Source organism: Carcharhinus amblyrhynchos, chromosome 3 (genome assembly GCF_965287045.1).
Source record: "Carcharhinus amblyrhynchos chromosome 3, sCarAmb.v2.hapA, whole genome shotgun sequence".
Lineage (NCBI taxonomy): Eukaryota > Metazoa > Chordata > Chondrichthyes > Carcharhiniformes > Carcharhinidae > Carcharhinus > Carcharhinus amblyrhynchos.
In genome coordinates, this window is record NC_137326.1 from 74,672,421 (window position 1) to 74,903,491 (window position 231,071).

The window sequence follows — 231,071 nt, forward strand, 5'->3', positions numbered from 1 at the left end:
AGCACCCATTGACCCCCACTCTCTGCCTCCTATTTGACAACCAATCCTCTATCCACGCTAACACCCTACCCCCAACTCCCTGTCTCCTGACCTTCTGCAATAACCTCCTGTGAGGTACCTTGTCAAATGCCTTCTGAAAATCCAGAAAGACCACATCCACCGGCTCTCCTCTATCCACCGCCCCAGACACATCCTCATAGAACTCCAGTAAATTTGTCAGACACGACTTCCCTTTAACAAAACCGTGCTGCGTCTGCTCTATCAAGCAATTCCTCTCAAGATGCCTCGCTATTTCCTCCTTGATGACGGATTCTAACATTTTACCTACAACAGACGTTAAACTAACCAGCCTATAATTCCCTGCCTTTTGCCTGGCACCCTTCTTAAACGACGGCGTAACATTAGCCGCTTTCCAATCTTCCGGCACTTTCCCAGAATCCAGCGACGTCTGGAAAATAACCACCAAGGCATCCACTATCACCTCCGCCATTTCTTTCAGAACCCTCAGATGCATTCCATCCGGTCCTGGCGACTTGTCCACAATCAGTCCCTCCAGTCTGTCGAGCACCTCCTCTCTAGTAACAGTAATGTCATTAAGACCCTCCGGTCCTACCACCTTTCCATCTCTAACACCTGGTTAGAAATTTCATGATTGAAAAATTGGAAATTTCATGATTGAAGTTTTAGAAAATGTCACACAAAACATAACATGGGCACCTGATCTCTGTGTTCAAAACGAAAATGCTGCAATGTGGTCAGTGCCATTTCTTGGGATGGTGGTCATCATGTCACTTTCAGGACCTTTTTTAAATTTAAGAAAAGCTTTATTTAGTACCTTTTATTAATTGGGTTCTGCCCAAAGTATATGTACCATTTACTGCCCAGCAAACACTCAGAGTATGGGGGTGCATGGGTGTGACCTGATGACTTCTCCTTTGATTGTCGCCACTCTGCTTGGGTACTATACTGTTCTAACCACTCTTATTGTGGGTGTTTTAAGTATGGAACATAATAAACGGGAACAGAAGTAGTAAACCCGATGCCAGATGCTAGTCACTGGGGCTCCAGCAGCGTTTCGTTCAAGGGAGTGATTTGTTGGGAGGGTTATAGTGGGGTAACTGACGGAAGGTTTAGTTGCATTTGGATGGTTTTTGTGTTCTCAGAATTTGAAAGCTCAGAGACCCTGTTGAACTCTGAGGTACACATGCTGCTGGAGCACAGGAAGCAGCAGAATGAGAGTGCAGAGGACGAACAGGAGCTCTCTGAAGTCTTCATGAAAACATTAAACTACACAGCCAGATTCAGCCGCTTCAAAAACAGGGAGACCATCGCCAGTGTCAGGAGGTCAGTGCAGGTGGATTTCAAAATGTTCAGTGAACCACAATATGTGATGTGTATCCTGTTTGTAGGGTTAGCAGCTTTAAGTAAAAAAGGCTCCTGTCTTCCCTCACATTGATCCATCAGCCATTGTAATCACATAAAACCTTCAGAAAGGCATGGGATAAATATTCTTGAAGAGGAGAAAGAGTAACAAGGCTTTTGAAAAGAGCAGAAGGACTACAACTAATTGGGTAACTACTTCATAGAGTTGGCATAGGCACGATAGGCCAAAACATCGCCTCTTTCTGTGCTGTAGAAGTTTGTAAACTGATAACCTGTCCCTATGCTCACCTGAAGCTTTAGATGGTCAGGTTGATCACCAGTCTTGTAAGTTCAAGCTGCCCACTTAGACTAGCAAACTCTTGTGTTTATACCCTAGAACCACTGATCAACTGATCCTTCTTGCATGCAGCTGGAATCTCTCAATTATGATTTCAGGAGACTTCCCTTGATACTTAGCAGCATTAGTTGTTTTCCTTCAGTAGTTTGTTTATTCTCCCCAAAGTAATTTGTCTTCTACCCATTATTTTATCTATGATTGTAAATTAACATGTATAGTAATCAGTTGTTTTTTTTTATTGTTTAAGTCTCTCTGTGCTTAATCACAGATAAACCCTTTTTTCCTTATTGCTTTGCAGTTCCAGTTAGTAAGTGCAGAGGAATCCCTTAATGTCCTCCAGGAAATCTGCTATCCTTAACCAATCTGTTCTACGTTTGAGTCCAGACCCACAGCAATGTGACTGACTCTTGACTGCCCTTTGAAATGGCTGAACAAGCTACTCAGTTCAAGGACATTTAAGGAATTGCAATGTCCAATTACGTGCCATGAAAGAGCAAAGAACAATTAAATGGTCAGCTCAATTTCTAAATTTTATTTTCACAATGTTTATCATATTAGCCGTTTTCTGTCCATGTTATTCAGGTTACAAGCTTGTTCCTGGTTGATGCTGCCAGATGCCTCAGTGTGCACCCTCTGCCTGTCGTCCAAGGATAGGGCAGACAGTTGGATAGAGAAACAAATATTCCAATCAGCCATACAAATGAACCTGCAATGCCTATAGCTAACAGTTCAGCTCAGTGGAAACGGTAGTCCAGAATCCAAATAGGAAAATGGGTTCTTGTGGAAAGATTGGATTGAGCGTGAGTTCATCTGTGGGTTTTATTTGAAGTATAACTCTCGTTTTTTTTCTTTCTTGTAGTCTGCTATTACAGAAAAAATTGCACAAATTTGAGCTGGCCAGTCTAGCCAACCTGTGTCCTGAAACAGCTGAGGAGGCCAAAGCTCTCATTCCCAGGTCAGTACTCTGTTTTGAGGTGTGACTTTCATCAGGCTTTATGGTTGTTTTCCTATAACTGGGTTATTTGGGCCTAAAGGGAATTGATGCCAGGTGTTTATCAATTACCAAGACAAGGTTAATAAATTGCTCGGGCTTACAGTCTTCCATTGGCACATTAACTATATTTCATCTTGGGATTATGCCTTGTTTTAAAAGTGACATTTTTAAAAACAAGCTCATTTTCCAAATCCTTTGTAAAGAAAAAAGATTTAAAAAAACTGACAAGCATAAGAGGTTGAGTTCGATCATGTCATGAACTACGGCAGAGACTTTGGAAACTTGTTGCTTGACGCCATTTTTTTGCCAAGCAAAATACATTATATTGTTTAACTTTTAGTTTCCAGTGTGAAATGAAATTAAAATGAAATTTTTTAAAGATCTCTGGCAAGTACTTCATGCATTAGTATTTGCAATTCCAAGGCAAGGCTTATGATCATTCCATGATCCACAAGCTGATAGACCCTTGTCATTCGTCACATTGTCTTTCCTGCAGTGAACTGAATAGTGCGAATGAATTTTAAAATCCCGTGTTTTGGGGTTACGATAAAAGATTTAGAAGTTGCAGTGAACATTTTTAGATGGGCAGATGCATTCAGAATATGGTGCTCTGCTCACTCTTTAGAGGCCAATACTAGTCAGAAGGCCCTCAACAATACTTCTAGTTGTGGCATTCTTTTGTTTCCTTTTAGATCTTCTGTCCTACTCAACCCATCTTTACTCCTCTCTATTATGTGATATCCTGTGTGACTACTATCGTTGTATTCTGTCCCACCTTGACCTCTTCATGGCTTTTGAGGAATTTGACTACGCAGCATCCTCCCAGTACTTCTGTGGTGTCATCCATTTCCATAATAGCAGCTTTGAACATGCCACGTCCTTTATAACGCCTCACATTCAGCACATTTCCTGAAATGGCTTATTTTATTCTTGTACCATATCTCTATGGTGTCCCAGGGATCCGTTTTATTCTTTAATATACTGCTCCTCTTGTAAAGATGGGGCCAGATTCCACCTGTATTGTGATAATGCCTTGATATAGCTATCCATCGTCATCTTTGAATAAAGTGTTCTTCCCAGCTAGTTTTTCTGATGTAAAATTGTGGATCGTTCAGAGCTTCCTGCCTCTGAGCATCAATAAAACCCACCAAGAACAGCTTGTATTTATACAGTGCCTTTATCATAATGAAACATAAAGATGCATCCCAGGAGTATTATAAAACAGTCTGACACCGAACCACAAAAGAAGATATTAGATTTAGATGGCTAAAACCTTGGTCAAAGAGAGAGGTTTCACAAAGAGTCTTAAAAGAGGAAAGTGAGATGTAGAGAAGCAATTCCAGACCTTAGGGCCCAGACAACTGAAAGCAGTGGTGTAGCAATTATAATTCTGAATGACCGAGGCCAGAATTAGTGGAACGTAGACATTGCGGAAGAGGTGGAGAGGGAGGGGAAAGGCCATTGATGTATTTGAAAACAAGGGTGTGAGCTTTAAAATCATTGTTGGTCAGCAAGTGCAGAAATGGGTTAAGACAAGAGCAGCAGAGTTTTGGATGACCTCCAGTTTACGCAGGGTAGAATGTGAGACCAGCTAGGAGTGCGTTGGAGTAGTCAAACCTAGAGGTAACAAAGACATGAATGAGTGTTTCAGCACCAGATGAGCTGAAATAGGGAAGTCAGGAAATGTCATCGATGTGGAAAAAGGTGGTCTTAGTAATGACGCAAATATGAGGTCAGAAGCTCGTTTCAGGATCAAATATTATACCAAAATTGTTATCTCAGACTATTATCAGAAAGAGGATGGTATCAGTCATTAGGGAACAGAGTTTGGATTGGGAAATAAACAGTTGCTTCAGTTTTCCCAGTATTTAAATGGAGAAAATATTTGCTTCTCCAGAACTGGGTGACAGATAAGCATTCTGATAAGTTAATAATGAGAGGTGCTGATTAGATAGAGCTGGTCATCAGCATTTATGTGAAAACTAATGTTGTCATTTCAGGTGACGTTGCCGAGATGGCCAAGGATCATTCTGGGGGATGGGGGACACCTGAAGTAACAGTAACAGTGGCAGTTGCAGGAAAAGCAGCTATTAAGAGGCGCTAGTTATGATTAGAAGGCTCCATATGAGAGCGATATTTCCCAGCTGGATGACAGGAGAGGTATTGGAGGAGGATGTTTTGATCAGACATGTCAAAGGTTGCAGAAAGTCTAGAAGGATGAGGAGGGAAAGTTTACTTCATCAGTGACATAGGATGCCATTTGTAACTTTGATAAGAGCTGTTTCAATATTGTGGTGGGGGAGAAACCTGATTGGAGGGATTCAAAGATGGGGTTCTAGAAAGATGGGCGCAGATTACAGAGGCAACACCAAATACTTTGGAGAAGAAAGGGAAGTTGGAGATGGGACTGTTATTTGCAAAGATGCACACGTCAAAGGTTGTTTCTGAGGAGAGGTGTGATGGTGGCAGATAGGAAGGAGCAAGAAACAACATGGGAAGAGAAGGAACAGTTAACAACAGCTAATATGAAAACCAAGAGGGGAAATTAAGTGATCAGTTTGGTGGGGATTGGATGGAGAGAAATAGAAGTGGGTGCCATGTACAAGATTGAGTTCAAATGACACAGAGAAAGAGAAATAGGGAAAGATGATAATTCGGGGTTAGGGCTGGGGAGAGCATTAAAGGAAGTTTACTCGGTGGCTCACTGGAAGGGAGTGACATGGCAGAGGCAGCTGTTTGGATTGTCTCAATCTGAGTAATAAGAGCTACCGGCACTTCCTGGAGGTGAGGAGAGATGGTCTGTAGTTGATAAAAGAATTGGGGGTTAACTTTGCGTTCCAGAATGATCCCAGAATCAAACAGTTTTAGTAGATGAGTAGGGCTCCATAGAGTTTTATGTAGTACAGCCAGATCTAGCAGTGGATGGCTAAATCAGTTGTGCACAATATCCTTTCAAATCATTATAAAGTGGCGATATATGTATATGGATCTCTGGAAGACATTTACACCAAGAAATGTCAATCTACTTGGTCGTTGCAGTTTATTGTGACAACGTGATCATCATCATTTTTCTGGTTCTCTAGACCAAGTCAATTGGCTCCAGAGTAATAAAGCAGCAAGGGGGAATTAGTTTTGAAATCACTAAAACAGACATGTTCCACTGTACTTAATCCTGATCAACCCTTACTTTGAAATTTTTACTCCCTCCTCGATCATTGATCTGTGCAGGAGAACCATACTCTTGATCACAGCAGCTTCTGTGCTCTATGGTCAGTCTTCATCTTAATTATGTTCCAACTTGAACTCAACTATGCCCACTTCCTGGTGGGTTACTAGATGTCTAGGAACACAATCCTCATTGCTTTATGCCTCTCCTGTCTTCAGCAGGGGAAACTGTTACCGGCTGCAGCCTTCAGTTACTGACTGAGGTCAGCTTAATCAACAGGTAGTGAGGGTTAAACACAAATCAGGCTCTGCGCCTCAAAACCATGCAACCCAATTCTTTGGTAAACTGAGCCATTTAGAGACGCTTCCATCTCTACGTGTACAGAAACAAGTAAATGCTTATTCTGTGAATCAGCTATACAGAGCGTGAAACCAATGAGCCTGTGACAACATTTCTTGTTTGACCTCTGGATATGTTTGCTGAGGGTTTGGCAAGTTTTAAATATGCACGTGGACTAGATGGTCTTGTTCGTGATGGTGATTGCAGTATATTCATGTCTTTCTCTTTCATCCCTGCCGTTCTCTATATTTTGAATTTCAGCTTGGAAGGTCGATTTGAGGATGAGGAGCTCCAGCAGATCCTTGATGATATTCAGACCAAACGAAGTTTTCAGTATTAACACCAGCTTCTTCCAAGCCATAGCTCTTCCCAATGCTCTTCAGCTGAACACTGGTGCTGATGATTCTCATTGCCATGGATTGAGTGAAGATGAAGAGGCAGTTGGCTGAAGCTCAACCAGGCTGGTGACATCACAGAACTGATAAACCTTGAGATTAGTTTTACATCCAGAATCAATCAATAGCACATTTCATGAGGTCCAGAGTGTAAAATATATTCTGGAATCACCAGAAGCAAAGATTTTTTTTTCCATTCAGATGTCTAGATGCTGGATATTTTGTATGTCAATTTTTTCTTTTGGCAGTGAAATCCGGTAACAAATTCTCGTAGGACATTTTCTTATTACTGTTTTATTAAAGTGAGGACACATGTCAGATCGCGGTTGACATTTAATTTTGTTTGAAAGAAGTCAGGAGAAAGGATGTTGATCCTTGAGAATAGATTTGAGTCACAGCAATGACCTATTGACAATGGCAGCTAAGTAGGGCACATGATACCTTTTGTAAACAAGCTGTGTTTTACTGAACTGCCCTAATATCCCACATGCACACTTAGCTGTACAGATACAATATTTGAGTAGGACTGCCTCTAACCTGTGCTTTAACAACATACAACAGGAAAATGAGAGCAGAAGAGCTACCAGCAAATGCAAAGTGTCTCTCTATACTGAAGGCATTGTTCCGTTTGGCTTCATTGCTTTATTTCTGACTCTGTGAACATACAGTGAATGATAGTAACTCAACTGAAGTATGGGACATCATCTAGTATCCACCAGGAAGGGGCTGTTTAGCAAACATAGAATCATTGTATGGATTCTACATAGAAAAAGGCCATTTGCCCATCGTATCTGCATCGACCACAATTCCATCCAGGCCCTCTTCCCATAACATCTCATTTGCCCTGCTAATCTCCCTCATGCTGGCGTAAATTTAGCATAGCCAATTAACCTAACCTGCACATCTTTGGATTGCGGAGGAAACTGGAGCACCCAGAGGAAACCCATGCAGACCCAGGGAGAATGTGCAAACTACACACAGGCAGTGACCCGAAGCTGAAATTGTACCTGGGTCCCTGGTGCTGTAAGGCAGCAGTGCTAACCACTGCCACCCAAGTAAGGTGGTTAGGTTAGTCTGTTTGTGCCCCTCTGCCACCTCAGCTGTGAGTGACTGGGATTGAGGGAGCAATGTGCACACAGTTAAATTTGGTGGGAGGGGAGGGGAGGGGGGATGCCAGAATTTGATTTGTTTACTGGGTCTATTTAAGGATGAGCAGAATCTGACATTCAGACCAAACAATGTTTTCAGTATTAACATCACTGCCTCATAAACACAGCCCTCCCTGGTGCTCACTTACTGACCATGATTGATGCCATTTAGTGATGTGAATGAATTTTAAAATCCCATATTTTGGGATTACGGCAAAAGATTTGGAAGCTATACTTATGTTGTTTATTTTCCTAAATATTGAGAAATCTCGGCACCTTGGAATGAACTGAAATCTAACCTGAGGAGAATGAAAGCATCATTAGGTTGCCATTCAGGTTTGCTCTCTTCTCAATCAATATTTCAACATAAATTTTCTCAGATTAGATTGAGGATGTTTCATCACGGAACAGTTTATTCCCATGTTAAATCCCAAAATTTCTTGCTATATTAGCAGAGTCAGCAGTTGATGCACAGAAGTCAGGTATGGGAAAGAGTGAGGCAAGTCAACAAAGTCTCCCACGGTGAAACTTGCATAATTGTATAGTTCTGATAAACCTCTGACATTACTTGGTTTTCAATTCACTTTCCTTTCCAATGTCCCTTTTTTTAAATGAACTCCCCTTTCCAAATGTACCTCCTGAGCTGTGGAATAAATTCCATTTGATATATTAGTCTGTGCCCTCAGTTTAAAACATTTCTTCAGTTTTGCTTTGCCCACCCTCAACTTAACCCATATTCCTTGCTTTATCTTGTCTTTTGATTTAAATACTATTGTTTTTATTTTTCTGATTTTTCTCATAATCCCAATCTCTGTAGTTTTGCTCCCAGTTTAAATCAATGTTGCGTGTTTCATAGGCCTACAGGGGTGGTGGCAAAACTTGATAGTACTATCAGCAAATAGATTAGGTCACTGAGTGGCATGTGGGTGAGTGCTTTGGGAGTAAACATTGCAATAGGAAAAGTTAAAGGAGAAATTATCTACAAAATTTAGATTGGTTTAAGGCAGACTTTATGTAGATGTACAAGCTTGGCTGAGGGACTTGGGAAAGAACCAGCAGCCAGACTGGAATAACTCAAAATTTTAAAACAAGATTGCAGAAATAAAAAAAACTAATGCATTTTAGACGGCATAGAAAAATAGAAACCAATTAAGGACTCCAACAATGATCAAACTAAAATATAAAATAAGAGGTCCGATGTGAGATGTGAATTTCCTTAGATTAAACAGTAGTAAAATATTTTCCATCAATAAAATGAGGTGCCCCCCACCCCCCAAGAGGAGAGGAATGTCAAAAAGAATGCTGATCATGAAATGCTTGCTGCAGCTGTATAGGGCATTGGTGAGGCTGCAGCTGGAGTAGTGTGTGCAGTTTTGGTCGCCGCACTTACGCAAGGATATTTTGGCCTTGGAGGGAGTGCAGAGGAGGTTTACTAGGCTGATACCGGAGTTGAGGGGGCTGAGCTATGAGGAGAGGCTGAATAAACTAGGCTTGTACTCGTTAGAGTTTAGAAGAATGAGGGGAGATCTCATTGAGACGTATAAGATGATGAATGGGATGGATAGGATAGAGGTGGAGAGACTCTTCCCGCTCAGAAAGGACAGTAGGACTAGAGGGCACAGCCTCAAGATAAAGGGGGGGGGGGTTTAGAATGGAGTTGAGGAGGAACTTCTTCACTCAAAGGGTGGTGAATCTCTGGAATTCTCTGCCCGTTGAGGTGGTGGAGGCTGCCTCGCTAAATATTTTTAAGGCACGGGTTGATGGGTTTTTGATAAGCGAGGGGATTAAGGGTTATGGGGAGAGGGCGGGAATGTGGAACTGAGACACGACAGATCAGCCATGATCTTATTGAATGGCGGGGCAGGCTCGAAGGGCTGGATGGCCTACTCCTCCTATTTCTTATGTTCTTTCTACTGACTTTGTAAAGCGAAGGATATCAGTGAGATGGCAGATCCTGATGAGGATGAAATGAGCAAATTTTGATTGGAAATTAAAATTCTCAATGGTTTGACTACAGGAATGTAAACCTTTCCCTACGCTGCAAGAAGCATTTGCTGTTTCTCAGGCCTATTTTCCATTTTTCTGCCAATCCTAAGCTGCAGACTTCATGAGTTTGGCTTTGGTCATAATTTTTGATTACCGCAAAACAGTGGTGGCCTTGGCACTGATTCCTCAGGCATCCTGTTACTTGCCTCTTCCATTCTCATGTGTGTACAACTTCCCTTTTGTTTCCTCTGATTCACTGAATTTACAATGAACTTCAAAACTTCCTCCCCATTCCTTGCATTCCGCTGTTACAGACTATTCTGTGTGGTGTGATGTCAAAAGCTTGACTCAAATGTACACGAGGAATCTCGATGGGGATGTTTCTACTGAATCAGACAGCTTAAGCGTGTTACCAACAAAATGTGATGTCACAGGAAATAATTGTGACACATCAAAATATACTGTAAGCAAGACTTACAATTACTGCTGATCCATTCATGGTGGTAATGAACCATCTGTGGTGTTGCCCCTGAAATGCAAGACAAGGCGAATATGCCTCTATTGAAGGTGTTGTGTGTTTATGTAAGGGGGATATGCAATTCCATCTAGTGGTAAAGGGATGTAGCTACAGATATGATTCAACGGAAGTAGCATTATATTGAACCCAACTAGTTTACATTGATGTTCAATTCCTCCAGAAAAGAACCACCTTCATTACTATCTGGGCAACATTCAGGATTGAGGAAATGACATTCAAGCAATGTAAGTTGCAGACAATAACTGTCTCCCAACCAGAAAGAATCAAACTATCTCCCCTTGACATTTATAATGTGTTACCATGTTTGAATCCGCTGGATCAGCCATGACCTGTAGTTTCCTGCTTTCTGTCTGTCTCCCTTTTTGAATAAAGGAGTCACATTTGCTATGGAACCTTCCCCAAATTGAGGAAATTTTGGCAAAGTAAAATCAATGCATCAAAAATCTCATTAGTCACTTCTTTCAGGACTCGAGATGAAGTTCATTCAGACCAGTTTAAATGTTTCCCTGGTTATGCAGCTTACCGGAACACCAGTCGCCGCGCAGTTCAGATATAGATCATCCCAGCATTGAATATCCTACTTTCCCCAGTACTGATGCCAGTGCCCCACAATCTGGAGCCCACTTCTCCTACATCAGTCTTTGAACCACACATTAATTTCTCTAATCTTATTTGTCCTGTGCCAAATTTCATTGGGCTCAGATAATCAGAAATTATTACCTTTGAGGTCTGCTTCATAATTTGATGCCTGACTCCTCAAACAGACTGTGCAGAACCTCTTTCTTCATCTTGCCTATGTCATTTGTACCAACATGAACCATGTCCATGGTTCCCCCTCTCGTTGCAAGTTCAGGTCCAGCCCTGCGCAGACCCTGCACCAGGCAGGCAACTCAGCTGTCTGTGCTCTGGCTCCTTGCTACAGAGAAGTGTCAATCCCCCTCACTATACTGTCCCCTACTACCACTGCATTCTTATGTGCTTCCCCCAACTTGAATGGCTTCCTGAACCACAGTGCCATGGTCAGCTCATCCACCTTGCAGCCCCCACTTTCATCCAAACAAACAGAGCCTCAAACCTGTTGGCCAATTGCAGAGGTTGATACACTGAACTCCTGCTCTATGGGTCTCCATACCTATATGACTCAGTTTCATTCTCCTGTCCCTGACAACTGATTAAATCTGAAAACTCTATCCTAACAGGCGTGACTGCCTCCTGGTATGAAGCATCCATGTAACTTACCCACTCTCCAATGTGTCGCAGAGTCTGCAACTCAGCCCCCAGCTCAAAGACTCTGAGCCAAAATTCCTCATGCTGTAAACACTTACTGTAGATGTGTTTGCCCTGGATCAATGTTAAGGAGCTCACACGCTGCAGATTTAACACATCACCTGTCCTGCCATGTTAATATGTTTTAAATAATTAGTTAATTATTTATTCATGGTGTTTTTTTAAATATTTCATTAACTTCACCACCAAGTGGTGTACTATATTAAACCTTAGAGATAGAACAGAACTTGCCCACTTACTCGATTTCACCTCACAGCTCGCCCCTTATCCTGTAGTAGAGTAAAAGCCAGGCAAAATTCCAAGCTTGCACTCAGCTTTCTTGCTGTACTCAGTTTGCTTTTCTGCACGATTTGTAGTGATGATAGAAAACTGGCCAAGCTTCTGGAAGATTCTAAAAGTGGATTTAGAATGGCTACAGTTTTGTGGACTGTTGGACCTGCCATTGTCAAGACTCACTCCAAAGCAGCAAGAACAATTAAGTCTTCAGCTTCCTGGCTGGAATTTTACTGGCACGCCTATCCAGCTTCTGGGGACGGGTGAGGCTTAGAGAATGGCATTCTCCGTTGGCTTCGGGTGGCATCATACCAATCTCAGGCGGACATGCTGATAAAATTCTGCTACCTATCTCCAGAACTGCCAGGTAACAAAGAGGAGCTTGCAAAACTGGTTAAGTGTAAAGAAGTGCTCCTGAGAACTCCGATCTATCTCCCTTGTATGTTGATGGTTTTGACTATGGGATGTGGAAGTTACTTCTCTAGTATGAACAGAATGTTCAAGGGCAGCATGGTGGCACAGTCGTTAGCACTGCTGCCTCACAGTATCACGGACCTGAGTTTGATTCCCAGCTTGGGTCACTGTCTGTGCAGAGTATGCATGTTCTCTCTGTGTTGCGTGGGTTTCTTCTGGTTGCTCCGATTTCCTTCTACAGTCGATACTAAATCGATGCCATGCTAAATTTTCCTTCAATCTATCTGAACAGGCACTGGAGTGTGGCAACTAGGGGATTTTCACAGTAACATCATTGCAGTGTTAATGTAAGCCTACTTGTGACACTAATAACTAAGCAAAAACTTAATTGCTTCACATTGGGTATCAATGGCGAGCCATCATCTGACCTAAACTCTATTTCTGAAAGCCTTAACTATAAGTCTTTGCTTACAGAAGACACAGACAGTACTGTAAAATGCAGATGTAATGTCACTGCAGAAACCTAGCCGCCTAGCCTTTTTACCAAGCCATTAAGTTTAAAGTTTTCCCAAACATGTTTCCTGAAATAACCTAAATTCCCCAGGAAAGTGGCTTTCTGGTTACAAATATTATCAAAGCTATCTTAGCTTGCTGCACATCTCTTATTTCAAAGAAAACTCCACAAATCCTGACTTCTTCTACCTAGACTCACCTGGATTGTAACTCTTGAGTGAAAGAACTTTGAACACTGGACTCTGATATTCACATGAATTGTTAACTGTTCTGTCAAATTCATAGAAGTGAAACTTCCTTCTCATACTGTATCTTTCTCGTGTGTATGGTGTATGAGTTGTAGTGACAAAACCTTTTCCAGGGTTGTGCCTGTGAATAAATAATACTCTTTGTTTAAAAATTCAAGGTTTTCTGCTCGTGACTTTGTGGAAACTGATGGCGTGTAATCAAGGTTTTGAGAAACACATCTTAGCCTTATCAAAATTAAATCACTCCGATTATGAGATTCCGTCTATCTCTTTCTTCTCCATGACAATACAGATAGAATAGTGTGCTGTTTGATATTTATGTTAGTTATTTTTAATGCAAATAGTTATAATAACACTTACGTTCCCACTGCATTCCCAATTCTCATACCCCATCACACTCATGCTACAAAATGAATATGAGAGAGGAAGAGGGACTTACGATGACAGAGAGGCAACAGAAGAGATAAGATCATAACAGGTAGGAACAGGAGTGGGCCATTCAGTCCCACAAGCCTGCTCCACCATTCATTGAGACCATGGCTGATTTTGTTTGATGTTTTTTGAAATTTTTCTTATATTTTACATATCAAACAAACAGATATAAATCAGAGTCCCAGTTTGAGGCATATACATTGGCTAACACCAGGGGCGTCCCATATAATTTGCCCATGACAATGACGTATCAGACATTTGAGTCTAAAATGACATTGGCTACTACCAAGGGTAAGGATTTGTGAATGAGGATTGTCGCCCCCCCGCGCCTTGATGTGAAAGGTTGAGTGAAAGCATTGACTCCCTCATTTTCTATGGAACCTGACATAGGTCTCTTGGAGGAATGCAATTTGGGTACCCAGTTGTTGAAGATGTTGAAATATCTTACTGCGCTTAACCAGATAATTTAATCCCCTGACATTCCAGCTAGTGAACTTGATTGCTCCGAGGTCAGAGCATAAGGGCCTCCTAGTCAGCATCCCACATTCCTAACCTGGTATCCCTCCTCACTGGGGAGTCTCCCTCCCAACTGTTGACATCGCCACACCCCAGGGCCCTATCCCCCACCCTCCCCACCGGCCGTGGGGAACCAACGATGAGAAAGAGAGGGTGGGCTTGAAAGAGGCCAAACCACACACACACAGACAAAAAGATATAGCAAGACACAAAATCATCCACACAGACCAAACCCGCAAAGGTGCCTGTGTCTCCAATACCTCCTTATCGTGGCGCCGACACAGCATTCCACACGGGACACAATTTCCACCTCCATTCCCATCGCGGTCACAGTGCTATAACCTGAAAAGGTCTGTAGAAATACCAATCATTCACCACTTAACCTAACAGCCGCCAAACCCATTAGCCTTTTCTGGCTGACAGTTTGATCCAGATAGAGCGTGCAGATTCATAAAAAATAAATATCAGTTTATGTCCACCGTGTGGTCACCTGATTTAAAAGTCTGCTCCACAAATTTCATCGCAGCTGCCGGATCCGTGAACTTGTGCTCGGTTCTATTGTTGAGAGTAATCCTCAAGCAGTCTGGAAAGCAAAGCCTAAACCTGACCCCACACAGTCATGCAGAAGTCGCTTGACATCAGCAAAGACCACTCTTCTCCTTGCCACTGTGGGGTAAAATCTGGAAATACCAAGAACTTATTTTCCTGGTACCTCAGAATAGTAGCCTGTGCTGCTTGGGGCAGGGTTCTATCTTGTGCTGAGGTTTAATTTATTCGTGAAAAAATGGGCTGAGGAGCTTCTCCCAGTCTCTACCCTATCAAGTATCTTCAGAATCTTATATGTTATATATCTTATATGTCACCTCTCATTTTTCTAAACTCCGATGAGTATTGGCTCAATCTGCTCAAACTTTCCTCATAGGTCAAGGTCAAGGTCAATCCCTTCATCACAGGAATCAGGCTTTGACTGTAACATTCTGTGCACACGATCCAGATGCGGCTCATCCTAAAGTTCCAGCAAATTCTTCAATAGCCGGACGACAAAGTCTTTGATATTTGGGCCCTCGATTCCCTCTGGAAAGCCGATGTGACGGATGTTACTTTGTCTTTGGTATCCTTCCATCTCATCACATTCCCCCCTTAGGGACTTAACCTCCAATGTCAACCAAGTAACTTAGATCTTCAGCTCAGAGATTGTGTTTCCACTAAACGCCTCCAAGCTCTTTCAAGCAGTTCTCATGGGTGACAGTGGCACCTCAGATGGATTTAACAGATGATCCAAGCTCCAGTGTCAGCTCGTCTACCTTGGCCTGCAATTTAGTGGCCCACAGGTCCAACTTACTGTCCAAACTTTGCATGGCCTCCATAATAACTTCCACATCCTTTTGCTCAGCATGCTCTGTTCACGGATCCCTTCAGGAGGCTGAACTGCAAGTCCCAACCTGCCCCTTGTTGAGCTCTAGCTGCCAAAAAAGCAATCCAAAAGTAGAAATAGCAGCTTGCAATTTGCAGCAGGACCTCAATGGCTCCTGCTTTCTACTTTAATTCACCCCTTCTTGGGTGAAAAAACAACAGAGAGCTAGTTTGCAGACTGAGCTGAGATCCACAGCCCTTCCCCTGCTGAGCATACACAGTAAGTTCCAACCAGCAGGAAGGAATCTAAAAATAACCCTTTCTAGCTAGACTATCAAAGTTCTCTCTTTGCCACTGTGCTCCAGGTATGTTTAAAGCTTGCTTTATGTACATTAACCTTTCTCCAGACCTCAACAAACAGCTGGATTTCAAGAAGGATCTTGCCACCTGTGGATCATGCTTCCTCTCACACCAGCGCCATCTTTGATGCAGCCGATCATGGCTGATCTTAATGTAACCCTGACACCACTTTCCTGTTTGCCATCTATAAACCCTGACTCCCTTGTGTATCAGAAAACTTGTCTAACTCAGCTTTGAAGATATTCAATGACCCAGCCTCATTGATCTCTGTGGAAGAGAATTTCAAAGATTAACAACCATCTGAGAAAAGAAGTTTATCTGCATCTCCATCTTAAGTGGGAGACCCTTTATTTTGAAAGAGTGCCCCTTAGTTCTAGATTTTCTCACATGGAGAAAACATTCTCGCAGCATCTACCCTATCAAGTATCTTCAGAATCTTATATGTTTCACTAAGATCACCTCTCATTTTTCTAAATTCCAATAAGTATTGGTTCAATCTGCTCAATCTTTCCTCATAGGTCAAGGTCAATCCCTTCATCACAGGAATCAGCCTAATAAATATTTCTGAACTACTTCCTACATAAGCATATTGCTTCATAAGTAAGGTGATCAAAACTGCACAGACTATTCTAGGTGCAGTTTCACCAATGCCCAAGACAGTTGTTGCAAAATTTCCCTGTTTTTGTACTCCATTCCTTTTGCAATAAAGGCCAACATTTCATTTACCGTCCCAATTACTTGCTATATTTACATGATAATCTTCTGCAATTTAAGTACAATGACAACCAGATCCCACTGCAATGAAACATTTACAGTCTCTCTTATTTTAAATAATCTCGTTTTCTATTCTTCTTGAAAATAGGACAGGCTTACATTTTCCCACATTACACTCCATCTGCCAATGTTTTGTCCACTCAATTAACCGACTTAATCTACTCAATTAATGGGTGTATGAGGTGTCAGGGAGGAGTAGTATCACTGGTGGGGGAGCATGTCGCCTCCTCTTCAGGGTGGTTTGTCCACCCTTTGTCCCCACCTGGCACTCAGCTCTCACCTGTGGCTCCCCATAGCTGTTTGCATGCGACAGCGGCCACACCCTGGGCAACGGCTTCAACAAGCCAGCTAATCCAGATGAGGGTAGCCAACGAGTCTCAACCCTCGGTGAGATAGGGAGGTGTCTATCCCAGCATGTGAAGACAGACTCCAGTGGATTGAGCAGACGAGACCAATGAAGTTCCAACGATCAAGAAGGTGGTCTCTACAAGCGTCGTGGAACGCAAAGAGCAGAACAAGAAATGGAAGATGTCCTGGTCATCCACTGCGCCTAGTCCCATCTCCAGCCATCTTGACTCTTGTCTTGCCACTGGATCTAGATGGGAATTGGGAAGAGAGAGTGAGGCTGACGCTGCACAACTTTCCCTCACTTCAATCCAAATCAAGCGCTAGTATTGACATCATTATCATCATCCTGTTCAACCTTTGAAGTCCTGTGGTGATGAGCAAGCGACAAAGCAGCCGGTGCGGATACACTGGGAACTGTAGTCACGGACCTGCACACAGGCAGCTCAGGTCTAATGGTCGTTTTTCCGCTGACCGAAGCAGTAGTGAAACTCAGCGTCGACCTGGGCAACTGAGCAGTCCTCTTCAGGAACGCACTGCTCACCTCTGTAGAATGAGAAAGGAGCTAGAAAACATGCCCCTCAACCTACCTATATCCCAATGCAGATTCTTTGCGCCCTCCTCATAACTTACTACTGTCAATCTTGGTAACATCTGCAAACTTGATTACAATACAGTCATCCAAGTCATTAATATAGATTGGTAATAGTTGAGGCCTCAGCACAGGTCACAATGGCACTCCACCTAATTATAGTTTGTAGCCCTGAAAATGACCATACATCCTGACTGTGTTACCTGTTCGCTTACCAATCCACTATCCATGCTGATATGTTACACCCAACATCACAAGCTCTTATCTTCTGGTGCAACCTTTTATGTGGTACCTTATCAAATATCTTTTGGAAATCCAAATACACCACTGTTTCCCCTTTTTCCACTCTGTTTGTTATTTCCTCAAAGAACTCCAATAAATTTGTCAAACACATTGCAGAATCTTTACAGTCCAGAAGGCGACTATTTGGCCCATCGAGTCTGCACTGGAAGAGCATTCTACTTAGCTCCATTCCCCTGCCATATTCACAAAACTTTGCACACTCTTTCTTTTCAGATAGCAAATCAAATTTGAATACCTTGATTGAACTTGCCTTCACCACCCACTCAGGTCAGGAACTTGGCTCCAGACTGCAATCACCTTCTGGGTGAAATGTATCTTCCTCACATTATTTTTACTCCTTATGAATCTCCTCTGTACTATCTCCAATGTCTCCACATCCTTCCTCAAGTATGGCGCTAGAACTGGACAGAGTGTTCCAGATGAGGCCGAACACATTTGTACTTTTATGTTGACTCTGCCTGATCATATTTTGATTTTCTAAATGTTCCCGAATAACAGATTCCAGCAATTTTTCAATGTGAGGAATTAGGCTAAGTGACCTGTAATTTCATGTTGTCTCCTTCTCCTCAATAAAGGTTTTAAAATCTGCTGTAAATTTGTCAGATTCTGGAAAATTTGGAAGATTACAACCAATCTATCCATTATCTCTGCAGCTACTTCTTTAAGACCTTAGGGTACAACCAGGTCCAGGGGACTTGTCAGCCTTTATTTCCACTAGTGTTCTTAGTACTTTTTCTCCAGTGATCATCATTGTTTTAAGGTCCTTTATCCTCTTTATTTTTTACTGTTCTTGGGTTGCTTTTTGTCTTCAGCTGTGAAGACAGATACAAAATACTTGATCAACGTCTCTGCCATTCCTTGTTTACCATTGTTAATTCCACACCTCCTGAAATGTCTGTCATTACTTACCTAATATCTTTTATCCAATTTTTCCAATCCCCTCTGATTGAAGTGTCTTCATATCTTTGTAATTGCCTTTATTTAAGAAGTGCCATTATTTAAGGCACTGGTTTCAAATCTAAATTTCTTCCCTCAAACTGAATAGGAAACTCTATCCTGTTATGATCACTTTTGCCTTGAGGATCTTTAAGGTTCTTTTGTCCTCGAAATAGTCAACTACTTTCCTCTGTATCTTGACAACAGATCCTGAAATGACTTGTGGTACCATAGTATAGTGGCCACCAGTTGATGGATGACTCGTGTATGTCCCTGTAGGTCAGCACTCAATAATTCTGTCCAACTAAGTGGTGACCTTGGCCTCCAGTTCTTGCCAATTCGCCAGCCAAGTATCCTTGGCAGGACTAAGATAGACTCTTAAGAACAGGAGGTGGGTGATGCTCCAGGAAATTGGCTTGAGCTTCTTATACAGTGAGTCAATCTGTTACTGATCAAGTTTATACATCACGTTGACCAACACATTCTACGCAAGAATAGCCTAGCATAGATCTTTGTCGTCTGTAATGAGGAGAGTGACCAACTCTCAGAGAATATATTAAACACCACTTTAGCATCCAACTGGTGGTAGTGGAACCGATGATGCGTTCCAGGAAGAGCCGGGGCCGTGCACGCACTGCGCGCAGAAGGAGCCGGGGCCGTGCACGCATTGCGCGCGGGTGCAGCTGGGGTCGTGCACGCATTGCGCGCGGGTGCAGCTGGGGTCGTGCACGCATTGCGCCCGGGTGCAGCTGGGGTCGTGCACACATTGCGCGCGGGTGGAGCCGGGGCTGTGCACGCACTGCGCGCGGGAGGAGCCGGGGCCGTGTACGTACGGCGCGCTAGGGGCGGCAGGTCTGCGCCAGTGTTGCGCGATGGCGTCAGGTCCGGCGCTGGGGGGGTTGTGGAAGATGGCGGCGGTGAGGGGAGCCGCGGCCTGAGGGCATCGAGAAGGCGGCAGTACAGCGGCGTCAGGGCGGGATCGCAGTGAGCCAGGCCGCCCGGCGGTAAGTGTGAGGGCCGCCGCTCGCAATGCCCAGTCTGTTCGCCGCAAATATCCCAGTCTGGGCGGAGAGGCGCAGCCGGACCGACACGCCGCACACCCGCTCGCCGCCATTTTGCGCACGGAGCCGGGGAAAGGCAGGCCCGGGCCCCGGGGAGAGAAAGGGGCAGGATCGGGCCCTGGGGAGCGAGAGGGGCAGGATCAGGCCTTGGGGAGCGAGAGGGGCAGGATCAGGCCTTGGGGAGCGAGAGGGTCAGGATCGGGCCCTAGGGAGAGAGAGGCAGGTCCGGGGGAAAGGGAGAGGCAGGCCTGGGCTCGAGGAGAGAGAGGCAGGCCTGGGAGGAGAGACCCGGGGAGGGACCGATTCCTGTGTGATAGAGGTTTGGGGAATGTAGAGCAACTTTGGAGGTGGAAAGGAACCTGGTCGGAAAAAGGAGATAAAGGATCTCAGGCTTGTCAAATTTCATGATCCTTTTTAAATGGTTCCATGTTCAGCAATTGGGCTTGGATGTGACACATTGTATACCTGATTAATGTGAAATGATAGGTAAGATGAGGAAAATTTGTTCAAGTGTGTCTGCAGGGAGAAATGTCCTGGGCAGAATTTGAGAGAGAAGACTGTTTTTGGTTGATGAAGAGGGATTGTCCTTAAGTGTAACGTTGATGTAGACCCTTTAAAAGTTTATTCCTTGACCGCAACCCCACCCCCCCCCCTCGATTCTCATCCATTTGTTGCTCTTTTAGCACCATTATCAAAATACAAAATGTCAGATTCCAAATCATGGTGGTGGTACCCTGTTCTCTCTTTACATTTCTAGTTTGTCACACTTTGCCTGCCATCGTGTAATAGATGACCAGAAACTTTTGGTGGGAGGAAAGAAAATTGAACCATCATTACAAAATATGACAAAACAATGGCTGGAGTTCCAAACTGTGATAGCATGGATTTCAAAAGGGAAGTTTGTGCTTCAGCAGCTTTATTGAGTTCCATGAAATTTTAGTAAGAAGTTAAGGGGAATGTTATGTATGTAATATATTCAGATTTCCAAATATTCTTATGGTATAGCACCTTTAAGATGTTTCATAGGACCATTATAAAACAAATTCTGACACTGAGCAACAAGAAGATATTCGGTTAGATGATCAAAAGCCTGAACAAAAGAGGTAGGTTTAGTGAGCACCTGAATGGAGGAAAGCAAGGTGCAGAGATATTGAGGCATATGGAAGGTAATCAAAAGCTTGAGGCCTGGGCAAGTGAAGACACAGCCACCAATGATGGCGCCATTATGATTGGGAATGCATATACCTCAGACATGTGGCATTGGAGGAGATTACAGAGGGAGAATGGAGCAAGGCTCTAGAAGGATTTGAAAATAAGGAAGACAATTTTTTTTTCTTGACTGGGAGCTGATGTTGGTCAGCAAACGTACTGGTAATATAGGTGCAGGACTTTGTGCATTAACACATGGGCTGCAGAGTTTTTGATGACCAAGTTTATAGGGGGTAGAATGTAGGAAGGCAGCCAGCAGTGCATTGGAATAGTTGAGTCCAGGGGTAACAAAGATATGGATGAGAGTTTCAGCAGCAAATAAACCAAAGTTATAAAGGTGTAAATGGTCTTGGTGATGGTGTGACTCTGAGGTCAAAAGCTTATGTCAGGATCAAATGAGAGAGATGGCAAGCATATTGACTTCATCTCATGCTGTTGCCAGGGAGAGTATAGCAGACTCGGCTGTCAGTGGAGGCAGGGAACAAGTAACAGTATGAATGTGGCACAGTGATTAGCACTTCTGCCTCATAGCGCCAGGGACCTGGGTTTAATTCCTGACTTGGATGACTGTCTGTGGGGAGTTTGACATTCTCCCCGTGTCTCTGTAGGTTTCCTCCAGATGTTCTGGTTTCCTCCCACAATTTTGCGGGTTAGGAGGATTGGCCGTAATAAATAGCGTCAGGGGATAGGGCCTGGGTGGGATTGTGGTTGTTGCAGACTCAATGGGCCAAATGGCCTCCTGCACTGTAGATTCTAGTCTATGATTTATTTATAGAATGCAAAGCTGGTTGAAAACAGAAAGCTGGTTAATGGTAGTTATTTGTAATTTTTGAAATGGGAAATGCTGTTCCACAAGGATTATTGCAGGGGCCATTGTTCAATCTTTTCATCAATTTATGGGAAATCAAAGTATGATGTCAAAATATATGGCCGTCAAATTGTGGGGTGTTATCAGTACTAAGGAAACTGCACCAATGTTCGGGACAGCAGTGGTAAACTTCCAGTATGGGTGTATTAGCAGATGTACTTCAACATATGTTGTGGTAAACTTGGAGGCCATCAATACCTAAAGAAAGTTCTTGTCAAGATGGGACAAAAATGCAGAGGAATTTAAGGATGACCTAATAGAGTTCCTCACAATTGAGGGATTTGAGAGATGTAGTGAAGATGTTTCCAATTATGGGGTGTTTAAAACTAGGAGCTGTAAATGGTGGCGGCACAGTGGTTAGCACTGCTGCCTCATAGTGCCAGGGACCCGGGTTCGATTCCCGGCCTGGGTCATTGTCTGTGTGAAGTTTGCACATTCTCCCTGTGTCTGTGTGGGCTTTCTCCGGGTGCTCCAGTTTCCTTCCACAGTCCAAAGATGTGCAGGTTAGGTTGATTGATCATGCTAAATTCTCCCTCAGTTTACCCGAACAGCCGCCAGTGTGTGCCGACCAGCGGATTTTCACAGTAACTTCATTGAAGCGTGAATGTAAGCCTACTTGTGACTAATAAATAAACTTTATATGATGGTCACTAATCCATTAAGTTGGGAGCAATATCTTTAGCTGGATTGGGTTGGAACTAAATACCTTACAAAGCACTCTCAGTGGGATGCAGAAGTAAAAGGATCTGGGGTTACACATTCACAAATCATAAGTAGCAGCAATGAAAGCAGAAGTGCTGGGAATACTTAGCAGGTCTGGCAGCATCTGGACAGTGAAACAGAGTTAATGTTTTGACTTGAACATGACTTTTAAACAGAAGAAAGGTGCTGTTTTATGCTATTGAAATTGGAAAAGGAAAGGCAGAACAAAAGGGAAGGTTTGGAATGGGTGAGAGGGTGCAAGAGATTAAATAATTATGTAATGCAATAAAAGACAAAGGGTGTGGTGATGGTTGTAGTAAAGAACATTAAAGGCAGAATAATGAAAAGTTCTGTCTGAAAGCAAAAATATGAAATACAAGATACAGACTGGAACATGGCAAAAAAAATCAAAATGGCAGTTTTTGAGTTCATGGTCTGAAATTGTTGAACTCTGTGTTGAATCCAGAACTCTATAATCAACGTGTTTAATCAGAAGATGAGGTATTGTTCCTCGAGCTTGTGCTGGTTTTCTCTGGAGCAGTACAACAAGTCAAGAACAGAAATGTGAGCATGGGAGCAAGCTGGCAAGTGACTGGAAGTGACGTGCTTGCAGACTGAACAGAGGTGCTCCATGAAGCCATAATGTCACCCCATCAAGGGACATTACGGTATCACCAGTGGTGATGTAAGAGACATTTTAAAACTGAAGCATTGAAGAATTTGTTTGGGTCAATGAAACCAGGGTGATGGGCAAAGGGATTTGGCATGGGTTAGGATATGGGCAACAGATGTTTAAATAAGCTGAAGATTGTGTAGAGTGGAAGATGGGAGGCTAGCTAGTAGAGCGTTTCATAAGCGATAAACTGAGTTAGGATGGAGTTTGGAGGTGCGGCGTCTTGGGCCAGAGTGCATACGTGGTCTGAAGCTCAGCTTTGGTTCAGAGACGCCAAAATTGTGAATGGTCAAAGAGAAGAATGAAGTTGGGGACAGTGCTTCCAGCTGTGTTACAAGGGTGACACAGTGGATGGTACTGCTGCCTCAGGGCTAGGGACTTGGGGTTCGATTCCCGGTTTGGGTCACTGTCTGTGCGGAGTCTACAAGTTCTGTCTTTGTCTGTGTGGGTTTCCTCCCATAGTCCAATTGCTATGCTGGTTAGGTGGATTGGCCTGCCAAATTCTCCCTTGGTGTACCCGATCGGTGCTGGAGTGTGGTGACTATGGGATTTTCACAGTAACTTCATTGCAGTGTTAATGTAAGCCTACTTTTGGCATAAATGAATAAAATTCAAAACCTTTAAGCAAAGGCCAAAGATAATGGTTTCTGTCTTCCCTCTCTTCATCCATTTACTGGATGTTGGACAAGCAGTGGAAAGGACAAGACAGTGAATTGTCATCAGTGTGCACGTGGAACTTCTGACATGCTTTGGATAGTTATGGAGAACCATAGCTAAGATAGAATACTGCCAACAATGAAATATTCGGAAAACTGAATCTTTCTTCAGATTTCATCTCTCTACCAAGCCACTGCTGGAGATTGAACTGTGTTGCTCAGTGTTGTCTTTGACATACATAGCCCTGAGCTTCTCGTCAAACAAAATCTCCATTGACAATGCTGTCGACGTCCAATTCACTGACGTTGCTGGGCTACACCGCTGTCTCAGCCCATCTTCTACCATGATGCTTTGATGCCTTTCCTGGTTCCAGACTCTCCTTGCTGACCTATCACCTCTGTCAAGTTGAGCAGTTTAAAACTCTTGCCACCCAAATCCTAACTTGTATCAGATCCCTCTTTCTGATCCCCGCCCTGTGCTTGCTCACCTGCATTGGGTTCTGGCTCAGCAATGTATCACTTAAAATTCTTGTTCTCATGTTCACTTCCCCCCATGGCCTTGTCCATCTTCATCTTGGTAGCCACCTTTGGCCTTCCATGCTTCAGATATCTGTACACAACTCTGGCCTCTAGTACATCAATGATTGTAATCGCTCCAACATTGGTTGCTGTATCTTCAATTACCTAACCCCCCCCAGCTCTGGAATTTCCCCCCCAAGCCTCTCCATCTCTACCTCATTTTCCTTCTGGCAGACATGTCTTTAAATCTACCTTTTGGTCATCTGACTTAATGTCTCCTTATGTGGCTTGCTGTCATACTTGTTTTTATAATGCTCCTGTGAAGCATCTTTGAGACATTTTGTGATGTTAAAAGCATTTTATAAATACAAGTTATTGCGCAAGAAAATGTTCTTTGCAGAGAAGAGACTGAGCAGACACTCTTCAGGCGGCTTAGTGAGGTGACTTAAAACTTGGTCTGAAATGTATTTCAAAGTGTGATGGGAACAGGAATTTGGGGAAGGGAGTTTTTGGACCACAGTGGGTCTGTCACCTAAGGTGGAAGGATGTAGAAGGTGGACAATGTATAAGAAAGAGGGCTAGATGAAGGAGGTGCTATGATGGAAAATATTGCATTGCCTGGTGTGACTAGACAGACCACAGAAAGTTTTGCAGTTGAGGATCTTAAATTCAGTCTGTTGGTTGGGAGACAGTGCAAAGCAAGTGAGTCAGGATGAAAATAGTGTGTACGGTTTTGAATAATTTGACATTGATGGGAGAGTGAAGGCTGCTAGCAATGGTATTTGATAGATTAAGTATAGCAGTAGTGAGGGTGCGGATACAAATTTTGGTGATGGCGCGCAAAAGATGCAGGCAGATATGGGCATTGCTTTAGAGATGGATGACTGGGTGTGGTGTTTGAAGTTCTGCCCTGAGTTGGACAGAATGCTGACTCTACCCATAAACTAACTCAGCTAGAGGGTGGGATGGAGTTGATTGCAAAACTGGAGTTTTCTTGGTGTGGTGGGGGAGGGGGGGGGGTGGAATTTTGGCTTCTGTATTTCTTATGTACTCTCAGAAGAAATTCTAATTCATCCGTAACTTACAGGCAGCCTGACAGCATTGAGATGTTGTGGGGGAGAGGGTGGTAGCTGGGTGCTGTACATGTGGAAATTGACCCTTTTGCAGATTGGGGCTGCAGAGGTGATGGTGTTGGGAGGCTGAGCCGATTGCTTGAGATACATTGGCTGATTTAGACAGGTAGGACTGAAATGATGCAAGTTCCACTGATTCTTAATGTTCATGCTTCACAAATCTTGGAAGACATGTAAACAATGAGCTGGAATTTGCACTTAAACAGAAGAGTAGCTACAAAATTGTCTAATATCTCTCCAATATGGTTCCACTTAAAATGCAAGCAGTGATGTATTTTGTGTCATACTAACATTTGATACCATTTCTCCTAATCATAGTTCCCCTTATTTTCGATTTCAAATGTATGTTGAATGTTTTGTTCGTTTTCAGGTTTCATTTCTGAACTGTTGGCAGTATGAAATGTAATAACTTCCACACCTTTCCTTGATTTTTTCTTTGTCTGTAGATTGACAGTTACAGACCCTGTCCCAAGTGTTATTTTGAGTTCATGTAGTATTTCCACACAGAAACAGACCATTTAATTGACTGGCTCGATTTTAGAGTTTGCGCATCTCATTAACTTGCACTCAGCTCTCTTATATTTACACTCTATCATCATATTCTACTACTTTTCTGCCATATGTACTTACCTGTTTTCCTCTTAAAGGCATCTATTTGCCTCCTCTCTGGATAAAGTTATTTCTCTTGAATTCCTTAAAGGATTTAATATGACTGTACTAGATTTTCGACCTTGAGTTGCCTGCAAGTGCAAACGTTTGTGTCCACCTTATTGAACTCCATAATTTTAAAGACTTCCCTGCAGATACTTCCCCAAAATTCCTACCCCATTTAGACTGTTATTTTCCAAGGATTGGGTGCTCTCTTTATTTGTCCTGCCAAAATTTTGCATGTCCTATCAACATTTTACCCATCTTTTATTGAAATTCATTTCATTTACACACCTATTTATTAAAATGGTATTGCATTCCCCCATATAAGAAGTCCATTGACTAAATGTTTCCTCATGTCCCTCAATATCTCCTCCTGTGAATTGTCAAATTTTGCTTTATTATGCTCTTGTGAGGCATTGGTATGTTTTATCATGTTGGTGCTATCTGAATAAATACAAGTTTTTCAGAGCCTTAGCCTTTGGTAGAATTGTCGTCACCCTATTTGTATGCTCTATAAACAAGTGCTCGCTGCAACACGCCTTCCTTCTCATTCTGTACTTAACGATCAGACCCGTCAGGTATTAAATCCTGGCAGATGCTGCAGTGCAGGGCAGCATTGTTTATACTGTACTCATGCATTTATAGTATATACTAGTTTGTCATGCATGGTCTGGTAGTCACAGCTGAGGCAGCTGTAATAGTAAGGAGAATAAAAATAAACTAATATATAGTAATTCCTTGTCTGCCTTTTTTCTCTGACTTACTTTCAGTTGTTTCTATTTGACATTTGCTTTCTGTTCTGTCTAGAATTTACTGGATCAGGCTGCATGGTCCAACTTTCTCTGCTGGTGTTTAGGCTCCACTTAGCTCCATGCCATACAAAATGTACATGCTGTACAGAGAAAGTAAGTGTGTGTGTGGCATCCAGGATTGCACATATGCAGTAAGAAACATAGAAATTAGAAGTAGGCCATTTGCCTTCGAGCCTGTTCTGCCTAACATTCATTCTGATCATGGCCTCATGCCATCCTATTTCATTTAACTCTATTAACAAAATCATCTATTCATTTTTCCTGCCTTTATGTACCTGACTTTCCTACATCTGCATCTATAATATTCACTTCAACAAATTTCACACACTATAACCACTGGGTAAAGAAGTTTCTTCTGAATTCCCCATCGAATTTATCAGTAACTGTATCAGTAAATTCCTGTTTTTGAGCTTCCAAAGTGGAAACATCGTGTTTACCCCTACATTGTTGAACCTCTTCGATCATCCTCCGTTAAATCAGCTGTCAGGTCAATTTTCTTATCAAACGAGTGTTGTTAAGTATCATGCTTCTTGCATTATCTGCATCTTTCTTGCACATACAAAAAATATGTATCGAATCACTGAAATAATAGATACTAGGACTGTGTAAGTGTACTCTAAATAAATTTTTGTACATGTTTACCACAGTCTTTCAGTTTTGAAGTTCCATTCCAGTAGACATGAACTCCAATATTTTTGTATTTTATGGCCTTGTTAGCATGCGTTCCTACCTTCAATGATTTGTGAATTTGTATCGCAGATCCTTTTGCTCTATCCCATTGAGGCTTTGTGTAACAAATTTCACCGCTCTCTGCATAAAGGACATTGCTCCTGGATTCTTTGTTAGATTTATTTTTTGACTCAGCAAGTGAAAATATCTTCATTGCATCTACTCGATTTTAATAATTTCATAATTTTAAAGCTCTTCTTTAGATCACCCCTGGATTTCCACGTGCCTCTGTCCCATCTAGGCTGTATTTTCCCAGGCCTCCAAAAAGCAACACTTGATCGATATTAAAACTATTTTGCCATTTAGAAGGCCATTTTAAAAGTTCATTGCCATCTTGTACTTTGTTAGTCTTTCTCAGTATTAACTATTCTTTCAAAGAAGTGGTACCTGCAAATTTTGACCATGTATATCTGATTCCTAAGGTCTAAAGGGTTATGTAAATAGTGAACAAGAGTGGCACAGAACCTGTGGAACCACCAATTCCCATCTTGAGCCATTATGAATAACTTTAACAGCTTTGCAGTTCTGCTGAGGAACCAGCTTATTGCATATTCTGTTACTGTGTCATAATTCCACCTGATTGATTCCAGTCATGAGTCTGTTTTGCAGAACCCTTGCAGGGGGCAATTGAATATATAAGTATGTTACTATGCATATCTCAAGTAAGACCTTCTGTTTTGAAATCTGTGATACTATTGTATTTTTGGTTTCTAGATGCTTTTTAATACAACTTTGAATAAAGCTTTTATTTTTGCTGCCCATATGAATTTCTGCTCATTCAATACTGGACACCAAAAAGGCAATGTGACCAACTAGAGACAATGGATGGATGGTGAAAAGTATCAATGTTCTGCAAGTCTCTATTTCACTGTGTCCTATCTTCCATATATGCTTTTGCCATTCTTTCATTTCCCTGTGCATGCCTCTTTGACATGAGAACCGGGAGCAGTTTAGAATTCAGCAAAGGAGGACCAAGGGATTGATTAAGAAGAGGAAAATGGAGTACGAGAGCGAACATGAAAACAGACTGTTAAACTTTCTATAAGTACTTGATGAGAAAAAGATTGGTGAAGACAAATGTCTGTCCCTTACAGTCAGAAACAGGAAAATTTATAATGAAGAATAAAGAAATAGCTGACCAACTAAGTACATACTTTGGTTCTGTCGTCACAAAAGAAGACATAAACAACATACCAAAAATGTTGGGCAACACAGGGCTGAGTGAGCGGGAGTAATGAAGGAAATCAGTATTAGTTGAGAAATGGTGTTGAGGAAATTCATGGAATTTAAGACTGATAAATCCCCGGGGCCTGGTAACCTACATTTCAGAGTACTTAAGGAAGTGATCCTAGAAGTAGTGCATGCGTTTATGATCATCTTCCAGGATTATGTAAACTCTGGAACAGTTTCTACAGATTGAAGGGTAGCTAATGTAGCCCCACCATTTAAAAGGAGGTAGAGAGAAAACAGAATTAGAGACTGACCTAACATTAGTACTGGGCAAATTTCTAGCGTCTTTGGATTTCATTGAAGAGTATTTGGAAAAGAGTGGTAGAATTGGACCAAGTCAGCATGGATTTATGAAAGGGAAATCGTGCTTGACAAATCTACACAAATTCCTGGAGGGTGTAACTAGTAGAGTTGAAGAAGGGGAGCCAATGGTATGTAACTTATTTGAATTTCAGAAGGCTTTAAACAAGGTCCCATATAAGAGATTGACACACAAAATTAAATCACGTGGGACTGGGGGTGGTGTATTGAGGTGGATAGAAAACTGTTCGGCAGACAGAAACAAAGTAGGAATAAACGGGTCTTTTTCTGAATGGCAGGCAGTGACTAATGGGGTACCACATGGATGGGTGCGAGGACCCCAACTATTCACAGTATAAATGAATGAGATGAGGGAACTAAATGTAATATGTCCAAATTTACAGATGACACAAAGCTGTGTGGGAAGGTGAACTGTGAGCAGGATGCAGAGGTGCGTCAGTGTGATTTGAAAAGCTGAGTGGGTAAATGCATGGCAGATGCAGTATAATATGAATAAATGTGATGTTATCCACTTTGGTAGCAAAAACCGGAAGACAGTTTATTATCTGAATGGTTACAAGTGTCCTTATACACGAGTTGCTGAATGTAAGCGTGTAGGTACAGTAGGCGGTAAAGAATACAGGGAATATGTCGACCTTCAGGGCAAGTGGATTTGAGTACAGAAATAGGAATGTCTTTTTGCAATTATACAGAGCCTTGATGAGGTCATCCTTGGAATATTGTGTGCAGTGTTGGTCTCTATCTGAGGAAGAGTGTTCTTGCTGTAGAGGGAGTGCAGTGGAGGTTTACCAGACTGATTCCTGGGATGACAGGACTGATGTACAAGGAGAGGCTGAGAACTCATGTCTCATGAATCAGTTCTGCACATCATCTTATGTAGAGCCTTGCAAAAGTCTGCTTTGCATTGAGCAGTGATGTTGGCTTTCACTGTTTTGCTTAGGAATTGCACCAACAGATGTTGGTGAAAGAGAAACCTGGCTCTGGGATTGGAAAGTAGAGTATCTATTACTGAAATTAGGAAAGAATCCAAAGAGCTTTGAAAACCTATTGGTTTTCCTGTCTTGCCTTTCCCAGAAATTTGTTTGCCCATAATAGTAAAGGTGCGATTAGTCCCATTACAAGTATCGTACAAATCCTTTGCATACCTGATGACGCAGGGCTTTTTCCAGCACCAAACTGGAGTACTCTGCATTTTCTGGCTGAATAATATTGGTAATCATATCAGTATTTTGCTTACCATTGGTGTGTGGAAATCCAATGCAGGTTTTGCAATACAGCACTGTGTGGTGCTATCTGGCCTGGTGTTTACAGTCAGCAGTTGAGGCCTGGGAAACTCTAGACTCATGCTTACAGAAGATTGTTGGTGATGCTAGTTATTCATCAGGGATGATGGAGATAACCTGAGGTGGGTAGATGGAAGGCTGAGGGACTGACAGCAGGGGATCTCAGCATCAGATGTGAAATGGCTGTTGATCAGATAGGGAGAACAGTTGTACATGATTGCACAGAGCGTAGAGAGTAGAAAAGAGTCAGAGATTGTCTAGCTATGGCTATCGCGTGCTGCATCTCTACTCCATTGGTGGTAGAGTGTTACACGCAGATAGACAAATTCTCTTCATTCTGCTGAAAACACCGAAGCAGTCATATTGTCATCAGTGGATAGTAGGAATGATTGTACACCAATAGCACAACATTATGAAAAATATGCTCTGATATCACTGAGTCAGAGGAATATTTTACTATGTGAAGTAATGCATTATCAAAATCACTGATTTGCAGTGGATGAATGTCAAATTTTGCTTTAGCAGTTAATGGGTCAAGTATTCCAAGATGTAACAACAGAAGTTGTTACCGTGCTGCCGACTATGCTACTGTGGGCGGCACGGTAGCACAGTGGTTAGCACTGCTGCTTCACAGCTCCAAGGACCTGGTTCGATTCCAGGCCTGGGTCTCGTCTGTGTGGAGTTTGCACATTCTCCTCATGCCTCCGTGGGTTTCCTCTCGGTGCCCTGGTTTTCTCCCACAATCCAAAGATGTGCGGGTTAGATTGATTGGCCATGCTAAAATTGTCCTTAATGTCCCAAAATGCATCAGTTAGAGGGATTAGTGGGTGGATAGCGGGGGTAGGGCCTGGATGGGATTTGTGGTCGGTGCAGACTCAATGGGCCAAATGGCCTCTTTGTGCACTGTAGGGATTCTAAGTATTAAAATAGGTAACAATTTAGATATATTTTCACAAGACTATATATATTCCTAATTTAGCCCATGAGCTGGTGCTTTCTGCATATAAAAAGTAGATGTGATGGGGTATAACATAAGCAAATATATATATAGTAGAAATTTCATTGTGTCCTGTTGATCTAAAAACCAAACTGCACGTTTACTCTTTATTCCTGCTAATTGCATAGTTGTTGGGGACAAGGCTTTATGCTGTTAGCTTTTTATGGATGGAAGCACATGCAAGATTGTTATGTGTGTCAGACCTTTGAATAGGGCTATGGTCCCAGGAGTGTGAAGTTCAAGAATAAAGCAGAAGATGTATAGAGAAAAATCATCCTTTCACAGGTGCTGTAATAATCTTGTATGTGATGTCAATTTCCGTTAATACTTTCCTATCATAGTATTTAACAGAACAGAAATAGATATATTCAGTCAGTTTTGTATCACGTTGCACATTAGATTGCCTGACCTGTTTATATTCAAACAATCAACTGCCGAATATCATGACTGAAATCACAACATTTGTGGGAGATGTACAGAAACAGATCGTGTATGTGTGAAACAGCTGTACAGAAAGTAGACTTGAGCAAGGAAGGAAACTGAGAAATTGACATAGATGATAACAAGAGCAAGTGCAAGCAATAGAGATAAAAGCAGGTAAATTGTGCCCTGGATGTAAGGAATTAGCGAGTAAAAGATAAGCAGACAGTATTTTGTTTAGAAGTTGTCATGGGAGAAGAATCTATTTAAATAATGATCCATAATCAAGTTAATTGTATAATAATTGAGTAAGATTTTCTTCCGGGTAATCATTTGTGTTTGATTTTTCAGGCAGAATGCATACTTTGTTTATGGGGAATTTAAATTTCAGTTAATATATGTGAATTTTTCAATATATTTATAGGATAATTGCCAACTACCTTGGTACCTCATCTATTCAAATATGGTGATACTGTAACGGCATCTGCAATTCTGAAAACATACCAAGTCTGCATTTATAACACATACATTAGGAAAGCTTATTTACATATTGTTTCGGAAAAAATTAAAGAGTTGCCTTTATATCCTTTCATGTCTTTTGGACACTCTCATGTGCGTCACAGCTGGAGCATCACCTTTGAAGTGTTACATAAACATAACTGGCAGCTGATTTGTACACAACATGGTCCATGCAAACACAGTGAAGTAGCTTGTATGGTAATGGTTGAGGGAAAAATGGCAAACAGGACACTGGAATGCTACACAAGTAGTGCCAGGAGTTCTGTGTTCATCTAAACAGGCAATGGAACCTTACTTTGAAGTGTCACTTGAAAAGTTTCTGTTCTTGTAGTTAGTGCCTTATTGGCTTTAGGTGCTGAAATATTGGAGACTTCAATTGAACCAGGCTGAGACTAAATACTCAAACACACATTTTCTGATTGTGAATTTTTAAACGTAGAAAAGGAAATACTACGTCAATGACCAAAGCAATTGCTGCTTTTAAATAAACATTCTTGAGGCTGAGAAAAATATTTGTGTGTTATTTAACCTGAGATTCACATCATGGTTTAAGAAACATGCACACAATATGGCACTAAAATGTCATCCTGGACCATGTGTTATTGGGCAGCACGGTAGCACAGCGATTAGCGCTGCCACTTCGCAGCTCCAGGGACCTGGGTTCAATTCCCAGCTTGGGTCACTATCTGTGTGGAGCTTGCACATTCTCCTCGTGTCTGCGTGGGTTTCCTCCGGGTGCTCCGCTTTCCTCCCATGGTCCAACGATGTGCAGGTCAGGTTGATTGGCCATGCTACAATTGCCCTTAGTGTCCTGAGATGCATACGTTAGAGGGGGATTAGTGGGTAAATATGTAGAGATATGGGGTAGGGCCTGGGTGGGATTGTGGTCAGTGCAGACTCAATGAGCCGAATGGCCTCTTTCTGTACAGTAGAGATTCTAAGGCATTCTTCTAAGATTCTAAATCAAATTGTCATTCTCATTTGGGAACTTAGCACACTTTTTCAAAGGGAAGACGTTGCATTTATATAGCACCTTCTATAATTTCAGGACATCCCGAAGTGTTTTAAAGCCATTTAAGTAATTTTGGATTGCAGTCGTTGTTATAGGGAATCATGGCAGCCAATTTACACATAGTGGGAATGAGACAAATGATCAGTTTTAATCAAATTGATTAAGATAACTATTGACCAGGACTTCAGGAGATCTCAGCTATTGTTTGAATAGCGCTTGAGAAGCTTTATGTCCATTTCAGAGCAGAGAAACCTTGGTTTAAAATCTCAGCTGAAATGTCGCTTCTTTGACAATACAGCACACAATATTGCACTAAAATGTCATCGTAGACCATGTGCTCAAGTCTCAAGTAGGAATTCAGCTCTCAACTTCTTGGCTGTTCTAGTGGGGGCTATCATAAGCCAAGACATTTTTAAATAGACTTGTGTGGAATATTCCAGCAAATTGATTAAAACATAACAGCCACATTAAAGTGAGAAAAATGCTACTTTCCATTGAATGCCCTGTGTAGTTATGCTGTGCCTGTTCCAAGGCTGTGCTGCTTATTTGAACCTTGTTCTGTTTACTTGTTACTGGTGATGAACTCTCTCTATTTCAGACGTCACATGTTGGCATACCAAGACCATTAATCCAATATGTCTGTGCGTTTTCACATCAGATCAGTCAGTTCACAAGCTAATATATTACCCCTGCAACATGAGATCTTAACTTGTGAAGTAACCTTGGATGTGACACCTTATTAAATGCTTTTTGAAAATTCAAGTACACTGTGTTTACAGGTTCCCCTTCATCCGTCTTGTTACTTTCTCAAAAAGCTCTTAAAAATTAGTCAGGCATGATTTCTGTTTCATACAACAAGTAGAGTCAATGTGGTCTTATTATGTTTTTTTAATTGCCCTGTTATTACCACCTTGATAATGAATTCTAGGATTCCAGCATATCTTGTATTACAAATGTCAGATTAATTGGCCTGTACTTTCCTGCTTTCTGTCTCCTTCCTTTCTTGAATAATAGTGTTACATTCAAAGTTTTAGAATCGACTGGGATCTTTCCAAAATCTGGGAATTTTGGAAGATCACAAGCAATGCATCTACTATCTCTGCCACCATCTCTTTAAGATCCTGGGAAGCAAGACATCAGGTCTAGGGAACAGTTTTTAATTATAATAGTTTCCCCAATACCTTATCTCTAGCGATTGTTTTTCAGTCCACCCTTTAAATTTTTTTGTATTCTTGGGATATTTTTGCATCATCTTCTACTGTGTCTTATAGGTGAACAGATTGGATATGTAAAACTTGTCAAGAATTTGCAGTTTTACGAGTCTAAACAAACCCTGTTTTGGATACGTGGCTGGGCAAGTGTGCAAAATATTTGTAATCATTTTTTAAATTTTCACTAGTGGGTTTCCCATGATGTTGCAGAAGGTTTACCTAAACAGTGTAGTCTTCAGGTGAAGTAATGTTTTGAGAGCAGAGGATAATTAACCAGAGAATGCAGATGTAATTCAGTCTGTTTTAAATTTGTTCATGTTATTTGTTTTTAACTTAATCATAAATTTCCATCCAGTCCCTTGATTAAAGCCAGGAATGACTTGCATTATGATAAATTACATTGACAATTTTAGGGTTAAAGGGAATTTATAATTTGAGAAGTTGCCGGGAAATGTGCATATTTCGTAGGATTTTTCAGTAAGAGATATTTTGCACCTTCAAAATACTGATATATGCAGAAGGTTGGTTTAATGGATCCCACCTAGTATCTCAGCTCTTGTGATCATACACAACAGGCTGTGGCAGATTGTTAATGGAGGGGGTTTACAATTAAGCCTGACTTGTACGCCAGTCACACATTTCACTCTATTATGCAAACTTGGGATGGCAGGTCCAGCAAGCTGTGTGCCAACACCAGCACAAATGAGATCCGCTAACTTCGCAGAGAATGGGGATTGAACAAAGGCTGTGTTAGCCTTCATCACCAATTTCACAATAGATATTTCAGTTAATATTACTATTTCTGGCAGCCTTAAAAGTTGTTTAATAAATTTCTTATTCAGAAAATCATTTGCTTCTTACAGAAGCTACGGAATATGTGTCAGGTTCATTGAAGAATAAAATTAGCCTTATTGGAAGGCAGTTGTATTTACATTTTAGTTGCAAGGAATTGTAGCATGTTTGTTTTTGATTCCTGATATCCTTCATCTCAGTGGGTTACCTCCTGCTGAAGATTTTAGTGATTTGAATTGGTTTAATGTTTTGAAAAAAGAAATATCCATCTTAAGCCGATAGATCTGCCATTATCGCCAACCTAAACTTGAGCTTCTTGCTTCTGCTGACAAAGAGCAGGGGGTCATCTCATCATAGAGTCATAGAGGTTTACAGCATGGAAACAGACTCTTCAGCCCAACTTGTCTCTGCCACCGTTTTGTTAAAACCCCTAAGCTAATCCCAATTGCCTGCATTTGGCCCATATCCCTCTATACCCATCTTACCCATGCAACTATCTAAATGCTTTCTAAAAGAAAAAATTGTACCCACCTCAACCAATGGCAGCTTGTGCCAGACACTCACCACCCACTGTGTGAAAAAATTGCCCCTCTGGATCCTTTTGTATCTCTCCCCTCTCACCTTAAACCTATGCCCTTTAGTTTTAGACTCCCCTACTTTTGGGAAAAGATATTGACCATCTACCTTGTTAATGCCCCTCATTATTTTATCGACCTCTATAAGGTCACTCCTACACTCCAGAGAAAAAAGTCCCAGTCTATCCAGCCGCTTCTTTACCTCAAACCACCAAGCCCCAGTAGCATCCTAGTAAATCTTTTCTGCGTTCTTTCTAGTTTAATAATGTCCTTTTTATAATAGGGTGACCAGAGCTGCACACGGTATTCCAAGTGTGGCCTTATCAATGTCTTGTACAACTTCAACAAGATGTTCCAACTCCTGTGTTCAGTGTTCTGACCGATGAAACCAAGCATGCTGAATGCCTTCTTCACCGCTCTGTCCATCTGTGACTCCACTTTCAAGGAGCTATGAGCATGTACCACTAGATCTCTTTGTTCTGTAACTCTCCCCAGTGCCCTACCATTAACTGAGTAAGTCCTGCCCTAGTTCAGTCTACCAAAATGCATCACCTTGCATTTGTTTAAATTAAACTCCCATCTGCCATTCGTCAGCCCACTGACACAATTGATCAAAATCCCGTTGCGATCAGAGATAACTTGCTTCATTGTCCACTATGCCACCAATCTTGGTGTTATCTGCAAACTTATTAACCACGCCTCCCATATTCTCATCCAAATCATTAAGATAATACAAATAACAATAGATCCCTGAGGCATACCGCTGGTCACAGGCCTCCAGTTTGAAAAACAACTCTCCACAATCATCCTTTGGCTTCTGTCAGGAAGTCAATTTTGTATCTATTTAGCTACCTCACCCTGAATCATGAGAGATTTAACCTTATGCAACAACCTACCATGCGGTATCTTGTCAAAGGCCTTGCTGAAATCCATGTAGACAACATCAGTTGCACTGCCCTCATCTCCCTTCTTGGTTACCCATTCAAAAAACTCAGTCAAATTTGTGAGACATGATTTTCCACTCCCAAAGCCATGCTGAGTGTCCCTAACTGGTATTTGCTTTTCTAAATGCCGGTAGATCCTGTCTCTCAAAATTTCAACTATATTTGAATGTAGGCTCCAGAAGTGAAATACCATTGCCTAGCTCCTGGGCTATCATTCTATACCCCAGAGGTATGTGGAGGCTCAGTCATTAAACGTATTTGTGACTAAGATCAATAGACTTTTGTATATTATGGGATATGGAAATAGTATGGGGTTGTGGAATTGAGGGAGAAGGATCAGGCATGATCTTATTGATTCAGATCAGGGTTAAAAGGCCAAATAATCTATTTTTATTGTATTTTCTCTGTCCAAGATGGCAATGGCATCACACCATTTGACACCAGACTTCCCTTGGATTTTATGCTGTTCAGAGCCTCTATCCCTTTGAACAATTTATCCATTCTGTAAACCTTCACGTTATGTTGAAGAGTTTTGTTGAATGCCTCTTAAAATCCAACTGCTTTCATTGAGTCACTTTGTCTGCTGGCTGAGTAACCCCAAAATAATTCCTACAATATGAGTTATTGCATCTAAAACCTGTTCTTCAAATGCTGACCTTTTCCCAAACATTTTTTCTCAACCACTTATCCCACTAGATGTGGGCCTAACTGACTTCTAAATTACAAGCCTCATGTCTCGCATTTTTGTTTGAGTATTCCAATTGTAGTTGTCTAATCTCCAGGGGCTTTTGGGTTCTCTCATTACTTTCAATCATGCACCCTATCTGGTGAAGAGGCTTTATTGATTTATAGATAAAAGTAGATCTTAAATTCATAAAGCTATCAGTTTCAATTGGAACCTGATTTTTCACTGACATCAACATGAATTCTTGGCTGAATCTGAAATATGCAAATCATAAAGTTAATCATTCAAATAGAGATAGAGCCATTTGCCTTAAACAGTCATCCTTGCCTTGTGGTGTGCTTAATTAAGCCTGCAACACAATTGAAGTAGTTGGCAATTTTTGAAAGTATTTGGTATTGAAGGTTAATGTGAAGCAACAAGAGGCAGTCCCTAATGAATATTCAAGTACTTGTTCTCTTTATTCCCATTAACCATTGAATAAAACTGTTCATGAAATGGGTATGGTATTTGATGGATCTCATGTTGTTCAGTAATTATTTATGCCTGAGGCTGGCCGCAACCTTGGATGTTGAGTTGTGCATTTGATTTAGTGTGTGGAATTAGGAATCTTATTTACTGATTAAATCTATCCACTTGAAACAGAAAAAAATTCCTAATGGTTACCAAGTTATCAGGTTGTAGTTACTGGATTGAGTAGGGAACTGATCAAGATGGACACTGGGCAAAAAAATTAGTACATGGAAAAACTGATTTTTTAATATGGTTTTCTTTTTACAGGTTTATTACAAGATCTTAATCACCATGGCTTTGGAAATAACCTCACCTCCTCGGTTTTTTCACATGCCGAGGTTCCAGCACCAGGGACCAAGGCACACCTTTTACAAGCGGCCAGATTTTGCTCAGCAGCAAGCTATGCAGCAATTGACCTTTGATGGCAAACGCATGAGAAAGGCTGTGAACAGGAAGACGATCGATTATAATCCATCTGTTATTAAGTTCTTAGAGGTGAGACGAGAATAACAGGGAGACCATTTGTGAATGAACATATATTGGAGTGTGCTGCACTCCTTGCTAAGTGAGAGGTTTTGGAACCACTTCACTGATTCTTCTAATTTCAGACATACTTAATGTGAAATGCACCAGTCGGAATGTCTAGTGCCACTCCTACACTCATAGATACTCTTTTTTTAAGGTGATAGATATACAATTTTTGTGAAGGATATGACACTCAGTAAGTAGCCTAATAAACTGTTACTGTTGTGTCCATTACAGTAAGCACATTTTACATCTAAGTTCATAAAAAAATTATTTTTATTATTTGCTTATTACAGATTTTGAGAGGAATCTCTGAAATTCAAAGTATGCAATCATATTTCCACCACCTGTTGTGTTTTTCTATATATGTACAGTACAATAATTCATTAATGTGATAGGAGACTAGCCACTCGTGGTTGGAATGTAATATCTAAGTCATGCGATGCATGCTAAATACAGGTTGTAAAAAGAAAATACAGCATTGCCTTATTTATGGACTTGCCACAACCCAGTTCTGTGAATATGTTCCAACCTGTCAAGCACAAGTTGTAATCCAGAGCATTCCTTACCTTCTGCCTTATTAATATCTGAATTGATACAGCACCACACTGAAATCACCCAGTCAGTGTCATAGGGGAATTGTGATCTTGTGCCCCTGACTGACCGGAACCAAACTTTGAAATGATTGGCAATTGGTACTCTAAAGGCTCCCAATATTTTGTATCTGAAATCTTTCGATGTTTTGATGAGCCAGTGTCGTGATTAATTTGATAACTATCTAAGCTTTATAGCAATTTAATTTTTATTGCTTTCTGTTAAAAATTGTTCCTCTTAGGGCTGCCTGAATTGTAGTGTTTGGGAAAAAGAAGCAATCCTATTGGTAATATTTCATCTGGAAAGCTTCAGTATCCCATCAGGAAATGATTTTCAACTATAGGTACAAGCCCAAGCAGCTTGCTGTTGCTGTTTGTGCACTCAAAAAAACAGATCTCACATGGGAATTAGGCTTAACACTTAGCTCTGATTCGTTTTGTTTCTTGTCCTTTCGCCAATCACAACTAGTGCTGAACTAGTATCATGATGGAATCACAGCATAATCAACAAACATCACTCCTTCCAGCTGCGGACCGAGCGAGTAGCAGTTAAATTATTTTCCTAAGTCTACATGGGAAGACAAGGCTGCAACTAATGCAGCAACACAAAATGTTGGAAACAAACAGCAGGTCTGTGTGTCTTTAAAACAAACAAGCTGAAATTCTAGACAGAAACTTTTGTCAATGAAAACATTTTTACACCAGGGTTCACCTTTACTCCTGGTCATTTTAGCCAATTCAGCACTTTCCCCTGCTAATGCTTTCTTGATTTCTGCCATTTTGTTTCAGTTTTCTAGACTTGGTAGTTTGGGCATCACACTGCCACCAGTTGTTGCAATTTTGGGTTTCTTGAGGAAAATAAAACTTCTTCCTTGATTGGTTTCTGGCATTTACCATAAGAAAAACCTATCCTCTGCGATCAGTAAATCATACATTCTTTAATCTTCTGATCTGCCCTTGGATAAAGATTGTCAATTATCCTACCAATAGCAGATTCCATATCTCGTACAAAACTGCACTTCATTCCTATTTGCAGATGTTAAACGCATCAGTTTTACAAACAATAGCAATTAATTAGTAAGATGCCTGGTTGTGTTGGTAACATTTCACCTGTAACTCAAAGGTGTGGCTTTCAATTCTACCAGAGGGTTGTGCAATTTGAGTTTATTTTCAAGAGCAGTACTCTGAGGAATTGCATTGTGTTAGGTCCTTATGGATCTGATAATTTGAAATCTCCTCTGTTGTGTAGTCAGCTATTAAAGATGCAGTGGCATTGTTAAAAGAAGAGTTGGGAGTTTTCAGCGTTCTCTTCAACATTCCTCTCATCAACTAATATTACCAAGAAAAGAACATTCAGTATGTCATTCATCAAGGTCAACTAGGATGTTACTGGTGCCACACCTACCCACATATCATTGCAGTTGAAAATGTAATTCAACATGTGAAGTTGTTTCGATCAGATGTTATATAAAAATGGTTTTTAAAAAATTATATAAAAATGAAGCAGACCTTATCCTTCAAAAATATTAACATAATTGCATCAACCACATGTCATCATTCAAGTGTGATCCAACTTGAAAGTGTGTAGTGCTAATCATTTTTGGAAAACAACAAATCACACGTTCCCAAGAACTGAATGCATCAATCGAATAGCATCTGAATAATAAAATACCAGTGAAGAATTGTTGATCAGCAAGCAAGTACCACTTCAAAAAAGAAAACCGATAAAATTGTTTTGAGAAATCTTTCCCCCACTAATTGTGCTCACTAAGGTGACGACTTAGGACAGAAGTAAGGTTTTGAACTTGTAAAACAAATTACAAGAAAATTAAATGCTCGATATTTGCAATTTCTTTTATGTGCCAAAATGTATACACTTCTGTTATATGTCTTCTAGAAGTCTTGCTTCCGGAAGCCTGGCATGAATTATTGGGGCATTCAGGAGCTATTGTTCTGTTAACTAAGTGAATAATTTTAACACTTGTCAAGCTACAATTCTCAGGATTCATCAGTTCACTCTGCAAGCCATGTGCACAGAAGAATTCTTGCAATTAAAATGAAGGCTGCCTCCTATCAATTAAATGAGCACCACTTTTTGGAGGAAGGTTGGAGTTGCTGGGCACACAGTACTCCATTCACATAGGATGCTGGTACTGCTTTTTATAAACCGAGGTGCTTTCCTCTTTAGCCTGCCCTTTTCTTGGACCTATCTATGGAAATAACCTGAAGTCTTGCCAGGGAAGTGGGAATAATCGGATAGCCCTGACAAATAGCTGACACAGGCATGATGGGCCTAAAGGATCTTCTGTGCTGCATGTTTTAATAATTGATGACACTTGAACCAGAAATTATTATTCAGACTGATTTGCTGTTTCCATACGAAAGCAGCAAAGCATGAACTTCATTTGGGATAACCAAAAACGTGAAGTAACTAGTGTAGTCAAATTGTTTATGCAGTTGTGCACTTTTTTTCAGAGCTATTTCAGGGAACAAAGATTTGTGTTCTTATAACGTTTTCAACACTGGTCACATTTTGATATGTTCTAACTTGCTCAGAACAAAATCTAAAGAGGAATTGGGACCAAGCATTTGTGACCATATGCGGGAATTTGGAAGACGTTTTGCCATTTCAGTGTTTCCAGTTTCTATCCAAGTAGTTTTTTTAAAGTCAAATGAACAAATAAACATAATTGTATTAGAACATATATATTAGAATATGCAGCTATACACTGCAATTGTGTAGAGATGAAAATAGGAGGTAGGTGAAATGTACACCATTTACTCTGCCTTTTTAGATTAAGTAGATGTTACTAAGAAATTAATTATGGTTCCAAATGACACCTAATTAGAAAACTACAGTTTACTTTGTTGCAATCTTAATCCCCAAACTGGGGTCTGAGAACCCCATTTTAAATTTTTAATCAAAAACAGTGTGAATTGCAATGAAATGAGAAAAAAAGTCCAGATTCTGACACTTAAAAGTTCTTCACCTTCTAATTTGTTTCTGATTTCCTGATTCCAATTTTTTTGTTGAATGGCAAATGCACTTAACAATTATGGAGGGAAAGAACGAACAAGGTAAATTTGGTTGAGGAAAGTCCTTTAGACCATCTAATCTCATCCTTACCAAATACCACAAATCTTTTTCCTATCACAATATCTAGTTGATGGTTTCATGGCTTCAAATTACCCTTTCCAGCAGCTAATTTAAGTTACCTCATTACTTTCTTAAAATAACCAACAAAAACAATCAATGGATTAAATCAAATCTTTTCAGTCCTCCTGCATCCAGTCATGAATGAAATGGACAAATACACAATTGATGGGAGGAGGCTCCATGAGCGTTTATATCCTCAATGACAGCAGTGAGTATGTAAGATGCCTAAGGTGATGTGGTGGTGACACCATGGTTAGCACTGCTGCTTCACAGTGCCAGGGACAAGGGTTCAATTCCAACTTTGGGTCAATGTCTGCGTACAGCCCATATGTTCTCGTATCTGTGCATTTCTACCTGGTGCACTAGTTTCCTCTGTCCAAAGATGTGCAGATTAGGTGGATTGGCCACGCTAAATTAGCCCTTAGTGACAGGAGGACTAGCAAGATAAACGTGGGGTTATCAGGATAGGACCTGGGTTGGATTGTTGTCAGCGTAGGTTTGATGGGCCAAATGGCCTCCTCCTGCATTATAGGGATTTTATGAAGACGTGCTACAGCTGTCTTCCACTCTCAAGGCCAGGTGGATGAGCCATCTTGGCTGTCTTCTGAGGACCCTACCCTCATGAATGCCAGTTTTCAGCCAATTTAGTTCGCTCCATGGATTATTAAGGAACAGCTGAAAGCACTGGATGCAAAAAAGGCTCTGGGCCTTGACAATATCCCAGATGAAGGGATGAAAACTTGTTCTCCAGAACTAGTGCCAGGTCAAGCTATTCCCTTACAGCAACAGCACTAACATTTACCTGATAAATTGGAAAATTACCCAGATAAAACAGGACTGAATGCAATCTGGTTAACCTCCTACCACTTTACTCAACGGTGTAATGGAAGGGGTGTTGACAATTTTATCAAATGACATTTATTCACCAGCTTGTTCAGCTGGGGTAACTGCTCCTGGACTCATTACAGCCTTAGTCCAAATATGGGCAAAAGATTTTGAATTCCAGAGGTAAGGCAAAGGGTATCTGCCCTCACGTCAAAGCAGTATTTTATTAAGTGCAACATCAAGAATCCATAATAAAATTCAGATCTCTCTGGATTGGATGGCTGGGGGGGAGGAGGAGGGGGGGCTTCAGTGGCTGGCACAAAAAATTGTGATTGTTGGAGGCTAATCATCTCAGCTTCAGGACAGCACTGCAGGAGCTGCTGAACTGTTATAGACTAAAATCATCAGTTGTTTCATCAATGAACTTCATTCCCACCATAAGGTTAGAGGTGAGAATGTTCATTGATTCTATAGTGTTCGATAGCATTCGCTTTTCCTCCTAATGAAACAGTTTGTCTCCACACAAAGACTTGTACAACATTCAGGCTTGGACTGATAAGTGGCACATAACATTCACACCTTGCAAGTGCCAAGCATTGACTTGCCAAAAAGAGTTTAATTAGCTCTCCTTGAAATTCACTGCATTATCATTGTGGAATCCCTCACTGTCAACATCCTCAGGAGTGCAATTTAACTGGATTAGTTGTATAAATACTCTGGCTACAAGAACAGACCAGAAGTTAATTATTCTGCAGCAAGTGATTTGCCTGACTCCCAGAGTCTTCCCCCATTTACAAGGCAGAAATTGGGAGTGATGGAATACTTGCCACTTGCCTGAATATTGGCAGCTACAGCAGCACTGAAGAAGCTTGACACCATCTCGAACAAAACAGCTCCTATGGCACCTCATCGACTGCCTTAAGCATTCAGTCCGCCGCCAGTGCACCTTGCAAGCAGTGTGCACCATCTACAAGATGCACTGCAGTAATTTGCCAAAGCTGCTTAAGCAGTACTTCTCAAATCCTTGTTAATACATTATGGTCTTTTGGCTGGGTACCTTCATGGACTTCAAGGGGTTCACCACCATCTTCTCAAGGACATTTAGGGTTGGCAGTGAATGCCAGCCTTGTCCAAGACACACATCCCATGATTAAACAAAAATACCCTTCTGACCTATATCACAATTGTTTTGGGCTCAATTTTTGTCATGTTAAGGATCTTGTATCCTCCAAAGTAATTCAGATTTTCTAGTTGAAAATTGTGTTGTGACAAGGGCACAAATACACGTTCCATTTCTAAACTTTTCCTTTTAAAATGCTAACTATATGTGTCACAGTATTTTACACATTTAAAAAAAAAATTTCTGGATCGCATGTTAGATATTCAAATACAAAAGCACAAACTTTGTGAATTAGATTGAGGCTGGCTACACACGGTCAGTCGGAGATGTAGTTGAGCCAGAGGAAATTTGAGCAAAGAAAAGATGGGGCATTCCAGCAGAAATATGCAAGTTTATCAAGTGTTAGGCAGAAATATATATAACAAAATGATAATTACTACTGATGTGTCTTGTTTTTTGCTATCCAGCTTGGGTGAAAATAGTTGATTCAATTGACCACTGGAAAATCCGCGAAAGCAATACACTGAACTCAATCTCTCAGGACTATCAAGTCTGGTGAACTGACACATTGTTGCTAGTGTATTGAAAAGGGGACTACAATAAGAACTGAACATTTAAAAATATGCACTTAGACATATTTGTAGCGCTTTAAAAATGTTTTTTTTTAAAATCTGTCCCTGTCTGCCAAGTGGAGCAATAACATAGTAGTTTCACGTCCCAGTCCAGAGACTTGAGCACAAAAGTCGTGGCTGATTAGTGCAGTGTGGGACTAAAGGAGAGCTGTGCATCTTTCTTCATTAAAAGTTAGGCCTCTAACTAAGGTGATGGAAAAGATCTCACGGATCTTATATTGAAGCAGAAAAGGTTGGAGAGTTTTGTCCAATATCCTGCCAGTCTTTACCCATCAGTCAACACAAACATTATCTGACCATGAAACATTGTAGTTTGAGGGAGCTTGATGTGTGAAAATACATTTCCTGCAATACAAATGTGACTACAGTGTCAAAGCACCACATTGACTATAAAGTGTGATGGGCCATCCTGTCACTATGAAAGGCATCACATAAATCCAGTTTTATTTTCCAAAATTGTGGGTCAAGCATTGTTAATTTGGAATCTGGCTTTGGTATTGGTTCAAAGTGCAGAGATCCTATGACAAGTTTTAGAAACAGATTAGGGAACTCATGTGTCCTGGCTCAATTTTCCTCCCCCAACCAAAATCATCAAAACAGATTACCTTGCTCCGAACCCACTGCTTTCACCACTGCCTGAAATCCACACACTGCTATGCATCACACATGTATGCTTCTGACTTTTCTTCATGCTCTATTTCAAAGTTGTCATCCATAGTTCCATTTTATCCTCTGCCTCAGAGGATAACAAAGAACTTGATTCCATTTCAGCTTTGATTCTATTTCAATTCTCAGATACCAAGGAGACTCTGAATCCTTCTCATCCATTAATTTCCTCTGACTTTTATCCCTCTTTCCAATCTCATCCTTCATCTTGTTTGTACTATCTTACAATCTCTGAACACTAATAATCGATCCCAAGAGAAGCCTCAGCTTTATTCCCTTTAGGCTTCCCCCCCCCGCCCCCAACACACACACACACACACACACACACCCCCACCCCTCAGTGAACTTCAAACTTGACATAATGCTGATCTCTTAATTTTTGCCTGGCACATTAACTTTTCCATGAACCTTCCTAATGCATCTTGCTCCCATCTGCAGAATTTATGTTTTATCTCTTGCTTTACCCTCTCTAAATCTCATTGGGAGCTGCTCCATGACATCAGTTACTTGTTATTCCCTTTACTCTACCTATTTCCCTGTGAACTTGCAGCATTCCATTTTCACAGATCCAGACTTGATATTATCATTCAACTTGCTAACAAAGATGGCATTGTTGCTGTTTGAGACCGCCTTTATCTTGCGGAGACTGCCAACCCTGCAACACCTCAACCTACCAGCCCCATGACGATCAGAAATCATTTTCCAAATTTTCACTGACTTTTTTGGAGATTGTGATAACTTGGCCACAAAAAGGTAGTCAAACATATTGTGATATTCATTCAGCAAGGACTCAGAATTGGAGACAATTAGTTACACAGGCCCCTCGTGGTAAGACTATACCCATGAAAGCCTGCGCTGTCACTTGTGCATGCTCATACCAATTAAAGACATCAGTATATGCATTCAAATAAGATGCTTACCATACCCCCCCTACTTAATGAAAGAAACGTAATGAAACTTGACTATATGTCAATTTTTCAGGAGCTTTGCAACTACACTGATCTGCGCAGTACCACTAGTGACTGTAGACATTGGTGAGGCTTATTTCAGCGGAACTGGACTTGGCGGTGCAGGAGTTGGTTGAGTAACAGTGAATGAATGTCTGCCATCCTTTCATGGAGTAGAGTCCACTGGAAGTCTTTGTACAATAGGAACTATTTTGTGTTGAATATCCACAGCAGCATTTCCTTCCACTGTGTTATCTGAAACTTTTGCTGTTTTCGAGTCATGGCGTTGACGAATGTGATCCTGGTGTTTGTGAACAACTCCTTCATTGTTCAGTTTTACTACCAAAAATACTGAACAACTTCAGTTGAAAATAACTCTAGGCAGCCAAGGTTGATTACTGCGTAAATTCCTTACATAGACAATTATTTGAGTTGAAATGTCTGTTCTTAGCATGGTAGCCATGTCTCTCCTGTTTTTCCTGTCTCCTTCCAACTCTGGATGTAAGAAATCCAGGTGAAACTTTGGCTTCCTACCCATCAGCAATTTAGCTGGTGAGAGTCCTGTTGTTTGTTGTGTAATACAATACTGGAACAAGAACAGTGAGAGCTAGGTTTCCTAAATATCATCTGCTATTCTCCAGAACCCTGCTTTCAATGTCTGAATAGCCTGCTCTGCTAAACCATTTAAAGTTGGATGAAAAGTAGTAGTACAAACATGGCATATCCCATTTCTCTGCATAAACTTCTGGAACAAATCACTTGTCAATATTGTCTCATTATCAGAAACAAGAATCCGGTAAACTGCGTGTTTTGAAAACTTGGCGTGGGTTCTCTGTCTTAATGGGAGCTTTAATGTTGCTCATAATGTATATTTGTAACCACTTAGATTGCAAGTCCACAATAACTAGCAACATATGACTCATGAAAGGCCCTGCAAAATCCACATGAAGCCTAGACTATGGATGGTCAGGCCATTACCATGGATGTTGTGGTGCTGGTGGTGCCATTTTTTGGTCAAGCTGACACACACAACAGGAATTCACCTTGTTCTCCAAGTCTTGATCCATTAGACCATCTTGCTAAACTTTTCATTTGGGAGGCACACAGGTGAGCCTCTCAAACTTCATTCAAGAGTTGTGAATAATCAGTGTTTGGGACGACCACTTTGGACCCCCAAAGGATACAAACAGCCTGCATATTCAGCTCATCTTTCCACTTTGCACGTGTCCTCAATTCATCACCCCATAACCCTCGGCTAACTCTACATAAGGCATCACTTCATCTGAGATGGAATAAAATCTCTGTTCATTCACTGCTCAACCTGTTTAGTGTACACTGGAGAATGTGAAAGTGTCTCAAGTGAGAAAACTGTCTCTGGAGGAAATAATGTCTTTGTGGGTATGTCTGGTAAAGGGAGATGATGCAGTGTGTCTGAGTTTGCATTGTCTTTCCCTGCCCCGTACACAGTGTTATACAGGTAAGCTCATAATGAGAGAACTTGGCGCTGTTTTCTCACTGAGGCCATAGGAGGAATGCACTTGGATTCACTAAAAAGACTCATCAGTGTTGTGTGGTTGGTACAGATGGTGAATGAATGACCATAAAGATACTGATGAAACTGTTACACAGCAAAGACTAGACCTTATCTAACTGTGAATATTCCTCCTCAGCTGTTGCCAGTGCACATGATGCAAACCTATTGGGTTTTTCTGACTTGTCCTCTGTCAGAAGAGGGCAAGGATTCCATGACAGAATGAGCACTTTGCCTTGAACAAAGTGAACCAACAAATTAGCTGATGTAGCAACGCTTTCACATCCGTGAAAACTTCATTTTGTATTGACCCCCACTTCCATTTTGTTCCTTTGTGAAGTAATAGATACAGTGGTGTGTCAACACTGTTGAAAGATCTGGCAGAAACTTCCTGTAGTAATTTACCATGCCCAGAAATGACCTGAACTTGGACACACCTCTGGGGTTTAGAAGTTCTTTGATAACTGTCTTTGTTTTCCACAGGGACAAACCCTGCACTGTGATTTTGTGATCCAGATATTCCAAACTTTGTGCTGGAAGATGCACTTGTTATTCTTCAGCGATAGCTGTTCTCTGAAAATATGTTTTTTTGATCCAGGTTGCTAAGGCACTCCTCAATTTTCCCTGTGATTAGAACGCCATCTAAACTGCTACATGAGGAGTCCCCTGCAACAGATTATCCGTTGTCCCCTCTAAGTCACTGCATTACAGAACACTCTGAAACCCAGATGATTGCATTTGATCAAATCCTTCAGTGTTCAAAACATACTGTTTTGAGACTTAGAAACTCTGCAGTACAGGGAGGGGCCATTCGGCCCATCAAGTCTGCACCGACCACAATCCACCCAGGCCCTACCCCTATACCCCTACATATTTTACCCACTAATCCCTCTAACCTGCATATCTCAGGACACTAAGGGGCAATTTTAAGCATGGCCAATCAACCTAACCTGCACATCCTTGGACTGTGGGAGGAAACTGGAGCACTCGGAGGAAACCCAAGCAGACATGAGGAAAATGTGCAAACTCCACACAAACAGTGACCCAAGGTGGGAATCGAACCCAGGTCCCTGGAGCTGTGAAGCAGCAGGGCTACCATGCCACTCCCACTGTGCTACCGTGCTGAGTCCTTTAACAAAAGCTACTGGTAGGTGTCTAGTTTTGAGAACATCTTTCTTCTTGCAAGGGTTGAAAAAAATCTTCCATCTGTGGTACTGGATAAGCAACCAGCTTGGAGTCCTGATTAATGGCAAGTTTGTAATTCCTGCAGATGTGCATAGTATCATTGTACCAGAATAGGAACATTTGGAGCTGTCCAATGTGAGAATTGAATGGGCTCGGATGATTCCAGCCTCTTCAGTCATTCCAACTCCTCCATTTTGTCCTTTCATGCATAGAGCACTATTCTGAGCTTGAAAAAGCAAGGAGTGATCTGAGGATCTACAAAAATTGTAGTGCCATACAGTGTACCCAGCTCATCTTTGCAAACCTCAGGATATTTCTGAATGACATCCTTTATCACTTTTTGTGTGCTTAATCTCGCCCCAATTCAACGGAATTTTACTGAGCAAGTCACGCCCTAATAAACTAGGCCCTTTCTCTTGTACCATCAAGAACCATGCTTTTGCTCCTTGGCTGTCTTGAGTAATGCCCATCTCTAACACCCTAAACATTGGTATAACCTATCCAGTGTATGTCTGAAGTTGGATCCTTGTCTGAGTAAGAGCTGTCACCTGCTTAGAGCCCCAAGTCTTTTTGTAGGCCTCTTACTCAGCACTGATTTTCAGCAACTTCAGATCACTAATACCTTTCCTATTTTTTAAGCAGTAGATAATGTAATGACTCCCCTTTTGTTTCTTATACTACTACAATCCCTCTCATGGCTCTTTTTGTCATTTAATCCTGTTTTACACCTTATAATGCCTTGCCTATTCTTTTCTCCTCCCACACCTCTCACTGCTTCTAAATTTCCATCATTTTTCTAACAATTTGTTATTTTATCAATATCAGAATTCGTATCTCCATATAATTGGCTATTTTTCAAGATACAGGAACTATCATCTTGATTTTAAATTTTGTAAGAACTGTTATTGTCTTGTGAAAAACTATTTGTCCTATACTTCACAAAGCAGGCTGGAAATTTCACTGCTGTGTGCTCAACAATGTTGTGTATACAGTGGAGTAGAATGGGCTTAATGACTGTGGCTGCTTTTTGTGCTGTAAGAGCCTTTGCCTTTGATATTTCCTAGGGTCAGGAAGAGGAATTGTGATCCGGAAATCCAAAAGTCTGTTTCCAAAAATGCTGTGGAATTTTACGACTATGGCATGAGTATCTCCATTTTTTTTAAAGTGGACTCTCCAGTTGCCTGATTGACAAGTTTGGCTGCCTGTTGGTGGGGAAATCTGCAGCATAATGGTGCAGCAAGGAACAGGTTTGAGCACAGAGCTTGTGCCTTAGTGGGAGAAATGGTAAGAGGTGGGAGTTGGGTCAGTGATGGGGTTGGTGATTGGGTGAGTGCTGTAGGTCATGGAGGCTGAGGTTGTTCTTCCCAGAAACCTGGACAAGAATATTTAAATGGTTAAAATGGAGACATGTAGACTCTAAAAGATTTCACTAACCACCTACCTCCTGAGCTAGTATTGGTTGTTCAACTTTCGTCCCACCTCCTTTAAAATTGGAAGTGTTAAGTTTGAGGCAACTAAGTTTTCTGTTGTAGATTTTTAATATTTAATCTTCAGGTGAAACCAAAGCCACTCCTGTTTGGGCATTTAAAATTATGTCCCATGATTCTAATTCTGAAATATTTTCCCCAGTATCAGTGTTAGGTTAAACTCTTTTCCCCCCGAAAGATCATTCCCCGGTTCTATCTATGCTTACACCCTGCATTGTGTTTGCTTTGTGAGATCATTCCCTCCCCCAAACTGATATGTCCTAAATAGATTATCGCTGCTCTTCTGTCTGTCTTGATTTGTGTATCTGCTGTTCAATGAGCAGGCAGACAGCTCTTGAGAATGCTTACTATGGCATGAAGTACTACCCTGTCCTATTCATGGAGCCACTGAAGCCAGTCTTGGATTGCCCAGTTGAAATCAAGCAGAATGGAAATCAAATCTGCATCATCCCTTTTGGCCACTGAATACTCCAATGTTCAGTTTCACTGTGGTTGCCATTTATATCGACTGGTGGCCTATTGATTTCTGTTCCACTTTTTGTTGCCCCTTAGGTTTTATTTTCACATATGTGGCTGTATCTTGTGTCAGTGTTGTTGATACCTAACAGTCAATACTAGACAATGCCTGTTCTGTAAAGCAACCATATGCAGAACGAGGCTGCCATTCGTACGAAAGGAAAATTTGCAAAGCCTTGGGGAGAGTGCAGATGTTTTAGAGTCAGGGTTTTACAGCACAGAAGGAGGCCCTTCAGCTCATCATGTCCATGCTGGCCATTAATCATCTATCTATTCTAATCTAATTTTCGAGCATTTGGCCTGTAGCCTTGTATGCTGTGGCATTTCAAGTGCACATCTAAATACTACTAAAGTGTTATGAGGATTCCCACCTCTACCACCCTTTCAGGCAGTGAGTTCCAGATTCCTACCACTCTGAGTGAAAAAGTTTTTTCTAAAATCCCTTCTAAATCTCCTACTCACCTTAAATCTATGACCCTTGGTTATTGACTCCTCTACTAAGGGGAAAAGTTGCTTCCTCTCCACCCTATCTATGCCCCTCATGATTTTATACACCTCAATCAGGTCCCTCCTCAATCTTCTCTGCTGCAAGGAAAACAACCCCAACTTACCCAGTCTGTCTTGATAGCTGAAATGCTTCAGCACAGACAACATTCTGGTGAATTTTCTGTGTAATCTTTCTGGTGCAATCTGAACTACACACAGTGCTGTAGCTATGGCCTAACCAGCATTTTATACAGCTCCATCATAACTCCCTGATTTTATATTCACTGCCTCAGTTAATAAAGGCAAGTGTTCCCTATGCCTTCATAGCCATTTTTCCTACCTGTCCAGCTGTCTCCAGACATCTAAAAATCAGTTTTCTAAAATGGTGCAAGCATGCAAAACTTAAGTTAACATGGAGAGACTAGAGAAATTGAGGACATTTTCCTTAAAAAAAAACCTGTATTGCACTTTTCACAACTACTGGAATTCTTTGTGTGCTTTACAACCAATGAAATACTTTTGAAGTGTAGTCACTTATTATGTAGGAAATAAGATAGTCAATTTGCACAGAGCAAGCTCCCACAAACAGCAATGTGACAATGACCAGACAGTGTAGTTCTGTGATGTTGATTAAAGGGTAAGTATAAACCAGGGCAGTAGGAATAACTCTGAGCAAATAGTTTTGGTTTCAAATTCCACTCCTAGACTTGATGACCAAGGAAGATGCATTATGAGATCCTGAGGGGATTTGACAGGGTAGATAACAGATGGGTGTTCCCATTCGCGGCATAGGCTAGAACTAAATGACACAGTTTAAGATTAAAAAGAGGAGAATTCTTTTACATCTAAGGCTGGGTTAGACATTTCTTTGTTTCATAGAACTATGGGATATGGGGAGTGGGCAAGAAAATGGAGTTGAAAGTCAAGATTGGCCATGGTCATATTGATTGGCAGAGTAGGCACGATGAGCTTTTTCTTATGAGCCACATAAGAAAAATTTAATCAATTGACCAGTAGCTTGGTGAAAGAGGTAGTTTTTAAGGCGTGTTTTAGAAGAAAGTTAGATGAGAGATGTAGGGAGTGTATTCCAGAGCTTGCAGCCTAGGCAACTGAAGGCGCAACCACTAATTAAAATTGGGCAAGTACAATAGGCTGGAAATAGAGGATTGTAGTATCTGAGTTTTGGAACTGGAGCAGATTGTAGAGATAGGGGAAGATGAGGTCATAGAGGGATTTGAAAATAAGGGTAAGAATTTTTGAATCAAGAACTACTTGACTGGCAGCTGATGTAGATCATTGGGCACAGGAAATATAGCGGGATGGGACTTGCTGTGCGTCAAGACATAAACTGCAGAGTTTGGATGACCTCAAGTTTAAAGAGGTTAGAATGTTGGAGACCGGCTGGGGGTAGGTTGGAATAGCTTTGTCTAGAGGTAACAATGGTATCGATGAGGGATTCAGCTGCAGATGAGCTGAGACAGGGGCAATATTACAAAAGAGAAAAAAGAGAAAATAAGTGGGTAAGTGGTCTTGAGATCAAATGTGACACCAAATTGTGTACAGCACCTTCTGCAGTATAGCTTTCTCTCAGAAAGCTGACTGCAGTGTCAGCTTTCATAAGAGCAGAGAAGTTTCAGGAGAGATTTAACAGAGTTGTGCAAAATCAGGAATAATTGTGATAGACTAAATAACTTGGAGCTGTTTCCAGTAACAAATAGATTAGAGGACACAGAAATAAGGTAACTGGCAGAAGAGTCAGAGGCATGTTGAAAGTTTGCTCCTATGCAGTGAGTTGTGATCTAGACTGCCTGAAGCAGATTCAATAATAGCTTTCCAAAGGGAGTTGGATAAATACTTGGAAATTGGGAAAATTTGACAGCTCTTTAAAACAACCATCACAGTGAAACATCTTATTTTATGCTGTAGCATTCTAAAGTTCTGTCTGATTTGATCCTCCTTTTTATCGTAATGTAACTGAAGTACTTAATTACATCCAAGTGTTTAGTTTTATTTATTTTTTGGGGAGCAGCACAAAATCTTTCATCACTGAACACTCTAGATTTAATCTGATCGTTCGGATTAATATTTCTTTTCTCTATCCAAGATATTTTACTTCTTTCTCTCTCTCTATCTGCAGCAAGTATGGGTAAGAGAACTGTTTCCAAGCTGAGGCCTGAAATGATCTTGAGTAGCGGCACAGTGACACAGTGGTTAGCACTGCTGCCTCACAGTGCCAGGGACCTGGGTTCGATTTCTGGCCTTGGTGACTGCAGAGTTTGCATGTTCTCCCTGTGTCTGCATGGGTTTCCTCTGGGTGCTCAGGTTTCTTCCCACAGACCGAAAGACATGGTGGTTAGGTTCATTGGCCATGCTAAATTGCCCCTAAGTGTACACAAACAGGTGCCGGAGTGTGGCAACTAGGCAATTTTCACAGTAACTTAATTGTGGTGTTAATGTAAGCCTACTTGTGACACTAATAAATAAAAAAAAGCTGCTGTGCTCTTCTGCTTCCTTTCCACTTGTCATTAACCTTGTAGATTCTGTTAAGCTCCTACGATGGCAACTTTTCAACAAATAATTCATCTTGGGGAGAATGCCCAATGAGCTATAAATGTAAGTTCTAGTTTATGGTGATTGTTCAAGCATTTGGATAGGCTTTTGTGAGCTTCCATGCTTTATGACCTGTAAGTTCCTGGACTGCATTTTGCAGAGGAGCACCCCTTTTGTTAAGTGAATGCTCACTGAAGGCATCACATTTTTGGGGAAATCCAATGCTGCAGTTTTTGTAAGCCTGTTGTCAGCCTACAACATGGTCTGTATTAAGGGACTGGTGCTGAAATTTGTGAGGCTGACCCCCTGCCTCAAAGCACTACTCCAGCAATAGGCAATGCTGAATAATAGACAGTTAAGTATTGATTTGAGACAAGTCATTCTTTAACAGCAGACTTCCATAAGGCTTAATATTTGTGCTCCTCAGTGCCTTTGTGGATAATATGTTGCCAGTGAAGCCCTGCATATTTATAAATGCACATGCCTTGTCCTAGCAAGAAAGTCACCTCCAACCACCTTGAGTTCATCTTTTATGAAGAACTAAACACTAAAGAGGAATATTTCAGGAAATAGCCAGGCCAATGCCTCACTAAACAACAGTGTCTGCATTCCTTCCGGATAATAAGAAGGCTATGTGCACCCTGAAAGTCACCTTCTGTGACAATAATGTGCAATATTAGCCCCACTCTGATCTATTTCGAAGTGAAGCTGGTCCGCATGTTAATCACCCACCTGAAGAAAGCCACCAAAATGGACATCAGGATCAAGTGGTCCAGATATTGGCAAACACATACCAGCGAACACCATCAGTGAAAGCCCTTGTGTACTCTAGCTGAGTAGAGTACTATACAAGGGGATGGATGAAAGGTAGCCACATTTGGCTTGCTAATGTCCAACTGAATTCTGCATACAATGTTGCATATTACTGGTATCCTTGAGTTGCGTCCAACACCCTGTCTGCTGTTCTTTTCCCAGCCACTTGCTACAATGCTATAACTCTCCCGGAACGCCAATGAAATTCATGGGCAACCTTAAACCACACCTGCACAAACCATGGCAGAAATTGTAACTTGATGCATAGTTGGACAATTAAAAGCTCTCCATTGTGTTATTCTGGTCACCCAGCTGGCTCACTAATGTCCATGCTTTATGGAAGGAAACCTACTGTCCTTACGTGGTCTGGACTACGTGACTCCAGACCCACAGCAATGTGGTTAACTCTGAAATGACCTAGCAAGCCACACAGTTGTGTCCAACTGCTGCAAAGAAAACAAAGGAATCGACCTAGGCACTGGAAATGACAATAGCAAACCCAACCACGTGGACCTTACAAAGGGCCCCTTAACTAACATTTGAGGACTTGCGCTGTCTCTGACTAGTCTAGCAACAGCATAGTCATGACATAGTCATACTCACGGAATTATAATTTACAGATAATGCTCCAGAAACAATTATGGAGGAGGCTCCATAAATATTTCCATCCTCAATGATTGGGGAACCCAGCACGTCAGTGTAAAAGTATTTGCAACAATCTTCAGCAAGTGGATGATGCATCTTGGCCTCCGCTGGAGGTCCCCAGCACCACAGTTTCAGTCTTCAGCCAATTTAATTCACTCTACGTAATATCAAGTAACCACTGAAAGCACTGGATACCACAAAGAGCCTGACAATATTCTGGCAGTAGTACTGAAGAACTTAAGGATTTGCCACACTCCTAACCAAGCTGTTCCAGTACAGCTACAAAACTGGCATCTACCCATCAATATGGAAAAATGTGGCGTCCTGTACACACGAAGGACAAATCCAATCTGGCCAGATATTGCCCCATCAGTAAAGTGATGGAAGGGGTCATGAACAGCACTATCAAGTGACATTTGCTTCGCATTAATGTGCTCACTGACGCTCAGTTTGGTTTTCACCAGGATCACTCAGCTCCAGACCTCATTACAGCATTAATTTAGATGTGAACAAAATAACTGAGTTTCATCTCTGAATTTAGAGGTGAGGTGAGGTGTCAGTGACTACCCTCAGCATTAGGCAGCATTTGACAGAAGCCTGAGCGAAAATGAAGTCAGTGGAAATGCGGGAAGGGAGGAGGAGGGAGGGAATCATCCACTGGTTGGGATCGTACATGGCACAAAGGAGGATGGTTATGGTGGTTGGAGGTCAATCATCTCAGTTCCAGGACATCATTGCAGGGGCTCATCAGGGTAGTGTCCTAGGCCCAGCCATCTTTAGCTGCTTCATCAAAGATCTGTCTTCCATCATAAGGTCATAAATGGTATGTTCACTGATAACTGCACCATGTTCAGTATCATTTGTGACTCCTCAGATATTGAAACAATCCATACCCAAATGCAGCATGTCCTGGACAATAAATATCCAGGCTTGGGCGGATAAGTGAAAAGTAACATTTGTGCTGCATAAGTGCCAGACAATGACCATCTCCAGCAAGAGAGAATTTAACCATAGCCCCTTGACATTCAATAGCATTACCTTCACTAAATATCCCACTGTCAACCTCCTGGGGGTCTTCATTGACCAGAAACTGAACTGGACTATTCATATAAACACTAGCTGTAAAAACAGGTCAAAAGCTAGGAATGCTGTGGTGAGTAACTCAACAGCTGACTCCCCAAAACCTGCCCACCTGCTCGTCAGTGTGATGGAATACTCTCCACTTGCCTGGATGAGTGCAGCTCTAATAACACTTAAGAAACTTGATACCACCCAGAACAAAACAGCCCCCTTAATCAGTATCCCTTCCACAAACATCAACTCTCTCAACCAAAAGTGAATATTAGCAGCAGTGTGTGTACAATCTACAAGATGCACTGCAGAAACTCGCCAAGGCTCATTAGGCAGCAACTTCTCAGTCCAAGATTACTACCATCTAGAAGGACAAGGATAGCAGACACCTGGGAACAAGACCACTTGTAAGTTTTTCTCTACATCACTTACCATCCTGACTTGGGAATATATTGCCATTTCTTCACTGTCACTGGATGAAAATCCTGCAACACTCTCCCTTCCTAACAGCACTATGGGTGTACCGACAGCTCAGGGACTGCAGTAGTTCAAGATGGCAGCTCACTACAGTTTTGTCAAAGGCAGCTAAGATGGGCAAAAAATGCTGACCTGGCCTAGCTTGCAAAGCCCACATCCCGTAAGTGAATAAAGAAAAGCTTCCTTGGAATGGCAATCAGCTCAGATTGCCACTCTGCATCCACTTACTGCACTAAATCTTTTCAGTGCCTGTCTCATCCTATATTACTCATGCAAGCAGGGTGAGATTCAGGCAGCAGAGTCCCTGGCTCTAATGTTGCAGTCTAAAAGAAGCAGAATAAAGGAGTACATTCCTTTTTTTTAACACACTAGCTGCTGTGAAGCGGGTTTAAAGGTCCTGTAGAAAACAATAGGCCAGGGCAAGTAAGTACCCAAGGTATATGAATGGTAAGTGACTTGGAGAAGAACTTACAAGTGGTCTTGTTCCCAGGTATTTATTATCCCTGTCCTTCTTGGGATTTGGAAATTGCTGCCTACGAGCCTTGGTGAGTTTCTGCAGTGCATCTTGTAGATCGTGCACACACTGCTGCTAATATTCACTGGTGGTTGAGAGAGTTGATGTTTGTGGAACAGGTACCAACCAAGGGGACTGTTTTGTTCAGGATGGTGTCAAACTTCTCAAGTGTTGTTATTGGAGGGGATGGGGCATAGGATCAGGAGAAGGGAACGGTTTGATTTGATGGGTTTGGTCTGACCTGGTGGGGCTTGGGGCAGACACTATCGTACAGGGATGATAGTGATCATTGGGGTTGAGGTTGTCCAGCTGGATTTTGTTGGGGGCGGGGGGGATGAGCAGTAGATGGGAAGTACCCAGGAGTCGGGGATTTTGGGGCCATCTCACATGGGGTCAGAGAGCGTGAGTGGGCTGCCCTGATGGGGTCAGAGTGCATGAGTGGGCCACCCCATGTGGGGTCGCAGAGCATGAGTGGGATGTCCTGCGTTTGGGGAGGTGGGTGGGGGAGAGACCTCTCATATGAGGGGGCTGGTGGCATTCTGCATGAGGGGGTCGGGGGGTGGGGGGGGGGGGGGGGGTGTACATCCCACTGACTGCTGAAGGAGCCACGCTCCGAAAGCTTGGGCTACCAAATAAACCTTTTGGACTTTAACCTGGTGTTGTGAGACTTCTTAGTGTGCCTACCCCAGTCCAATGCCAGCATCTCCACATCCCAGCACAATATAATTGTCCTGGGGAAGTTGGTGCTTCTGGACAATTGCTGTGTAAACTCTCACCTGGAACTTCTGAAATGGTTTCCCAGGGCATCTTTAGGGTTAGCCTCCCCATATATGACACTGGCGAGTGAGAAAGTTATTGCCCAATGTTACATTGGATTGAGAAAGCGTTTTTTAAAATTCCAGCAACATAAAAGGAACAAAGTTTAGGAATGGTGTATTGTGTTATTGCCATTGATTTTGTGTTTTCTGGTCTGTTGCTTAAGTCTTCCTCACTGTTATGCCTCCATTGATGAGAATATACCTGTTTTTCCTGAATTAGTTTCATAGGATGAGGCTGACAATTGCTCCAGGGTTAAGGGAGCTCAATACTGGTTCAGAGTACTTGGGCTCAATCTTTATGCTCTGTGACTTGGTGATTATGATTAAATCACAGAAAAATGATTTCTTAACACATTTTACGCTCCAGCAACCAAAAGGAAGAGGTGAAGAGGAGTAGAATTTAGAAAAGAATGTGCACTGAGAAGATTGGTTAAATCTTTTTGTTTGAATCAAATTGAGAAATATCAATGTTGCAACATCGAATGGAACAGCTCTGTGGTGTTGCTGTTAACATTATATTGAAGATTATTGTCAATCTGCCAGAATATATTGAGTGAAAGTTCTCATTGCAAGAAGTGTTGACAGTGAATTAATTTAAGAATGAGAAGTATGTATTGTATTCTGTGACATGTCTTCTAGCAGGAAGGAGCATTGGGAATTAACATAGTATTGTGGAACAAATGAAAATACTGAGGCCAATATATAAATGTAGAACTAGGGTCATTCACACACTGCTGTTCAAGATGAAAATTTAGCACTACTGGTTTATGCAGAGTGTAAAGCCTCATTTAATACTGAATGTGATGGTGAAGTATTGTGTAAAATCATAACTATGCATTCTTTTAGCTTTTAACTTTTAACTTACCTAATGAATATGTAAGTAATTTTTCTAGTTTAGTTCTTGAGTTCTAATTTTTTTTATCTTCAATTTTAGAATCGAGTTTGGCAAAGAGATCACAGAGACCTTCGTGCAATCCAGCCAGATTCAGCATATTATAATGATGTAAGCATCACAAAGACAAAGTCTTTGTAAATTTGCTGCGCCAATTTAGTTTGCTGCTCGTGTTAGGTGATCCTGTTATGCTGGTGGTGTGGTTGGTCATTTTAATTCAGTTCTACTTTGGTGGCAATGGTATTGTTTTATTTTTGTATTTCGGTAGCAGAACAACTGGATGCTGCTCATTATGAACTTTTATTTCATTAACATTATTCTGTTTGTGTATGTAACTCAAATAAATTATTTCACAAGAATTAGCCTGATGAGAAGTAAATCAAACTAAGGCACACTTACGGTTAATAGCTTTGACTGAAGAAAGAATGCAGCTTAGATTAAAACTACATCAAAGAGACAGTTATACATCATGTCGAACATGGACAAAGAAATTCCTGCTGGTTACCACCTATTGTCCCCCTTCAGCTGATGAATCAGTACTCCTCTATTTTGCACACCACTTTGAAGAAGGACTGGAAGAGAAAAGCTACAGAAGATGTTAGGTTGGGAACTTCAATGTCCATCACCATGATGCAGCAACACCATTACCGGCTGTGGTCACTGAGCCCTGAGGCACATAGCTGCCAGGCTGGACTGTGGCAGGTGATACGAGAATTATAATGAGGAAATAACCTATTTGACCTCAACCTATTAATCCACCTATTGCAGATTCGTCTGTCTGTGATAATGTTTGTGATAGAATCATCTTCGTACTGAGGACACCCTTCAAGTGCTCTGTAATCCTATCACTAAATGAAATAGATTCAGAACAGATCTAGCAGCTTAAAACTAGGTATCGGTGAGGTGCTGTGGGCTATTAGCTGAATTGAATTCTGCCAAATTTGTAACATCACAGCGTTGCTTACTTACTGCACTACCAAGTAAGGGTACAACCTCTGGTTCAACAAGGAATAATGAAGTGCATGCCAAGAGCAGCTCCCGATATATTGGGTGCCAACACGTGTATATTAAGCAGTAAAAGCTGCTTGCAGTAGATGGAACAAAACAATTTTCTAACCAGCAGATTTATACTCTATAGTCCTGTCGCATTCAGTTTTAACTGGTAGTGGACAATTAAACCATTAACAGGAGGAGGCTCTAAGAACATCCCTATCACCAATGATAGTGGCAGCGAGCAGAAGTGCAAAAGACAAAGCTGAACCATTTACAACCATCTTCAGCCATAAAGTACCTAATAGATGATCCATCTTGACCTCCTCCTATGATCTAAGAACCCAATCTTGAACTAATTTGATTCACTCCATGTGATATCAAGAATTGGCTGAGCACATCAGCTGTAGCAAAGGGTTGGGCCTAATATCAGTCTGGCTGTAGTGTTGAAGACTTGTGCTCTAGAAGTGGCCATATCTCTAGTCAAGCCCTTTCTGTACAATTAGAACACAGGCGTAGACTTGACAAAGTGAATACTTGCCCAGGTATGTCATGCCACAAATACAGGTCAAATCCAGTGTGGTTAATTCTTGTCTATCAGCCTACACTTGATATCAGCAAGGTCATGGAGGTATCACTGACAGTGCTATCAAGCAGCACTTGCTCCCCAATAAGCTGTTTGAGAAAACACTCATTCTGGATTTGACTAGGAGCTCTTGGCTCCAGATCTTATTCCAGGCTTGGACCAAGCATGGACAGAAGAGCTAAATTCTAAAAGTGAGGTGCAAATGAATTCTCTTCCAAAATAATTAAAATTGAATCCAGATGGTAAGGTGGGGTGAGGGTGATACTGCACTAGCTGCAGTCATACGTACTACAAAGGAAGACGCTTTTGACTGTTAGGAGATCAATTGTCTTAACCTAGGATATCAGTGCAAGAGTTCTTCAAGGCATTGTCCTAGGCCCAAACATCTTTAGCTGTTTCTCTCCAATGTAAATTCAGAAGTGGATAGTTGCACAGCATTTAGTTCCATTTGCTACTCAAATAATCCAACAGTTCCTGACTGCAGACCTGGATATTACTCAGGCCTGGGCTGATCAGTGAGCACTTACGTTCACAACCAAGAAGTGCCAGGTAATGACCATTGCTAGTAAAAGATAATCCTGGCACCTTCCCCCATGAAATTTAATGCATGCACCATCACCACAATCCTCACCATTGACATCCAAGGGATTATCATTTGACCAGAAGTTTCACTAGATTAGCCACACACACACACACATTCTCTCTCTGTGGCTACAAAAGCAGATAATAGATCAGAAGCTGAATATCCTGCACTAAGTAACTCAGCTGCTGTCTCCCCAAGTACAAGTTGAGAGTATGATGAATGCTCCCCACTTGCCCAGATGAATGCAACTCCAACAAAACTTAAGAAGCTCAACTTCATGCAGGACAAAGCAGCCCACTTGATTGTCATCCCATGCACCACCTCAAGCATTCACTTTCTCGTCCCCTGGCATACCCTCGCTAAGTTTCTTCTTGGCAAGAAACTTGCTAAGGTTTCTTCAATAGAACCTTCCAAACCCACAACTCTACCACTAAGAAGAACAAGGACAGCAGATGCGTAGGAACACACCACCACCTGAAGGTTCCACCTATTGGACAAGAAATTATACCGCTGTTCCTTCAGCGTTGTTGGGTCAAAATCCTGGAACTCCCAAACAGCACTGTGGATGCACCTACACTGCATGGACTGTAGTGGTTCAAGAAGGTGGCTCACATCTCCTTCATGAGGATAGTTAAGGGTGTACAGTAAATGCTGACTTGGCAATGACATCCACATCCTGTAACTGAATTAAAAGGAAAAAGATTGCAGTAAGAACCAAGACTGGATGTAACTGAGTTCAGGAGGAAAATGGCACTTTGCTTCTGATCACTGAGGAAACTGCAACAAACATGATACAATTATTGGTTGTGTGGCATTATGCCCTGTGGAGAAGATTGGTGCAGTACTGTGGATAGCATCGGGGACTAACTCAATGTGAAAGAATATCTTAGCAAGAATGCAACACCCATCTAAGAAAATTAAAAATAGGATTTTTAAAAAATGAAGTGCTTGAGCATTCTGGCAGAATTAGTGGGAAATACTCTGCATTCGAACCTCAACAAATAAATGTAATATTCCAGGATATTATACTTTATAGGGAAGAGGCAGACAGATGAATGTGGGGTATTAAGTTTTTTTTATTGGTTTTGTTCTAATGTTGGTGATTCAGGTATGTGGTTCTTCATTGACCTGCCCCAGTTATTGTTGTGCTGGTTGCAGCATTGTGTTGGTCTGGCTTAAATTTCAGCTAGACTATTGGGTTGGTCTGGGTTGTTTTTGGTTGTGCAGTTGGGTTGGTTTGATTTATGTTTTTTAGTCTGATTTATGATTTTTGGTTGGTTCCTTGCTGCTGGCTAACTTGGCTTTCTTATGGATCTGTACCATTGTTTGGTTCTATTCATGCCTGTACTGTTAGTTGCTGTTACCACCTAATACATAGGGTCCTGATGTTATCTTTAATGTTTTCCAGTTGGTGCCACCTATGGGAATGCTGCAAAATCCTATGAACGCTGTAACAACAAAATTTGTAAGAACCTCAACCAATAAAGTGAAATGTCCTGTCTTTGTTGTCAGGGTAAGTACTCAAAAGAATGTAAGAGTTAAACTAAAGTAGATTGTAATTTTTTTGACCTTGTGCCAAACTGGTTTGTTAAATGGGAATGAAATCACTTTTTAAGAGTCTGTGAGCTGCACTTCCCACGACTTTGGACTAAGAAACATCTACTAACCAAGGTCCCATTGATACTTACATTATAATGAATAGATTGATGGACTTGAATCAAATTTGGTTATATATTCTGATTCAAAAATATGGTAGTGGAACTGGCATACAACAGTGGCAACGTGACGTATAATCGGGAAAAGCCTCTTTCATTCAATTTTTCTCCTCCAACCTATCTTTTATCCATTCAAAATTGGTCAATCTGCAGACACGTGGAGAATATGCAAACTCCAGAGACACCTGAGACTGGAATTGAACCCGGGTCCTTGGTGCTGTGAGGCAGCAGTGCTTACCATTGTGCCACATGCCGCTTGCCATTGTACCACCGTTCTACCCAACATCACTTATATATAACTGGAATTTACTTTCAATTATTTGTTTTACCTTGGTTGTTTTTTGCACTGACATTAATTGCACTTATTAGTCATTACTATTTTTTCCATATCTTTTGTCATCTAAATCCATTTATTACTTTTGCTCTATTTCTTGGTCAGAACATTTTGTTTCTGTGCATAATGTAGATACACTGTTCATGAAAAATTCATCAAGATCATTAATGTTTTGAACAGTGGGAATTCTATTCCAGTTCAAATCCCTAAACCTGTTCTCTTTCAGGTTTTTTTTGCATCTGGATTTAACTCATATAGGCACAAGAAAACCTTTGCTTCCAAACTAGCTGACAAGCTGTCACTTGCAGTTCAAGCAACACATGTCATGTGCAAACAACTCTGGAGAGGCAGCAGTCGGAGTGTGAATTCCATTGTATTCAGCAATCAAAGACATCATTGCTTTACCTAAGGGATTGGTTTTGATGTTTGTAAATTGAAATGCTACTGTCTTAAAGATGCCATATAAATGCAAACTTTGGTGTGCTGCCACAGAAGTAACAAAATTTCCCATCTGTATCAATTTGGTCTCAAATATATATACATTCCAGAATAATGTTTAATAGCCTCAAGAAAAGCTTTATATTCAAAATGTGTTTAATTATTGAACTGAAATGCCTCTTCCTGTTGCTGCAGTGTATAAATGAAAGAGATAGCTGTAAATATTTTTTGTACTGAGTATTGAACATGTTTGAATATCTGAATAATTATTTTTGTTCTATGTTTAGTGGACTCCTGAAGGAAGGCGGTTAGTCACCGGGGCTTCAAGTGGCGAGTTCACGCTCTGGAATGGGCTGACATTTAACTTTGAAACTATTTTACAGGTATGAGAATCTCCAGTTCATTGCCAAATGGGGAGGGCAGAGAGAATATAACTTATGTTACAGCAATCGAGAACGGTGATGTCGAACTCAGCTGTTTCTGTAGTAGTGATACATTTCTAATGACAAAAACTGATGTCATCAGGAAAACTGACAGTTGGAATTACATTGGCAAACTGGTGTCCCAAGTGAATGTGCATTTGTGCCAGGTGTGGGTGAGACTTCTCATTTTCTTGCTTCTGGAGATATCTTATTGATGGTGTATTATTGGGCTGCAAGACTATATTTCTCAGTAGCTACAGTAACACTGCTCTTGATACTGTGCTTACTTGTAACTTTTCCTTTTTTCTGAAGTTTCTTTCTCCCCCTCCATCTCAACAATGTAATATCTTGACCACTTAGTTAGATAGCTTGTATCAAATCTTTTATCAAGGCCAACAAAATCCATTCCTTTCTATTCATGCACAGAGGTTCCCCATTCCATTTTTCCCTATTGCACTTTGAAGGTTCTGTGTTTTGTCCTGGTGAATCCTTTCGTGGCCCAGGCTGAGATTGAAAGCCTGCTGCCTCGGGCATTTACGGACACAAATCATGTTTTCTGTTGAGGTTGTTGCAGGTCTGCAATGTTGGCTGAGTAGTCTCAATCACACCTTCCTTATTCCAATAGTGATAATTACCAGCAGTTCTCGTTTCTCTGGGCTTCAGTGGTCACCATTCACTAGGAAGTATTCACTCACCACCAAATAGCGGTTTTGCATTTTTTTTTATTCTTCTACTCAGTCGTTCCAACCACATTTCCCATGTAGCACACCTTTTCTTTCTTGTCTTTGTATTGAAAATTCTGTTTTTTATATTTCTTTTATTTGATGCAGGATATTTTCATTAATTTTTCTTCTGTAGCCTTTCTCTTCAAGACTTTCTAATCAGAATGTTTAATTCCCAATACTGTTTAATAGTATATTCATCCTTGTCCTGCTCTGTATCTTATTACTCACATTCTATAGATAGTTGTCCTTAATGAAGTTCTGCTGTTGAGCTGAATTCTTATTGAGTCATGAATGTTAGTCAGTTCCAGGATATAAAATATTATCTACTGAGCTCCAGAAATGTATTTCAGTCATTTATTTGTATTTCATCTGTTAGACCAAATGTTCAGTACAAAATTGTGCTTTTTAACTGAATTATTTTTCTGGTTTCTCTGTCATTTCTCTTCCCCTGGTTCATTTAATTGTCACAGCCTCATCTCTTTTTCCTCCGTTAATATTCAACTTTTTCCATCTCTATCCCAGTTTGACTTCTCGGGTTTTAAGTTTCTCATGCATCTTATACCACTTTTGAATATTTCCCATGTGGTTGTCAGAGGCCCAACTTCAGTTAGTAGACTTTTCATGGTAATGTTCAGTCTGTCCATTTCATACAGAACTAACTCCCTGTATTAGCAATGAACTTCCTATGCCTGCAAATGCAAAGTTAATATAGATGGCCCAGAGATCCCCAGATTGTACCGAGACTTGATGTCATTGCTCTACCTTATTTGTGTTAATGTGCAGTAGTTGCCTAAAGTACCAACTTTGTGCTCCTCACAATGTGCTGTTATACCTTTGCTGCCACTGACAGATGAATAGGCTGCTCTGTTAGTTTTACCGTTTTTAATGTTGATACTGGATGAGGGTGCCCTTTCCATCATTCCTGATTTACATCCCCATTTGAAGTACTTGCTGAGATTATCGTATGTAAACATGCTTGGAGAGGCAGCTGTATGAGTATGGACTCCATTGTCTTAAGCAGCAAAAGACCTTCATGCATGGTGCTGGGGACACAAAATATTCCCTAAAACAAAGTATCTGAACTGATATCTTTGCTTAAAGTGTTTATGGATGAGACTTTCATGTGAAACAGAAACAAAAATCCATCTGAGAATGTAATCATTTTTTTCCCAACAGGCTCATGACAGTCCAGTTAGAGCCATGACTTGGTCTCACAATGATATGTGGATGCTGACAGCTGACCACGGTGGATATGTGAAGTATTGGCAGTCCAACATGAACAATGTGAAGATGTTCCAAGCTCACAAGGAGGCGATTAGAGAGGCCAGGTGGATTAATGCTATGCAGTTTTCCATAGGGATTGGTATAATTATATTGTCATTTCAATGTATTCTAGGTGAAGTCATGCATGGTTTCTATGAGACCCTAGGAGCAATGCTTCACATTTTATGCTCAATATTTTCATTTGTTTCCTCTTTTACACAAAGTGCCACATTGTCTGCTCTAGAACTATGGTGTGGTATTGATACATTGCCATTTTTGAGAAATGTGGATGTTGACCGTATGCTGTACTGCTCAGAGTTTTGCTGCAGTGCTAATGTATACAAGTATTCCTTTTATGAGTTCTTTGTAAAGCAAGAATTTACATTTTTAAATAAAGTATTTCCTTTTTTTCTAAAACTGAATAAAGGTTAAAACTTCAGAAATAAAGCCAGTTTCAACACCGAAGTAAAATGGTCAGCGAAGTCCCAATGCTGGTGATCAATGCAGGGATTAAAAATAAATACCAGATCACTGACATTCAGCTACATCCAGTGGCAAACAAGATTGAAGAACTTCAAAAAGAAATTAAATTTTAAAACCATTTTGATATTTCCAACATCAAAATTGTAAAATAAAGTGGTGGGCTTTGCAGACTGTAACTTTTGCTTATCGCGTACTTTGAATTCACTTCCAGGGAGAACTGTTTTTAAAAAATTAAATTATCCCATTTCATCTGGGTTTCCATTACTTTGAGAAAATTATGTCACAGTTTTTTCCAGTATTGTGACAGACTATGTTGTAGCATTAGCTCATTCGAAAACCTTTCCATTTGGATAATGGAGCTAAAACAATCCACTTAGCAGCTAGGTGAGGCAAGGTATTTTCCATGGATCCTAGGAGTGTGTTCTGTTTCCAGCTGTTCTTTTAAGATCTGCAATGCCAGGTTAATGCCAATCTATGTCCTGATTAAACTCTGATTTTGGGCTGTGGTGTGTTGGCACAGCATACCAGAGGCAGCTAGTGTTAGTAAATAACCAGAAGGTAAATATCAGTAAACTAGCAGCAGCATACACTACTATGACTAAAGTTGATGTGTCTGGAGATGTTGAAGACTGGATGTGCAACACTGAAGTGCTTGCACCAAGTGTGGCTGATTGAGCTGCATCTTTTGAATGTATAATACTTGCAATGTGACACTTGCACTTTTAGATTTCACATTTGCAGATACTTTTCACTTCTTGGGTCAGAAAATCATTGAGTGGGTTACTGTGGTTATCTGATTTGAAAATACACAATCACATTTTTTTAAACAATGAAATCGAATGGTCTACCTCCCTTAGCACACTACATTTCCCAATGCCATTTCTGCAATCTAACTTGTAGTATTCTTCTGTAACTTCCCTCATCCCTGCTTCTATGAATGATGTGACTGGGAGTTAATGCTATGTAAAAAGTGCATTGTAGGAAGTGTTAAAACAGAAAGAGACATCAGGACAGTATTTGCATATGGACTCCAAAGAACGTTATATTCTAGAGATGCCATGTTGACCTTTAAATGCTGCAGGTATAGTCACTGTTTCTTCCAGTTGTTAACACCAGTGTGGCAGTGTGTGCACTGTCCTTGGTGGTGCAGAAGCTCAACAGCTTAGGTATTATCTATTTAGCACAGTGGAACTTCGATTATAGACATACCTGCCATCTGGACACTCAGTTATACCCAATTATAAATTTCATGGGAGTCCCTGTTTAGTTGCATATAATTTTACAATTAATACATAGTGAAATGTTTATAAATAGAATTTTCACAACTTCTGGATTCTTCATCCAACAGAATTAGTAGGTACTGAATGACTGGTACCTGATAGAATTCACTGTTCTAATGTTAGGCTTTGAGTGTGGGTGCACAATGTGAGTCAATGCATTTTGTCTGAGAGCCCAGTAGTGGTTAGAGCTTTGTGTCTCGGAGCTCAGCAGGAGTTGATGTGCTGGTATTTATTTGAGGATACTCATGTTTAAATGAAAAAAATGTGGGTCTTAATTGCACATGCAATTAATTCATCCTCATTAATTAATCTAAAATCAATTGGAAGTTTAAAAAATCTTGGTATCAGTCTAAGTATTAGGGGACTTTCGATTGTCTGCCAGTTTCTGTTTCCTGCTGGGGAAGAATTCTGTCCCACATTGGCAGATAATCGAGGTTCCAGTGTAAAGCATTGTGGTTATTCTAGTTAACTTCTGGAGTCCATTTGTACAGAACGCTTTGTGAGGATGCTCCAGAATGGGCTCAATTCGGCTCCTGTTAAATGCTGACCTCTTTCCCCTACTGTGTGTCTTCATGTAACAGTTTCTCACCTACGGATAATAAATTTGCCACATGTTCTGACGACGGCACAGTTCGCATCTGGGACTTTCTTCGATGCCACGAGGAGCGTATTCTTCGAGGTATGTACAGCAAAACTCTACTGTGTACTGGGCCTAGCAGTTTAAATTAACATGTACATCTGGCAATAATCCAGCAACCAGTGCTTAAGTAGGCTGTGACAATTAGTCAAATATCTGCTTAAAACCCCATTCCCCCTTCATGCAGAGAGTAGCAAAACATGTATTATTAATACATCTTCCGCATATTTCTCATAACTCTTCAATTCCCGATACTTCTGTCCATCATATCATGTGTCCTCTCATTTGAAATGCTAAGATTATAATATTTTTGTGGGATGTCTCCCTTTGTAATGTGTGTTTTTTTCCGAGAGCAACTGTAATTAAGGTAGTTTTGTGGATCTCCGTTTCATTATTTCAAAAAGCACATAGGTTTGCCCCCCAGAAATTTTACCAAAGAAATTAAGTCTTGTTGTTTAAGCGCATGAAAACCATATATTGACACAAAAATTTTGCATACATACACACACACGTCACTCTTGCAACCAATCCCAAACAGTTAGCACCCAATTGTTCATAATGCAGCCCCAGTGCTGCATAACACCTATTCCACAATCTGAACATTGTGGCTTAAGTATGCTGCTCATAACTGTCGGTGTGTTTTTTATTTCTCTATCAAATTGGGTTTTGTAATCCCTGGGATTTGAAAGAAAGACTTGTATTTCTGTAGCTTCTTTCAGAATGTTGCACAGCATTTTAAAGCGTGGCCACTATTGTACTGTAGGAAACCAAGCAACCAATTTATGCACAGCAAGCTCCCACAAATTGTAGTGTGATCTTTTTAGTTGTTGGTTGAGAGATAACTGTTGGCCAGGGCATTGGAGAGTACTGCCTTACTCTTCCATAAGATATTAATGCCATGGAATCCTTTACATCTGCCTGAGATTAGCAACATATCTGAAAAGACAACACCTCTGACAGTGCAGCCTTCCTCAATACTGCACAGGAGTTCCAGTCTAGACTTCGTGCTCATGCCAGGAATGGGACTTGAAACCAAGACCTTCTGCCTCAGTTGAGAGTGCTAACACTGAACTACAGCTCACACTTAACTATTTGTATCCAGGTCCAGCCTGTACTGATGGAGGGGCACTTGTATCAGTTGGGTATGTCTGTACCAATGGGACATGAGTCTGTGACATAGATGGCTTCCTTTAACATTATTTCATTCGTTAGTCTGTTCCACTTGTGTACCAAGAGGTTTTAGGACTTGGTGAGGAGAGTGTTTAGAGAAAGGGATAAAGATTTCAAATATTATTTTAGAAATATTCCTTCTTTGTTTTAAGTGAAGGCTTTATTGCTTTGAAGAATATTCATGTTGTTATTTTTCAAAGCAGTCACAAAGTGAACTATTCAAAGTGTGAGTGTATTCAAGTTTAACATGTAGTTGAGATGTCAGCATTATCCTCATGATTTCATCTTTTGTAAACTGAGGAACCCATTATCAAATAATTAGCGCGTGGCAGATTTAGGATCGATTAAATCACTGCAATAGAAGTTGCTTCTTTGGAAGATCTGTTTCTTTTTGAAGGCAGTGTTATATTGGAGTTCTCCAGTTATCTTGGTTCCAAGGTTGTTCATGTATGGTGGAAGGTGGCTGAATAGTGATCTGGAGTTCAGCCATGATTAAATTGATACTTGCATTAATTAATCTAGCATCGTATACTATTTTACTTAATGGACAGCATCTCCAACAATGCAACATTCTTCATAGTCAATCAAGATCTCAAACGCTGGTGCAAGCTAAGTCCACACCTTTTATCTAGAAGCAAGAATGTTATGCAATGAGTGAAGCTGACATGAAAGTTGCTTCTGTCCTCTCCCCATTCCAAAACAATCTCAGAAATATTGACGTGTTACCCTCAATGTTAGCCTTTATTGTCAAGTTAATGTAGTGCTGATTGGAAATTAAATCTGGGTCTTCCTTACGGCTTTACATCACACCACACTGCATTCTTTGATTAGTGAGTCACTGGGGGGAAGGTTCTACTGAGAAATGTTCAAGCATCTATCCTCTTCACCAAAACATGTACATGTGGCCTATCACTTACCAGGACTGCCAGCAAACAGGGTTGATATTTTCACTCCTCTAATGCCCAAACACACTACAAATTGTAATATGCATATACACCTTAAACAATAGCTTAATAGTAATATTTGCTATTAATGTAACAGGTGAGGTAATGTGTTTGAGCAGAAGCACATAATGTTTGGAGTGATAGATGATTTTTGTGAATTCCCCAAGTGGGAATCATGCCACCAGACCAAAGAAGTGAAAGTTTGAATCATAAGTCTTTTTTTTGTGTTTTCATCTGCACACTACTTGTCAGCGAACTGTTATTTTTACTGTACACTTATACATGTATATTCTGAGAGAAAACCTGATTTAGTTCTGGTCTCAGTTAGACTGGAGCGTTGCCAAGCACTTGTCATTGCACTGTAATGTACAGTGATTGAAGCTGAGGGCTTTCTATGTCATCGTTTCTGAGTAGCTGTGTTTTCATTGATTCATCATGAAGTAGATTAGTTACTTTAAAACTCTGGAAATTTGTTATATAAGCCTTAATCTGAGTAGCCTATCCTAAAGTGCACTAAAATGATTAGATGAAATCCACCATTCTCTCGTGCCCCCCACTCCCTAAAGATTTATCGTATTCGCCAAGGGATATTTCAATTGTACACTTGTTAATTTGCAAAATTCTGAAAATGAATCTTCAAAGGTTTTGACAGTGTAATATCTTGTTTATGTAAGTTTTGAAAGCTATGTTTTTAACCACTGTGATAGGTTAAGCGTCATGAAGTTATTTGCTTGGTGGGAATTTCAACCCATATCCAGCCACACTGATGCAATCTGGAACATAATCAGCTAGCTTGTTTTAAGTCAAATTCCCAGTGGACAAGGGCTCACAACATAAAGTGCTCCGATGTTAATTGTCAATGTCTGAGGTTGGCATTAAAGCACATTTTTGTGTCAGAATCACAGATGTGTTTTGCTTGTGGATTGATGTACCATATATTGCCTGAGAGGTCTTGATATTGGTGCTCACAGTGGAAACGTTTTACTCAGCACTAACTCTTGCACTGGGCACAAAACTGCCATAATCTTTAACAAAAAATATATATTGTGAATGTAAAATGGGTTTGAAATTGATTCTCACAGCAGGTTTCAGAAGCATACAGAATAAAAATATTTTCCTGCTTCATTTCAATAGTGACTGATAATTCAGTGGGCTGACAACAGCCACAGCAAGCTATATAGAACAGTAGCTCCTGTTCTAGCTGAATGCCTGAATTCTGTCCTGATTGTTTGTATGTGCAGTGTAGAACAGTTAGCCAGTTCAATCTAACTGATTCAAAGCTTACTACTCCAAATAAAGCCTCATTTGAGGATAGTTGATCCAAACACCTTCAAATGGTGCTAACATGTGCTCAAGTATCTCCATATTCATTTATGCTTCAGCTATGAGGCTGCAGTCCAGAAAATTAAATTATTCCTCTTTGTTTTCCATGATAATGTCTCATTCCTGAGTGATAACAACTTCCATAACCATGCATCTGAACTCCTCTAGTCTTTTATTAGCGTTCAGTATGATTGCTGAATTATGAATCAGAATCCTGAAGACAAATGTGTACTGTGGACTTTATTTTTGGAACTAAATTGGTAATAGTTCATCTGAAAGCCAAACTGCCCATGCAGAATTCAAACCCAAGTCTCAGAATTGAAAGAGTAGTGTTGAAATGCACTAGTTCACCTAGAACCTTTACCTTTTATTGATTACCCATGTCCCAGGGGTATTTTAGTCTGTGATTATTAACTGGAACCCAATTAAATGTATAATGATCTCATTGATGTGACTATACTGCCCAACCTTAGTGATGATGGTGAAACTGTCAGTGACTGTTGTCTTTATTCAACTGAGAATGACAGCAACTTTTGGAGATGCAGAGTAATGCAGAAATCCAGATGTTGCCGTGATTGATTCTATATCACTCTCAAAGATGCAGTGTTGAGGGACCCCCAGTCTGCAATCAATGGAAAATCAATTAAATTGATGAAAATTTACATTCATGCTGTTAATCTCAGTATAAAAACATTTGAAAAAATTAGGAGTAATTGGGTTTTAACAACATATTAATTTCATAATTATTGCTTTAAAAAAAAACCTCTCCAGCTCTGACAAGCTAATTTTATATTTGTGGAATATCAAATTTCTCCATTAAAAAACATCAAATTTAATAAATTTTGAGTTTGTTTACTCTAAGCTTGCATTTAAACTCAATTATCATTTAAGTTGCTGTTTCAGCATTAAAGTTAAAATGAAAAATTTTAAGTGCTTTCATCTTCCTGGTTTGCTGTGTTTGAATACTTCGGTTTGATTGGCTGCTTACCTGCTTGCTGATACAACTGCGGTTATATGTCAAAAAGACCATTCCTTTTCCTGGGCAGCAGTATTAAATAGCTTATCAGGAAAGTGGAAATCTATGCCATAGAGATCACTAGATTGTTGTGAACAACTTTCTTTGGAATCAGTGGTGAGTGTCATTGGTATGCTATTGACCGCAAAATCTGGACCATTATCACTGATTCATCTGATATGAAAGATAAATGATTGCGCACATCATTCTACTGGTCAAACAGTATGGATATAAAACCAATGTTTGATAGAGCATGCCTTGACCCCAATCTATCTTTTCAATTCCTTACTGATCACATGAAAAACTGAAATGAGGGAACAATTTTCATTTCGCAAAGGCCTCTGATCCAAGATGAAAGATTGGTGAAATGACTGGGATAAATTTGCTATAAAGTATTCTGTTTAGACTACAATATTTATTGATAGTCACAGCAATTGCTACTTAATAGGGTGGATTTGCATTATTTGGTTTGAATCCGGTATGCTAAAATGACAGATTATAAAAAAGGGAGATCGGATTTGAAAATGTATTTGTTTCTCTTGTAATGTTGACAGTGACTTGGAAATTTGGACTGAGGCCTTGGTCAGGAAAAGAGTTTGAGCTGAATAAATTATATAAATTAGATCAAATCATAATTACTTGTTATCCTCCTTTCTTTCTTTCTCTTTTTCTGTGGCATACACGTGCACACAGATCAACTGAGTTAATTATTTCTGACCTTCTAGCCACTCCTTGTTGGGAAATGCATTCTTCCCACAGTGTGTTGAGAGACCCACAATTCATATAGAGCTTTTGTTCAGAAGTGACGTATGACTTGTTTTTTTTTATTTCAGTCACTAACTTCAATAGTTTTGGTTAATATTACTTCTATGGTGCCACAGCGTGACCAAGGGCCCTATAGCTCTCAAATACTCCAAGGACATGTGCTGAGAACAAGAAGATGAATGGGCATGCTTTGTGCAAATGTTAGCATTCCGTGCTACTTCATGCAGAAATATATAGATTTGTACAACCAAAAGGAAGGCATTTGAAAAAAACAAAGTGATTATTGGAGAGGGAACTTATATTAAAGCATTCCTCAATGTCAAATAGGACTTTGGCATTATGTAATGCTAAATGTCACTGTGACATCACTTTCAAACCCACTAATTAAGTGCTAGTTCTTAAACTCTTAATAGTCTAGAATCTAGTATTAATTCTTTTGTTTAATAATGTAAGTATAGTGGATACAGGGCACACAGATGAACTACTTGTCTAGCACTTGCTACCAGTCCATATCTGTGAAAATAAGTATTTGAAATGAATGCATATTTTAAGACGTGTACTTCAGTATGAATGTTAATCATTTATGTTACTGTCACCCCATGAGTTGCTTTCATTACTTCATGTATTCTAGAAATAAGTAAAGAAAATCACAAGTTTTCTCTTTTCTCCTCATGTTCTGAAGGTAATGATTTGCTTTAGGATGTTAGCACCTTAAGCATTTCCAGCTTTCCAGTATAAGTGACCATTATTCATATGTTAGCTGAGGTAGTTAGAGATGGCAGGCATTTGACTTCAGTTGAATCACACCCACCTTTGCTCATGCCCTTGTCTGATTTGTACACATGCACTTGTCAGGATGTGATGAATGTTGGATAATGAGTGGCAGATTCTACGACAACAGTAGTACATTCCTTTCGAATACTAGTCAGCAACCTGGAATGTAATTTGTCTGTATGACTTGGTTTCATGTTACTGATGCATTTACCCATTTAATTATCAAGGGAGGACTTTTCTTGCATGTAGTATCAACCAGATTGTTCCAGTTGTTCTTTACGGTGCTGTGTGCATCTTAACTGAGGACACTGGGATTATTGCTGCATATTTCATTGCTGAGTTCTAACTTCACTGCATACAGTTTAAAGCATGCATCTTGTTGTATGTTCAGATTAGCTGGGTTCAGTAGTCACCATAAGAAATTGCTAAGCTTTAACTCTGTGCGACAGTAGCGACCAACTGCTTGGGAGCAAGGTTGATGCTGTGATTCAGTCAGATGCTGCTTTTGGGAGTGGGTTTTAATTTTCTGAGGGCACATTGGGGATTCTGCTGTAACTGATGTAGACTGGACTATTTTACTAGTCTTCCAAGTTAAATATTTGAAGCACTGTCTTCAAAATATTCTAAGTGTTCAAGTTGTATTTGGAGTCAACATAAATTCCATTGAGTCCAATATCTCAGCGTTCCTAAACTCAAATCTCAATCCATGTTGAGTGAGCTAACCTTATCCTTAAATGACGTGAGGTCTACAATTGGCCCTTGTTCCTTGGTTAGGAAAGAGCAAAAAAGATTGTTCTTAATTGCTGTCATAACCATTTTTACTGGAGGTGTACTTGATATATGAACAAGGTTTCAGGATTAAATTAGGATCCATTGTGATTTCCTCCTTTACTGATCAGCCTTCTTGCTCACAACCAGACTGCCATGTGAGGGCAACTCAGCCAAGGTACTAGGAAACTCATAGAATTCTGTCTCACCAAGGTTCTTCAGGAGGGAAGCAAAAATTAGCATGAAAAGCATTATGACTTTAAAATAAAATCTTCATGTGAGTAATGAGTGAAAACTGACACTGGGGGGCAGTATAGCTTTAACTCTTGAAGTGTTTGTTCAACTGCTGTGTTATTTTTAACAGACAATGCCATGCACTCATGTTAACTGCCTTGCTAAGTATTCAGGAGGCCATTTATACCATACATGTTGTAGTGGTATTTCTCTTGTCACATTTCTAACTGAAATGAAAATGCTCCATGGGTATAGAAGCATTGCTGCTTTCAGTGTATCTGATCAATACCATGCTGCCTACTAGATTCTAAACAACCCACCACCTTTTCCAAGATGTTGTCACCTTGTGTTTCTTGGCTCTGGATCTTGTTTTCTCCTCTGATTCCACCATGGCATAGCTGTCGGCTGGGAATTAACCAGAACAAATTCCTATCTGACTGTCCAGCTTTGAGTAATGTCTGCCTTTGGTCTGGACTGAATTTGATGTAATCTGGTTCAGGAAACCAATTCTATATCGCATAGAATAAACAAACTGCGAAAACACTTGCTCACTTTTGGGATGAAACCATTTAAAATGCCTTTCTTCTACATTATTAACCAAAGTGCAAAATAAAAACAGGCAACAATTATATTGGCAGTGAATCAACCAGTTACACTTACTGAAATGGTAGTGTTATTCCAGACTAGTTTGCTTGGCAACGAAACTGATTATTTGCCACTCTATCTCTCAATCATGGCATTGGCATATCTGTTTCCAATTAGTTCAGATCTAATGTTTTTTTTTAAGACGAGTCTTAGGTTTTGAGTCTTTGATTTTTCAGAATTTTCCTAAGCTTCATCCTGTTCTGGTAGTGCCAGGGTGAATAGTCGCAACAGAGCAAAAGTAATCATTCAGTCTGAAAACTGCTCCTCATGACCTGCTTGGAAAAGGTGGATATTGGGCACTAGGTTCCTTTTGACGCTCGTTTCTTTTATTGCGTCCTGACACAAATTGCCCAGTCATTTTAAACATTGTTTAAAGCCTGACATTGACTGTCCTCTTTTCTTTCGTTCATGAGCAACATAGTGGAAACTCCCGTTTGGTGACAGTGCTTTCACTTGGCAACATTCACCATGGCACTGACTGCATTCCACTTAATACTGTTTCTCACTATTAGTGTGTCAAACAGTGTTAATGCAGGCTGAATATATTTTACTTGGAGGGAATTCATTACCTCTTGTGCTCTTGGAAAGTTGTGATTGTATAAGATTTCTTATTGTTTCTCTTTAATTTTAACTGTTGCACCTACAATTTAAATGACGTGTGAAGTCTGCATTTTTGGAAGAAAAACAAATTCTCATAATGCCATATCTTGTACAATTAACAGTAAAGTTTTGATAGCAAATGTGGTTTTGGACTTGATTGGAGGTAGGGATACCATCAACTTTTGGCATCTGTTGTGAAAAATGACATGGTTTGATTCACAGCACAAGTAACCTTTCCCAATATTGTGCTTTAGTCCTAACTTTGGATCTCCATAATTACAACATAGCTACAGCTATATTGCACATGAAACACAAGATATTGTGTATAATACTCCTATGTTACAGGAAATGCATTGGGCGAAAGGTACCCGGGCTGGGACCAAATATGGAACTAAGCTAAGTGTAGAATTGTAGAAGACTGAATCTTTTTCTTATCACTGTCATCAGATTTTGGATTCTGCAAAGTGCTGTCTGACCTTTCACATTCTGATATGTTCTGCACTACTGCAGAAAATAAACTCCCTGACGTCACATACCAACTTTAATGATTTGGTAAACGCGCTTTTAAACCTTTCCTGTTTTCTTTGGATGGAATCCAAGTGAATGATTAAGTTGGCTATTTAAATAATACATTTCTTTCTAAACACGTAATCAAATTTTTATTTGCACATCCTCGCTAGTATTCTGTTAGACTTGTTCTCAGTTACTCATGTACTGCTAATAACCATCAATATTAACTGGTGACTAATATAATACACATCAAAGTTGCAAATTAACAGGATATGTCTTCCCCAAAGAATTATCTTGATAACAATACTTATTTCTGGGAATCATGCTGTGCCACTGTAAGCCTCAGCAGATGTCGGCAAAATTATATTTATGCAGCTTTCACCATCTTATGTTCTTGAGAGCTTAGAATTAATAGACAACGTTGATAGTCTTTTAAATTATGATAGTTTCCTTATTTTGTGATTTTGATTTAAAAATCTTGTGAAACAATTTTTCATGCTCACCAGAATAAAAGATTATCCAGGGAATTAAAAATCTTCCTTTTATGGTTCAAGCAGTTACATTTTTGTTGGGATAAATTCAAGTTCAAGATAACTTCACTGATAGGAGAACATTCTGGTACATGAGTGGCAGATCTTTTCTCTAAATCTATTCTGATAGCATATTATCTATGCATGTGTGATTTGCACCTAGAAGCTGGATATTGAGATTGGCCATATTCACTACACTTGAGGATCAAAAAAACACAGAGCCTTTCATTCTTTAGAAAGTAACAAAGCAATGACATTTGTAAAGCACCTTTCACTATCTCAGGATGTTATAAAGTGTTTTATAATCAGCGAAGTACTTTTGAAACATAGTCATTCTTGTCATGTGGGGGAGCACCAGCCAAATTGTGCATAGCAGGACTGGGTAATCTGTTATAAGGACAAGTTTATAAGGCTGTTAACAAGCATTTGGAATCCTTGGGTTTATTAATAGAGACCCACTACAAGAAACTGGAAGAACCTTAGCTTAGAGTATTGTGTCGAATTCAGCGCACTTTAGGAAGCATGTTAAGGCCTTGGAGAGGGTACAGAAGAATTCCAGCAGATTGAAACTAGGGAAGAGGGACTTAATTTAGGTAGAGGGACAAGAGAACCTGGGATTTTTCTCCCTGGAGCAGAAAATGTTGAAGTGTGATTTAATGAATGTTTTTCAAATGTAATGGAGTTTTAATAGAATTAGTAAGGAGAAAGTGCTTCCACTTCATCATGGTATAGAAACAGGGGATATAGTCAGAGGAGATGAGAATTATTTTTATTGCCTGAAAGTGCAGTGAAAGCAGCTTTGGTAGTGATTTTCAAAAGGTAATGGAATGTATATTTGCCAAGGAAAAGATTTGCAGGGCTATGGGGAGCATGGGGGAATGGGACTAATTAAGACTAGACACAAACACAATGGCGTTTCTGTGCTATACAATTGTATGATTAGTATTTAGGTGTTGATTGATTAATATTGACCAGGACACTGAGTGAACTCTCTGCGCTTCTTCAGATAGTGCCATGGAATCTCTTTCATGTATGTCACAAGGCCTTTGGTTTGACAACTCAAAATGCTGTATATCTGATAGTTCCACATTCACTCTGTTATGCATTGAAGTACCTTCCTACATTATATGCTGAAATTTCTTGAGTGAGGCATGAGCCAGAAGTCTCCAGACTCATACGTGTGAGTGCTACCAATTCAACTATGGCTAATGTTGGTTTGAAATTCATAACTCATTTAAAAAAATGAAATATCCCACCTTGATGTTTTAATCATGAGTGAAGGGGATATACTTTTTGTTATCTCCCTTTCTCCAGCTAATTCTAGGACGTTAACATTTTTGCTTTTAGTTGTCAAAGTTTTGCACTCCTGTTGGGATTTGTCAGCTGTTCAGCTCAATGCATTGGGTGAATTAAACTGATTGGAACACCCACACCTTTTATCTCCCAAGGCACCTTATGCTGATGCCATGAGGCCCAACAGGCTAAGCAAAATTCCCATTAGTTTGCATAAATCTGAAGCTACTAGTACTAACAGTTTGTTCTGATTTGGGATTTATCCACCAGTGTGGTAACAGAGTACAAGTGAATCTCTCCGGACCTCCAGGTCACAAAGTTTAAACCAAATGGATCAGCAAGTAAGAAATGGAACTGAGGCTCATGGTCTGTATGCATGCCAGGATTTCTATCCTGTGCTATTGTGTTTCATTTTTTAGTAATGCAATCCACGTGTTACTGACTTCGGAGCCCATTATTTTCTTTGTTTCAACCTTCACATTAAAATTAATAGGCCATTAACCAAATGGGGAGAACCGTTTTAGACACTTTTTAATAAAACATAATGCCATAGTAGTTATTTATTAACTGTTCCTACCTTGTTCTGGTGCCAAACATGAATAGTGCTTCTGTCAGCGGTTCAGTTTGTTGCAGCACATTAGAAGTTTTCAGTTTGTTTGCATTGTGTTAGAAATTTGTTTACAGTTCTATCATCAGCTTGCCCAGAGCTTTAATTTTCTGCCCAAGCTATATATGAAAATTTGCAAAATCGATTGGATTAATAGTCAAATGACACAAGTCAACCGAACTCAATGGCTTACTTCACGTTATCATAAACCTTTTGTGATAGCTACACTTAAATGAGTTGCAGACCAGCCTATACATAGCTCCATTATTAAGGTTTCAATGGCAAACATACAGGTGGAGCCCAGCATCCCTTTGAAGGGACCTCTTTCAGAATGCATTTGAAGTGAGGCTAGAAAGTTTCAATGACACCTGAAGAAGCAAATGAAAAGGAGCTGGGGAGGTTCACTAAATGCCCATGTTGCTCACAGAACTTTCCTGAAATGACTACAGTCTCTATATTTGATTAGATATTTATTCCATGTATTTTTTCTTAAAAGATGGGCACAACATTACCTGTCCTTTTTTGTGACCGTATAATTTGGTTTAATTAGTCAGTTAAATATTACTGGAAGTATTTGCCATGTAATTTCTGCAAAATGTGCAGCAGAACAAATCCTTCTGGAACTCTATGGGTGGCTGCTACTGCCACCAGGGCTTTTCCCACTAAGGATCACATGCTTTGTTTTCTAAGCCATTTTTATTCCTTTAATATTTATAATTGATTCTATGATCTTAATCATTATCTAAAACCTCTAATGTGAACCTTTTGAATGCTTTATGAAAATTCAAGTTCAACTATCTGACTTGAATTAAACCAAATACCTGAAATTTCCCTTGACTTGGTAGGAGACACAATTCCCCTGCAACGTTTTCATGGTACCAGAAGTAAAATACCACTTCTGGCACCATGAAAAGGCCTCTGTTATGCAGGAACATAGATCAACTAGGAACATGTGCGAAATGACTTATTCAGAATGCGATTGAATAGTTGACCTGCCCCTCTTTTATCTTGTCCTGAAGACGGTTTCTTTCCCGGAATGGTTCGCCTTCAGGAGCATGGACCTAAGGAACATTAATTTTGGCATGTTAATGGTCTTGAGTATTGAACAGTTTAGTTCGCTGCTCCATACGTAATGAGCAAGTTCTTATTGATGAGAATTGCACAGAAAGCCCCACAATGTTCTAATAGAGCAGCTGTGCCATTGTTATTTAGGTCCTTCAACCCTTCTTAAGTGTGCAGAATGTCATTGTGGATGTCAGTAGTAGACTCTTTTGTCCAAACATGGAGTCTTCAGTAATGATGAATCAGATCATTTTTAGCTGATACAATCACCTGAAATATATGTTAGCCATATGTCATGGTCACGCTCCAGAACATGACGTTACCTCAATTTTATTACAGCTGCTGGGGTAATTGAACTGTAAAACTAAATAGCCTCTGCCCTGTAAAGACAAAGGGTTGGGGAAGCTTGGGTGGTTAGTGGATCTATTTGCTGGCTTCATCTCCTGACTAGGATTTAGAAGATCAGATGATATTGATTAAAACGTTGCTGGACGAGGACAATTTAGTTGCTGGGTTTTCTTGCTCTCAGCATTTATAGACACCCCACAGATGGAATCTGTAATCACAGCTGTAAAGTTAAATGTGGCATAGAGCTTCTCAGATTCTCAGGTGGTGATATACAAACTGGCTCCCATGGTGCACTGTTTCTGGTAGATGATATTAATGGCCTTGGTCTTAGCAGCTGTGGTAAAGCCAAAGGCAGTGACAGAACAATATGATTTCTGTCAACATCATCTGCAAGATAACCCACATGTCATGGATTTATGCTTTAACTAACATTGTTACGTTGATCTGAAGACTTGCACCTTGTCGATGCTTGGAACAGGCTTGATGCAAACTCATAGAATTTTTCATCTCTAGTATTTTTACCTCAGCATAGTCCATTTACATGGCAAGTTCAAAGAATGAAAGATAACCTTTTCCAAAGTGGCTCTCGAGGCAGCCTTAAGCAGCACATATTACAACATCTGCCTCCAGCAACATGATTTGGCCACCTTCCTGCTGAAAACTATCCTTTAAAAAGGGTATAATGTCAAGTGCAAAAGATTATTTATTGTCAGCAACAAAGCTGCAATCTATAAGAGTGGGGTATTTCAGCTATTCCAGTTTGCTTAAAGCTGGGGGCTTTTCTTGTAGCTCACTGGGAATCACGTTGTTAGCTATGTGCTACTGGGAAGAAATTTCCCTTTTTATTCGTTAGTAGGATGTGGCTGTTGCTGACAAGGCCAGAATTATTATCCATCCCTCTTGATCTTGTGAAAGTAGTAATGAGCCACCTTTATGAATCTTTATTTTGCTATAATATAGCAGTTTCAAACAATCAAGTAGCCTGCTAGGCTATTTCAGAGGCCTGTCAAGAGTCAAACACATTGTTGACTCCAGACCAAGTCAAAACCATAGGTTTCCTTCCCCAAAAGACATTGGTGCACAAGTTGGAATTTTATAACAATCTGACTGCTTTATTACCATCTTTACTAGTATGAGCTTTTTAATTCCAGATTTATTTAATTAGCTGAATTCAAATTTGTTTTCTGCTATGGTGAGATTTGAATTCCTGTCTCCAGATTGTTAATCTGGGCAATTAGATTGCTAGTCTAGTTAAATAACCACTATATCGTATTAAATGCCAGTTGGTATCCCATTTCATCAATGGTGCCTGTTTTTTTTTTGACTGGTACTTAAAGTCCAACACCAAATAATCTGATTCTTAGAATCTTCAGCTGTTACAGCACAGAAGATATAGTTTTATCCATAACATTGCACCATAATTTTTAACCTATTTGCGCTGTGATTTCACATTTATCCTCAATGCACTTTAGTTTGCAAGGATTAAGCATCTCGTTTCGTACTTGGATAGGTTAATCATAACATTTGTAATTGTTACCTTCAAAATCATTTATCTTAATATTTTACACCCCTGCCTATCTAATTTTGCATACTTCTTCCATTGGAGCACCCATTTTATTGATCACAGCACTGCAGTTTAGAATAAAGACAATTTGTTTGAGAACTAAGTTTTAGATACTAATTTTTATATTTTTATCGTATCTTTCACGAAACAGCATATTCCATCCGAAACCAGCATTGGAAGAGCAGCAGGTGCATGTTGGGATGTAAGGTTATGTTAGATTACATAGGTTGTGTGCATGTGGAGGATGTGAAGCCATGGAGGGATTTGAACAGAACGGTTTTTAGGTCAACACATTAGGAGAGGGAACCCAATGACTCAGTTTGAATAGGAGTAACGGTGCAGTTAGGGAACGGCCAAGAATTTTAGAGAGTTAAAGTTTATTTAAGGTAGAGTTGAGATAGTCAAAAGGAATTGGGGCACATCAAGTGGTATATGAGATAGTTATAAAGAATGGGCTTAAAGGTTTTGATGGTGGGAAGATTAAGACTGAGGCAGGCAAAGTTAATGTGAATGGACCAGGTGTGTGGTTTGAAGCTCAGCTCATGTTTGAGATGAACACCAAGGCTCTTTACCGCCTGACTTAGCCTGAAAGAGCAGCCAGACATGCAACGAGGTGATAGAAGCTGGCGCCCAAGATGCACAGGTCCTGGTAGGAGATGACTTTTAATGGCCTTAAGTCTTAGCAGCAGTGGTAAAGTCAAGGGTGGTGACAGAACAATATAATTTCTGTTAACTTCATCTGCAAGATACCCTCAATGTAAAAGGCTTCTGCTTTAACAAAACATTGTTTATCTGAAGACCTGCACCTTAGCAATGCTCCGAACAGCGTTTAATGGGAAGTCGCAGAATTTCTCATCTCCAGTATTTTGCTTTATTTCTGCATTGTTCAGTTATGTGGGAGGTTGAAAGAATGTGAAAGAACCACCAGCAGATCTGGCCTTCCTCCATTTTTAATATTCACTTCTATTTAGAGTTCTTTCTCTTGATTATTTTGTGTTCCCAATGCCTATGGTTTAATTCAAATCTATGTTGCTTCCTGTGATATGATTCTAAGCATGGTCATTAAAGTATAGCTGGAACAGGAAAAATGCCTGGGTCAAGATGGCAATTTATAGTGCCAAATATTTAAAGAGAAGCCCCATTTGATACAAGGGTATTAATCTGAAATTGTTTTTATTCATACTTGTGTTTTGACAAGTTTATCTGTGCTGATGTATTGCTGTAATGTATACCAAATGGAATTGTGGATTGCAGTCCCAAAATATGAGGAAAATTTCTGGAATCCTATGCTGTTTAAAAATAAAATCAGTCTAATCAGTTTCTGTATACTAGTGTCTTCTCCCATAATACCTGATGTACATTGAAAAATTGTGTAGCATATCCTCAGCAAAGTTTGATTTCTCCATTAGACAAGTACTGTACTACTTTGACAATGGTATGTCCTTTATAGGATTTCCAAACAAAGCGATGGTAATAACTATTTCCTGTTTCTCTAATGCAACTTCCTTCCATTCTAATGGCTTTACTCACAAGCATTCATTCAAAAATAGTTATGAGTCTTTATAAATTTTGAGCAATCTCCTGAATAATCTGATATACTTCCAATATTTTAATAGGTTGGATGTGAAAATACAATACAGCCTGTCACACCACTTGGCACACTCCTTCCTTTGAACCAAGGGGTGGCTAGAATCATTAGAAGGACAGGCAGTTCTTGTTGCATGCTATTGTAAATCCTATTGCTTTGAAACCTATGGCATATTCCTGTTTTGGTGCAAGTTTTCCTCTTTTCTGCATGTGTTGGTTCTGTACAAAGACACGGTTCACCACCATCTGGCAACCTTTCACACCTTACCAACATGTTTTTAAAATTTGTTCCCAGGATGTGAGTGATGCTGACAAGTTAGCATGTATTGTTGAGTGATCGTTTTATATTTGAATAGCTTGCTAGGCCAATTCAGAGGGCACTAAAATTCAACCAGCTGGGTACAATATAGCTGTGAATGACTCCTTTCCCTAAAGGACATGAGTGAACCGGTTTGGTGTCTACATCAATGCCTGCCGCATTTCTGGGACTAGCTCAAAAGACTTTACAGATTTCACAACTTGCTGTAGTTTGGTTTGAAATCATGACCTTGGTAGTCTTGTACCGTTAGCACTGCATTGCTATATCTTTAATTTTTTTGTGTGTCAAGTAATTATTCAGCAGGCAATGGATTAATTTGGAAGCTACTAGCATGCACGTTTACAAAGTATCACTGGATTCTGTACAGAATTTCTGTCGCCTGATCTCTAATCACCCAAAAGCACTGACTGGGAATTGACCGTGGGATTTTCCTAGTCTAATGATTCCCAAATTTTTTTCTACTGTGACCCCATTTTAATGCTTCACATTTTCTGCAACCCCAAAGTGAAAATGGAAGGGGAAAGAGTTATTGAGCAGGTTGGGAGTTGAAACAGCAGCTATACAGCTACAAAAAACAGCTAAGACACCTACCAATTTGCAGGCTCTGTTTGTGTCAGTGACTAAGCTTTGGTAACCATTGGATTAGACCACACCCATGGTAACAAAATGATGCAACTTAAAGGAGTCTTCACAGCTGATCCCCGGACAGTCAAGTTAGAGTCTCCACTCCACAGCTGTCAGTGCTGCCTTGGAACTTTGAGACTCCAGTTGTTTGTCCTGTGACCCCATGGAGTTCATGACCCACAGTTTGGGCACCCCAATCTTGGCAAATGGCTCAACTCCTCAATGGATAAGCTCACTAAGTCATCAGGCGAAGAAGACTGCGTTATTTCAGGACATGCCTTCCAACTTTGTGGTCCCAACAAAATTAGGAATGTGCATTGGTGGCCCGCTCTTTGTTGGTCTGTCTCGCACAATCTCTCACCAAACACACATACACATTTTTATGGTTTATTACCAATATAATATCTAATACCCACATAAAGCCCTATCTTGGCTAACATTTCCTCTCAAGTTTCTATTATCCAAAATAGATGATTAAATTTTTAATTAAAATTTGTATATTTCTGACAACAGTATTTACTTGACCTCAGTCTCTCCAAAAATCCTGCCCTTGGACTTGGTATCTTTGCCCTGAACTGACTGCTGTAAACTGAATTTGGATTACACAGTAACTAATTTTTCAGGATTATCAGTACTAGTCAGTCAGCAGTATTGATGGAATATTTTTCTAACTTTGAGCAATTTATGCTCAGGTTCCTTTTTAAAAAAATTTGAGAAGCTAGAGAACAAACTGAATACTTATTTGAGATGAAGTTTGCTATGATCTTATTTTTAAAAGAATGAAAAGAAATGACTAATTACACACTTGTCCTAGCTTCTTTAACTGAGTTTCGTCTTGCTAATAGTTTAATTAAACAAAGTGCTGACTATTAGAAAAGGTACATGTTTTTAATTTCTTACACCTGTGTATGTGTGAGCAAGAAAGGGAATTCACTTCCCTGAATTGCACTGTGCTTCCTCAGTTCTAACCTGGTATAAAGTTAATTATCTTTTTGAAAAATAAACCTTTAATTTTCATTCCATTGCAACACAGTAACTGCTGGCCCATCTGCCTGGTGCTGCATTGTGAAGAGGTTCGTTATGCAGTATTCTGCTCTTGTGAATAGCTATGTGATTATGTAAGATAAAATACGAATGCCGACATACTTTTGCAGTAGGTAATCCTTACCCTTCTGGGTACAGAATAAACCTGCTTCTTGAGTCAGTTGGTTTGCACGGTAATCATGTTCAATCCTTTGTTTTCAATATTTTGTGGTTTGTATATGATACTGTCATTTCATTTCAAATTGCTTCACAGAAACATTAACTGTAGTTTTAAGTCACTTTAATTTTCACTAATTCAAACTATCTCAAATTTGCTTTGAAATTTTAAAAATGAATTCCTATTGATTTAGCATAAGGCTGACTTTACATTTTATTGAAAAAAACAAGGAACTTTATAAACCAACATGAGCGTCTCCCACACAAAATACTTCAGTTCATTATTTTGAACTGTTCCTTTCCTCCACAAAGTCGAGCAGTTCTAATCCCTCTCAGCAGAAGAGGTAAAGCCACAATTTCATTAACCCCTCACTAAGTGCTTGTGTCCCACTTCTCCAGCCATGTTTTTATTGAGAAATATGCTAGGTTTCAGCTATGGGAGAGAACAGAACTGATAGAAACGGGAACTGAGTATAAGTGAACATACAGCCTTTCTGTAAAGCACTGTGATCTCAGCTGTACATCCCTGCAAATACTTTAGCTGTTGGATTATTCCCTGCTCCCACAGTGCCATTGCTGATTGCTCTTTCATTTATCATGTACCAAATTATGGAGCTTGGCTCCTAAATATTTGTCCTAGAAATCTTCCTTCGCCCTGCTTTCAAAGTCTTCCTTTTGTTCCCTATGTTTTGTAAGTCTGTGTTTTATTAAGATTGTCATGAAAGTGCATACTATGATCCAATCTTAAACTGGATTAGATGACAGAAGAGGACAAAAAAATAAAAAACTCAAATTGTCTTGGGTACTGACAACTGAGAGTTATCACAGTGAAATATCGCAACATAATTCACGACTTCATGGCTGTGACTTAGTTGGTAACACTATTGCTTCTGAATCAGATGGTTGTGAATTCAAGACCAACTCAGGGACTTGAGCTCATAATCTAGGCTCCAGTGCAGTACTGAGGAAGTGCCATCTTTCAGATGTGACTGTAACCAATCTCCCATCTTGCCCTTGAGCTGGATGTAAGAAATCGCAAAGTACTATTTGAAGAAGAATGGGTGAGTTCTCCCTGGTGTCCTGACCAATTTTTAATCTTCAACCAACATCAGCAAAACAGAATATCACTGCTGTTTGAGGAAGCCTGCACTGCGTAAATTGGCTGGTGTGTTTCCTGCATTATAAAAGTGACTGTTTCCAAAGTAACTCGTTGTACAAGGCTTTACACATACAAAGTTCTGAAAGGTGGTATAAAATGCAAGTCTTTCTTTAACGGGAGTGTAGTGGATATCAAAAATCAACTAGGAGTGGTTAGGAAGGATGGCTAAGAATGTGATCAAAGAGGCAAGTTAATAGGTGCCTTGTGAAGGTGGGGACAGGTGCACAAGAGAAAGGCCATTGATGGTTAAAGGCTCTGTCAGTGAAGGTAGTTAAGGACTGCAGTTTTTGATGAGAGAGATTAGCTGTGAATATCAGAATTCTATATGATTTGGAGTTGATATATATTGGATTTTGGGAGGCCATATTAGGATGGTTTTGGAAACAGGAGAAGAGATGGAAGCACTTGATATATTGGAAATGGAGAAAGGTAGTCTTTTGTTAGGCTGGTGTGGAGTTTGAAGCTCAGTGCAGGTATTGAGCAGGATATCAATATCTTGAACTGTTGGTTTAAGCTTATGCAAACAGCCACTTAAGGAAATAGAATATTGTGTGAGTTGCAGGGTTTCTGTTGTAAGTTGATCGAGTGGTTATCTTGCCATTACTTAATTGGAGGAAATATTGGCTCATTCACTTGATGCTGGAAAGGCACAGCACAATCAGCAGTATCGCAGCGGCCCTGAAGTCAAGGGTAAAAGTAAGACTGTGTGCCACACTTTGAGATAAGTTACTGAGAGGTGATGTGTATGTGACAAAGAGAAGGGGGCCCAGTGGCGAAAAGGAACATGCTCAATGAAACCATTGTTCCCTATTCCAATTTATAACCAACGCATCTTTCACTTATCAATTCCAGTCCTCTTGAAGTCTATTTAAATGGAACATTTACATTATTTTCCCCACAGTTATATTCTGCGCTTTAAATAATCACCAAACAGATGGGTCAGGACTGCTTTTGGGAACCCTGGTTTCTCAGTGAAATTAATAGCTGAGATCCTGAGCTCATGATGAGTGTGGTGAACACAGTTGGATCAGTCATATTACAATTAGCTTCTGTATGCTTAGATTAAGTGGAAAGAAAGCAAAGAGCAGCATTATCAGCTTTGACAAAGGGTCATCTGGACCAGAAATGTCAGCTGTTTCCTCTCCTTACAAATGCTGTCAGACCTGCTGAGATTTTCCAACATTTTCTCTTTTGGTTTCAACACCATTTCCAGAATTGCAGAAGGAGGTCCTCCACCCATTGTATTGTGCAGCACTGGCGTTGCATTGTGTATGGAGGAATGTGTGTTTATTGTAGAATGATTAAATAAGGTTACAAATTTCTGAGCTGGGATCTGGTATGTATATTGTTGAGTGGTTTGTTGCCGAGTAATTGTGAAGGACTAATGTTGGGATTGAGTTATTTGTCAAGGGGGTGTATGATTGCTGAGTTTGCAATGTTTGTGAAGCACTTGCCTGCATTGCTGAGCAACAGTAGAGTTACTTGCTGAACTGAGTGGATGGATATGGGTTACTGAATGGTGGGGTTTTGTTGCTGAGTCCATTGACTCCATAGAGGTGCTGTCCATTACTTGATTGGTGGGGTTAAAGGAAGCGCTGAAGAGCATTTGAGGGTTGCTATGTGACACTGGGGAGTTGGCTAATTTCTGATCAAGTGGGTGTATGAGTTCAAAAGCACAATGTAATGATGGGAAGATATAGTGAAGTTTGCTTTGAATAATGTTCAGTTGTGTTTATGCTCCCACTAGGACATGGTGCCGATGTGAAATGTGTAGACTGGCATCCTACCAAGGGATTGGTTGTATCAGGAAGTAAAGACAGCCAACAGCCAATCAAATTCTGGGATCCTAAGACGGGTCAGAGCCTTGCAACACTGTAAGTGATGGTTAAAATGTAGACAGTAAATATTGTAATGTCAGAATGGTTTCTGATCCAGTGAAACAAATGGGATCATCTTAATTAAAATATTAGCAGGAAGGAAGTGGTTTTATCAAGGTTGAACAGGAATTTCAAGTTCTTGAGTATCATCCAGCAAAATGTAGTCCTGACTAAGAAAGTCTGCTTGTGCATTGTATATCATTTAGCTCTGTCCCAATGGAGTCTGCAGTTTAGTGCCCTATTTGTAGATGAACTTTTACTGAAGCACTGTAATTCTCAATCAAAACTGTCACTTTTAAATCGGCTTATATAATGTAGGCTCTGATGGGCATTGCAAGAACTCAAGAAAGTTGTCAGCTCAGAGTGCTGCCTAGTTATAGTTATTCCTATATAAGCAGTTTTTGATGTTTTCCTTGTGAGACCTCATAAAAATGTTCCAAAGCAGCAATCTTCCTCTCTTTCTGCATCCCTTCTCTGTGGTGCTGATTGCTACAGTGACTGAGGTGCAAACTGAAACTCTGAGGAACATACAATGTGAAAGCAATGAGCTACAGCACCTGATACAAGTGGAGAACCAGGAGCCCTGGAATCTCATGCTACTCAAGGTGGAATAGAGGGACTGAGGTTCTGTTGACAGCATATTGCCTGGGAGAAGTGCCTACCCTTACAAATAGTACTAAATCTGAGGCAGGCAAAGGGGTTGTACACAGAAGAATAGAACTGTAGAAAACATGAAGCCTGATGTTGAATCAGAGGTACGCAGCAAACAGTATGATGCTAGTGGAACCAACAAGGGATGCTGGCAGACTTCTATTACCTACAGCAGGGAAGGCTCCCAGAAGGAAGACTACAATGGAAGACAGGCTCTTGAGATCAAATGTCTTAAAGGGGAAGGAATAGGGAAGCCAGGAGAGTAAGACTGTGTGAAACAAGGAAGCTGCATCCTGCAACTGCATCTAATTATGGTGGGATAAAGAATATCAAATGGCACAGGTTTTCAGTGAATGAAACCTTTAGTTATGGAAACAGAATTGAAATGTTACTGTTAAATCTACTGCAGCAGCAAAGGCCAAGAGTGGATTTCATTGATTTTTAATTTGATTACAAAGGGAATTCACTATTGTAAATAAGGAAAGACTGTTTCCTGGAACTGCAGACTAAGTTAAGGGGTTATCAACTTAAAATTTCCAGAGAAGAAATGTCCTTATGTAACGAGATATAGGAGTGCAGAATGACTGTGACAGAGACCGTTGTATGCATAAAGGGAGAATTTAGGTAAACTTATGATGCAGTGAAGAAACAGGGCTTTTGGGATGTTCCAGTAGAGAGCCGGCACAGATATGATGGGGGAAGCTTAAATTTTGAATTGCTTTGCCAGTGTGATAGTTAGCAATTTGGCTTGATGTTTAGATTCAGTGTATTTCGCAATGTTAAATCAGTGTCAAGTTTTAGTAATTTATATCCTGGTGATTGTGACACCTCTCCCCAGTCATGCCCACAAAAACACAGTGATGGAAGTGAAATGGAATCAGAATGGGAATTGGCTTCTCACAGCATCGCGTGATCACCTCTGCAAAATGTTTGACATCCGTAACTTGAAGGAGGAGCTGCAAGTCTTCAGAGGCCACAAAAAAGAGGCTACAGGTCAGTAAATCTTTGTCTTTATGCACATTTCAGAGCAGTAAATGAATAGTCTAGTTCTGCAGCCAGGCAGAAATCCTAACTTGACATTTGTTAACATTCTGCCAAGCAACATGAATGAACCAACACATGTACAGCAATAGTGTGAGGTCCAGATATATACCAACCAGAACTAAGCTCCTGTATTATAAGATGTAAGAGTCTTTCTGTTCAACTTCCATATCCAAATTGATAAACTGTTATTGAAAAGGGAGAAACCCTCCCCTTTTAGTTTTTGAAGGAGTGCGTGAGTCATATTACATGCAATTTCTTAAGTCCCAGTGCTATACATAAGTCTTATTCTATGTTTGTATATTTAAACCGTATATAAACTATATTCCCCCACTATAAACCTTATTCCCAACCCCTTTATATAAACCTTATTCGCTGTTCTAGTTTATGAACCATAAGGCCAGCCGTCTATATAATAACCCTTATCCCAATCTCCTAGATATAAACCTAATTCCCGCCCTATGTTTATTCCTGCCCATATACATATAACTTATTCTCTGCCCATCCATATCAAACCTGTCCCTAACTCCTGTAATAAACCTTATTGTTGCTCTCTTTATATACATTATTCCAGCCTCTGACATAAGTGAACTTTATTCCTCCCATCCTTCTTTCAGAAACATCTTACTTCTGTTGCCCTATCAAAACCAGTATAAGTTTATAACAACTGCATTGCTTCCTTTTGAGTTAAAGCTGCATATTTTTCAGAGTTTGTAGTAGGTTTTTACAACTTACAAAATCCATGACAATGATTTGTAAATCTGGGCCACTTGTTTTTGTGGTTTAATTTGCTTGGTTGAACCATTGTGTCTTTGTTGAATGATCTTGCTCTTAGGTGATGGCATCATATACACCCTTCCCTCTGATCCATGATATACACACCTGTATTGCCTATCAGGCAACTTCCATATTATTTCCCCAAGTTTGCAGCTTATGCTAGACCTCAAGCTCTACCAAAGATTAAACACAAATTAGACTACTTGCTGCAGTGACCGCAGTGAGTTATATTCCTTGCTGATGTGAAAATCTTCAGCAGAATGCCTCAGATCCACACTCAATTTTTCAAGTTGTGACACAATGGAACTTCCAGATTCTAATTTTGTAGTGGTACCTAAAAACACAAATAAAAATCCCAAACATAAATGTCTATAAGTGCAAAACCTGCACAGCCAGAATTTGCCTCAGTGACTGCTCTTGTATGAGCACTTGGGATGCTGAAGGGTGCAAGGTTACAGACCAAATGTTGAGAAATGGGATTAGAGTAGATAGGTGCTTGATGGCTGATGCAGGTACGATGGGCTGAAGGGCCTGTATAACTCTATGATTCTGTGACAAGCATTGGTTAATGCCAGTGTGATCAATAGGATATCTGCCAATGTAGGAGGAATTTATGGGGCTTCCAATAAAGCCCTTAGACATCTCGATGACTGTTATTGTGTCTGTAATGCAGCCTCATGGGGTAACTGGCATGTTTTCATGAAGATTTACCATTTTATCTGGTAGTCTAAAGTAGGTCCATAGAATCCAGATTATCTTAATTCAATATAAATGACTACAATTCAGGGCAACCTTGTTGTCCCAATATTTCTGGATGTGAATGCCACTATTTGAGCTTTTTCTTACTGCCTAGAACTTGTGCTCATGGCAGAATGGTAGTTTGCATAGAGAGGAAAAGCCTTCAATGAACTGTAATCTGTAACCTCATTTGTGTCGTGAGTGGGATAGAACTCTTTGCAACTTATAAATTCACTGTGCTAGAAATCTTGTGGAATTCCCACAGTGTTCTGTTCACTCTGAAAGATGATAAATAACAGCCAATCAGGCTATTATGTTCAAGCTAAGGCCAACTAGTGACAGCACAAGAAGCAGAAAAACACCAAGTTACTTATAATACAGATATTGAAGGGCACATTAAAGATAGAATCAAACTGTTCCCCTTCAAACATACGTATTTGAAGGAATGATTCCCTTCAGCGATGTCACACTGTTTAACTTCACGAGCAGCCTGAATTAAAGTCAAGCAGCTAAGTCAGTGATTTCATGCCAAAATAGACCTTTCACATCAAAAGTATTAATGTTAAGACAATTACCATCTACTCCAAGAAGCATATCACTAGGAATTATGTACTTGTTCACCTCAATCTGCACGGCAACATGTAAAAAGAAACTGCCAAATTAGGAAGCAAAATTTGACTCCATGTGATAACTGACAGTGGCACAGCTGTTTTTTATCCAAAGTGAAGATGGGTCTGCTCAGCTCTCTTCAGTGGCCTGACAAAGATCTCTTTTAAAAATTGAGATATTTGAAGCCAATTTTTAAATCACTTTTTATCTCATCTAAAGAGGAAAACAAAATAAAAATCCCCTGAATTGTTGCAGTAAGGTTAAACTTGTGTCATGGAAAGGCTGCATTGCAGTATAAAATGATTTCAGCCTGTGTCCTTTCTTTGACTCCTACCTCTTTTTACAGCTGTGGCTTGGCATCCAGTGCATGAAGGGCTGTTTGCTAGTGGGGGATCTGATGGCTCTTTGCTGTTCTGGCACGTGGGGTGAGTAAAATCTGAAGATGTGGTGTGTGCAAAGGGCATGTAACATATAACATTTCCAAACAAATTCACTCTGATTGTTTCCTGTCCTTTTGATTTTTCTTTGTGGAAGATAAGGGCCATGTATAACTTTCCTAGCCTGGTCAGAATAAATATACTTTAATTAATTTCACATCAACTAAGATACACAACTTCCAAAATGTCTTCAGTCCACATTCTGTGTTAGACTTAATGAGAACCTTGATGAGATTAATATTTTCTTTTGTAATGCAGTACTGATCTAGTCCATGCTCTGCTGTGGTATTTTGAACAAGTTTAGTCAAACCCTGTTTCTGAATGTATCTGTTTGCAGTGTGGAGAAGGAGGTTGGAGGAATGGAAATGGCTCATGAAGGAATGATCTGGAGCCTGGCATGGCACCCCCTTGGGCACATACTTTGTTCAGGATCCAATGACCACACCAGGTATGACCTTCGCTGACAGAGAATTTTAAAAGATACTTAGGGAACTGAATTAAACTTATATTGGGTAATGAAGCAGGTAATGTAGAGCAAACCTTCAGTCCTGGAGCTCTGTTTCTGATGAACAATGTGTCCTACCCACAGGATTTAATAAAATAAAGTAGCAAATATAACCCCACTATTTAAGAATGGAAGGAGAGAAACATTCGGGAAGTTACAAACCAGTTAGCCTAACATCAATTGTAGGGAAAATGCTGGAATTTGTCATAAAGGAAGTAATAAAAGAACATTTAGAAAATAGTGTTAGGATTGGGCAGAGCCAATGTTCATTTACGTAAGGGAAATTATGTTTACTAAACGTGTTGGGAGTTTTTTGAGAATATAACCAGGGGAACAGGTGAATGTGAAAAGCTTTGATAAGGCTAATAAGGAGGTTAGTAAACAAAATTAGAGCACATGGTATTGAGGGGGGAATATATTGACATGGATTGAGAACTGGTTAACAGACAGAAAGTGGTAGGAATAATAAAAGGGTCATTTTCAAGTTGGCAGGCCATAACTAATGGGGTCTTGCAAAGAACAGTGCTTGGGCCCCAACTATTCACAATCTATATCAGTGATCTGGATGTGAGGATTAAATGTAATGGACAGGATTTTCCAACCTTTCCCGCTAGTGGGATGTTCTAGTCCAGCTGAGGTAACCCCCCTGGCAAATTCCTCTGCAGAGAGGCAGATGAGCCTTGCAAACACCCCTAGACTCAGTATGGTGACACAGTGGTTAGCACTGCTGCCTCACAGTGCCAGGGACCAAAGTTTGATTCCAGCCTTAGGTGACAGGTCTGTGTGGAGTTTTCCCTGTGTCTGCATGGGTTTCCTCTGGGTGCTCCAGTTTTCTTCCATGGTCCAAAGATGTGCAGGTTAGGTTGATTGGTCATGGCAAATGCATGAGGTTATGGGGAAGGGCGGTGTTGGGCCTGGGTGGGATGCTCTTTTGGAGAGTCAGTGCAGACTTGATGGGCTGAACGGTCTACTTCTGGAGCGTGGGGATTTTATGGTTCTGTGGACTTTGGTGGAACCTTGTTGACAGCCACTGGCTCTTCACATCAGCTTTGGGAAAACCCACCATGGCGGGGGACTGGAAAATCCAGGCCAGTATTTCCAGGTTTGAAGATGCCACAAATCTAGGTGGAAGCGTGAGTTATGAGGCAGATACCGCTGTAACTTCGCGCACAAAAGGTAGTTGAAGGCATCAGTAAATTCAAACTGCTGTATATACAAAGAAACATCAACTTATATTACAGCAAGAACTCAGGACCGGGAGCAGCAGTTAGTGCACAGGTCCACATTCGAAGATAAACCTGTGAAACCCGCACTGCTGATGATGCCAGTCCGTGCAAGCATTCAACTGTTGACATCAGCAAACGAATTTAAATAAGAAGATGCTAATGATAGCATTTTATAACAAATGCAAGAATGCTTTGGGAGATTTAGAGGGGCTAAGTGCATGGGCAAAAATTTAAATGTAATACAATAGTGAGGCTAGAGAGTGTTAAACTTCAAAAGGTGACCTAAAATGTAGCTAAAAGGTAGGTACAGCAAGCAATTAAACAGACTAATTGTATATTGGCTTTTGTTACAAGAGGATTGAGTATAAGAGTAAAGATGTCTTATTGCAATTATATATAGCCTTGGTGAGATCACACTTGAAGTATTGTATACAGTTTTAGTCACCTTATCTAAGGAAAGATGTACTTGCCATAGAGGAAGTGCAACAAAGATTTTTTTTTGATTCATTTATGGGATGTGGATGTCACTGGCTAGGGCAGCATTTATTGTCCATCCCTAATTGTCCGTGAGAAAGTAGTGGTGAGCCGCCTCCTTGAACTGCTGCAGTTCCCTGTGGTGAAGGTATACCCACAATACTGTTAGGGAGTGAGTTCCAGAATTTTGTCCCCAGTGACAGTGAAGGAACTGCAATATAATTCCAGGTCAGGATGGTGAGTGACTTGGAATTTCCAGATAGTGCTATTCCCATGTGTCTGCCACCTTTGTCCTTCTAAATGGTCACAGTCTTGGGTTTGGAAAGTGCTGCCTAAAGACCACTGGTGATTTCCTGCAGTGCATCTCGTAGACATTACACACTACTACCATGTAACTAATTCCTGAGATGAAGAGATTGACCTGTGAGGAAAGATTAAATAAACCAGGCTTTTATTCTCTCGAGTTTAGGAAAATGAAAGGTAATATCATTCAAACACACAAAATTCTTACTGGGCTCAACATAGTGGATGCAGGCAGATGTTTCCCTTATCTGAGGGGGTCTAGAACCAGAAAGGACAGTCTCTCAGTAAGGGGGAGATCATTTAGGACTGGAATGAAGAGCAATTTTTCCACTCAGAGGGTGGCGAATCTTTGTAATTCCCTGCCCAGAGGACTGTGGAGGTTCAATCACTGATTATGTTCAAGACTAAGATGGATAGATTTCTATAGATTAAAAACATCAAAGGGTACAGGGATAGTGCAGGAAAATGTCATTGAAGTGAAAGATCAGCCAATAGATAGCAGAGTGAACCAGAAGGGCTGAAGAGCCAACTCCTACTCCTCTTTATATTCTTATGTCATTTTTTTTCCTTCCCTCACTTAGTAGTGTATGAGGCAGGCAAATTGAGTGTTTCGATAGTTAGTTTTTCCTAACCAGAGGCAGTGACTTCAGGGGTGCCACTTCCCATCAAGCATAGTTGACAAAAAGTCTTTCCCATTGTTTCCACCAACTGCATTCAGATTAGAAAGATTTACAAACTGCTAACCAAACTACTTGGCTATGTTATGAACGCACCTTCTGTGGTCATCAAGTCCTGGAGAGTTCCCTCTATATATGTCTACCAGATGTTTAATTCCATTATGCATTTCTCACTCATTTGTTCAAATACCACACATTGGAAAACAGATTTCAATCCTGGAAACCATTAGGGATAAAAGTTTAGGAGACCATAGGAGTTGGTGTACATTGAAACGAAGCACTGTTATTACCTACTCTTAAAGGAGCTATATCATGTGTTTGTGAGTGGAAAATCATGTCTCATAAATTTGATTGAGTTTTTTGAAGGGGTTACCAAGAAGGCAGATGAGGGCAGTGCAGTTGATGTTGTCTACATGGACTTTGACAAGGTACCGCATGGTAGGTTGTTGCATAAAGTTAAATCTCATGGGATCAAAGGTGATGTATCTAAATGGATACAAAATTGACAGAAGCCAGAGGGTGGTTGTAGAGAGCTGTTTTCCAAACTGGAGGCCTGTGACCAACGGTGTGCCTCAGGGATCAGCGCTGGGCCCACTGTTATTTGTCATTTATTTTAATGATTTAATAGAACATAGAACATAGAACACTACATACTGGGGCCATGGTTAGTAAGTTTGCAGATAACACCAAGATTCATGGCATAGCGGAGAGTGAAGGAAGTTATCTCCAATTGCAATGGAATCTTGATCAATTGGGCCAGTGGGCTGACGAATGGCAGATGGAGTTTAATTTAGACAAATGCGAGGTGATGCATTTGCAGATTGAACCAGGGCAGGACTTACTCAGTTAATGGTAGGGCACTGGGGAGAGTTACAAAACAAAGAGATCTAGGGGTACATGTTCATTGCTCTTTGAAAGTAGAGTCACAGGTGGACAGAGTGGTGAACAAGGCATTCGTCATGCTTGGTTTCATCAGTCAGAACATTACAGGAATTGTACAGGACATTGGTAAGGCCAATGTCTTGTACAATTGTGGTCACCCTATTATAGGAAGGATATTATTAAACTAGAAAGAGTGCAGAAAAGATTTACTAGGATGCTACAGGGCTTGATGGAGTGAGTTATAAGGAGAGGCTGAATAGACTGGGACTTTTTCTTTTGGAGGTAGGAAGCTGAGGGGTGACCTTATAGAGGTCTATAAAATAATGAGGGCCATAGACAAGATAGATAGTCATTTTCTTTTCCCTAAAGTAGGGGAGTCTAAAACTAGAGGGCATAGGTTTAAGCTAAGGGGGGAGAAATACAAAAGTGTCCAGAGGGGCAACTTTTTCACACAGTGGGTGGTGAGTGTCTGGAACAAGCTGCCAGAGATAGTATTAGAGGCGGGTATAATTTTACCTTTTAAAAAGCATTTAGATAGCTACATGGGTACAATGGGTATAGAGAGATATGGGCCAAATGTGGGCAATTGGGGTTAGCTTAGGGGTTTTAAAAAAAAGGGCAGCATGGACGAGTTGGGCCGAAGGACCTGTTTCCATGCTGTAAACCTCTGTGACTCTATTGTTCTGTCCTAGTTTGGCCAAATATTAAATGTGAAGGTTAACCCTGTTCAAGGAATGAGAATGGCTATGGCTCAGTAAGTGTTCTTAATACTATAAAGCCAGTCTAGCAATATGTTAAATTACATGCAACTTTCCATTGGCAGCAAATTTTGGACAAGAAACAGACCTGGCGATAAAATGAGGGATCGCTATAATCTCAATCTGCTGCCAGGGATGTCAGATGAAGCAGTTGGCGAGTATGGTAAGAATCGAAAAGGCAGTATCCGAATTTATGTACTACTTTACAGGGTCATAAATAGTAGAAGAGACCAGACTATACTTTCATTTCAGTAAATTAAATAACTTCCTGCTAAGAAACAAACCATCAGAAAACATTATTTAATGTACAGAATATAATACAACATGATCATGGGCTATAGCAAGATTGCAAATCTTGTTAAATGCACAGTCCTATCAGAAATACCTCACACTAAATAGTTCCATGTGTGGTGAGAATGTGTCACTCAGCCACTGACCAGCACAGGAGTTGTTTACTGCCTCACACACTTCCTGTAAACGGAAATAAACATTTAAGCACAATATTTCATAAAGATGGAACTTTCTGCACACACCCTGAACTTTTATTTACATTTGGAATTCCACAGATGACATTGAACCCAACAGTCTATCGAGTATTCCTGGGATGGGTATTCCGGAACAACTGAAACAGGCTTTGGAACTAGAGCAGGCCAGTAAGTAGATCACAGAATTTTATATTGTCAGTAAGCAGATTTTACCTCTTGTACACGAATCTGTGTTTTGACCAACTGAACCATTTGCATTATCATTCTGTTAAATTTGTCACTAAAGTTGGCGCAACATAGTTGAATAGTTGTTCAATTCAAATATAAAGAATTGTCTTCTGGGTGAGTTATTCAAATACCAATCCCACTGGGACACTACCTCAGCAGAAAGTTAGCCCCTTAAGTAGAGCAAAGGAAACAAATTGGCAAAGTGGAGGGCGAAAGATAAATATTTGATGCAATCTAATAAAACTCAGCAGAGAAGTCACATTGTTTATCTAGCACAGCACCATAACAAAGATAACTAATTATATTATTTGCTAAAGTAAAAACAGGCACTTATTGGATACTGCTGAGGGTCAGCATACCAGCAATTCTTTCATTAAAAAAAAATTTTGGCTGCACTTATGATCTTTAGATCTGTTAAAGTGAGTCACGTGAAAACAATTCAAAAATCTGCTACTTGGTTTCATAGCCTTCTAAAGCCTGATTTATTTACAGACAAAGAAGAGGTGAATGAGGTGGAGATGGCAATCCCAGGATTGGATTGGGGCATGGATGAGATGATGTTAAAGGATCAGAAGAAAGTGATACAGAAGAAAGTACCCTATGCAAAGCCAATTCCTGTGCAGTTTCAACAGGTCGGATAGATCTAGTATAATTCACTCCTGTTTAATTGACCTGTTTTGAACTCATTATATGATGCATACTGAGCTAGAAGGATCTATGAAGAAAGAAACAATATTAACATTGCATTTTGATGATCCTTCATCAGAAACGATCTAATAGTTGAGTAGCCCATTGCCATTCATTACATAGACTCTTGCATGACTACTTGGAAAAGGGAATGGACACTGCCACTGTTTAGAGAACCTTATTATATCTAACTTTGGGAGAGTGAGGGTATACTGGGTAAGATGGAGAGTATGCAGGGTTTCTTCTTTTATGGGGTGAAGGCATTTGCTAGACAATTTCAGATGGTAGTTAATTGCTACAAGCCTGGAGTCACATATAGACCGGGTAAAGATGGCAGATTTCCCCCTCTTCAAAGACATTAATGATTTTTGCAACAATCACTACGACTGAGACTAGCTTTATGTTCCAGATTTATTAATTGAATTTTATTAATTGAATTTCGCTTTGCCGGTTGCCGTGGTAGGATTTGGACCCATGTCACTAGGCTATTAGCCTGGACTTCTGGATTTATTAGTCAGTGACATTACGGTTATGCCACCATCTCCCCTCCTTGCATTATCCCCATGATATGTATGTATTAAACAACTAATTTGCATCAACTACAGAACGTATTCCTGGCTTACTTAAAGCAAATTTCCACTCGTTTTTACAAGTGCAAATGAAACCTCACCATCCACTGTGTGAACATCATTCAGTGAAGCGGGCAGTTAGGAATTTAAAGCGACAGAAACATGGGAAAATAGTGGGATTTTAAGATGGGAAACAGATGTGAATGTTATGTAATCTCTACCTTCTGACTGCAGGCATGGTCCCAAAATAAGGTTCTCACAGTCCCTATTGAAGAACCAAAGATTGAAAGGACGGAAGAGAAGAAACAGGATGAAAAGAAGAAATCTCAAGCAGAGATTGAGCAAGAGATGGCAGCTCTACAATACACCAATCCGCTGCTCTTAGAGGTTAGGGGAGATTGCAATTCCTTCCTTATAACCTGGGCGCTTCAAATGTGTTGTCAGTGGCTCTTTAAAAGTTTATTTGTAGGTATTAGCTCTTAAATATCTTTGTTAGCATGAATAGAAATGCAAACTAAATTGTTGGAATCTTTGACTATTGATTGTTGGATCCAACGGATGAAGCAAATGTTAAAATGTTGGGTGATCCATGAGGATGTCACATTGAAGAGGCAGCATGTTACCTCTCAAACAGGTTAGGTATGGAAATATATCTTTGCACAATTATTTAATGGTCTCAGCTGATGCCATACTCCTTTAATGGAGTGGGAAAATCAGAGGAAATGTTGTACTGAGTCACTTGTGCATTCATTTCCCAGCGGCGCAAGTAATTCTTCTCATGCTGTGGAGATCCTCTGTCTTATTACTTTTGTATACAACAGCTCTACTTTTTTATTTTAGTTTCAGACTGCAGGGGGCAACTAATGCTGCTGATGCTGGCTTATCATATGCAAGGGTTTATTGCACTAGCAACCAAAGTAACCATGAACTCAGGACATTACAGCCGAGCCCTATTTTTTTCTCAATTGGAATCACTAGGTGGCTGTTACAATGGTCTCTGAAGGGTGATCACACAGGCTTTGAATCCAATTATTTATCTTCTCTGCCTCTGGACTAATTCAGCAGAGACAGCAATTGAACTGGACTTTGTGATTTGTACGTCTCAGATCACTGCCTAAACCCAGTATTCCATTGCAGAGCTGCATTAGTTGCTTTCCCATCATTGCTTCTTGAATATTTCCACCATTAAATTTGTGGTAGTCAAAATAGTATATAATGTGGTTGGGATCAGGAGTGGAAAATTATCATTACTTGACATTATCAATGTCATATAGCCCTGTTTAAGAAAAAGTGATTGATGCCCTCCTTCAGCCATGTTAGACTGAAGTATATACCCAGTTTCTTCTGTAGTTTCCGATAAGAGTCTGAATTGGAAGGGAAAGATTTTTACCTTTTGTCTGTTTTGTTCCTTCCATGCAGCAACTCAAGATTGAAAGGATGGCACAAAAACAGGCCGAACAAGTTCAACAGCAACAACAACAGCAGCAGCAGCAGCAACAACAGCAGCAGCAACAAGGAGCTTCTTTACCACCACAGTCCTTCCCAGGGCAAGGGTTTATCTCTCAACCTCCTCAAGGATTTCAACAGGCACATGCACCTCAGCAGATGCAGATGAATATGCCACACGGACATTCAGGACCTCAAGGCAATTTCAGACCACCAGCACCTCCAGGACAAATGGGTCTTCAAGTTCCCCCACTCATGCAGGGTCCTGTGGTGTCACAAGGATTAATGGGTCCCCAAACACATGCAGGGCCACAAGGAATTCATGGTCCAGGAGGTCCTTCAGGACCTCAGGGACATCCAGGATCACATGCAACACAGGCTTTTCAAGGCCCCCAAAATCATCCTGGACCTCAAGGACAGCAAGGACCGCATGTTCAACAAGGTTTGGGACCCCAAGGTCATTCGGGGTCACAAGGACATCCAGGACCCCAGGGAATGCAGGGGCCGACAGGCCCAAGAGGGATGCAAGGTCCTCCGATGCAGGGACCTCCTCAGGGAATGCAAGGCCCTCCACAGGGAATGCAAGGACATCCCCAGGGCATGCAAGGACCATCAGGACCTCAAGGGCCTCAGGGTGCACCAGGAGGGCCACCACATTCTCAGCCAGGTAGTTCAAACGCACAAGGACCGCCACATCAAGCTCCTTCCTTTCAGCAACCAGCCAAGCCGTCATTATTGGGTGATGGACCTAGAATGCCATTCAACCAGGTAAGTCATCTTGTACTTATTATATTTTACACCGAGTATTATGCAAAGCATATCTATATACAGTACAACATTGAAAATGTAGGAAGCTTTTTGGTTTGAACTTAATATTTGAAGACAGGTACTGATTTAGAAAATGTTTTATTCACAATTACATCAGCTTGGTCAACATGGGAATAGTTAATAGCTGGCCAGCAATTCTGCTCACTATTCCAGTTTTCCACTGCTAATGATCAGGCGTGTTAACACGTGAAATGGCAAATGTCAGTAGCCTCAAAGAGAGAAAGGTGGGGGGCATCCATGTTAGCAGTGACGTGCAGGCTAGATAGAACAGCATGCATTACTGAGGCAATCAAAGTGTTGATGATAATTGAAAATCTGTGTATTAAGGTGGCCCACAGGTAATATGTTCTCCACTCGTATGGTTCTGAATAATCTGTTCCATCATGCGGAATGGAACTTACTTTGAGGACACTTTTAGAAATATGCAAATTAGGATATTAACTTGGAAACAAGAAATGTTCTAGCTCGTGTTGTTTCACTTGCAAGCTTCCTTGGTATTTTTAAATGTTCCAACATATTAAGTCTAAAGAATAAAAGATTTGCATTTACATGGCACATGTCTCTGCAAAACATCTCAAAGTGCTTCAGCTGCAAGAGTTTGCTTTGAAAGCAATTGTATTTAACTTAACACCCATTTTGCGCAAAAGAAAATCTAACAGATAACATATATGATTGATCTATTAATCCTTTACATAAAAGATAGGGCAATTCTTTGTCATCTGTGATTGACCTTCATTGAAGTGCAGACTAATTTCTCATCAAAAGACTGCTACTTTTAACAAAGCTGCAATCCCTTAGTATTGCTAGCCTAGATTTTAGTTCAGGTTCTGCAAAGGGGGTTGAAACCACAGCTTTCTGGCCCAGAGCTGAGTGTGGCTGCTGAGCCACGGTGAAAGTCGTACTTGACTGCTGATTAGCCTCTGTGGAATGCAGTTGGGCAGATAGATGTCCTGTATCTTTTGCTCAGTTACCTTTGAGGACTGGATGCATTTTGTATTCCATTGGGAGATTAAGGTAGAGTAAGTACAGTACTGTGTGCAGTTTTGGTCGCCGCACTTACGCAAGGATATTTTGGCCTTGGAGGGAGTGCAGAGGAGGTTTACTAGGCTGATACTGGAGTTGAGGGGGTTGAACTATGAGGAGAGGCTGAATAGACTAGGCTTGTACTCGTTAGAGTTTAGAAGAATGAGGAGAGATCTCATTGAGACATATAAGATGATGAATGGGATGGATAAGATAGAGGTGGAGAGACTCTTCCCGCTCAGAAAGGACAGTAGGGCTAGGGGGCACAGCCTCAAGATAAAGGGGGGGCAGTTTAGAACGGAGTTGAGGAGGAACTTCTTCACTCAAAGGGTGGTGAATCTCTGGAATTCTCTGCCCATTGAAGTGGTGAAGGCTGCCTTGCTAAATATTTTTAAGACACGGGTTGATGGGTTTTTGATAAGCGAGGGGATTAAGGGTTATGGGGAGAGGGCGGGAATGTGGAACTGAGCCACGACAGATCAGCCATGATCTTATTGAATGGCGGGGCAGGCTCGAAGGGCTAGATGGCCTACTCCTGCTCCTATTTCTTATGTTCTATGGAATGAATGGCTTGTTGATTCTTCTCAATGCAGTTTACTGTGTCATGCAGCAGTGCTTCATCCTTAATGTGCCTTTTGGAAATACACTCATGTTTCCTGCAGGACCATGTGGCTATTATGTCCTTTGGTTCAGTTGGCGTCATTTTTACCTCTGGGTTAGAAGGCTAAAGGCTTGAGGTCTCAATCAGGATTTGAATAAATATTCCTAGTTGACCATCCATTTTATTGCCCAACCTAAATGCCCTTGAGAAGGTCTCATCCACCTATTTTCTGTGTAGCTAAAGGAACTCAGTAATGGTGTTTCCCACCTCTGATAAGAGCATGGTGGATTAAGAGAAATTACCTTTCCATTTTCTCTACAACATATTAAAGGCCTGAACCATATCCAAACTCAACTCTTTTAATGAGGATTGTTTAAATTCTGTCAGCCAGAAGTGCATGTCCCAGAGTCATTGTGGTCATTCTTGTCTTCTGTGTTACAATATCCTTTAGAAAGTTTCAGTCCATTATTGTGAATGACCTCACCATTGAAATGCATCTTAATCCGGGAATAGGATTTTTCTTGACAGCTTCCTGTTGATCTTCCGGTGCAATACTGAGGGAGTTTGCACTATCTTTCAGATTAGTCATTAAATATTTTTGAAAGACGAGCAGGGGAGTTATCCCTAGTATCGTGGCCAATACTTATCCTTCAATCAGCATTGCAAAACAGATTGTGTGTAAGAGTTTGCCGTGTGCAAATCGGTTGCCATTTCTTCTGAATTACATTGGTGACTCCACTTCGAGTACTTCATAAAGCATTTTGGGACACCTTGTCACAAAAGATACCATAGAAAAGCAAGTCTGATAACTGCACTGAAATACAATTTGTCATTGGGCACCTACTCAGTTACATCTGTTTTGTATTACTGTACCAACGTGTTTCACCTTTTCTTTACTCGCATTGATTCCATTTGTTATTTGATAACTCCTATACTTCATCCAGATCTATTTGAATGTTATCAGACCTTTCCCTTAAGTAGTGAGATCCAATGATTAATTAGGAGAACTAACTGAGAGTTGGTGAGGAGCTCAGCAATTTGGAAAATCATTTAACATGTACACAATTAAAATGGCCTTTCTGCCAGCACCTACTTCTTCCAATTAACTGGAACATGACGGATTAAAATCTTGAAAGAACTACTGTATAATATTCCACACGCACTGCCCTCACCACCACCACCATCTCCGCCCTCACCACCACCACCATCTCCACCCTCACCCTTGGCTCTTTCCATTCCTTCTGCTGTTCCAGTTTTAAGTCTGGAATTCACCTTCTGACAACCTACCTTTTTGACCTCTCTTATGGTCACCTTCTCTAACTCGACACCCTGTTCCTACTCAATGTCTGGATCTACCTCTCTTCCACTGCTGCTACCCAGCACGAGGTGCTTTGGGGTGGTGTGATCCTATAGTAACTGAAGTCGTTGTTGAGTTATATTTAATTGGACTTGATTGAATTGAATTGGAATATATTTATTCGGATAAATAACACTCTCATAACAGGCTCAATAACTCATTCTATTCAGTTTTATATGAAACCAAATTCATTTTAAGAAAAACTTTGAAAAGTCTCTTAAACTGATGTTGTGAAGAAAGTGCTTCTTCAACAGACGTTCTATTTCTGACCAAATTAGATTTAACCAGAAAAGCAAGGTGCAAAATAAAATTCCATAATTTTGGCTCAATTTTCCTGGTTTCCCAGCATTTGACTGATTTCTGACCAGCCTGGTTTATGAATCATCAAAGGCTTTTTTTTAATTGGGTCTGTGTCTCATTTGTTATTCTGTTTTCTTACGTAAGGCTCCAAATCAAGTTCCTCCATTGATGATGGTGCCACAGGGACCAGTTCGATTACCTGCTTCTAATCAGGGACCTCCAGGTCCAGGACCGAACAAAGGTGAGAAGAGCAGCACTGCAAATAGGCAGATTTATTCAACAAACCCATCCAAGCTTCACACTTATCACTCTGCCTTGTTGAACTTTCCTGTGCACAAAGGTTATTAAGAGTTAAAGAAAGATAAAGGTTCATTGTTATTTTGTAACTATCTTGTGCAGTAATATTCAAACTTTGGTGAGAGGGAAGAAGCAACAGTGATTCCTTTATGCAGGTTATTCCCAAATTTGGTGAAAAAATTATATGCTAACAAATTACAATAAATAAGATGCAAAAACAGAGTCCGGACAACAAAGCACAAATTACAAATACGATGTTATTGATCCTGCAGCAATTTGAAATAAGACTCTTGATGCATCATGTTGTCGAAACAGTGCATCCATAGAGTGAACAATGAGAATATAAGGCTCCGATTGAGGAAAAATTAAGCTGATTGGCCAACTCACTAGCTTCTTTTGTCAATGGTTGATTCTCGAACAGCAGGTGATATTTGGATGGTCAATATATCTGCCAGTCATACTCACTAATCTCAGTTGATCATCTGTTTTTGGCCAGGTGACTAGCAAAATTCAGAAGAGGCAAGATGAAACCTTCTCAAACCTGTTGAACCTTCAGGGGGTTGCTCCTCTTCTTGTTGGATAGATAATTGGCATTGATTGACCCATAAAGATTTGCAACCCCAACTGAAGTGGATTTGCATTTGGTTCTGTCCACAAAATGTTTGGAAGGCTAGGAAAAGATGTGACTTTAAAAAGACAAGTGAGATGTTTACTAATTCAAGTTTACATCCCGACTCAGACAGTTTATGTGACATATTGTATGCTGAATGAAACATTGCCTAAAAACATGTTCATCTTTTGCTCATTAAGTAAGAGTGTTGCAAAGGTTGACCTAATGTTTGTTCTTGAAATAGTCTTTCAGTTTCTAGGGCTCTAACACTGGACTACTTCAAATGCAGCTGCAATGCGTGTTGCCATTTGTGACGTTGTCGAGGTCAGATAAGTGTGCCTCATTTAAGATAGTGTGTGTGTTTAGGAAAATGTCTTGCGTTTAAACCATTATCACACCTAATAAAGGCAGAAATTGGATCACCTTCGATTCTAGTACAACTGGATTTTAGGCTGGATCACTTTTCCACACAGTGCTAGAAAAGAGCTCTGTGACCAGTGAGCTTCAGTAAAACATCTTTGTCTTTCATTGCATGACCTCAAATCAATACTGCAGATGATCCATTAAAGTACACATTGTCAGGTATAATTCTAACATACATTGAGGAATTATTTCATTAGAGTTTTGCAAATTAACCCATTTATAAGTTTTCAGATTAACCCATTAAGAGGTTTGAGTGTTTACAGAATCAGAGGATTGTGGATTGACTTACAGAAGTTTGAAAAGTCACTTCTCATTCAGTTTCAACTGTGATTCAGTGGGTAGCACTTTTGTCTCTTAGTCAATCGGTTCTAGATTCAAGTCTCACTCCAAAGACTTGTATATAAAATGTAGGCTGGCACTCCCAGTTCAGTACTAAGAAAGTGCTATACTGTTGGAGGATGACATGTTAATCTGAGGCCAATCTGTTGATAAAAATGAGTAGGAGCGTTCCCCTTGGTATCCTGGCAAATATGTTTCCATCAGCTACCATCTACCCATTATTATGTTACTATTTTTGTGAGCTTATTGTGCACAAAACACATTATATACATGAAAATAGGGAAACACTTTAAAAAGTACTTGAATGTCTGCTAAGTATTTTGGGCCATCCTGAAGTTAAAGGTGCAATGTAAATGCAAGTTTTTTTTAATATTCGTTGGACAATCCAGCACAGTTCCTATTCACTCGTTTCTTGTCTGTTTGGCTGTCTAAAGGAAATCAAATATTTCAATGATTGAATGAAAGATATCTGACAAATAAAAACATGTAATAATGTTGAGTGTTCCAAATATATGATTTCAGAACCCCAGTTCTTGCTGCTATTTTAGTCTTTGACCAGTGAATGGGCCATCAGTGATTAGGTGTATTTTGGCTGGACAGTCAATCTGCTCAGTTAAATACCACTGCGCAGGAGGAGAATGATCCTCTTGTGTTTGTGCACATGTAGTTCAACTTTTGTATTAATTAAGTTTCAAGCTTGTTTTGCTTTGACAGGTGAATCTCATGGTCCTCCGAACCATCACATGGGCCATCCACAAGAAATGAGGCGTGATCCGAGCACAGAGCGTGATCCTGAACGGGGACCTCCTTACAGGGGTTCCCATGACTGGAATGATCCTCGGGAAAACAGAGGGTCTGCAGAGAGACGAGGCCCACCCCAAGACTACCACGATCGTTTTGAAGGACCAGATCAGTATCATGATGATTACCGGAAGGACGAGCGATACAGCCACAGGTCGCGGGAGTTTGAGAACCGTATGGGTCCGCTACCCCTTGATGAGGGCTGGAGACGGGGGCCTGGTCCTCAGCGGGATTTTCCTCCTGATCAGGAGTACAGGGACTTTGGGGATCCTGAGCACAGAGGCCCAAGCCGGGGTCCACCTCAAGGTTGGGATGGAAGGAAACCATTAGATGAACGATTCATGAGGGAGCCAGACGATATGCGCTTTCGTGGGCGAAGGGATGACAGGTGAGAATAAATTCTCAGTGGTAACAAATGGGGAACTCTGTTGCATGTAGCTCTAGTAAATCAAAAGCACTAATTTTATTCACAAATATGTACGCAACTGGATTTTAAATGAGACCCAGTATAATTTTAGACCCACAGTTTTTGCTTAGTGAAGTGAAACATTCCTTCAGCTGGAAGTGCAATTTATTGAGCTTTGTCGTACAAACAAGTTACAGCAAGTAGCCAATGTATGACGACTATGTTACCAGTGAAAAGGAGGTCAAAGAACTAGTGTGTCTGTTAAAAGATAACTTAGAGCAAATTATTAATAGGAATGAATGTACCCATAAAGGAATATCAGTCATATCCTTTACAGTGGCCCAGATTTTGCAGTTAGAAGCTAGTTGGGAATACTTACACAGACCTCAATTATCTAGTGATCTCTTTGGCATGGCTTTCCCCTTTCCTGACAGACGTTTAAATCTAATACCAAGTTAAGGTGATCTCTTGCATGGTTTAGTAAGGTCAGCAACTAAAGGGAAACAACCAATCAAATTGAAGTATTCACATACCGCAAACCAGGAAGTTAAAACGACTTAAAAATCTTCACTTTTAAGTTGTATATTCAGATAGTGAAATAAATGTGTAAATATTAAGGAAGGAGCTAAAATAAAGATAAACAGACTTGAAAATAATAAAATTGTTTTTTCAAATGCAACCTCTTACTGTTTCAGAGAAATCTGATATTCAACAAGTAGAAAATTAGTTTCTTAGGGCTGGTAAAGATGTTGAAGTTAGCACTTTGCTAAAACCTCAGTAAACTCTCATTCAACAAAATGCAACTTTTTGAGGAGTCCAAGAGTGAATGAGTGAAATTCTCGCCAAACCGTGATTACATTGGAGATTGCACTTTGTGAAAATTTTTCACATTTAATGGTGGAGATTCTGTACACTCACTGACTGCAACTTCTGAATTTTTGCATTATGCTGTGCATTTCCGATCTCCCAACTTTGCTATCAGTTTTCGGTGAGGGAAACTCACATTTTTGCTGTCATTAGTACAACAAAGGAGGACTTTGTTATACTAATGATAATACATCAGCGTGAATGGGCGCAGACATGTGTAGCGCATTAGAGAAGCTGGTAAAAATATGTTAAGCAGAAACTGGAAGGTTCCTGGGACTCATGAGACACATTGGGAATACAATGTCCAAGGAATGAAGTGAAATGTATGATACCTTGACATTACACAGAGCTCCGTAAATACTCCAATAGACAAGGGCTGGAAGGTTGCCAATGTGGTTCTAAGTATTCAAAAAGGAATGAAGTACAAATTGGCAATTGCAAGCTAGCTAACCTAAAAACTCATATTGGAAAAAATTGAGGGCATTATATTTAAGGAAGAGCTTTCAGCATGGTGTTATAGATTGCGACATACATTTCTTTGAGAATTCCTTGAGGAAGTGGTTGTGCTGAGGGCCTAGTATAACCCAGTGAACCATTAAAATGCAGTTTATTTATATTTTTCAAAAAGCATTCAACGAAGTTCATTATGTGAGTGTTCTGAAATTGATTACATTTTCTAAATATTAAGAATCAATTTGGCAATAGAAGGTGATGATAATTGGGAGATGCCCTAGTCGAAATTTGAGAGGTATAGAATTGGATCAAGCCAAAAAGGACAGGTTGTTGGGCCCAGCAAACATATTCCTAAAGATACTACTACTGTGAGTGTAAAACTGCAGCTTGTAGCTATAACGCACTAAGTCTCCACAGTTAAGCACAGAAGATGGTGGAATTTAAATTAACTTGGAATTAAAACCTAATGATGACCATGAAACTATTGTTGATTGACATAAAAAACTCTTCTGGTTCACTAATGTTGTTAAGGGGAGAAAACCTGTCATCCAGACCCACAACAACATGGTTGACTCTTAAATGGCCTAGCTACAAATGCAAAGAAACCAAAAAGGAGTGACACGGGACAGGCACTGGAAATGGCAATGGTAACCTTGGCCATGTCGATCCTGCAAAGTCCTCCTTACTAACATCTAGGGATTTGTGCCAAAATTAGGACGTTTTACAGACTAATCAAGCAGCAGTCTAACATAATCATACTCTCAGAATCATAACTTGTGGATAATATTCCAGTTACCACTATTACGAGCAGAAGTATATTTTTCCCTCTTACTGGTCCATTATCACCTGCCGCAGACCCAGCTTAGCAGCTACGTTACCTGGCTAGCTCAGTCTGGGTGGTGTTATTGAGCCACTCTTGGTGGTGGACACTGAAGACCCCCACCTCAGTGCTTCCTCCAAATGGTGTTCAATATGGAGGAGTACAGTAGTATGCAGTCGTTGAGGGAATTGTCCTAGGCGTTATCAATACCAACTCTGAATTTCATGAAATCTCATGGCACTAAGTCACACATGGACAAGGAAATCTGCTGCTGATAATCATGTACTGTCCTTCCTTAGCAGAGGAATCAGTACTCCTCCATATTGAACACCACTTGGAGGAAGCACTGAGGTGGGAGACCTCAGTGGCCATCACCAAGAGTGGCTCAATAACAGCACCACAGACTGAGCTAGCTGGGTCTTAAAGGACGTAGCTGCTAAGCTGGATCTGCGGCCGATGATGAGGGACCAATAAGAGGGTAAAACATACTTAACCTCATCCTCGCCAACCTGCCTGCAATAGAAACATCTGTCCATGATAGTATCATTATAAATTACCAATGCACAATCCTGGTGGAGAACCGTCATAGGTGTAGCTCATCCCATCTTCATATTGAGGATACTCCATTGTGTTGTGTGGCACTACCACCTTGCCAAAAAGAATAGAATTTGATCAGATCTAGCAACTCAACACTGAGCCTCCATGAGGCGTTGTGAGCCATTAATAGCAGCAGAATTGTACTTAACCAATCTGTAACCTGATAATCTGGCATATTCCCCACTCTGCCATCACCACCAATGAAGAGTGCAGGAGGGCATGTCAGGAGCAACACCAGGCACACCTAAAAATGAGGCATCAACCTGGTGAAGCTATAATGAAGGAATACTTGCATGCCAAACAGCACAAGCAGCAAGTAATAGACAGTGTTAAACAATTCCACAACCAATGGATCAGATCTCAGCTCTGCAGTCCTGCTAGTGAAAGGTGGTAGACAATTAAACAAGTCACTGGAGGAGGAGGCTCCACAAATATCCCCACCTCCTATGATGGAAGAGATTAGCAGTGCAAAAGACAGGGTTGAAGCATTCGCAACAATCTTCAGGCAGAAATGCTGAGTGGATGAACCATCTTGGCCTCTGAGAGTGTCCATCACCCTTTCAACAAACAATCCTCCACCACCAACGAATAATGACAGCAGTGCCTACCATCTACAAGATGCACTGCAGGAACTCAGGGTTCCTTAAGCAGCTGTTCCAAACCAATGATCACTACCATCCAGAAGGACAAAGGACAGCAGATATCTGGGAACGCCCCCAACACCTGGAGTTCCAAGTCATTCACCATCCTGATTTTGAATATATTGGTTGTTCCTTCACTGTCGCTGGGTCAAAATCCTAGAACTTCCTCTTTAGCACAGTGGGTGTATCTGTATTTGGATTGCGGCAGTTCGAAAAGGCTGCTCAATGTCACCTTCTCCAGGGCAATTGGGGATGGGCAATAAATGCTGGCCTCGCCACTGACACCCACATCCACTAAATTAATTTCTTAAAAGCTGCGTGAAGGCACAAAGATAGAATCTGCCAAGAGGTGGTCTGGTTTACCCTTTACTTGAGATAATTTGCATTCATGACTCCAGCTTGGTTTTACTGTGAAGGAATGAGTTGTAAAATTCCTTTGGTAGATTTGAACAGGTTTTCAAACAACCTGGGAATGAATTTGAGCAGAGATATTGAGATCAACTACACCCATCTCGAGGCAGATGGGGACCAGGTTTTGATCCATGTGATCAGTTTGAAGATTCCCAGTGTTTTTGTATAGATTTGAAAATCAGGTTTTAAATATCAGCCAATTGTAATATCCCTGGAACCACTCTCTTTGGAAGTTGGGAATGGGCGACAATCCATCAGGCACTGCTGCCAGCTGGATAGAGCCCAGCAGTACATCAGGTCAGTATATGGCTGAATCCATTTATTCAAGACCATTTGGAAATGTGTAGTTTCAATTCAAACTCTATCCAGACATTTTGTATTTGTGTTTTCCATAGAAGGTTCACTGAAAGTCCCTTCTTCCTGGGATAGCTTAACTGAGGTGAACAATGAACTCTTTTATTGCTATTGGATCGTATTAGGTATTCCACTCTATCTTGCATTGTTTCCAAAGGCTAGTATTGGCCATACCAGATGCTTTTAGTAACAGAATAAACCTGCAAGCAGGTTTATGGACAGAAGCAGCAGTATAAGCAACACCTTGAATCAATTCAAATACATTCGTGTAGAGCCAACTCTCAAAACTTGAGCAAACAAGTCAGCCAGACAGAATCTTTCCCACCCTTGAGATCAAAATACTTCTCAGAAAGAAATAGTAGACATTCCTCAGGGAGCTGACTGAATTGACATTTTAGGAATCACCTACAGAGAATCGTTCTGTTTTCTCATCCCAAGGCTAATAACCACCGGGCCTTGTTTTGAAGGTCAGTCTGAAAGGATAAATTTTTGACAATCTTAATCTACAAACTCAGAAAAGTGTTTGTGCTGGTCTGTGGCCTTTGATGTGTGCATCCTTTGTTTGAGCTGTTGTCCAATTGACCCTTTATTGATCAAAAGGAGCAGCCTATTTGATTTTGATTACAGCAATTATTTCAACCGATGCATTCACTCATGACTTAGTTTTATCATCAAAATACCTACATTAAAGATACTTTCCCTTTTCAGCAATGTCAAAACTGCGACCTGTTCTCAAATACAGCTCCTGCACTCTGACAAACCAGTTCTCAAAACCCGGGAACTCGTTCATACTGTATTTATTGTCTTTGTTTGGATTTTGTGAACTTGAGGATTTTGAAAGTTGGGTTGTTTCATTGATGGATGAATTCTACGTCAAAGCGCCAAGATCTATCAGAATGAGATCTTGGAGTTCTAATGTCAAATTTATCCATTAACTAGATTTTGACGTGTTTTTGTACCATGCCAAGTTTCCTCAAACGAAGGGCAGTCCATATGGTAAATGTTATGTAGAAATATGCCATAACTTTTGGAATGCCCGGATGGGGCATTTTTCATCATTTGTTAAATATGCCATTTCCCATGACAGTATGATCTATAACTCAAGTAAATAATCAAACAATCCTACCGAAAATCCTTAACTTGATTCAGTACAGCACCAGTGCCCATGTCTGACACACTCATGAAGACAGCAAAACTTGGTACAATCTGTCCCAAATTTAGCTTCATTTTATGGATTCAGTCTGTTCGTGGAACAATAATGATGCAATTAGTTGGCCATCTTGCTCAACAACTTGGAGATTGTCTGCACTTGTTTCTTGACGTGGGACAAGGTGATTTAAGGATGGAATTCCCTTTTGCCTACTCTAGTTTTTAGTGTTCAACTCATAATAACCTTGGTAAAATACATCAGCCACTCCAAAGCTGTGTTTTTTGGCCTTGACAGTTAACTCTGATTTGGTTAACCAGGTCAGTATGTATAAATGAAGTACAGACATTGATGCACAGGTCAGGCTAAGAACCTTTCTTTGAGTCACCAGTAATGGTTTCCATCTGTTTTATTCACCATCTTGAAGAAATATCCAAACTTCAATCTGGCTTCATTATTTGTTATCTGACATTGAGCTGCAAGAGGGAGTCAGTGTTCAAAGGGCTAAAGCAGAGGTACCCCAAACAACACTCAACACAGTAAAAGCCCAGGAATGGGAAATATCAGTTTCTGGAGGCTGTTTCTGATGATTAACTGGCCACGATCCTCGGAAGAGTGCAACTCCGCAGGAGACCAGTGAAGAAATAATCTGTCTTCTCATGTTCTCTGAATATGCAAAGTGCTTCACAACCCATGTACTACTTGTAAAGTGCGTTCATTGTTGTTGTGTAGGTAAGTATACCAGATACTCTGCACATGAAGTGTTTTTGATAATTAGTAGGAGTCTGTAACTCCTCCTCCTCCTTTCATAGTTCTACCTTCTAATGTATCCAAACAAGGTAGCTCGTATTTACATAGCACCTCTAATGGAATAAAACATAGCAAAGCACCTCACAGGACTGGTGCCAAACAAAATGTTGATACTGAGCCACATAGAGGTATTGGAACTGATGAACCTTGTGGAATACCACTGGTCATATTCTGCCCATTTATCCCCACACTCTGTCTCCTGCCACTCAATCTATTTCCTAACCAGGTCAATAATTTACCACTAATTCCATGGACATCACCATCAGTCAGCTGCCTCTTATGAAGGACTTTATCAAATTCATTCTGGAAGTCCATGTATATATATACCATTCATTGGTATTCCCTTATCCACTACTTTAGTTACCTTGAAAAAAAAATCACTGGAGTTTATCAAGCATCACCTACTCTTTACAAATCCACGCTGGCTCTCTGATCTGCTGAAAAATTTCCAAGTGTTGAGAAACAGGAAACACATATTAAACTAACTGGTCAGTTATTCTGGATTCCTCTTCTCACCTTTCTTAAATAGCAGAACAACATTCATTTTTACATTCTGAAAGAACTTTAGAACATTTCCATATTGCCAATTTTCTCACCAACTTCCTTTAAAATCTTGGGATTGGAACCATCTGTTCCTGGGCATTTGTCACTCTATATTAGCTTCTCTTGTCTGTAATTTTATTAACCTTAGTTTTAGTGAGTCTGTGTCCCTTATTCAATCATAGTTTTCCTCAAGATGTCATATTGACCTCTTTCTCTATTGTAAATACTGACACAAAGTAATTATTCAACATGTCTGCCATTTCCTTCTTTTCATTGGCAACATCACCATTCTCAGTTTTCACAGGACCCATTTGGTTCCTGATCACCTTTATTCCCAATATTGTAAAAAAGCAATTTGTATTTGATACCCTTGCAAATTTCTTTTCATGGTTCTTCTGTCTGTTTTATAAGCTTTTGCTGTTGCCATCTGCAAGGCTGTACTAGTACCTATGTACAGGTGATGTCCTGTGAGAATACTGACAACTATAGTTATGCATAGATAATCGCACCTTTGCTGCTATCAATTTTGGGAATTTGTACTGGGCAGCTGCTGCTTGAAATGGGTGTTGATGAGTATGCTATACACGCTGTAATCTGTTGTTGGGCCACTTTCCATGTAGTGTTATTCAACCTCAGTTGCCAGTTATGCTCATCAGGTATAAGGACTGTATAATTAATTACAATGATTGTGTGAGGGCTGTTTCATGGGCAAAGGTAAGCAAACACTGGTCTTTTAAGCCCATTTTTGGGTTTGGGGTCAGTATTAAAATTTCTTTACACAAGTTGAATGAAATGTTTTCCTTTAGCCTTCACTTAATGCAACTGTTCGCACCCAAATGGAGGAGCTGCAACAAAGACAGTATACCAATGGATTGAACCCTTGGCCTGTCAACAGGTGTAAAATTGGTTAACTTGTTTCTTCCTTCTGTATGTATATCTTCATAGCACCTTCCTCATTAGCTGGACAGTCAATTTGATTGACTAATCTCAAAGGATTTGACAGGATTAAAGATCTCTTGTCCTACACAGATATTAAAGGGAGGTTTTTCACACAGAGGGTAGTGGGGGTATGGAATGCTCTGCCAAGTAAGGTGGTGGAGGCAAACACGCTAGAGTCCTTTAAGAGTAACTTAGGCACATGACTGAGTTGGAGATGGGTGGATATAGGAGAACCTTTAAATAAGGGTCATTAGCATTGGGGTGTGCCTAGAAATGTAAATGGGTATAGTATGATAATGTTTTTCTCTTTTCATTCACAGGTTTTAAGTCGGTCCACCTCGTGTCCAACGAGGGGCATACACGCGATGGGTCGTACTGGGGCTGCTCTTGGTTGTTCGAGATTGGCCTAGTGCTTCATGTCATTAGTGTGTGCCTAAACTGGACAAGATACTGGGCAAGACGACAGTTCAGTGACTATCGCTGATGGCTGTGCAGACACATGGATTTGGGCCGGTGTCTGTGGGAGTTTGCGCATTCTCCCCGTGCTTGCGTGGGTTTTCTCCGGGTGCTCCGGTTTCCTCCCACACCCCAAAGATGTGCTGTTAGGCTGATTGGCAGGAATAAATTGTCCCTAAATCAGTTTTCCCTCAATCTGGATGGCCATAAAACATTAGATAGGGGTCATGGGTAGTGAGGTGGTGTTGAGATGGCAGCGTGGGCTCGTTGGGCCGAAGGGCCTGTTTCCCAGGCTGATTTTGTTCCTTGTTCTTTGTACTGCAATAATGGACTCATGTTTTAAGGTTATTTTTGAGCTCCCCTGAATTACCCATCCTTAAGATGACCACCTTATTTTCAACCTCTAAACAAATGCCTAAAAAGCGAAATACTGCAGATGTTGGAAATCTGCAATAAAAACAAAGTGCTGGGGAAATGCAGCAAATCTGGCAGCACGTGTAGAGAGAGAAAAACGGAGTTAACATTTTGAGTCCAGTATGACTTCTTTGGAGCTAGAATCCTTGTTCTGTGTGCAGAATGTCATCTATTCAAGTTTATAATTCAGTGTTGATTTATTTTTTATAAAGTCTGTTGTTTCAGATTGTCTTCAGATTGTTGTGGTGTTTTGATTAACAGTCTTCTAGGGCAATCGTAAACTACACTAACTCAAATTTTATCTCAGAAAATCATGGGTGTGGATATTTAAGCTCCCTTTGCAAGAGGATCACTTTGATGATAAACCATTGCATTCTCTATGATCAGATAAAGGGCATCTATTAATCTAAGTCATTAGTTTATAAGGGTGAAGTAAAGCATTTTGTTTGGCTGAATAGTTGATGTCCCAGTGAGCTGCAACTGAGGGACGACAGATGACGGAGCTCATGTGCTGTACTGAAGCAATGGATTGTAGTGCTGGGATAACATGATTTTTGTTATTTGACATGTTCATACTGAAATTGAGTTTATGTGAGCAGAACATCAGTACTGGTGTTCAGAATATTGCTGAGAGTGTTGTACGCAGCTTACTGGGGCCTGGAAAGGATCCCTGGAGCTTATTTCTGGTGAAGGATCAGGCTATGTGTAATATGAACATTATAATTTATGGCAGTTGGACCTGCATTTCTGAAATGTCTCAGACTACTATATGGTCACTATTCTTCATGAGATGTAGAAATGTTATGGTCAGTTAGGCCCATGAGACTGCAATAGCTGTGAGTGAACTTCCAAATATTCTCTGTCCAGGTTCCGGCCCGTTCGAGGGGGATCACGGCATGATGGTCGTGGTCCACGAGGGAGAGATGCTTTCGTGAACATGGATGAGTTCATGGGCGATGAGGAGTTTGACCAATCAGAGGAGAATGCAAGGGGCCGTGATCCAGGAGGGAGAGGTCGGGGCCGTGGAACAATGCGAGGTATAGCTGACTGTCGGCGTACTATATTTATATTGGTAGTTTATTGGGTAGGCATTGAACCATATATAAATAATATGTGTGGCCAAATTAAAAAGCACTTCAAACACATAAAGTGGTTACTGGCACAGTCAGTCCCAATTATATCTCAACAGTGAGAGACACTATTGGTGGAAGGTGATGCAAAGTACACGAATACAGATTTAATTGCCATCCAATTTACAGCACACCCCCTCAAAAACATTGACCCGTTGACAGCTGAATGTGCTTATAGGCTTTCCAATGGTACCCCAGCTTGCAACTAGAACATAAAAGCATGGGCTGACCATTTGTCCCCTCAAGCCTAGCGTGCCATTTTTTTGGATTGTGCATTTCAGCTGTTCTATCCAAATTAGTTCCATAACCCTCAATAATCTTCCCTTACAGATAATTGTCAATCTTATTTCTGAAAGCTTCTAACTCTGATTTTGATGTTCAGCCCCCCACATATTTCTCTCTATCTCCCTGTAAGTGTCTTTAATCACGGAAGGCACCTATGATACTGCATGGTGACAACCCAAAATGACAGGATTGATTCCAAATTGTTGAGTTGTTTCATTTTTGATTTTGCAGGCGGGCGAGGGGGTCTCCTTCCTCTCCCTGGCCATGATGAATTCCCTCGCTTTGAAGGTGGCCGTAAGTCAGAGAAAAGGCCATTGTCTCCAGGAGGTCACCGGGATGGCTGGGGAGGCCGAGGAGATCGAGGTGAAATCCATGATGCCAGTAGAGAACAAGGTTTGTTCTGAGGATCATCAACATCCATAATCAAATATTGCCTAAATAGTGAAGCAGAGTCCCAGTGGTAGGGTTGCTGGGGGGAATTGTGTGTCGAGCCAGTGTGTGCGCTCAGGCCACCATGTATGCAATGATATCAATATACAAGTATATTGTATATGTTGATATCTGCTCCTCCCTGGAAGAAGCTATAGCTAGTTTTGGGGTTATTTATATGAAACTCAATCTGTAATCTGGCTGTGGCATTTTCAGCTGCCTGAGCTAAAATATAATTTATGTTTGTTTTATGCCAAACATTTTAAATTCTCTTTTTATTTGGCTCTGTAAAGTTTGAGTGGCCCATAGTCAGAATATAAAATGTGGTTAGCTGATTTACAAGAGGCCTTTACTGTGAAGTTTCAGTTCCTCCAATTTATCATATACTTGTCTGGTTGGAAGGTGAGACTGGCTGCAGTCACTATGCAGATGATTCTTGCCAGAACCACTCATCCCTTCATGGCCAATCTCCAGGCAGCAGAGGGAGACCTGCATCACTCCATAGCATGGACACTGTGTCACTTCTACCCCGCAAGTGACTATAGAATGAAGGGCCAGGAACACCTGATCAAAGAAACTTGGGTGCACTTGGCTCCCTGGCTGAGGACAGAGGTCCAAGTAAGTTTCTGCCTGTGTGTGTGTGTGTCCATCCAAGGCTGCACCAGCAGCCAGACAGTGACAGGACATCTGAGTAATCAAAGCTGCTTTTCAGTGGCAACACCCTTTGCCGGCACAGGGTTAACTTTGGAAGGGCAGCTCTCGCCAGTCTGTGCCATGCTTGCAATGGAGTAATCCCGTGGCAGAGAGGTTGCTATCGGAACCACCCTGTTGCTGCACAAAGACATAGGGAGCAGCGCGGCCAAGTGCTTGCCACTTCCCTTGTGTAAATCAGTGCCGAGGCAATCAGAACTTCATTAATGATGTTTGAAGTTTGTTGGTGTTTGAGCAAAGTACCCCAGCTTGGCGTCTTGAAGGGATTAATCACGCATTTGTCTTTCACTCAAATTGAGGTGATTTGTTATCCTCTAAGACAAGCAGGTTCCTTATGCTATGTCCTTTCAGTGGTGAACTAGCAGCAAAATAGGATGTTTGTGTCGACTGTTTTGTCACTGCTGCAGAGGGATTTATTATAAAATATTCTGCATAGGATATCAGCGAGAGGAGTAGGATTTGAAATGAGCTGTTTTTTAATGGATTCTTTTACAGGCCGAAGTGGGCCAGCCTCATCACCACGCATGCCCAAGTCCGGCCGTTCCAATTCACATGAGGGAGATCGACACGACGGTTTCCACCGAGATGATGGATTCAGTGGCCCCGCAGGACCCCCTCCACGGGGTGGAGCCAGAGGCGGGCCCAACTGGGGAAGGAGTGGCAAGGGTTCAGGTCCGGTGCCGCGCCGAGGTTCCTCCAGAGGCAGCAGGGGAAGATGAGTGGAGCAGCAGCTGAGAGAATAGTTTTTACCCCTGATACCCAGTGACATGTACAGTCTTTCAACTGGAACTTGTGCGTGTGGCCAGTGAGCGGATCTGGCCTCAGAAGCAGCCATCGTTCCTTTTTCATTTTTGTACAGTTGGCAGCAGTGTTTGTTGTTAAACTCCAGCAGTTTTAGTGTTGTGGGCTCCGGAGCATTGCCACACACAGTGATATGTGTCAGAACAGAGCGGCTCTGACTCCGTGTACAGTTTGTCTCAAGTGTCATTTTGTATGACTACACAATATAATTTGTGCAAAATTTAACAAAAAGACATGGAAACTGGCCTGTTTTTATTTTGCCGCATATCACATCACACACCTGTTGATTGTCTTGTGAAGTCTTTGCTTGATTCAAAACTAAGGGCTCGCGGTAGTGAAATTTGACGCTGACTCCAATGGAACAGATGTGTTAAAAGCAAGTATTGATAGGCACCGTACAGACACTACATACAAACAGGGTCTTTGTCTAGTGTCATCTAGGACTTGTACTTATCACAGAACCTTTCATTACTATATTGAGGTATAAGCCTAGATTCTGCACTCAAGTTCTTAGCCAAGTTACCACACAAGTTGGGATATTTCAGAGATACATACTGGCAGCAAAGATACAAATAATTCAAAACATTTCATATACACAAGTTAAGGTATCTGTAATCCAGCTATGGGCAGTACGGTCACAGGCACAGAACTAGATCGAAATGGGTGCAGCAGAGATACACCACTGAAGCTTGAGAGGGGAAGAGAATGCGATATGGAGGCCAGTAACAAAATGAGAAGTATGAGTGGTGCTAATATACTTTTCGCTGCAAGTGCGAGCAAAGGCAAACAGACACTCCAGGGGCTGCTATGGGCATTAACAATACAAAGGCAGCTACAGAGTTTTTTTTAATACAAATGTAATTAAGGGCCTGTGGAAACATCACGAATCAGATGCTACCAGAACTTGATGAATGCAAGTGGTAAGAACAATGCAGGTATTTACTGGCAATACAAGAGGAATTTCAGAAAGTGTAGAGAGAGAGATCGAGAAAGTGCCAGCTCACTAATTATCTGTAATGTCAGTTGGTTCTATCTCCTGTGGCCCACATTTCACTGACTTCCTTGCACAAATTTGCCCAGTACACACATTTATCATTGTGCTCACTTGGCATGCTAATCTTTGATGACTTGACCAATAGATCCCTGTGCTTTGTTGACACAGGTAACATAAAGAACAATCTACTTTGTAATAAAGATAAACTGAATCTTCTGCAGATCATTCTAATTTCACATACCCTGTATATAATGTCACCAACTAGCTCAACCCAGCTCCCCTTCATTCACTTAACCTCTCATTTTGCTGATCACTTCTGAACACTACCCTCGAAAGCAAGATAGAAACAAGAGCCTTTTTACTTCAGAGTAAGATCTTAGGTGGTTTGATGGGTAAGAACTAAAAGTGATGGCTAAATTTTTAGAGTTTTAACCGCAATATTCTTTTGGGCTCATAGGTGCGAGTCATTCCCATTTTGTGTTTAAGATGTGCCTATATTGCCTGATATCAGCATGACGGTGTAATGTTGTGATTTGAACCAAATACTAAAATATTTTACCTGTCTCCACATGCCTTTCCAAACTTTGAAGACAAATTCAGTAACCACTTGGTAAAACAAGGCCAGAGAGGAATCATGAAGGTGCTTTATTTCACAGTAAGTGAACATACAGAGCAAAGTGATTAGATTTGATTAGGTCACTAAGCACATAGTTATCGAAAAATAATGAAGATACAACACTTCTCCATAACGTGATTTAAAAGAAATCCTAATTACCTTCCCTGCATTCTCTATCTGAGTATGGGTTAAAGCTTGTCCTTGTAGCCTTAAGTTTAAAACTTGAGTGACGTTTTATGTGTGCCTCTGGTTTTACTATTGTGTTCACATGCGTAAGGGAAGACCCTCAAGCACATGAAACCAAGGACGTTTCAACCTAATCAGTCAGAGCTGTTAACTCAATTTTGGAGACAAGCTAAAGCAAACATCATTATTTATATCTAAGCCAAGTGACATTTGTCCTTTATGTCTTCAGTACCTTGTTGAAAATATTTTTAAAAATTATGTGAACCCACTTTGCATTAAAAAACCAAAATTGGAAACTAAGTACTCTGCCAAATTCTTTCTGTGGATAAAACGTACCAAAAGTCCCAGTGTGACTGTAATAAGGGCCAATGAACTATTTGGGTCAGTTGAAAGAGACAGCCTGAGTTAGCATTTCAATGCCAGAACTGAACTGGAAATTCTGCCTCAAAGGTTGCATTGTGTTATACTCATAAATTGACAGAAAAATATGTCAACAGTATTCATTTTCTTTAGGCCTTCTCAAATTACACTCGGAGTATAGCATCTAGTGCTTGTGGTTTAATTTTCAGAGCAAGAAACTCTTTTTGTTCCTGTGCATTAACAACCTGAGGTGGTTCACAACTGAATCTGATTATTTGGTTCTGAGATCCTTTGCATCCGAAATATGTAAATGTGGTGGCACCAGAATTCCTTGTAAGCTTACAAACAGTGTCTGTCGTCCATGCCTCCAGCCCAAGTTTTGCAGTTGGACCTTCTCTCCTTCAGAGAAGTAATTTTCAATGCATGCACCTCCCTGGATAGCTGCCAAGAAAAGTAAGTGTACCATTCAATCTTCAACAAATAGCTGAAACAAATGCTTATTTTTTAAAATGAAAAAAAATGATCTTGTGGTATTTTCACAACAAGCAGCATAGGTAGTTTCATATATGTATGACTAGGGCATCATCCCAAGTTTGGCATTATCCTTCACAACTAGTGGAACTGTCAACAACCTTCAACTTTATTGCAAATTTGCCAACTGACAAATGTTGGAGTTTATGACTCACGGTATAAACCATTGGAAAATATGAAGCCTTTTTAGTTTTCTGCAGCAGTTATTTGTACGTTTTCATTCCACTTCATTGCTGTATCCTTTGAGTTAGGCAGAAATGTAGTAAAAACTACAGCCTCTGTGATGTCTATGCCTATCTCAATCTAAATCATTCTGTAGGAGGTGAAGCTACCTGGTATATTCCTATTTGTCCCTCATGTATGGCCATTGGTGTGTTGTCCCACAGGAGCAGAATAAAAGCTTCAAATGCTGCTCAATTTGCAAAAATTGTTTTACATGAGCAGGAAATCCCAGCAGCACTCAATTTCTATGGGCTCCTAACTGAATGGGGGCTTATGTGGCAGAATTTGCTTTTCATATCAGTTACCCAATGTTGATGTGTAAGATTCATTCATGCTATTTTCATCTGGGTGGGAATTAATGGATGGAAATGATTTGAGCAATTGGATAGGTGCTGAGTATAATGTAGTTGGTGACTTAAAAAGCTCAGATTCTTGTGTCTCACTGATTTGTACTTTTTGATTTTAAGAATTAATTGATTCAATATTTGCTAATTTAACAAGTGTTTGACAGTTTAGTTGATCATGTTTTTATATCTGATAGATCTGTAAATTTGGGGGTGTGGCACACCGAGTTATGCTCCAAGGCTACATTGGGGTCACACAAGGTGCAACACTTGTTTTTACATTGATGAAAAGTGCAGTCCGGATAAACCAACATGGCACGTTGACAATCATCCTGAACTTGAGCTTGGTATCATCTAACCATTAATGGATTCTTCCATTGTAGTTCGAAAAGAAAAACCAATTGATAATTTCAGTTGATGCTGTCTAGTGTGTGTGTGACATTAGGCCAAATCTCGATTGGATAGCCAATTGCAGATACTGCATATAAAGTCAGTACTAGAGGGATGGGTGGAGGCATTGACTTTGTGCTACTTTTGCTTGTCCTGAAGATATTTTTCCCTAAATATCAAAATCACTTGAAATTTCACCATTTGTATTGGAATCCAGCTTGCAAACTCTGAAGTTGGCTTTCAGATCGTCTTTAGATCTTTATTTGGAATGTCTTTTGTTGCAGGTTCCTGTGTTCAGTTGGTTCTGCGTTTGTTCTGCAGGACTCCTCAATTCAGACCACATGACCAATTCAGTGAGATTGAGTTCTGATGAGCATGCCCTTGCTGCCAGATATACATCATCTCATTTAACCATGACTTAATTACCATATCTCCTCCTTAGTCTGTTCAATCAGCGTGGCTGCATGAGGGCCTTTGGCTCTTCCAGTATTTTTGTCTATGGCTCATGTTAAATGGAGCAAAGTCTGATGATTTCACGTTGCTAAATCCCTAGAGTCAAGTCTGTGAATGAGAAGTACCATCTCCTCTCCCACAAAAACAAATTTTCTCCTGCTCAGAATTTAGGAGTGAAATTAGAAAGCACTTTGTGCATAAGACTAATGGAAATCAGGACCTTCCTCCATCCCAAAGGCTGTGGATATGAGGGGGGGAGGGGGTGCCTGTTAGGATCAATTGAAATTTAAGTCAGAAATAGATTGTTAATGAGGGACATGGAGCAAAGGCCAGTAAATATATAAATGAGCCATGGGCTAATTAATGGTGGAACTGGCTTAAAGGCCAGAGTTTGAATCAATGTTTTTGCTCAGGTCACCATCATCATCCCCAACATTGAAGCATTGGCCACATTTGACCAGCTCTGGTGGCTGGACCACATTGTCCACGTGCCTGATACGAGACTCCTGAAACAAGGACTCTACTCAGAGCTTCAACACAGCGAGCGAGCCCCAAGAGGGCAGAGGAAACTCTTCAAGGATATCCTCAAAGCCTCTTTGAAAAAGTGCAACATTCCCACCAACACGTGGGAATCCCTGGCCCAAGACCACCCAAAGTGAAGGAAAAGCATCTGGGAAGGAGCTGAACACCTCACGTTTCATCGTCGAGAGCAAGCTGAAGCCAAGTGTCAATGGTGAAAAGAATGCTTGACAACCCAGGCAACCCACCTGCCCAGTCCTGTAACCGTTCTCTGCCCTATCTGTGACAGAAACTTGTAGAGTCACATATTGGACTCTTCAGTAACCTGAGCACTCATTGTTAGTGTAGAAGTCAGTTAATCTCCATCCTGAGGGATTGATTAAGGTTAAGACATTAGAATCAGTGTCTTTAGAAGGAGGCCATTTGGCCCATATCAGCTCTGTAAAGAGCAATCCATTCCCTCCATTCTATTCCTATAACTCTGCAAGAAGTGTCTCCCCAATATCCTTTTGAAATCGTTGATCAAATCCTCTTGCACCACCCTTTAAGGCAATGAGTTTTGTAAAATTGCACTACTTCAACCCCCAGCCCCCTCCGACCCAACTCACCCCCTGGAGGAGTGGAGAACATAGATAATCTCAAAATAATGTTGGGTGCAGTGCAGGATAGTTAAGAGTCTGTATGCGAAGCCTTTCCATCAACAGAGAATGGCCTTCACTCCAATGATACTTCCTCCAAATCCAAAGGGAATCCTCATTGAAAGAGCCCCTCCCCGCTAATATTCCCTTCGCCCCCACCCTCCAAAATTTTGCCTGCTCCTAATTTTTTGCTGCTGGGTTGTGTTGACAGGTATCTTACGGGATAAGAGTACTTTTGTTTACAATCCTCTGGTCAAAACAGTCGGTATTCTTATTTAACCACTGCTAAGGAAAACAAGAGCCTACAGTAGCATGAACTCTAGACAAGTGGTCCTGAGGTGGGGGCAGATTATTGCCGCAAAGCCCAGCACTGTTAATGTCCATATGATGTGTCCAGCTCAAACAGTGCGGTGGGGAGGAAGGCAGGGCTGATTTCTTTGTCATGAGCCTAAAGGTACTGAGACCAAATGGAACATGCTCCTCACGGTGTGAGTTTCGAGCTCAGTTTGAAGTTGTCTTGTTGGAATATGTGATCCAGTATTAGCCCAGTACTATGATGCAGAGTGCCGCTACTGACGGGTGATTAATGTCCCAGGAGAGGGAGACAAGTCTCTTTTGCTTCAGGAGCCTGGGCTGTTTCCCACATTAGAACCATTCCAATCCCAGACTGCGAGCCGTCTCGTGATGTTGCCAAAAGCCGACTCTGCCGCCCAGCTCCCTCCTTTTTTGGGCTGAAACTCTCTCTCTTTGCATCTTTGCAGAACCTTGGCAGTCTGTAAGGGGCCAGCGAGCGGAGGGAGAGTCGCTGCGAGGAACATGACGGGAAGGTGAGGAACGGGGTCCCTATTCCCGGAGGAGGCACATTGAGGGAGTGAGGAGGAGGGGGATGTGAGCGAGGCAGAGGGGCAGACAGTGGCTGGGGCCAGGGTGTGGGGTATCAGAATGAGGCAAAGATTGAAACAGAAAACGGGGACTGGGGTATGGGAGTACTGGAAAAAACTTGGAGGTCAAAGTTGCTCTAATCGGGGTTTGTTTCTGAGCGAGAGTCACACAGGGACTGTATGTGTCAATGTTAGTGTGAGCGTGTGTCACTGTTAGTGTGATGGACTGTGTGTGTCAGTATTAATGTGGTGGGCTGTGTGTGTCAGTGTGTGTATGTCAGTGTTAGTGTGATGGACTGTGTGTCAGTGTTAGTCTGATGGACTTTGTGTGTCATTGTGAGTGTATGTCACTTACTGTGATGGACTGTGTGCCAGTGTTAGTGTGATGGACTGTGTGTGCCAGTGTTAGTGTGATGGGCTGTGTGTGCCAGTGTTAGTGTGATGGGCTGTTGTGTGCCAGTGTTACTGTGATGGGCTGTGTGTGTCAGTGTGTGTATGTCAGTGTTAGTCTGATGGACTGTGTGTCAGTGTTAGTCTGATGGACTGTGTGTCAGTGTTAGTCTGATGGACTTTGTGTGTCATTGTGTGTGCCAGTGTTAGTGTGATGGACTGTGTGCCAGTGTTAGTGTGATGGGCTGTGTGTGCCAGTGTTAGTGTGATGGGCTGTGTGTGTCAGTGTTAGTGTGATGGGCTGTGTGTGTGTCAGTGTTAGTGTGATGGGCTGTTGTGTGTCAGTGTTAGTGTGATGGGTTGTGTGTGTGCCAGTGTTAGTGTGATGGGCTGTGTGTGTGCCAGTGTTAGTGTGATGGGCTGTGTGTGTGTCAGTGTTAGTGTGATGGGCTGTGTGTGTGCCAGTGTTAGTGTGATGGGCTGTGTGTGTGCCAGTGTTAGTGTGATGGGCTGTGTGTGTGTCAGTGTTAGTGTGATGGGCTGTGTGTGTGCCAGTGTTAGTGTGATGGGCTGTGTGTGTGTCAGTGTTAGTGTGATGGACTGTGTGTGTGTCAGTGTTAGTGTGATGGACTGTGTGTGTGTCAGTGTTAGTGTGATGGACTGTGTGTGTGTCAGTGTTAGTGTGATGGGCTGTGTGTGTGCCAGTGTTAGTGTGATGGGCTGTGTGTGTGCCAGTGTTAGTGTGATGGGCTGTGTGTGTCAGTGTTAGTGTGATGGGCTGTTGTGTGTCAGTGTTAGTGTGATGGATTGTGTGTGTGTCAATGTTAGTGTGATGGATTGTGTGTGTGTCAGTGTTAGTGTGATGGACTGTGTGTGTGTCAGTGTTAGTGTGATGGGCTGTGTGTGTGTTAGTGTGATGGGCTGTGTGTGTGTCAGTGTTAGTGTGGTGGGCTGTGTGTGTCAGTGTGAGTGTATGTCACTGTTACTGTGATGGACTGTGAGAGTGTGTGTCAGTGTTATTGTGAGTGTGTCAGTGTGAGTGTGGTGGGCGGTGTGTGTTTGTGAGTGTATGTTACTGTGATGGGCTGTGACAGTGTGTGTCAGTGTTATTGTGAGTGTGTCAGTGTTAGTGTGAAGGGCTGTGTGTGTCAGTGTGAGTGTGAAGGGCTGTGTGTCAGTGTGAGTGTATGTCACTGTTACTGTGAAGGACTGTGTGTGTGTGTGTCAGTGTTAGTGTGATGGGCTGTGTGTGCCAGTGTTAGTGTGATGGGCTGTGTGTGCCAGTGTTAGTGTGATGGGCTGTTGTGCGTCAGTGTTAGTGTGATGGGCTGTGTGTGCGTCAGTGTTAGTGTGATGGACTGTGTGTGCGTCAGTGTTAGTGTGATGGATTGTGTGTGCGTCAGTGTTAGTGTGATGGATTGTGTGTGCGTCAGTGTTAGTGTGATGGATTGTGTGTGTGTCGGTGTTAGTGTGATGGGCTGTGTGTGTTAGTGTGATGGGCTGTGTGTGTGTCAGTGTGAGTGTATGTCACTGTTACTGTGATGGACTGTGAGAGTGTGTGTCAGTGTTATTGTGAGTGTGTCAGTGTGGTGGGCTGTGTGTGTGAGTGTGTCAGTGTGGTGGGCTGTGTGTGTCAGTGTGAGTGTGGTGGGCTGTGTGTGTCAGTGTGAGCGTGGTGGGCTGTGTGTGTCAGTGTGAGCGTGGTGGGCTGTGTGTGTCAGTGTGAGCGTGGTGGGCTGTGTGTGTCAGTGTGAGCGTGGTGGGCTGTGTGTGTCAGTGTGAGCGTGGTGGGCTGTGTGTGTCAGTGTGAGCGTGGTGGGCTGTGTGTGTCAGTGTGAGCGTGGTGGGCTGTGTGTGTCAGTGTGAGCGTGGTGGGCTGTGTGTGTCAGTGTGAGCGTGGTGGGCTGTGTGTGTCAGTGTGAGCGTGGTGGGCTGTGTGTGTCAGTGTGAGCGTGGTGGGCTGTGTGTGTCAGTGTGAGCGTGGTGGGCTGTGTGTGTGCCAGTGTTAGTGTGATGGGCTGTGTGTGTCAGTGTTAGTGTGATGGGCTGTTGTGTGTCAGTGTTAGTGTGATGGATTGTGTGTGTGTCAGTGTTAGTGTGATGGACTGTGTGTGCGTCAGTGTTAGTGTGATGGATTGTGTGTGCGTCAGTGTTAGTGTGATGGATTGTGTGTGCGTCAGTGTTAGTGTGATGGATTGTGTGTGCGTCAGTGTTAGTGTGATGGACTGTGTGTGTGTCAGTGTTAGTGTGATGGGCTGTGTGTGTTAGTGTGATGGGCTGTGTGTGTGTCAGTGTGAGTGTATGTCACTGTTACTGTGATGGACTGTGAGAGTGTGTGTCAGTGTTACTGTGAGTGTGTCAGTGTGGTGGGCTGTGTGTGTGAGTGTGTCAGTGTGGTGGGCTGTGTGTGTGAGTGTGTCAGTGTGGTGGGCTGTGTGTGTCAGTGTGGTGGGCTGTGTGTGTCAGTGTGGTGGGCTGTGTGTGTCAGTGTGAGCGTGGTGGGCTGTGTGTGTCAGTGTGAGCGTGGTGGGCTGTGTGTGTCAGTGTGAGCGTGGTGGGCTGTGTGTGTCAGTGTGAGCGTGGTGGGCTGTGTGTGTCAGTGTGAGCGTGGTGGGCTGTGTGTGTCAGTGTGAGCGTGGTGGGCTGTGTGTGTCAGTGTGAGCGTGGTGGGCTGTGTGTGTCAGTGTGAGCGTGGTGGGCTGTGTGTGTCAGTGTGAGCGTGGTGGGCTGTGTGTGTCAGTGTGAGCGTGGTGGGCTGTGTGTGTCAGTGTGAGCGTGGTGGGCTGTGTGTGTCAGTGTGAGCGTGGTGGGCTGTGTGTGTCAGTGTGAGCGTGGTGGGCTGTGTGTGTCAGTGTGAGCGTGGTGGGCTGTGTGTGTCAGTGTGAGCGTGGTGGGCTGTGTGTGTCAGTGTGAGCGTGGTGGGCTGTGTGTGTCAGTGTGAGCGTGGTGGGCTGTGTGTGTCAGTGTGAGCGTGGTGGGCTGTGTGTGTCAGGGTGAGCGTGGTGGGCTGTGTGTGTCAGTGTGAGCGTGAAGGGCTGTGTGTGTCAGTGTGAGTGTATGTCACTGTTACTGTGATGGACTGTGAGAGTGTGTGTCAGTGTTATTGTGAGTGTGTCAGTGTGAGTGTGGTGGGCGGTGTGTGTCTGTGAATGTATGTTACTGTGATGGGCTGTGACAGTGTGTGTCAGTGTCATTGTGAGTGTGTCAGTGTGAGTGTGAAGGGCTGAGTGTGTCAGTGTTAGTGTGAAGGGCTGTGTGTGTCAGTGTTAGTGTGAAGGGCTGTGTGTGTCAGTGTGAGTGTATGTCACTGTTACTGTGAAGGACTGTGTGTGTGTGTGTGTCAGTGTTAGTGTGATGGGCTGTGTGTGCATCAGTGTTAGTGTGATGGGCTGTGTGTGCGTCAGTGTTAGTGTGATGGGCTGTGTGTGCGTCAGTGTTAGTGTGATGGACTGTGTGTGCGTCAGTGTTAGTGTGATGGACTGTGTGCGTCAGTGTTAGTGTGATGGACTGTGTGTGCGTCAGTGTTAGTGTGATGGACTGTGTGTGCGTCAGTGTTAGTGTGATGGACTGTGTGTGCATCAGTGTTAGTGTGATGGGCTGTGTGTGCGTCAATGTTAGTGTGATGGACTGTGCGTCAGTGTTAGTGTGATGGGCTGTGTGTGTTAGTGTGATGGGCTGTGTGTGTTAGTGTTAGTGTGGTGGGCTGTGTGTGTGTCAGTGTTAGTGTGATGGACTGTGTGTGCGTCAGTGTTAGTGTGATGGACTGTGTGTGCGTCAGTGTTAGTGTGATGGACTGTGTGCGTCAGTGTTAGTGTGATGGACTGTGTGTGCGTCAGTGTTAGTGTGATGGACTGTGTGTGCGTCAATGTTAGTGTGATGGACTGTGCGTCAGTGTTAGTGTGATGGGCTGTGTGTGTTAGTGTGATGGGCTGTGTGTGTTAGTGTGATGGGCTGTGTGTGTTAGTGTTAGTGTGGTGGGCTGTGTGTGTGTCAGTGTGAGTGTATGTCACTGTTACTGTGATGGACTGTGAGAGTGTGTGTCAGTGTTATTGTGAGTGTGTCAGTGTGAGTGTGGTGGGCTGTGTGTGTCAGTGTGAGTGTGGTGGGCTGTGTGTGTCAGTGTGAGTGTGGTGGGCTGTGTGTGTCAGTGTGAGTGTGGTGGGCTGTGTGTGTCAGTGTGAGTGTGGTGGGCTGTGTGTGTCAGTGTGAGTGTGGTGGGCTGTGTGTGTCAGTGTGAGTGTGGTGGGCTGTGTGTGTCAGTGTGAGTGTGGTGGGCTGTGTGTGTCAGTGTGAGTGTGGTGGGCTGTGTGTGTCAGTGTGAGTGTGGTGGGCTGTGTGTGTCAGTGTGAGTGTGGTGGGCTGTGTGTGTCAGTGTGAGTGTGGTGGGCTGTGTGTGTCAGTGTGAGTGTGGTGGGCTGTGTGTGTCAGTGTGAGTGTGGTGGGCTGTGTGTGTCAGTGTGAGTGTGGTGGGCTGTGTGTGTCAGTGTGAGTGTGGTGGGCGGTGTGTGTCAGTGTGAGTGTGGTGGGCGGTGTGTGTCAGTGTGAGTGTGGTGGGCGGTGTGTGTCAGTGTGAGTGTGGTGGGCGGTGTGTGTCAGTGTGAGTGTATGTTACTGTGATGGGCTGTGACAGTGTGTGTCAGTGTTATTGTGAGTGTGTCAGTGTGAGTGTGAAGGGCTGTGTGTGTCAGTGTGAGTGTATGTCACTGTTACTGTGAAGGACTGTGTGTGAGTGTGTCAGTGTGATGGACAGTGTATCAGTGTTAGTGTGATGGGCTGTGTGCGCCAGTGTTAGTGTGATGGGCTGTGTGCGCCAGTGTTAGTGTGATGGGCTGTGTGCGCCAGTGTTAGTGTGAAGGGCTGTGCGCGCCACTGTTAGTGTGAAGGGCTGTGTGTATTTCAGTATGAGTATATGTCACTGTTACTGTGATGGACTGTATAAGTGTGTGTCAGTGTTATTGTGAGTGTGTCAACGTTAGTGTGATGGGCTGTGTGTGTCAGCGTTAGTGTGATGGGCTGTGTGTGTCAGCGTTAGTGTGATGGGCTGTGTGTGTCAGCGTTAGTGTGATGGGCTGTGTGTGTCAGCGTTAGTGTGATGGACTGCGTGTCAGCGTTAGTGTTGATGGACTGTGTGTCAGTGTGATGAAGTGTGCATCAGCGTTAGTATGATGGACTGTGTGTTTGTCAATATTAGTGTGATGGGCTGTGTGTGTGTCAGTATGAGTGTATGTCACTGTTATTGTGATGGACTGTGTGAGTGTGTGTGTCAATATTATTATGTGTGTGTGTCAGTATTATTGTGATGGACTGTGTTAGTGTGATGGACGGTGTGTGTCAGTATTAGTGTGATGGGCTTTGTGTATGTCGGTGTGAGTGTATGCCACTGTCACTGTGATGAACTGTGTGAGTGTGTGTCAGCATTAATGTGATGGACTGTGTGTCAGTGTTTATGTGAGTGTATATCAGTGTTATTGTATGCTGGACTGTGAGAGTGTGTGTCAGTGTTAGTGTGATGGACTGTGTGTGTCTGTGTCAGTGTTAGTGTGATGGACTGTGTGTGTCAGTGTTAGTGTGATGGACTGTGTGTGTCAGTGTTAGTGTGATGGATTGTGTGTGCGTCAGTGTTAGTGTGATGGACTGTGTGTGTGTCAGTGTTAGTGTGATGGGCTGTGTGTGTTAGTGTGATGGGCTGTGTGTGTGTCAGTGTGAGTGTATGTCACTGTTACTGTGATGGACTGTGAGAGTGTGTGTCAGTGTTACTGTGAGTGTGTCAGTGTGGTGGGCTGTGTGTGTGAGTGTGTCAGTGTGGTGGGCTGTGTGTGTGAGTGTGTCAGTGTGGTGGGCTGTGTGTGTCAGTGTGGTGGGCTGTGTGTGTCAGTGTGGTGGGCTGTGTGTGTCAGTGTGAGCGTGGTGGGCTGTGTGTGTCAGTGTGAGCGTGGTGGGCTGTGTGTGTCAGTGTGAGCGTGGTGGGCTGTGTGTGTCAGTGTGAGCGTGGTGGGCTGTGTGTGTCAGTGTGAGCGTGGTGGGCTGTGTGTGTCAGTGTGAGCGTGGTGGGCTGTGTGTGTCAGTGTGAGCGTGGTGGGCTGTGTGTGTCAGTGTGAGCGTGGTGGGCTGTGTGTGTCAGTGTGAGCGTGGTGGGCTGTGTGTGTCAGTGTGAGCGTGGTGGGCTGTGTGTGTCAGTGTGAGCGTGGTGGGCTGTGTGTGTCAGTGTGAGCGTGGTGGGCTGTGTGTGTCAGTGTGAGCGTGGTGGGCTGTGTGTGTCAGTGTGAGCGTGGTGGGCTGTGTGTGTCAGTGTGAGCGTGGTGGGCTGTGTGTGTCAGTGTGAGCGTGGTGGGCTGTGTGTGTCAGTGTGAGCGTGGTGGGCTGTGTGTGTCAGTGTGAGCGTGGTGGGCTGTGTGTGTCAGGGTGAGCGTGGTGGGCTGTGTGTGTCAGTGTGAGCGTGAAGGGCTGTGTGTGTCAGTGTGAGTGTATGTCACTGTTACTGTGATGGACTGTGAGAGTGTGTGTCAGTGTTATTGTGAGTGTGTCAGTGTGAGTGTGGTGGGCGGTGTGTGTCTGTGAATGTATGTTACTGTGATGGGCTGTGACAGTGTGTGTCAGTGTCATTGTGAGTGTGTCAGTGTGAGTGTGAAGGGCTGAGTGTGTCAGTGTTAGTGTGAAGGGCTGTGTGTGTCAGTGTTAGTGTGAAGGGCTGTGTGTGTCAGTGTGAGTGTATGTCACTGTTACTGTGAAGGACTGTGTGTGTGTGTGTGTCAGTGTTAGTGTGATGGGCTGTGTGTGCATCAGTGTTAGTGTGATGGGCTGTGTGTGCGTCAGTGTTAGTGTGATGGGCTGTGTGTGCGTCAGTGTTAGTGTGATGGACTGTGTGTGCGTCAGTGTTAGTGTGATGGACTGTGTGTGCATCAGTGTTAGTGTGATGGGCTGTGTGTGCGTCAATGTTAGTGTGATGGACTGTGCGTCAGTGTTAGTGTGATGGGCTGTGTGTGTTAGTGTGATGGGCTGTGTGTGTTAGTGTTAGTGTGGTGGGCTGTGTGTGTGTCAGTGTTAGTGTGATGGACTGTGTGTGCGTCAGTGTTAGTGTGATGGACTGTGTGTGCGTCAGTGTTAGTGTGATGGACTGTGTGCGTCAGTGTTAGTGTGATGGACTGTGTGTGCGTCAGTGTTAGTGTGATGGACTGTGTGTGCGTCAATGTTAGTGTGATGGACTGTGCGTCAGTGTTAGTGTGATGGGCTGTGTGTGTTAGTGTGATGGGCTGTGTGTGTTAGTGTGATGGGCTGTGTGTGTTAGTGTTAGTGTGGTGGGCTGTGTGTGTGTCAGTGTGAGTGTATGTCACTGTTACTGTGATGGACTGTGAGAGTGTGTGTCAGTGTTATTGTGAGTGTGTCAGTGTGAGTGTGGTGGGCTGTGTGTGTCAGTGTGAGTGTGGTGGGCTGTGTGTGTCAGTGTGAGTGTGGTGGGCTGTGTGTGTCAGTGTGAGTGTGGTGGGCTGTGTGTGTCAGTGTGAGTGTGGTGGGCTGTGTGTGTCAGTGTGAGTGTGGTGGGCTGTGTGTGTCAGTGTGAGTGTGGTGGGCTGTGTGTGTCAGTGTGAGTGTGGTGGGCTGTGTGTGTCAGTGTGAGTGTGGTGGGCTGTGTGTGTCAGTGTGAGTGTGGTGGGCTGTGTGTGTCAGTGTGAGTGTGGTGGGCTGTGTGTGTCAGTGTGAGTGTGGTGGGCTGTGTGTGTCAGTGTGAGTGTGGTGGGCTGTGTGTGTCAGTGTGAGTGTGGTGGGCTGTGTGTGTCAGTGTGAGTGTGGTGGGCTGTGTGTGTCAGTGTGAGTGTGGTGGGCGGTGTGTGTCAGTGTGAGTGTGGTGGGCGGTGTGTGTCAGTGTGAGTGTGGTGGGCGGTGTGTGTCAGTGTGAGTGTGGTGGGCGGTGTGTGTCAGTGTGAGTGTATGTTACTGTGATGGGCTGTGACAGTGTGTGTCAGTGTTATTGTGAGTGTGTCAGTGTGAGTGTGAAGGGCTGTGTGTGTCAGTGTGAGTGTATGTCACTGTTACTGTGAAGGACTGTGTGTGAGTGTGTCAGTGTGATGGACAGTGTATCAGTGTTAGTGTGATGGGCTGTGTGCGCCAGTGTTAGTGTGATGGGCTGTGTGCGCCAGTGTTAGTGTGATGGGCTGTGTGCGCCAGTGTTAGTGTGAAGGGCTGTGCGCGCCACTGTTAGTGTGAAGGGCTGTGTGTATTTCAGTATGAGTATATGTCACTGTTACTGTGATGGACTGTATAAGTGTGTGTCAGTGTTATTGTGAGTGTGTCAACGTTAGTGTGATGGGCTGTGTGTGTCAGCGTTAGTGTGATGGGCTGTGTGTGTCAGCGTTAGTGTGATGGGCTGTGTGTGTCAGCGTTAGTGTGATGGGCTGTGTGTGTCAGCGTTAGTGTGATGGACTGCGTGTCAGCGTTAGTGTTGATGGACTGTGTGTCAGTGTGATGAAGTGTGCATCAGCGTTAGTATGATGGACTGTGTGTTTGTCAATATTAGTGTGATGGGCTGTGTGTGTGTCAGTATGAGTGTATGTCACTGTTATTGTGATGGACTGTGTGAGTGTGTGTGTCAATATTATTATGTGTGTGTGTCAGTATTATTGTGATGGACTGTGTTAGTGTGATGGACGGTGTGTGTCAGTATTAGTGTGATGGGCTTTGTGTATGTCGGTGTGAGTGTATGCCACTGTCACTGTGATGAACTGTGTGAGTGTGTGTCAGCATTAATGTGATGGACTGTGTGTCAGTGTTTATGTGAGTGTATATCAGTGTTATTGTATGCTGGACTGTGAGAGTGTGTGTCAGTGTTAGTGTGATGGACTGTGTGTGTCTGTGTCAGTGTTAGTGTGATGGACTGTGTGTGTCAGTGTTAGTGTGATGGACTGTGTGTGTCAGTGTTAGTGTGATGGACTGTGTGTGTCAGTGTTAGTGTGATGGACTGTGTGTGTCAATGTTAATGTGATGGACTGTGTGTCAGTGTTAGTGTGATGGCCTGTGTGTCAGTGTTTATGGGTGTATATCAGTGTTATTGTATGATGGACTGTGTGAGTGGGTGTTAGTGTGAGTGTGTGTCAGTGTTAATGTGATGGACTGTGTATGTCAGTGTTGGTGTGTATGTGTGTGCCAATATCAGTGTGATGGATTTTGTGTGTCAGTGTTGGTTTTGGTGCGTGTCAGCCTTAGTGTGTGTGTCAGTGTCAGAGTGACGGGCTGCGTATGTCAAAGTTGGTATGTGGGTCAATATTAGTTTGATAGACTATGTGTCAACGTTATTGTGATAGAAATGTGTCAGTGACAATGTTAGTGTGACAGAAGTGTGTCAGTGTTAGTTTGTCTGTCAGTGTAGTTGATGAGCTGCGTCTGTGTTGGTTGGTAGAGTATGTCTGTTGTGTTATTGTGGTTGTGTCTTTTAGTGTGACGGACTGTGAGTGTGTCAGTGTTTAAATGTGACGGTGTGTCAGTGTTAGTGTGATGGACTGTGTGTATCAGTGTTAGTGTGATGGGCCCTGTGTGTTTCAGTGTTAGTGTGATGGGCCCTGTGTGTTTCAGTGTTAGTGTGATGGGCCGTGTGTGTTTCAGTGTTAGTGTGATGGGCCGTGTGTGTTTCAGTGTTAGTGTGATGGGCCGTGTGTGTTTCAGTGTTAGTGTGATGGGCCGTGTGTGTTTCAGTGTTAGTGTGATGGCCGTGTGTGTTTCAGTGTTAGTGTGATGGGCCGTGTGTGTTTCAGTGTTAGTGTGATGGGCCCTGTGTGTTTCAGTGTTAGTGTGATGGGCCGTGTGTGTTTCAGTGTTAGTGTGATGGGCCGTGTGTGTTTCAGTGTTAGTGTGATGGGCCGTGTGTGTTTCAGTGTTAGTGTGATGGGCCGTGTGTGTTTCAGTGTTAGTGTGATGGGCCGTGTGTGTTTCAGTGTTAGTGTGATGGGCCGTGTGTGTTTCAGTGTTAGTGTGATGGGCCGTGTGTGTTTCAGTGTTAGTGTGATGGGCCGTGTGTGTTTCAGTGTTAGTGTGATGGGCCGTGTGTGTTTCAGTGTTAGTGTGATGGGCCGTGTGTGTTTCAGTGTCAGTGTGATGGAATATGAATGTGTCTGTGTTAGTTTTTTAAATTAATTTTTGGGATCTGGCTGTCACTGGCTGATCAGCATTTATTGCCTATCCCTAGTTGCCCAAGGGCAGTTGAGAGTCAATCACATTGCTCTGGATTTGGAGTCACATGTAGGCCAGACCAGGTAAGGATGGCAGATTTCCTTCCCTAAAGGACATTAGTGAATCAGATGGCATTTTCCGACAATCAGTAATGATTTTCTGCTCATTAGCAGCTTATTAATTCCAGACATTTTTTATTGAATTCAAATTCTATCATCTACCAGATTTGAATCCTTGTCCCCAGAATATTAGCTGAGTTTCTGTAAGTGTTAATACCACTAGGCCATCACCACCACCTCCTCACACGCCCCCCACCTCCACCCTAAGTAGAAAGGAAGGTGTGTGTGTTAGTGTGATGGACCCTGTGTGTGTGTCAGTGTTAGTGTGATGGGCTGCCTGTGTCAGTGTTTTAATGTTATGGGATGTATGTGAGTGCGTCTAAGTGTTAGTGTAATGTGTTGTATGTGTCAGTGCTACTGTTAGTGTGTGTCAGTGTGATGGAATGTGGATGGATCGGTGTTAGTTGTTGGAATGTGCATGTCAGTTTTATGCAATGGGCTGTGTATGTGTGTGTCAGTTGAGTTGATGGACTCTTGTGTGTCAGTGTTAGTGTGATGTGTGTGTTAGTGTGATGTGTTGTGCGTGTCAGTGTTTGTATGAAGGATTGTGAGTGTACCACTGTTAGTGTGATGTGTTGCGTGTGTTAGTGTTATTGTGATTGTGTGTCAGTGTTAGTTGATGGATTGTATGTATCAGTGTTAGTGTGACTGTGTGTCTTTAGGGTGATGGGCTCTGTGCATCAGTGATAGCTTGATATACTGTGATGTGTTGTGTGTCAGTGAGAGTTGACGGACTATGTGTGCCAGTGAGTGTGTGTATCGGTGTTATTGTGATTGTGTATCAGTGTTAGTTAATGGACTGTGCATGTCAGTTTTAATGTGACTGTGTGTCTATTATGAATTGCTATGTATACGTCAGTGATAGTTTGATGGACTGTATGTATCAGTGTTAGTGTGATGGGCTTTGAGTGTGTCAGTGTTACTGTGAATGCTGCAAGTCTGCTAATGTTTTAATGTGTGTGTCAGTGTTAGTATGTGTCTATTAGTGTGATGGGCTGTGTGTCTGTTAATGAACGTTTGGGGGTTGTGTGTGTGTGAGTCAGTATGAATGACTGTGAGTATGCTAGTGGTAGTGTAATGGGCTGTGTGCGTCAGTGATGGGGTGATTGCGTGTGTGTCAGTGTGACAGACTGAGTGTGTCAGTGTGACAGACTGAGTGTGTCAGTATTAGTGTGATGAACTGTGATTGTATCAGTGTTGGTGTGTGTTAGCATGTGTCAGTTTCATGTGTGTGTGTGTCAGTGTTAGTTTGTGTGCTAGTGTTAGTTGATGGACTGTGTGCATGTCTGTGTTAGTGTGATCAGCTGTCTGTGTGTCAATGTTTCTTGGTGGACCATGTTTCTCAGTGTTTGTCTGAATGTGTGGCAGTGTTAGTGTGATGGACTGTGAATGTATCACTGTCAATCTGAGTTTGTCAATGTTAAAGCGATAGACTGTGTGTGTTTCAGTGTTAATGTGTGTGTGTCAGTCTCACAGTGTGATGGAGTGTGAGTGTGTCAGTCTCACAGTGTGATGGAGTGTGAGTGTGTCAGTCTCACAGTGTGATGGAGTGTGAGTGTGTCAGTCTCACAGTGTGATGGAGTGTGAGTGTGTCAGTCTCACAGTGTGATGGAGTGTGAGTGTGTCAGTCTCACAGTGTGATGGAGTGTGAGTGTGTCAGTCTCACAGTGTGATGGAGTGTGAGTGTGTCAGTCTCACAGTGTGATGGAGTGTGAGTGTGTCAGTCTCACAGTGTGATGGAGTGTGAGTGTGTCAGTCTCACAGTGTGATGGAGTGTGAGTGTGTCAGTCTCACAGTGTGATGGAGTGTGAGTGTGTCAGTTTCACAGTGTGATGGAGTGTGAGTGTATCAGTCTGCACTGTGACAGTGTGTGTGTCAGTCGCACACTGTGACAGCATACGGGCACCTCGTCCCTGCCCCGTGGTGGAGTTGGGGGGGCACCTCATCCCTGCCCCGCGGCGGAGTGGGGGGGGTGCCTTGTACCCGCCCCACGGCGGAGTGGGGGGCACCTCGTCCCCACCCCGCGGCGGAGTGGGGGGGGCACCTCATCCCTGCCCTGCGGTGGAGCGGGGGGGGGGGGGGGCGCGCCTCGTCCCCGTCCCTGCCCTGCGGCAGAGTTTGGGGGGGGGGGCCTCGTCCCTGCCCTGCAGCGGAGTGGGGGGGCACCTCGTCCCTGCAATGTGATTGTGTCTCCCATCCTGCCCCGTTGCTGCTGTAGTGTGGTCATTGGGCGAGGGTTGTGGAATGATCAGATATAACCAATGAGTAATTTTCTGCACTGTTGATTGCCTGTTTCCAACCATCCACCTGAAGATTATTCCCGTCTGAACCTGGAATTTCTGGACAGTTGTTGTAGGGAAAAGGCACGATGGAATTCTGCTGCAATGTGACCCATTCCTGAGTGTACTGTCTGAACAGTGGGAAAGGTTTGGATAAATGCTCGCACTCCTGGGAGGACAGAGCCAAGCATGTGTATGGGATCCGCAGGATATTCCCCCCCCCTCGTTACCTTCCTCCTCATCCTGTTGTCTTTCATTATTGACTCCCCCTCCCCCATGGTTCTGTGCCTGATTCCAGGAATTATGCCATTCCTGTCAGGAAGACGATATAAAGGATACACAACAGTCTTTCCAGCTTCCAGCCTTTAGCCTCATATTATTGTGAGCCTGTCCAGAGTTTGAATCTGTGCTGGGCTGAGGGAATTTGGCCAGTTAGGCCCTGAGTTTGGCTTATCTGTGTGTGAGGTTTTGACCCTGCAGGAACAGAGCAGGAAGGCTGACTCAGTGCCCGCTCTGAGCAGGCCGTTCTGGCTGGGCCTCCTTTGTATTGTCCTGCAGCACGTCCCCACCCATTGCCCTCATCGAACCCCAGCAGCACTGTCCCAACCGACTGTGTAGACATGGCTGCCGTCAGGCTTCGGGAGCTGGCTTCATCCCAACTGTACCGGCGTCGGTATGAGCGTAACAGCGGAGTGCTGGAGCAGTGGCAGAACAGGACTCAGTCCAGGAGTGCGAGACCAGGGTAGGTGCTGCCTGTCAGCTCAGTGAGTTTGTGAAAGGGCAACAAAATGTTTGCTCACAGAACAGGACAGGAAGAGTTTGTTTAAGCTGCTGGCAGTTTTAGGGCAAAATACAGAGACAGAACTTGCCGTTCAGATCAGTCATTCTCCATCCCTCGTACTTTGTGTATTTACTGATACTTTGTTTTGTTTTTAGAGACAGTGAATGAATGAATGGGGAGTGGTTATTCAATCTGATAACTGAGCTACCTGAACTGCACAGCCTTCAGTCCCTGTAAGATTACCCCTCAAAGCCCTGGCCCTGCTCCTTTGCCCGCTCTGCGCCGCTCCTTTGCCCGCTCTGCGCCGCTCCTTTGCCCGCTCTGCGCCGCTCCTTTGCCCGCTCTGCGCCGCTCCTTTGCCCGCTCCGCGCCGCTCCTTTGCCCGCTCTGCGCCGCTCCTTTGCCCGCTCTGCGCCGCTCCTTTGCCTGCTCTGCGCCGCTCCTTTGCCCGCTCTGCGCCGCTCCTTTGCCCGCTCTGCGCCGCTCCTTTGCCCGCTCTGCGCCGCTCCTTTGCCCGCTCTGCGCCGCTCCTTTGCCCGCTCTGCGCCGCTCCTTTGCCCGCTCTGCGCCGCTCCTTTGCCCGCTCTGCGCCGCTCCTTTGCCCGCTCTGCGCCGCTCCTTTGCCCGCTCTGCGCCGCTCCTTCGCCCGCTCCTGCCCCCGTTCCGCCTCCATGTCAGTTGTTGGGCCAGGATTTTTTCAATGGGCCATTTTTAGTGCTTTTGCCTCATTGGTGGATACTTCCAAAATCACAAATACCCAAGTCCATGTAACTTAATGTCTTACGGGGGATGGTGGTGTGTGTGTGCCTGTGTGTGTGTGATATGTGTGTGCAAGTTGGTGTGGCGTGTGTATTGATGTGATGTGTGTGTGTGCGCACTGGTCCTGGTTCTGGTCCTGATTTGGAAGTATATCACTGAGCCCTCACTGTCACTGGGACAAAATCCCGGAACTCTCACCCTAACAGCACTGTGGGTTTACCTACATCATAATTACACTAAAAATGTATATTTATACAGTGCCTTTACTACAATGAAACATCAAAGATGCATCCCAGGTGTATTATAAAACAGTCTGACGCTGAACCACAAAAGGAGATATTAGATCAGATGGCCAAAATCTTGATCAAAGAGAGAGGTTTTAAGAAGAGTTTTAGTGGGTGGTGGGATAGAGTGTTTGAGGGATGGGTCTCGGCATGACGTTAGACATGAGCAGTTCAGCTTGGGGTGCAGCGGGTCAGGAAGGTGGGTCCATGTTCCAGAGGGTTCTAAATGCTGACTATTCCAGCCAAGGTCCCCCATCCCAGGAATGAATTAGAAAAAAACTGTAGGAATGGGGTTCTCTGGATTTCCAATGGAATGGAAACTCAGGAATTAATCTGATTAAAGGAATTGATTGGATTGATGTAGAGAAACTCTGGTTGTGGAGTTCAGGACAAAGGGATAGAACCTTCATATCTCAGCTGAATGATTGTAGAACCTCAAGTCATACAATCCATATGGTGCAGAAGAAGGTCATTCAGTCCATCGAGTCTGCACCACTTTGCTGAAAGAACATCTCACCCAGGCCCTCCCCTTCACCCTATCCCCGTAAGCCCGCGCATTTACCAATCCACCAAACCTACACATCTTTGTGACTGTGGAAGGAAACCACGCAGACAGAGGGAGATTTCAGGGATAAGTCACCTCACAAACGGGGGTGGAAATCTTGTGCTCTTTCCTCCACAAATGCTGCCAATGCTGGGGGTGAATTGAGCGTTTTCAGAACAAAGGTAAGGAAATTGAGCAAAAATTCATAACAGCCATGAAGGAACAGGCCCAAGGGGCTGAATAGCCTCGTCCTATTCCTTGTCAGCCTGGAAATCAGATCATCAGGTGCTGGGATCTATTCACCCCCAGTATGAAGTTGTAACTGTGCAGTTGCAGACTGGAGATTGTGAGAGTAGAGTGCAGTCACTCACATGGACTGTAAATAGACACTATAAGAGGAGCACATTAGCAAATAAAGTCATTCAGTGCCTCACTCAGAAATGGATCTGACAGTAGCAGAATCAGCATGCAGGTTGTTAGTATTCAACATCTCTCCTCCTTAGAACGTGAATACAATCCCTGCACACAGTGTGCAATGCACTGCGATGCCAATTGAATGACCTGATATAATGCTAGCAGGCTGCGATAATGGAGTTGCTCCCACAAAACAGCACGGTCAATCTGTGATCTTCCTATCAAAGAGGCGGGAACGTCACTAATCCAGGGGCCATTGACTGATCAGCAATATGTTTCACCGTTCAGAGAGAGTATCCTGCCCCATTAAAACACAACCAAACTCAAAACTCAGTGACACACAATCACCAATGATCTACACTTCCTTTATTTCCATTTAAATTGGTTCAAATAATCATAAGCAGTTACTAAGTGACACTGTGAGGGAGCTGGATTAACATCAATAGAGATACAGCCAGTAACACAGAGCACTGGGGGAGAGGGGTTACTGAGTGACAGTGTGAGGGAGCTGGATTAATATCAGTAGAGATATAGTCTGTAACACAGAGTGCTTGGGGGAGATGAGTTACTGAGTGACTGAGTTACTGAGCTGGATTAACATCAGTAGAGATACAGTTAGTAACACAAGGTGTGGGGGAGAAGGGTTACTGAATGAATGTATGAAGGAGCTGGATTAACATCAGTAGAGATACAGTCAGTGTAAGTCTGAAACTACCAATGTGGTAGTTTGAAAGAAGTCACGCGGAAAGGCAAGCCACAGGAATAATGGGGTTTATTGAAGAACTGTACTCCTCGCACTCCAGCCCTTGGGTGGTTGTAGGGGCAGTTTCCTGGGCAGGTTACCCCATACCCAGGTCACCTGACCATCCTCTTAAAGGGGCCCCGCATACGTAACACTCCTTCCTTCTAAATATAATCCCTGTCCAGAAATAACAATGAACTATTTACACCTTACCAATAGTAATAACATTCATTTGGTGTTACAGAGACATGTCTAATTGGTCCAGAGGCTGACAGTTCCGTGGAGATTGTTTCTTAGGAGCTGGGACTGGCCTTCGGCCCCTCTCCCAAACACAATCAGTCACTACTACCAGTGCATATGGCTCATCAGTTGAACATGTGGCTATCCGTCCCTGCTTCCTTCCTCTGGAACCACTGTCGGTTCTGGCTGACCCGTCTCCATCTCCCCAGCTGGTGCTTCCACTGGTGCTGCCAGTAATTGGTCTGTATGTCTACATCAAAGCAACGCGGCTTGTGTTTCCACAGTGGTTGGACAGCGGTCCAGTCTTGGCCAGTATTATTGCTAGAACCCACTTGCTCCTTGGTGCGCAGTTTTGCATGCTCGGCTCACTGGTCCATCTGCCTCTCTTGGCTGCTTTCCACCATTTGCCTGGTCTCTTCCGGCCTCAGTGAACACAACATTGTCCGTAACTGTCTTCCCAGCATCAATGTCACCGGTGGGGGTAGGGGGAGCGGCAGAGGGGTTGGGGGAGGCATTTTGTCATTGCATGTGGTTTGATACACGTTTAGAAACTGGTTCACTCTTTATCTCAATGACTTTTCCCCAGTTGACACCTCCAAGGAGTGTTTTACCGACTGCACAAACTGCTCCGCTAGATCATTCATCGCCCAGTGCAGACTTTACATGCTGAATGCCATGCACTTCCACGTACTCCTCGAATTCCCGCAACACAAGCTGCAGCTCTTTGTCCAGAAAACCAAACCTGGTGAATATGTCGTTCGGTCTGTCCAGGGTCACCTTGGTGTTAATTGTTTTCACGTCTATCACCTCCGGTCACTCAGAGTATGCATCCACAGCCATTAGTAACATGTAGTTTTCCACTGGCCCACAAAATCAATAAGGACACATTCCCACAGTCCTTTTGGCCATACCCAAGGTGTAATGGTGAGGCTGTTGGTGCTTTCTGAATCGGGGAGCACGCTACACATGCATGCTTTCTTTTCTATGTTAGCATCAATGTTTGGCCACCAGATGTAACTCCTTCATCTGTAGCACCTTTGGATGCTCTTATTGGAGCTGCTCCAGCACCTTCCACCTCAACGTGGTTGAGATAAAGACCCGTATACCACACAAGTAGCTGTCCTGTACCAACATTTCCCACTGTAGGTTCAAACAGGAGCTCAACTCTGGGTCCTTCTTGTCAGAAGTCATAACTCTCCGGACATGGTCAGTCACGCGACAGTCATAATGGGTGCAGGGTTCTGGGGGAGACGGGTTACTGAGTGACAGTGTGAGGGAGTTGGATTAACATCAGAAGAGATACAGTCAGTAACCCAGGGTGCTGGAGGAGAGGAGTTACGGAGTGACGGAGCTGGATTAATATCAGTAGAGATACAGTCTGTAACGCAGGGTGTTGGGGGAGAAGGATTACTGGATGAGGGAGCTGGATTAACATCAGTAGAAGTGGAGTCAGTAAGACAAGGTGCTGGAGGACAGAGCTTCTTGAGTGACAGTGTGAAGGAGCTGGATGAACATCAGTAGAGATACAGTCAGTTACATAGGGGCTGGAGAAGAGGGGTTACTGAGTGACAGCAAGAGGGAGCTGATTAACATCAGTAGAGATACAGTCAGTATACAGGATGCTGGGGGAGAGAGGTTACTGAATGACAGCATGAGGGAGCTGGATTATCAACGGTAGAGATAGTAAGTTACATAGTGTTCTGGGGGAGAGAGGTTACTGAATGTCACTGTGAGGGAGCTGGATTAACACACGTAGAGATACAGCCAGTTTCATAGGGGCTGGAGAAAGAGGGGTTACTGAGTGACAGTGTGCGGGAGCTGGATTAACATCAGTAGAGATACAGTCTGTAACACAGAGTGCTGGGGAGAGAGGTTAACGGAATGTCAGTGTGAGAGAGCTGGATTAACATCAGTAGAGAAAAAGTCAGTTACAATAGTGTTCTGGGGAGAGGGGTTACTGAGTGACAGTGTGCGAGAGCTGACCCTCTGACAGTGCAGCACTCCCTCAGTACTGATCCTCTGACAGTGCAGCACTCCCTCAGTACTGATCCTCTGACAGTGCAGCACTCCCTCAACACTGACCCTCTGACAGTGCAGCACTCCCTCAGTACTGATCCTCTGACAGTGCAGCACTCCCTCAGTACTGATCCTCTGACAGTGCAGCACTCCCTCAGTACTGATCCTCTGACAGTGCAGCACTCCCTCAGTACTGATCCTCTGACAGTGCAGCACTCCCTCAGTACTGACCCTCTGACAGTGCAGCACTCCTTCAATACTGACCCTCTGACAGTGCAGCACTCCCTCAGTACTGATCCTCCGACAGTGCAGCACTCCCTCAACACTGACCCTGTGACAGTGCAGCACACCCTCAGTACTGACCGTGTGACAGTGCAGCACTCCCTGGGTACTGACCCTCTGACAGTGTGGCGCTGCCTCTGTACTAATCCTCTGACAGTGCGGCATTCCCTCAGTACTGATCCTCTTGACAGTGCGGCGCTCCTTCAATACTGATCCTCTGACAGTGCGGCACTCCCTCAGTACTGAGCCTCTGACAGTGCGGCACTCCCTCAGTACTGATCCTCTGACAGTGCGGCACTCCCTCAGTACTGAGCCTCTGACAGTGCGGCACGCCCTCAGTACTGAGCCTCTGACAGTGCGGCACGCCCTCAGTACTGATCCTCTGACAGTGCGGCACTCCCTCAGTACTGATCCTCTGACAGTGCGGCACGCCCTCAGTACTGAGCCTCTGACAGTGCGGCACGCCCTCAGTACTGAGCCTCTGACAGTGCGGCACGCCCTCAGTACTGAGCCTCTGACAGTGCGGCACGCCCTCAGTACTGGCCCGCAATTACAGCTGTATTTAGCTCTCATGGTGTATCAATAATCCCAGAAATTGTCTGTGGAAATTAGATTATTTTCTGAAGAAAACTCAGTCTTGGCTTTCTTTCCAAAGCTGCAATTTAATCTAACTCGATTAGCTGTGTAGTGAGTGTCACAGATTAGGGCGAGTTCCTAAACCTGTGTTTTGAAACACAAAATAAATCAGGGATTGAGGTCAAACTGATCTGCTAACACTGCCTGCAGATCCAGATAGGGGGAGGCTGCCCGTGGGTCCATACAGGTCCATATAGGCCAGCAGTGAAAGAGGCCCCACCCTGGAGAGGCCAAGCTGTTTAAGGGTTTGTGTGACTGTGTCTCTACTGCCTGGCCAGTGTTTGGAAGTGTTTGCGTGACTGAACACTGGGTGTATCACATCTATAAACTTCCTAGCTCCGCCCATTACTCTACTCAGACCATTAGGTCTCCTGGGAAGGTTGGAATTCTCAACTCAGAGCCAGTAATTCCTGATACTTACTTCCGGACAAAGGAAGCTCATTAAACATTAGGCAGCACGTACACACAATTGAGAACTTTGCAACCTCAGGTAAAAAGCAAGGAGTTTTCAGCTGCTTCAAGCATTTCTCAAGACAGAAGCCTGAGACAGAAAACATATATTGTCAGAAACACTGGACATGTTGTCAGTCCTAACAAATAGTGATGACACACCTAACGGAGAACAAATATAAACCTCTCACTAAATCCCTTCAATAATCTTCCTTCCCCAAATTTGATACTGGCTGTGAGGAAAGTGGGACATTGGGTTTGTGACACTGGGTGTGAGGAATGTGGGTGTGAGACACTGGTGCGTGACACTGGATGTGTGACATGGGTGTGAGTCACTAGGTTTGTGACACTGAATGTGAGGAATGAGAGACATTGGGCATGAGACACTGAGCGTGTGATGCTGGTTGCATGACGCTGACTGTGTGACACTGGGAGTGTGATACTAGGCATGAGACACTGGATGTTAGGAATGTGGGATGTTGGTGTGGGATACTGAACAAAGAACAAAGAAAATTACAGCACAGGAACAGGCCCTTCGGCCCTCCAACCCTGCACCGACCATGCTGCCCAACTTAACTAAACCCCCTACCCTTCTGGGGACCATATCATAAGAACATAAGAAATAGGAGCAGGAGTAGGCCATCTGGCCCTTCGAGCCTGCCCCGCCATTCAATAAGATCATGGCTGATCTGTCGTGGCTCAGTTCCACTTTCCTGCCCTCTCCCCATAACCCTTAATCCCCTCTCTTATCAAGAACCCATCAACCCGCGTCTTAAAAATATTTAGCGAGGCAGCCTCCACCACTTCAACGGGCAGAGAATTCCAGAGATTCACCACCCTTTGAGTGAAGAAGTTCCTCCTCAACTCCGTTCTAAACCGCCCCCCCTTTATCTTGAGGCTGTGCCCCCTAGTCCTACTGTCTTTATTGAGCGGGAAGAGTCTCTCCACCTCTATCCTATCCATCTCATTCATCATCTTATACGTCTCAATGAGATCTCCCCTCATTCTTCTAAACTCTAACGAGTACAAGCCTAGTTTATTCAGCCTCTCCTCATAGTTCAACCCCCTCAACTCCGGTATCAGCCTAGTAAACCTCCTCTGCACTCCCTCCAAGGCCAAAATATCCTTGCACAGGTGCGGTGCCCAAAACTGCACATAGTACTCCAGCTGCGGCCTCACCAATGCCCTATACAGCTGCAGCAAGACCTCCCTACTTTTATATTCAATCCCCCTCGCTATGAAGGCCAGCATCCCATTCGCCTTCCTGACCACCTGCTGCACCTGCAGGCTGGGTTTTTGCGACTCATGCACAAGTACCCCGAGGTCCCTCTGCACCGTCGCCTGCTGCAGTTTTTCGCCCCGTAAGTAATAGTCCTTCCTACCATTCTTCCTACCAAAGTGGACCACCTCACACTTGCCAACATTAAATTCCATTTGCCATTTCCTGGCCCATTCGCCCAGCCTATCTAGATCCTTCTGCAGACTCTCCACACCCTCCGCACAATTTGCCTTTCCCCCAATCTTGGTGTCATCAGCAAATTTCGACACCGTACACTCGGTTCCCTCCTCCAGATCATCTATATAAATGGTAAATAGCTGAGGCCCCAGCACCGACCTCTGGGGCACCCCACTAGTCACCAACCGCCAATCCGAATAGCACCCATTGACCCCCACTCTCTGCCTCCTATTTGACAACCAATCCTCTATCCACGCTAACACCCTACCCCCAACTCCATGTCCTCTGACCTTCTGCAGTAACCTCTTGTGAGGTACCTTATCAAACGCCTTCTGAAAATCCAGAAAGACCACATCCACCGGCTCTCCTCTATCCACCGCCCTAGACACATCCTCATAGAACTCCAGTAAATTTGTCAGACACGACTTCCCTTTAATGAAACCGTGTTGCGTCTGCCCTATCAAGCAATTCCCTTCAAGATGCCTCGCAATTTCCTCCTTAATGACGGATTCTAACATTTTACCTACCACAGACGTTAAACTAACCGGCCTATAATTCCCCGCCTTTTGCCTGGCACCCTTCTTAAACAACGGCGTAACATTAGCCGTTTTCCAATCTTCCGGCACTTCCCCGGAATCCAGCGACGTCTGGAAAATAACCACCAAGGCATCCACTATAACCTCCGCCATTTCTTTCAGAACCCTCGGATGCATTCCATCCGGTCCTGGGGACTTGTCCACAATCAGCCCCTCCAGTCTGTCGCGCACCACCTCTCTAGTAACAGTAATGTCATTAAGACCCTCCAGTCCTACCACCTTTCCATCGCTAACGCCCGGCAAATTATTCACGTCCTCCTCCGTGAAGACAGAAACAAAAAAGTTATTCAAGACCTTAGCCATATCCCCATCCCCTACCACTAGGTCCCCTTTCTCATCCTCTAAGGGACCAACGTTCACCCTAGCCAGCCTCTTCCTTTTTATATATTTATAAAAACTCTTGCTATCCTTTTTTATATTAAGTGCTAGCCCAGCTTCATAGCTTCTTCTACCCTCCTTTATCAACTTTTTTGTCATCCTTGGTTGACATTTAAACCTTTCCCAATCCTCTCCTCGCCCACTGCTCTTAGCTACTCTAAATTCCTCCGCTTTTAATTTAACACTTTCCTTCACCTCCTTCGTTATTCACGGCTTATTACCTCTCTTCCTACTGTCCTTTTTAACCATCGGAATAAATTTCTGCTGAGCACCAAGAAAGATCTCCTTAAAGATCCTCCACTGCTCCTCAGCAGACCTACCTTCCAACGCGCTCCCCCAGTCCACATTCGCCAATTCTTCTCTCATCCTACCATACTCCCCTCTATTCAAACAAAGGACGCGTGTCCGGGAACCCACTTTCTCCTCCTCCATCTGCAACAGAAACTCCACCATACAATGATCACTCTCTCCAAGAGGATCCTTCACCGCAAGGTCCCTAATTCTACCCGCCTCATTACATAGCACCAGATCCAAGATAGCTCGCTCCCTCGTCGGCTCCAACACACACTGTTCCAGGAAACTATCCCGGCAGCATTCCAAGAACTCCTCCTCGAGCCCCCCACGTCCAACATGGGTCGACCAATCAATATGCAGATTGAAATCCCCCATAACTACTGCCGTCCCATTCCAGCACGCCGCACTTATTTGCGCATTAACAGCCCGCCCCACCTCCAGATCATTATTCGGGGGCCTATAGACGACACCCACCAGCGTCTTCCTCCCTTTGCTGTTCCTAATCTCCACCCACAACGATTCCACTTTCTGCTCTTTGGCTCCGATATCATCCCTTGCTACCACCTTGATGCTGTCCTTAATCAGCAGAGCTACGCCACCCCCTCTTTCCTCCTGCCTATCCTTCCTAAACACTTGATAGCCCTGTACATTCATCTCCCAGTCCCTGTCACCTTGCAGCCACGTCTCTGTAATGGCCACCAGATCGTATCCATTTGTGTCGATCTGCGCCACCAGCTCATCCACTTTATTCCGAATGCATCGTGCATTCAGATAAAGCGCTTTCATCCCAGCCTTCTTCTGGACCCTGTTTGCCGTAACGCCACCACTTGGGACATCCTCAGCCTCTTCCCTTACCTGTACCCTATCCTTAACTGTAGACCTCCTAACATCACCTACCCTCGCACCCTCCCCCCCCTAATTAGTTTAAAGCCCTGTCTACAGTCCTCTTTACTCGATTCGCCAGCACTCTGGTCCCAGCACGATTCAGACCAACCCCATCCCGCCCGAACAAGTCCCACCTACCCCAATACTGGTGCCAATGCCCCATAAATTCGATCCCATTCCTCCCACACCAATCTCTGAGCCACCCATTCACTTCCTTTATCCTGTCAACCCTATGCCCGTCTGCACTCGGTTCAGGCAGTAGCCCAGAGAAGACCACCTTGTCGGTTCTACTTTTTAATTCCATTCCCAGCTTCTCATACTCCCTCCCCAGATCCTCAGTCCGCACTTTGCCTACGTCGCCGGCACCCACATGTACCACCACAACCGGGTTCTCACCCTCCCACTCCAGATTCCTCTGCAGCCCAGCTGCAAAATCCTGTACCCGAGCACCAGGCAGACAACACACCCTTCTGTGCACTTTGTCATTGTGACAAAGGACAGTGTCAACACCCTTCACCCCACTATCCCCAATCACTACTACGTTCCTTTTCCCCTTCTCTTTGCCTATGTCCTGCTGCATCACTGTACCGTGTGCAGTTTGCTCACCAACCTCACCTGCCTCGTCCTCTTCCAGAGTGGAAGCAAGAACCTCAAACCTGTTATGCAGATTAAGAGGCTGAGGCCTCCGCTCCTCACCCCCCTTCCTCCTCCCAGCAGCCCCCTTTTGTCCCTGACCCTTAGATTTAGACAGTCTAGAGGGGGTGGATGTCACTTGCACCCCATTGACAATGGCACCCTCTCTCCCCCTGATGAGCCTCAGTGTCTGTAGCTCAGAGGCCAGCTAATCCACCTTGAGCTGGAGCTCCTCCAGCAACCTGCACTTACTGCAGACATGGTCACTGGGGAGGACCCTGGGGTCCACCAGTTCCCACATCATACAGGAACCGCACATCACATGCCCCTCCATTATTCAATATAATTTGTTGTGGGAAAAAAATATTTTCCTTGTTTTTTGCTGTAGTAGTTTTGAAAAAAAAAATTTTTTTTTTTTTCCTTGTTCTTTCCACCTGGCCTTTTTACCTTCCAGCCCTTTTTGATATTAAGCCCTAATAGCTCACTCTGCTTCCCTCTCACTCCGCTGCCCGCTCCGACGCTGCCCGCTATCTACACCAGGCCTCCTTTTAAACTTGGCGCTGATTTAAAGCTGATGGGCCACAACTGCCTGATAATCACTCCCTCACAATTCTTAAAGCAGTAAATACAATAAGTAAATGCTTTAAACAGTTCTACAAAGAACAAAGTGCTTTAAACTTATTTTAAACAGGTTTTTAACAGGTAAAGTCTTAGCTTTCTCTCTGATGCTCCTTCCTCGTCTGCTCCAGCAAACAATGTAAGGCTTCACCGTGTGGACACTTGATAATTAAAGCTGATGGGCCACAACTGCCTGATAATCACTCCCTCACAATTCTTAAAGCAGTAAATACAATAAGTAAATGCTTTAAACAGTTCTACAAAGAACAAAGTGTGAGGAGAGGATTGGGAAAGGTTTAAATGTCAACAAAGATTGACAAAAAAGTTGATAAAGAAGGGTAGGAGAAGCTATGAAGCTGGGCTAGCGCTTAATATAAAAAAGGATAGCAAGAGTTTTTATAAATATATAAAAAGGAAGAGGCTGGCTAGGGTGAACGTTGGTCCCTTAGAGGATGAGAAAGGGGACCTAGTGGTAGGGGATGGGGATATGGCTAAGGTCTTGAATAACTTTTTTGTTTCTGTCTTCACGGAGGAGGACGTGAATAATTTGCCGGGTGTTAGCGATGGAAAGGTGGTAGGACTGGAGGGTCTTAATGACATTACTGTTACTAGAGAGGTGGTGCGCGACAGACTGGAGGGGCTGATTGTGGACAAGTCCCCAGGACCGGATGGAATGCATCCGAGGGTTCTGAAAGAAATGGCGGAGGTTATAGTGGATGCCTTGGTGGTTATTTTCCAGACGTCGCTGGATTCCGGGGAAGTGCCGGAAGATTGGAAAACGGCTAATGTTACGCCGTTGTTTAAGAAGGGTGCCAGGCAAAAGGCGGGGAATTATAGGCCGGTTAGTTTAACGTCTGTGGTAGGTAAAATGTTAGAATCCGTCATTAAGGAGGAAATTGCGAGGCATCTTGAAGGGAATTGCTTGATAGAGCAGACGCAGCACGGTTTCATTAAAGGGAAGTCGTGTCTGACAAATTTACTGGAGTTCTATGAGGATGTGTCTAGGGCGGTGGATAGAGGAGAGCCGGTCATGTACTTGTCAAAACACCCCTTAAAAGTCACTACCGTATTTGCTTCCACTATCTCCCCCTGGCAACTTCCGTCGCACCAGTGAGAACAAACCAAGTTTCTCCAACCTCTCCTCATAGCTAATGCCCTCCATACCAGGCAACATCCTGGTAAATCTTTTCTGTACCGTCTCCAAGGCCTCCACGTCCTCCTGGTAGTGTGGCGACCAGAATTGAACACTATATTCCAACCAACTAAGGTTCTATAAAGCTGCAACATGACTTGCCAATTTTTAAACTCAATACCCCAGCCGATGAAGGCAAGCATGTCGTATGCTTTCTTGATTACCTTCTCCACCTGCAGTGACCTGTGTACCTGTACACCCAGATCCCTTTGCCTATCAATACTATTAAGATTTCTGCCATTTACTGTATATTTCCTATCTGGAAATGCATTACCTCACATTTATCTGTATTAAACTCCATCTGCCATCTCTCCGCCCACATCTCCAACTGATCTATATCCTGCTGTATCCTCTGATGGTCCTCATCACTATTCACAAATCCACCAACCTTTGTGTCGCCCAGAAGCTTACTAATCAATCCAGTTACACTTTCCACCAAATCATTTATATATATTACAAACAGCAAAGGTCCCAGCACTGATCCCTGAGGAACATCACTTGTCACAGCCCTCCATTCAGAAATGCACCCTTCCACTGTTACCCTCTGTCTTCTTTGACCGAGTCAGTTTTGTATCCACTTTGCCAGCTCACCTCTGATCCCATGCCACTTCGCCTTCTGCACCAGTCTGCCATGAGCGACCTTGTCAAAGGTCTTACTGAAATCCATGTAGACAACATCCACTGCCCTACCCTCATCAATCATCTTTGTCATTAGGTGTGTGATGCTGGCTGTGGGACACTGGGTGTGTGACACTGGGTTTGTGACACAATGTGTTTTTTGATTTGATTCATTATTGTCACATCTATTCGTATACAGTGAAAAATATTGTTTCTTACATGCTACACAGACAAAGAATACCGTTTATGGACAAGGAAATGAGAGAGTTCATGGACAAGGAAATGAGGGAGTGCAGAATGTAATGTTCCAGTTATAGCTCGGGTGTAGAGAAAAATCAACTTAGTGTGAGATAGGTCTGTTCAAAAGTCTGATGGCAGCAGGGAAGAAACTGTTTTTGAGTCAGTTGGTACGTGACCCCAGACTTTTGTATCTTTTTCCCAACGGAAGAAAGTGGACAGAATGTCCAGGGTGTGTGGGGTCCTTAATTATGCTGGCTGCTTTGCCAAGGTAGACAGTGTCAGTGAGTGGGAGCCTGGTTTGTGTGACATGGGGGGGCAGCGTGTGATTCACCGAAACAATTCTATATTGAATTTGTGTGAAAACTGGAGTACTTCACACTGTTTTTTTTCAGTGGGAGTTCAGAGATGAATCTCCCACACTCTGTGCACTGCAGAGGCCAGCAGCGTGAATATCATTACATTTCAAAGGACAGGGCCTATCGCAGCTGGAGAGATTGGAATCAGTAGGCCTCTGCACATGCACAGTGGTCCCAAAGTGTCAGCCTCTTGTTTGCTGGCAAACTCAATCACTGGCCAGACCGAGACCCGTGAAGTGCTGTCCCCCAACCCTCCCATGGCCCAATTGTGGCCTCCTGTCCATTCGCAGACCAGTCCCGAGTACCCTCCTGCCCCCTCAGTCCCGGGTCGCCCTGGTCCCCAGCACCTCCACACCCAGCAGTGACATTCCTCCCCACCCCACCCACAGGCAGACCCTGCTCTCTGGCAGACAGCATCCCCCTCCCCCCCAATACCCCCTTCAGCAGATACCAAGCCCCCTGTCCCTGAAAGACCACCTCTGTAATCCACTCCGATTGTTGGCCTCCCGCCAGCCCCACCGATTCCTATGCAGAGTGGCAGCGGGAACCCCCACCAATTGCCGCTAGTCCCTGCCCCCAGTTGGCCCTGCCCCAGGATCTGCATTAGGCCCCACCCCCAATTAACCCCGCCCTTGGGCACTGCCCCATTCCCGATGGTCAGGGCCAAGGTGCCCCCCCCCCCCCGCCCCCGGACATTGACACTTTGCCCCCTGGCTGGCACTGCCAGGGTATCCATGCCCAGTGGACACCACCTCACTGTTATCCAATCCCCTAGGGGGCCATGATTGCCCCCATTCACTTTAGTGAAGTCAGGCCGCTAGCTCTCCGAAAGTGAGGAGCTATTGTAATCCCCGCTGGATGAAACTCTCTGGCAGATGGGAGGAGCTAGTGGGCCCAGAGAATTCAGTCCTGGGTCCATTAATAGCACTTAACTGGTATGGAAAATATGAACACTCACGGGAATCCCACGAATCAGCCGACACGCATCTCCTGGCTTGCTGAGCTAAAAAGCTAGTGCAGCGGGATGGGAGAACCATGGCCTGGGTGTGTGACACTGGGTATGAAATGTGAGCCTCAGTGGCAAGGTCATCGATTGTTATCCATCCTCAATTGTCCTTGAAATACCCTTCAGCATTTTTTTTCACTGAACCAGTCCTGGTGGTTAATGATGTTCAAACTCAATATTCTGAGCACAGGAATCTGGTTATTAGCTGACGTTACTTGATCTTACTGTTCTGGAATTGAGCTGGATGTGCGAATATTTTCCTGATTTATCAGCTGCACTTGGATTTCCTCAACTCTTTCAGGCTGCTTTAGGTCCTAGCCATTGATCTTTTTTCTCTCAGACATTTGAGCCTAGCAGTCTCTTGTTGCCAGATAAATGTTCATTATCAATCGAATAAAACTATAATATATTCAGTCCCCCATGTAGATTGAGTGATACGGACATCATTTAAATCTTTGACTTGAACAATAAGGTAACCAGGAGGAGCCAATGCTTTATATTTTGGATGTTTCCATGCGTTTTTAGTTTACTTGTCCATCTGGTGGAAGAAGTGGTTTGTTATAATGAGGCCGTGTTGAGCAGACTTTATCAGCAGGAGGGACCATTTGCATTGACTTTTCTCAACCTACTTTACCTAATGAATTTTCCCCAGACATTTGAGTCACAGCCAGCCCTGGCATTGATGCTTCTCAGAAGGAAGATCTTTTCTCTTTTTGCGATGGTCGTGAGGACTTCATAAAGGTTAGAATAGATCTTCTCCTTAATGTCTTCATCAGTGTTCAGGGTTGGAGCACTAATGAAAGTGGCATGTTGGTTACAGCTGAGGTGAAGTGTTATGAGTCTTTCATTTATACAACTGGGGAGTTGTGGCAAGATATTCAGGATACTATTCCAGGTAGCAAAACCATTCTTGTTGACACAAAGTCACTCTTAGCCTTTCCTCTCCACTTGTCCCCATGACCCCATGCATTTACTGTAGCCAATTCACCTCTCCTGCACATCTTCCGACTGTAAGAGGAAGCCTACACAGACACGGAGAGAACGTGCAAACTCCACACAGACACCTAAAGCCAGAATCGAACCCAGGTGCCTGGAGCTGTGAGGCAGCAATGCTAACCACTGTGCTATTTGAACGATTGGCAGCAAACTCCTCCCAGTCATCAATGTCACTGTTACTGTGCTTTGAAACATTTCCTTTGTCCTCTCCTGGAACACTGGCTGTGACATTTGAGAAGACTGAACCTGGTGGGGGAGACACTTTTTGGCCACCCAGACACAGTGAAATGGAGTTGACAGGCGTTTTGCTGAACACTGGTGGAGCTGATTTAAACAAAGATACAAGCGTTTGTTCAACAGGCCTCCCATTGAATCCAGAGGAGATACCGTTGTGTCACTGTGTGTGACACTGTGTGTCACTCGGTGTTACATTGAGTGTGACACTGTGTGTGTCACTGGGTATGTCACTGTGTGGGATTCTGGGACTGTCACTGAATGTGAGACACTGGGAGTGATATTGTGTATGTCAGTCACAATGTGTATCACTGGATGTGAGACACTGTGTGTCACTGTGTGTGTCATTGTGTGTCACCGTATGTGTCACTGAGTATGACTCTGGGTGTGACATTGTCTGTCACTGAGTGTGTCACTGGATCTGTCATTGGGTATTTGATTATGAATCTTATGTGTCTGCCTGTTGGTATCTTTGCTCTGTTTTTGCTGCATTTTCTCCAATCTTGTGTTTCACTCATTTCCTCAGCTTTAAGTGAATGTTCCCACAGTCCTTGACTTCCAGCATCCTGTTTACTGTTAAATCAAATAATTGGCAAAAATATTTGCTGATGTTTGTGTTCCAGAGTGTCCCTGCTCACTGGGACTCAGGGGACTGGACTCACTGTGCTGGGAGCAAGGGCCCAGCCCCTCTGTGCTGGGACTTGGGGAACAGTCCCTCTGCTTGGACCTAGGGGGCTTCTCCCTCTGTGCTGAGACCTAGGGGCTCAGTCCCTCTGCTGAGACCTAGGGCAACAGTCCCCCTGTGCTGGGACCTCGGGGAACAGTCCCCCTGTGCTGGGACCTCGGGGAACAGTCCCCTTATGCTGAGACCTAGGGCAACAGTCCCCCTGTGCTGAGACCTAGGGGAACAGTCCCTCTGTGCTGGGACCTCGGGGATCAGTCCCCCTGTGCTGAGACCTAGGGGAACAGTCCCTCTGTGCTGAGACCTAGGGGGGGCTCTCCTTCTGTGCTGGGACCTAGGGGACTTAATCCATCCTGTGCTCATGGCAGCAGAGGTTTGGATGAGCTGAAGAGTAGGATGTGGAAGAACCGCCAGGAATGCACTGGAATAGCTTGTGTCCAAAGGTAACAAAGGGTGGAATTCTCCCAAAACATTTCAAAGTGTCATCATCGTGAGAATAACAGAGTAATCTGTGCTGGTGTCTCAGACACCGTCCTCACTGTAGCCCTCCCACAATTAGTCACCTTTATGGAGAGTTGGGAGTTCTGTGCCAATACTGAGGGCGAGGTCTAAACACATTGGTGAGCCTGGCTTCAGAGGCTCGGGCACCATTGCACAAGGACACCCCAAATTCACAGGGACCGCTCCTCCTCCCCACACAGATATTGGGACCAAGTCCTTTATCTGGGCATGCTGCCCTGTCCCCTCCTCGACATGGGTCACTGGCACTGGGGCTCACCAGACGATCCCCAGCATGCCCCCCCATGATGACTGCCTCCATGATCTTCCCCTGCACAACCCCATCCTGGCACCCTCCCCCACCCCCACCCGCTGTCAGATAGCTATCGCATCCCCCCCCCCCTCCTTACCATAGTCCCCACTCAGGCCCCACCCCTTGATACTGCCCCAAGCACACTGATGGTGCCCATCTGGGGTATCTGTTGGGCACTGCCTGTGTGCCAGTTGGGCCCCACCATGTGGGCACTGCCCAATGGGTATTACCTGACCATGTCCCTGAGCACCAGGGTGGGGGGAGGGGGGCTTCAGTGGCCTCTGAGCCCCCTGGGTGTGACCATCACGTGAGGTCTCCGCTTAATGGATACCAGTAGTGATTCTCGCCGTTAACTGCACTGCGGCGGAATGCTGGTGAATTTTGTGCATGGGGAGTTGAATGGGCTGTACATATTTAAATACTCCTTTAAATATGCTAATCACTCTTGTGCTCTTTCTGGCGGTGATCCAATTCACACCATTTTAAAGGGGCCAGGTGATTTGCAAACAGGTTGGTGCTGGACGCAAAGCCGATTTTTAGGCCCACGTGCTATTTTCCAGGCTGGGCATGATCTGTTAATGGTGCAGCAAGGTCACAGAATCTCCCCCAAAGGCATGGATAGGGTTTCAGCTGCAACTGGACTGAAGCAGGAGCGAATCTGTGCAGTGCTTTGGAGTTGGATGTGGGCAGTCTCAGTGCTGGTGCGGAGATATACTTGGAAACTGACCTGAGGATGAAATAGGAAGTGGAGGTTATGAGCTGCGTAGTTCAGCCTGAGGTTAGCCAGGAGAGGGGCCTGAATCAGCCCTGTGGACTGGATTTATCCTATCTCCTTGTCACCCTCAGTGTATGTTGGGGGTGGGGGAAGAGAGGAGGGGCTGTAATTTATTAATTTATGGGATGTTGAACAATCATTTATTGCTCATCCCTAACTGCCGGCGAGAAGGTGGTGGTGCACCCACAGTGCTGTTAGGGAGGAAATTCCAGGATTTTGACCCAGCGACAGTGAAGGAGCAGCTGACATATTTCCTTGTCAGTATGGTGAGTGACCTGCACCATCATTTAAGCTCGAGAGCAAGTCCTGAATAGATAAGTAAGAGGAAAGGGCTAAAGTTGGGGTAAAGTGTATTCAGGGGGTCTGCTGGCAAGAGGTGGGGTGGCAGGTGAGTAGGAATGAGCATGGGTTGGGTGGATTGGCAGGCAGAGGAAAGGGGGTGGGCTGGGACGGGATGCAGGTGGAGCACAGTTTGGGGATTTAAGAAGTGTTCCCAGGTCTTTCTTATAAAGCCAAACTAAGCAGCAACACAGGCTTCTCTTTATGGGGAGAGGCAGGCAGGCTCCTCTCCTTCCAGATTTGAGAACAGGCCTCAGTTGTGTTGCTGTGGTGTTAATGAGGCCCCAGTACCTGGCAGCTGGATGCCTGATACAAAGCAGCTTTGATAAACGCAGGGCAAGTGTGTCAGAGAGTGCTAAGGACTGGCAGAGGGAGCAAGCCACTCGTTTGTTCAATGGTTACCGAGTTACTTTGGGCTGTCCTCACAGTCGGCGCTGGCTTCTCAGAGTGAGGGTCTTGCTCCTGAGTGATGTTGTGATGCTCTCTCTCACTGCCTGGGCCCTGAGTTCTGGAGTTGTCCCAGGTTCATTGTGCTGATATCCTGGACTAACTGTTCACCTCTCTCTCCCCGCTGCCCCCATAACCCTCTACCATCATTCTCCTTGCAGTAACATGGCAGATGCACTGGCAAGTGCCACCTGTGAGCGTTGCCACACGCACTTTGACCCGTCTGAGCGGATTGTGAACAGTAACGGGGAGTTGTACCATGAGAAGTGCTTCGTCTGTGCCCAGTGCTTCCGGCAGTTTCCAGGAGGAGTGTTTTATGAGGTAAGAACGGTTTTTGGCCTTACTGAACGATCAAACCTTCATTTCTATAGCACTATTAGGACCTCAGGCCATCCCTGAGCCAATGAGGTAGGTTTGAAGTGTACTCACTATTGGAATGAATACATAAGGTAGTCCAGGGTTCTGGTTGTAGGGGCACTGGATACTGATGGCTCAGTCACAGTGGGGTAAAACTAGACCCAACCTAATCACCACTGCAGACCCCTTCCCCATTTTCACCCAACCCTTGCAAACCCATTCCCTCTGCCCCCCACTGTCATTGTCCCTCTGGATGCACTCTCTTTGCAGACCTTCCACCTGCAGACCCCCTCACAGATCTCCATCATTCTAGAGACCCTCTGCTCATGGTTAGGAATCCCATAGGTGCTGTGATAGCACACTCACACATTGACATTATCTCAGTGTCTCACTTGCTTGCATATGTGTGCATGTGTATGTGTTTGTGCATGTGTGTGCGCAAGTGTCTGTGTATCTATGTGTGTGTATTTGTGTCCGTGTTTGGATTTGTCTGCGTGTGTGTGTGTGTGTGTGTGTGTGTGTGTGTGTGTGTGTGTGTGTGTGTGTGTGTGAAAGTAAGTCTGTGATACTGTGTGAGTGGCTATGTGTGAGTCTGAATGTGTTGTCTGTGTGTGTGTGTGTGTGTGAGAGAACGTGTGTATTTCTATCTGTGTGTATGTGTGTGAGAGCGTATGTGTTTGTGTGTATGTGATTGTCTTTGGATTTGATTTGATTTATTATTGTCACATGTATTAGTATGCAATGAAAAGCATTGTTCGCTATACAGACAAAGCATACCTTACATAAGGAAGGAAAGGAGAGAGTGCAGAATATAATATTACAGTCGTAGCTAGGGTGTAGAGAAAGATTAACTTAGTGCGAGGTAGAACCACTCAAAAGTCTGATGGCAGCAAGGAAGAAGCTGTTTTTGAGTCAGTTGGTACATGACCTCAGACTTTTGTATCTTTTTCGTGATGGAAAAAGGTGGAATAGAGTATGTCCGGGGTGCATGAGGTCCTTGATTATGCTGGCTGCTTTTCTAAGGCAGCGGGAAGTGTTGACAGTATTAGTGGATGGGAGGCTGGTTTGACTGATGGACTGGGCATCATCCGTGGCCCTTTGTAGTTTCTTGCAGTCTTAGACAGAGCAGGAGCCATACCAAGCTATGATACAACAGAAAGAATGCTTTCTATGGTGCATCTGAAGAAGTTGGTGAGAATTGTAGCTGACTTGTCAAAGTTCTTTAGTCTCCTCAGAAAGTAGAGGCGTTGGTGAGCTTTCTTAACTATAGCGTCTGCATGGAGGGACCAGGACAGGTGATCTGGACACTTAAAATCTTGAAGATCTTGACCATTTCTACTTCATTCCCTTTGATGTTGACAGAGGCATGTCCTCCACTATACTTCCTGAAGTCGATGACTATCTCTTTCATTTTGGTGGCATTGAGGGAGAGATTATTGTTGTCGCACCAGATTCTCTATCTCTTTTCTGTACTGTGTCTCGTCATTGCTTGAAGTCCAATGGTGGTATCATCAGCAAACTTGAATATTGAGTTGGAGGGGAATGTAGCCCCTCCACATAAGGGGAGTATTGTAGGGGATACTCTCCTACGATGCGTAGGAGTATCGTAGGGGACTCCTACGATCTCTATATATAGGAATATTGTAGAGGACTAAGGAGTATTGTAGGGGACTGAGGACCCACCCTTGTGGGGCACTGCTGTTGATGATCGTGGAGGAGGTGTTATTGCCTATCCTTATTGACTGCAGTCTGTGGGTTGGGAAGTCTAGGATCCAGTTGCAGAGGGAGGAGCTGAACCCCAGGCCATGGAGTTTAAGTCTCGTGGGAATAATGGTGTTGAAGATTGAGTGGTTGTCAATAAATAGGATTCTGACATGTCTTTGTTATCCAGGTGTTCTAGGGTTGAGTGTAGGGCCAGGGAGATAGTGTCAGCTTTGGACCTGTTGCGGCGATAAGTGTATTAGTGGATCCAGGCAGTCTGGGAGGCTGGAATTGATTTGTGCCATGACTAACCTTTTGAAGCACTTCATAATGAACAAGTGTGCATTGGTGTGTGAAAGAGTGAGAGTGTGAGTGTGTATGAGAGAGTGTGTGCTTTTGGGAGTATGTATGTGTGTGTGTGTGTGTGTGTGTGTGTGTGTGTGTGTGTGTGTGTGTGTGTGTGTGTGTGTGTGTGTGCTTATGGGAGTGTGTGAACGTGTGTGAGTTTGTAACTGTGTAGCCGGGATTCTCCCAAAAAAATTCAAAGTCCCCAATTCACTTGAAAATAGGAGTAAATCCCAACAATATTTCAGTGTGATTTCCAGAATGAATCTCCGACACTCAGTGCATCACAGAGTGCCTCATGTAGATTCACTGTGGAAATCTGTGGCCTATTCCAGCACAAGAGGCTGGCAGCATAGCACTGAGTGGGCCACAGTGCATGCGCCAATCTGTCTGAGCCTCCCAATCATTGGCCTTCCGACCACCCTCCCCCACACCGATCGTAGCATCATAGAGGTTTACAGCATGGAAACAGGTCCTTCGGCCCAACTTGTCATGTTGCCCTTTTTTTTTAAAACCCCTAAGCTAACCCCAATTGCCTGCATTTGGCCCATATCCCTCTATACCCATCATACCCATGTAACTATCTAAATGCTTTTTAAAAGATAAAATTGTACCCGCCTCTACTACTACTTATGGCAGCTTGTTCCAGACACTCACCACCCTCTGTGTAAAAAAAATTGCCCCTCTGGACACTTTTGTTTCTCTCCCCTCTCACCTTAAACCTATGCCTTCTAGTTTTAGACTCCCCTACCTTTGGGAAAAGATATTGACTATCTACCTTGTCTATGCCCCTCATTATTTTATAGACCTCTATAAGGTCACCCCTCAGCCTCCTACGCTCCAGAGAAAAAAGTCCCAGTCTATTCAGCCTCTCCTTCAAGTCCTGGTAGCATCCTAGTAAATCTTTTCTGTATTCTTTCTAGTTTAATAATATCCTTTCTATAATAGGGTGACCAGAATTACACACAGTATTCCAAGTGTGGCCTTACCAATGTCTTACAACTTCAACAAGACGTCCCAACTCCTATATTCAATGACCCACGAAACCAAGCATGCCAAATGCCTTCTTCACCATTCTGTCCACCTGAGACTGCACTTTCAAGGAGCTATGAACATCTGTGTGAGAAAGTGAGTGTAAGAGTGAATGTGTGAATGAGTGTGAGAGTTTGAACATGCCACAGTGAGTGTGAGAGCGCGATTGTGTGTGTGTGAGAGAGAGTGAGTATGTGTGTGTGTGAGAAAGAGTGAGTCTGAGAGTGTGTGTGTGTGTGTGTGAGAATGTGAGTGTGTGAGAGTAACCAAAAGTTTGAGTGTGAGAGTCTGTGTGTGCGAGAGTGAATGTGAAAATGGAGTGTGCGAGAGTTTGAGTGTGCAAGAGTGAGTGAGAGTGGGTGTGTGTGTGTGCGAGAGCGAGTGTGTTCAGTGTTGTACAGAGCAGTCCAGGCTGCGATTTTGATGTTCTAATTGTATCAGTGATATTATGCAGTTGCTGATCTTTGTTTCGTTTCCCTCAGTTTGAAAGCAGGAAGTATTGTGAACACGATTTCCAGATGCTCTTTGCACCTTGCTGTGGACAATGCGGTAAGAATGGGGACAGTAATACTCCAAATGTTAGATCCTGTTAAATTATAGTGTGTGTGTGTGTGTCAATGAGTGAGTATGTGTGTGTGTCAGTGAGTGAGTGTGAGCATGTGTGTCAATGAGTGAGTGAGTGTGTGTCAATGAGTGAGTGTGAGGGTGACTTTGTCAGTGAGAGTGTGTCATTGTGTTAGTGAGTGAGTGTGTGTCAATGAGAGTGTGTGAGTGTCATTGTGTCAGTGAGACCGTGTGTCAGGAGCGTGTGAATGTGTCATTGTCAGTGAGAGTGTCAGTGTGCCAGTGAGAGTGTGTCAGTAAGTGAGAGTGTGTCGGTGAGTGGGTGTGTCAGTGACAGTATGTCAGTGAGTGAGTGTGTGTCAGTGAGTGTGTGTATCAGTGACTGTGTGTTAGTGAGTGAGGGTGTCAGAGCAAGTGTGTCAGTCTGTCCGTCCTTCTGTCTCCACATAAGTGAGGCTACATATAATGTTGTATGAAAGTGCATGGATGCGAGTGTGTTGAAGCGTGTGTGCTTTCATGTGTGGGGTGTGAAGTGTATAGCCGGGATCTTACACCCATCTTTACCATAAGCCCAAATGATATGGATGTAAAATCCCACAAGAGACCATAAACAAGAATCTTGGCAGAGCGATCTGGGGACACGATTACTCCAGTCCCCTGCTATTGACGTAACAAGATTCTCAAGCAGGAAGGTTGGGAACCTAACTTAAATGCATTAACCTAATTATAGGGCTTCCTGCTGTATCGAAGCCCCGCACTGGGATCATGTTGGTGTACTTTACAACAGGTTTACATAAATAGGAACTAGGCGAAGGAAACCTGTTGTGGGTGCAAGGGTAAAAGTACAGCCCTTAGGGGGAGAGGGACATGCCCAGACAGTAGCCTGATACCACCAAGGTACCCCGGCACTTCTCCTGACATCCTGGCACTGCCCCTGCACCCTGGCAGTACCCCCACACCCTGGCACTGCCCCTTGACACCCTAGTACTGCCCTGTGCTCCCTCTCTTGTCAGGGAACAATGCTGGGAGACGTTCTAGGAAGCTCCATTGGGCTGGAGACATGGGTATCCCCAGTGTACTTGTATACATGGTGTTGGGGGGAGCGGTGGCTGGGGGTAGGGAGGTGATATCACTCTTTTTTACTGGTGATCAGGGTGCTCTGATCTCTGGCACCCCGATGTTGCCACTCTTTCAGGCCCTGCCCACTAGTGGGATGGCGTGGGGCAAACCTCCAGTACTTATTCCCTCCAAGTGTTGGACAATATGGCGAGAAAAAGCACCTGAGTCAACACTTAGAAATGAAAAAGGGAACATCTGCCTGATGTGTTTACCTGGACACGTGCATACATCTGTGTGTCTGTCTCTGTTCAGTCAGCAGTGCTGACTGCTGCCCTGAGTTCCAGTTACTGTGTCACATTGAGCTTTTGAACATTTTCATCTTATTTTTTCTTCTAGTTTCTCACCTGCCCTGACTATTTGGGTCTGTATCGAGGGGGTTTCAATTTCCCAGGGTATATTGTAAAGTCCGAGGGTATATTGGTAAAGCCTGGATAGTCCTAGTTTGTAGAAACTGCAAATTATTTGGAAAGCTTTCTTTAAGATGGACCTCCTTCCAAGTCTCTTGAGAATGAACTTGCTCCGAGTTGTATTTGGGATAGATTTTGTTTTCCTGTTTAGTTGGGTAGCCCTTCACTCTCTGAACCTGGTCAGCACTGCCTGCTCGAGAGGGGTTGGCACTGAATGGAAACAAGGCCCATTTAGTGTTTCATTTCAGTTTTGTTTCTTTCCATCTATCCAGGAGAATTCATCATTGGCCGAGTCATCAAAGCGATGAACAATAATTGGCACCCGGACTGTTTCTGCTGTGAGATTTGCTCTGTGGCCCTGGCTGACTTGGGATTCGTCAAAAATGCAGGCAGGTATGTTCAGAGTCAGAAATCAGCCCGATCAAACACAGGGCGAGAAAGAGGCCTCGGCTTAATGTCAAATAAATGGACCAAAGTCCCTCAGAGCCCAGAGAGAAAGATTCACAAGGCGAGATCCGTTTTAATAACCTTGTTCTCAGTTTACTTCAGGTAATAAAGATATGAACCAAATCCTAACAAATTTTAGAAACAAAGAATCCATACAGTGCAGAAAGAGGCCATTCAGCACGTCAAGCCTGCACCAACATCAGTCCCACCCAGGCCCCTATCCCCATAACCCCATGTATTTACCCTGCTAATCCCCCTGAAACTAAGGGGCAGTTGAACATGGCCAATCCACCTAATCTGTACGTCTTTGAACTGTGGGAGGAAACCGGAGCACCCGGCAGTAAACAATCTAAAAGGGTATGTGCTTATGTCTTTTGCACAGGAACTGATTTCCAGTAGGATGATAGAGTTGAGATGTTTCACTGGGGAGAGGAATTTAGGAGCAGGAGTAGGCCATTCGGCCCTTCAACCTTCTCTGCCATTTGTTAAGATCATGGCGGATCTGATTGAGGTCATAAATCCACATTCCTACTGCCCACCTCCATAATCTGTGGTTCCTGAGTGGATCATAAATGTGCCCAACTCACCCTTGGATAAATTCAATGACCCAGACTCCACTGCTGTCTGGGGAAGAGAGTACCACATACTACCAACCATCTGAGAGAAAAATGTCCTCCTTGTCCTGGTCTCAAAGGAAGACCTTGTATTCTTAAACATATCCAGGAAATAATGTGAGTGTTGTCTCTCAGTCTGCTGACTGAGGTGGCAGGATCGGTGTGAGAAGCAGACAGTGCAATCTCGTCCTGTTGCTTTTTAATCGATTTTTGCTCCGTTTATCTCAAACACAAAGGCACATATGGCAGCAACAAAAGGTAGTCACTTCACAATTTGTTAAAGAGTCATTTAATGGGAAAAATGGCAAAATCACAGGCAAATACTTTGATCAATAGAAATATTGTACATGATTATATACAGAATAACCGTTAATGTGGAGGAGAGCACAGAAGAGGGAAAGCTGACCAGGGCAGAGGTTTGAGTAAAGGAGAGGGAATTGACAGAAAAGCAGAAGATCTAAAGCTGCACATAATTACTGGTCACAATGCAACATATTTACAGTCTCCCTCGTGGGAATTTACAACGTTATCCCAGAGCTTACACTGGAAGTATCCGGCTAGAGTGTGTTACACAGAGAGTAACAATTATACTGGAGTATGTTATGAAGAGAGTAACAGTGAGGTTGGAATATCTTGCATAGAAAGTAACAATGTGGCTGGAGTGTGTTACACAGAGAGTAACACTGAAGCTGGGGTGTATTACACAGAGACTATTACACAGAGAGTAACAATGAGGCTAGAGTGTGTTATACAGAGAGTAATAATGAGGCTAGAGTGTGTTATACACAGACTAACAATGATTCTGGAGTCTGTCATACGGAGAGTAACAGTGAGGTTGGAGTATGTTACACAGAGTAACAATGAAGCTGGAGTGTATTACACAGAGAGTAACAATGAGGCTAGAATGTGTTATACAGAGAGTAATAATGAGGCTAGAGTGTGTTATACACAGACTAACAATGATTCTGGAGCCTGTCATACAGAGAGTAACAGTGAGGCTGGAGTATGTTACACAGAGAGTAACAATGAGGCCAGAGTGTGTCACACAGAGAATAACAATGAGGCTGAGTGTGTTATACAGAGAGTAACAGTGAAGCCAGTGTGTTATACAGAGAGTAACAGTGAAGCCAGTGCGTTATACAGAGAGTAACAAAAATGCTGGAGTGTGTAATGAAGAGACTAACAATTATACTGGAGTGTGTTATACAGAGAATAACAATGAGGTTTGACTGTGTTATACACAGAGTAAGAGTGAGGCTGGAGTGTGTTATACAGGAGTAACACTGTGGTTGGAGTGTATTATACAAAGGATAACAATGAGGTTGGAGTCTGTTATACAGTGAGTAACAATGACCCAGGTGTGTTATACAGAGAATAACAGTGAGGATTGACTGTGTTATACACAGAGTAACAGTGAGGCTGAAGTGTGTTATACAGAGAGTAACAGTGAGACTGGAATGTGTTATACAGAGAGTAATAGTGAGGCTGGAGAGTGTTATACAGAGAGTAACAATGATTCTGGAGTGTGTTATACAGAGAGTAATAGTGAGGCTGGAGAGTGTTATACAGAGAGTAATAGTGAGGCTCGAGTGTTTTATATACAGCGTAACAGTGAGGCTGGAGTGTATTATACAGAAAGTAACAGTGAGGCTGAACTGTGTTTTACAGAGAATAACAGTGAGGCTGGAGTGGGTTACGTGGAGAGAAACAATGAGGCTGGTGTGTGTTATACAGAGAGTAATAATTATGCTGGAGTGTGATATACAGACAGTAACAATTACATTGGAGTGTGTTATACAGAGAGTAACAGTGAGACGGGGGTGTGTTATTACAGAAAATAACAATGATTCTGGACTGTTATACAGAAAGTAATAGTGAGGCTCGAGTGTTTTACATAGAGAGTACAGTGAGACTGGAGTGTGTTATACAGAGAGTAACAGTGAGGCTGGAGTGTGTTATACAGAGAGTAACAATGAGGCTGGAGTGCATTATGTGAAGAGTAACAATGAGATGGAATGTGTTATACAGAGAGTAATAGTGAGACTGGGGTGTGTTATACAGAGAGTAACAATGATTCTGGAGTGTGTTATACAGAGAGTAACAGTGAGGCTGGAGTGCGTTATGTGGAGAGTAACAATGAGTCTGGTGTGTGTTATTCAGAATGTGACAATGAGGCTGGAGTGTGTTGTACAGAGATTAACAAAGAGGCTGGTGTGTGTTACATAGAGAGTAACAATGAGGCTGGAGTGTGTTATACAGAAAGTAACAATGATTCTGGAATGTTTATACAGAGAGTAACAATGTGGCTCAAGTGTTATACAGAGAATAACAGTGAAGCCTGAGTGTGTTATACAGAGAGTAGCAATTATACCGGAGCTTGTTATACAGAGAGTGACAATGATTCTGGAGTGTGTTATGCAGAGTAACAGTGAGGCTGGAGTGTGTTATACGGAGAGTAACAATTATACTGGAGTGTGTTATATAGAGAGTAACAATGATTCTGGAGTGTGTTGTACAGAGAGTAACAATGAGGCTGGGGTGTGTTATATAGTCAGTAACAGTGAGGCTGGAGTGTGTTATGCAGAGACTAACAATTAGGCTGGAGTCTGTTATATAGTCAGTAACAATGAGATTGGAGTGTGTTATACAGAGAGTAACAAAGATGCTGGAGCATGTTATACAGAGAATGACAGTGAGGCTGGAGTTCGTTATACAGAGCATAATGATGAGACTGGAATGTATTATACAAAGAGTAAAAATTATACTGGAGTGTGTTATACAGAGAGTAACAATGAGGCTGGAGTCTATTATACACAGAGTAACAGTGAGGCAGAGTGTGTTACACAAGAGAGTAACAATTATACTGGAGCTTGTTATTCAGAGAGTAACAATTAGACTGGAGCTAGTTATACAGAGAGTAACAATGATTCTGGAGCGTGTTGTACAGGGAGTAACAATGATTCTGGAGTGTGTTATACAGAGAGTAACAATGATTCTGGAGTGTGTTATACAGAGAATAACAATGAGGCTGGAGTGTGTTATACAGAGAATAACAATGAGGCTGGAATGTGTTATGCAGAGGGTAACAGTGAGGCTGGAGTATGTTATACAGAGAGTAACAGTGATGTTGGAGTGTGTTATACAGAGAGTAACAATGAGGCTGGAGTGTGTTATACAGAGAATAACAATGAGGCTGGAATGTGTTATACAGAGAGTAACAATGAGGCTGGAGTGTGCTATGCAGAGAGTAACAATGAGGCTGGAATGTGTTATACAGAGAGTAACAATGTGCTGGAGTGTGTTATACAGAGAGTAACAATGAGGCTGGAGTGTGTTATACAGAGAGTAACAATTATTCTGGAGTGTGTTATACAGAGAGTAACAATGAGGCTGGAGTGTGTTATACAGAGAGTAACAGTGAGGCTGGAGTGTGTTATGCAGAGAATAACAATGAGGCTGGAATGTGTTATACAGAGAGTAACAATGTGCTGGAGTGTGTTATACAGAGAGAAACAGTGATGTTGGAATGTGTTATACAGAGAGTAACAATGAGGCTGGAGTGTGTTATACAGAGAGTAACAATGAGGCTGGAGTGTGTTATACAGAGAGTAACAATGAGGCTGGAGTGTGTTATACAGAGAGTAACAATTATTCTGGAGTGTGTTATACAGAGAATAACAATGAGGTTGGAATGTGTTATGCAGAGGGTAACAATTATACTGGAGCGTGTTGTACAGAGGGTAACAGTGAGGCTGGAGTGTGTTATACAGAGAGTAACAGTGATGTTGGAGTTTGTTATATAGAGAATAACAATGAGGCTGGAATGTGTTATACAAAGAGTAACAATTATACTGGAGTGTGTTGTACAGAGAGAAACAGTGATGTTGGAGTGTGTTATACAGAGTGTTACAATGAGGCCGGAGTGTGTTATACAGAGGGTAGCAGTGAGGCCGTGAGTGTGTTATACAAAGAGTATCAATGAGGCTGGTTTTGTTATAGAGATGATGTGGAGATGCTGGCGTTGGACTGTAGTAAACACAGTAAGAAGTGTCTCAATACCAGGTTAAAGTTCACAGGTGGCTTGTGCTACCAAATAAACCTGTTGGACTTTAACCTGGTGTTGTGAGACTTCTTACTGTGCTTACCCTAGTCTAACGCCAGCATCTCCACATCATGGCTACCATTGTCACCGCAAACTGCCGGCTCCAAGTCGAGAGGGTCTCCGAGAAGATTGCGCATATCGACACAGACATCGTGGCTTGCGCTACCAAATAAACCTGTTGGACTTTAACCTGGTATTGTAAGACTTCTTACTTTGTTACAGAGCAACAGGGAGTACCATTTCCCAAAGAAGGCTACGAAGTGTTGGATGGAATGGAGTAATGCTGGGGCTGCAGTGTTGTTGGCCAGTGGGTGGTTGTTTGGATGGAGATTGTGGGCTTGCAGTTGGGGAGGGGCGGTTGGAGCCAGGATTCCCTCTGAGCTGTTGGATGGGAGGACTGTGCTCGATGCTGTCACCTTGTGGAGAGCCTCTGCCTTTGCCAATGTAATGGACCTAGCCTTTCTTCAGCTGAAGGTTTTTGCAGTCAATGGAAACCCGATCACCCAGAATTAAATTGAAAATTGTGGCTCAGTATGTGGCTGGTGACCTAATAATAATATTTAAATTACCAGCACCTCATCTGGGAGTAGGCTGGAGTGCAACCCCCTGTCCCCCCTCCATGGAAACCAAATATAGGCTTGGTGTCTTGTTTGTGGTTAAAATCTCCCTCTGCTGGCTGTGCAGACTGGTTAGTACAATGGCCATAGGGGAAATATATGGAGAGCTCTGGGAGGACTCAATCCCACTGTCAGTTAGCATTAACACCAGAGGAGGGACAACTAGTGGAGGATCACAATGCTGCTGTTATTAATTGCAGCATATCATCAACGTTAAATAATATTTCCATATCAAAGCAATCTCCATTTATTATAGTGTTATATAATGCAGTCTGATATATATTCAACATAGATATGAATTCCTTTCGTAATACTGAATATCTATCAGTACTGACCTGAAGTTTGATTTAACAGGATTGGCTGTACCACTCTTGGCTATAGTTGGAATATCGTGTGCAGCCTGGAGTGACAAGTGGGAATATTCACTGAATTATCTCCAGGAAAGAGGGCATGAGATTGAACACACAGACTTGAGAAATGTTTTTTTTCCCTGTCTTGCTAAAATAGGGAAGGTTGAGGAGGGATCAAAAATGTGTTCCCAACAAGAAGCAAGTCTTTTGAGAGGATAAACACTGACAGGGTGTTCCCAGTGGCTAGTGAAATGTTAACAAGAAGTTGGTTGGTGGGGCGGGGGGGGGGGAGGCACAGATTGAGGATCATTGCTGAGAAAGTGAAGTTGAGGGTTAGATTAAATGGTTGCACACACAGAGGATTGTCTGAAAACCTTGTGTTTCACAGTAAAGGGGGCTTCTGTCACAGTGGCTATAATATTTAGAAAGGTGAATAATGTGAAAGAGCATGGGTGCAGAGCAGGAAAATTGGAAGATCCAATTGGTACTGGCACAGGTGCAGACACGATGGGCTGAAAGGCCTCCTTGAGTGCTGTAATATCTCTGACTATCCGGATGCTAACAGAGCTGCCCCACGGGTGCATTGTGTAGAAGTGTACCCATCGTAACAAGGAGACAAAGTCATGCGTAGTGTTTGCTTTGTGAGAATCTTTTCACCCTGAAGGAAAGCTAACAAGGGAGAACTGTGAATTTTTGAACTGATTGAATATGGCCGTGCCGTATCCGGTGATATCTCTCCGAGATCGTAGCTCCGTGAGCAGCCAACAGCATCAGAAATGAATCAGAATACAATGGAATATCTACACAATATGGATATACACACAACTGGGGATGGGAGCACTAGTGGGCAATGTCAGGCTAGGATAGGGTGAAGTACAATGAGAGGAGGCTGGTGTGATGCTAGTTCAGGCTGGTTGGGCTGAGTGGTCCATTTCCAGGCTGTAAATTCAATGCAGTACTCAATCAAGTAATCAAGTGATATTTGCTTTACAAAAGAATTGTGCATTTTGTGGTCAGACCAGCTTTGTCCTCACACAACAGCTGTCATTTTCCCAGTCAGGCACTTAGTTGCAGCCATTAGCTGTTGCAGATACCCAAAGGACAAGCTAAAACAATAAATAAATCACCCAAAGCACAGCCTGAAGTATCAAATGGAAAACTGTGCCACATCAGCACTTGTCAACTGATGGAGAGGTCATCCAGGAGGAGCGCCCCCTAGCTGATGAAGACTGACTCATGGCATTGTTAACCTCAGGACCTCTCTGCTGGCTGGAGACAGACACCGAGCTTCTTGTGATTATTCATCGTTTCTGAGGACCCTGCAAGGTGACCTGAAGGTGGCAGCCCAGGTTTTGGTTAGTTTCATGAGCGCTTATTAGCGCTTCAGTTTTAAATGTAGCTGGATAATTAGAAGAGTGCACATCACAGGTACAGAGGTATTTACAAAGAAATGTTCTTGATGTCCACTTAAAAATTGGCATCACTGTAAGCACTTTGCATGAATCAGAAGCTTCCAATCAAGTTGCCTCTTTAAAGGATGAGAGTTATCTAGAATGATAAAAGTTGTACATGTGTTTGCAGCTTCTTTTCAATCCTACTGTGCTCTGGAATTGGCAGTCTTTTTCATTAAAAGATCCATTGTAAAGCTTGCAGCAGTCATTCCATGTAGAATGATTGGATGTTTCCCCTGAGTAAGATTGCCCCTAACCCCCATGCTCTCCCGCTGATAGACATCACATCCAACCCTCCCCCATCCAACCACGGATCTTCCCTGTATCCCCCCTGACATCCTGCCGCACCCCACCCCCAACATCCTCTCAGAAATATCCAACTAAATGTTTTCTTTGACCATTCCAGAAATTTGAAAGTATCCTTGTTTACAAGCCACTGGTCAATGTCCTGGAGCTCAGTCATTAGCTGACATCAAGAGTCAGCCAAATACATCCAGACAAAGGCACAGATTCAGACCACACACTCTTGTAACCACATGCATACTTTTCTAAGGTATCCCACAAATGGTCCTCCCTTACGTCCAGACCCCGAATATTTACAACAGATATCATCACAGATACACTCAGAGTTCCACTGGTATATTCAATGGTATTTTTCATCAGCATTTTGCTGGCATACACTGGCCGAGATCACACTGATGCGCTGGCCGAGGTCTCACTGGTGTACACTGGCTGAAATCTCACTGCCCTGCACTGACTGATACCTTATTGAATGTGACAGCTGAGATCTCACTGGCATATACTGGCTGAGATCTCACCGGCACTTATGGACTGAGATTTCACTGGCATACACTGGATGAGATCTTGCTTGTGCAGAAGCGATGGTCTCACTAGTCTGCACTTGCTAAGGTCTCACTGGGATGCAACAGCTGGAATCTCACTGGCACTCACTGGCTAAAATTTCACTGGCATCACCAGCTGAGATCCCATTGGTGAGCAGTGGGTAAAATCTCACTGACATGCACAGGATGAGGTCTCACTGGTAGGTTGCTGCATAAAGTTAAATCTCACAGGATCCAGGGAGAGGTATCTAGGTGGATACAAAATTGGCTTCTTGACAGAAGCCAGAGGGAGGTTGTAGAGAGTTGTTTTTCAAACTGGAGGCCTGTGACCAGCAGTGTGCCTCAGGGATCAATGCTGGGCCCACTGTTATTTGTCATTTATATTAATGATTTGGATGAAAATATAGGGGGCATGGTTAGTAAGTTTGTAGATGATACCAAGATTGGTGGTATAGTGGACAATGAAGAAAGTTATCTCCAATTGCGATGGGATCTTGATCAATTGGGCCAGTGGGCTGATGAATGGCAGATGGAGTTCAATTTAGACAAATGCGAGGTAATGCATTTTGGTAGATTGGACCAGGGCAGGACTTATTCAGTTAATAATAGGGTGTTGGGGAGAGTTATAGAACAAAGAGATCTAGGGTTACATGTTCATGGCTTCTTGAAAGTGGAGTCACAGATGGACAGGGTGGTGAAGAACGCATTCAGCATACTTGGTTTCATCGATCAGAACACTGAATACAGGAATTAGGACATCTTGTTAAAGTTGTACAAGACATTGGTAAGGCCACACTTGGAATACTGTGTGTAATTCTAGTCACCCTATTACAGAAAGGATATTATTAAACTAGAAAGAGTGCAGAAAAGATTTACTAGGATGCTACTGGGACTTGATGGATTGAGTTATAAGGAGAGGCTGAATAGACTGGGACTTTTTCTCTGGAGCGTAGGAGGCTCAGGGGTGACCTTATAGAGGTCTATAAAATAATGAGGGGCATAGACAAGGTAGATAGTCAATATCTTTTGCCAAAGATAGGGGTGTCTAACACCAGAGGACAAAGGTTTAAGGTGAGAGGGGAGAGATACAAAAGTGTCCGGAGGGGCAATTTTTTCACTCAGAGGATGGTGAGTGTCTGAAACAAGCTGCCAGAGGTAATAGTAGAGGTGGGCACAATTTTATCTTTTAAAAAACATGACATCGGGTATAGAGGGATATGGGTCAAATGTGGGCAATTGGTATTAGCTTAGGCGTTTTAAAAAAAAAAGGCGGCATGGACAAGTTGGGCCAAAGGGCCTGTTTCTATGCTGTAAACCTCTATGACTCTATGGTGTCCAGTGGGTGAGATTTCAGTGGTGTCCAGTGGGTGAGATCTCCATGTCGCAATGATTTAGATTTGTACACAATACGAACACTTGCAGCTCAGTAAGCGCACAATGACACATACACACACCCACCCACACACACACCCACACGCTCACACACGCACACACCCACACACACACAGACGCCTATCAAAGCAATGCGGCGTTGCTGATTGGTTACTTGTGGTGCTACAGCTCAGACTTGCCGCTAAGGGAGCTCTCATTAGTTTTGGTCTCATGGCTGACAGACTGCGCCCGTTTCCGCTGGCCACACACAAAGTGACAGAATCGCTCCCGGAATTTCTCTCCCACAAAAAAGTAAACAACTGGATCGAGGCAGCTGTTAAGGCTGGTTAGGCAGGAAGTGACACGATTGCTTAAGGCAATGAGCTTCCTGTCTCGGCAGCTGGAGTGGGCGGTGCTGGTGAACAGGATGTAGACGTATCGGTTGATGTGATAGGGCACAAAACAGATGAGGAAGATGGTCAGTACCAGGATGATCATTTTGATGGCCTTGTCCTTCAGGTGCCTCTCGATGCGGTTCCCTCTGCGGAGGCTGCGGATGATCAGTAAATAGCAGGTCACTGTGATCACAAAGGGAATGACAAACCCCACCGTGAGCGGCACCAGGGCAAAGCTCGAGGTCTTTTCACGGTACAGCTGGAGGCACATGGTGGTGGCATTGCCTGCTTGCAAGGTTTGTGGTGCCCCAAGCATCGGTGCAACCCCTACCACAATGACCACCCACAGGACGATGCAGACCACGTTGGCATAGAGCGGCTTCCGGATGCGCATAGATTTAACGGGGTACACGATAGCCAGGAAGCGATCGGCACTGATGCCAGTTAGGAAGATGATGCTGGCATACATGTTCAGGTAAAAGAGGAAGCCGGTGATGCGGCAGGGCACCTCACCAAATGGCCAATGGTTCTGGCTCAGGTGGTAGACCATCCGCATGGGCAAGATCAGCACGTATGAGAGATCGGCCACTGCCAGATGCATCAGGTAGATGTTTGTGGTGGTATTGGGGTTCTTATCACAGGAGAAAACCCACACGGCAATAATATTGCCAACAAAAGCCAGCACGAAGACCACCCCGTAGAAAGAGGAGAAGAAAAGATTCTCTTCACTGCTCTCCTGGGTACAGTGCTGACCACTGGAGTTGCTGAGGATCAATGAATAAGCCATTACTAGGGTTTCCCTGCTCTGTCAGAATGCAGACTGGGAGGAACTTCAATGGACATCTGCAAAACAAACAGAGCTATGTCAAACCCCTGTTGCAGGTGTATCCCCCCCATCTCTCCATTTCCTGCCCGTGTATTAGCTATCCAATTAACTCACCTCTGTACATTCTCTGATTGCAAACACATTATTCCCCACCAGCTGATACGTCATGTGCGTGTACAAGCCCCACTAGGACCTTTCCTGCCCTGTGTGTGCTCAAACAACACTTCTACAATTTACTCTGCTGCCCCCCACTACAACACAGTCTTAACATCTGTAATATGGTCTTGAGATATGGACCCCAAAAACCACATTAAAGTGGGATCCCAATATACTCAGTTCATTTCAGCCAGAGTACATCATCACAGACAAGTCAGTTTTTAAAATTTATTATTTCATGGGATATGGACATCGTTGACACGTTCCAGCATTGTCCCTTAAACTGAGTGGCCTGATGGGCCATTTCCATTAATTCAACCACATTGCTGTGTATCTGCAGTCACATGTAGGTCAGACCAGGAATGGGCAGCAAATTTCCTTCCCCAAAGGACATGGGTTTTACAACAACCAAGTTACATGGCTATCCTTTCTGAGGGAGCCTTTAACTCCAAATTTTAAAGTTGAATTTAAGTTCTGATAATTAGCGGGCTGGGATTTGAACCCATGTCCAAAGAGCCCAATGATGTTACCATAGAATCCCTACAGTGCCGAAGGAGGCCATTCAGCCCATCGAGACTGCACCAACAACAGTCCCACCCAGGCCTATCCCAGTAACCACACATATTTACCCTGCGAATCCCCCTAAATAAATGGGCCTGTGTTAAAGAATGTTGCCTGTATTAATGAATGAGCCTGTGTTAATGAAGGAGCTTGTGTTAATGAATGACCCTGTGTTAATGAATGACCCTGTGTTAATGAATGACCCTGTGTTAATGAATGCTGCTTGTGTTAAAGAATGTTGCCTGTATTAATGAATGTTGCGGTGTCAATAAATGGCCCTGTGTCAATGAATGGAGCCTGCGTTAATGAATGGAGCCTGCATTAATGAATGAAATATTTGAAAATGAATATTTGTTAATGAACTGTGCCTGCATTAAAGAATATTGTCTAACACTAAGGGTTAATTTACCATGGCCAATCAACCTAACCTGCTCATTTTTAGACTGAGGGGAAACTGGAGCACTTGGAGGAAACCCAAGCAGACATGGGGAGAACATGCAAACTCCACACAGACAGTCACCTGAGGCCAGCTTTGAACCCGGGTCCCTGGTGTTGTGAGGCAGCAGTGCTAACCTCTATGCCACCACTTCACTAACATTCAGAACAAACCACTCAATCCACATTCAGACCTTCCATTTAGAAATTGCTATACAGCTCAGCTGCTGCAGAAATCAAAGGAGTCTGTGTCAATGAATTGAACCTATATTAATGAATGAGCCTGTGTTAATGAGTTGAGCCTGTGTTAATGAATGGAGCTGGTGTTAATGAATGGGCCTGTGTTAATGAATGAGCCTGCGTTAATGAATTGAGTCTGTGTTAATTAATGAGACTGCGTTAATGAATGGAGCTGGTGTTAATAAATGGGCCTGTGTTAAAGAATGTTGCCTGTATTAATGAATGAGCCTGTGTTAATGAAGAAGCTTGTGTTAATGAATGACCCTGTGTTAATGAATGTTGCTTGTGTTAAAGAATGTTGCCTGTATTAATGAATGTTGCGGTGTCAATAACTGGCCCTGTGTCAATGGATGGAGCCTGCGTTAATGAATGGAGCCTGCGTTAATGAATGAAATATTTGAAAATGAATATTTGTTAATGAACTGTGCCTGCATTAAAGAATATTGTCTGTGTTAATGAATGGAACTTACATTTATGAATTGAGCCTGCGTTAATGAATTGAGTCTGCGTTAATGAATGAGCCTGTGTTAATGAATGAGCCTGTGTTAATGAATTGAGTCTGCGTTAATGAATGAGCCTGCGTTAACGAATGGAGCCTGTGTTAACGAATGGAGCCTGTGTTAATGAAGGGAACACTTGAAAATGAATATTTGTTAATGAATTGAATCTGCGTTAATGAATGGACGTGTGTTAATGAATTGAGCCTGCGTTAATGAATGAGCTTGTGTTAATTAATTGAGTCTATGTTAATGAATAGACCTGTGTTAATGAACTGCACCTGTGTTAATGAATGTTGCCTGTGTTAACGAATGGGCCTGTGTTAATGAATGGGCCTGTGTTAATGAATGTTGCCTGTGTTAATGAATGGGCCTGTGTTAATGAATGTTGCCTGTGTTAATGAATGTTGCCTGTGTTAATGAATGGGCCTGTGTTAATGAATGTTGCCTGTGTTAATGAATGGGCCTGTGTTAATGAATGTTGCCTGTGTTAATGAATGTTGCCTGTGTTAATGAATGGGCCTGTGTTAATGAATGTTGCCTGTGTTAATGAATGGGCCTGTGTTAATGAATGTTGCCTGTGTTAACGAATGGGCCTGCGTTAATGTATTGAGTCTACGTTAATGAATAGGCCTGTGTTGATGAAATGAGTGTGTTAATGAAATGAGTCTGTGTTAATGAATGGAGCTTGCATTCATAAATGAGCCTGTATTAATGACTGAGCCTGCGTTAATGAATTGCGCCTGTATTAAAGAATGTGGCCTGTGTTAATGAACGAGCCTGTATTAAAGAATGTTGCCTGTATTAATGAATGGGCCTGTGTTAATGAATGGAATATTTGAAAATCAATAGGCCTGTGTGAATGAATGCTGCATGCAGTAAGTTTATCTCACAGGGTTCAGTGTACCTCATGGGGTTCAGTGTACCTCACAGGATTCAGCACAACTCACAGGGTTCAGAGTAACTCACAGGGTTCGGCGTAAGTCGCAGGGTTCAGCGTGACTCGCAGGGTTCAGCGTGACTCACAGGGTTCAGAGTGACTCACAGGGTTCAGCGTGACTCGCAGGGTTCAGCGTGACTCACAGGGTTCAGCGTGACTCGCAGGGTTCAGAGTGACTCACAGGGTTCAGAGTAAGTCACAGGGTTCAGCGTGATTCACAGGGTTCAGAGTGACTCACAGGGTTCAGCGTAAATCACAGGGTTCAGCGTGACTCACAGGGTTCAGAGTAAGTCACAGGGTTCAGCATAACTCGCAGGGTTCAGAGTGACTCACAGGGTTCAGCGTGACTCGCAGGGTTCAGCGTGACTCGCAGGGTTCAGAGTAACTCACAGGGTTCAGCGTGACTCGCAGGGTTCAGCGTGACTCGCAGGGTTCAGCGTGACTCGCAGGGTTCAGCGTGACTCGCAGGGTTCAGAGTAAGTCACAGGGTTCAGCGTGACTCGCAGGGTTCAGCGTGACTCTCAGGGTTCAGCCTGACTCTCAGGGTTCAGCGTGATTCACAGGGTTCAGAGTAACTCACAGGGTTCAGAGTAACTCACAGGGTTCAGCGTGATTCACAGGGTTCAGCGTGACTCGCAGGGTTCAGCGTGACTCGCAGGGTTCAGCCTGACTCTCAGGGTTCAGCGTGATTCACAGGGTTCAGAGTAACTCACAGGGTTCAGCCTGACTCTCAGGGTTCAGCGTGATTCACAGGGTTCAGTGTAACTTACAGAGCTGTGATTGCCTTGCACAAGTCTAATGAGGCTATAGGGAGTGTAATCTGTTTGTGGCTCATATATCATTTTGAGAATGTGTGGTTGTTGAAGAGATGCAGGAGAGATAATGAGTATATTTTTGCCCTTCTAGCAGCTGGAAAAATACCTCGGACCATTCAAAAGAAATAATTCATTCCGGCTCAATGTGGGCAAGGGCACAATACTTATTAAAGAATAACAGTGAGTGAGCGAGAGGACAGAGTGACAGCAGTGTTGGATCTTTCAGCTCTTGTCTAATTGAAATGATTAATCCTTCAAATCAAAGCGAAGTGCGCGCCCGATGGCTTCTGTCCTGTATTTAAGAAGAAACGTGATGTAACTGAGCTGTTAAGTAGATAAGCCTGACTGGGATATTCACATGAAGGCTGGATACCACTCTCAGATCTCCCCTTCTGCCTGAGGACTGTTGAAGTCACAGACAAACTATTCCTGACCTATTTGCCACATAGCCACGGAGCAGCCTTGCCATATCCATGGTGCTGTGCTCCCTCACTGCCTGATTTCTTATGCTGTGGTTCATTTTATCAATGGCTTTTCTGCAGTTCTGAGTGATGTGATTGAATGGGGAATGATTTACAGAAATCTGATAGGAAACACACCAGTGGCTGTGAACAGAATCCTGACTCTTTGATTTTTAAACGGGCTTCCAGATGCAAGGCATGTAAAGGATACTCTGTTAGAATTCAGAAAGTCAACACGGGGGCCAGCCTGAGCCTAGTGCTGGGGCGACTCTTTTCATCTTGCACACAGTGCCTGTGAAAGATTATAGTCTGGTGGGATGGGAAGCTAGCAACAAGTGCTTCAGGAGTTCTTAGAAACCTGTGGACCCTTCCAACAGCTCAGCCTCCCGAGTGTCAGTGATCACAGAGCACTGGAAAGGATTCAATTACTTCAGAAACAAACTGGTCCATTAAAAAACAATTTAAGGAATGTTTGGCTCAATCTGGCACAGCCTCCCTTTTCTCCACACCCCACAGTTTGATAAAAGTGTGCTGATTGCCAGAAACATCAAAACTGAGCATGTAATGACTCCTTATGGGTGTTCTCCAATGTTTTGTGTAAGCAATCTTCAAACAATCAGTAAGGTATATAAGAGAGGTTCAGAGAAGTTTTATAACATGATGGCACATTGGACCAGTGAGCGGTGAAACCGGGCACCTTGACACAGAGCAGGACCACCTGGCATCCTCTTAGACCTTTGACATTGAGGTGACACCATCCAATACCAAGTCATACCAACGAATAGATCCATCTGAAACCCAGCTCGAACCAGCCTGACACTGGGATCATGACATCTAATCAGGAGTTTCATCCCAGAAATCAATCTTTCCACAGGAACATCCAACAATGAGGCAAAATAACCCCTTCTCAAGATCAAACTAACAGAGAGCAAAACATTGGAGTGTCAGATCAAACAGCTTGATATAAATACATCCTAACTTTCTGCTCTTTTCTCCTTCTCTTCTCTCCATCTGTCCTCTCTTTGTTTTCTCTCTTTTTTAGGAGGGTCCTTGTTTCCTTCACTTTTTCATGGATTCTTTCCCTATGACCATTTTCCCCCCATCTCTCTCTAACTCACTGTGTGTGCTCACTGCTCTGCCTTGTTTTGCACTCTGCACTCATTTCTCTCTTCACTCTCTTCCTCTGATATTTCTGTCTCTCTCTCTGATATTTCTCTCTCTGTCTGATATTTCTGTCTCTCTCTTTCTTTGATATTTCTCTCTCTCTGATATTTCCCCCTCTCTCTATATTTCTCTCTCTCTCTTTCTTTGATATTTCTCTCTCTGTCTGATATTTCTTTCTCTCTCTCTGATGTTTCGCTCTCTCTCTGATTTTCTCTCTCTCTGATATTTCTCTCTTTCTCTCTCTCTGATATTTCTCTCTCTGTCTCTCTGCTATTTCTCTCTCTCTCTCTCTGATATTTCTCTCTTTCTCTCTGATATTTCTCTGTCTCTCTCCGATTTTCTCTCTCTCTCTCTGATATTTCTCTCTCTGCTATTTCTCTCTTTCTCTCACTCTGATATTTCTCTCTCTCTCTGATATCTCTCTCGAATATTTCTCTCTGTCTCTCTCTGACATTTCTGTCTCTTTGTCACTGATATTTCTCTCTCCCTGATGTTTCTCTGTCTCTCTCTCTAATGTTTCTCTTTCTCTGATATTTCTCCCTCTGTCTCTCTGATATTTCTCTCTCTCTCTGATATTTCTCTCTCTCTCTGATATTTCTCTCTCTCTGATATTTCTCTCTCACTCTCTGATATTTCTCTCTCTCTCTCTGATATTTCTCTCTCTCTGATATTTCTCTCTCACTCTCTGATATTTCTCTCTCTCTCTCTGATATTTCTCTCTCTCTCTGATATTTCTCTCTCACTCTCTGATATTTCTCTCTCTCTCTCTGATATTTCTCTCTCTCTCTGATATTTCTCTCTCTGATATTTCTCTCTCTGTTTCTCTCTGATATTTCTCTCTCTTTCTCTCTGATGTTTCTTTCTCTCTGATGTTTCGCTCTCTCTTTCTGATGTTTCGCTCTCTCTCTGATATTTCTCTGCCTGATATTTCTCTGCCTGATATTTCTCTTTCTCTCTTATTGATATTTCTCTCTCTCTTTGATATTTCTCCCTCTGTCTCTGACGTTTCTCTCTCTCTCTCTCTGATATTTCTGTCTCCTTTTTGACAATTCTTTCCTGCCCTTCACTGTCTCTAGTTCCTCTTTGTGTTGACCTCCCTTTTTCCTGAATCTCTATCTTGTCTCTGGTTCCCTTTTCTATTTTCTGTCTCCATTCTTTTACTGTCCCCTCTCTTTGTGACTTCCGGTCTCTGACTCTCTCCCATCTTCCTCTCTCTGTCTACTCTTTTTTCCCCTAGTTCCTTTTTTCTGTCTTTCTTCACTTATGTATGCACTGTACTACCTTCAGTCTCTCTCTCTCTTCTGCATTCATACTTTCCTCTCTTTCTCTTTCTGATTCCTCTCTGCCATGCTCCCCATAGTCTCTCCATCTCTCTCACAGAAAACATAGTCGCTCTGTCTCAAATCCTGTTTTTGTCACTTTCTTTTCTCTTTGTCTTGCTATCTCCCTCCTCACCATATATTTCTTTCCACTTTCCTTTGTCTTTCTGTCCTCAATTTCCTCCCAGTTTCTGTTTTCTTGTTTTCTTCATTTGTTTCCTTTGCAATCTCCTTTCTGATCTCCTTCCTTTAATCTCAAGTTCTTTATCCTCCTTTATGTTTTTCTACCTGCCTCTGCCCTTCTGTCTCTTTGCCCTAACTCTTTCCACGTTCCCTCTCTCTGACATTGTTTCTCACTTTCTCCTGTATTTCTTTCGCCTACATTCTCTCTCTCCCTCTCTCTCCAATTCTCTCTCTGACTTCCTTCTTTTTCTTTCTGTTCCCTTTTCTTTCTTTCCCTTTGTTTTCAACCTCCTTTCTGTCTCTTTGTCTCCTTGCTTCGCCTCCTCTCTGTGCTACCCCAAAGTGTGGTGGATGCTGGGACTGTGAGTAAACTTAAGGAAGCGTTAGACATTTTTAATTGGTAATGGGTTGAAAGATCCTGGGGAAGAAGGCAGGAAAATGGGGATGAGGAGCATATCAGCCATGATCGAATGGCAGAGTGGACTCAATGGACCAAATGGCCTAATTCTGCTCCTATATCTTTTGAAATTAGGAACATTTTCCTTCTCTTTCTTCCTGTCTTTTGTTCCCCCTTTTTAAGTTCTCTCTGTCTTTCTCTTCTCCATCCTCTCTCTCGCTCTCTCTGTCTGTTATATTTCTCTATTTTTCGATCATTTCTGTCTGCTTTGTATTTCAGTTTTTCCTCCCTCCAGTGCTTTTTTTTTGCTTTCCCAGATTTGGCCATTTGTCGTTCAGTCTCTACACTCCTCCTTTATCCGGGTGTCCTCCCTGTTTTCTGTAGTTTGCTTCTTATTGTTGTATTTTTCACATCCTTTCCAATATGAAAGCAATTTTGAGTTTTATTTGGGGATGAGGCTCTGTTTCTGAGCAGGCTGCTTTAAAACTGTTACTGTGGGTGAAAACATCCACAAGATTCCTGACCTCAGGTAGTGACTCAGATCAGGAAGGAGTTTCTCTGTCTCACCACTGACTGAAGCAGTTGTGGCTTTAAAATACCCACTGTGCCAGTGGCAATGTTGGTGTCCCAGCAAGCGGACTTCCCTTTATCAAGGCGCTTCCGATCAGTGGACATGAGAATGAACGCACTCACTCTTCTCACACCTGAAAGGGTTAATTGATATTTCTGTCATAAGCAGCAGCTTATATATGTGTCGTTACTAGGTTTCACTCTCCGGTAAGTCACAGTGTAATGTGATGCTGTTCAAAACACAACTCTCAGGGTTTGCAGCAAGTAGTTCAAATGCAGAATAGAAAATAATTCTTGGGTAACTTTTTCCCTCCTGCTCCTCTTACCTCTCTCTTCCGCTCCCTTTCACTTTTCTATTTACTGATAATTACTATTGTCTCATTACCAGACAATGCCTTTCCTTTCTCAGTCGTATGAATCTCTCGTTTTCTTTGCTCATTCACCCTATCAGTCTGTCATTTCATCTCTTCTCTCTATCTCTCTGTACTTTTCCTCCTGTTTGTCTGTCTTCCATCATCCTCCTGTCTTCGGTTTGCACTATTCTTTTCCCCCATCTGATCCCCTCTCTGCCACTCTACCCCCAGCTGCCTCTCCTTTTGATACAGCGTTGTCCCTTGCCGACTCTTTGCTTGCCCTACTGTGAGTTGCAAAGAACCACAGCTGTCTGCACACTGACCTACCTGCTGTTGATGGCAGCCTTGGGACTGCTGTAAACTCAGAGAGCTGTGTCCCACTCCTAAACTCTCTGCTTCCAAGTCCACTTAACAGCGTTCAGTCAGCAAGGCGATGAGGGGACTAAATCACACAGGAGGAGCACATTTCCAAGTGCTGCTCATGATCAAGGCTCCGTGAATCAATCTGGTCTGGGGGGTGGTCCTATATAACCAGCATAGTGACTGGGGACAGGGTATTGTTAGTCAACCAACAGAGGGAGCTGATTGTGTGCAAAATGAAAAGGATTTTCTATTTCCCCTCCCTGAAACTTGCTAAGATGAGCTCTATGATATTTTTTGTGAGTGACTCCTTTTGAAAGCCTTTGGAGAGGGTCACTGCTTTTCTGTGAGTCTGTGTGATTGATTCCTCAGAAGCTGTGATCCACAATGGGAGGTTTCAGCACAGATACATTAGTGTGGGGACAGCAGTGGCAATGAGGAGGGAGGCTGGGCGCCATGGCAACAGGAGCAAGCCTTTCAAAAATTTCCTGCGCTTCTGAGACGCATACCCATAAAACAGAGGAGTGTTTAGTGTGCAAGTAGCCAAGGATAATATATAGTCATTGTCTCAGCCTCCAGCCCCACTGGATGAATTGGTTTTGTGTCAGGGTGGGAGCCCTTCAGTTAACACATCACCGGAGATAGCAACTGTTCTGAGCTTTGTACGTATTAGTGAAAGTTAGGGAAGGGAGAGCTACAGCATTCCTATCTCATAACTGACTGTCCAGCGAAGAGCAAATCATTGATCTGAATTGACCCAGTCCGGTATAAAGTAGATACAGATTGAACTCATCCGATACAGAGTAGACACAGAATAAACCCAGTCCAATACAATATAGACACGGAATAAACCTATCCGTTAGAGTAGACGCAGAATAAACTGACTCCAATATAGAGTAGGGCCAAGACCTTGTGCAGTAAGGAGCAGCTCCTAGATTTTCATTGACCCTATCCGACAGCAAGCCAACCCATAGATACTAATTGACCCTATCCAAAAAAAACAGGTCCCAGGCACTAATTGAGAGAGTTCAATAGGAGTGAGGCCATATACAGAATGAAGTAAGACCAAAATACTAATTGACCCTGTCCAATATGGAGTAAAGAAATAGGAGCAGGAATAGTCTGTACAAACCTGCTTTCAATCAATAAGATGTTGGTTAATGTCCACTGTAAATCAGCTCAACTTTCCTGCCTTATTCCCATATCTCTTGATTCCTTTTGTGTCAAAAATCTTTTCATCTCTGTCTTGAACACATTCATTGAGTAAAATTTCTAATTCCGCCTGCCACAGGAATTGTCATGGGCGGAAAGCACAATAGAGAGGTCCACTGACCTCAGGGTGGACTGGACCAGAAAATCCCACATGTTGCCTAAGCATCCACATTCTTCTGGATTGGAGACTCCCAATGTTCACTCGTTGTTTCTTTATTCTTTTGTGAGATGTGGGCATTACTGGCAAAGCCAGCATTCATTGCCCACATCTTGAACCATTTACTGTGGGTCTGGAGTCACGTTTATGCCGGGCCAGGTAAGGAAGGCAGATTTCCCTTCTTTCATAAAAGGTCAATACTCAACCAGATGGGTTTTTACCCCAACTATTGATGGTTGTCATGGTCACTGTTACTGAAACTAGCTTTATATTCCAGATTTTTATGAATTGAATTTAAATTCTACCGGATGCCATAGTGGGATTTGAACCCATGCCCCAGAGTTATTAGTTCAGTGATCTCACCACGATACCACCATTCCCTCTAAGTGAAGAAAGTCTTCCTCACTACTGTCCTAAATGATTGACCCCTTTATCCTGAAAGTAAGACTGCTAGTTCTTGCTTCTTGATCCTTGAGAATCAGCCTCTTTGCATTGAGCCTGTTAAAAATTTCTACATTTCAATAAGGTCTCTCCTCATTCTTCTCAGCTCCAGAACTATTGACCCAAATTACTCACTCACTCACTCTCCCCTCACTGGTCAGCCTGCTTATCTCAGGGATGGACCTAGTGAAACTTTGATGCGCTTCTACATCTTTCCTTGGGTAAGGAGACTACACCAGATGCGATCTCATCAATGTCATATGCAATCGCAGTAAGGCTTCCTTATTCTTGGACTCCAATCCCTTTGCAATAAAGGCCAACATACTGTACCTTCCTAATTGCTTGTTATGCCTGCATTTTAATTTAGTGTCATTTATGTACAAGAACACCCAGATCTCTCTGAATACCAACATTTACCACTCTCAGTTTGGTACGATGATCGAAAGATTTCCTATGTCACCATTGTTATGCAGATATAGTACCTCAAATCCAGCTATCCAAGTACCGAAAATCGGATGTTTCTTTAAGTGGGCCATGCAAGACGACCCCATGGGAGCGGTGCATAATTAAAAGTTTAATAATTTAATCTAATTAATTAACCTCAAGTCCACAACAGCAGGTAGAATTCCAAATGTGCCCTGTGGCCAATGGTAGAATGAAGACCAAAATGGACGCTTCCATGCAGTATCTCATACCTGTCATTCCTACGCTCTGCATGGACCGAGTGACCCTTGACCCCACCCAACCCAACCCAGCTGGGCCCAACCTTAACCTTAGTTACAACATGTTGCCAGTCTCACCAAATGTGCCCTGCTGCAGGCATTGCCCTGCTGCAGCCATTGCTGGCGAGTGAAGGTCGCTGCCAGTTACCCCAGTTACTGACTGGTCAGCATACCCTGGGAATGATTTCTTATATGACCTTTAGAATGAGAAACAACAATATAGCAGAAGAATATTACCAGACTCTGTGGCCAAACAAGACCCATAAGGGAGGGATAGAAACAGGCATGTTACAACATGCATGAGGCTGAAGCCAACCAGTATCTTGCCTCTGAGAACCGAGAAGGCCCAAAATCCAGCATTGACTTCACCCTGAGGTTGCTGGTGTTTGAGACTCCCTACCTTAACACATCTGCCACTTTTTTGACTAAACAATTGACCTGTCTTTAACTGCAATCTTTTAATGTTCTCCTCATGGTTTACTAGGAAGTGGCCCTGGAAATACTAGATCCATTGGTAGTTATTATCCAAAATTCTTTGGACTCTGGACTGGATCCTATAGATTACAGGGTGGTTAATGTAAGCCTGCTATTCAAAAAAGGGAGCTAGAGAGAAAACAGGGTACTATAGATCAGTGAGCCTAATGTTGATACTAGGAAAGCTGCTATAGTCTATTATCAAGGGTTTCATAACTCAGCCTTTGGAAGGCAATGGTATAATGGACAGAGGTCAGCAAAGAATTACACAGGAAATCATGCTTGATGAATCTGTTGGAATTCTTTGAGGATACAACTAGTAGGGTTGACTGAGAAGAACCAGAGGATGTAGTTTATTTAGATTTTCAGTAGAGTTTCGACAAAGTCTCACATAACAGACTACTACGTAAAGTTAAAGCACGTGGGATTGCAGGTAATGTCTTGAGATGGATAGAAAGATCGGAACCAAAGAGTTGCATAAATGGGTCTTTTTCTGACTGGCAGTCAGTGACTAGTGGGGTTCGCAGGGATCTGTGCTACGACCCCAACTGTTTACATTATATATTAATGATTTGGAAGAGGGAACTAAATGTAATATCTCCAAATTTGCAGATGATACAAAGTTGGATGGGAGGGTGAGCTCTGAGGAGGATGCAGAGATGCTTCAGTGTGATTTGGACAGGCTGAGTGTGTGGGCATATGCATGGCAATTTCAGTATAATGTGGATAATTGTGAGGTTATCCACTTTGGTAGCAATAATAGGGAGACAGATTATTACTTGAATGGCTGTAAATTTAGAGAAGTGGAAACTCAGTGAGACCTTGGTGTCCTCATGCATCCTTCACTGAAAGTAAGCGTGCAGGTAAGCAGGCAGTACAGAAGGCAAATGGTAAATTGGCTTTCACTGTGAGAGGATTTGAGTATAGGGATAGGGATGTTTTGCTGTGTTTGTATAGGGCGTTGGTGAGGCCACACCTGGAGTACTGTGTGCAGTTTTGGTGTCCTTATCTGAGGAAGGATGTCCTTGCTATAGAGGAACTACAGTGAAGGTTTACCAGACTGATTCTTGGGAAGGTGGGTCTATCATATGAGGAGAGACGAAGTTGATTAGGATTTTATTCATTGGAGTTTAGAAGAGTGAGAGGGGATCTCATAGAAACTTATAAAATTCTAATAGAGTTAGACAGGGTAGATTCAGAAAAAATGTTCCCAATGGTGGGGGAACCCAGAAGTAAGGGTCATAGTTTGAGGATAAGGGATAAACCTTTTAGAACTGAGGGGAAATTTCTTCATCCAGAAGGTGATGTGGAAAATGGTCTCATTACCAAAGAAAATAGCTGAGGCCAAAACGTTGTCTGATTTTAAGAAGAAATTAGATATAGCTCTTGGGACTAAAGGGATGAAGGGATATGAGGGGGAAGGATGTTGAATTCGATGATCAGCCATGATTAAAATGAATGGTGAAGAAGGCTTGAAGGTCCAAATGGCCTACTCCTGCTTCTAGTTTTTATGTTTCTACATTTCCCCATCTAAAATTGTATAGCCAGCAAACTTGGACACATTACACTTGGTCCCCTCATTCAAAGTAATTTGCGAATAGTGAGATCCCTGCACTGATCTTTGTGACACTCCACCATTTACATCATGTCATCCTGGGGTGACTCGTTAATTATGACTTTATATTTTGTCCGTTAGCCAATCAACAATCAATGCAAATATATTATCCTCAATCCCAGGAGCTCTAATCTTATGTACCAACCACCTGTGACACACTCTGCAAGTTTACATAAACTACATTCATTGATTCTCTGATATCTACCATGCTAATTACACCATCAACATTCTCCTAAAATTGCCAAACCTAATTTCCCTTTCAGAAAACTACGTTCCCTGTCAACACTTTGGGCATCTGGGCAAGAAACTCCACCACCTGTAAAATTTTATCCTAAATAACCCTGTCGCATTGCACAATACTCAACTTTAAAAACACTGTTTCTTGGTTTACGCCATGATATATTGTTCTAGAAAATGGTCTCACATTGAATTCCATGAACTCGTCTCCAAACTAATTTTGCTAATTTAGTTTGTCCTTTTTGTATGAAGACTAAAGATCCTCTCATGATTATTACGTTCCTCTCGTTACACGCATTTATAATTTCCTGATTTGCACTCTGCCAGACACCAAGATCTTCCACTAAGCAGCAATCACAATGGGATCACTGCTCCACTCAAACTTTCCCACACCTTGATGCTGATTCACACTTGTTGCTGGGTCTTCCAAGCCTGTGGAGTGCAGTATCCATTGGAGAACTCCATCGTAGTGGTGTGGTGTCACTCTGTGGTGGGGGGTGGGGAGAGAGACATGTCCTCTTGTTATAGCACTAGCTGCGATATGATAAATCTAAATGTCCAGTGTGAAAGATAGTGAATGGGTTGTGTTGGTAGGTGAGATTATTGAGGTCAGTGAGTGTGGGTAGGGTGAGTAGGGTAGGTGAGGTCATTGAAGGTGGGTATGGTGGTTAGGGTAGGTTGATTAGCAAGTGTAGGTAGGGTGGGAAGGGTTGGTGATGTTGGTGAGTGTGGGTAGGGTAGGTGAGGTCATTGAGGGTGGATAGGATGGATAGGTTAGGTGAAATCAGTGAGTGTAGGTAGGGTAGATAGTGAGTGTGGGTAGGGTGGTTAGGGTAGTTGAAGTTTGTGAGTGTGGGTAAGGTGGGTAGGGTAGGTTGATCAGTGAGGGTGGGTAGGGTGGATGCGGTTGGCGAGTGTGGGTAGGGTGGTAGTCCTTTAAACAAAATTACCTTTATCTAACTATCCCTCCTCTTTACTAGTTTCAGTTCTAACTGAAGCGTCTGATATGGACAAGTAGCGAGACATGAATAGATCAGCAGGAGTAGATTTTAGATGCTCAGCGACCCTATCCAATATGAACTGAGATGTTTTCCATGAGGTGCATTGACCACTCATGTTGTTAGTTTGAAATTATTTTTGATTTAGTTTGAGCTTCTAGACCAGGGTTTTATCCTATTCATCTGAGATAATCTAATTGCTGAAGGCTTCAGAGGCTGTTCCATATTCCAGGCTATAGATTGGATCCAGGGGTTCCATTCACTCGAGTCTTGACATCACATGGGAAGTGAAACCCGTCCCAATGGTCAAAGGTGAAAGTATGTTAAGTGCACACTGAATGGAACAACTGCTGCTATTCATGATATCCTTCACATTCCTTCATTTTCGACCCGCAGAGGCCAGTCTAACTTCCTAACACAATGAATAGAAGTTGTGGCTTTGTTTGGAGGCCTCTGAGCTAGATTTCAGATAAATGCCTTTGAAAAGAAAAGGACTGACAGCAAAAGAATCCTTTTATGCATAGAATAGCTAGCTGTTCACTATAACCAATAAGGAATGGTTGCAGAGATGGACGGTACAACAGGATGTGATTATGGAGGGCACGAGAAGGTCAGGGATTCAGAGCATAAAGATTCAAGGATGTGAATGGTCAGAATAGCACAAAAATCAATATTGGTCAAGAATAATCAATATATGAAACGGGGATATCACAGATAATATCAGAGATAGGAATATTATAGTGTCAAAGCAGGTGACAAAGTCTTTAAGGTAATGGTGTAAGAATCAGACTGGATTCTGGTGTTAAGCATATCAAACACACACTGAAGCTGAAGGTTCTGCATTGCACACTCAATATTGGATGAATTTTTCACCCATCAGGGTGAAGGCCATCCTGTGATGGACACTCGAGCATGTTTTGAATATGCTCCCTGTGCAATGCCAGACCCATTGCCCCAGTGTGTGAAAGAATGGTGTCTGGAATAAAACTGGACTGGTTCAATGGCAGGAGCCTATTAGGATAGGTCAATGGATGGGAAATACCAGACTAAATGGATGGATGGATGGATTCCCACATTTGGGATTAGAACTTTCTTCTTTCTCAGCAATAACACTTCCATTTTACTCTCCCAGAAGGAAAAGAAACAATTCGGATCAGTATTCTTATTTCCCCTTTTTTACTGTTTTTCTTCCTTCTGGAGTGAGTTCCCTGCATACTGAGGACACGAGAATCCTGGCTTTGGCATGTCTCCTTCTGACAGTTTTATCCGAGCAAGGGGTGGATGAAGTTCTGCCCAGCACAGATCTTTTGGCAACACTCAGAAGTGGCAGACAAAAGGCACCAACAGGCCAGCTGCCATTTGACCAGTTTTCCACTGGTTGGGTGTTAGTGAAACAGTAAGAATCATAGGAGAAGAATCATAGGATCCCTACAGTGCAGAAGAAATCATTCCACCCATCAAGCCTATACTGACAACAATCCCGCCAGACCGTATACTCCTAACCCCAAATATTTACCCTGCTGGCCCCCCGACACTATGGGACAAATTAGCATGGCTGATCAATTTAACCCTCACATTTATGGATTATGGGAGGAAACTCATGCAGACATGGGGAAAATGTGCAAATGCCATACAGTCACCCAAGGTTGGCATCGAACCCGGGTTCCTGGTGCTGTGAGACAGTAATGCTAACCACTTGTGCCACCATACCGACCCATCCTTAATCCCTTTCCGTAATCTCGTCTGCAATCCTTTTTCACTTCCCTTTCACATTCGCCCCTTCTCTTTTGCCCTCTTCCTTGTGCCCCATGGAAGTGGATTTAATTCACCCCCCCCGAAATGATGATACCTGAGTTGTGAGGGCAGTGAGCCTTAGACCCTGGTCTGTGGACCCTGGAGTATTGTGATCCTGGCTGGGTGAGTGGATTCTGAATACTTCATGCTGTTGATTTGAACAGAATGTGCTTTATTTGAGTTAGTCGACTCGGCGAGTTGATTTATGGCAATACAGATGTTTTCATACAGAGAACTGAGGAGAGTAAACAGCAGCTGTGAGTGAGACTCAGCTAGTCTCGTGAACTCGATAACATAGTCAGAGAAAGAATATCTCTATTAATTGATGAGACACACACTGAGAGCATTTTCTGCATTTCAACGCATTCATTCAGTCCTTTAACACACAGACTTTGATTTTACCCGTGAAAAAATTACCAATTTAAACAAAACTTCTGTCCTATCAAAACACCATTTGGTGTTGGATAACAGCTCCCTTAAGGGAAAGTTGGGATGTATACACCCAACACAGGATCTAGCTCAGATCTACAGAGAGAAATTAGACAAAGGTATATAACAAGCAACAAAGGAACAACCAGTGTTATCACACAAGGTCAATTTTACATCAGTTTAAGAAAGAGCTTGTGTTGTACAGCATGTTTCCTGGCTTCAGAATCTTTCCTGAATCTAATTATAGCTACTGTTTGAAGTGTTTAAACACACACACACACAACACACACACACACACGCAACAAACACAAATACTCACTGATCAGACATTCCCCGGGTTTAACCCCTGCCCATTGCTCCAGATTAATGTCTCCCATGGAGTAATGAAAGGTGTTAAGCACAGATTTGTTAATAGCAGATCATGTCTGACTAACTAGATTGAATTTTTTGAGGAGGGTTATTGAAAATTAATGTAAGTCCACATGGATTTCAGCAAGGATAAGTTAAAGGAAAGTAAAAGCTTGAGTGATCCAAGGGAAAATGACCAGTTGGTTCAGTGACAGGAAGCAAAGGGTTACAGTGGGTGTTGTGACTGGATGGCTGTTTCCAGTGGGGCTCATGATGTGGAGATGCTGGCGTTGACTGGGGTAAACACAGTAAGAAGTCTCACAATGCCAGGTTAAAGTCCAACAGGTTTATTTGGGAGTAAACGCCACAAGCTTTCAGGGCTCTGCCCCTCCACTCACCTGACGAAGGGGCAGAGCCCCGAAAGCTAGTGCCATTTACTACCAAATAAACCTGTTGGACTTTAACCTGGTGTTGTGAGACTTCTTTCCAGTGGGGTTCCACATGGCTCAGTGCTGGATCCTTTGCTGCCTGTGATGTATATCAACAATTTAGATTTAATTCTAGGGACATGATTAAGAAGTTTGTGAATGATACATACGTACATGTATTGAGGGAGAAAGCTGAAGACTGCCAGAAGATGCCAATAGACTAGCCATATGGATGGAAAATAGCAAATGGAATTCAATCCAAAGAAGCTGCAAACTAAACAAGGGAATAGACAATATATGGTTGGATTTCGAGAAACAAAGAGGAACAGAGGGACTTTGGAGTTCATTGCCTCAGATTCCTGAAGGTGTCTGGAAAGGTCGATAAGATGATTAAGGATACTTTCCTTTGTTAGCTGAAACATAGAATATAAGTGTAGGGAGGTGTGCTATAAAATTGTGCATTCACTCTCTCTACTACTGTTGCACAGTGGCACAGTGCATACCATCTACAAGATGCAGTGCTGCAGCAGCTCGCCAAGCCTCCTTCGACAGCACCTTCAAACTCACTAATAGAAGGACAAGGGCAGCAGATACATGAAACCCACTGGAGGTTCCCTTCCAAGTCACTCACCATCCTTTCTTGTAAATAAATCACCATTCCTTCACTATCGCTTGGTCAAAGTTCTGAAACACCGTGCCTAACAGCACTGTGGGTGTACCTACATGGACTGCAGCAGTTCAAGAAGGAAGCTCACCACCATTTTGTCAAGGACAACTAGGGATGGACAATAAATGCTGGCCTTGCCAGTGACATTCCCAACCCATGAAAGAATAAAAATTGAACTTTAGTTTGGCTACAACTATTGTATACAGTTCAGGCCCCAGGAAGGACATGATCACATGAGAGAGGGTACAGAGGAGATTTATGGGGAGGTTGCCAGGTATTTTGATTAAGAGAGAAGATTGGATTGTCCTAGAAGAGACTGAATGGTGACCTAATCAAGATGTATAAAATGATGAACAACCAAGATAGAGTGAGTAGGATGGCATTATTTTCCATAGCAGCAAGTTCAATAACCAGAGGGCATAATTAGCAGAAGAATTAGAGGGGAGTTGTGTATGACTTCATCAGGCCATTGAGGTTAGCCTATTGAAATATGAATTCCCTGATTAAGGAGTCAACTTATGTCAAAATAAGGAGTCTTTTCCTTGTATTTAACTGGAAGTATCAGTTCCTCTTGAAGATAGACTGCTGATTGATAACACTCTGTGTACTGCTGTTGGAATTGTAAATAAAGGGATTTTGGTGATGGGACTTCTGCCTCTGAAGATTTATTACGAGAGGATTTTATTCACCCAAAAGGTAGTGGGAGTCTGGAACTCACTGCCAGAAAGGGTGATATAGACAGAAGTCCTCATCACATTTTTAAAATCACTTGGCTTTTAACTAGAGTTGCCATAACTACAGGGCTACAGTCTGAGAGCTGGAAAGTGAGATAAAGTTGTATAGATTATTTTCCAGTTGATAGAGACATGATGGGCCAAGTGGTCTTAGGTGTGCTATCAGTTTTTTATTTCCTAAGAGAGAGATACATTTATATACTGCCTTTCATGACTTTAGAACATCTCAAAATGCTTTGTAGCCATTGAAGAGTTGGCAATGGCTGGAACTTCCCAGCCCCTCTGGCTGATGGGATCTTCCTGACCCTGCGTAGTTACTGGACATTTAAATGGCCTGTTGAAACAACTGGGAAAGCTGGGGGGGGGAGGGAAAGCTGCCATGATGGAACTGGATAAAGTCAGCCAGTGGTATAATGCAGAAAGTACAGCCACCAACTGACACCAAGGGAACTCCTCAATCCGCAAGGTGGCTTTATAGAATCCCTACAATGCAGAAGGAGGCTATTTGGATCATTGAGTCTGAATGGACTCTCCAAAAGAGGATCCCACCCAGGCCCTAACATTAACCCCAAATGTTTACCCCACAAATCCCTCTAACCTACACATCTTGGATCCCTGGCTCTGTGAGGCAGCAGTGCTAACCACTGTGCCACCGTGCTACCCTGATCTTCGTTTCTTTCAGTGATGCTGTTTGAAAGATAAACAGGGGTGAACTCCACTGCCGTTCTTTGCCATGGGATGTCTGCCTGAGAGGGTGTCCGGAGCCTCGGCTGAGAGACAGCAGCTTTAACAATGCTTCAGCTCCAGCCTGGAGTGTCGGCCCAAATCTTGTGTTTGCAACTCTGAAAAGGGACTCAGCTTCTGATTCGGAGGCGAGGGCACTGGTCCCACAGCCACAGACTCTGCTCACGAGCAGCAGCTCCCTCAGCGGCAGACTCTTCAGGCTGGGAAAAGAGAGATGTGGATCAGCAACAACCACGCGTTTGCAAAACTGGTCAAACATGTGGGAATGCGGACGACCCTCATAACTGTTTTCAACTTTAAACCTGGGCTGCACCTGCTGTGTCTGTGGGACATCAAAAGCCTTCGACATCAGCGCAGCAGGACGATGTGAAGCATTCCAGATTGATATCGAAGCACCGGGTGAAGTGAGCGTGAGAGAAACCTCTCATTGACTTTCTGCTGGGGGAGTCTGGAGCATTCAGGCTGTGTCTAGAGGGCGGCGCATGTGGAGTGTGAATCTCATTGCTCGCTTTCCAACTCCAGCGCTCAGGAAATGGATCCTCAAGTTATACAAATAGGAAAGAAAAATGTCTAAGCTGTCTAAAGGGCATTAAGACGGAATGCAGTGTGAAAGTCTTTGTGCTTACATTTGTGTCTTTTAACTAAGGAGCAGGGGGAGAACATTATACTGTGTAATGTGCACCAGCAGATTGGATAAAGGCAGGAGAAGTCACCAACCAGACAAAGGTTCAACTCTAGTCACAAACGTTAATGAAGACATGCCTGTTACCAGGAGTATAAATATAATGGCTGTGTAAAAACCATGAACAAGGAGGCCACCTGTCACAGAGGGGAATTAAACCGTATGTTCAGCTTAATCTAATGTCATAAGTTAACTGGTTTCCTCACCGTGTTTCCAATGTTTTGCACTTTTTTGGAGCTGGAAATCCATTTTTCGGGACATTCCATCGAAGGCTTTTTCCCATTCAAATCACATGAAATTCATTGAGTTGTGACAATCCTCTTGGAGTCATGGTCATATCATCAATACGGCATAGAAGGAGGCCATTTGGTCCATCAGGTTCATACCAGCCCTTTGGGAAGTCAGGCCTATTGCCACTCTGTTTCCTAGTAGCTCTGCAGGGTATTTCCCATCCAATTTCCTTTTGAAATCATTCCACTTCCACTACCCTCATGAACAATGAGTTCCAGCTCACTGCCACTCGCTGTGTCAGAAAGGTTTTTGCTCACATTCCCCTGGCATCTCTAACTCAAAACCTTCATTCTGTGTCCCTGCCCCCTCCAGTCCTCATATCACAAGTCAGTGGGAGGAGTTTTTTTTGTTAGATATTGTAACAGTACTTCAGTGGCTGCAAGGCATGGTGGGCTGTGTTTTGTGAAAGGTGCTGTATAAGCACTGAGAATAATCACCATAGAAATCCTACAGTGCAGAAGGAGGCCATTCGGCCCATTGAGTTTGCACCAATAACAATCCAATCCAGGTCCTATCCCCGTAACCCCACATTTTTGCCTCGCTAATTTCTCTAACCTGCGCATCCCAGGACACTAAGGGGCAATTTAGCTTGACCAATCTACCTAACCCGCACATCTTTGGACTGTGGGAGGAATCTGGATCTCCCGGAGTAAACCCACGCAGACACAGAGAGAATGTGCAGATTCTGCACAGATAGTCACCCAAGCCGGGAATCAAACCCAGGTCCCTGGATTTGTGAGGCAACAGTACTAACCCATGCAGTATAAATACATCTTTGGAACCTTGAGAAGTGTCAGAGTCATGTTAAATACTAATGAAACTTGCTGCAGTTTTATAGACTCTTGGTGAGCTGGTGTATGGAGTATTGTGTACAGTTTTGGTCTCCTTGCCTAAGGAAGAATAAAGTTGTTAAAGAGGGAATGCAATGAAGTTTTCCAGACATATTCCTGGGATGATGGGATTGTCCCAGGAGGAGAGATTGAGGAGTTCAGAAGAATGAGAGGTGTTCCTATTTAAACGTGCAAAATTCTTACAGAGCTTGGCAAGATGAATACGGGAAGGATGTTTCCCCTGTCTGAGGATGTCTAGAACCAAGGGGACACAGTCTCAGAATAAAGGGTAGGACATTTTGGACTGGAATGAGGAGGAATTTCTTTACTCAGAGGGTGGTAAATCTTCGTAATTCACTACTTCAAAGGGCTGTGGAGGATCAGTCATTGAGTTTCTAAAAGACAGAGATTGATAGACTTTTCAATATTAAAATCATGAAGGGATGCAGGGGTAGTGTGTGCAAATGGTGTTGAGGTGGAAGATCAGCCATGATGGTGAGGAGGCTTGAGGGCCTGAATGCCTATTGCTCCTATTTCCTTTGTTCCTACAAGCTTGAGCAACAGTAAAGTTGTTTTATACGCACAATGTGTGTGACTTGCAACTGCAAAATTGGCTTTTCCCCACTTGTGGGGCTGATACCAGAGAAGAGGAACTGACTGAACACGAAGCCTGACACAAGACTGAAGTTCTCCGCTTAGAACCTGACATCACCTCATTGACGTCTCAGTGAAAGAAATGTCATCCTTTCAGTTCGTTCTGATAGGGTTTTTTTGCACCAAGCAGAAGTGGGAGTCGAGTCAGTCAGTGGTCTCTGGAGTCTTTTGCCTCCTAAATGATCTGCGGATGACAAGAGTTTGAGAACGACTGAGCTAACACTGCCAGGTGATTGTGTGTCAGGAACAGGTACTTTTGTGAAACTAGGTAGTTCATAATGGAGTTTGAACTGTTCACAGTGAGTGCTAAGAGCCTGGAGTCCACACACTGCAAGCTTTTCCAAGCTGCAATCCTCTGCCCTGCTTGTTGACTCGAGCTGTTCAGCACCGCAGGGTTTAGCTTTCAGTTCCTTCAGCAAAGTGGTTTCAAATTCAAAAACAACAACTTTCACTCAGAGGAAACAGGCACCACCTGTTGTTAGACTCGGTTGCAGACTGACAGAAATGTCGAAGAATACACATACTGTAATCATTTATCGAGTTCATTTATGCTTTGAAGTGCTTCTTGCGAAGTTGGAGCTATGGAATGGGAATAGGTTGCGCTTTACAATTAAAACATTTCAAGAGTTGTTAGCTCTAACATATGTGCACACCTGCACATGCAATTCATGCACATGTGCACTGATACAGTGCCCATGCACACATATATGCATACTTATGCATGCACATGCAAATACACACATGCACACCCGCATGCACATGCACATTCACGTGCAGGCACACACACAAACTCTGCATGGACTCCATACAGACTCTCACACCCTCACACACATACATACACACACATAAGACACACACAGCCACACAAACCTGATGTCCCACACTGCACACATGGGTGGACACACACACAAATACACTTCTGATTCTCTTGTTCATTGACTGAACCATCTCTAACAACCCCTTTCTGTGTTGCAAATTCTTTGCTATTTCCGTTTAAACAAGGCAAAGCTGTTGAGAGCCTAAACCTAAGCAGTGATAAACTATTTTAATCAGGCCCCTCAGTTTATTAAGCTAGTTTATAAAACTGTCTTTGAGACGCATTAAGATAGATGCCAGCTAAAGGATAAAGAAATAAAGCTACCATAAAGGGATCTTCTTTATACACAATTCTTCAGAAATAAATTATTGCTGGGAGACCTATCAGTGAGATACTGTGAGGGAATGTGACATGCACTAAATCATTTGAAAAATAAATTGAATTTAACAAAATGTAAATATTATGAATCACAAGCAAGAACTCTTGCCACCTGGTATTCAAAAAACATTTCTAGCAAAGGGTCTGCACAGAATTTCACAATGTAGAGATGCCGGTGTTGGACTGGGGTGAACACAGTAAGAAGTCTCACAACACCAGGTTAAAAGTCCAACCAATTTATTTGATAGTAATCTCACAAGCTTTCAGAAATGGTGTTCCTTCGTCAGGTTGTGGAAGGTTCTGATCAAAGAAGGGCAGTCACACACAGTTTACAGAATACTGATTAAAATGCAAGTCTTTACAGCTGAGTGGAGATAGCATTAAGCATAGGTTACAGAGATGTGTATTGTCTCCAGACAGTACAGTAAGTGAGGTTTTGCAAACCCAGGCAAGTCACGGGGATTACAGATAGTGTGACATGAACCCAAGATCCCTGTTGAGACCGTCCTCATGTGTGCGGAACTTGGCTGTCAGTCTCTGCTCAGCGACTCTGTGCTGTCGTGTGTCGTGAAGGCCACCTTGGAGAATGCTTACCCGAAGATCAGAGACCAAATGCCCGTGACCACTGAAGTGTTCACCAACAGGAAGGGAACAGTCTTGCCTGGTGATTGTCGAATGATGTTCATTCATCCGTTGTTGTAGCGTCTGCGTGGTCTCCCACGCAGACAAAGGGGAATAGGGAATGGAGAGAGGGTAATAGGGAATCGAGAGAGGGGAAAGGGATTGGAGAAAGGGCAATAGGGAATGGGGAGAGGGCAATAGGGAATGGAGAAAGGGAAATAAGGAATGGCGAGAGGGGAACAGGGAATGGAGGGAGGGAAATAGGGAATGAAGAGAGAGCAGTAGGGAATCAGGAGAGGGGTAAAGGACTGGAGGTAGGGGAATAGGGAATGGGAAGAGGGGAATAGGGAATGGAGAGAGGGGAAAGGGAATAGAGAGCGGGCAGTAGGGAATTGAGAGAAGGAAATAGGGATTGGAGAAAGGGAAATAGGGAATGGAGAGAGGGCAATAGGGATTGGAGAGAGGGAATGGGAATTGGAGAAAGGGGAATAGGGAATGGAGAGAGGGGAATAGGGAATGGGAAGAGCAGAGCAGGGAATAGAAAGAGGAGAATAGGGAATAGAAAGAGGGGAATAGGGAATGGAGAGAGGGGAAAGGGAGTGGAGAGGGGGCAGTAGGGAATGGAAAGAAGGCAATGGGGAATGGAGAGAGGGCAATGGGGAATGAAGAGAGAGCAATAGGGAATCAGGAGAGAGGAAAAGGACTGGAGAGAGGGGAATAGGGAATCTAGAGAGGGGAATATGGAATGGAAAGAGAGGAAAGGGAGTGAAGAGAGGACAATAGGGAATGATGAGAGGGGTAAAGGAATGGAGAGAGGGAAATAGGAAATGGTGAAAGCAGAATAGGGAATGTAGAGAAGAGAATAGGGATTGGAGAGAGGGGAATATGGAATGGAAATAGGGAGTAGAGAGCAGGGAATAGGGATTGGAAAGGGGAATAGGGACTGATGAGAGAAAGATAGGGATTGGCGGGAGTGGAATAGAGAGAGACAGGAATAGGGATTGGAGAGGGGAATAGAGAATGGAGAGAGTAAAGACGAGGGAATGGAGAAATTGGTCCAAGGGCTGGGGAACAGGTAGCAGGTAGCGCTGAATGGGGAGCTGGGAACAAGGAGTAGAGATTTGTTAAGCAAAAGATGAGCTTTAAAATTGGATGCTGCTTCGCGTCGGTTTTGCTAAGGATAACGCGTTTGGGAAATAAGAACTAGCCAGTCAGCAAGTGATAGAGATCAAATTACTGTGTATTGGATGGTCTGCAGATTAATCTCTTCCATTTGGGGTAAATTTGTGCCCATTGTCTGAGGAGAGGTTAATCCTAATACTTGCAATAGACTAATCCATGTAAACTGGGGGAGAGAATCACAGACTTGATGGAACTGAGACCCTTCACAACGTGGGTGTGCTGAGCTCGGCAGGTTACATGTAGATTAATGTTTGTGGATCTAGTGCAGCCCAGTCCAAACAGAATGGAACTGGAAGGATAGGTTGGATCTCAAAAGATTCAAAGTTGATTGATTGCTGTAGATTGGGGGTAAGTTGATCCATGCATTTTGAAAAGTTTGAAGACAGATTGATCTCTGCTAGTTGAATTGTGTTCTGGGAGGTTAGAGATTGCTCTCTCTTTATAAAGATTTCTGCAGACTGGCACTCCATTGAATCCATGCAGGTGGGTTTCTTCAGATTAAAGCATCACCTCCTCAGGTTAAGGGAATCTGGAATGGCCCTGCAGATTGAGATTAGGTAAAACCAGATAGATTGGAGTTGGATTGGCCTCCAAACGTTGGAATTAACATTCACAAACTGGGAGGGGAAATTTGAAACTGTAACCACACCCAGACTGATTGTGAGTAATGCAGCCCTGGACATTGGCAGGGTAAATTAGTTGTGCTGATACAAAGATGTAGGATTATTTCTTTTGCCAAAAGACATATGAATTATTTAAAAAGGGTGAATCATGACCTCATTCACGTCCCTTTAGATTTCATACAGAAAAAAATGTATGGGGCCCCATTTGAAAGAACTTAAAATAAATCTCAGCACAAAGACCATTGACTTGTTTTTTAAGTGATATGACTTTGTCTAAGATATTGATGCTCAATCATATATGTTTCTACATAATTTAGCTTTCCAGAAATATTAACTGATACCTGCTTCTGCTTATTGATAATGAGGACTGAGAGTCACACCTTAACTCCACATTATTGACTGTGTGCAGCTGTGTGTATCTCCATGTGTTACTGGAGTTTATGTGTTTACATTCAGTAATGCAGCGATGAGAGTGACCCTACATATATGATACAGTTTGGAGAGGATTGTTAGATCATGGAAACACTGAGGGGAGCAAAACCCAGAGTCGTTTTTTTAAAGTGATGTGGATAAATTTATGGATATGGAAAGGAAATGGGGGAAGAGACATGAAGATGGGCCTATTTTACAGTGATTATTCCAGAGGTACAAACAGTCATAAAGTCTCCTTTATACTGAAAAATAATTGGACAAATATATTTGCAGTTGTACACACTGTGCATGTGTGTGTGGGTGTGTATATATTTTTGTGTGTTTTTGTTTATGTTGCCATATTTGTGTGCATGCATCTGTTTGTGTGTCTGTATGTTATCCATCTGTTTGGGTACGTGTCTGTGCTGGTTCATATTTGTGTGGTATGTATGTGTGAATGTGTGTGTACACACCAATGCGTCTGTGTGTGTGCTTGTGTATGGGTGTATCTGCACCTGTAAGTGTACTGTGTGTGTATGTGTGTGCACATATGTACATGTGTGTTTGTGGAATGCATGCCCTTTTATATAAAAGTCACCATGGGAATATTGATTGATAGAAGCTTACAGTTTTTGACATTCCATTCCTTTGACAATTAATTTGACAAAAGGAATGCTATACATTAGCTATTATTTCACTAATGTAATAGTAGTTTTCAGGCAAAGAGACCTATGTGTGTTTACATTTAAATCATGCATATATACATTTAGAGATTAGGTGTGTCTGTGGTCAGACACACATTAGTATCTGGTGTTACTGGGTGTGTGTGAAACACAGGAACACATGTTTTGTCTTTTGAGCAGTCCAATATTCTTTCACCCACAGGCATCTCTGCAGACCCTGTCACAACCGAGAGAAAGCAAAGCGTCTTGGCCAGTATATCTGTCAGAAGTGCCACCTCATCATTGATGAACTGCCACTGATGTATAAGAGTGATGCTTATCACGCTGATCATTTCAACTGTACCCACTGTGGGTGAGTTAGAATAACAAATCATTCATTCATTATATGAGAATATCTATTGACTGTTGAATTTAGAATACACACCAATCATTATACTATACACATTGTGGGTCAAATGCCAGGCAGTGACCATTTCCAACAAGAGAGAATTTAACCATCGCCTCTCAGCATTCAATGCATTAGCCTCACTGAATCCCTCACTATCAATAACCTGGGAGTTACCATTGACCAGAAACTAGCCATAAAAGAATCACAATGACTACAACAGCAGGTCCAAAGCTGGTAATTCTACAACAAGAATCTCACTTTCAGGTTCTCCAGAGCCTGCCCAACATCTCTCCGCTTGCCTGGATGAGTGACAGCCCCAAGAAGCTCAATAATACCCAGGTCAAAGCAGCCCTCTTGACCAACATCCTATCCAGTACTTTTAACATTCACTCCCTCCACCATCAATGCACAGTTGTAGCAGCGTATGCCATCTATAAGATGCACTGCAGCAACTCTCCAAGGCTCCTTCAGCAACATTTTTCAAACCTGTGATCAGCACCATGTAAAAGAACAAAGGCAGCAGATGTATGGGAGCAGCACCACTACATGGGCAGCGGCATTTTACAATGGCGACCCAGCACTACCTTCTCAGGGACAATTAGGGATGGGCAACATCTGCTGGCCTAGTCAGCGACACGCACATCCCATGCAAAAATAAAGAAATCCCCCCTGTGCCTTAGACATGCCATTCCTCGATTATTACTTATATTAGTGATGTTCCCTGCTTGTGTAGAAAAGACTGACTATTCCCATGGATCTCAATCCATTAGTAATTATATTTAATATCATGTCCATTTTCTGACTCCACCTCTGGACTGTGCCACCCAATCCCTTCAATTCTCCACTCTGCTGTCTTTTTAATGTGCTAGCAATGTTGAGTCACAAGTAGCTTAATTGGCCATGTAGCATACATTTATCTGTGATTTCTGAAAAAGAAATGGAGATGTTGGAAGTTTAAGGCTGTTTGAGTTATCACTGAGATTATGTCCGGCAATTTTCAGGAAGGAGCTGACTGCCGAGGCTCGAGAGCTGAAAGGGGAACTGTACTGCCTCCCGTGCCATGATAAAATGGGGATCCCAATCTGCGGAGCCTGTCGCCGGCCTATTGAGGGGCGAGTGGTGAATGCCCTGGGGAAACAGTGGCATGTTGAGGTGGGTGCTCATTATCAAATGGTGCCAGTGAACTCCAGGAATCGACAATTTAGCAGAGACAGTGGCATAGTAGTAATGCCACTTGACTAGTAAAGAGACCCAGGCTTATGCTCTGAGGACATGGGTTCAAATCCCACCATGGCAGATGGTAGAAGTTGAATTCAGTTAATGAATCTGGAATATAAATCTAATCTCAGTGATGGTGATCATAACAACTGCTATTAATTGTCCAAAAAACCCATCTGATTCACTAGTGTCCTTTAGGGAAAGAAATCTGCCGTCCTTACCTGGCCTGGCCTACATGTGACTCCAGACTTACAACAATGTGGTTAACTCTTAACTGCCCTCCAAAATGGCCTAGCAAGCCACTCAGTTCAAGGGCAATTAGAGATGGGCAATGAGTGCTGCCCCAGCCAATTACCCCAGTGATGCCTACCTCCCATGAAAGAATGAAAAAAAGGGGAACACCAGAGACTGGAAGAAGTTAAGGTTAAAGCTTTTTCTAGGCCTTGTGAATGATTCCATCCCTGTCCTTGCTTGCTGTCTCAGGCTGAATCACACTGTCCTACTGACCCTCAGATGAGTTTTCAATAACATTTTCACGCCGTCACTAAGACTGCCTTCATCTCTATTGCTCGTCTCTGCTCTATCTCAACTCCTCTGTTGCTGGAACACTCAACCTTATCTTTGTTACTTCTGGACTCTGGATTCCAACCCACCCCAGACTGCCCTCCCATTTTCCACTTTCCTGAAGCTGGAGCCCTTCCAAATCTCTGCTGCCTATTACTCTAATTGTACCAACTCCCCATCACCCATCAAGCCTTTCTTTATTATCTGTCCTGGCTCCCCATCCAGCAATGCTTCAATTTTAAAATTCATAGCTTTCTTTTCAAATCTCTCCTGGCTTCACCTCGCCCTATCTCTGTAATCTCCAGCAGGCTTGCAGCCCTCTGATTCTAGCCCTTTAAATACCCCTGGCCTCAATTGCCAAGAGTTCCAAAAGCTAGTGGCGTTTGCTACAAATAAACCTGTTGGACTTTAACCTGGTGTTATGAGACTTCTTACCCCAGTTCAACACCCACACCTCCACATCTCAATTGCTCCAACATTGGTGGCTGTACCTTCATCTGCCTAAACCCAACACTCTGGAATTTACATCCTAAACCATTCCGATTCTCCAACTCTTTCTTCCTATTAGGCTGTTCTTAAAATCTGCCTTTTCAACCAAACCTTTATTCATTTATTCCAAGGCTTAATTTAATCTAATAACAGTCCTGTGAAAGCCCATGTTGTAGGTGCTTTATAAGGACATGTTGTTGAAGTATTTGCTGTCCATGAAGGCAATATACACCAATTGAAATGGTTCACAGTTTTTAGCCAGTGTGTTAATCACACTGGGAGTCTTCCAAGATCAATAATGAACCAATACTCAGTAATTGGAATGTTTCAAGGCGGACTCTGAAAATGTGCTGATAATGTGTCCTCCTTGAAAAATTTCAGAAGAGGCAAGTGTGTTGAGCACTGAGGTACAGTGTGGAGGAGAGTCTGACAAGCCTAGGAAGCCCTGGAGCAAACAAAAGCCATTCATCCATCATGGGATAGTTCATGCAGGATTCCCATTGTGGGAACAGCCTCTGCCCCACACCTGTTCTCATTTCCTTCTTGTAGATACATATGGCCAAGTTTACGATGCGCTTCTTGTGAATATTTGGTGCAGAAATGGGATCAGCTCTGAGGAAATTCCGGGCCTATTTATTGGAAAGACTGAAGAGGAGGGAATAGAGATATTTAGGGCTGGATGATCTTTGGCTGGAGGGTTAGCAGCAAAGTGACCACTTACACGAGATGCTGCTGCTAACCCGTCTCCTTCTGGAGATCCAGTTATTTGTAAGGTGAGCTTAGAGCAGTAATGCTGCTCATCAGGTCACTGGCACAGCACGGAAAGGAGACAGAGAGTTGCTGCAGCCCTTAAAATGCTGTGGTTCCCTAATTGGTCATATCTTTCTTGATATGAGCCATATTGAGTGCTTTGTGTGCATCTTTCTCATGTTGTGGAGAGGAGAGAAGACTCTCTTCAACGTATAGCAGGAAGCTGAGGTCAGTTGAAGTGAGTGTAAGCCAGTTTCAGTGAGAGATTGCAGTGCCATGACCGCTCCTTCCTGTACCTTCCACATGGCTGTGTAGTTACTGGAGTGGAAGGGAGGAAAATTCACTGATCTCCTTAATGCCAGCAGTGTGGCAGGCTGGGAAAAAGCAATGGTCCCAGATGAGAAGCAAATGGGAAATATCAGTTTCCAGGAGACATCATTGCCTGAGGTCCCAACATTCCCTGTTGTAATTCAAGACATATTCAACAATGTCTGCAAAAGTCACAGTCTTCAACACTAAGAAAGACTACGTCAGCTGGTATTAGGAAATGCCATCACCTTCACATCATCACCATCCTGGCTTGTAAATATGTCACTGTTCCTTCACTGTCGCTGGGTCAAAATCCTGGAACTCCCTCCCTAACAGCACTGTGGGTGGACCCACATCTCAGAGACTGGAGTGGCGTTCAGGGAGGCAGCTCATCACCACTTCTCAAGAGCAATTAGAGATGGGCAATAAATGCTGGCCTAGCCAGGGACACCCACATTATGAGAATGACTATAGAAGATCCTGCCTCATTTAATGACTTTGACTCTGTTCACTTCCTGCAGCATTTTGTTTGTGCAAAATGTGAGAAGCCATTTCTGGGACATCATCACTTTGAGCGGAAAGGACTGGCCTATTGTGAGAAACATTACAATCAGGTACTGCCTTTACATATACATTGATTATTATTGATTCTGCACCCTCTCCATCCCTTCTCCCCTATGTACTCTATGAGCAGTATGTTTTGTCTGGATAGTATACAAGAAACAATACTTTTCACTGTATACCAATGCATGTGACAATAAGAAATCAAATCAAATCAAAGACTGTTACTGAAGGTGGTACAGGTACTAACTGTATTGTTGATATTGCCAGCAAGTTACATTGGGCAACACTATAAATGCTGAAAGTGTTAAAAGATCGTAGGCCATTCAGCCCTTTTGAGCCTGTTCAGCTGTTGAATGTGATCACGGCTGATCTGAAACGTAACTCAATCTTGGTTCCATATCTCTTTATACCCCTGGCCTGTCAAAAATCCATCAATCTCATATTGAAAATTAATCACTGTACTCGTGTCATCTGCTTTTCACAGAGCGAGCTCCACACTTTGACTGCTCTGTTCTGTGATTTTTCCTCTGAATCTCCTGGCTCAGATTTTAAAGTCACATACCTTGTCTTCGGCTATACTCCTACCAACAGAAAAAGCTTCTTTCCATCTGTCCTATCAAATCATCAGAAAATTCTATATCTTCAACCAAATCACCCCTTCACCTTTTATATTGGTCTATTTCATGTAATCTTTTCTCAAAATCTAACTTTTTGTAAATTGGTAACACACTGGTACATCTGCACTGCACTCTGACCTCAACCAATCCAGCCCTTCCAAAGGTCCGATGCCCAGAATGCTTTGCATTACTGTACATGTGGTCTAAACAGACTTTTATATAACTGATGAAATATCTCTTCTCCTTTATATTCTCGCCATCTTTTTATAAAGGCTAACATTCAATTAGTCTTTCTGATTATTTTTGTACCTAATTACCACAATTTAATGGTGATAATGTCACATTGTAATTTGCAACCTTATATTATTTACAGGACTTTAATTGATGTGGAGCATTGCCAGGTTAGCTATGTTGCCAGCTGTTAGTATGAATATAATATTGGTTTGTGTTCCTGTTAACGTCACTGATCTGGTGCTTATGTTGATTGTAGCTCAATATTTTTGAATGTTATTTGCTATGTTGCTGCCTAATCTAGCCAATATTGTCCTTATTTGCTGATTGTTGTTACTGTTTGTGTTATTAGCACCAATGATTGGATTACTGCTCAGTGTTAATTGTTACCAATACTATTGTTGGTTGTTGTTGAGTTTTACTGACTGTTTCTGACTCTGTTGAATTTTGTTGACCATTTTATTATTGACCAGTGCCAACAATGAGTAATTACTGTTCTTGGCTGGGAGCAAGTTTCAGCTTGATTTGGTTGATAGTAGTCATGCCTCTTGGTCAGATGGTTATAGGTCCAAGCCCCACTCCAGGACTTGAGTATGTTAGTCCACTAACTTCAGTGCAATACCATGGGAGTGCAGCATTTTTGGAGAATTGAACTTGTCCATTATCAATTATTTCTGTTAACCTGGCTTTCTTGCTTAGCTCCTTTTCTGTTGGATGCACTCACAGATCTTCTCCCAGATTTTGGTTTAGACCCTCCAAACATTTACCTGTGATCAATGGCATTTAGACCCCATTTGGTGGTGTCATTTTTTTGCTTCTACCTTAGAGCCCAGTCACTTTCCCAGGTTCCATTAGTGCACTGATCAGCACTAAGTTGGATCAATGGATCATTTCAGATTTTTGTTCATTTTGCTAAATATTTATTAGATATTTTAAAAATTCCATGCATATTATCAACAATCCATAGTTAATTCTTTTATTCGTACCTCTAGCTCCTCCATTTTAGGTGGTGATATATTTCGCCTTAATGGGTTGAATCACCTCCTTCTGATCCGCAGTGTCTCAATGGCTCTCTTTTGTTATGTCATACAGATTCCAGAGGGAAGGCTTGTGTGCAAGATAAAGGACATCAATTATGGCTGGAATTCTCTGATCTTGCATGCCTCACTATTGCTGTCAGCACTCAGCCAAATCTCCTTTCACTCAGATGGGATTGGAGAATGGTAGCCATGGATGAGGGCGCAGAATCCCAACCTACAGTTTCCCCATTCCTTCCCAACCTGCCTCAAGACCAGTACCAGCACTGGTACTGTTCAACAGTACCAGTCCGATACCAGGTTGGACTGGTATTGTTGAACAGCCAGGAATTGTCAATTTTCAATAATCCTAGCTCTCCTGTCTAACTAGCTGTTTCCCTCTCCCTGTTTACAATCATGAAAATGGTCTCAGGATCCTTGTGCCTCAACGGTTCAGGATTTGGCATTAAGAAAACTGTTTCCCATTAGTATTGTAATTTTATTCCCCAAATTATCCCCGCTGAAATATTAAGTTCCAAAAGTCTTATCCTGAACTGAAAGTTGTCCTCTCTTGTCAATGTCAGCTTTTTGTTCCAATTCACTTTCTACACAGTGTAACGCAGGAACTGCCTAGAACATGCTGCTTGTTGTAATTATATTTGATCATCCCCTGTTCTGAAATGGAAACCCTTGTGGTAAATGTTCCTCCTCACTGCGTGCCAGTATTACCGTGTATTAAATCGATTCTGCCAAGCATTTCTTAGACTTGGCGATTTTACAGCAATGGTAGGAGTTACTCACAGTTACTTTCGGAGGTAACCCCTGGGGCATTCTGTCTCAGGAGGACACTGAATGAGCTAGAGCTGAGCCCTGCGATCTGACTCTGCGCTGTAGCCAGTATTTATCTCTCAATCATTATCACATTGACGTTTGCGGGAATTTGTTGAGTGCAAATTAACGTGTCCTAGATTACAACTGGGATACATTTCTGTAAAGATGCACTTTCAAGGACTCCATTAGTAAACACAAAAAGGATTTATTAATGAGAATTGTTCAGCAGCCTCATTGCTGCAGCTTTCTCCCTACATGTCTCCTGCCAAAGTCGGCTTCACCCCAGGATGATTCCCCACCCTGACTCCCAGTTGCTCCCCCAGGCCCGGTGACCTTTAATCGGCTGTGTTGCCCTTAAAAGGGCAATCACACAAGTTCATAAAATACTTTATTAAATGTGAAACACTGAAATATCCAGTGGTACTGAAAAGTGCTATGTGAACGTAAGTTTTTTTTTCTTGCTTCTGTGACCTTACAAAAGTCTTTTGGTAACAAAATTTGTGGATCATGTCTGAGGGGAACGGGGTTTAAAATGTAGTTAATAAGTAACCATGCAAATTAAATCCTGAAGATTAAAATCATAAAACATAATATAGAGATTGGGAGACTGTTGGGAGAGGGAGGAATGTGAGGATACAATATGTAAGGCATCACATCTGCAAGTCTAGAAGCACAGAACTTAAAAATGGTGCTGTCATTGCAATTGTAATGTTTAATAAAGGAGAACGTAGCCCAGCTTCAGCTTAATAAGCTGATGCAGGTTTTGAGCAAATACAAAGAAACTTGGCAGAATTGAAAAGAAAATGATTTGGGTCTCATTTCTCACTGACAGGAAATGGGCTTTGGTCCTGTGATTGTAAATTTGTAATTCTCCACAGTCTCGTTACATTTTCTGATGTAGAATCATCCAGTTGGTTCAATGTATATCAGCAAGTTGAAGAATTCCAAAACTGAAGAATTTGCATAGTATCAAATGAAGATATGTTACACATAGAAACCATTAACTATATTGTCATTACCCTTTCCTACACTTTTGTTAGAATCTTAGTTTGTTAATCATGTTTAAAGTGAAAATTGGTGTTTCTCAGCCCTATTCTATTCACAGCCAAAATATGAGACAGGGTAAGCTTACCTTAAAATCTCCCCCGGTTTGGAGGTCACCTACATTAAGCTGAAATAAAATGTATTAAATTTGATTTATTAGATTTTAATCATGCTCACATTTCTGTGATACTGACTTTGTTATTCATACTGCAATATTACTCAGTGTAATATTACTCACTGCAATATTACTTAGTATAATATTGCTCAATATAATACTACTCACAGTAATATAAATCACTGTAAAGATACTCAGTGTAATATTACTCTGTAATATTGCTCATTGTAATATTGCTCATTGTAATGTTACTCAGTGTAATGTTACTCTGTAATATTACTCACTGTAACGTTAGTGTAATACTCACTGTGATATTACTCTGCATAATGTTACTTAGAATAATGTTACTCAGTGTAATATTATTCATTGTAATGTTAATCAGTATAATGTTATCCAGTGTAAAGTTACTCAATGTGACTCAGTATAATATTACTGTAAGATTGCTCAATATAATGTTACTCAGTGCAATATCATTCAGTATAGTGTTACTGAGTGTAATATTACTGAATGTAATATCACGCGTGTAATGTTACTCAGTATAATGTTATATTACTCAGAATAATTGTTACTCAATGTGATAGTAATCACTATAATATTAGTAATATAGTGTCAGGCAGTGTAATCTTACTCAGTTAGTATTAGTCAGTGAGATATTACTCACTAATATTGCTCAGTACAATGTTACTCAGTATAATATTATTCAGTGTAATAATGCACAGTGTAATGTTACTCATTATAATGTTACTCACTGTAATGTTACTCATTCTAATATTACTCAATAATGTTACTCAGTGTAATATTACACAGTGTTTATTACTCATGGTAATGTTACTCTCACTAATATTACTCACTGTAATGTTACTCTGTTTATATTGCTCAGTGTAATGTTCCTCACTGTACTTTACTCACTCTAATGTTAATCATGATGTTACTTAGTGTAATATTTCACTGTTAGTCAGTAAAATTACTCACTGGAATTCTGTTTGTGCTGATGTTTTTAATATTGAATCTCCAGAGTCATATAAGTTGTTTCATTCTCTTCTGCTCTCTGTTTTATTTCTGCAGCTGTTTGGAGATGTTTGCTATCATTGTAACCATGTGATTGAGGGAGATGGTAAGTGCACCTCTGTGAATTGTCATGTTGATCCATCTGTTGACCCACATAGATAATAATTTGGTTGAACACACTCTGTCTGCTTAATATTAGTCAAGTAATCATTTCATTATGATTGCAGTTCACATCCCTGACTGTTCCCATTCCCTTCATTGTTTCTTTATATTCCTTCATGGGATGTGGGTGTCACTGACATTTCATGCACTAACGTGTGTTGATTGCATCAGGCAAGACTTTGGCCCCTCACTCAGGGAAGTCCCACCTTGGAGAGCTATTGGCCAATCTGATTTGCTGGCAGTTCTCCAGTCTACCCAGCAACAAGTCTGAAGTGATCCAAAGAGAAACTGCATAGAACTGCTTCCCAGGACCATGAAAGAATTGGAGGGTCACATGGAAGGGCAGTTGGGGTTTCTGAGGGTAGAGCAGGGCTGGAGGAGGGAGGAAAGTCTGGCAGTCACACTGGGACTTAAGGGGAAACTGCCCTCTCCCGCTCCTGAGAATGATGTCTCTTTATTGCCAAATCTTCAATCTGCCCACCAGCCTATAATTTGAGGCTGGCAGGAAACTTCAGTAAGAAGTCTCACAGCACCAGGTTAAAGTCTAACAGATTTATTTGGAATCACGAGCTTTTGGAGCACTGCTCCTTCATCAGGTGAGTGAGCAGCGATCTGAAAGCTTGTGATTCCAAATAAACTTTGGAACTTTGGACTTTAACCTGATGTTGTGAAACTTCTTCCCGCGCACAGCCCAGTCCAACGCTGGCATTTCCACAGTAAGAAAACCTCAAGGCTGTAAGATTTACAATTCTCCAGTTCTCTGGCACCTCCCCTGTATCCAAGGAAGATTGGAAGATTTTGGCTGGATCCTTTGCAACTTCCACCATTACCTCCCTCAGCATTCCACACAGGATGGTTTATCTGCTTAAGGTACTGCTGGACTTTCTAATGAAGGCCTTGCGTCTCAACCTGAGCTGTGGTGACCCTCAGGTTAAAACACCACCAGTTAACTCCCCTCCCCTCAAAGGGGAGAGCAGTCAATGGTCATCTGGGATTAAGCTGAATTTACTTTCTAATCCCTTTCTAAATGGTCTTGTGTGGATTCCGGAGAAGAGTCATATTTTGCTTGAAACTTTAACTCTGGGTGGAATTTTCCTGTCTTGTCTGCCATGGGAATTGTAGCAGGCAGGACAGAAAGGTTGGCAAACCATTTAAAGATCTGTTAACTTCGGGCAGGAATTTCTGGTCTTGGGGCACGAACGTCCAGAAAATCCCATCCTCTGTTCTTCTCTCCACAGATGCTGAGGGACCTGCTGAGTTTTTTCAGCATTTCCTGTTTTTATTTCAGATCTCCAGTAGCCCCGATATTTTGAGCTTGTCGATTTACCCGTTTTATAATGAGTTACAAAGTTGAAATCTTACATTTTAACAGCCTGGCGCTGAATCTTTTATGGTGGGAACGTGTACTAGAAATTCATCCGGGGATCAGTACATTTAATTAAACATGTTTCTACACCAAGTCAATTCTCAATACGGAGACTGGGAAAAAGTGCCACTGAGGCAAGGACAGAATCTGCACTGTTGGTCAAACTCAAACATTTTTGGAGTCATAGTCATTTATGCAGAGAAGGGGGCCATTTGGCCCATCAAATCTACATGCTAGCTTCTATAGAACAAACCAGTCGGTCCCCATTCTCTACCTCTATTCCTGTAGTTCTGCAAGTCTATTAACTACAACTGTCCATCCAAAATCCAATGATTTTGAAATCATTGCTCATCTATTTCCCTCCAACACAGTAAGTTCTAGATCATACCCACTCCCTATGTTCCTCCTCACAACACTGCATGGGAACATCACCACCTGGAAGTTACCCTTCAAGCCGCTCATAACCTGATTTGGAAAGATATCGCCATTTCTATACTGTCGTTGGGTCAAAATCCTGGAACTCCCATACAGCATTGTGGATATACCTACATCTCAGGGACTGCAGCGGTTCAGGAAGGCAGCTCACCACCACCTTTTCAAGCGCAATTTAGAAACAGCAATAAGTGGTTGCGTACATGTTTTGAAGAAATTTGGAAAAGTCAATTTAATTTAAATTGGTTTTGACTTAATTTTAATATGTCTGCTCAATCATGTACCATTGTTCTTGAGTGCTGGGCTTTTGTGGCTGAGTTAATATCTGGCCAAAAACTGAGAGTGGTAAAAGCAAAAGGGGGCTTTACCTGAGGATGGGTATAATTTCGTAAGAGGCCACGCACAACTGTCAAGTAGTCATAGATACATTAACAGAGGTATGGTAGTTTTGTGCTTGTGTTCCTGGACTGGAATTCTAGATCATTAGCCTAATAAACTAGTGGCAGTGAATTCAAATCTCATCACAATTCAGTTGGTTGTACTCTTGTCTCTGAGTCTGAAGGTTGTGGGTTCAAATCGCGCTGCTGAAAGTTACTGAAAATCCCCTAGTCACCACACTCTGGCACTATTCGGATACACTGGGGTTAATTTAGCATGGACAATGCACCTAACCAGCATGTCTTTCAGACTGTGGGAGGAAACTGGAGCACCCGGAGGAAACCCATGCAGACACAGGGAGAATGTGCAAACTCCACACAGACAGGGACCCAAGCCAAGAATCGAACCCGGGTCCTTGGCACTGTGCAGCACCAGTGTTAACCACTGTGCCACCATGTGAAAGTATAATTGCAGTGTTGGTCCACAAGATGTTTCAAGCTTTTCTGCTAGTCACCGGGTGATCGCTAGTCATTCCCAGTTTGTGGTATGCATGAAAACCACGAGGACTCTCAGATTGCCTTAAAATGTTGTTCTCTTTATAAATAGTCAGAATAAATCCCTGTAACAATACTAAAAAAGTGGTTCGTCATTGTGATTATCAAAATGAGGTTAGGGCCTGGATACCACCAAGTTATGCTGCACATTAGCAGTGTGGATGGGAGCGAAATGTTTGAAAGGGACATTGAGAAATAAAGTGCACGGGCAAAACATAAAGCTCAATGTGGACCTCAGATGGGTCAGAGTATGGCAAGAAGCTAGGAACTGTGGAGGAACAGAGAGGTTTAAGAGTTCATGTAGACAAGTGAATAAAAGCTAGTGGACAAGTCCATACAAGATCAGCCATAGTCCTCGATGGACTGTCATCATCCTTCCCTGTTTAGAGAGAGAGGGACAGAATCGGTTATAGCTTGAGGATACCACAATTGACAGCCACAAAGAATAATTTAAAAGATTGTAGAGTCCATTCATTCCTCAGGATAGACGGAGACAGCACCGATACATTGAATTTCTCTTATTGAGCATAATTTAAAATTAACACATCACAGAAAGCGAAAAAACTGAGAGAGAGAGAGACAGAGAGAGAGTGAGAGAGGTACTGGCAAAAGCCAGTATTGAAAACAGACTTGACCCAAACAGAAAACAAAGGGCTGAATACAGAATTGTAAGTTTTCCGTTATCTCGCATTGAAGTTGTTTGATACAGGCTGTTTCTAACTTTCAAAAACAATTTGCAGCTGTGGTCATGAAAAGCTTTGTTTTGGCTTTATAAGAACGCCTTTTTCTGCTAGCATTGTAATTTCAAAGAATGCAGTCAATTTTCAAGCTAATCCCAGCATGCCTGCTGAGTTTAAAATGTGGTCAAGTTAACTTTAAAAGCTTAGCATTCAAATGTAATTGCATAGGCAGAAATATCTTGAAATGAAATCTTTGTATTAATGAAGCAAACTATACACAGGATCCACAACAAACTCTAATGAAATGCGAGCCTTTATTTGAAAGTGAATGGAATAAAAATGGGTGGAAGTTGTGTTACAGTTAGATATGTGTCCTCAGGAAGGATATTGTAATCATGGAAGAGGGGGTGGGAGGGGGAAGGAGGTGTGGGGGTGCAGTACCGATTTACCAGAATGAAAGTAGGGCCACAAGGATTAAATTATGAGGAGAGGTTGCGTTGTCTGGGCTTGCATTCTCTCAAGTGTGGAAGGTGAAGAGGTGATCAGATTGTTGAAGGTGATTATAAGAGTTGATCAGGTCAATCGGAGAAATTATTTCCTCTGGCTGGAGAGTCCTGAAAGGGAGGTGTCATCTTAAAGGCTGTTCAAGGACAATATCGGGGAGGGGGAGCTTCTCCCCGCAGACTAATGGAAATCTGAAACTCTCTCCCGCACAAAAAAGCCATTGGCCCAGAGTCCGTTGAAAATGTCAAAACTGAGATTGATAGATTTAAATTGGGTAAGTTATGGTTTTCAGAACCAAGTGGGTAGATGGAGTTAAAATACAGGTCAGCCTTAATGTAACTGAATGGTTGAACAAGCTTGAATGGCCTTCTCCATGTTCCAAAGCCACTATCCTGTACCAAATACTGAACATCAGAAGATAAGCAGCAAATAATGAAATGATTTGATAGGATAAATGGAGAGAGAGAGAGAGTGAGACAGTGATGCCTACATGTCAAGACTGAATAATTACTTTAAGGAAATCGTAGAGAATTGCATTGACCTGACTGAATTTAGGCTGTGGTAGGGAAGGCCAGGCCTTGTCCTCCTCATAGCTAAAGAAGGCAATGTCATTGTGGTGTGGGAGACTTGAAGAGTGAAGGTAACAATGTCCATTTTATGTTTCAGTGGTCTCGGCTCTGAACAAGACCTGGTGCGTTCAGTGCTTTGCCTGTTCCACCTGCAACACCAAGCTCACCCTGAAGTAAGTGTCTGGCTCCATCATTGCTCCCATTGATTGTTAGACCTATCAACCTGCTCCGCACTCATAAACTCACCTTCTCATTGGTGACAAATAATCTAGTGATGGAATTTGGGCTCATTGTAAACACACTGCTGCTTCCCCCAGTAGGTCACAATAATGGAAATGGTGGCAATTGAGGAGGATAAATAGGAACAGGGGAGAACTGAAACAGGGAATAAAAGGCAACCAAAGGAAGATTGAAGGGTTACTGAAGGAGGGAAGGAAGGGCAATACTGAAGGTTATGATTTATCCAGTCATATCCAGAGAATCCATTGCGTTCCTCTTCCAAGTTACTTCTTTGTCCCTCTAGAGCTACTCTAGACCTGCTCCTACTTTTCATCTACCCACTGCCTCTCAACTACACCACTCAAAGGGCAATGAAATTTAAATTTAAAATTTGCCTCCTTGTTTTAAGAACAGAAGACCATAAGAAATAGGAGCAGGAGTAGGCCATCTAGCCCTTCGAGCCTGCCCCGCCATTCAATAAGATCATGGCTGATCTGAAGTGGATCAGTTCCACTTTCCCGCTTTCTCCCCATAACCCTTAATTCCCTTGCCTACCAAAAACCTATCTACCCGTGACTTAAATATATTTAGCGAGGCAGCCTCCACCACATCAACGGGCAGAGAATTCCAGAGATTCACCACCCTTTGAGTGAAGAAGTTCCTCCTCAACTCCATTCTAAACTGCACCCCCCCCTTATCTTGAGGCTGTGCCCTCTGGTCCTGCTATCCTTTCTGAGCGGGAAGAGTCTCTCTACCTCTACCCTATCCGTCCCCTTCATTATCTTATACGTCTCTATAAGATCCCCCCTCATCCTTCTAAACTCCAAAGAGTACAAACCCAGTCTATTCAGCCTCTCTTCATAGTCTAACCTCCTCACCTCCGGTATCAGCCTAGTGAACCTCCTCTGCACTCCTTCCAAGGCCAAAATATCCTTGTGCAAGTGCAGCGACCAAAACTGCACACAGTACTCCAGCTGCGGCCTCACCAGTGCCCTGTACAGTTGTAGCAAGACCTCCCTGCTTTTATATTCTATCCCCCTCGCTATAAAGGCCAGTAATAAAAAAGATTTTTTTTCTACGCCTGAAAATGGGGTCATGAGACTGTAAGGTTGGACGTCATGGCCAGGATCCTGCTGAAATCTCCCAGCCCCATCCTGTCAGCTCAGGAACTTGCAAGTTGCAAATATCTCTTTCTGCCATATCAATGGCCATGGCCTCATCACAGTTCTACTTCCATGTCTGCTTATTCCCATAACTCAAAAAGCTTGGCCTGGATTAGAGGATGAGAGGGGGGCTTTAGTGGTAGGGGATGGGGAAATGGCTGAGGTCTTGAATAACTTTTTTGTTTCGGTCTTCACGGAGGAGGACGTGAATAATTTGCCGGGTGTTAGCGATGGAAAGGTGGTAGGACTGGAGGGTCTTAATGACATTACTGTTACTAGAGAGGAGGTGCTCGACAGACTGGAGGGACTGATTGTGGACAAGTCCCCAGGACCGGATGGAATGCATCCAAGGGTTCTGAAAGAAATGGCGGAGGTGATAGTGGATGCCTTGGTGATTATTTTCCAAACGTCGCTGGATTCCGGGGAAGTGCCGGAAGATTGGAAAACGGCTAATGTTACGCCATTGTTTAAGAAGGGTGCCAGGCAAAAGGCAGGGAATTATAGGCCGGTTAGTTTAACGTCTGTTATAGGTAAAATGTTAGAATCCGTCATCAAGGAGGAAATAGCGAGGCATTTTGAGGGGAATTGCTTGATAGAGCAGACGCAGCACAGTTTCGTTAAGGGGAAGTCGTGTCTGACAAATTTATTGGAGTTCTATGAGGATGTGTCTCGGGCAGTGGATAGAGGAGAGCCGGTGGATGTGGTCTTTCTTGATTTTCAGAAGGCGTTTGACAAGGTACCTCACAAGAGGTTATTGCAGAAGGTCAGGGGGCATGGAGTTGGGGGTAGGGTGTTAACATGGATAGAGGATTGGCTGTCAAATAGGAAGCAGAGAGTGGGGGTCAATGGGTGCTATTCGGATTGGCGATTGGTGACTAGTGGAGTGCCCCAGGGGTCGGTGCTGGGGCCTCAGCTATTTACCATTTATATAGATGATCTGGAGGAGGGAACCAAGTGAATGGTGTCGAAATTTGCTGATGACACCAAGATTGGTGGAACGGCAAATTGTGCAGAGGGTGTGGCGAGTCTGCAGAAGGATCTAGATAGGCTGGGCGAATGGGCCAGGAAATGGCAAATGGAATTTAATGTTGGCAAGTGTGAGGTGGTCTACTTTGGTAGGAATAATGGTAGGAAGGACTATTACTTATGTGGTGAAAAACTGCAGCAGGCGACGGTGCAGAGGGACCTCGGGGTCCTTGTGCATGAGTCGCAAAAAACCCAGCCTGCAGGTGCAGCGGGTGGTCAGGAAGGCTAATGGGATGCTGGCCTTCATAGCGAGGGGGATTGAATATAAAAGTAGGGAGGTCTTGCTGCAGCTGTATAGGGCATTGGTGAGGCCGCAGCTGGAGTACTGTGTGCAGTTTTGGTTGCCGCACTTACGCAAGGATATTTTGGCCTTGAAGGGAGTGCAGAGGAGGTTTACTAGGCTGATACCGGAGTTGAGGGGGTTGAGCTGTGAGGAGAGGCTGAATAAACTAGGCTTGTACTCGTTAGAGTTTAGAAGAATGAGGGGAGATCTCATTGAGACATATAAGATGATGAATGGGATGGATAGGATAGAGGTGGAAAGACTCTTCCTGCTCAGAAAGGACAGTAGGACTAGGGGGCACAACCTCAAGATAAAGGGGGGGCGGTTTAGAACAGAGTTGAGGAGGAACTCCTTCACTCAAAGGGTGGTGAATCTCTGGAATTCTCTGCCTGTTGAAGTGGTGGAGGCTGCCTCGCTAAATATTTTTAAGACGCGGGTTGATGGGTTTTTGATAAGCGAGGGGATTAAGGGTTATGGGGAGAGGGCGGGAATGAGGAACTGAGCAGCGACAGATCAGCCATGATCTTATTGAATGGTGGGGCAGGCTCAAAGGGCTAGATGGCCTACTCCTGCTCCTATTTCTTATGTTCTTATTATATTATTCTTTCAGTTTTCTACGTACGTGAATCTGAAATTGATTTCTAAGTTTCCAATATACTTACTTCTTTCATATGAGAATGTAGTCTGCATCAGTCTCATCTTTGGCAGTTGCCTCCTTTCACAGAATGTAATTTTCAGCGTCATTTAATTTTTAGTTATGCCATAATATAGGCTTGTCCAGGGACCAGCCCACAGGCAGCCCCTGAGACTCTTTGATGCAGCCTGCTACATTGATAGAATGCAATTCTCGGTGTAATTTCATTCTTAATCATGCTACAATAGGTGACCAGAATCAGAATGTTGCACAATACTAGGGTCTCACAGGCAACTTTGGTAACACACAACAGCAAAATCAACTGACCCCATCAAAGTGTGGAAAACATTTGCTTTATTCTCATCTATTCAGTTGTCTCTATCACAAAATCAGAAGCGAGGATGTTCACAATATTCAGAACCACAGTCACAACTCTGCATACGTTGAGGGAGCTTGTGCTCGGATGCAGTGAATCTGGACAATATTCAGACGAGCAATATGTGCATGACACAAGTACCCAGCAATGGCTATCTTGAACAAGGGAGAATCTAATCCTTTAATATTCAATGGCATTATCGTTGCAGAATTTCCACCATCAAAATCCTGGCTGGTTGTCATAGACCAGAAACTGAACCGGACCAGCCATATAAATACTGTGGCTAATAAGAGCAGGTCAGAGTCTGGGAATTCTGTGACAAGTAACTCATCCCCTGACCTCCCAAAGCCTGCCCACCACCAATATGGCACAATATTGTAATAAATACTCTCCATTTTCCTGCAGAGGTGCAGCTTCCACAACATTCAAGGTTAATACAATCCAGGACAAAGCAACCAGCTTAATCAGCACCCCATTCACCACCTTCCTCCACCACCGAGACACAGTGGTACCAATGAGTACCATAAGATATACTGCAGCAACTTGCCAGGCATCCTTTAACTTCCCAAAACCTCAACATCAACCACCTATCAGGACAAGGGCATGCGATGCATGGGAACACCACTGCCAGCAAGTTCTGTGCCAAGTCACATACCATCCTGACGTGAATGTGTTATATATGTGTTGTGACTTTAGTTCTGAATATCGTGAATTATCAGTGAATTACTGTTTCTTCACTACCACTGGGTGAAAATCCTGTAACTACCTTCACAACAGCAATGTAGCAAAGGACAGCAATGGTTCAAGAGACCCCCTTCACAAGGGCAATTAGGGATGGGTGACAAATGCTGGTTATGTCAGTGATTTTATAAATCCCTCCACTGCCTTACCCCTGTCTGTCATCTCCTCCCACTCTACAAGCCTCCCAGATTTTGCATTATTTCATCTCTGGCCACTTTAATTTCCTTTATCCGACCATGTTTATGTGTTCAGCTGCCTTGGCAATAGGCTCAGGAGGTAAGTGAGATAGAGTTGAGGGAGCAGGAAATAGGTGTCATGGACAAGATGAGCTAGATAGGGAATGAGGGGAAGTAGGGGAGAAACTAGTGAAAGGTGTGAATTCAGGCCTGAGTCGGGGGAAGGGGCGATTTGAAGAAAAGTTGCCCACATGGACCAGTGGGAGAGATGTGGCAGATTTTTTCATCTAATTGAAGAAGACATCCATGAGGTCCTTGTGTTTCTTGTTGGAGGTGAGGAGGAGCAGAGAGGGGAGATGGGGTTAAAAAGATGGTCTGCAGTAGAGAAAAGAAACCGGGAGAATTTGAATGACTCTGGAATAGTGAGTGGTTGTGACAGAAGAGATCAGTGTTTTATGCAGTCCAATCAGATCTGGCGGTGAATGGCTAAACCAATTGTCCATCACATCCTTTCAACTCTGAGACTCTTAGATTTAATGGAATGGAGATGAGACCATACGAAAAGGAATGACCAGGGTAAGTGTGTAATGGTTTTACTGTGGACTCAGACAGTGAGGGTGAAGGTGAGGGGGTACTCCTGAATAGCATTGCTGAATACAAGGTTCAAAACCAGAGAGATGGGACTTTGAAAGTTTAGTTGCAAGTTGCATGAGAAGAAAGTGAGAGTTTAAACTGGGGAGGGGAGAGAGGGAGAGTTTAAACTGGGGAGGGGAGAGAGAGTGAGAGTTTAAACTGGGAAGGGGGAGAGGGAGAGTTTAAACTGGGGAGGGGAGAGAGAGTGAGAGTTTAAACTGGGGAGGGGGGAGAGAGGGAGAGTTTAAACTGGGGAGGGGAGAGAGAGTGAGAGTTTAAACTGGGGAGGGGAGAGAGAGTGAGAGTTTAAACTGGGGAGGGGGAGAGAGTGAGAGTTTAAACTGGGGAGGGGAGAGAGGGAGAGTTTAAACTGGGGAGGGGGAGAGGGAGGGTTTAAACTGGGGAGGGGGAGAGGGAGAGTTTAAACTGGGGAGGGGGGAGAGAGTGAGAGTTTAAACTGGGGAGGGGGGAGAGAGTGAGAGTTTAAACTGGGGAGGGGGAGAGAGTGAGAGTTTAAACTGGGGAGGGGAGAGAGAGTGAGAGTTTAAACTGGGGAGGGGGAGAGGGAGGGTTTAAACTGGGGAGGGGGAGAGGGAGAGTTTAAACTGGGGAGGGGGGAGAGAGTGAGAGTTTAAACTGGGGAGGGGGGAGAGAGTGAGAGTTTAAACTGGGGAGGGGGGAGAGAGTGAGAGTTTAAACTGGGGAGGGGGGAGAGAGTGAGAGTTTAAACTGGGGAGGGGGGAGAGAGTGAGAGTTTAAACTGGGGAGGGGAGAGAGTGAGAGTTTAAACTGGGGAGGGGGGAGAGAGTGAGAGTTTAAACTGGGGAGGGGGAGAGGGAGAGTTTAAACTGGGGAGGGGGAAGAGAGTGAGAGTTTAAACTGGGGAGGGGGGAGAGAGTGAGAGTTTAAACTGGGGAGGGGAGAGAGAGTGAGAGTTTAAACTGGGGAGGGGGAGAGGGAGAGTTTAAACTGGGGAGGGGGAGAGGGAGAGTTTAAACTGGGGAGGGGGAGAGGGAGAGTTTAAACTGGGGAGGGGGAGAGGGAGAGTTTAAACTGGGGAGGGGGAGAGGGAGAGTTTAAACTGGGGAGGGGGAGAGAGAGGGAGAGTTTAAACTGGGGAGGGGGGAGAGGGAGAGTTTAAACTGGGGAGGGGGAGAGAGAGTGAGAGTTTAAACTGGGGAGGGGGGAGAGAGTGAGAGTTTAAACTGGGGAGGGGGGAGAGGGAGAGTTTAAACTGGGGAGGGGGGAGAGGGAGAGTTTAAACTGGGGAGGGGGAGAGAGAGTGAGAGTTTAAACTGGGGAGGGGGAAGAGAGTGAGAGTTTAAATTGGAGGGGGGGAAGAATGCAGGTTTAAACTGGGGAGGGGGAGATAGTGGGGGGTTAAATTTGGGAAGAGCAGGGGAGAAAGTGGCAGCATGAATTGGACCTATATCTTTTAGAGAGGGCATTAGCTGGTCTACATGTAATTGACTAAGTGCCCTCTGTTCTAACTACACACTCAGTTGTATACAAGGATAAGTGGCAATGAGCGAGTGATGCTGGCATTGTCAGCAAAGCCCACATCCCGAGAATGAATTGAACATCAAGGTATATGATCAGGAGTGGGCTAGAACCACAGGATATAACGAACTGGACTCGTCTCTGGGTCTGTGGTGGTTTTTGTGGTTTCCGAGTCCTGACAGACTCGGACACTGATGATTGAAGATATGAATCCAGTTCCTTTCACTTGTCAGGGATTCCTCTTCACTGCACTGTCTAGCAATTTCACTTCAATTCTCTGCACTCTGAGCAACTTTATTATACATAAACAACAAGGCTCGCAGAGTCACGAGTCATTGTGACAAAGAAGGAGGCCGCTCAGCCAGTTGTGTCCATGATGGCTCTTTATAGAGTCATCCAGTCAGTCCCATTTCACTCACTTTTTCCCTGTCTCACTGCAAGTTTATTTCCCTCAAACTCCCAGCCAATTTCCTGTTGAAGTCATTAATCCTGTCTGTTTGCACCTCTCCCAGAAGCAACGGTTTCCAGTTCATTACCACCCACTGTGTCAAAACGTTCTTCTTCATATTCACCCCCTATACATTCCCGAAATCTTAAATCAGTGTTCCCCTAATCCGTATACCATCAACTAATGGGAATAACTTTTGATCTTATCTACACCAGTCATGATCTCATACAACTCGATCAAATCTCCTTTGTTTCGAGGCCAACAGCCCCAGCTTCTCCAACCTACCCTTGTAATTAAAATCCCTCTCATCCCTGAAACCAAAGTCTCTGCGCTGTCATTTCATTTTGAACAGAGCTGTGTCCTATTCTGAGATTCTGGATTTCAGCTTTTCGCAACTGAAGCTCTTGTGTCTTTTTGGTGCAGGAATAAATTTGTGGAGTTTGAGATGAAGCCTGTGTGCAAGAAATGCTACGAGAGGTTCCCCCTGGAACTGAAGAAACGACTAAAGAAAATGTCAGAGAAGAGTGGTCGCAAGTAAAGCCTGCAGCAGAGCAGCTGACTAATCCCTCTGTTCCAGTCTGTTTTACCTGGTTGCTCTGCACTATGTGCTAGGCCATTCCACACTCTGGAAAGCAAATGATTAATGTGGGAGAGTGATGTGGATGTTTAACTGAAACTAATACCTTATGATCATTATAATCCTATTTCATATATATATATGCATACATGTGGTATGTTGGAGGGATAGTGCAGGTTAAGTGTTCAAATATTTCTTTTCTGATGATAGAATCCAGCTGAGTCTATTTCAAACTGAGGAGAAAACTCCTAGCCCAGTCTGTAAGAATGAAAATTAAAATCTGCCACAATTCTTTGACATGGCACAGTCTCAGAACATGTGATAAATCCAGAGCTTCTGCACTGATAACCTGACCTCTCTCTCTCTCCCCATAACCCAATCTCTCTCTCTCTCTCTCCAAAACTCGACCTCTCTCTCTCCCCATAACCCAATCTCTCTCTCTCTCCAAAACTCGACCTCTCTCTCTCCCCATAACCCAATCTCTCTCTCTCTCCAAAACTCGACCTCTCTCTCTCCCCATGACCCGATCTCTCTCTCTGTCCACAACCTGACCTCTCTCTCTCTCTGTCCATAACCCGACCTTTCTCTCCATAACCCAACCTTTCTCTTCCCATAACCCAATCTCTCTCTCTATCACTGACCCCTCTTTCTCTCTCTTTCTCCCCATAAGCCGATCTCTCTCTCTCTCTCTCCTCATAAGCCAACCTCTCTCTCTCTCCTCATAAGCCAACCTGTCTCCTCTCTCTCTCTCTTCGTAACGCGACTTCTCTCTCCATAACTCAACCTGTCGCTCTCTCTTTCCCCATAACCTGACCTCTCTCTCTTTCTCCATGACCTGACCTCTTTCTCGATAACCTGACCTCTCTCTCTCCATAACCCAACCCTTCACTTTCTCTCTCTCTCTCTCCCCAAAACCTGACTTTACTCTCTTTCCCCATAACCTAACCTCTCTGTCTCCCTCTTTCTCCATAACCCAACCTCTCTCTCTCTCTCTTACCCCCCCCCATAACCTGACCTTCCTCCACAAAGGACCCAGTGACACAACAACTCACATTTATGTAGCATCATAGTGAAAGGTTCCATGTTTATTTGCTTTCCAGTATTAGCAATATTTAGCTTTGTTTTATTTAATTGATTGCTGGTGCTCATTTACATCATATTTTAAATTTAGTGAGTGTCAGAGGAATAGGAAAGGAAGATTTTGGAGGGAGGTTGTGGGTGGGACTAAATGCAGAGAGTGTTAACTCTGATATATAATCCATATTATATCTAAGCTAGAAATACTTGTTGGGATGCTTTACCATGCGTCAAATCCAGGCTACATGTGAGCTGAGCTGCATTACTGGGCAAAGTAGGTGGAGCTGCGCTTTTCATGCATTCTTTTTGGAGCACTTAGCCTAACCCAAAGAGCTTCACCTTTTCACTAACCTCAGTGGGGGTGATTGAAGGAACTGATTGACGAAAGCTTTATCCATCTTGTTCCTAAAAGGAGAGGGGGGGTGGTGAGCATGTGTGGGGTGGGGGGGGAGCTGCTGGGGGAGAGGAAAGGGGGGGTGTTGCCAAAGTGCAAACACTGGGGCACTTTGAACCCAATACTAATGTCACCCTCATAAAGATCACTAACTGTAATCAATTTAAGCGACAACACTGTGAAATCTGTAATGTTGTCAAACAGCTGTCCGGATATGTGTTATGGGTGAAAGGTCATTCCCCAGACTCTGAAATAGGAGATTTAGCTCAGTGAGTGTTACTGCCACTCACAATATCACTGCACACTGCATCGAATTCTGGGCAATGCATGATTAAAGGTTCAGGATAGCTGGTTTGGACACTGTCGGTATATGAGCTGTGTGGTCCTTCAGATGGAATACTGAACCATATAGAGTTCCCGATGTAAACAGGCTTGTCAGCCAGTTGGAGAATGGAAATCAGTCATGAGCTTTATCATCCATTGAACTCAACCCTTCTTTCGCCTCACTGAGATACAAGGAATGTGCTCTTGGAGCACATTGCTGAGATTTGCACCAATATAACCAATAAATTAACACTGGGTTTCTCCCCTTTCTTCCAAGTAAAACCAAAGCTTCTGCCTTTTAAATTTAAACTGTAGAGGTCACACTTTAAGAAAGTTGCATAAGCATTAAAGAAGGTCCAAAAATACCGACATCTCAGTTCCAGGGATGAGAGAATCGGCGATGTGGATAGATTGGAATAACTGGGGCTGTTCTGGCTGGAGAAGAGAAAGTTGAGAGGAGATTTGATAGAGACGTTCAAAATCATCAGGGATTGAGACATAGATAGAGAGAAAGTGTTCCCGTTGGTGGAAGGATCTTGATCCAGAGGACATCCATTCACTATGATTGGTAAAAGAACCAATAGCGACATGAGGAAAAATGTCTTCAAGCAGCGAGTGGTTAGGATCTGGCTGCACTGCCTGCAATTGTGCTGGAGACAGATCCAGTTGGGGATTTCAAAAGGGAATTAGGTAATCAGGAGAGAAAGCAATTGCAGAATTCTGCCGAAAGTCTAGGGCAGTAGAAACTGCCAAGTTGCTCTCGCATAGGGCCAACACAGATTAGATGAACTGAATGGCCTCCTTCTGTAATGCAACCATTCCATTACTAGTGCCTACGCTAGACTCTATGTTCCCACCATTGCAGAGAAGCCTCTAATGTACCCGCAGATACTACATGCTCCTTATGGAGAGGTGGCAGAGGGCACTAACAAGGTGGTAGAACAGAAGCAAGCATTCAAAGCAACAAAGGCAGGTATCACTTTGCTTTTCCCCAACTCTCTCCCCTTTGCCCAATAATGCTAACCTGCTCATGGCTCTATGCTGCCACCCACTTCCCATGATCTTGCCGCCTTCATGTGATTCTTAATGAGTGTCAGCTAGTTATTTGATTGCAGGAGACCTCGCAGTGAGGGTCTAACCCACTCTCATCTGACATCCACCTACATGTATTTCCAGCTGGGAGACACTAGACCATGATCAGGACCGGGAGTTCACTGTTGTCCTTATCTTAGTTCAGAAGAACTCTAAAGACAGTGTAATCCATATCAGTCAAGTCAATGCAGACTGGTGTCCTTATAGCTCACTTAATCATCAGGGATGTAAGAGGACATAGAACATAGAACATAGAACACTACAGCGCAGAACAGGCCCTTCGGCCCACGATGTTGCGCCGACCAGTTTTTTTTTAAAAAAAACACTGACCCACTAATCTAAACCAATCCCTTTTCGTTCATAAACCTATCCACAGACATGACATGAGTCAGGGTAGCAGCTTCGAAGATAGGTCGACTTGCTCTTTGTCTTTTCCCTCATCCACTTCACTGTGCTGAGTCTCAACAAAACTCCTGACACCAGTGGGTTCTTAGGAAAGGTCTACAATGATCAGATGTATATTGCCATCATTCCTGGTCTTATTGTCATTTGATTACGCTGTTGGTGTTCACCGAAAGAGGAAGATTTCCACCTATATCTCCTTCTCACCAGTAGGCACTTGTCAAAATAACATAAGGAGTAAGAGCTGGAATGGAGCCTTATGACCCCTCAAGCCTTCTCCACTGTTCAATATAGCTGATCTCCAACTTCAACTCCACCTTCCCCACCCTCTTCCCAAAAATCTTTCAATTCCAATTATATACAAAAATCTATTCATGTCTCTTTTGAACATCCACATAGTCAATCGGGTATCCTGAGACCATGGCCCCCCCACCACCACCTTGACTCTCCAGCCAGGAGAAAACAGCCTCTCAGTTTCAAATCTAGCAGAGTTTTATTCTAAAATCCAGAAAGTAGAGGCCCGATTTCCTCAAACCCTCCTCATAGATCTACCTCCACATCCCAGGAATCAAGCTACCGATCTTTTCAATAATCCTTTAATTAGAGGGACTGAAACTGTACCCAGTTCTCCAAGTGTTATTTCACTAAAGCCTTACAGAATTACAGCTCTTGTCGCCATAGGCCTGGAGAGGTCAATCTGATGGGCCGGTAGCTCTCAAAGGTGGGCATGCCTCCTGAAGGGCAGAGGTCTCCACTGGAGCCACTTAATGCTCATCAGAATGTGAAATGCGTGAGACATTCAGATTCTGTGGAGATGTGTTTTCCCTGACTCTGGATGGAGGAAGGCATGAATCCACTGTCTAAAAAATTCAGACCACGGGTTTTGAACTGCATAATGTGAGGATGAAATAATGAGGGTGGGGGGCTTGAGCAAGGGGAGTTACAAAATTAATGTCTGTCCTGGGTTGGTAGTGGGAACAGTTTAAAGTGTTGATTAAGGGTGTCACACCGAGCTTTACACAGAATGTAAAAGCAGAGAAACAGATCCTTTGATTCTACTTCTCTCTGCCTGGGTTTATGTTTGCACATAAACCTCCTTCATCATCTCACCGTATAGCAGCATATCCCCCACATAGCTATCTACTGCTAGATCCCCAGTGGATTTATCCAACTTCTCCTTGATTGCATCAATGTTTTCTTTCCTTGACTACTCTGTGCAATAATGAGTTCTACATTTGACTACACTCTGCCTAAGGAAGTTTCTCATCAATTCCCTCTGGGATTTATTAGTGGCTATTTTATACTTATGGCCTCAAGTTCTGGTGTGACCCACAATCAAAACATCATCCCTACGTCCCTTTATAGTTTTAAGCATGTCCATCGGGTCTGCCTTTCCAAGAGAGAAGAACTACAGCCTCTTTCCTAACAAGTATATCCTCCCCCTTCTAGTATCAATCATGTATATCTTCATTTACACCTTCACAATCCTTCCATGTTATTTGTGTGATAAATAGACCAGAACTGTGCACAGTACTCCAAGACAATTCTCTGCCAGGCCATCCATGCAGGTTAGGACTGCATAGCTTTGAGTTCTGAGATACGTGACTGATCTCAGGTGGGTTCCTACAATTGGTTTTGGTGACTCTGGTTACTCTCTAGGGACACTGTTGAAAGTGAGATTGTGTGTACGATGTCTGAGACTTGAATAAGATGTGCCCGATGTGATGCCCCCTGCTGTGAAGATTGACACGTGGCTGGGGTCCTGGGGTGCATGGACCTGGGCCTCAGTTCCTTCAGGAGAGCAGGCAAGTAATCCAAATTGGCAAAGGGAAAATAAGTGAATCATACTTGTTTTTGTCCAAATGACCAATGTGATCAACGAAGGGCAGCCTCTGAAGAAGGTCAGAGTACAAATGTTAGTCAAGATGACCAAAGTATTGTGAAAAGTGGAAATGATTGCACCTTCCCATAAATAATAGTTACCAATCTTTGCTTGATCTTCATATCAGTCTGAGGGATGTTGAGGGGACGTAATGATCCCAAAATTTCAAACATATCTGGTCTTAGCTCTAATGTTGTAACATGAGGTCCCTTTGTGAGAGAAAATTTAGCAATAAGGGGAACTTTTCTTACCACAGCATATATTACTGATTTTAGTTGACAGCTGTGTAAAGTTAATATTGTAACCTGTTTATAACTCTGTCCTAATCTGTTTACACAACCTCAATAAAAGATACAACAGTTGCAGACGTTCTGGCTCAGGTCAGAGTTTTTTTAAACAGTTCCAAAATCAACATTGGGATGGGATTAGCAGAAGCTGGGTTCCCATTCTGTAATCTTTGTAATGAACACATTTCTCCTGTGTCCAGACCATCAACTGTAGCTGCTGTTACATAGTTGATCTTTCCTACTCTCCTTGCTCAAGATATTTGGACTCCTATAATTTTATCGCTGGGAGCCTTTTTCATAGATGCTCCCAGTTAGACATTGTGGAAGAAATGTGTTTTGTGTCTTGATCTTTGATTTCCAGCAGGCTACTGGAAGGAATGGGAATATAAATAGTCTATTCAGCCTCTTGAACCTACCCTGCCATTCAATAGGATCATGGTTGAAATTGTACCACAACTCCACTTTCCTGCACCATCCTCAGATCCTTAATTCTCTTAGACTGGAAACTTATCACTGTTTATGCCAATGGGATCTTGTTCACCCCGCTGCAATGAATGGAGATTTAGCTGGTCACCAAATTCTCCAACCTCACTGCTGTGGGAGTGTGGCATGGTAACATCGCGCCCTGGGGCTGGAATTCCCACCATGGGAATCGGAGCTGGTGAGGGACAGACCATGAGAAGGTCTGTTGGCGTTTCAGCAGGATTTCACAGTTTCAGGATGAGCAAGGCTGTAAAATCCCACTCCTGGTGTCTAAAATAATCAATCTCTGGTTTGAATATACTCAATGCTTGAGGATCCAAAGCTGCATGGGAGAAAGAATTCCAAAGGTTCATAACACTGAGTA

The 231,071-nt window shown here is 42.8% G+C and overlaps 4 protein-coding genes across 9 annotated transcripts in view; 3 read left to right on the forward strand and 1 right to left on the reverse strand.

Annotated features, from left to right (window-relative positions):
- The window catches only part of polr2d (RNA polymerase II subunit D), a 9,626-nt gene extending 2,694 nt beyond the window's left edge, over window positions 1-6,932 (forward strand). The window contains exons 2-4 of the mRNA XM_080185304.1: window positions 1,164-1,344; window positions 2,580-2,675; window positions 6,481-6,932. Of these exons, the coding sequence (XP_080041430.1) occupies window positions 1,164-1,344; window positions 2,580-2,675; window positions 6,481-6,559 (356 nt within the window). The 3' untranslated portion in view covers window positions 6,560-6,932. The remainder of the gene's footprint in view (window positions 1-1,163; window positions 1,345-2,579; window positions 2,676-6,480) is intronic.
- A 12,577-nt stretch (window positions 6,933-19,509) lies between these two features.
- Window positions 19,510-121,487, forward strand: wdr33 (WD repeat domain 33). 3 transcript variants are annotated; one of them, XM_080185305.1, is made up of 22 exons: window positions 19,510-19,636; window positions 26,912-27,009; window positions 38,412-38,639; window positions 59,637-59,705; window positions 63,162-63,266; window positions 64,528-64,623; window positions 66,564-66,715; window positions 68,995-69,092; window positions 89,839-89,965; window positions 91,458-91,612; window positions 94,131-94,209; window positions 94,559-94,669; window positions 99,112-99,209; window positions 99,613-99,699; window positions 100,252-100,391; window positions 101,250-101,402; window positions 102,435-103,229; window positions 106,715-106,811; window positions 108,954-109,428; window positions 118,766-118,935; window positions 119,545-119,706; window positions 120,949-121,487. In XM_080185305.1, exons 2-22 carry the CDS (start codon window positions 26,932-26,934, stop codon window positions 121,170-121,172), a joined length of 3,699 nt encoding a protein of 1,232 aa, XP_080041431.1. In that variant the 5' UTR covers window positions 19,510-19,636; window positions 26,912-26,931; the 3' UTR covers window positions 121,173-121,487. The 3 variants fall into 3 exon arrangements, with proteins under 3 accessions (XP_080041431.1, XP_080041433.1, XP_080041432.1); XM_080185306.1 differs by lacking the exon at window positions 19,510-19,636 and adding an exon at window positions 23,139-23,157; XM_080185307.1 differs by lacking the exon at window positions 26,912-27,009.
- Window positions 121,488-126,869: 5,382 nt separating this feature from the next.
- LOC145340853 (LIM and senescent cell antigen-like-containing domain protein 2) lies at window positions 126,870-225,347 on the forward strand. Of its 4 annotated transcripts, XM_080185309.1 has the most exons (11): window positions 126,870-126,961; window positions 127,269-127,334; window positions 160,200-160,359; window positions 163,956-164,022; window positions 165,836-165,956; window positions 203,404-203,553; window positions 204,591-204,741; window positions 207,441-207,533; window positions 212,403-212,451; window positions 217,088-217,163; window positions 224,613-225,347. In XM_080185309.1, exons 2-11 carry the CDS (start codon window positions 127,324-127,326, stop codon window positions 224,725-224,727), a joined length of 993 nt encoding a protein of 330 aa, XP_080041435.1. In that variant the 5' UTR covers window positions 126,870-126,961; window positions 127,269-127,323; the 3' UTR covers window positions 224,728-225,347. The 4 variants fall into 4 exon arrangements, with proteins under 4 accessions (XP_080041435.1, XP_080041434.1, XP_080041436.1 ...); XM_080185308.1 differs by having other exon boundaries at window positions 126,874-127,334; XM_080185310.1 differs by lacking the exons at window positions 126,870-126,961; window positions 127,269-127,334 and adding an exon at window positions 137,972-138,019.
- Window positions 175,480-185,142, reverse strand: LOC145341406 (uracil nucleotide/cysteinyl leukotriene receptor-like). The gene is made up of 2 exons (XM_080186346.1): window positions 184,997-185,142; window positions 175,480-176,595 (listed from the first exon to the last, which is right to left on the reverse strand). The coding sequence occupies exon 2, from the start codon at window positions 176,537-176,539 to the stop codon at window positions 175,541-175,543; it is 999 nt and encodes a 332-aa protein (XP_080042472.1). The 5' UTR covers window positions 176,540-176,595; window positions 184,997-185,142; the 3' UTR covers window positions 175,480-175,540.
- Window positions 225,348-231,071: the final 5,724 nt, after the last annotated feature.

Excerpts from the sequence above, each read along its gene's own strand:
- wdr33 (XM_080185305.1), top strand. The coding sequence starts at position 26,932 with ATGGTCCAACTTTCTCTGCTGGTGTTTAGGCTCCACTTAGCTCCATGC. Across the intron at positions 94,210-94,558 it reads TTGCTGTTCTGGCACGTGGG|TGTGGAGAAGGAGGTTGGAG; the intron begins GTGAGTAAAATC and ends ATCTGTTTGCAG. Across the intron at positions 99,210-99,612 it reads TGAAGCAGTTGGCGAGTATG|ATGACATTGAACCCAACAGT; the intron begins GTAAGAATCGAA and ends GGAATTCCACAG.
- LOC145340853 (XM_080185312.1), top strand. The coding sequence starts at position 140,955 with ATGGCTGCCGTCAGGCTTCGGGAGCTGGCTTCATCCCAACTGTACCGG. Across the intron at positions 165,957-203,403 it reads TTCGTCAAAAATGCAGGCAG|GCATCTCTGCAGACCCTGTC; the intron begins GTATGTTCAGAG and ends TTTCACCCACAG. Across the intron at positions 203,554-204,590 it reads TTCAACTGTACCCACTGTGG|GAAGGAGCTGACTGCCGAGG; the intron begins GTGAGTTAGAAT and ends GGCAATTTTCAG.
- LOC145341406 (XM_080186346.1), bottom strand. The coding sequence starts at position 176,539 with ATGGCTTATTCATTGATCCTCAGCAACTCCAGTGGTCAGCACTGTACC.